The sequence below is a fragment of the Rutilus rutilus genome (assembly GCF_951802725.1).
Source record: "Rutilus rutilus genome assembly, chromosome: 10".
In the NCBI taxonomy this organism is placed as follows: Eukaryota; Metazoa; Chordata; class Actinopteri; order Cypriniformes; family Leuciscidae; genus Rutilus; species Rutilus rutilus.
The window spans coordinates 13,919,677-14,163,469 of record NC_140215.1 but is presented as its reverse complement, the minus strand read 5'-3'; the positions used below and the strand labels follow the sequence as shown (position 1 = coordinate 14,163,469).

Here is a 243,793-nt window from a genome sequence, read left to right as displayed (position 1 = left end):
ATTGAACCTTTTGATATTCACTTAAAAGATGAACACTTGTGTGATAAAACTTTCAGTTTTGATGCTGTTCTATGTTTGTCTCGTTACCTATGCAGTTAATAAATGACAGCACTACATTCTTCAAGGAATGAAAAACAGGAACTTGCCCACAATGTCACTGGAAGCAAATATCAGTGTTTGTTTGTGCTCTGCTGGATGACATCACCTAACAGACTCCATGTGTTACTGACTGATACAGAGGCTATATTTAAAGAGGCATGAGAGTTTGGCCTGACAGGTCAGGAGACCACAGGAAGTAGCTGTTGCTTGTGTAGAACCGTTTTTACACAGGAGGATCTAGTGAAATTAAATATAAAAACATTTTAATATTTAATGAAAACTAAGATCAAACATTCCAAAACTAGTTTGGAATGAACATGCAGTCTTCCAGGTAAGGACACAAGTAAAACATTCTTTTATTTTAACTTAGCAGCCAAGGACAATTGATCAAGAAAAAGGTTTAAGAGAATATTTTCAGTCAAGATCAGCTCAAACATAGTGCAGTCCATGATAAACCCCATTGTTTACAATTTCATGGAAAAGAGCAGATGTTATCAGAAAGAATTCTCTACTCGAGTATAGCCTCACATTGTTTCAGACTGAGAAACTCCAGGACCCTCATGTTTGTGCAGAACCACAAATGACAATCTTCTCTCCATGTCTGCTGTTATGTCTGAGTTAGAATGTGGGAAATAATCAAACAAAACCTCATAATTGATGCATTTAACCAAGATCCTTCCACAAGGAAATGGGAAAATAAAAATAGTGTAAAAAAGAAATTTGATTAAACATGATTTAGGTTTAAAATGTCTTGCAATAAGCATTTAGCTACAGGTAAAAGCTAGAAATATTCCTTGATCTGATCCTTTGTTCACACTGCAGTCCAATCTGATTTGATTTTCAAATTCAAATGTTAGCAATGACTTTCCCAGCTGAAATCTTGCAAGTGATGAAACTTAGTTCAGACAACATTTGAAAGAATTTTAAACAAAAAACAAATCAAATCAGGATTTAATTTGGTTGTGCTAACCCATTAAAAACTACACAGAGGAGCTCAATCACTTTTAATACACAAACGTTTATTCAGCCAAACTAAGCAACATTATAATAAGAACAGATGTGACTGAGCAAGAGTGAACTTGACAGACCAGCACAAGTCTCAAGTTAAAAGACATGAATCACATTCCTCAGAAACTCTGCTACTACCTTTAATTTCACTGTGCTTTGTGCCACGCCGTAAAAACAGAAACGTCTAATCCAAAGATCTAAAAGCGACACGTTTGACAGATTCTTTTTTTCGACATTTTCCTGTTCTTTAATAAGAAATAAATTTTAGACCACAGAATCTGTGGTACTGGTTTCAATCTACCAGAGAACATAAAAAAATGGACCAAGTCCTATAAACCATGAAATAGACAGATATAGGAGGAGAGAGAGTGCACATGTAAGGGTAGACATATTCACAGGAAGTAATCCAGCTCATAGCGAACGAACGAGTTCTTCTCATCGTTGAAGACGAGAGGATAATGTGCGATCAGTGCGTCCTGGGAGCCGATATAGATGGAGTTGTAGATCTTCCAGTATACGTCACGCACTTTACGAGCAGGATGGAACAAACCCTATTGAGGGAGAAAAACCATTGCGCCATTAGACAAGTCTTCATAACTCAATGGAAAAACTATTACATAAATACCAAACAAATGTGCAGATTCCATGTTGGAAGTGAAACGTACCTGTAAGCAATACTGCAGCATGCGGCAGGGTCCAATCGCCACCCGCAGACCCTCGAGGGCCCCCATTACAGCTTGGATCACATGAGGAGACGTTTCAAAGACATTGGGCCAAACATAGTTGAGCAAATGATTGAGAGAATCTTCACAGCCAAAGCCATAAACTCCCAGAGACATATGCTGCACCACAGCACTGGCTGTTTGCCTGTGTACGAGATCCCTGCGACCGAGAGCAGAAATACAGGAGGTTAGAGTACTATTGAGAGCAATCTGCATGCAACTGTCTTGTGAAAAGAAATAATCTACTTCCTTACCTATCCATCAGAGCATCCTCCAACAGAGGTGTGACAGCATAGATATAATCTTTGCCCATTTCACCAATGTACTCAAACAGGAAAGACAGAGACTTTAGGACACCGTTCTGAACATTAAGCTCAGGAACACGGTACTCATTCATCAATGCAGGAAGCACGGTGAATGGCGAACACGTCTCAGCCACGATAGCAATGGCTACTGTTGTGCACACACGGTTCTGACGCTCCTGCACCTTCAGATTGTTGAGCAACGTGGCCAGCACATCATGAGGACTAGAGAATTAAGAACAGGACAAATTAAAATCCAACATTTTCATCCATGTTATGACAGATTCTGCATTATCAGAGAAGGATTTTACCCAATGGCCTTGGCGATGTAGCCGAAAGTGTTGACAGTAGCTCTACGGATGGCCTTCTTGTGGGCTTTCAACAACTCCAACAATTCAAAACAGATACGCATCCATTCCCTGGCAGACACGTACTCCGCACCCCTGAAATGGATAAGATGTGTTTAGGAGGCATTATTGACATTTTTCAAAAGTTAACGGCTTAAATTCTGCGAAGACCTATAGGACTGACCTGTCAGCGATTCTGCCCACTAGATCAATGCAGTTCTCCTGCACCTTCTCATGTCTGTTCTTCAAGATGGGAGTCAAACGTGGAAGCAGGTCTTTGATAGGTGGTGTCATCTTGTGCATACCTGAGAACAAGACATTTTAACATTTATTCAAAGTCAAAAGAACCCAAAGCAGTAGAAACAATATTCAAATTTATTAAACATTGATTAAAACAAAATGTGATGCACCTAAATAACTTTAACCAAATCTGAATTAAAGTTTCCATTTAGCCAAAAAACAATACTAATTTGTTTTAGACATTTGGGTAACTGAACTTGGTATGCTGTTCAGGATATTGTGTTTTCAGTTAATAAATTAAACTAATCAGAGTAAAGTTCCTCTGTGACAAGATGCCTCTCGATATTTCAGTTGAACACATTTTAAATACTGCTAGAGTCACGGTGAAGTGCATCCACAATGCTGACATGTTTAACTGTTGTAGCTTATCCATGTTATGTGCACAAAACAGATGCTGAAAGTCAAAAAGCACCATCAGAAAGTGCACTAATTAAAGGGATACTCCACTTTAAAGTGAAAATTCTGTCATCATATGCTCACCCTCATGTTGTTTCAATCCTTTATGAATTTCTTTCTTCTGCTGAACAGAAAGGAAGATATTTAGAAGAATATCAGTAACCAGACAGTTTCTGGTCTCATTGACTTCCATAGTATATTTTTTTCCTACTATGGAAGTCAATGAGACCAGTCTGGTTACTGATATTCTTCTAAATATCTTCCTTTCTGTTCAGCAGAAGAAAGAAATTCATACAGGTTTGAAACAACATGAGGGTGAGTATATGATGACAGAATTTTCATTTTAAAGTGGAGTATCCCTTTAATCATTACTCTTTGGGTCAATGATATCGGCCCCTCAAAATGATTTTGGTGATTTTCGCTGCTCTGGATGAATATTGTGCGCATCACTAAAAACAAACATTGTGATCAAAGTTTAATCATTTGGATTAACGCATAACTGCTAGCAAGCACAACTTATAAAGTGCTTTTGCTGACACTCACCAATGACATTGACGATAGCTTTAAGGGCTCCAAGAATGCTACCCAGCACTTCTGGGTATTCTTCTCCCAGATACTCATACAACACCACACCCAAATGGCCCATGAGTTTTTCCTAAAGGGAAATGTCAGAGCAGGATATATATTAAGCACGATAAGTAGTTTCATTTAACCAGTACAAGTATTTTCACGTCCATAAATGAACATAAGGGCTTCCCTCACCTCTTGGCATGTCTTCATGACCACCGCTGTGCGAGAAATTAGGTCAGCAGCCTGTTGACGGACTTTGGCGGATTTGTTGTTGAGACGCCACAGCACTGTACCGCAGATCTGAGGCAAGTATGGTTTAACTCTCTTACCCAGAGCATTCACCACCGTACCGAAGCCATTCAGCATCACAGAGTCCTGGAGATACAGGCAAAATTATAAGTATTATAACTATATAAATCAGAAGATTAACGGAGCAGGATTGTTTAACTGCAGCAAAGTCTGAAACTCACCTCAGTGGTCTGTTCCTGAAAGGCGTACAGGATACCGTCAATAAGCTGCTCCTCCAGTTTATGATCGATGTCAGCAGCACCAAGGTTGCCCATGATTTTCTCAATGGTCTCCATCACCATCTTTCTGTACTGTTCAGCTTCATCCTTCAAGTCATCCACGATACGGGAGATAATCTCAGCTGCGCCTACCTTATTGGCCAGCTCCACTGTAGTGTCCACTAACTGTAAAGTGGAAAAAGACAAATAAAGTTAAATGTGTATTGATCATGGTTAGTTACTCCTAATTAGGTGTTGATCTCACAAACCTGTCTGTAGTTGCGCCTATCCAACGCCATTCGGTGCTGCCAGAAATGTTTAAAGAATGGGGGCAAGATCTCTGTTTTAATGTAATTGGCTTCCACACCATCAGTGCCACAGCACTGCTTCACCACCTACAATATATAAGAAAAAAGGTTAGCCTAAAATGTTCAGAAAGATCATGTTTTTAATACTTCTGAATCTTTTTTGCCTGACGCACCTTGAGGACAATCTTCTTCATCTCCTCGTCAGGAGACTGGAACTCTCGGATGAGGATAAGCATCACTTCTCTGGTGTAATAGTTGGCATATTCAGCATCCATAAGAGGAATCAAGTATCCAATAGCTTTCAAGAACGCAGCAAGACCCTGAGAAGACAAATAATAGTGTTAAAAACATTTACTAAAAATAATCCTTTCAACCCAAAAACTAAGTTTGAAAGCAAACTTACGGTACCATTGATCAAAATACATGCTCACCTTGCCTCTGTGTTGCCTGATACCTTTCCAAAGAGGTTTCAGCACAGAATCAAAGGACTCGATACCGTACGGCGTAGCAGCTTCAGCCAGGGCAGCGATAGCCAGAGCACTGATGGTTCGCACTTTCTGCTGCTCATCCACGAGACCTGAGGGAAACAACGGATTGAGACTGGCCCATATAGCAGACAATGTTAAAGAATTTTGGTACACCCACATACAGATGAGTCGGACAGATTTCACCACAAGGCCATACTAACCATGCTCGATAATCTCCACCAAGCTGCGGAGATGGGGCAGAATAGCACAGCCCATGAGAATAGCGATCTGCTGTACGATCTTGATGCCTGTGTGACGAGCCTGCCAGGATTTCTTGCTCTTGCAAACAGCCTTGAGGAAAGGCAGGAGAGATGGAATGCCCAGGGCAGACGCCACGACGGCAAAAGCACGAGCTGTCGTATTTCTCACATACTCGTCCATGTTGTCAATGTCAGGCCTCATGGTGGAGATCATGGTGGCCAGACCGGCAGCCTGTGAAAGAAATGTAGATTTGATTAAATCATTAAATGAAGATCTGTTAATCAACCAGAGATGATATTTGCTATTTGAAGTCAACCATCTTACCTTTGCCAAGTTGGAGATAATCTCTCTACCCTCTACTCTAGCATAGTAATCTTCATCAATCAGCAAAGGCTCAATCACCACAAGAATCTGCAAGAACATACAGGTACGTTAGAAAAGAAATGAAAAGGAATACATTTATCCCCATATTTTAAAATTGATGCTTACAGGTAACTCAGACTTACCTTGTGGACATATGGTCGAACCAAGTCGTCAAGTTTGTAGAGAATACGATCGATGACTTTCACCAACAGATGACGCTCTTGGTCCTCCAGTGTAGGAGACATCAGCAGTGGCAGGATCTGGTTAAATAGGGGTCCTGCACCAAACTCTCTGGCCTTATCTGTAATTTGACGAAGAGCAGCCTGAAATGAGAGCGCTGGTTAGAGATCATATTTGAAAAATTACATGTTACAGTCAACCAAGTTTGAGAAAGGATACTAACCTTTCTCATGGGAGGTGTTCCATTCTTGATCTTCAGAAGAAGCTTCATGATCTTGCGCTCCTTCTGTTCTTCTGGACTGAGGGTGGACTCATCAACTTCAACCTGCAAACATAGATGGTATAATCAGTCCAAAAAAAAGAATTAAAATATATATATTTTTTATTACTATTATTTTTTACTTAAATTAATACTAAACTAAATTAATAATAAAAACAATACGACTTTTTTAAAAGTATCCCAATATTGTACAGGACAATATTGAACATGTGACTCACCAGTAGTTTGTCAAAGTACTGGATGTCATCTGGCTTGAGGAAAGGCAGGTTTCCAGAGGGCTGGTCATTGACTTGTTTCATAGATCTGTCCTCTGTTTGCATGTGGAAGCCAGTCATTCCTCCGATGGGGGTGGGAGTGGCGGCTAACTTGCGTGCAGGGGTGCGGATGGGCACATAGCCTGCTGGTGGGGGCAGTACCTGGAAGAATTGGCAAATGAAAATCAGGAATGTGACTCATTTTTAGACAGAAACAAAAAGTGTCTTGTGTATGTTAATATAATTACATACTTTGTATCCTTCTGGAAACATGGCATCAAGTTCATCATCAGTCAATGGGCGGTTCCTCTCATCAATCTCTCGCTCCCAGCGCCAAGCCTGCAGCTGTTCTGGGGTCATGCTCATCAGGTGACCTGCAAACATAGAAAACTTTACAGCAACATCCACAAATTGGTGCAGAAATCACCATTACGTTCAACAACAATAGAAATAAACAACAGCATTTGTCCAGTACCTGGAGTGGGCGTGGCCATATTCATGGCAGGTGTTCCCAGAGGGGTTTTTCCAGGGGTAAGCAGAGGAGTTGAAGAGCCCATCTGACTGGCTGGTGTTTCATCCCATCTTGACTTCCTCTTGCTTGCACCCGGGGTGGGCGTCTCACCTACTGACTCATCTCCTCTATCTGTACGTGGAGTCTCAGCCCAGCCACTGCCATGACCAGGTGTCTCTGAAACACAGAATTAAACAACTTAAAATCACTCTGCTTTACGTTTACTATTAGAAAACACAACAAAAATAATGGACAAAATAAAAGACCTCTCTCTGTCTTTGGTGTCTCATCCCAGCGGTTCTTGCGCACGCTGGAAGAGGCGCCTCCATGTCCGGGAGTAGCATGTCCGGGCGTGTCTCGACCAGGAGTGGCAGCTCCGGCTGGGGTGTGACTCGGTGTGGGCTCCCACATACGGGTGCTCGGGGTGGCTCCCGGGGTCTCGCTACCTTTGGCACGGCCAGGTGTCTCATCCCAACGACTGTTGGAAGGCGTGTGTCCCGGTGTATGTCCGGGTGTCTGGGTACAGAAAAGATCATGATTAGCAATATTCCTGGGTAAGTGGCCTTGTGATAATGTTGTTTAGGCTGCAACAACTAATTGATAAAACCCATAAATCGATAATGAAAAACAAAAACAAAATTAAAAATTTAATTTAATCATGTCTGCATGTTGTGCACAAAAAAAACCCATCCACCAGTCACATCATATTACAGTAGTGAATAATGCATTTGTATGTACACAACACATCTGAAATACAGTGAAGGAAAAAGTGCTGTGGGAAAAGTGCATGAACCAAGTTACCCAAAAATGAGAACGCTTTATATTATGTGCTTTAAACAAACTCGTAAGCATATGTTTTACAGACTTGATTGCAATACGTTGCAGCCCTGATACTGTTAGAGATAACAGACTCACGTCAGAAGACCCATCTGCCTGGTCCCAACTGGACACTTTTTTGGGTGTGGAGTTGCTGGGGGTTTGGTCGGCTGTCTGGTCCCAGCGACGTTTGCGTTTGGCCACAGCAGCCTGAGCAGCAGCAGAGCCGTTCACTGCTTTCAGCTCTCCAGATTTTGCTTTCTCTACCATCTGCAGCCTGATCTCTCTCTGGAGAAAGTAACATGATAGGTTTTAGTCAAAGGAAAATCTCTTAATTTAACTCAAGGTTCTTGAGAATTTTTTCAATCAGCAACTTATAAACCAGAGTTTCACTAGAAGACAAGCACACGGACGTAGAGAAACACTCACCTCTTCTTTGGACAGATGCTGCTCCTTCATAACATCCATGTACGTCCTGACCTGCATCTTGGGGTCCGGTGTTTTGCCCCCTATGCGAAAGAGCACCAACAAGATGCGAGACCGTCAGTCAAGTGAGTCTCAAAACCAGTGTTTTCACACACAAAGCACTACAGTCAACTGTCCCTGAATAGATGGCCTTAATGTTTAAATTACTGTCCTCTCATAACACAAAACAACCCTAGACAATAAAAGCTAAGCACTCTTTACAGTCATACATTAAGAACAGGCAGGTACAAAGAGGTTTCTGTTGCTTTTAAGAGGAGATAAGGAGAGGATATAGCCATCACTGATGCAGGGTCCTGGGCTGCGCTCTCCAGAATACGTACACTTTCAGTGCCAAGGGTCCCTCTGCAGTCAGACTTCAACCGGCAGAAAAGAAGCCTAGAAAATTTCTCTTTACCATTAGTAACACTTTGGAAAAGGGTTTGAACTCACACACACAATTGCATACCACCTGTTCTGTTCTTGTCACTCATTTATAAACAAAAAAGGGAAAAAAACCTTGTAGTATTCCAAAACCGACTTCTAAAATAATTTATTTTACTATACGTGTTGCAGCCAGAGACACTGAACACTTTGGGGAATTCTAATAAAATCTTTTAAAAAATTAATCAGAAACAAATTAAGGATTTAAAATGCACACTTGTGCATCTGGTTTCATTAAAAAAAAAAAATAACGCTATGATGAATTGGTTTTTAAAAAAGTTGAAATGAGAAGGGAGGACATGAAGTTGAGAAAATTGTCCTTGATGAGGCTTTAAAAATGACATAACTTCATAAAAAAAAAGAAAAAAAAAGAAGGTTTTGTGAAACCATGGTGGATTCCCCTTAAAGGCCCTCTGGCCTCACACCAAAGCAAAACTACCAACTATGGTCTTGATTTATCTGATAAACACGCTTCTTTTTGTTGACCATAACCTACACAGGACGAGTTGCTGCACCCTTAAGAGAGTGCAGACAGGACTGGCATAGCAGTACTGCTGTAGGAGAGAAATTAAGGACAGTTAGTATGGGCCTGTGGAATCTTGGTACACAGATTCTTCAATAGATATATCTCTATTTTATGATAATAAAATAGAAATATATTTACACAACAGTTTTGTAAAGCTTCCTCTATCTGGGACTACATGCAAGATGATCCAGAATCAATTCCCTCCTATAATCTGATCCTGAATGTTGCCATTTTGAGAGTGTGTAGCTTGCTTATTTGTAGCAGTATGAGCACCCACAGGCCATAGGTTTAAATATACTAAAATAGCTGGAAAACATTTAATTGGATGTTCAGTTTGGCTTTTTAACACTACAACTGGTAAACAATTAATTTTAAAAGTTTTTCCACAGGTGGCTCAAGTTTATTTAGAGTTCCACTCTTGTTTGGAAAAAAAAGAACATGCCATTGGGCAAATATCTAGAATATATTATTAAGGGACAAGAGAAAGCGGAAAAGAAAACTGTAACTGCACAACCACAGTATGCTGCAGCCTCTTGTAATAATAAACTTTTACTTGTACTTGTACTTCAAAGTGTCTTTGTTGGAGGTGCCTGACTATTATATTGCCTGTTTCACACACAAAAAAATACATTAACCCTTCGAACAACACACCTACCTGCAACCTATGCCTTGATGGGACAGATGACACCACCCAACCAACTGTCCCCCAAAACCTTTGCTGCCCAACTCATTTATAACCATTAATCCATCATAATTAATTCTCAATGCATTCCATTAAATGATCTGTGTCTTACTGAGACAGTCTTACAGGTCAGTTGAGTCCAGGGAGCAAGCTGTTGGGTGGTGTTCGAAGGGTTAAGCAGCAAAAAGACCAGTCTGGACCGGAACTTCATGGGCAGAGTAAATACTGATCGGCATGGACAGATAAATTAAACAGAGGAGAACGATGGTGTGAAATTTACCATCAGCAAACGGGTCGTGGCGCTCTGGGGAGATGATCATCTTTTGTCTGCGTTTCTTGTACTCGTCCTCGCGGTCCGAAATCTTCTGTGGTCTGTGTTCAGCAAAGGGATCATACTGCAGGGTGGGCAAAACAGAGAATATTGTATAATCACAGTTTCTTCTATATCCTACAACAAATGCATTTGGGAAATACATAAAGTGACGTTTTATTGAAAACGTCACAAAACTAAAAAAGAATATTGGAACTTGAAAATGGAAAATCTGTCCATTACCTGCTCATCTGACTGAGGAATGGAATTGAGTATTGCAACCGGTGCATGATATCCTGGTTTCTTCTGTCCAAGCAGACTAGTGGAAGAATCTTCATCATCATCCTGAAATAAAAATAGTAGGGATCAGAAACACCACCATGCAGTACTTACACATTCTGACATATTTTTGTATTTTTTTACTATTAAAAGCATTTTGTCATAGCTTACTTCCTCCTGCTCGTTGGCAGCAATTGAAGTCACATATCCGGCAAAACGGCTGTCACTGCCTCCGTAGATCTCCTGGTCATAATATCCAGTGGAATCAAGCCCAACACCCTGGTCAGCTCCCTCTGCCAGGGCGGCTTTCATCCCCTGGATTTCCAGGATCTGAGCCTCTATGTCTAAGACAAAAAACAGAAATAAAAACAGATCAGAACCCCAAAATACCTACAAACTGCTTACAACTATATATAACCATCAAGAGAGAGATCATTTCTTTGAGAGAGAAATATATATATATATATATATATATATATATATATATATATATATATATATATATAGAGAGAGAGAGAGAGAGAGAGAGAGAGAGAGAGAGAGAGAGAGAGATGTACATGCACACTTAGCAATTTAATAGAAATAAAATAGACAAGAGTGCGTAAACATGTATATTTTGTTGTTCATTTTACATAATATAAAGATCCATGCGTTTTACATAAGAGCCGTAAATTACTGGACGATGAATACAACTCATATTTCTACAAAGTGCTAGAAATAACCACACTCAATTAAAACCTCTATGTAGAGATTAGATAATGGGACAAGTTTTGTTCTCTGTTTGACTGTTTGCAACGCCATTTTGGTTTCAGTACATCGGTGTTTAACCAGTACGTTTTAACATTTACACAGTTAAGGCAAATAGCATAATAGGCAATACGCATTTCTGCAAATGAATGTTAGAAACAACTCTGCTATAAACCACAATACAAATCTCCAGATGGAGGATTAGTTGATATTTCTCATGTGCGCCACGGCCAGGTTTAAATCAACGATCAGACGCCATATTCTATTCACCGCCTCACACAGGGCTAATTCGGCTTAATTCTCGCTAATTCCACTTCTTAAGACTAGAAATAGCACCCCAAATACAATATATGTGTATGAACAACAAAATGCGATATATACATAAGAAAAAATTGAACAAATTTACCGTCGTGTGTTTTGGCGATCTGCGCCATTTTCGAGCTGTTGTGTGCGCCTCAGTACCGGAAGGCCTTTGACTGCACATCCGACTCTGCGGTCACAAGAACGCGCATGCGCAGAGCACGAGCACTAGACGTCATCACAGCTGGCAAATATCAACAACACCCCCCGCTCTGCTTGAGAAATGTAGCCATAGTGAAGATTTTGGGAGATTTCTTTGTGCGTACATTTTTATCTAGACTCCAAGATATAGATTATCAAGATAAAGTGCAATGAAGCTATTTATAATAACACACCTTGATGAAATATTTATGTGGCAAAGACCACACTTTATTCCGAGGAATGTCATCAGGACATGCAACTTTTGATCTCTAAAAATAGCCGTTCTAAAAAGCTATTAGAAACCTCTTCTAAACAAAAGGATTATATAAAATGCATATATTGTTTCAAATTGATATGTTACACAACCATCAAATGAGGCAGAAATCCAACTACAGTTTTCAAAAAGCATTATGTCGAATAAAGAATAGCGTCCATTTCTATAGAAAATATTGTGGAGTAACTGGAATGCTATACATTTGCTATACATTTGAAAAACTGAATAATATAACAAATATTAATATTGAGAATTTACTGCTATAAACCAAATAATGGCATTAGTCTGGATCTGGAAGAAATACATAATATACATGATATAATTTGTGTAGCCTAATTGTTTATTTTATTTTATTTTATTTTAAATATTCTATTTATTCTAAATGAATAAAGATGAGGTCAGAGATTAACCGCCAGGCAATGACCATTTTCTTATCAAAATTTGATAGCTTAAAGGGAAATTTAGAGATAACCTACTTTGGAAAATACATCATTGGAAAAAGTGTTCCAAATTGGATCAGGGCTAACTTATATTGTATCAATTTCATTGATGTATGACAAGCAGTCTAAGTCAATGTAGTTCAGTAGTATTTTTATAACAGCTATAATATGGGACAGACATGAGGGGTGAATACAGGTTGATTGGGACACTTTTTCCAAGTCATCTCAATGGCAAAAAAGTGTCCCAACCAAATCACTCTTAATTCACCCCTAGATGCATTTTAAACGAAAGGCATTTTCCTCAAATGTATTCGTTTAAACGTATTCGTCTTTTTAAAACTTATTAGCGATTTTACATTGTGTCCTCAAACAAATTTAGCTGTAACCTTTACTAACTATGCACTGTAGGTCGCGCAGTCTGGGCAACCCAATCCTGCATCCCGTGACAATTCTGCGCACGCAAACCCTCTGCACAATTAAAATACTGACGTCAGTAGTCTCACTATGTGACGGACGGAAAACTCAACCAATCCGAATTCAAGAAAAACAGCTTCAGCCAATGAGATCCCAGGGAGGGTCTCTGAGAAGGCTGGTCTTCGAGACGGGAAAAAAAGATTTCTCGACGGGAGGAGGCGAAAAAGAGGTGAAGTGAAGATGGCGAGAGGCTCCCGGTGTTTGAGGAGAGCGGTGGCGGAATGTATCAGAAACTTACCTTCCACAACCAGTCGAGAAACACCGGGCAGGAATGGAGTGAGGTAATTAACGACGGTTTAGTGTTTCGAACGGCCTGTGTGCGGTTATGTGAAGATCGAAGTGATTATTGAAATAACTCGCGAGCTGCTGACGATAGTTTGACGGTTAGTTTCGCTCTTACAAGTGGATACAATTTAAGGCCAACTTGACATTTGTGTTAATAAAACCTTTATTTATTGTCCAACAATGTATTAATGCATTTGACGTACTCAAATAAATGTGTAAAAAACCACACTAACTTTAGGAGGAAGGGTGGGAGGGAGTCACATATCTGGTTGCCAGATAAGTGACAGTGGCAAGGTTAAGATATTATGTAATTGACCAGGTGTATCTAACAAGAGCTTTTCCCATTTTGGAATAATTGATTATCAACTGCATGCAGCGGGTGTTTATTCGAGTGTATTTATTTTATTAAAATAGCTTCAAGCTCCGATGCAGCCAAATGCTTTTAAGGGGAAACAACAAAAAGTGTGATTTTTTTGTTTCATTTTCATTTTTGAAAAGTCTGGTCACCAGCTGCATACAGTTAGTGTTAGTTAAGATTTAATTATTATACAATATAGCAGCATATCAGATGCAATCACTTTTTTTTTATTGGGGAAATCAACTTTTGGCACCCATTTACTGGGGAAATAACAAACAAACTTTTGGCACCCACCATGTAACCAAATATATAGTGCAACAATGATTTCATTAGTAATTCTTTCCAGACACCTTTGCAGGTTTACAGAATTCTGCAGAATATGTGACGTCACAAGCCAAGCTGTGACGTTTATCACTTTTGGCCAGGGACGTAGTGTACACATACCAACTGCTATGGTACTGCCATAACTGCTTGGCATAAAGCCATCTGAAGTTTCTGTTCTGTCGATATCTGCTGTCACAGTTGACAGCTCTTGGCAGCACTTGTGTCGACATGAATGAATTTGGGTGCCGGTCTCTCCATTGAGGAGATATTGTACCTTTTTTAGAGCAAAGCCCCATCCCCTTGCTTTTCAGATATGTGTACGTGATGATCTGGCATACATCGGACACATCTTAATGGAATGGGTTGTTACTACTGCCCTTGACTTGGTTATAGTGGTCAGTGATCTCTTGTGATTTATGTTTTGACAAATAGAGGGCAGGTCAACATGTCATGATTTGCATATCCTTATATTTCCTTTAACCATGCTCCCAGTCCCATGGCATGAGTGCACAACTCCATAAGGTTTTGTAGTTAATGATGAACAGTTTGAATCAAGAAGTAGGCCTACACTTTTTATTCTTTTTTCTTTTTTCCTAGTACACATCTGCTTTATGCAGCTTGTATTGTGGATTGCTTGTGTGGTCTAATTTGTAAGGCTGGTAGCATCACAGTTGGCATTTTTAAGCCCCTCATTAACATTTCGGAAGCTTGGCATTCAAAGTCTTTGTAAATTAAATTAGCCAGTGCATAACAATTAAAACAATACCGGGATTTCTTAAATGCTAAATTTTTACTCACAATTGCATATAAAATTTGCTAAAATAAGTCATGATAGAGCATTGTACGTAAACTCAAATCTAGGCTACACGTACTTGTCACATGCTGTTTGCATTTTGGAAAGGTTGTTGATTGGCAATTTTTTTTGTACATTTTAGTTACAAAAGTAACAATAAAGAGTCCATAATTATAATATAATTTATTAACAATTATTCAGTTGTTGGGATACCTCAAGTAAATTAGTAATGCTGAGATGGACATCACTGAAAGTGTTTCAGTGTGTTTATTCAATTAAGGATTCGTCAGACTGGTAGCTTATAAGTTTGTGAATCTTGAAACGATTTTTTTCAAAGAGCTGGCTTCAAAGAGTCGTTTTATGAATTTGGACTACATTGGTTGTGCTGTATGTGTGCGGCCCACAAGGACAACTCAATTTTAGAGTAGTTATTGGGATTTCGCATATTATTGGGATTAGATTAAAGATAACGAGCAACTGTTTTCACTATTCTTAATCAAGGCTCTGTCTTGATTGAGAGTCCAAATCTTGTTAATTGCACACAGCTATCTATGTTGTTCATACGTTCTCTCCAGTCTTATGTGACTCAGGAGTCGTCTGCTATCTTGACACATCCAACAAACAGATAGTGCCTAAATTATCACACAAACAAAGTCTATGTATAGGTACTGAGTATGTTTTTGCTGAATGACACACTTTCACCCTGTTTTGTCAACAGATATCTGTCTTCATGTGGAATTCTGATGACCAGAGTGCCTCCCCTCTTCAGGGCTGTGTCAGGTCGTGCTGTGGTGGCTCCTGCCAGGAGCTTCTTCAACTTCTCAGAGTCCTTCAACAAGAGGAAGGAGTACTCTGAAAGACGTATTATTGGGTATGTTCCCAACCAAGTTTGATATGGTGCATGATCTGTTGCTATTTTTTATTGAGATCCATGATTACGTTAGCCCCAGTGTTCCTGCAAAGATTGTTTATGTAACAGGGCATGGGAATATTTATTGTGTCAGCTTTCTAGGTATCTGGGGTTATTGGAGTATGGATCTGTTCTGGTTATCTCACGTCATCACAAGTTACTTAGGAACCGCTTCTGACAACCGATGCCTGACATTTTAGAGCAGAGGATCAGCTGTCCTGCAGAATAGAGGCCCAGCACTAATGCAGCACATGAACACATACTTAATTTGAAGAAGAACTTGTCTGCAGCCTATGACACAGGATAGGACACACTACATCCGCCATGTTGGCATCCTCCTTTGACCCATGTGCTCTTTGACCTATGACATACTAACAATAACCTAAACAATTCACTTCAGTGTTACTTACACTTGAAAAGAGACACCTAGCTCACAAGCCCCCCTCAGACTTACATTTCAGATTCAGATTAGACCAATCTACCTTTTTATGACCAGTCTAGATTCAGACTAGATTCTACAGGAAGGTGGTTCTCCTGAGACATACTATTGTTATCCAGAAGGCTGTAAGGAGTGAGCCATGAGAATCACCATTGTACCCTTGCATTGAACCATACATTGCTTCAGGGCAAGTCCATGTAATAAATGTACCATTAGTAGCTTTGGATAAAAGCATGTGCTAAATGATTATGTGAATATCCAGGAACAAAACTGAGCGCCTTTGTAGTAAGCGCGTTTTAAAAAGAATCATATTGGTTGGATTGTGGCTTACAAGCAAATGGTGTGGGACTTTCATCTTTTCATCTTTCATTTTATCTTTCATCTTTAACTTGAAGGTCTTAAAATGCTCCAGAATGAGACCTTCAAACCTAAGATGACCCCACTTTTACCTCTGATGGACCCTGTGTACAAAAAAGTGACTGTAAACAACCAGTGTTTGACCTTTCTTCTGTCTTGATTCCATTCTGCAGTGACGTTCAGCATGACTCAATCCCACACTGATATGTGCCTTCATATCTGATTGGTTGTCTGAATCGACCATCAGAAACATGTTTCAGTGACGGCACTAAATCCATCTTCGTCTTTAACGACAACCTTTTGTTTGGGTCACACCTATATGGTGATGAGTTATATTTAAATCATCCAATCTCCTTTGCAGTAAGGTTATGAGCTGCCATGCCGATATTGTTAGATTTATAGGAAAGGTCATCGCACTCTTCAGACTACAACTGTAGATTCTGTGGTGTGACGTAATGGCTAAAGGAGCTCAGGGCGGGTAATCAGACAGTTTATGAGCTATCACCATTGTGACCTTGAGCACTTAACCCTGGATTACTCCACTGTATTCGGTGTACTGTAAGTCACTTTGAGTTAAAGTGTCTGCCAAATTACGTAGAAAGACCTCCCCCCCCCCACAAGAGATCTTCTACCAAAATAAAAGCAAAACAATTGGTGTAATTTACACAGAGCATTATTGTATTATCTTGGCTAACTGTCTTTTCTATGGCATGTAGGTACTCAATGCAGGAAATGTATGAAGTTGTGGCCAAGGTAGAAGACTACCTGCTGTTCGTGCCCTGGTGCAAGCGTTCAGACGTTGTATTCCGCCGCACGGGATTTTGCAAGGCCAAGCTGACTGTGGGCTTCCCTCCTGTGGTAGAAAACTACACCTCTCTCATTACTACAGTCCGCCCTCATTTGGTGAAGGTATGTACATCTTCATTTTTCTTTAATATAGATCTATTGTATGAATTGATGGCAGTGATTGAGTGGCGTATACAGTGTTATCAGACTTTGTTAATCAAGTGTGTGAGCTACAAATCATTTCTGACTTCTTCTGCTCTTAAGGCATCTTGCTCTGATGGAAAACTTTTCAATAGCCTTGAGACGGTGTGGCGCTTCAGTCCTGGTCTTCCTGGCTACCCCCGAACTTGCACCCTTGACTTTGCTGTGAGTATTGCCAACAGAAACTGGTTTATCGTCCTCAGATTAAGCTGCACTTTTTGTTGTTGAATGTTTTTGAAACTGAAGTTCTCTCAGCATATGTAGATGAAACAGAAGAATATAACTAAACCTTTTTAGCAGTCTTAATGTTAAAGATTACATAAACACTAAATATACTTAAGTCTGAAGTATATTTAGGGGATTTTGCAAAGACTGCTCTTTTATCATTGCTCATACGTAAAGGAATATTTAAGAAATGAAAGTTTTGTCGTCATTTATTCATCCTCGTGTCATCTCAAGCCCTTAAGTCTTTGTTCATCTTTGAAACACAAATGAGGTTATTTTCAGTATTTTTAATTTCTATTGAAAGTTTGTTAAACCAAAACACTTCAGACACTGTTGCTTTATGTGATGAACATATTTACTTTTGGCCTTTTTTCACATACAAACTGTGATCAACACATACATGAAGCTTATCAAATATGGTAAACAGAACTGGTTCTTGTGTGTCAAGCAAGTACATTTCAGCTTGCTCAAGAAGTCCCATTCTCCTTCTCTTATATTTCAGAAAAGCTTTGGACCTTGAACCAGCTCTGAGATGAGTTATAACATTTATGAATTACAACAATTAATAACATTTGTTTCAAAGCAGGAATTGAAAATCAGTGGGGAAAAAAGATTGTATTTTTTTCCTATTAAGAGGAAATGAAACATCTACTCATCCCATAAAGCACTGCGAAAAATGTAAATGAATCAGTTTGTCTTTATAATGGTATCCTACAAATATTCATAATGGTGGCTTTGCTGCAACGCTGAAATAAGATTCACCAATCAGTTTCATTGCTTCTGGTGTTTGACTGTTAAACATTTTTGTAATTATTTTGTTTATAAGTCATCACACTGACTTTTACATAAGCTTGTACCATCATTTAACAAACTTAGAGCTTATGTTAGGTCTCTCTTAGAAGGTTTATGGGTTTAACTTAAGGAACCCGACTTGTGAGCTTTATAAATGTCGACGTGGGACTGTCTTTGATTCGCTGCTTCTTTCTGTTCCTAGATTTCCTTCGAGTTCCGCTCGCTCCTGCATTCTCAGTTGGCCACCGTTTTCTTCGACGAGGTCGTGAAGCAGATGGTGTCAGCCTTCGAGCGGCGGGCGGCCAATCAGTTTGGCCCAGAGACACAGATCCCACGCGAACTCATGTTCCATGAGATCCACCACACGTAGTTCATTCCACATCTTCAGACGGATGGGGAGGGGGTGTCGTTCAGGGAACTGGGGGTTTTATTGAACGCATACATTTAGAGTATTATAAAGACAGTCGGGAGAGCGGGAAAGCTGTGTGCCTGAATATCGTCAGTGCCTGGTCCAAACAAAACGGTTGATTTAAAACATTTAATGCTAAAAAACATGGCTGGATCTTTTTATGGGGGGCTTAATTGTCCCCACTGTGCCCTGCCCCACTACCTCCATGTAAACTTTTTTAAAACCCGCTGTCAATATGGCCGCCAGGAGCCGTATTTTTTATAAGAGGACCTTGACATGGTTTTAAAAACAGCTGCCAAAAACCATAATGGCTTCATGAATGGCACAGTAGTCAAAGTCGAAAAGACATTTTGAGGTGTTTGAAAGTGCATTATGGAAAGATTGTCCCTCACGTTACACAGTTTATGTGACAGGTGAGTGATGTATTTATTTAAAAGCTTTTAGGTGATCCTTTAAGATTTCAAGAAAGGGACGAGGAGACTCAACTTGAGTGCATACGTCACGTGCAGAAGACTGACACTTACTGCAGGCAAATGCACATAAAGCGCTATCAGGGTATCAAGGCCGCACACCGGACTCAGGTCTGTTGTATTCTTGCATACCAGCACAAATAAAGGCTTGAAAAACAAACGCTGAGAGGCTGACAAAAAAAAACACTGCCTTGCGTTATACAAATTTGTGCAGTTTATTACTGGCAGTGGCGCTCCAGTTCACTCCTCCGATGGAAGTGAAATCTCGTGATTTTAAGTGTCCATACTAAAGACTGCTTTTCTCTCCTAGAGGTGTGCAATATATTTGTATGTGGTTTTTAACAGACTGCTCACCCATCTACGATATCCACTGCTTTTAAAAGGGCCCAAACTCTGGGAACAGAGAGCGTACCGAATCTTTCCCAGAGCTCTCATCAGATTGTAGTGAGGTATCCGTCGCCACCGACCTTTAAAGATTCCAATCCACACCCTGCTCACATCCTCATGATTACTGCTTTTTTTACAGAGAAAGTTACATTTTATTTATCCTTATCTTAAATACATGTATGCGTGTAATCCGTGTATCCTATATTTATTTTGGTTATGGGTTAACCACGTGTACATATCTGATGTAAGACCACAGACTAAACTTTAGTGCGCAACTGAGCTACAAAAAAAACAAAAGAATAATCTTTTTTTCTTTCTTTTTTTTTTTCTTTCTGGGATATCTTTTTTTGTTTGTTTTAATTGAGGTGTTTTAATGAGTGTGTTGTGGGTGAATATATATCCTGCCTGCATGGTTTATAAACTATTTTTATATGTAAAACCTAGCCTTGTCTGGTGTGGTTTGTGTTTTGTTTATCAACATCTGGTTCTGACTAGTTTCTAAACTTAAAATAGGTTGATCATGTGAGGGGGTAATATTAGACGGCTTCCAAATAACCCATTTTATGACCCCTAGTGGCCAGTGTCAGTGGCGGCTCTAAGATCTAATTACAACACACTGGCTGTGTTGGAATGGAATATTAGTGTCATGAAAATGTGCAGAACGCACAGCATGCTGTCTACTATTTTTAGTTTTAGATAGTGTGTGTGAAATGGAATTAATTATTTAATGGTATAAAATATCAAACTGAAGCATGTAACATTTGTCACAAGTCCTTTTACTCAGAAAGAAATGGTTATTTTGCATTGTTATAGAATACTAAATTTCTATTAGTATTATTATTATTATTTGCACCGAAAATGTGCAAGAAATACAGCTGTTTAATAGTATTAGTATGATAGTATTATGTTATTCGGAGCCTTTGGATCATTGAAGCAGTCATTTATCATCCTGAGAGAAGTTTTGGTAACACTTCATTTTACACTCCTTGTTACAGACATGTTAACTAGTAATAACAGCAATTACATGCAATTAACCCCAATTCAAACCCTAAATCCTAACCTTAACAATATAGCAAGTATATGTTATAAATTAATATCACTCAGTACTTAATTAGACAATTACACTGTAAGAAGGACACAAAGTTTTTTTTGCAAAGTACAGGAACACAATCACAAAACTATTATTAGTCAACTGATCTCTGAAAGTTATCAAAACTATGTTACATTAGAGATCATTAATCTACATTCAGATAAAGTTATGACTCATGAGGTTTACCAAGGCTGCATTTATTCGATCAAAAATACAATAAAAACAGAATGTTTGAAAGTATTATTACAATTTAAAATAACTTATTTAAAAATGTAATTTATTCCTGGCTGAATTTTCAGTATCATTACCAAGTAATCATTACCTTTAGATCTCAGTCTAAAATGCTGAATTGGTGCTCAAGAAACAATTTTTATTATTATTATTTTTTTATATATATATATATTGTTTTTTTTTTAGGATGCTTTGATAAATAAGTTCAAAAGAAATAAATATCTTTTGTAACGTTTTAATGGCTTAACACTTTTAATCAATTTGAAGCATCCTTACTGAAAAAAAAGTTTTAATTTATTTTAAAAAAGAAAATCTTACAAAACTTTTGAAAGGAAGTGTATATGAATCTGATCTGGATTAGCTCACTTAAAAAATTGGAGATCTTCATGCAGCTCTTTTAGACACAACATTAAATAAATGTGCTGTCAAGCTCCAAAAGGACAAAAACAAATTGCACAAAATGTATCATAAATAGAAATCAAATATGGCCGCTATAGTGATGGTTGGATGTCAAAACAGCATCATTTTCATGTAAACAACTACTTAGGACTTATTAAGGTGTTGTATTATTCACATTACTGTCAACAAGTCAAGACTCGACATGAAATCAGAATGAAGCGATTTCTTGATATGTTCCTAGTTGCATCAGTGCATATTACAAAGGAAACAAATGTTTGTCTTTGTAATCATCAAAACAACTTCACGATTTTCATTTTCAGCTGATGTCACTAAGGCTGCTGGTGTTTTGAGGAGTGTAGTCTACTATGGATTGCCCTTTCACATTCCAATCAATTCTTCATTGGATGATCTTGAGTTTTGAGTGGTGTTTTACGATGACTTCATTGACCTAGAGGCCTGGTTTCACAGACAGGGGTTCGATTAAGCCAGGATTAGGCCTTAGTTCAATTAAGACATTTATGAACGTGACTTAGAAAAAAACATTACTGGCGTGAATCTTGAGACAAAACGATGGCACTGACATATTAAAGATATTTAATTTCAGTTAAAAGAGCTCAAACATACATTTTAGTCTGGGACTAGGCTTAAGCCTTGTCTGTGAAACCGAGGGAAAATGTCTCGAGTCATCAGTCCTTATCACGCCATCACTACAATAAGGCTGAGCAGAAATCGCATACTCTCAAGTACATTTTGAATGGTGAATGTGTAAAGTATGAATATAATCTGGACATACTACATTCGTCATGTTGTAATTATCATGTGACCTACCAGGATCAGTTGCGTCACTTCACTGCCATTCATAAATCCTCTCCCATGGAGTCATGGGATATTAAAGTGTCCTACTACATAGTGGCCTACTACATATTAGGGAAGTATGCAATTTCAGATGCAGGCTAAATTCATCACTATTTTAAAAGGATTATCTTCCAGAGAAGGAAGCCACTGATTGGCTAGGACATTGACGGGACAAAATTCGTTTCTTTGTGAACACTGAATTTTATTAAATAAAAAATACAGAATTAATGACTATATTGTACAAAACATTGTTGGATGATTGTTGCACATTCATAGAGAATATAGCTTAAAAAAAAAAAAAACTAACAAACAAAAAAAATCTCTTAATGAACAGCAGTTTTTCAAACACGATTCTGTACCACTAGACTACCGAAGAGTTAGATCTTTAAAATGAATTCACACTAATTGTATTCAGTATATTGTCGGGCATACGCTTGTATGACTGTTTTTAAACTGATGTGCAACAAGTTCACCCATCCCTCCACTTAACCTTCCTCACAAACTCTAGTCTTGACCAAAAGATGTTTAACGCTCAGATTTTAAAAGATTAGTTCACCCACAAATAATATTCTGTCATAATTTTTTTAAATTGATATATATATATATACATATATAAATGTTTTTTTTTTTTAGCCCATTGATATTCAAAGTGTCAACTTTGTTTCACAGAAGAAGAAAACAAAATAACATACAGGTTTGGAACAACATGAGGGAGAATAAATGACAGTTTTCATTTTTGGGTGAATATCACTTTTAGATATTAAACCAGAAAAAAAAAAAGTTGATATCCAAGTATTTCCATTCAGTGGGAAAAACTGTAACTGAAAGGCAAAACAAGTACATGCTTTGTCAGAGTTATCCTCAAATGAGGGGTTTATTTTTATGTGAAACAATGAACCATGTACAAAAAAATTTTTTTTTAACTGTTAAATGAAGTGGAATTTATTTTAAAGATACAACTGATCAAAGTTTCAACTACTTTCTTGCTCATGACTTCAACCATAATGTCTGGCTTTTTAAGCCCCTACAGATAGTCATTCAGAACCAGCTATATATCACATGGTACAACAGCATGACAATATGCAATTTGTTAAATGCACTTTCCCATTAGACATTATTAATGACCACAATGTTACAGAACAAAGGCGAACAGACTCATTATCCTTGGTCACATGATCGGGAACTTGTCTTTAAAGAAGTAGGGTGATGTCTTCAGCCATGAGTAAAGAGATAAGATCGGACAGTGGTGGAAGGATGGGAGACTGTAACGTCCATTTCTTTTGCTCCATGTTCAGACCATTAGCACTCAGTTTCGGCAGGTTTTTCCAAGTTGAAAGGGAGGGGCAAATCATGTCCCCTGCCCACAACCCTTCCACTAAAGTCAGTGCAAATCGGTTTAGAATCCACCCATTCCACCCATGCCTCCCATTCCTCCCATGCCTCCCATTCCTCCAGCTGGCATGTCCTCTTTCTCCTTCGGTAGCTCGGTGACAACGGCTTCAGCAGTCGCCAGCAGAGACGCAACACCTGCGGCGTCTAGCAATGCCGTCCTCACAACCTGCAGGGGGAGACAAATTTCATTTTAATAAAAGAGCATTACAATTCTGGCAGATACTAATAAGCCAATAATTATTTTCATGTTATAGCCAATAACTGGTAAATGGCAAATATTAAAATTCAATGCCATTTTGTCTTAATTAAAAATAATGAGTTTAAATGCTACAAATGAATTTAGGCAATACATTAAAATGTATTGGGCATCACAATCAAATATATAAAAATGTAGTGTCAGTGTGATTATTATTTTAATGAATACATTCAGAGCAAGGATTCATAAAAAAAAAAAAAGTGACATTGAAGACTTTTGTCACATTTTTTATTTCAAAAAGACTTTATTTAAAAGCCACTTTGATAGAAGTTATCGGTTTAAATCAGTGACATCTATGTTTGTGAACCACACACACACACACCTTTGTGGGGTCGATAATGCCTCTTTCGACCATATTGACATATTCTCCAAGCATAGCATCATATCCAATCTCTGAAGAGCCCTGCAAGATCTTTTCCACCACCAGAGAGCCTTCAACTCCTGCATTCTTGGCAATGGTCATTGCAGGAATACGAAGAGCTCTGCGAATAATGTCGATACCTGGAAGAGCAAGCAAAAACAAAAAACTCAGTTTTAAGAAGTTAACACAGGGTTATTTCTTTTAGGCTCTGGACTGAGGATGAGATCTCGTCCTTACCAATCTTCTGATCAGAATTGGCTGGCTTGATGTTCTCCAGGGCTGGGATGCAGCGGAGCAGGGCGCATCCTCCTCCAGGAACGATTCCCTCTTCCACAGCAGCTCGAGTGGCATTCAGCGCATCAGTGACACGGTCTTTCTTCTCATTTACTTCAATGTCACTTGTTCCACCAACCTAACAAAGAGAATAGTGATTTTTTTTTTAAATCAGGATGATGGCAGATAAATGCATTACACTAAGCTACAAGCTTCCTGCTTTCATACCTTAATCACAGCTACTCCATCAGAGAGCTTGGCCAGACGCTCGTTGAGTTTCTCCTTCTCGTAGTCACTGCTTGTGCTCTCCAGCTGTTCAGCAATCTCATTCGCACGCTTCTCAATGGCTGATGGATCACCGCGGCCTTTGAGGAGCATCGTGTCATCCTTTGTCACGATGACCTCTCCGACCTTGCCAAAGTCATGTAACTGGATATCCTCAAGGGCCAGACCCATAGCTTCATCACCAAACACCTAAAAACAGTTCAGGGGTGTTAAAAGATTGGGCAATGGAAAATACCTCATGATATAATACACGTCACATTTCAATATGTTGATGCATCACATAAGTGAGACATTTTAAATGAGTTAATTTAAAAACCTGAATACAGACGAAGACAAGACGGGTACATACCGTGCCTCCAGTGGAAACTGCCATATCCTGCAGCTGGTTCTTCCTGTTATCCCCGAATCCTGGAGCCTTGACTGCCACGACCTGAAGTCCAACCTTCAACCTGTTGGTGAGATTTAGCATTGACCTTTAACCCAGAACCTTTAAATAATAGGCTATTCATAAACATCAAAATGACCATCCCTTACAAAAAATAAAATAGGTTTCTACCAAAATACTATTACTACAGTAGTTACATTTTTGCATGCATGTATGTTTGTATGTATGCATGCATGTATGGAAATGTTCACTAGTATTAGTCAAAATCATTAAAAATATATAAATAAATATTTTATAAAATCAGTAATAGTATTTCATTAATAATTCTGTCATCTATTAAAAAAAAATTGTTAATACATTTAATGATTTCAAAACCATTTGGAAAACATTTAGAAGATTTCATATTTATTCAACAACAACAACTTTTGTTAGGGATGACAATCAAAATCAGTCACTGACTTTTGTTTGAGTAAGTGCAGTGCCAAGTTTGACGTTGTTTAGATTAGAAATGCAAAAGATATCGGTAAATATATCGGGGTAAAAGAAGTACTTAGAAGGTTGTGGTTTAAAAATAAACATTCTGACAAACACTCTGTCAGCTAAACATCAAGTCATCTACACTGTTTACTTCTGAATATTATATTTTATTTACGGCCATCATTTGAAGTAGCCTATTCACAAACTGTTTGCGCAAACGTAGCGTTTTCTCGGAGTTCACTGTGTAGCCTGCTCCCTCAATCGTCGCGCTTATTCATTTGTGGATGTTAACTGAAACTGTAAGTCAGCTACACTTGTTTATTTCTAAATATTATATTTTATTCTGGTGCGCTTAACGTAATCGCTACTGTGTAATAGTAGCCTATGCTATTCACCAACTAAACATATCCTATTCAATGCATTCACAGTCTCTTTCACAGGCATCATTTGTAGTAGCCTATTCACAAACTGTTTGCTCAAGCGTAGCATTTTCTCTGAGTTCACTGTGTAGCCTGCTCCCTCAATCGTGTAGTTCAATTTTCCATATTTATGTCATTATGTCAGTATCAGTATTTGCTGTCTACCATGCACAAATAAAAAAATGTCACTGAACTTTTGCTGTGTAATTGTAACAATGAGCACTCAAACACACCGAACCAACAATTACTAAAAATACACAAAAACTGATTTTGCACGGGCACTTCGCACTAGTTTATTATGTCAAAAATTCTGAAAGCTGTTTAAAGGAGATTCCATAATTCATTAAACAACTAACTGTACAATAATAGTATTTTTATGAAAAACAATTAACTACAATTGTATTAATTACAATTAACGTGGTATTGTTTATTTGTGAGGGATGGCAGTCAAAATCAGTCAGTAAATGGACTTTTTTGGAAGTTCAGGCTTAATAAAACCTAGTTCTCTTTCATATTTATCCATTTCACACATTTCTTGTGGACTTGATGTTATTTATGTTTGAGAAACAAACCTGTTGAGGACCAGAGTGCTGAGTGCTTCTCCATCCACATCTTCAGCCACGATGACCAGAGGCTTGCGATGCTGGTTGGCAATTTCCAGAGCCGGTACAATGCTCTGTACGCTGGAGATCTTCTTCTCACTCAGAAGCACGTAAGCATCCTGGAACTCACACTTCTGGCCTGGAAGCAGAGAATAAACGCTGTTGTCATTCCAGCCTTATTAGTGGCACACACACACACACACACAACCTTCCAATACCAAATACGCACCTTTAGCGGTGTTGATGAAGTAGGGAGAAATGTAGCCACGATCAAACTTCATGCCCTCAATGATCTCAAGCTCGTCATGTAAGGTTTTACCATCCTTTAAACAATAATAACAGTTAGAGTCTGAGATATTTTAAGGACCAAACCATAATTCCAGCTGTACTAAATACTACTTTCACTGTAGCAGCCTACCTTCACTGTAATGACACCCTTGCGTCCAACTTTCTTCATGGCATTGGAGATGATTTTACCAACTTCAATGTCTCCATTGGCAGAAATAGTGGCCACCTGTGTCAAAGAAAGATTGACGGAAATAAAATTTACAGAAAAAGGCCAAAAAAAACTGACCACATTTAGTATTTAAGGTTAAGGTCACCATGAAATCTGAACTGACCATTCTTATTTTATTTTAAAATGCCATATTTATTATAAATGTTTTCACGCACATTTAAAAAAATAATGAATGTGCTTTAATCAAAATAACTTCCCCCACCCTCGTGCAACTACATCTCTTTTCTGATGATGCGTTCACCTACACAAGGGTAGGACAACTTGTCACATGAGATCACAGCAATAGCAAACCACAACAACCCAATCAATTCCCTGAAGTCCCGACCTCATTTTTTTCTTGTTCGAGAAGTTGTTTCACTATTCACTTGGACATACATTACAATAGGGAAGAAAAGCAACTTCTATTTCATGTCGAATTTAAGACCACTTTTTACCTGAGCAATTTCCTCAGGTGTTGTGACTGGCTTGGAGAGTTTCTTGAGTTCATTGATGATTTCTTCCACTGCCATCATGACTCCTCTACGGATCTCCACAGGGTTTGCGCCTTTGCTGATGGTGTCAAATCCCTCCTTGGCAATAGCACGTGCCAGTACTGTGGCGGTTGTAGTGCCGTCACCAGCCTCCTCATTAGTGTTGTTGGCCACGTCCTGTACCAGCCTGGCCCCGATGTTCTTATACCTATCTTTCAGCTCGATACTTTTAGCAACCGTGACGCCATCTTTGGTGACTTTGGGGCTTCCCCAGCTCTGCTCAATGATAACGGTGCGACCCTGGGGGAAAGAGGCCAATCTAGTTGTGTTTCTTCCATTAATGATTACAAACTTGGCTTTAAAGGGTTAGTTCACCCAAAATGTTTAATTCTTTCATCGATTCCTCATCCTCATGTCGTTCCAAAGCCGAAAGAATTTCGTTCATCTTCGGAACACAAATGAAGATCTTTTTGGATGAAATCTGAGAGCTTTCTATCCCTCCAAAAGACAGCTACGCAACTACAACTACTGATCTCTTTATTTTGAAGCGTCAAAGTTTCAGTTGCGTAGCTGTCTATGGAGCGACAGAAAGCTCTCAGATTTCATCAAAAAGATCTTCATTTGTGTTCCGAAGATGAACGAAAGTCTTGCGGCTATGGAACGACATGAGGGTGAGGAATTAATGACAATTTTCATTTTTGGGTGAACTATTCCTTTAAGAGCAATAACATATCTACTGTTCCTCTAGAAACTTGTCAAACTAAGCATACCTTTGGTCCCATGGTGACAGCCACGGCATCAGCCAAAAGGTCAACGCCCTGAAGCATGAGGGCCCGGGCATCTGCCCCAAACTTGACGTCCTTGGCATACGCACGAGTCAGGTGTGGGGCCAGCGCCCTGCACACTGGCCTCATCTGTTTCATTACACTGGGTAAACGCAGCATTTCTAAGAGAAAGAGAGCAGAAGCATAACATTCAATATTTTAAAAAATATATATAATAATTGTAAGTGATTTCTACACCATTAAAGATTTAGTAAAAAAAGTTAATTGTCCTCAGAAGACTAGTGATTATCAACTTCATAATGGCCCCCATTGTCCCCTTTTCCGGATAAAATATTTTTATTCACAATTGATTCAAAATATTTTAGAGCTTGGCAGAACTAAAATAAATGAATATTCTTTAAAAATGCCCACAAGACCTTGGCAATTCTTTATAAAAATACCCGCAAGATTGTGTTACATTTACATTTAAAAGTCTAGAAATCACACTTTCAGAATGAGGCTTCCTCGCGTATCCAGGTTATCCAACACCCTAGAAATACTGGTTCTTCAAATACAAAAAAATAAATTAAAAATATGAAATGTGGATTTTTAGTTGTTTTGTCTTTGTTAGTCACCTTTGGAAGTTTGCCTCTCTCAGCCCCCTGGTTGAACCATTCATTTAACAAACCAGGTAGCCCCGCCCAAAACTCACGGTATTGGTTGAGGGTAGCAGACAGCCGTTTCTGATTGGCAAATAGCCACAGACAGCACGCCACTCAAGTTTCTTTTTTGATTTGCATAGCCTAGTCACACAGACTAATGTGATTTGTCATAGGAATTTTAGCGATATCTGTACGGCAGTAAAGACATTTTAATACATGGCATTAATTTCTAAGAAAATACTTTGTTTTTTTTAAACCACATACAAAAATAAGTCTATTGTCGAGGTCACATGCTAACCACCCCAGATTCCAAAAATTAGACTTTGCCCCCTCTGGTCCTTGAATGGATTACACTGCCTGATTCATTCATTCATTCGTTAACCTACTCTCTTTAAACTTAATGTCCTTAACATCAAAACATTCCGTAAAATGTTTTAATATTGATATAGTAAATGCGAGGAGATAATCACAATTTCATGGTTCTCATGGATAATGTTTCGAAAAAAATAATAAAAAACAGATAATAAAAATAAAATAAATAAAATAAATAAAAGGAGGAAAAAGGGTTTTAAAACGCAGGGCTAAAAGTTGTTTAAACTAAACTGAAATGTGTGTTCACGTAAACGTGTAGACGCAGAGTCCCTAGTAGTAATCAACCCCACGTGTGTTCAGGGCGTCCGTCACAAGGTCAAAATCACCCCGCGTCACGACAGAGACGGAAATGATTCCTTTCATCTCCATGAGTTCACGTTAATTACCGGGGTATTCCTTTTGTTTTATTAAAACTACACATTGTAGCCCTGACACCGATTAATTATCCCATACATATATAATATGCTTAGGCCTCAGTTTCATAGAACTTGCTATAGTTAGCATGCGAGCTATAATCATCATCACTATATTTCACTTAAGACTGCGCTTTACTTCTTTTGCTTATAAAACAGTAACGTTAGTCAAGGCAGCAGATATAACACCAATGCAGTATAATGGTTAAGCTGTGCATATGCTGTGCGAAACACGTTTGTTAGTCTAATTCTGATAAGCAGCATCTGCAATAACGTATAAATGTACTAAAATATGACTAAATGACAGCTAACTAGTCAATAAACATGCACGATGTTACTTTCAAATCCAAGAAACAAACTGACACTTACAGTCAGTTACAGTTATTAGCATTACATGATGGTGTTACGTATCTGCCTGTTTGATCTCAATAACTTCATCTTTATATTACCAGGCCGGTTAAAAGCGTTATGCAATATAGTATGTTGATACGCTTTTAGAGAGATGGATAATTCTCTAAATGACTTACTGCAGAGTGGTCTGTAGGTGAATGAAGGGATGCTCGTGACCGTCAGTACAGCAGACTGAATGATCTAAGCTGAAGAGCCGCTTCAGATTTGCTGCAGTTACACACACTTTAGCGAACATGTGTTCTTCATCCGGGTAACCTCCCCGCCGCCCCGACATCTGAATAACACAATACTCTCATTAAATACTTGATTATTCTCTTTAAACACATACGTCCTTTCATTTGCTTTTTGCCTCAATGCCACTGAACACATTTTATTGATACTAAGGGAAAATATAAACAAAATATACAAAAATTGGCCATTAAATTGTTATTATGCTCGTTCCTGGGTTTCAAGTTCGAGAAATTTCGCTGATTCTATTGGAGAAAAAAAGACGTCAGAGGTCAGGGTTGTGCAACCACCGATTTTATTGCGTTTTTCAAATGTCTATGGATTTGTTAATAGTTTTATAATATATTTGTATTTTGTATTATATAATTATCAGTGTTTTTATTATTTATTTTATGATTTGCCACTTTTACCATTCATTCACAACCTTTATTTAGTTTTTTTTAAACTATTTCTTTGGTTATTTGTAATCCACTTCAGTTTTACATTTGTGTCGTCTTTTTAGAATAGAAATGACACAAAAAATAAATACATATTTAAATGTCTTTGTGCAACGTTTTAGGCGATCGAGGAATATTCTAGATTGCAGGACGGGGTCGGTATGGCTTGTCTTTTGGCGCATGCGCAGTGGCCTTCCAGACATTTCTTCTTCACGTGGATCGCAGGAGTGAACAGTGAAGTGATCCAGTGTGACTGTCTTATGCTGCTCTGTCGCACGCTCATTTCATAAAGATCAACTAAAATGGTAAGACGCGTAACATAATTCATCTAGCTGCATCATCTGAATGAGTTGTTTCAATAACTATTTGATCTTTGTGAATGAGATCGCGCAATGTTTTATAATCCTCCATCAATTGCAACTGCAAGGTCACGGTTAGTAATGTAGTCATGCTCTGACTTTATATGAGATAATGACGTGATGCTAAGTATGTTACTTAGTACATGTATAGTATGGGAGAAATGTTTAAAATTCGTGGTTTTCTGTCATCGGGATTGGTGATTTTCGCAGGTAAACCGGTTTGTTTCATGAAATGCTAAATTATGGCTGTTTTTTTAGACAAGTTTAACCTCTTAATATAGTATTGTTTAAAAGGTGGTATCATTATTTGACTGCTTAACATTTCATATGACAGTCTGTATAGTATGATAATATCTGTTCACGCGTATAATGTATATTTGTTTGCAGGTATCTGTCACATCTTGCTTGTGAAAACTGAGCATATTTCCATGATCATAACTAGATAACTTGAATCGGGTTTTCACGTTCAGCTAAGCTCCAAGATCATTCCAACCAATAGCATTTCAGGAAGAAATGAACTTCCGGGTCATTTTGAATGGAGTGAACACGTGTGATTTGTGATGTACAGTAACTGTTGTGCCTTTGTCTTTAGTTAGATTGAGGCATAGTAGTATTCTCTTAAGCAGGACTGACTGTTATCTGTGTCTATTAACCCTTTTGATAAACTGCCATAGCGTAGTAAGTATGCGCATACTTCATTGGCTACCAACCAGACTGTAGGAAACTTCACTTGTGACTTGAATTATAAATTACATTGTAATTCATCACAAATGTGTTATAAGGTAAAATGCCCAGCTGATTCATTCTAGAATCTTCTACATTCCTGACTGTTCAGCCTTGGGGGGGGGGTTATCTTGTTGCCTGTCCTTTCGTCCTTCACCAGGATGGTAAACATTTACAAAACCTCCAAACTTTTCTCCTCCCCAACATGAACCCTCAACATCTCCTATATTCCATCTACCCTCCTCCACACATGACCTTCACTCAAGGTCACACACACACACACACACACACCTGTTCTCAGACAAGCAGCAGCTCGTGTCTTTGAAACTGTGTACAGGGTGATGGTCAATATTCTTTTTCCAAGTTGCCTGATTGAAGTATGCGTCTAATTTAGTTGCCTAAAATTTGTCTTTTAAAGAAGGTAAATTGAAGATTATATTATAACCGAAATCAAGAACTCATTGGAGAAAAGACTTGAGATTAATTAAATCAATTGGTTTTCACTTAGCTGGTCTGTAACGCCCCCTGGTGGTTTTATTTTATTATTATTTCTCTTTTTTGGAACTTTTACAGTGTTGCGAAACATACATTGACTATTTCTACACTGCACTAAGCATTTCTTTGCCCCACAGCAGGCTTTCCGGAAATTCCTTCCCATGTTCGACCGTGTGTTGGTGGAACGGCTTGCTGCAGAGACCGTTTCAAGAGGAGGCATCATGATTCCAGAAAAGTCTCAAGCCAAAGTGCAACAGGCTACAGTGGTAGCAGTGGGTCCAGGATTCACCAACAAGGTAACCCAATCAAAGTTAATCATGTGTTTTATGATCTGATTGAAACATCTGTGTGAGATCTATTGGTTGTACTTCAGAGTTTAAATAATGTCTGTCTTTCAGGATGGGAAAGTAACACCTGTCTGTGTCAATGTTGGGGATAAAGTTTTGCTGCCAGAGTACGGAGGAACTAAAATTGTACTTGAGGATAAGGTTAGAACATTTGCCGTGATTAGATTAATTTGTTTTGTTATGTATTTCTTAATAACTAAATAATAATTTGCATAAAAGTAACTTGATTTTTACAATTGCCGTTTTCTTTTCTTTTGTAGGACTACTTCCTTTTCCGGGATGGAGATATTCTTGGCAAATATGTAGAATGAAGTCTGCTTGTTCATCCATCTGCGTCGTTCTGGAGCTCGTAGAAAGAATGGCTGTTCATTGTTTATTTTCTTTTTTCTATGTCATTTGATTGTAAATAAGTATGATCATGTTTTGTTCAAATAAAGTGATCTTGATGTTTCGTCTTTGCTTCTTCATGTAACAGAGCAGTTTGGAATTGATTATGTGAAAGGACTGTCTAAATTGTGTGTGTTAGGAAACAAAATATGAATTCCAATGACTTCATAGTCCATATTCATGAACGGTCCATTCTTGCGTTTGGTCAAATGTTAATTATGTTCTCTAATTCTTAACTTTGTACAAGTTTATAATGGAGTCAGATGGAGTTTGGACTATGATGATAAAGTAACTAGTGAATTGCTAATTCTAGGGTTTGAAAATTCATTTGTTTTACTGAATATCTTTTATCTTCCTAATAATTTCCTTTTGATTATGAATATGTGCTGCAGGATGTGATCAGAAGGTATAACTAAAATAATTATTGTACAGTGCCTTCTGAAAGTAATCTGACTCCCAGACTTTTTAATCAATATAATTCATTATATAAAATGTTTTTTCAACTGACATAACATTTTTGTTCATTAAAAATTATTGAAATATGAAGAATGGCTTTTTCTTATTTGACATGATATACAATAATCAGTTGCTAAGTACAAATATAGTGTTGATGAATAGGTCTAAAAAAGATAGTATTGTTGTGTAAAAAAGTAGTGTACACTAGGAAGATACGTTTACATAGGCTATAATTTAATCCCTTTAAAAGGAAAAACATAAAAAAATCTTTAAAATAAATATGAATGGACACAAGGCTTTTCATTTGTATAAGGGCTTTCAGTCATTTAAAATATGAACATAAGGGATAATAATGCTTACACTAAGCTACTCTATTAGGTCTTTGTGGACTTGTTGGAAGGAGTAAAAGTCATATGAGATGCCACCTGGAGTTTCCACACTGCGGCCAGTTTCATAAACCGCTTATTACAATTTAGTCATTAATTTTTTCAAGACATTTTTCAAAATCATTTTTAATTCATTGGTCAAATTTGAGAATGAAATGTCCATTGGTTAACTGCTAGTTCTTAAGACATTATGGCTGTGTTAGTATAACTGGTTAGTACAATACTAGAAATGTTTTAAAAGATGCAATGCAATAACATGCATTTTGTCCAATATTTGTTGGGGGTCACTGAATCTGAGCTCTTCCTGTAGTAGTTCTACTCGTCCATTGGGGGGCGCGCTGTCAATCAAACTCTAAATCTGTCGAGATGGTCATGGCGGAGGGCACAGCTGTTCTGAGGAGGAATAGACCAGGCACCAAGGCGAAGGTAAAATGAACAACGAATAACAATTTAAATCGTTTTCCAAGCTCAAATCAGTTCGCAAAGTATATTGCAATGTAATAATAAAAAATAAAAAAACGATTTGGTTTCCTGGGAGCGGAAGCCGCAGATATGCTAAAGAGCTAAGCTATCAGTTAACCGTGAATGATTCTCAATTGAAGGGTTTTACCTGAATATTCTGTTAAATTCATCTGGTCATAATAGGATTTTATCTTCTCTTTTGTAAGTTGGTGAATATGATGTGAAATATGAGTTACAAGGTGTCCGAAATGGCAGGTTTTCATGATCTAACGTTAGTTATTTGGCTAACAGCAGTCAGCTAGCAGCAGCCGTTTTAAAGTACCCGGATGCACACAACTGCTGATGTTTATATACATTAAATTATTGAATTTAAAACACAATTAAGTTAATATAACATTATATAGCCGAGTCATGAAGCGGTGAGCTGCTCTGCACTGCTGCATTGAGTCACTAATACTTCTTGCAATTGACAAAACCATTGGGACATTTTACCACGGGTTTAGTATATATATAGATTATGGTTACAACGTAATAAGAACTATAGTAAATTGTCTAAAAGTGCCTTGAAGTGTATATCTATCAAATATGGTCTGTCAACAGCAATTACTGATACAGTTGTGTTGATTATTCTAGTGCTAGCCCTATTAACATGTTTTGTTTTAATCCTTAGGACTTCTATAACTGGTCTGATGAGTCTTTTGAAGAGATGGACAGCACCCTGGCAGTGCAACAGGTGAGAGCTTTTCTTACTTGAGTGGATCACAAAAATAATATTTTTGAGAGGTGCTGTTTTCAATACAGTGACCACATTCTGTCAAGCTCTAAAAAACACTGAGTTGTCACTATGCTTATTGTACTATATTCTAAGTCGTTTTAAGCAGTACAGTAATTTTACATGAGGAACTAGTGTGAGGGCGGGACAACCTGTCACTCACATGAGATTGCAGCAATAGCATACCGCAACAATCCAACAATACAATCAATTCCCAACGGACAAAATCAAGTTCCGCCCTACATTTTTTTCTTGTTCAAGAAGCTGTTTACTCATATACATCACATTAGGGAAGAAAAGACATGCAACTTCCATTTCTTGCTGACCCTAAAAATGTAATTCATAGTAATATGTTTTCCTTTTCAGTATATTCAGCAGAACATCCGCTCAGATTGTTCCAACATAGAGAAGATTATGGAGCCCCCAGAGGGACAGGATGAGGGGGTGTGGAAATATGAACATCTCAGGTATATTATTAATCTCTAAAACTCTGACCATTTCATCCTTCACATCGTCTAGTGTTGTAATGACTCCATCTCAGTGTATGTGTATTCCGTTTGTTTTTGATGACTAAATGGGTCCTACTTTATATTAATTGTCTTTATCTACTATGTACATAAAAAATTGCAAAACACGTATGCTGCTGTTGATGTGGAAATGAAAATTACAAGCAGGTATTTAAAAAAATAAATAAGTACAACATAAAAACATGTATGTACACAATAAGTGCACTGTATCAAATGAGTAATTTAGATGTTAGTACATAATAGTTAAAGACATTTAATATAAAGTGGGTCCACAAAATGTTATCATACACTTGTTGCTGCAGTGTCCCTGGGAATAGTGTAAATGTAATTTTCTTTTCTTTTTTTATATATATAGACAGTTCTGCTTGGAGCTCAATGGCTTGGCAGTTAAACTGCAGGTAATTATCTTTCTTACAACTATTACTGTTATCTCACAAACAACTCAAGTAGTCTGTACTGCACTATTCATTTAAAAATTAACGTATGTCTCCTTGTCATGCCAGATTGTTTTTTAGTTGACAGCCTTTACTGTTGTCTTAGTATTATATTTTTTATATTAAAATACTTATAATGCTTTGTTTGCGCCATAGAATGAGTGTCATCCGGACACATGTACCCAGATGACGGCCACTGAGCAGTGGATCTTTCTGTGTGCTGCCCATAAGACTCCCAAAGAGGTGAGTGTCCTCTGTGTCAGACGTTTGGAAAGACTGAATTTATGTTTCCCATGATCTTAAAAAACCTCTAAAAAAAGACATGATCTTAAAATGTCCATGTATGAATTTTAGGGCTGCAACTAACAATAATCAGTTGATTAGGTATTCAATTAATCAGATAAAAATACCATATTTTATTTATAAAAAAAATTTGTGAGCAGAATGTGATTAATCAGTGTACATTTGTTGTTGGTTATTTTTTTATTATTATTGATTAGCCCTAATGAATTTCTGAACCGACTTGAGCTGGAAAAGCTAAAATATAGATGATTGTCTTATGTTGATTTGTTTGTTTACTGTGGCTCACAGTGCCCTGCCATTGACTACACAAGGCACACCCTCGATGGAGCTGCGTGTCTTCTCAACAGCAACAAGTATTTTCCCAGCCGGTGAGTTATTGAACATCTAATCTATTAAAGCAGGGTTGTTCACTGTTCCTCCTAGAGATCTGTCTTCCTGCAGGGTTTACTTCCAGCTCTGCTCAAACACACCGGATTAGTTTTTATTCAACCCCAAAACCTTGTTGTTGTTTTTCTGCTTAGGGGTGGGCGATAAATCTTCAAACCTGTCATTTATATGCATAATTTAATCATGGCAGTGATACTCATCACTAAATAGTAATTAGGCTTTTTACTACACCAAATTTCTATTATTAAACAACGTTACAGAGCTCAAACCTTTCAATGCATAATGAATCAACAGCTTGCTCCAATTACTAAAAATATATCCAGCTGTGTCCGCATACATGGAGTACACTCACATGACACGATTTATCAGGCATGAAAACTCCTCACCTTTCGGCGAAATTCGCCGTTTTAAAACCTAAAAGGGTCACCTACGTGATTTGTGCAGATCCGATGAGAAAATATTTTTTTGGGGGGGCGGGGGGCTGAGGCTGAGGCTGAGGCCAGCATTTATCCCCTATAAAGTTACCATAAACTTCGCAGCTTTAAAAAACAATCATCATTCCTAATGCCGAAACATGACAGCCAATACGAGTCAGAGTAACGTTAGGGCAGAAATGTTTTCAAAGTCTTACCGCGAGTCTGACAACTGGATTGCCGAACAAACCGCACGTCGGAAAGCAAGCCTGAGGTAAGTTAGCTTACAATGTTAACTGTCCTGTCAGATACAGACAGCGATGTTGCCAATGTCATTATTTTTATATTTTGATATAGAAGTGGGCGAGATAATATCGCGAGCGGGCGCGGGCGCCGTGAGCGCTGAGTGAGCAGGAACAAGTAGCAGTGTTATTCATTGCGCGGCTCGCGAGCCTCATGTGGCTCACCAAGCTTTAATTTGTGGCTCGCATGGCGGTAAATAATACGGTGATATGATAATGCATTCACTAGAGATATTTCATAAAAACATTTATAACAAGTAGGGCTTTAACATAACCCATTAAAAACTCAAAGTGTCAGCTCTATTACAAATATTTTCGATCGGATTGAAAGGGGTGGTTTATCGAGAGAACGTGAAAAAACTTGATCGATTGAAAACCGAAACTGAAAGGACGACGGATGACGCGCTGAACGAGCTGTTCTCCTGATGAATAAAGTGTCATATAAATGAATGAGTATCCTTTCATTCTATAATTCTCCTTTCACTCAGCATCTGTGAAGTGAAGCAGGACAACGGCTCACCAGTCCTTGTTTCAGATTATCATACAGACGACTTGTTTGGGGCATTTTTAATGCGTGATAAATAGTAGTAAATAGTTTTTTTTTCTCTGACACCCAATGAAACACATAGTTCAGCGGCCCACTGGTTCTTTTCTTGATTGACACTGGGCTAGCCCAATCACATCTTTAATGTGAAGTATAGAAATTAGTACAAAACTAATTATGAAAGTTTCCTTTATTTTTCAGTGCATTTGTTTTACAATATGGCTATTACTATCATGGGATTAATATTATAACTATTCTTGTAGTAGTAATGTAGACAGACACTTTAACTAAAAGAGTTTTGAATTTTTCTTTGTTTAATTTGCACCAGATTGATGAATTTAACATTAAAAAGCACAACATTTTCTTACGGGGGACCATGCCCCCGAACCCCCCTAGAGTGGCAGAGGTCCACTCATCACAGTGATCCAAAAATCCTGTGAGAAACACTGGTAATACTATGCCAATGCAGCTTACAGGTTTTTGGGGGGGATTCATCACTGTGGAGTATGGTTCAATTCTATTAATAAGTGAGAATTTTGTACTTATTTCATCTGTTCGTGTTAATACTCACGCGTTCCTACTCACTCATTACATTTATTTTTTTTATTTGGGGGGGGGGGGGGGGGGGGGGGGGGGGGGGGGGGGGGGTATATATATGCCGCATCCTTCTCACCTTTTTTACCCCTGACCTGTTTTCATGCCTGATTTATACTTAATAGCAAATCTTAATAGCAATCTCTTTAAATCATCATATGCAAATTATCCTACCGCCCAGCTCTAAACTGCAAAATGTGGACAATTATGAACATTACCTTCATGAATTTCTGTCAAGCTGCTTTGAAACGATGTGAATTGTGAAAAGCGCTATATATACACAAATTAAATTGACTAGTTTCGGGTGAGGGCAGATTTGAGCATCCATGCATTACTATGTTAATAATTTCTAGGATTTTCTAGCTGTAAACAAGCCATTGATGTTTTGTTTGTGTAGCCACTGATCCTCTCACTGCTTTCCGTATAGCGTCAGCATTAAGGAATCATCTGTGGCCAAACTGGGCTCGGTTTGCCGTCGCATCTATAGGATCTTCTCCCATGCTTACTTTCACCACCGCCAGATTTTTGACAAGTATGAGGTAAGCAAGAATTCTTCTTTTTTTTTAAATTTTTTTTATCCACAAGCACATAGATTTTATAAAACAGAATATCAGTTCTGCTCCAAAACCTACTGCACTGCCTATTTCGGCATCATTTCACACTACTGAACCTCTTGAAAAATAGGAAAACATACTTCAATCATGCACCCCAATATTTGTGTGCTGTATTTTTATGCTCAACAGAGCAATTGTGAGTTTGTGCACCACAACAGGAATTGCTGCTCATTAAGAATGTTTCCAGTTGGTCAGAGATTTGTGTCTTAGAGGCCATTACTTTAAATTAAAGTGAATGCTAAGCATGATAATGACAGTGCTCATGACAAAGCAACTACTGTTCATGCTAGCAACAATTCCTGCTATGGTCAGTAGGAGGCAGGTTCCTAAAAAGGAGTTTCAGATTGACATTGTATCAAGAGTGTCATCTCTCTCCCACAGAATGAGACTTTCTTGTGTCACCGCTTCACTCGTTTCGTGATGAAGTACAATCTAATGTCTAAGGATAACCTCATTGTGCCCATCCTGGAAGAGGAAGTCCAGAGTGCCACTGCTGGGGAGAGTGACGCCTGAGCTGTATCTTGTGCATTTTCAGCCTCTAGCATCCAGACAGCAGAGGCTTACAACTTTAGTCATTTTGTTACTTTTCCACTCACTAATGCTTTGTTTGATCCAAATCTCTTCATTCAGCTGTAACAATCAAAATGTAACATCAGCAGCTCCTTGTACATATCTCACTCCATCTCCATTGTAAATCCTGCTTAACCAATAAGAATTTCCTTTCTTTTTTTTCCCCCTCTCTCGACTATAACAAGTCTGGTGATATTCACCCTGTCTTTTCCCTTGTTGTTAAGTTATTACATGGGTGGAGGGTTCTTACCTGGCCCACTTCGTCCTTTTTTTTTTTAAATGAACTAAAATGTATGGTATTTTCATTATGTCAATTGTTAATAAAAGACTTGTACCTAGTTTTCGCTTATGCGTTTGCTTTTGATGTCGTGTTAAGTAACACCACAAACAGCCACTTTAAAATGAGGTAAATACCCATTTAATAAAATATTACAAAAAATGGTCTGAATCGTTCAAATACTACAGTTGGTAAATAATACTGATCAGTTCTGGCATATTAGAATATAATGTTAAATATCTGAGCTCAGCTTCTGGAGTGAAGAAACATCTTACTAGTTCCTCCAGGCATCGAACAATTACAGCAGCTTGATAGTCTGTTTTGCCAGCTAAAACGTGCTTATTCTATTCTGCCATTCCTCAAAGAGGGATAAACATTGTCAAGGCAATATAAGATGCGAAAATTACAAAGCTTAACTCAGTTAAAATTATACAACGTACAAGTGAATAAGGTGGCACAAGCAAACACCATTGCAGCTTTAAAAAAAAACAAAACAAAATCCAGCCTGATAAATCTTATTTGATCATCAGGCTGAAGAGAACTACAGTCAGAGTAAAACTGAAATGTTGCCTCTTACTTAACATGCAAATCTGAGTGTATCACCATTCCCTTTTGGATAGCAGAAATTCCTAGGAGATTAACATACAAATTCAACTCTAGCACCACTTGAGTTCATGGCAGGGAGTGAGATAAACCAAACTACAGCATCAAGTTCTGCGTTTAGTGCAGGCTAGTTCATGGGGTCCTGCCTGCAGCGTTGTACGCTTACAGTGCACATGCATTTCCCTTAAACACTGGTGTCCCAAGCTGTATTGAGCATTCCTGATGTTTTGACTCCAAGGCTTGGAAAATTCCTGCAAAACAAATCTAAGCACGTCCCAAATATGCACACCAAATAAACGTCTTCGTCCTACAGAGGGGCTGTTTGGACACTCCTGAGTTCCTGAGTGCGTCACACGGAACCGTTCCAGGTGTTGGAACAAACAACTCAATAGTCAGTTGGTTTGAAGTAAAAAAAGGAACAGGAAAACGAACAGCAAAAAATGAACAGTGAGGAAGGACACTCGGTGAGGAGGGGAAAAAAGATTTGTTGAGGTGTTGGAGCCTTTTTCTTGTTTCTGTTGTGTTGTTGTGCAACAAATGTGATATGAACTGTACATGCAGTTGTGTCGTGCGAGTGCTGTGAAATACTGCTGTTGCAAATAAGTGACTTTCAGTGCTGTTATTGATACTTTGTGTCAAAAAAAGAAGGATTGCACATACTTTGTGCTTTCAATTAAAAATAAAACGGTAAAATAAAACTGACCTCTATTATACGTTATGGCTTGTTAAAAAATAACTTACGAAAAGTTAAAAGTGCTATGAGTCCGTTTCTAATACAAGAATGCCAATCTCTTTGTCCTTGTGATGTGGTCAGTTCTAGGGCATTGTTGCAGCTCGTAACCATCAAAGGTTTCTGTCGGACAAAAGAAATCACGTCTTTGATTTGGTGCGTCACATACAGGTGACTTCTGCAGCCCCATCGTCTGGCTCAAATCCTCCCTCATCTAGGTGGGAGAGTGCACTGAGATACCCTCCTCCAAACACTGGGAAACCACCGATCCCCCCTGAACATGGAGACGACAGCTCTGTGTGCGCTTCCTCCACACCTCGACTCACAGAGTGACTGGACGCCTCTCGCCGCGTGGATCCCTGGAGGAACAAAAACAAGGCTTTTAAAAGCTGAAATACAAGAAAATAAATATTAGATGAAATCAATGTTATTTTAGTATCATTAATATACTATGATAGTCTTTGTTAACATTTTTAATTAGGTTTTTATATATTTTTCACTTTAATTTTAGTTCAAGTTTTAGTACATTTTTCACTTTAATTTTACTTCATGTTTTTGTAAGTTTTTATTAGTTTGTGTTTTTTTTTTTTGGTTTACACTTTACAATGTCTTTGTTAACATTAGTTAAAGCATTAACTAACATGAACTAACAATGAGAAATATATTTGTGCAGCATTTATTACATTTTGTTAATGTTAGTTAATAAAAAATGTCATGTTAGTTCACAATACATTAACTAACGTTAATAGAGTAAATGTTGAAATTAAAACTATGAAATGCTGTAAATAAGTGTGGTTCCTTGTTAGTTCATGTTAACTAATGAAACCTGTAAAGCGTTACCTTTTATTAAATGTCTATATAGTTTTTATTAATACTTATTTATTAGTGATAGTTTAATTACAATGTCATAAAAGTTTGGAAACACTACTATTTTTAATGCTTTTGAAAGAAGTCTCTTATGCTCATAAAGCCTGCAGTTAAAAAAAAAAAAAAAAAACAGTAATATTATGAAATATTATTACAATTTAAAATAATGGTTCTCTTTTTTAATATACTTTAAAATGTAATTTATTTTTGTGATGCAAAGCTGAATTTTCATCAGAAAGTACTCCAGTCTTTGGTGTCTTATGATCCTTCAGAAATCATTCTAATATGCTGATTTATGATCACTGTTGGAAACAGTTGTGCTGCTTAATATTTTTTTATAACCTGAGATACTTTTTTCAGGATTATTTGATGAATAAAAAGTTAAAAAGAACTGTATTTATTTAGAATAGAAATCTTTTGTAACAATATACACTACCGTTCAAAAGTTTGGGAACAATAACTATTTTTTTTTAAAGAAATTAGTACTTTAATTCAACAAGAATGCGTTAAATTGATAAAAGGTGATGGTAACGATTTATATTGTTAGAAATGTTTTTATTTTGAATAAATGCTGTTTTTATGAATAAATGCTGTTAACGTTTTACTCATCAATGAATCCTGAAAAAACTATTCCAAAAAAATATATTAAGCAGCACAACTGTTTCCATCATTGATAATAACTGAGTATCAAATCATCATATTAGAATGATTTCTGAAGGATCATAAGACACCAAAGACTGGAGTACTTGCTGATGAAAATTCAGCTTTGCATCACAAAAATAAATTACATTTTAAAGTATATTAAAAAAGAGAACCATTATTTTAAATTGTAATAATATTTCATAATATTACTGTTTTTTTTTGTTTTTGTTTTTAACTGCAGGCTTGATGAGCATAAGAGACTTCTTGCAAAAGCATTAAAAATAGTAGTGTTTCCAAACTTTTGACTGGTACTGTATATATACATACTATTTCATATATTTGACCTATATTTGATCATTTGACCTTTATTTTGTATCAAGTTTTGGTGGCAACTAACTGAAATAAGCTGAAGCACGAAATGAATTCACTGTAAATAAATAAAAACTAAAACTTAAATTAAAACAAATTAAACCTAAATAGCAATATATAAAAAAAAACCTAATAAAATGACAATGACAAACAAAAATGACAAAAGCACAAAATTACTACAGATAATGCTTTGTTTGCGCCATAGAATGAGTGTCATCCGGACACATGTACCCAGATGACGGTTCAGATGATTAACATGAAAAATAAAAATGTAAAAATAAAAGCTACTTATTAATGAATACAATAATGTTATATAAATAACACTGGATTGTTTGAAAAAAATTCTGGTTGAACTATCACAGTTATAGACTGTAAATAGTTACATATAATTATTTCTGACAGACTAAGTTATAAGAAAAGCAACAGATTGCCAATATAATTGACTGAACTGACACTGGTAAACAGGTACCTGACTGTGCTGTGGTACCGACTGGCCTTTGACAGGTCTTTGCAGAAAAACAACTTGTTTAGTGGCGAGATTCCCTTCACTGCAGGAAAAGAAAAACAGTCAGCTTTGGAAACGGTGATGGGGTGTAAATGAAGATAATTATACAGCTTGTAGTGTGAGGGTCCCACCTGTCATGGCGAATAATTGGGGTGGGCAGCACACAGGTGAGCAGCCAGCCGAACTCTGCTAATGTGTGGAGCAGAGGACCATAGTCGGTCTTCACATCTGAACCCTGACACGCAAACCAGAATAAATTAAGGAGAACAGAAAAATGCCATTCACAACACACTTAATGTGATAATGTGACACCTTTCAGACATTTCACACCTCTATAACAGTCCACTGCTCCACTACAATAGTGTCATTGGCAGGTGGCGCTGTGCTTTTCTCCTCGTAGACAAACAGCCCCTCTAGAGACCTGGGCACTGGCTCACCTGTAAAAACAACATGATACAGTAACAACTGGTATATGACAATTCACAGCTAGGTTTTTACATTATGTCTGTATGAGTACATGTATATTTGTATGTTAATTGAATTGCTCAAAAGCCTAATCTGAAGCATGAGCAGTATTAATGACTTTCTTTTAACATGATTACACAGATCTGAACATTATAAGTGGCTGTTTTTAACTAAGGAGACTATTTTATTCTGATATAGTTACCCACTGAACCACAGAGAAACAATTTGTAGGTCTCATTTAGTCAGTGCTGGAAGTGTGTCAATGACCTACAAAAGATAATGAAACTGAACTACTTATAAGACAGCAAGACAAATCCATGTGCACCAACATGTATGAGAGGACAAAGAGAGAGAATGAGATTATAGATCCAACACTGAGAACTGATTTTTTAAAACAATATTACTTAATTTATATTTTTGATCAAATAAATGCAGAGCCCGCACATGACATGCGGACAAAAGATATATATCGTGGCCACAAATTAATAATGAATTCCCACAAATTAAGAATTTGTTCCCATGATTTATTAATTCGTTCCCTTGTTTGAGTAAACATTGGCCACATTGAACTAATTCGTTGCCTCGTTTTGATTGACCTAAAACAAGAGAACGAACTAGAACAACGTGGCCATGATTTAGTAAATCGAGGGAATTAATTATTATATTGTGCGCATTATTTACTTAAAAAGAGGGGACAAATTAGTAAAACATGCTGACATATTAGTATGGCAAGGAAACAGATTGTTAATTCGTGGCCACGATATACATATTTTTTCCTGCATGTCATGCGGGGCTCCGTATATAAAAGAGACTTCTTTCAAATATATAAAAAAAAATCTCGACCCAGTACGTACATACATACATGCATACATACATGCATGCATACATACATACATAAAGTATAGAGAGAGTGAGCCCAGATGTCTCAAACACCCACCCACACACACACAAAAACAGACACACACATCTGATTTAGCTCCTATTAGTCTAGTGCGAAACAGGAAGCACGGTCGTGAGGTTAGGGACGTGAGCTCTAAATTTAGTTCTGGTGAGAGACAGGAGAAGAGAAATCTTGGCTTTAGTTAAAGACAGAGAGATGTGGCGGGTTTAAAAAGAGGAGGATGAAGAACATAACTTCTGAGGGTGAAAAGATGTACTTGGAGAAAATGAAGTTTAATGACTTCCTTGGGAAGAGCTAAAGGGAATGTTGACATCTTTCTTTTGCGATCAGAGAAACACAAACACGGCAGCCATATGAACAACCAGCTCAAGGAACCACTCAAATGACAGTCAAGAACTACCTTTAGGTGTGTCCCAATATATAAAGGAGTCGACCAGTGACCAGCCCTTGCGGTAGTAAGCTGCGGTCAGTTCCAGCCAATCAGCTTCCAGGGCACTGACAACTTGGCCCTTTCTGGACACACGCATGGACAGCGCCCCCTGGTGATAACAGCAGGCGAGAGAGTCCAGCGGGGCACAGCCCGGAGCCCAGGAGTGAAACAGCACCAACAATCTCAGGTCTGAAAACGACAGTGACGGTCACACATTTTGTCAGACAAACGAATAATAGAATGCAAGGTCAAACTTACTGGCAAATTTCAATAGAATAAGTCGTGCAATGACCATTGATTTAGGCACCATGTTTAATAGGTCAAACTAGCAGTCCATCTACCATAAATAATAAGTCAAATGGGGCAGAGAAATGAGGTACAGTACTGGTGTTAAGACGCTAACAGCCTCTGACTGATCTTAATCTCACATGTGGCCCCAAAATGGTTGGCGTGGAGAATCGAGCGCTTGGTGTGATGCCCAGAGGGCGAGGAAGCACTGCAGCTCCACAGAGGGCAAAGATAGTACAGGGTTAAACCAAAATTAAACTGACACCACTCAAACTGAAGAGGGAAAAAGAAAAACACTCTTCATTACTCTGAATAAGGTTATACAGACTGGTTATTATTTTAACAATGCTATGGTAAAAAAATGGCTTTTTGATTCAAAGCTGAAATATAAGTTCTTCGTATCATGCGTTGTTGGGTGACTCCCACAAGGCATTTATAGTTGATCTGTGCAGTCAAACATCATTGTATATGATTTAAAGCTATAACAAATAATAATTGTTTAATGATTGAGACTTCAGATGGTCTATAATGAGGTTAGAGGAAAATCTCACCTGGGCTGTAGCCACGGCCCTCTAGATCTCCGTCTCCGGGCGGCGTGCGAGGTGGGGTGCGGGATGGGGAGCGGCAGCCCCTCCTGGGACTGGGCACTCTACCGTTACACCCCCCTCCTCCAGCCTGCTGAAGCACTGATCCCACAAACCTCACACCACCCCGGGCATAGCTGTTCACCTGAGGATGCAGACAAAATACATATGGTTAATAATAGGAGTATGGTCAGTATGTCTAAACCCTCCAAGAGGAACTGAAAGTAATGCAAATAGATTTTTGCAGAGAAAGACCTCTGACACTTAAAGCATGAAATTTAATATTTTCTAAATGCATGTTATTGATCTTATTGTGAAGAACTTTTTTGAGCTTGTAATTTTGAATCAAAATGTCATCATTCGATATAAGTTGTCATAGCTTCTCCAATCATTTAGTCAGCTTAAACCCAGACCCTTTCATACAATCAGCTGCCATCTCACAATCAGATCTGCCACCAACCAATCAACAACCAACAGATGGTACATCACAATACGACAAAAAAAAAAAACAACCTTTTTCCATTACAATGTGCCTTCAAAATTGCCAGACATCATGCGTTTTTGGGCACTAATATTACTTTTTGGCAAATCTGATTGCGAGTTTCCAGTGGGTTTTAAGAAATGGGATTGTAAGAAAAAAAGTCCGGCATTCATCGAAAAAATTAAGCATATGCTTGCATAGAGGACTCGTTCACAATTGAATTTACAAACAGCAAATTCTATGGACCCGCACAAATCTATTAAAGGGATACTTTTATTAGCATTAAGCTTTGTATCAGCAGAAACCCGGTAGTATTTTCGAATGACCAGCCCTCCCTCATTTCCCCCTAAGACGAGAGATTTCTGTATTGTGTGTCTGGAAAAAAACCTCCAATGAAGCAAAAATCGTCATTTTGCGTCATTTTGGGGGGGGGGGATTTATGATTATTATAATTGTACAGCCCTATTAAATATAGCTAGCAAATATAGATGAGGTTGTAAATCTTTAAATTTTGTTTTATGCATTTGTTCAACCTATTTATTTTTGTAAAAGCAACTTTATAAACCTAAACATTTTATCAAAAAAAGTAACCATTATTTCTATCAAATATAAAAATGCATGGCTAAAATAAACATTTATTGTTTTTTTTGTGGTGAAAAAAAAAAAAAACACGGACCCTGTCGATGAGCAGTCTCACTGTGTCACTGGTCAGAGATTCTCCAGGTAGAGGCCACTCCTCCACTCGCAACACTGGCAAGCTGTCAATCATCGGCACAGCATGATTACTGCAACCACACACACAACACAAACAAACACACATCAATTCAGGCAGTTGTAAACATTATGCATATTTTATAATTGCTGACATTAGCTATTCTTCACGTGTCCTCGATTAGCAAAGTATCAATTTGCTGAGAGGTTTAACCCTTCTAACCCCAACTGACTGCATCAGCGGTGTCCGAAAGTCAATGATTTAACAGACAGCGATTCTGTATGAAGCCAACACTAAAACTGATTTCAGATATGTTTTCACAGCACCATAACGCAAATGATCTAGAACTGATTCAACTGCGCTTTAGATGCGAGCAAACATTTACAGACTACAATGCTTACTTCTTGGTGGAAATTAAAAAGCCATTTATAAATAAATTCCTGTCAAGCCAGCCTATTTCTAGTCCATCAGACAGCATTTTATTCTTTCAAGCAACCTCTGAATCACACAGACAGTACTGTTGGGTATCACAAGATGCAAAAATACTTCTATGCTGCTTTCCTTCAAGAAATGACCAGATGTAGGCATCTTAGTAGACAGGAAGTTAAGCAAACAATGGCTGTGGATACGTCTGGATGCCACTGCCTGATATGGCAGCTTTTTCCGAGTTTCATAGCCATTGTCTCTGCTTGAAAGCGCATTCAAGCTTATGCTGACTGGATGCAGACATCATTCATACAGTATTCACAGGAGTTGGCATTACACAGCTCTGCGTTTTTCACACCACAATACTGTTAACACACTACAACTGTCCTAGACTTTACTTTTGCATAATTTATTGTCACCTAAAGCATCATAGTGGAAATTAGCCTGTCAGATCATCCACAGCTGCTTTGCAGGTTCTCATTGGTTGGTGAAAAACTACACTGTTGTCAGGGCTTTCTTATATCTTACATTTAACCCACATCTGCACCCCAGTCTGACTTCACACAAGCCCCGCCCACTCTAGCTAGACTGTCTGACCTCCAACTACTGATTATTAAATATTCATGCAGAGCAGACTCATTAAAAGTTAATTATTATTTACTTGGAAGGAGCTGGTCTGGGTTTTTTGGGGTATGGAATAGGGGGCGCAATGATGAGGTATGGACATGGTCAACATTACCTGGACCGTGGGCGGACCAGAATGGCCCTGTAGAGCAGGCTGCAGGGCAGAGAGCGGGTCCGGCCCACTGAGAGGATGATGGGATGCAGGGCGGCCAGTACAAAGCCTTGGGTGTAGTAGGACTGCAGGGCATGGGGCAGCTCGCACAGTGAGGATAGATACTGCACTGTGGGACGACTGCCTGTGGAACACAACAGAACTAAAACTTACAATGCACTCAGTGAAAACCACCATACAGTGCTAAAAGACACTGGCAGAACACAACAAGCTGTGCTAATATTATGAAGACATGATGAAAAATATTATGAAGATACAGTCTTTCGCAATTTATTTTCGCCAAGAGCCAACCATTTAGACAGCGAAGGGTTATCTAATAGACATGTAAAGTGACCAATCACAGTTTACATTACATTTACATTTATTCATTTAGCTGACGCTTTTATCCAAAGCGACTTACAATTGCTATATATGTCAGAGGTGGCACGCCTCTGGAGCAACTAGGAGTTAAGTGTCTTGCTCAGGGACACATTGGTGTCTCACAGTGGATTCGAACCCGGGTCTCTCACACCAAAGGCATGTGTCTTATCCATTGCGCCACACCACCCACAGTTTATTTTATTATCTGTGGGTAGTTAATTTTTTAGGGGTGGGCAAATGTGAAATTGCGTGAAGAATAAGAAGACTCTTGAGAAAGAGCCATTTCAGTGTTGAGTATACAGTTCATTAGAGGTTTATCTGACGGCTCACCACAGCTGATATTATATTATACTGTATAAATTGTCCTAAATGTGACATGTACACTACCGTTCAAATTTTTTTTAAAAGTCTCTAATGCTCACCAAGGCTGCATATATTTGATCAAAAATACAGTAAAAACAGTAATATTATGAAATATTATTACAATTAAAAATAACGGTTTTCTACTTTAATATATTTTAAAATGCAATTTATTCCAATGATGACAAAGCTGAATTTTTCTCCAGTCTTTAGTGTCACATGATCCTATTATCAAAGTTGAAAATAGTTTTGCTGCTAATATTTTGTGGAAACCATGATACTTTTTCTTTTTTTTCAGGATTCTTTGATAAATGGCAAGTAAATAAAAAATTTAATAAAAAAGCATTTATTTGAAATACTGGATTTGGCCAATTTAAAGTTGTGTCCTAAAGTTTTTATTTCTTTTCATTTTAATTTGATTCAAAATAGCTGAATTTACAATGTGAAAATGTCAGTTTTATTAAATCCAAACCATTACATACTTAAAAGCAGTAATAAAATAATTGTACCTAATATTTGTGCTATTTTTTATGCATAACTATTAACAAAGGTTACTGAAGTCAATTTTAGTCAAGCCAAGCTCTATTTGTATGATGCAAACTGTTGCTGCCCATGTGCAGCGTTACATTTCTGAGTTCCATTCTACTTAGGATGCTGTCTATGCAGGCAGCAAACAGCAAAGCCGGCCACTAGGTTTTGGAACAGAGCCAATGTTAAGGTTTCTCTAAGCGGCTCTTCAATAGCGTGCTACCGTTCAGTTAGCTTCTCGTCCTCCTGTCTGCAGCCTCCGACAGAAGATCACCCTGACGTCTCCCTCCTCTCCCCCAACCCCCCAACACACTTCCTGTGTCCACAAAGAGCTGCTGTTCACAGGGAGGCCTGGCCCCATGCCACACACACTCAGCCTCACAAACACAACATTCCACCACACACAACACAAACATACTCGCGCAAACATTCAGTCTTTCGGTTCCCACACTGGAGCAGACCCGAATTTTTAACCTCACATGAGAGACGATCTCACGGACCACAGAAAACTCATTCACAAACAGTAAACAGCTATGAACGAGAACGAGTTTTCTATTCTCGTCCAAGTCTGATTTTGCAGCTACCAGAAAGTTTCGCCATCCCCGGTGTCTGTGGCCACTAAAGGGCTTTAACTGGCACGTATACATGTCCGCCCTTCACACCTGAGCTTTATAGACTTGTCATGGACACAACGACCCCGATGGGCTGGGGAGAGCGGTGGCTCGTTCACAGAGACACAGACCTCAGAAAGGCCTGCAATTTGTCCCAAACCCTTGAACCCCCCCCTCCTGTCAACTCTCACACAGAGGCCTCTGTTCTCTATAGAGACAGAGAGAGAGAGACTGTGTATGCGTGTTGTTTATAAAAAGAGAATGAGCTGAATGGATGAATAAAAAGAAAAGGGGGTGAGAAGACATGGAGAAGAGTTTGAAGGTGTGAAATCTGCAGAGGGAAAATGAGAAACAGATAGACTGGGATATGAGAGGGAGACGAAGGAGGTAGAGGGAAGGAATTTATGGGATATTTTATGACCCAGAAAGGGTTTAGGGGAAAAAGATGTCTTGTGTATGGCAGTAGACCTTTTCAGAGTGTGGAAATTTTGCACATTTTGCCACATTTCCTTCAATCAAATATTCCGTCAATTCAATGCATTCAATTTGCTGTTATATTTCACCCCAAAATCTAAATATTTATAAAAGAATATATTTTTCATAAAAAAAAAATTATATATGTATATTATTATTTACATTATGCAAAAATTGTTTCTTCCTTTTATTGTTTATTTTGGTGTGAAAGACATGATTTCACCCAGCAAAATATTGCAAGGTCATCATAGTAAATCATTTCAGTTACAGGCCTTGAGATAACCCGATTAACCAGTTTTACTAGATTAAACTACATTGCCTGAAAACTCATTTAATACTCATAAATCCATCAGCATGCCAGAACGAGATTAACCAAAAGGGAGATTACACCAACATACCGTACACCTTAAGTCTGACTATAATGTTGAATGCTATCGTTTAAAGGATTCATTCACTCAAAAATGTAAATTGTCATCATATACATTATGCTCAATTATGGAGAGGGTGAGACCATTATGAATTTTAATTTTTGGGTGAACCCTTTAAGAATATTATTGATTCCTAAATGGACAGGAAAATTGATGAAGGTTTTTCAAATGGTGATTTAAGGCCAAAATGAGACATTGAAACTAATCCCTTTGTCGACGTGACAGCAATGAAACTGATCCAAGGTAGAGATTAAGGCCACTCTTAATTCTGTCTGCTGCCTCTGCAACATGAACATCTGGCTTTCTACAGCCAAACACCCAAATTAAGCATCAGGCAAGCTCCTATACATGCCAATAGCATAGCAAATGCATAAAATGTCATAAATTAATTTCTAAATTAAAAATAGATTGGTTAGTGAACATTACAGTACTTTACATAAATTATTTGATTTCTCTTTATAAAAATAAAAAAAAGAGAGAAAAAGTTATTTTCTTAACCTTGTCCTCATCCAAATAATACATAATTGAGTGTCCAAGAGAGCCACACATACGGAGCAGACCAAACCTTGGACCTTCCCAGAACCCAAGAGGAATCACCCTAGAGGAAGATCCTTTAGCTTTCCACGGTTTTACTTTCTAAGGTTATTTGACAAAACAGTTTACACATTACAGCCCCACACTCTTAAAAATTAAGGTTCTTTATTGGCATCTATGGGTCCATGAAAAGCATTTAACATCCATGGAACCTTTATATTTGACAAAAGGTTCTTTAGATTATTAACAAATTCTTCAAAGTAGCACGAAGGAAAACATGAATGGGAACACAAATGGTTCTTCTTCTATGGCATCACTGTGAAAACCTCAGTTTGCAACTTGTGTTTTTACGAGTGTAGAAACCAGCATTGTTCCTGTCCTGACATGAGATGCAGGACAAGACAGGTCCAAGCGAAGAGAGCATGCATGGAGTATGCAAGCTAACAACAACTGTGGTATTTTTCCAAGTGTACACGTCTACCATGATTTTAGGCATAGATAGGTGAACTTGTCAAGCTGAGGTCTTGCAAATGGCTGCAAAGAAGAACTGAGTCGAAAGGTATAGCCACATCATCTCGTAACCATTCAAACACTCACTGGCACACAGCCGAGGAAGAGTTTCCACAGGTTACATTCGATATGCAGATAGAGCAAGGCAAAGGAGCACAGCCTGTGATGCAGATCTGTCTAAATAATGTGAGCAGTGTCAGACACCATCGATTCAGGAATCTGTACACCAGGTGTTCTCGGGAATGAAAGACTAGAACAAAGGGGGCGCTGACATGCCAATTGACTTTTCCCTCAAATCTCCAACTCCCACACCCGCAGACATGTTTACGTTTAGCTAAAAAAAGTATAGCTAATATCTGGATTAAGATGTGTTGCATTAAAATATGACTTATTGTTTCTGTTGTTATTGAGGCTTTTTACGTTTGACCTTTATAACCAGCTGACAACAATCCAGGTAACCTAACTGATTTAGCTCAGTTTCAGAGAGATTAAATAATTTGCCTCATAAACTTCTAAAGTGGTGGACTTGAGGCCTAGCCAGGTGGAGACATGTAACCTGCATACATTACCATCACAAAACAATGATTTTAAACGGGTGTGTGACCGACTAGATGTGTCCATTTCGACAGAATTTATCCATACTCCAATTTTATAGTATTCTCTTGCTGTCAAATAAGCATTATCTACAGAATTGGAAAAGCATTCTATATCTTTCTCAGATCTGAAAACTAATCTAAATGTGTACGCTTATGTCAAAAACAAGTGGCAATCAGAATGGAATGAGTGCTTAAATTATATTACATCAATCCTATTATTGGTACTTTTTACTTTTAATAACTGTAGGGAACAAGTAATTTACATACGATGCAGACATTCAAGGTTTACACAGGTTTAAAAACCCATTTGACAAATATTTAAAATGAAATTAAAAATTTACATAATTTCAGAACCCATTGTCTGTCAAACATATTTTATTGGATTGTAATATTTAGTCATCGGGAAAAAAAAGTGTTTATATATATATATATATATATATATATATATATATATATATATATATATATATATATATTCTGTTAATAGTTTTTTTTTATATTAAGTTAATCTAAATTTAGTTTTAGGAAATATGGGTCTTAAATATATTTAGTTTCTCTATTTTAACTCAAGTAGGCCTATGGTTTTCGCCATAGATATATCTACGGTTTTCGCCATGAAAACTAGCTAGCATGGCATAGCAAAGAAGCTAGCATGGCATTAAAAAACAAACAAAGAAACACACTGTAGTGTAATACTGGACTATTCTATGTACATCTCATTTCCCATCATAAAATTTGGCTATATTATAGTCCTGTAAGAAATATTACTCAATCTAAAGTGCCGTGATACTGATCAGCTAGGCTGCTGTTTTGTTCCTCAGCATTTTACAATAGTACAATAAACAAAAAGTTAACATTAGATAATGTACATTAAAAGAAAAAAGTTTGTAATTTTTTCGTTAATGAAAATGGTTCTAACGCACAGACTGAAATACGGTCTGGAGCAGCAAAATTAGTGAAACGGAGTGAATGAAGTTCCCTCTCCGTGCTCAAAGCGTTCATTAATCACTCCAGGTATTCCAAATCCATTACGTGGTTTTCACTCCCCGCTCCCGGCTGGTTAGCGAGCGAGAAACCCGCACAAACTTTCAAACAATCCACTTCTACTCCAGGTAAAATAACACAACACTACAATACACTGACTATACTATGCTGCTATACTATACAATAAAATGTGGGCAGTAGTAAGACTGAGTATGCATGGTTCCTTCAAACCAAGAAAAAGACGCTTATGGGAAATTCAGATAGTGGAAACTGTTGCACGGTCAGGGAGTCTGAGCATGGATGTCATCTTGAACTGGCGCGGGTGAGCTGCTGTCTTAAACCCCCTGACCTATTTCCACATGCGATGAGGCTTCAGCGCTGTTGCTGGGTAAAACGCTATTAGCTCTCGCAAACTCCAGGACGCACATGTCAGGATTCATCATTGCCAGAAGTTTGAAATCGAAAATATGATATTGTCTCAAATCCTAGCGAGCTTCCTGTCTAGGGAGCATTTTTGGCCATCACTGGCACGTGCCACTGTTATCTAGCCAGGCAGATGGTTGTGTGAGACACAGCCGAATGGACAACTGGAGCTCTTTCTCATTCATTACACCCTTGGCTTGCAAAATGGAAAAAGTAGCCTGCCACGGAAGAAGTAATTTTCAGGAGGGGGGGGGAACAATTTGTTTAGCATTTTTTTAAACAATTTTTTAACTACGTTAACGCAGTTATATTGTAGTCAGAATAACTGAAATAACTAGTATTTTGGTGGAAACTATGGTTAACGTTACCATGGCATTTTTTGTAACATCACATTCACACTTTTGTTTACTGAACTGTTCTGTAACGTTACCTTCCAAACTGAAGTCCAGAAGCACATACTCGTAAACGGAGTCTGTTTTGGTCTCGACCTGTGGTCTCTTTAAAGTGGAGTAGATTTTCCCCGGGCTGCTGTCCTCCGGGTCCTCCAGTTTCCGTAGTCCGCATCCCATTATAACGGGATCTCCAGCACTCGCAAGGCCGGACACGGGGCGACCCACTCGGCCACACAAGAGGACTCCCGCTCCTGTGCTTAGAGGGTTTGCTCCATATTCCAACAACTTAATCCTTCGGGAGTGGCTCTGAACCGAGGATGACGTGCAGTGTATCCGATCCCCTTTAAGAAAACGGCTTAAGTCTAAATGAGCAAGCAAAGATCACCAAGTCCTGCTGCTGCGAGAGGGTTTATGAAATCAAATAGCCTACTTTCTGAAGTTGATGTTTAGTAAATAAATCCAGATTGTTTTCCTTAAAACCTCTACCAGAAAAACCACATCACCTCCAGTCTCCCTAAATGGCCGCGAAATAATAAAGCAAAAGTTGTAGAGGGTTGGAAGCATGCTGAAATTAATGAGGGGGCGTGGCGAAGGAAGAACGGGATGCTGAATAATTAATCAGGGCGGGGCTGCATATTAAACAGGAGGAGGGGCGTGTATAAATCAGAAATGTTAAGGCAGAAAACGTTCCTGTATTTTTTTTAAAACACAACATTTTCACACATGTAGATTAAGGAAGAAAAACGATAACTATACACCCCATTAAAACACCTTGAGATAATAGTAGAATGGACTCTCACTATTTTGTCCTCAAATGGTTGTCTTAACTTTTAATTTTTCTATAATTATTAATAATTTCTTTATTAAAGAATGGAATAGTACATTTTCCTCCCCCAACCATAATCCATTAATCCATCCATTCTCTAGACCACTTTTGTCCTTTTTGCAGGGTCATAGGGATGTTGGAGCCTATAATTCATATTAATCATTTTAAAATGAATTGGTCAGTAATTCATAATAAAATCAGCAATGAAGCAAATGACTTTTAGGTCACTTTTGGCACTTTGACAGAGTAAAGCAGGGATGGAAACTCTATAAAGGGACTTGAAACCACTTTAAATTAAGACCGTTGCACTAGAAACATCTGCTCAAGTGGTGAGCTAAATTTGTTCACCATACAAGGAGTAGAAAATTATATGTATGCATGAGCGATTTTTTTTAAAGATTAATGTCTAAAATACTTAATTTCCTAACCACATGGTCATTTATTTAAAGAATTTTCTTTTAAGTGTTTTTGTATGTCATATATGCTCACGACTTTCATAATTTCAGCTACCTATTTGAAGTCTACAGACTTGTGGGAGTGAGATATCGTGTCATGTGTGTCCCGTGTGTTTGCAGCCGTTATGCAGTCCTAATGTTGAGGGTTTTTTTTACAGGGCATCTGGATCTTGTTTGTGCATTTAATAAGGAGCACACGACTGAAGCACAAACAGACCACTGTGACTGAAAAACAAGATAGTGCCTTTTCTCTAACATAAGCAATAAGAGCATTTTGTTGATAAAACAGAACAAAAGGGAGAGAAGGAAGGAAGGAGGCCTCTAAATAGGGGGAGCAGAGGAAGGCTAAGAGACACAACTCAAATCCCTCAATATGTGTATTACATGGCTCTATTTTTACACATTTCTGTCAGAGTCAGAATTCACCCAAAGCGGAACCAAAAAACAAAACATGAAACTACCAAAGTAGCCCACTACTGTACCACCTGTCAACCTTACAGCTGAAAACAATGCCCACCTGCTGGCTGTGACCAAGCTGAACAACAGTCGCATTAACCAGCCACAAAGCGGCATATTTTTGAAAGCAGCTCATTTTAGTGGCTTTGTGTCGCTTTATTGTTTGGGCTCTTGCCGCTCACGACACAGTATGATTAGGGATTAGTTTCAAAATCAATCCTTCAAAAACATCTTTGTGTCAAATTTCCTGTAATTCTTTTTAGATTATGTGGCCTTGGGTCACCCTGCAATACAACAGACATCTGATGCATTTAGAGCCAAATCCAAAGTTATGGATAGTATTTGTTAATCTTTCATAGAAATGAAAGGACATCCAAATTTTAGATCTTGACAGTATGTCACACAGCTGTCTGCCCATGTGCCTCTTAGTCAGTGCTCAGAAATAACACTGAAAAACCAAGTCTGGGTCCTAGACCGGAAACCACTGTCATTCTGAGACCACACCCAGAGGACACTGGGAAGGAAACCCATGCTTTCTTTAAACACACAGTTTAGGAAGGAAACAAATATACAGTAGGTCAAAACCGAAACAAAACCTTGTGCAACACACCTCCTAGAAAAGTGAAACACAAATGCATTATTTAATCTTAAACTTGTACTTCTGAAAATCACATTCACTATTCATTTCTCATCTGTCTCCACATTTTCATCCCAAAACAAATACAGACATCACATTCACTATAATCCCACCTCTGTTACTGTGAGATTGACCTGTCCTACATCAGTTGCTCTGACACATAATCCTGACTCTACACAACCTATTAATCTATTCCTGAGCTCCAGTGAGATCATATCTGATAAGAATCAGGTGTAACTTTTTATAGTCATTTTCGCACTGTCGCCTCACAGCAAGAAGCTTTAAAATGGATGGATGGATTGATTTCAACATTTATATTCAAACGGACACTTCTTTGTATTTCATTTAGTGATGAATTTGTGTCTTATTTGAGCTTTTAAAGTCATTAAAAGGCACTTACATAATGTAGGGGAGACCAGGAGTGTTGTAACAAGATGAGACTTGCAGCCAATCAGAAATGAGCTTATGGTGAAATCACGATCAGACATGACCACCACCATAGTAAGGTGGTTGTAGAAGTTGTAAGACTTTTTTCAAAAATACTTTAATTCATAGCAGGGAAATATGTGAATATTATATCAAAGTTTGAGACGTGTAGAAGAAAATGTGAAACACTCATTGAGAAAAGATCTTACAAGAAAATGTAGCTAAATATTAAGGTTATAATATTGCTTAGCGCTGAGAGATCACAAATTCAAACGGGGCTACTTGAAGACACAAAGGGCACTAAACTGGGCTCAATTTCTTTCTTTTTTTACTAAACTGGGCTCATGCTAGTCGATCTTACAAAGGAATAACGTCACACGCTTCTTCTCCAATAACTTGTGACACAGCGTCATCTACCGGTCAACACATGTAGTAATCTCACATTTTGACTGTGATAAATAGCCTAAATAAATTAGGCTAAAAATAAATTCACTATTCACTATTATAAAATAAAAATACGCTGAAACAAAGGAAAGAAAGAAAAAGGACCCCTTTTTTTTATTTGACTGGTTTCTTTATGGTTTTTAGCATCTTCCCTCTTGTAAAAATAAGATTTCGGCACCAGCTGCTACTTGTCTTTTCATTACTCGAGAGTACTTTCAACACTTTGATCCAACACAAGATAAATGCAATTCAATTTTGAATGACGTGAAGAGAAATGTAGAGTGCAGATGGAAAAGAAGATATGATGCAAATATTATTTTAGATCATGTAGCATTTCAAATACGTTAGGCTAGCCTACCTTATAAAAACGTAGCGTTTTTAGTGCATTTAGGCTACCACGTTTGTTCAAAACGTCTTAAATAACACATTGTGAACATTTAATTTGGACTTTGTTTTGAAGTAGCCTACAATTGATACAAATACTCTCTGCCCCTGCTGTTATCTGATTCTTCACCGAAAAGGGAGCAAAGAAGCAGATCTGAGGAAGGACACAGAGATAAGAGCAACACGACCCTGACACACATCTGTCACCTCTCACACTCGCCTGTGCTCTCTGGCAATAACAAGCTCTTGTTTTGGAGTGCATTACCTACACACTAACTTCACTTACATAAAGCAGAAACATTGTAGCAACATTTTTACAGCTAGTTTAGCTAGGTAAACAATCGTTGAGGGTTCATAAATCACAAAAGCATACAATATGTAGCCATATTTTCAAAGTAAGCTCTATATTTGTTGTTACAACAGTTTGAGGTATATCAAATGTGTGACGTTTTCGTTTCCATAGCCTACTATGGAAGTCAACGGGGCCCATCAACTGTTTTGGTTACACATATTCTTCAAAACATCTTCTTTTGTGTTCAGCAGAAGAACGAAATTCATACAGGTTTGGAACACCTTTAGGGTGAGTAAATGATGACAGAATTTTCATTTTTGGGTGAACAATCCCGTTAAAGTTCTCAAATCGTTGTAGTAGCCTACACTTGAGGGCGCTGTTGCTAGTTTAGTGAAAACCCACATTTATAATTACACTTCCGTGAAAACTGCTGAATGTTTTGTAATATATTTCAAGGTATGAATGTAAACAAATTTAAATTCTTATAGTGGACATAATTGTAAGGTTATTTATGTAGTTTGCTGAGTTAAGTTTTAACCTGTTTCTAAAATATAGAATAATAGATAGGCCTAGGTGATATTCAAAGAATATAAGACTAAATCAATATTGTTCACAGAAATCCTCCATATATTGCTCATAGAATTCATATTTAGTGGACACTACCAGATTTTCTAAGAGGTAACAGAAACATAAAAGTGGCGACTGTTGTGGAGTTGAACTTCGCTGTGAGAAGATCTAGTTTTCAAACCTCTTTCCCTCATAAACTGTTAACTCAAACACACACATTCAACATCTTACACCAACTGTCTACTTTTGGCTGAACGGGCTGACTAAAACGGACCCCATTCTTACACTGTTGTTTTTCTTTTTCATTTTGAGAACATTAATGGAATTTTCATAACCCCCCGGTTCCACCCAATGACCTAAACATTTTAAGTATGATGTTAAAAACACGAATCAGTCTTAAAGTGTAGGCCTATATTAGAGCTCTCTTTAATGACACTGTTCTCATAGAGAGGGTTTAGTCTTACCAAGGTAACCTGACTCCAGGGGAAAATCTGCAGAGAGGTGTTAGAATTTTTAGCCCTGCTAATGGCCCTCGGGTTCTGTCTACTTTTCACAGAGGGCTTGCATCTCGAGCAACCTCTCATTCGTCTGGTACATCAGTTGGCTCGTCACCAGGGTTTCACAATGTTCTTTTACTCTGCATTTCTGTGTGAGTTTTATGAACTAAATTCACACACTTCTGTTATGAGTTCTTCACACACATCAGGCACATAGAGGGCAGTCCAGATATCATTTAGGATAACATTCATCATTTAAGTGTTAAAAGCCTCATCTCAGTGTGGTTCTGCTGTCTATTTTTAGCAAATAGACTATGTCTAATAATGGAGAATATTAACATAGCAAAAACCTGCTATTTTTGCTGTAAAGGCATTTGAAAGATACTAATTTTGTCAGGGACGGTCATTGAGAAACAATATAATCTCACTTATACAGACTTAGGGACCACCAGTATGCTTGATTCTCTTGGATAAACATATTATATTATTATATTATATCCTAAAAAATTATTTATACATAAGAAAAAATAAGCCATTTTTTTTATGAAGTGGAGTTTTAGCTCAATAGTTATGAATAATAAATGTCATTTAATTGCTGAAATCACTAGAAAACCTTGGAATTACAGCATTTTTGCGTTGAATAATTCTATGTAACTTTACATTTACTTATTATTTTATGTTATTTTTCATGTATCTGCTCAGCAGTATTTTAGTAGCCTATCATTGGGATACTATTCTTTTAATTAATATTTTATATTTGTTTTTATTTTTTCATTTTAATGTAGTATGTTTTTGACATTTATAATATGCATCTATGCATACATTTCCAAACATTGCAAACATTTTTGGAAAAATTGTTTGTCAAATTGGAGCAAGTGTCAAAATTAGAAACTCAAGGTTTGTTGAACTTTATCAGATCTTTCACTTAGAATTCAAATGTTACAAACAACAGAGCATGTGTTAATTCAATGACTGCCAAATAGTAAGTGAAGATGTAGCTAGCCTAGGCCTACTATAAAGTATATCATGGAACGCTGTCCTAGAAAAACACGCATATATTACATATATCCTTTTGATACTCAACACAGATTGTCAATAGTATCGGACTATCCCCGTTTTTCTACATCGGAAAAGTGATACCCCAAGCTTCTTTTCTTCCAAACATCTGGTAAACTCAAATGAGTAACATTCCTGAGGCTCATACGCATGGCTCCTCCTCTTTGAAAAAAAGAGCGATTATAGTTTTGGGAAATTTGAGAGTGCCTGATTGGCCACGGCACCAGTCAATCAAGAGCTTACGGACGCGAGGGGCGGGTTTAGCGGATCTAAGAGGTTGTACCAGTATCAGGGGCGTTCCTTATTCTTGACTAACCTAACAACACACAGTGAGATGAGGCGATCAACATCCACAACTCCGGCGTTTCTCTTCCATCATGCTGACACAGAATTCGCACATTTTGGGTTGTTTTGACGCCCGTTAGTATCTGGTGACCCGCAATCCTTCCGCTCTACAGCATATCTGTTAACAAAAGTGCATTTTTGCACGTATCAGATTCAGATTGTTTGACGCACGCTGGATCAATGAGAGAAGTTAGGTCTTGGCGGTGCTTTTTAACTTGTTGCGCGGTGATGCAAGTGTCCTATTGCGCAAGAGAATGATTCATGAGTCAGTTATTATACATATCATTTCTTCTTCGAGCTATTTGACGGGCAAAAGTTGCTTTAGAATGGGCTCAAGGGACGAGATCCATTCTCAACCTGCCGTACAGTCTGCGCAATTAAGTTAAAGTGGACTACCGGAGCTACCCAAAGACGCATATCAAGAGTTGGATGTGGACGTTCTTGGGTCCTAATACGTGCACATTTAGAGTAAAATTATATTGATTTCCTAACCAACTAATCTTGGAGATGTCTTACGAGGACGGGGTGTGTGGAGATGGAGCTCCGGACTTCATCCCATCTAGAGCGATTCGATCAGGCCGGCGGAGTGGAGTCACCGTGCCGCTGGTGGAGCGCGATGAGGCGGCTCTCCTGGAGTCGGTGAAAATGGCACCGAGGAGGAGCAGCATCATTAAGGTAATAGCAGAAAAACACGCCTATGACCTGTCAATAGTTTGGTAGTGTGAATCGTACACGATCATGTCTGTTTAAATGAGAATTCATATTGTGGAATAGAGTGAAGCGAGTAACCCTCAACATGTAAACAACAGCCTGTATCCTTGCAGTTCATACAAGTTATGACAGCTCATACAGCTCTCTTGCCTTTAAAGGTTTGTGACTTGATCAAGGACGCAATGTTAAAACTTGTGGGGTTTGAACCTACAACATTTTAGTTACCAGCCTAGACTGTAGGATGATGCAGCCCAGTAGTTCTCAACTGGGTTTGCTTCAGGAACCAGACGTCACATTTCTCAGACTCGGTACCAAAACTGTCTAGCGTAAACGTAAACAAAAATGTTCTTAAAATCAAACATTGAATTGTTTAATTACGTTTCGAGGACGAGGGCATGTTATAGCCTACAACCTGTCCATGTTCATGTTGACATCTGGCCATCCTCTGGTAAAAAAAAGTTATTTCTGGCTAAATAGTTTGAATAAATATATAGCATTTGATATTAACAACATTTTCTGGTCCATTTTAGAAGAAGAAATGATGCTATTTATTTTGCAGTCCTAACTATGAAATTATATGGTTAATCACATTTTATTTAGTATTGTTTTTCCCTGCTGTGACCCAGAACAGACTTGTGACCCATTTCACAACCATTGGTGTAGATTCATCTCAGAATTCTGATATTAGCATTCCTTATGAATGGAAATTATGTTGACAATGTCCATAAATATAACTCTGAGCCCATTGGTCAGCATTACAGATCTTTTCGCTGTGCCTTGAATCCTTGAAGTTGAACCTGTAACTTGATATTTAGTTTCTTGCTGAATTCACACATTCTTACCTGTGAAATCACATGACAGTAAAAATTTAACTGCAAGAGAAATGCTGTCATGCCTTTAGAGTATTTGTGATATTGCAATGAGTTGATGTTCCAGTCCTATCATTTACTTGTCTATCCTTTACATAGGGTCAAAACATTTTTTTTTTTTTTTTTTGTGCAGGTACGATTTTACAATACATAACAATACATAATAACCATAGACATTTGGTCTGCTTTACTTTGATGGAAGCATCTGTGTCCCCTTTAACACAAAAGCAGTGAAACGAAACGTGCCAGAGGCCGTTTTCCACAGAATGGTTGTTACAGTATGTAAACTGCAAGGCCATTGTGACCTAAAGGTTGACCTGAAACAATTGCATTTTTGCACGAATAAACCAGACAATGACCAAAAAGAGGTACATGAAAGGGGACTCAGCATTTATAAGGATCCCTAAAGAGAAAATGACGTCAACAGGTCAGATCAACAGCCAGACATTTTTGAAATACACAAATGCCCTTAGGGTCTTGGGTTTACTAATGCTTTAGATAATCATTGATCCAGTGTTGTGGAGTAACGCAGCAATGACTTTCCATCAGTGCTTTGCAATGAAGGTCAGCCAATTATCTTCAGCATGATTAGGTTGAAGGATTACGGAGCCATCCAACGGGGCAGTGATTGACTGAGGGACCTCCAGCTATGAGACACTGCATACGTAACATATATAAAACAGCACTTGCCAGTGACTGTTGCCACATTGTGACACAAAATGTTAACCCTGCACATTGTGTTTGAGACATTGAACATTGAGACATTGTGTTTGAGTGTCTTTCTCATATGTACGATGTCATTTTGTTGTGTAGACATTCGATTTTGCATTTGTGACAAAGGTGGTGCCACTCTACGTCACACGACTGTAATTCATATTTGGGTGCTGCCCATAACCCAAGTTCAGAACACTCTTAAAAAAATAAAGGTTCCAAAAGAGGTTTTTCACAGCAGTGCCATAGAAAAACCATTTTTGTTTCCTCAAAGTAAAGGGTTAGGGTTAACCCTTAGGGTTAGGGTGTTTTTACTTGGTGTGAAGCACATTTAAACATTTTAAAGAACCTTTTGTGTAATAGACAGGTTCTGTGGATCTTAAAGGTTCTTCATGGAACCATAGAACCAGTAAAGAGTGTACTCGCAGGTCTTGAATAGACTGTCTTAGTTCAGTGAGCAGGAAGTGGCACTGGGTAATTGACAGATGGCAAAGAAGCTGATGATGTCAGTGACAGGCACTGTCGATAGAGCGGAGAGAGGGGGCAGCGTTCATGTGACTCATCCCAGCCCGGGTTCTTGGTTCAGTCTGTTTCAGATCCAGAATGTGAGTAATGTTCCCTGTCCTCGGCCAAAGTACACAGCCCTCCAAGACAATGTCCAGAGCCATCATTGTTTTTTAAATGGATGCAGAACTTGTTGCTTACACCTGTTTAATACAGAACTTGTTGCTTGTTGCTCTCTCTGCGCAAGAGAGTCCCCCCATGCACTTGACTGAGATGAGTAAAAACAAATTGATTTGTGATGTAACTTATTGATAAAGTTTCCCAGATTAATCATATTAAGAGTTTGCAGTTGTTGGCAGTATATTAGTGTGGTGCTCAGGAGACAATCTGGATAATGGCCACTTGTTGACCTGCTGTTTTTGAAGGTACTTGTGCTCTCATGGGTGAATAAAAGAAATTAGAGGCCTACATTTCATTTTGTGTGGACAATGGAAGAGGTGTTGAGTAGGAGTGCGAGTAGTACTGTGTCCAAATTTTACTCAATATAAGTCCATTAAAAGTATCCATGCAGAAACATAAGTGAATGCAACATTTGCTTGTACTTAATTATTTAAAATGAAAATGTTTTTGTTAGCTCTTGAAATCAATCAACAGATTTTCTAGATCTAATCTAGAGTGTAGATATTCTGGTAAGTTTGATGCACAGTTATATTTTTTAAGTAACCTGTTATTCATTAGATTTGATTATCTCTGTAAAATGAAAATATTTGTGTTGGAAATTTACAAGTACAAATAAAATATACATATTCTGTGGTACTTGAGTAAAGGAAATTTCACAAAACTTAAGTATAGTAATGAAGTACAGTTACTAAGTTAATGAAAAGTGAAAACCACTGCGTTTTTATGAGGAAATAGGAAACCACTCTGTAAATTTGAGAGTGAAGCTTCAGAGTTTTGACAGTTGAGCAGAAAAACAAACTTGAGGAAGTTCAAGTACAGAGCCCTGGGGAACACCTTGCTTGTTTTCTCAGCCTCATAAGCGCTTTTCGTTTAATCAATGCTGTCTCGACCACAGCTTAGTATTGTGTGTCCATTACAGTCTTCCACACAATCTCTACCTCACATTTTACCTTATTTGCTGCAATTCAAGATTCTCTCATTTCCTTTTTGTTCTTATTTGCTATTTTCTGCCAAACTCCCATGTTTTTCTCTCCCCTCACAGTTTTCTCATAAAAAAAAAAAACTCACTCATTAAAGATGGGTTCATCCAAAAAATTTGAATTCTGTCATCACTTCCCCCATCATGTTGTTCCAAAACAGAATTACTTTTTTCTTCCGTGGAACTCAAAATGAGACGTTTTGAAGAATTAACTAGTCATTGAATTTAACAATCTAAATGATATAGATATTAAACTATATATATATATTTGAAAAAGCTGTGAAGAAACCCACAGGCCCCATCTTAGGATCCATTATGCATTGTTGTTTACCAGTTTGACATGCTTTTTGATCTTTTTGATCACAGTAAACTTTGTTCTACAGTGTTGTGCTCTGTTCTGGACAGTGATTGTTTAGAAAGCGTCACTGGCTGCTAGTCAAGATCAATGACAATGTAGCTGCTATGACACTGTGTAACTTTGTGTGACTGACTTTGTGGTTAAGTTGGCCTGAGTATGTGAGTTTGACGTTGTCCTGAAGGCAGACTGGACCCTCTGTCCTCTAGTGTCACTCAGATACTGGTGCCACAATCCACTGGATGCTGTTATCCTTCCTATCTGACACAAACACTCATCTCTGTCTCTGGGTCCTCTCTTGTGATCACACGGTCTAGTATGTGTTTTTATGTGTCTGTGTTATATAAGTTGGTTTATGATCCAAATCTACGTGGGGTGGGTGGCGACCACTAGGTGTTTTATCGTTCTCAGTCTGCATGTCAATTGGAAAGTATACACAGTCTTTTATAGGAGGATGCAAATTGTGACATTTCACAGCCCTTTTCCTGTGTGTATTTCAGTGAATTTGGCTCTGTTTCCTAGCAGTACCTCAGGTGCCTACATCCTGAAGACACTCTCATTAACTTTTCTTTTTTTTTTACATTTCCTTGCGTTTCAGTGCTAGATGAATACTGGACAGAAAGTTTGCCTTGTTTGGCCACTTTGTGTGAGTCGAGGCTTGTGAAGAAAAGGCAAACTAATGCTAAACTTTGTTTTTTCAGACAAATTGCCAAAAGCTGAAGACTATTGTGAAGTTCAAAACATCATTACCCAAATTTTTTAGCTAGCTGCCCTTGGTTGTGTCAGCATTTGATCATTCAAGTAGCATTTTACTGTTATCATCACTTCTTTGTGTGGAGACAGCTGGAATGCAAAGAAGTCAGGAGGAGATACAGAAAGAAATAGAGAGAAGTTCTGAGGTAAAGGAGTGTGATAACCGAAGGAACTATATGCTTATAGCTTCCTGTTTAGTAACACCCAAACCACAGCTGATGTTGAGCTTGTCTGGTGCTAGAGCTGCACGACTAACCATTAAAAGATCGCGGTTTCGACTCAAACACCCACGCGATTTCATTCCTAAATGACAATGATTCGCCTGCATCTATTAAACCTTCAAAAAAATCATACCGGAACATTTAAATCTGCGTTGGCGCTGCCACTGATCCAGAGAAAGCAGTTATCATGTGTATGAAACAGCCTTTTCAACCACACAGTATTGTTATTTCTGTGTTAGATCAATTCAGACAGAAGTACTGGGATAAAAGTTTATAGTTTGGATATAAACACTGATGTCTATACAGTAATGATCAAAATAGATCAAATCACCTTTTAAAAGTAACTTGGCGCCTCAAATAACTATTGTATCGATTACATTGTTATGCCACCAGGTGGCGAGTGAGTGTTTAAAAAATGTATTTGTCATTGAATCATTCATTTACAGAGATTCGTTCAAAAATGATGATTCATCCAATAATGAAACCAGTGAAATCTTTGGCCCTGTCCCAGATGGCACCCTAAGCACTCGCGGTCTTCCTACGAGTTCGCACTTTCGTGACGTAACGCCACTTTGACTGTCGGGAAGAAGTCTGCTGCAAAGCTCGCGTCAGTACGGGCTCGGCAAAAGTATCGAGGGCGCATATCGACCTCCACGCGAGCACCCTTCTGAAACCTAAAATGACAAATGGGACTCCCTACGGTCTCATGGATTTAGACACTCGCACGCAGCAGCCATTGTAAGTCCACAAGATCAAAAGTGCATATGAAGTGTGCAATTTGGGACAGGGCCTTTATGAGTGAGTCATTGAATCATTCATTTAAACCGATAAAAATAAAAAATCTGATTAATGAAACATTTTAAATACACTGCAGCATTTTATTACATGTTATTTTGTTTAGCTGTCGGTTCAGAATCGTGATCTCTGTTAGAAACAAAAAAAATATGATTCTCAATTTATCCCAAATCGTGCAATCTGGTGCACACTTTTACTTATGATCACCTATCTCAGAAGTACATCTGCGTTCTGCACTGTACTTTACTGTGTGTTCCCATCACAATAACAACGATATTCAAAGAGGGGACTTTAGGCGATGGAAGGCAGAGGTATACTAATGTCAGAGCGTGACTCTGAACAGCAGTGACAAGGGAAAGCCATGCGTGCTTAGCCGTAGACAGGAAGAACAGTACAACAGATTGTATGATAGCATGAAAATATGAGCAAGCTGAATGAGAAGGAGGGGTGTTGAAATAAATGGTTGGTAAATTTCATCACTAGAGCAAGTTTTACTTTAGGGTGGAGCTCGGAATGTGGGCACTCAACTGAGAGCAGCCGAATTAGAACTTCTCCCCTGGTCAACCACAGCCCACTGGAAAGTGATCTTTGGCCACTGTTTCATGTTTGGGGCTGGGACACTGAGATATGCTCACAAACACGCTGTCTTCCGTGATGCATGGTAAACAAATGAGGGGTGAGGTGACTTGAAAAAGACATGTTCAGGTTCTTACATTGTTGTGTATTCAAATCTTGGATGAAGTTCTCACCCTGTCAGGGTGAAATTTACTCTGTTATTCCAGTCTGCAGTTTGTCATTGAAGTTTCCCAGCCCTCCCTGGGCCTGGCACACAGGGCACAAGCAAGAATCTGAGAAGACTGACCAAGACCCTAGAGACAAATGTTCTCAGCATGCTAGATGACATGTTCATCAAATGTTCAGTGTTTTTAGTCACTGAAGCATGTAAGAGTTTTGACAAATTAGAATTAGAAAAAATTACAGCATTTTTCTGTGATAATGACCTCTAATCTCATTAAAGTCAGAGTTTTCAAACCGCTATTAGTATACACAACCGTTCATACGTTTTTATTGTTTTTGAAAGAAGAGACCTTTTCTCACCTAGGTCGCATTTATTTGATTAAAAACACAGTAATCTTGAGAAATACTAAAATAAACGTTTTCTATTTCAGTGTATTTTATTATGTAATTTATTCCTGTCATGGCAAAGCTGAATTTTCAGCATCATTACTTTTTCAGTGCCACATGATCCTTCAGGAATCATTCCAACACTGTGTCCTAACCAGACACGAATCACAGTGCGCTAAGATTCCAGCAACAAGCAATTTTTCTGTCCACACCAGATGCGACATGACTACCAGATGCGACAAAATCACATCCAATAAGAAGAGTGTGTGGGCGGAGTCTCTCTGCAAGCGCACTGCACTCTCAATGAAACGTAATTAAATTCATAAATATTACACCATTTTAACATTATTGAAAATGTGTACTGAGTGACTGAAGCAATCTTTGTCACAGCATAGGCTTGCATGTTCACATGGAGTTGACAGTATGAACGTTCTTATTTCCTTTAATTTATTTTCAAGATCTGAGGTGAATTATACATTGTCAAAAATCAGGCCCCCAGAATATTTTGTTGAATATCTGAACATGCAATATGTCAAAAGATGGAACAGTGTGTGGGTGGAGTTTTAAAACAACAAGAACAACAGCAAAAACACATTTTATTATTTATATGCTGTTTAATATTGATGATCGCATTATTATGCATATGCATCTGCTTACATATGATATCGTTTGTTTCTGCTGCTTTTTCGCTTGTGTTTTGATCAGGAAATTCTGTACTCTTTCAGAAGATGCCTAATAGCGCCCCCTACCGTATAACAGTGAAAACACGGAAAGCGTTTTGTCACAAATGACAGAAAGTTAATAAAAGGCATTTCTTTGAAATAGAAAAATTAGAAGTGTCTTTACTGTCAGATTAGATTATTTAAATGCAAGTTTTAATTAAAAAGAAAATCTTGCTGACCCCAAAACATTTGAATGGTAGTGTATAAAATATTTTGCATGTATCATTGTGAAAGTTGCAGAATTTATAGGCTTTACATGGTCTTGTCTGGAGATTTAAAAAAATGGATTCAATAACAATGTATTTCAATGCATGCAATTCTATCACACCTATCTCATGGTAACATTTGTAATATGGCTATACTTTTGAAATGTGTATTTTATTTTCTATATTGGCCATAGACTTCTATTATAAGTGCTTTACAGTCAAATTCATGCTCGTTTTATTGTTGTATGATTTTGTTGTTGACATAATTGCCTAAACAAATATTATATTTTGAAGGTAACTTATGCCAAGACAAATGTAAGTTGTTAATTAAACCGATTGTTATGTCTAGTGCAGGCGTTCTACAATCTTTCAGCAAGAGTGTGTCCAAGAATATTAAGGGCAGGCCAGCAAGAATGTGATATTGAATTCTGAATTGCGATGATTTCATTCCAACCCGCCATGGAAATCACTGGCACGCAGTTAGGCTACCATGGCAACCGATGGCCCTGACACAATCCACCTCAGTGTTCATTGACATGCAGAAAGCGGTTTTGTAGTCTGGGGTGTGGTCACAACTGTGTCAGATGAGGTCTACACAACATGCACTCATGTTCTTGCTCCTCTCTTTTAAGCACGGCCTGGCGTGTGTCTCTGTGGGAATGTGATACTTCACTTTGGAAGAATTACAAGAAACATTTAAGAGTTCCGCAGAGTTTCACCCATATGCACTCCATCAAAAGGTCTGTCCTCTTCCTGTGAATAACAACAGACAGAGAGATTCTCCATGCACAAGCACTAATTTCCTACTTGGAATTCTTATTTTCATTCCTCCTTCAACAGATAAAAGCAGCTTTTGGTCCTTTGACAGTTGAGAGAGTGTGTTTAGGTACAATTGAGGCTTGCTAAGAGAGGTGAATCCTGAAAGCAGTTTCTGTAACATGATTACATGTCTAATCGTCTCCTCATCTACTCACCGTCTCTAAGCAGCAGTGAAAGGGGAAACGAGAGGAAAAGGTGGACAACCAGAGGCAGACATTAAAGCATTCAAATTACAATATATTCCAGGTTAAATACAATTTAATACAATTACCCTAGTTTGTCCCTCAATCTTTAAAAACATACAATCATTGTGTGTACAGTAATGGTCTTACAATGTTTGGGAAGGACATAGCTTGGGAATAAACAGTCATTTATTAATACCGGTACAAAAAAGTTCCTGTTCACCCTATTTGGGTTTATTTTTTGATAGAAAAAATGCCATCAGTCAAATTCACAATTGTTTTCTATTTTTGGCCTACACTGTAGAGCTGCACAATTAGTCGTTAAAAGATTGGGATCTCGATTCAAACACACACGCGATCTTATTTATAAATGACAACGATACGGCTATGTATAATAAACCTTTGACAAGTCAGATCACATCGAACATTCAGATCTGCTTTGGTGGTGCCGCTGCGCCAGAGAGAGCAGTTGTCATGTAAAGGTATGAAACAGCTTAACAAACAGTCTTTTCAACCACACAGTATCGTTATTTCTGTGCTACAATAATTCAAATCATCCCAGAGGTGCTGGGATAAAAGTTTATAGGTTGGATATAAACACTAGCAATTAAAATAGAGTACCTTTTGCAAGTAACTTCACGCTTCAAATATATTGTATCAATTACGTTGTTAAACCAGTAGGTGGCGACATGTAACTGTTAAAGGACAAGTTCGGTATTTTACACTTAAAGCCCTGTTTACAGATCGTTTCTGATGAAATAGAACGGTTAAGATAAAAATTTGGACACATGCTGCTGTCCCGAGAATTTTAGGTTTCTTTCGCTTTCCCCAAAACCTCTAGAATGGGTGTATAGGTGCACTGGAACAATCCTTCATAAAACGCATTAAACTTTCGTTTACAAAGACGTGAAACTCACCGAGTGGTCAGGGGTGTTCACTGACATGCTCACACAAAAATCGCTGCAAAAGATGCTTTCCAACAGGTTTTATCGTAGTTTTTGTCCAACTCCATTGACTTGTATTGAATGTGCTGTGTGAGGTACGGTATTACTCCGCCGCTGCTTCTTCTTCTGCTTCTTCTGTGTATTCAATGAAATGCCAGCGGTTTGCTTGCAATTGGCAAAGGTGCATTATCGCCACCAACTGGGCTGGAGTGTCTATTATTCAAGCTCTCAACGGAAGAATCTACGGGTGTGAGACGTTTGGAAAAATAGATCCACAGTTTTACAACGAATGGTAAAACACCTGTTGGAAAGCATCTTTTGCAGCGATTTTTGTGTGAGCATATCAGTGAACACCTGAGCATACCAGTGAACACCCCTGACCACTCGGTGAGTTTCACGTCTTTGTAAACGAAAGTTTAATGCGTTTTATGAAGGATTGTTCCAGTGCACCTATACACCCATTCTAGAGGTTTTGGGGAAAGCGAAAGAAACCTAAAATTCTCGGGACAGCAGCATGTGTCCAAATTTTAATCTTAACCGTTCTATTTCATCAGAAACGATCTGTAAACAGGGCTTTAAGTGTAAAATACCGAACTTGTCCTTTAAAAATGTATTTGTCACTGAATCATTCAAGAGATTCATTCAAAAATCTAGTAATGAAAGAAGTGAAGCCTTTATGAGTCATTGAATCATTCATTCAAACAGATTCTTTAAACAGTTAATTCAAATTAATTAAATAGACTGTAGCAATTAACATTTTGTCAGAATTGGTAATAAATTCCATGTTATTTTGTTAAGTTGACTGTTCAGAATTGTGATCTCTACATTAAACCAAAAAAAATCGTGATTCTCAATTTATCTATTGTGCAGCTCTACTACACTGGTGACTTGTCTCAGGTGTGGGTAGAGTGTCTTGTTTTCATTTGTCATCTCCTCCTACATGATTTTGTTTGGCAGTTGTATCTTGCTGCCTCTTCTTCTATTTTTTTTATTTTTTATGACGCATGGCAACCATGCGTGAAAGGTGAAATACTGCCACCTACTTATAATGGAGTGTCAACCAGAAAGTTACTGGTCCTGGATTATTTACGATATTATTATGTGTTGTATTAACATGATATCCATATAAATAAATAAAAATTAAATATCACGGTTATCATTAAAATCAGTATTTTGCAACATCTCCAGTGATACCATTTGTTAAATGTTTGAAGGTATATTGAGTATTTAAATTATTTTCTGTCATGGCCATCACAGGGTTTCCAACTGTTTTAGGCAAATTTTGAATCACATAAAATTTCAATGTGAAATGCTTAAAACACACAAATACCTGGATATAATTATATGTGCTTGGGTTGAGGTGGATTTTCTGGAATTGTGCATAAATCAAAATGCACATTTATTGTGATAAACCCCCCCATAAAAACAGTAATGTGTTTATTCGGCTAAATAAGTATAACATTTTACTGCTTAAATAACAAGTATTATTTTACTGAAAACATTCATCTAAGTGCTTTAACAAAATTATGAGTTGCACATTTCTGTTTTTACCCCCCGGCCTGCTTGCCCATTTTCCACTCTAAGTGCATTACTGTAAACCAATTTTCTATTTATATCTATATCTATCTATCTATCTATCTATCTATATTATGTCATATATATATATATATATATATATATATATATATATATATATATATATATATGTATATGTATATGTATATGTATATATATATATATATATATATATATATATATATATATGAAGGATGATTTGAAATTCTTTTCTGTGGTAAACGACAGCAGGCCACAGAACAGTTGCATTTTACCTGGAATATTCCTTAAGGTGAGCAGATGGAAGGAATAGTTTGTTGGTTTAAATGAGTTAAATGTAAAATTTGTGTTTTGCTTCATTTTGTGCATGTAAGCCATTGTCTTAGCTGGGGGAACTAACAAAATAACTAAAGACAGTGAAACAAATGGAAAATTTGCAAAGACAAAAGTACATCTTGAATTCAGAAAGTGTGTTGTAATCACACTCCTTATATGTATCTTTTTGCTTTCAAATTTTTTCCATGTCTTTCCAGTCTCTTCCAGTTCAAACCCTCAAACCGAACCCTGTTACAAATATGTTCTTGTATCCAAAACAAAACTTTGTTGACTATTATATCTGATTACCCCTAATGCCACTATACTCATGCATGTCTGATTTTGGCTTGAACATTTCAATTGGCAATTTTTAGTTTTCAGGCAGTTGTTCTCCCCTCATTTTCCAATTATTTGCTCTTTTGTTGTTTTGGCTGAAATTCATTCGTTCTCTTTCACATTTATTCTTCTTTACCAGTGATGCTTGGCAGTCACAGAGTAGACACTTCCTCTGCCACACCAGGATTGAAAGTGCCAGTGACCCTGTGATCTTTGACTCTTAAAAGAGGCAGGTTAGGCGGTTTCCATAGTAATAAATAGGAAATATCGGCTTTTTCAGCTTTACCCGTCTCTCCCTTCGCGTCTCTCTGTCTCTATTGCCTTATCTCCATCTCTGCTTGCTCCCTGCTGTCCAAGAACGCTCCTGTGAGAACTGCAGTTCGACACTTTACAAATCACCACTGCCAAGAACACAGGCTTATCTCTCTCTTTTGGCCTCCGTTTCGCCATCTCTCGCTCTGATTTATCTGATCCCTATAGTTTTTTTTCAGGGAGGGACATAGACAAACAGACAAACAGGATGAAACCAAAACAGACATGGCAGAGAGGATCAGGCCTGCAGACAGGCAGAGATTTATCAGATAAACTAGAGAGCGATGGAGAAAGCCGGATGATGGAGGCAGACAGTTTTGCATCATTAACCCTTTCACGTCTGCGATCACACTGGTGTGATCTGTCTAGGCTTGTTCCTGGAGCGTGTGATCACACCGATTAGAACGTTTAGTGCATCACGTGATCAACTGCTAAATTCAAATGTGCTTTCGCACTTTGGCTGGAGCTGATCCAGAGATAGACGCACTCAGTGCTTCTCATAAATCTCAACTGTTCTGTGTTTTCAAGTGTTGTCGGACTCCTACGCTGTTGACGTAGTAAACACAGTGCAGCGCTTCCGAGTTCTGTGTCAGAACGCCAGCTCACCATTTGCCCAGCTCCTGCGTCAGCACCACACGCATGCATCGCTGTGCTCAAGTGAATAGTGTCGGCCAATAATGAGCCGGCGTTCTGACGTAGAACCCGGAAGCGTTGCACTGTTTACTACGTCAATGGCGTAGGAGACTGACACAGAAAAGAAGAAATTGTTGAATAAATTATTTTTTTCCCCCGCTTCATAACATGAAAGCTGCAGTCCGTAACTTTTTTGGGTTAAAAATTATCCAAAATAAATTTGAGCAGTACATAACCAGCCAGTGTTCAAAACGATCTGTTTGCCTTAGTTCGATTCAAAACGGTAAGCTTGTAATAAGGTTTTTAATTCCAGTGGTACTGGTGGTTTTCCGCGGGAAATTCGAGCATGTCTTCGCGTCATTACATCACATCTGTACACATAAAGAAGGTGTCTCGGCTAGTAGGCTATGTTGCAAAGTATAATTTGCACGGTTTGACATGATATGATAAGCGATTGTTAGATTTAATTAGTGCGATTTACTGCAATGCTTTTTTTCCCTGAGTTGGTCAGAACAAAAGTGGATGTTACTCGCTTGTTACATTTTCCGGTGAAAATTCTTATGTTGGTCATACTTCCAAAAAGTAGAATCTGTGATTCCGAATGACAGTATCCACACCGGCGCGGTGACTGACAGCCACACATTCTCCTCAAAACGTTGGATTCATCCGTGCTGTGCCGTGCCGAGGCACAACCCACGTTAAGTTGATAATTCCGCGAATAACTGCAATTGCACATTTCAATCAGAGATGGCAACAAAGTGGAAAAACTACGGACTGCAGCTTTAAGGTTGAACTACTGTAGTCACATGGACTATTTCTTCAATGTCTTTACTAGGGCTGCACGATACTGGGAAAATATGCGATATTGTTGTTGAGTATTGCTATATTACATTTCCCTAGAGAAATGCTATTTTTATTACGTTTTTTTTTTAAATCATTTATATATGTAATGATCATACTAAAAAAAACAGGCAGGCTAATAGATATTCTACTGATCTTCAGAAGAATATCTCAGTTTTTTCATAAAGAGTTAACGTTACACATGCAACACTTTGATTAATGGTTTGATTTCATTGTAATTTCTGTGAGACTCTGTGATTGTTACTTGGCATTTCGTTAGCAGTTTTGGTAGATTTGGGCTTACACTTTTTGAAGTCTTCATATGGCTCCCTGAGATTGCGTTCCAGATGACTGTGGAGATTAGTTTCCTCTCGATGTGGCCAACATTGTTCGGCACGACTTAGTGACACCGTCACTTATGTTCACAAATCGCGTTTTTTGCGCGCAAAATGGAAGCACATTTTTCCAGGCCCGCCTATGCCGCTACGAGATGAGAACATCTCAACTTTTCAGAATTCCGCAAGCTCACGCAGGTCATGGTTGCATAGCAACAGACGCAAGCGCTTGTGGAAAGAAGAGATAGCGGCGCGGCCGCGCTTTCCATGCGTTTTTAGACGCGATATGTGTACGGCCCCTTTCACAGTACCTGGCTGCATTTATGATACGTCTTCTCTATTGAAGCCAAAATATTGCCATATTTCAGACGTACAGTTCTCTTTAGGCACAGGTTTTTATTTATTTTTATTTTCCAATTTCCACTCTTTGCTCTGAGCCACTAGGTTCCCCTTTGAGCCCGATCTAGCCAATAGCATAATAGCACCTACTGGGGAGGTGGGTATAAAGATAGTAAGGCCAAATTTGATTGGTCGAATTTGGATAAACAACCTATGCATGCACGCATCACACAAATGCTTGGCACATAAAATAAATGCAGTTTATCGCACCTCTCTGCGATACGAATATAGCATATACTATCATCGCGATAACGATAATTTTTCGATATATTGTGCAGCCCTAGTCTTTACTACCTTTCTGGGCCTTGAAAGTTGCAATGACGTTGCTGCCTATGGCTGGTTCAGAAACCTTTCGGATTTCATCAAAAATATCTTAATTTGTGTTCCGAAGGTCTTACGAGTTTGGAACTACATATGGGTGAGTAATTAATTAATGACAGGAATTTCATTTTTGGTGAACTAACCCTTTAAGCTAAAAATGCCAGATTTTCAATCATTTCCCCCTAGAATTGATTTCCAAGGACATTTTTAACCTTTTTTTACCATATGAAAAACATACCATATGAAGCACATTGTCCATTAAATAGAAATCTGAATGGCAGTTAATTATAAAGTTGTGTGCTTGGAATATTTGTAATTTAAAAAATATATACATACTCACCAGGACCATTTAACTTTAGTGAAGGCAAAAATTGGATTAAAATGGTGAAAATTTCACAAAATCAGAACTCAGGTTAATTTCTGACCCTGAGAGAGTGTGAGAATTACTTACTCGGGTTATAATGAACAATGTGGAAGTATGAAAAGCCCATGAATTCCCACAGGAACAGTAGCTTTAGTTTTTCTGTTCAGGATGTATAGATGACACCCGCCCCTCTGTAACAGACTCTGAGCTGCAGGCCAAAACACACAAATATACACAAACGCAGCAACACACACGTGCCTGTACACCGCAAACATGCAGCGAAACAAAAACAACCCTTGGCCTGCATTCAAATACAAAATGGGACTAATTAAGCTAATTAGTGTTTTAGTAGTGTAAAGAGATCTATTCGATGCTGTGGTTTTGCTGCTGTGGCTTTTTTTCCGTTTGCACCCCAGGCTCTTACCCATATTACGGACCACTTCAACTTTATTACTTTGTTGGAGTGGGCGAACCATTAGAGGTCCAGTCCGCTGTCATACCTCTTCCCTCTCCGTAAAATGTAAAACACATGCTTCATTTCAGTGATATAAATGTGAAATTTATTTTGTAGGTTTTCCTCAAACAGATTTCTGTGTGTTTGTGTAAAATCCCTCAGGAATTCTCAGGAAACATGCTCAAATCTATACTGTTCTTTGAATGCACTGTAATAAATCTGCCTTTTAATGCAGAACGTGGCTGCTGTCTGCAATTTACTTCATCAGTGGAATTTAAATGTGTGGCTTTTTTTTTTTTTTTAAAGAGGTGGTTGATTATTATTTCACTTTTTTAATTTTAGTTAGTGTGTAATGTTGCTGTTTGAGCATAAACAACATCTGCAAAGTTACAACGCTTAAAGTTCAAAGCAAAGGAAGATATTTGAACATAAAAGGCTAAAAGGCTAAGGATTTCAATGAATCATGTAGTTCTACTAAGCAAAATATTTTACATTAAATAATTTAGCATATGCTTTTATCCAAAGTGACTTTTATCAAAGAAATATGAAATGCACAAGTGATTTTTTTTTGTAAAGTTGTGTTATTGGCCTTTTTTGGATGGGACAATAGAGATTTTGACAGGAAAGCGTAGGAAAGAGGAGAACGGGATCGGCAAAGGACATCAAGCTGGGAATCGAACCTGGGTCACCGAAGGCGCAGTTGCGTTATTTGTCGGCGCGCTAACACAGAAATGTACAAAGTTAAAAAAAATAGAAAATTTGTCCAGAAGAGGAGAAAAAAAAAACACCCAATTAAAATAGTGTAGTGCTGGAGATTAATCCTGAGCTAATGATATAATTCTAATCTCATTATTTATAATCCAGCCAAAGCACTACAACAAAGAGAGATTAGCACTAGCATTAGAGCAAAACACAGAGCAGGGACTTGTTATGGTTTGAATATTGCTGTGTATGTAAATTTATATACACGATTATATACACATATACACATTGCGCAAGTAAATAAAATGTATTTATTTTTTTAAGTCCTCAAGTTGACCTGTATTTATTTATTTATTTATTATACATTACACACTATCAGATGTTTGATCACAAGGACTGAATTTGTCTAAATATTTTCCCAACAGTTTTATGTTTGAACAACTTAATATATATATAGACATGCACATTTATTTACTTATTTTACACACTACATATAAATGTATTTATTTAGGTGTGTATTATTTATTTATTTTTTACAAACTATGTATTAAATTTTGTCCTCACTTGATGGAATTTGTTTCCCATAATCTTAAATATTTGTTGTACAGTTTTACATTTATTTATATTAATAAACATGCATCATTTGCATCCCAGTTTTCCCTAATAACCCATCTTAAAAGAAAGCATGCAAGCAAAAAAAGATGTTTGTTAACCACCAACACCACCATCACCAGCGTCATGTTTTTATTCTCATTTTTCCGTCATGTCACAGTAGATTGAAAGTGATTTGCTGGAAGTGGCTTTGAGTGAGTGCTAATGAGCTGACCTGTAAATAAACACAGCAGGGCCTTGTGCTTCACCTTTCACCTGCCCTCCACTGATCTCAAATCTGATTACCATTACAGCCTTCCATTGAGGACTTCCTAATGCATCTACTGCTGTAATCTTTCGCCCTAGTTTAGCTGCCTAGTTGTGCAAATGAGAAGGCCTCCCAGAGAGAAGAAATACTTTTTACAAATTTTTCTTACATTTTCTGAGTGACTTGCCTGTGCAAAAACCGTAGCTGTGATGTTTTGAGTGGTTGTCTCTATGATGTTCAGGTCTCTACATATGAATCTGTGACTCCTTCAAAATAAGTGTTATATGTATTTGCAAAGGACCTCCTACCCACACATCTCAGTGTTTCTATAGTTACCCAGTTTGTCATTCAAAGTCACGTACACAGTCTCTGAAAGAGTATCCTCTCTGTATCTATGGTTACCCTAGCTGTCACTCACCCTCTTACTATGAGCCTCCACACAGGGGTAGAATTGCCGGAAGAGCTCAAGGTTAAAAAAGTAGGTCATGTGGTGATGACATTGGCTCTTCCTGATGGATCTGGTGTGGAGTTTCAGGTCCAGACAGGAGCCTTCTGGAAAGCGTAATCAACCATATGTTCCTTCTGTAACTGCAAGGAATAATTATAAAGTACCTGTGGCCCAGTCTATTATTTTTCTCTGTGTGCTTGGTATAATTAAAACAGCATTTATTTGATTGTTTTAAAAATAGTTCTCATTTATATGCATTTACAGTAATTCAGCAATGATCATTTTGTGGTAGCACATTTCCCACAAACAATTACAAAAAACATCACAGGAACAAATTACAGTACATTTTAAAATATATTAAAGACCCCCTGTGGTGAAAATCAAGTTTTTAATGTTTATATGACAAACCATGTGCAATTTCATAAGTGAACTTAGTGAAGGTAGTTTTTTACATCACAAACTACCTTGTTGTAACCAATCACGTCAACGTGTGTGTGCGGGCTTTAGCATGTCATTACCTATGCTGTGAAGCAGGGGAGTCTCAAGAGAAGCCAGGTTATCCTGGTATAATTTTCTGTTGATATGAAAAATCGTGTACATTTAGCAATATAGCGGGTGAATATGATGTATATTGCGATGTTATGATGAACTATATGCCTTTTTTTATGCCTTTAAGTTGTTCAAAGTGTATCTAAGGATGCTGATTTTCAGAGAGCGATACCATTGTGCAGCGTTTACTAGAGTAAAGTTGACCGAGTGGATCAGATAATCCGAGCTGGTGTGAGTGGCTAATTTGCATATTCATGGATCCGCATATACTAAATGAAGCAAGGGTGTAGAGTTACATTCAAGCTATTTTAAGGCATGAATTAAAAACAATTCACAGGAAAAGTTACGTTTAGGTATTGGGTAGGAATTGGTTTAAGGGATTAAGTGATGTAGAATATGTTAATGCAAAAATAAGACATTAATATGTGCTTTATTAGTACTAATAAACAGCCAATATCCTAGTAATATGCATTCACCTAAAGCAACTAGTTAATAGTGAGAATTGGACTCTAAACTAAAGTGTTACAAAAATAGTTATGAAAAAATGAAATTATTACTGTTTTTACTGTATTTTTTCATCAAATAAATGCAGCCTTGGTGATTTAAAAAATCTTACTTACCTCAAACTTTTGAATGAGAGTGTATATTAAATAAAAAAACATTTGCAGCTACTATTTACTTGTTTCCTGTTTCATTGAGCTATCACCAGTTTACTTGTTGTTTGTGTATGCCATATTGTATTTTGTAGATGTATTTCACACTCTTTTCCCCTGAATTCTGTTATATAATATCCTGAATATTGACATATATTGCATAAAATTATCATAATTACGTTTTCATCCCTTCTGCCAAAGTTGGATGGGTCTATCACGTCCTCACAATCGCTTTCTCTATCTCCAATGATGTCGACGTATCATAAACATTTTAGTCATACTTAGTCACAGTGCTGGCTGATTTATTACATGTTCCTGTGCATCCGTCTGCTCTCTAATCGTCCTGCTCCGCCTGTCACTATCTTATTTAATGTGTCTGCACACTCCAGTCTCTCCCCTTCTCTCCTTCCCCAGTCCATCCGTCCACCCCTTTGAGTCATCTTACAGCCTGGCTGTCCTGTTTACCGCTCTCGATTCATCATATTTACGCCTGTGTTCACGTGTCCCCTCCTTCATCCCGATCTCCTTCAATATCCGCCCATCACTTCCGCTGAAAACGTTTTGTCACACTTAACTTGAGTCTTCGATCCTCGAGTGAGTCGGTGTCCTCCTGTCATCCATCTCTCTTTCTATTACACTTTCTCTTGTCACCACGTCCCCATCTGCCATTCCCACTCCTCTATTTCTCTGAGTTCTCTTTGATGTGTCCTTCCTCCTCCTCTTCCTGCTTGCTTAATTTCATTAAGCTGTCTCCCACCTGTCCATCCTTCACTCTCGCTCTGGTTTTCTCTCACTTTCTCTCTATTTCTCACCCACTCCCACCATTCTTTCTTTCCTTGGCCTCATTGCTTGTCACAGTTTCAATACTCAGTCATTAATCCTGCTGGCCCCTCCATTAGTGAAGTCTGAGAAATTCTCCTCACAACCTTTTCCAACCTTATCTTCTGGTTACACAAGCTAATAAAACTTAAAGGTGAAGGTTTTTTCTTCTTCTTTGCTTTGGTGTTAAAAGTATAGTTTTATACTTAAAAATGATAATCCTCACCCTCATGTCATTTCAAATCTATGTATGACTTTCTAATGTGAAGCACAAAAGGAGAAATTATGCTGCTAGGCTCTTTTCCATACTATAATATAATAATAATGCAATGAATGTCGACTGAAGCTTTCATGAGGCTTCATAAAGGTCCCCATAAATGCACCATAAAAGTAGTTTAAACAAAGTGTGCACCACATTTATTTTATTTATTAAGTTGTTTGGACTACTTTAATGTTTTATTCATATATTTTCTCTTTATATTTTTATGTAGCCTAAGCTTGTGCACAAAAGGGGACAAAAGATTTGTGATTTATTTGAAGGAACAAAAAAATGAATATAACCTCTCTCTCCTCCTATCTTTTGTCTCAGCTCTGCCCTTGCCCCTCTCTCCATTCCTTAGCTATCCCCTGACTGTGTCTAGACTTCTTATTAATGTCAGTTAGACTGTGCTGCCAACGATACTAAAATGAGCCTGGAGCATCGGCCAATAGTAGGTCATCATTTGTTCTTGGAGGTTCTGTATGCATTGCTTTTAACATTATGTGCACACATGTACACTAAGCTTAAGTGTACGCTCATGTATGTTCAGGTTAGCTTGTCATGAATGCAGTCTACTTTAGTATGTACGTACGTATATGTGTGTGTGTGTGCAAATGCAAATAAATGGCTATTGACTGAGAGGCAGGTTTTGTTTGTAAGCAGAGTTAAGCACCGGAGCATGACAATACAAATAGCACTGTGACTTTACATGCAGATGCTCATTTGTTTATTTCTCTATTTGCCAACATTGTATGAATGCAAAATCAGTGTTAGAGTAACACATTACATGCAGAAGAGTGCTTGAACTGTGCCCTTTATCAGCACGTTAATTTCACTGTAGTTGTGCCATCTGAACCCCCAATGATCCAATGAAGCACACTGAAAAGGTCTTTCCCATCCTATATCCTTTCAAAGAGAAGTTCAGTGTCGCAGCCTTAGAAGACCGTTTTATAGGCTGCAGCTTACAGTTCACTTATTGTTAGGGGTGTAACGATACACAAAACTGACGGTTCGGTACGTCCCACGGTTTTGACGTCTCGGTTCGGTTCGGTTCGGTTCATTTAGGTGGAGTGGGGGGTTTAGAAAGCTAAAATTGCTTCTTTTTTTTTAAACAGTGCTTTAATTAACAAATTGTGTCCTTGTCTTTAAATTAATTCAATTACAAGTAAACGTTTCGCAAGGATAATTTTTTTTATTAAATTATCTGCTAATGCTTTAAACTATATAGGAGCCCTTGCTTGCACATTACTATAACATTAAAGCTTAACAACAGAGCCTAGACTTTTAGCCTAAATTCAGTTGCTATTTATTTTTAGATATAATAATAATAATCAACACTCAAGTAACAAATTGTATGAAAACATGTAAACTGCACATAAGGCAGTTTTTACATTAACATTTTTACTAATTTATTATTGAAATATAATCATTTACACAGTTGCTGTCATTTTCATGACAGATATTTTAAACATGCATTAAATAATCAAGATGTCATTAACAGGTTAAGTAAAATATAATATATAGGCTAATATAGTGCATTTATTTAGAGAAAGAGTTCATTTCCTTAGCAAACCAACAAGCTGTGGACACTGAATGACTTGCCTGAGGTAAATAAAGCTATGTGAAAAACTAAGCGTTTTATTGACGTATTTCCGCTGTTGAAACACTGACTGAGCGATTACACGAGTTATGATGCCTTTCAGTAAGTATACTGTATCTTTCAACATACCTTCAGGTGTCCATTCATGTTTATTCTGTAACTGAGGAAGAGAATCGCGTTTACTCGCGCTCCGCGCTGCCGCTTTAAATGAGGAGCCTATAGTACTGTGATCTGTCACGCCACATCAAAGAGCGCCAAAATGACATTTAATGTTTGAATTTCGTGATCAAATAGACAGAATTTGAAAGATTATACCTTGCTTATTATCGAATAACTAAACATAAGCTTATTGCGATTAAATGTGGCTAATGGTGGTTAGGCAACGCTGTATTCGTTGTGTACACATAAGACATGAGGTCCAATGCGCCGACAGCAGGGGGCGGGGCGGGCGTGTTCGGTACGCCATGAGAGTATCACGATTCGTATCGTGGGTGGTGTATCGCGGTTTTTCGGTTCGGTTCGAATATCGTTACACCCCTACTTATTGTAGGGTCGGTCTTCTTGGAGTTTCGACCTTCAGTTGAGTGCCTTACCCATAAGCACAATGGTGAGAAAGTTTCTCTATAATTCCAGAGAATGTCTAATATGGCGAGAAGTTTCACTCTCACTACACTTCCGGCTTCTGAACTGGTTGCAGTTCCACTCTGATTCCATATGAGGGCGCTCACAGGACGAGTGCAGAATGAATGGAGGTCAATGGCGGTATACCCCTCAAAATCCACTTTTCTCAGGATATAATTTTTTGTCTAGTAATTTGAATGTTGTATTCGAAAGGAGATGCAAAGAAATTACACATTGCTGGGTGTTAGATTTTTTAGAGTCACTTATTTGCTTTAAAAAAGTCTTTCAAAATGTCAATGACGTCAGAATGCTGACGTCATTAGCAGAATGCTAGCGTGTTATGGGCAACAACAACTCAACCTGTAAGAAATCAAAACGACATAAGTACTCGTTCATTCAACTTTCGACCTAAAACCCATGTTGAACTTGCAAAATCTACAATCAGATCTGAGATTTCTCAACGGCAATCGGGTGAAAGAGACAAATTTAGCCGTCTAGCCCCATTGACTCCCATTCATTTTGCACTCATGGCGAGCGCCCCCAGTGGAACTCTGGTGGTACTACAACCAAAATTCGGTACAATAGGGCTTAATAGGGAGTGGACAGGCTCTCCGTAGATGGGCTCTGATAATTCCTTAGGGCCCTTTCACACCTACCTTGTTTGGTCCGGACTTTCGGACTTTTCAGTTTGGACCGGATCAAAATTACAGGTGTGAAACCTCCCCCGGACCACGGTCCGGACCAAACAGACGAAATTTGGTCCGACGAAAAGAGGTGGTCTCGGTCCGGATCAAACTGTTCAAAGGTTTTGGTTCGTTTCTAGTGTGAAAGCATTTTCTGTATGGTTCCGACTTTCGGACCATTTACAGGAAGTTCCGGTGGTTCCCGCGTAGCCTAAACAACTGAAGAAGAATATTTATGTGCAGATCTGTCAGTCCTGCCCACAGCGTTTCTTCCAGCTGATTCGCGCGCGCGCGCGCGCACACACACACACACACACACACACACACACACACACACACACACGCACACACACCCAATTTCCACCGGCTGCGTTACGGCTCCGGCACGGCGGCGGAGTCAATAGGTTTCCATTAAAGTCAATGAGTGTATTTCCACTGAATGCGGTACAGCTGCGTTCCGACTCCGGCGACCCGCTGGAAATTGGGGGACACACACGCACACATTTGTCCTGCGTCCTACCGGCGATGATTTGTTTGCACAACGAGGACGTTCATTTGGCGAATTTGAACTAGCGTCGAGTATAGTTGGTGCTGGAGGGAGTAATGCCGTAATAATAACAACAGCATAGTGGCAACGATAATATGCGTCTGTTCATTCATTCTTGTCAAAGTTACCCGCCGAATTGACAACACGCTGACGTCAGACGCACGTCCGTTTACAAACCAATCAATGTCAATATGCAGCCATGTAGATGATGACGACAGGACGCAAGTACGTCATGAAAAGTTCTTTAGTGCGCTCGCATAATTGCAATGTGAAACCAAACCAAAACTAACCAAATGTATACAATGTATCAAAACATGAACTTTGGTTCGGACCTTGGTGCGGACTTTCAGGTGTGAAAGGGCCCTTGTTAATAGATCATCCTACCTGTAGCCTATCATTCAATTCTTCACCATGTTAAATGAGCCATTATATGAGGAGCAGTGTTGATTTAGACCCAGGCATCACACTAGAACACTTCTTATCATGGTCAGAAAAGAACCTGTCACTTTTCTTCCTCAATTTCCTTCTAGATCATCATCTTTTCTATTTCAGATGTCATTCTTTTTTTCCTCAAACAGCATCCTATCATGTCAGCATGCCCTAAAGCAATCATTCCTTTTCTTAAATTTTTCTGTCCTCCTCGTTCTCTTCCATCTATTCCATGTCAATAATCTGCTGTTTTCAGCCATGGAAGTGCCTTATTGGCTTTCTTCCGAACCCTAGGGAGCTGCCTACCTAGACAGCATTTTAAATATCAAGCTGTTCCAGAAGTATTCATTTCTTAAAAATGAAATCTTACTGACGCTAAACTTTTGGACAGGATAGTGCAAATGTGCAAAAGACTTAAGGGGGGGCATGACCCGTGAATGAACGCAATTTTAACACTGCATGATTCTTTTAATTGAGTTTCTGCGTATGTGGAGCAATTTTAAGGGACCGCTGCGTTCACACAGAAAGCATTGTTGCGTCCCATTTTTAACGTGTTTTACACACAGGGACGCGGGAAGTGGGGGTGCTGGGGGTGCTGGAGCACCCCCTGTTTTCATAGAATTTTAAATGCAACGCATATGTTAGTTCATTAAAATTTATTAATTTTTAGCATTTAGTCATTTATTTGTAATAAACACTTTAAGTGGGCTATTTAAAAAATGTTATATATGTTAAATTATGTTTTTAAAACATAAGCGCAGAGTGTAGGCTATTGTGTGTGTGTCGAAAGAATTTGTCCGCAGCTGCAAAAAATAAATAAAAAACACAGTCAAAAACCCCACTGTTAGTGTTTTGTAAGGAACAGGCAAATATGTAAAATATAGCAGGATACATTTTAATTGTTTACTAATAAAACAGTTATTTTTTTATGTCAGTGTCGGCTATAGCCACGAAGTTGACGAATCGCGATCTTCGCAGCGCCATGAGAGAAATGCACATTTCGAATTAGGCCTACATAAGCAGCGCAGTCTGTTTTCTTTCGTTTTGAATTGTTCTGCTTAAAAGTAGACATTTCAAGCTATCTTTGTCTCAGGTCTGTGAGGCAATATAGCCCTACGCTGAGTTTCGGTTCATTTATGAGACGAGCTCCAGGTTCGCCAGCGCCTCCGTGTCCTGATTATCTATTTTCTAATAGCCTTCTTATTTATTAAACCCAGACAATTTTTTTTATGAAACATCGATTAAAATTAAGATACAAATTAATACAAAACGAAATTAAATTTAAAGACAGGCTTTGTGCTTTCCGTTTGAGGTGTCTGTGAAAGTTTTAAAACATTCGTTTAGTGCCGCTTTAGAGCACTCACGTCCGTAGCAGAGAACTGTCTGTAACTTTTTTTTTATTATTATTATTTTTTTTGTGAAATAAATTTCTAAAAAAATGCGACTTAGTCCAGTGCGACTTAAGCTATAGGCCTATATGTTTTTTCTTCCTCGTGACGCATTTTTTGACTGATATGCGACTCTGGAGCGACTTATAGCCTAAAATAGGCTACGGTAAGTTATTTATTATTTTTGTGCAAATGAAATGTCCCATAAAGTCCCATCCTTTAAGGATTAATTTATGTCCCGTTGACCGGTCCATTGCGTTACGAATAAAAGCAGAATCAAAGTCAAAAATGTGATGTGCAGTCAGGTTTGAGTGTGCGCTATTTGAACAAGTGTTCTCACTGATACGCTTGTTGTGATTCGCGGAGATTTGACGAGTTTTATAGTCTTCTTGATATTGTTTCTTATTCAAAAGTGGTGACGCCCCCCCCCCCCCCCCCCCCCCAAAAAAAATCAGCACCCCCAACCTAAAATCTCTTCCCGCGCCCCTGTTTACACATGCACTAGATAGATGGCTTTGACCGTTATAGCATGTCTTATTGTTTTTTTTCATCCTCATTGTTCTAAAATGTTGTGTTCCCTCAAGCTTGATTTAAACACAAGAACGCATCCCGATTGAACAGTAGCTGCATATGTGGATAGTAGAAACTGTGTGGACAGGTTTGGAACAGAGCCTTTGTTTTCAGTCATCCCGTTGAGCTTGTTTCCTGAGATCTTCTAGCACTTTCTCACCGATTTCACACCCTGACTGAGAACCTTATTTTCTCTATGTCAGACAGTCAGCTGACCTTCACACCTGAGCAGCGGGTCATGGCTGGCTGTTTACGGATTTATAGAGAGAGGGGCATGTTGGGACTTTTTTAAGGAGCTTGTTGTTACACTGCCTCCACCATCTACTTTGCCATCATACACAAATTATCGCTGGCCGCAGGTGTGTGCAATAATTTGAATGTGATATTTGGCTGCGTGGCATCAGATGCATATTGATTTTCATAGCACATGCCATGCGTGTAGGCCACCGCAAGTCATCTGTTCTGCGGCATGGTCTTTATTATAAGTTGATAATCATTTGAAATGGAATAAATTTGCTCTTTGTGTTTCATTTAGGCCGACCGGAGCATCTGCGCACCCATGTGTCGTTGCCCCCATTGCCATGGTAACCATTACCCAGCAGCACTGATGAAAGCATGTCTCCTGCAGACGCCCCTATAGGTCCTCATTACCTCACCATGTGTGTCTGCCACCAACAGGGAGAGTGTGAGTGAGAATGTCTATGTGTGAGAGAGAGAGAACGAGGTGAAAACAGAGAAAAAAGATTAGGAATATTTATTGCGTTTAGAAGAGCTGAAGGGAAATAGAGGGATTTTATTATAGAGAATGTTATGCCTTCTTAATCAAGATAGAATTTTAAAAGAAAAACGTGCCTGCACTCAGGGTTATTATTTCTCTTTAAGCAATGTGTACATTTTGTTCCCATGTAATTACTTTTAGCTGATCTGATCTGTATAAAATTGTTCTTGCCTGCAAAGTATGTTTGAACATGAACAGAAATGGACAGCAACAGGAAGGAGGAGGACTCAAAGCATTCCTTTCTTCTCTCTCGGTTGGTATTTAATCATTTCTTTAATTGCCTCAGATGTCACACTGACAGACCGCCCATGTTCAGCTCAGGTAGCATCTGATGCATATTTTACACATCAAAATGGCAAAAGCTTTTTTTAATGGCAAGCTCCAGTCTGATTGACTGACTTTATTGACTGAATACAATGGTAGACAGGGTAGACAGATTTTCATCAGCATGCTAAAAAGCAAAGTCATGTTTACAAGTGGTTTTTGGTTTGCAGGGTTCATGGCATTTAATATTAAGCGTAGCATCAGTTCTGGCAGGTCACGCTAGTCAAGCTCGCATCAGTGACTCTCAGCTGATCCACGTCTACCTATAGGAATACGACGCCTATCACTGTATACATATATAATCTCCTTCAGTATTATCAGCAGCTATCGAGTTTCTCAATAGCTAATTACCCTCCTCCATCCCCAGCTCCTCTCGTCCAGTCAGTATGGCATTCTGATTCGCCTTGAATCAGAATAAATTCTCGAATTATTTTGTACTTTAAAATCTTGAATTAATGATATCTGCAATACATTAATGTTGGTTCTGTTTACCCTAAGGGGGGTTATTGCTGCTCTCCCTGCTCTTATCCATGATAGGCTGCATGGATGCGCAGGGAGTTCTTGCCCAGAACAGAACCATACCGCCAATCCAAACTGTATGCAATTGCCAATCGTATTTGACGATAGTGCTCCTGACTGAACTGTCAGTTTTACGATTTTGTTTGAGACACTTCACGTTCACGTTTCAGTTCAATTCAGTTCACATTTATTTGTATAGCGCTTTTCACTATACATATCGTTTCAAAGCAGCTTTGCAGAAAATGCATGCAATTACAATTTAGAGTGAAATGTTTTTCAGAGGTGACTGTGTCCAAGTAATGTCCATATTTCAGAAATGTACAGTTCTAAGATAGTACAAATCATGCTAATTTGCTAACATATATTAATTTAAGGAAGAAAAAAATAGCTCATTAAAGTAATTATTATAAGTTGTAAACATAATGATTACAATATATAGAAAATTTGGCAGTGGCACTCAGAGTTGGCATCATCTGAAGTCCAGGAGTTGATGTCATCTCTTCACAGTTGTTGGGGCATCTGAAGGCTTCGTAAGAGGATGGATCCAAACAGGATCTGGCGTTGTCTCTAGTCTCACATCCTGAGATAAAACAGAAAAGCAAATGCTGTTCATAACATTTCGATCAAAGATAATCATGTGCATTTTGATCTGATATGACTGGTGTACAAGATTATGAGAGATGTATGTGAATGCTTGGCTAAAGAGATGTGTCTTAAATCTTGATTTATACTGGTATAGTGTCTCTGAGCTCCAAACATCATCAGGAAGGCTATTTCAGAATTTAGGAGCCAAATGCAAAAACTCTCTCCCTCCTTTAGTGGACTTGGATATTCTTGGTACAACCAAAAGTCCAGAGTTTTGTGACCTTAAAGGGATAGTTCACTTTGAAATTAATTTTTGGTATGTTTTAGCTTACCTCAAAGGCATCCAAGATGTAGGTGTCTTTTTTTCCGGAGTAGTTTCAATTTTGATATTTTTAGGTCAAACCGTTCTTGTCTGTCAGTCATATAATGCAGGTCTATGGTCACTGTCTCAAAACAGCATGCACAAAGTCCAAATGAAACAATTCCCCATCGTCCAAATTAAACAATTCCCCATCGTAAGTACACATTGATGGCTTAAGACACGAAACGAGCGGTTTGTGTGAGAAAACGAACAGTATTTATATAGTTTTTGTCCTCTTGTAAACACACACACCCAAATGATCAGAGGACGCGGGTGCTTCGGTCTGCGCAAGCGACGGAAAAGGTCAGAGGGCGCGGGCGCTTCGATCTGCGCAAGCGCCGGAAAGCGCCGGAAATTATCTCTCGCGCGTGTACGTCACTCATTGTTTACACAGAGATTTAAACATCTTGTCAGTACTATGCGATCCTCTCCTTGGTTTATAAAATCATCAGGGGAAAAATGATCGCTGCAGACCCTCCTCAACTTTAGTACGTTTATGGGTGTGTTGATATCCAGCCGAAGAGCGATCAACCAGAACTTCAAGAGGGAAGGATTATAAATTGGGAATTCGTGAAAACTCACCACTCCCGGATGAGTTCGCGCGAGCATACGAAATTGTTTTCTTTTACGTCGGTTTAAACATCCTGGATAAGCGCAAATTAGAACCATTTCGATTAGCCGTCTTACCTACAATCTCTGTTCTGTGTAAACAATGAGTGACGTACACGCGCGAGAGATAATTTCCGGCGCTTTCCGGCGCTTGCGCAGACCGAAGCGCCCGCGCCCGCGCCCTCTGACCTTTTCCGGCGCTTTCCGGCGCTTGCGCAGACCAAAGCACCCGCGTCCTCTGATCATTTGGGTGTGTGTGTTTACAAGAGGACAAAAACTATATAAATACTGTTCGTTTTCTCACACAAACCGCTCGTTTCGTGTCTTAAGCCATCAATGTGTACTTACGATGGGGAATTGTTTAATTTGGACGATGGGGAATTGTTTAATTTGGACTTTGTGCATGCTGTTTTGAGACAGTGACCATAGACCTGCATTATATGACTGACAGACAAGAACGGTTTGACCTAAAAATATCAAAATTGAAACTACTCCGGAAAAAAAGACACCTACATCTTGGATGCCTTTGAGGTAAGCTAAAACATACCAAAAATTAATTTCAAAGTGAACTATCCCTTTAAAGAGCGTGATGGATTGTAAGCGATAGAAGATCAGTTAAATACACTGGAGCTGAACCATTTAGGGCCTTATTGGTCATTAGCAATACTTTGTAATCGATATGGAACTTAATAGGTTCCAGTGTAGAGATGAGAAAATTGGTGGTATTATAAGATCATATTTTCTTGACCTTGTAAGAACTCAAGCAGCTTCATTTTTGGACTAACTACAGCTTGTTTTTTGAGGATGCAGGACAGCCAGCTAGTAATGCATTACAGTAATCTAGTCTAGAGGTCATGAATGAATGAACTAACTTTTCTGCATCAGAAACGGATAGCATGTTCTGTTCTGTAGCTTAGTGATGTTTCTGAGGTGGAGGATAGCTGTTTTTGTAACAAATAAAATATGATTTTTCGAAAGACAAGTTGCTGTCTAATATAACACTCAGGTCTTTAACTGTAGAGGATGAAGAAACAGTACATCCTAATAGATGCAAATTGTATTCTAAGAGCTTCTGTGTACAGGTTTTTGATCCAGTAAGTAATACCTCAGTATTATCTGAAGTACAAAATGTAAGCAAGTAAACAAAATATCCTTGAATACACCTGTTTTTTCTGCTTTGTTATATCTGTTACATCTGATTGACCTATGTCTGTCACTTTTTTACTTATTTTTAAATCAACTAATTTATCCCACATTACAACTTGTCTATTAATTGAAAAAAAGTTAAAATAAAATATAAATAGTACATGAAAAACTTAAACTGATTTCAGTTAGTTTCCAGTTTTTTTAAGATAAAGTACTAAAAATGGTAACAATTTCGATAATCCACTTTAGACATTCTACTAACTATAAGTAACTTTGCAACTACATGTGAACTACCACTCGTTAGAGTATTAGTAGACTGTCTGTTTAATATCTGCTAATACTTTATTGTGTTGGTCCTCCAACAGACATTCTACTGACTACAAGTAACTTTGCAAGTACAACTTATTCTACTAACCCTAACCCTAACCTAAGTCTACTAATACTCTGAGAGTTAGTTGACATCTTGTTGCAAAGTTAATTATGAACTAACGAGATAAAGTGTAACCAATATACTATAGCTTGAGTTATAAAATAAATAAATAATAACATTGAAAGCACATCAATTTTACTAACTTACAAAATTACTAACTTAACCTAAAATGAAAGCTGAAAATAAAAGTTTAATTAAAATATGAATAAATACTATAATGGTATATAAATAACACCAAAATAACACTGGTTTAAACTGTTTTCAGCGTCGTGTCCTTTTTTAAGGGCGAAAACACACAGGAATTACAGATGAAAATTAGCCTGTATGGCTAAATCGGGCACATTTACATGATGGACTTAAGTGCTCCTGTTAATTAATGTGCATTATCTCTTTTACAAACAAAAATAATAATAAATAACATGGAGATGAGTTTTATCACCTGATATTTTTCGCTATGCAGGAATTCTTATAGCCACTATTCACCCAAATAAATCTAAATTTGTCGAACTATGAACACTGTGGTTTTTATGCAAGTAAAGGAAATCGAACGGACATCAGAAAGCTTTTATAGGGGTTTATTTATGAAGCCTCTGGCCTCGTGTGGTTTTATGTGCTGCAGTTTGAGGTGTAAGGCAGACATTATAGATATACAAAAGTAAATTACAGCTGTCACCTGATGAATTGTCTCTACTTGTATGTGTTTTATGTGTGCTGGTCTAAGACCTCTTGTATTGCTTTGAAAAAGTCTGGAGAGAACCATTTTGCATTGCAAAAGCACCGGGAGATCATTGATATATTATTTGGCACTTTAAAATTCACTACAGTGACAATCAATCTATTGAGCTAATCCCTGAAACCACAACAGACTCAACGAAATAAACGCAATTCCGCCTCCTTTTAGCTCACCCATTGGCCTGTGTGCTTATTACTTTGTTTTGATACTTGTTTCATCTGTGCTGCAGAGACAATGGCTTGTTAGCCAATCATACATCCCTCGGCGACAGTTGTCATCTTGGGTCGATATGGTTACAGTGATGACCTCACGCTGTCACCGTAATCAACAGGACAAACAAGAGACAATTGAACGTTATTATAAACTGGCTGAACAAGAAGCCCTTCAGACTGAGTGGTTGTGGACCGTTCCAATTTAATATGATTGGACTGGTCTCTGAGGACAGGGACGAGTTTATATGTCAACATGTCTGTTTCTGTTTCTTGAACCGTTTCGCCGATCTGGCTGATTGGTCCAGTGGGTTTATTAGCAGGAAACTGTGCAGGAAAAGCTCCATGCTGGCTATTTGAACTGGATTAGTTCAGATCACGCTTGGCTGGACCAGTGAGATCATGTGGAAGAACATACGAGAGGGAATTACAGACTCGTACAGAGGTACTTGTGCTCAAGATGTGTGTGTGTCATCAGACTGAATATTTTTTTCCTTTGAATTGAAGGTGCCAGAACGTTGTGCCCAGTTTAACCCTTGGCTGTGACCCATTGTGTGTGACATGCTGTTGACGTTTGCAACTTGCCCTGAAGCACATGGCCTGTGCGGGTTTGAAGAGCCATCCGGGTTGCCGTAGTTTAGTTGACACAGTGTGGGAACTCGATGCAGTGTCTCTCCCTCTGCCCTGTTCCCACGTCGATCTTTGAGCACTGCTCCCATAAACACACACCACACACTCATAGATGCACATCTGGCTTTGGCCCTCAGCTAAGCATTGGGCTATTATGTGTGTGTGAAAGAGAGTTAGAGGATTTTCAGAGCATGCACAGCATGTAGGCGTGAAGAGGCATATTCATATTTTGGTAGCTAACATTACCCTCGATCTGTTGAAAACCAGTCTTTTTAGAAAATAGCACAGTGTTTATTTACTCAACATGGGCTTACTGAATGTTTGCATGTGCGTGTATTGTGGAGGTGTGTTTGTGTGCATGCCTTCGTTGCATGCACACCTATCACAATAGAACAACAAAAAAGTTTTTATATTTTGTGAATTTTTGCCTTTATAGGAAAGGACAATCAAGTACAGACAGGAAGCGATAAGGGAGGATAGAGGGGCACAGGATGTTTATGTATGCATTAGAAAGTTTATTTTCATGATCACGAAATTAATAATGTTACGACTGTGTAATAACTGGGTTTGTCCGTATTTGACCAAAACATGGGTTGAAACAACCCGTAATTTTTTAGTGTGTAGTGCATAGTTCTTGGACTCAAATTAGTGAAGCGTTTTTTTTAATCTTTTCATTTTCAATCTGATTCGTTATGGGGGGCCTAAATGATTGTGTATTAAATAGTTGTGCACATTGTTTGTCTGTTTTTATACTCTAGTCTGTAATTCGAGATGGCTGGTGTGTGAGAATGGAATAGTTTGTCAGCGTCTGTATATGTTTGTCTCTGACGGCCCCCCCAGAGCTGTTCTGTCATTCATTTGTTTATGTGTATGTGTGAGGTTGTGTGAATGACGTGTGCAGAGGAGGTCATCTCTCAGAGGAGCGAGAGGCAAAGAGAACAGGAGTGGAGGGTGGGGAAGGATGCTGTGCTCTCTCGTATGTTGCATAAGCAGATTATATTATGTAAGAGTTTTTTTTTTGCCCCAAAGGGGGGCAGACAAACGCTTTTGCTTTAGTTTGTGAGTTGGCTCCTTCCACCATCCTGACTTTCTGCCCCAGTACCCCCACACACCCTCCAGTTCCCAGAATTCATCTGTATGCACTAGTGTTGGGGAGTAGCTAACTGAAAGCATAAATGCTGCTAATGTAACTACATTTTTCAGTAGCCTGTCAGTAGCTCAGCTGCTAAAAATAGTTGAGCTTTTACAGAAGCAAGCTTCATTTGCCAACAAGTTGCATTGTGGTGTGACAAAATGCTACATCACTGTTGAATTGTGTAAACTGCTTTTTAGCTGACTGAGCTGAGTCAGTAATTGAATCTCCTAAACTGCCCTCTCTTAAATATAATATTGGGAAGTCTTTTTTTTGTAAAAAAAAATGTATTGGACATTTTATTTAATTAACTTAATAAATACAAATTCACTTTTTCCCTGCAAAGTATTTTAAATGCGGCTACTCACCATGTTTTTAGGCATTTGGAATTTGTATTCCCTTTTATTCATTCGTTTGTTTGGTTGGTTTAATTAGTTGGTATTTTATTTATTTATTTATTTGACCATAATTAACTTATTTTTTTCAATAAGTAAATAAACTACTGTTCAAATGTAATAAGATACATTTCTTCTTCTTATTATTATTATGAGTGTTGAAAACAGCTACTTAATATTTTTGTGAAAACTGTAATGCATTTTTTTTTTTTTCAGGATTCTTTGATGAATATAAATTCAAAAGAACAGCATTTTTTTGTAACATTATAAAGAACTTTACTGTCACATATGATACATTTAATGCATCCTTTCTGAATGAAAGTATTCATAAAAAATTAAAAATCTTACTGAACCCAAACCTATGAACTGCAGTGTATGTATGCGTATAAAGCAACTTAATCTCCACCTTGTGTCTCAGGATTCTAGGCTATTATTTCAGTAGCCTTCCCAACATTGTTGTTTGTGCTGTCTGTGTGTATCTGCATACTTATCTACGCTCTGTCAGAAAGCAAAGGTTTGTGTTCCACAGCTAACTACCACTGCTCTGTCGCTCTCCATCTCTTCAATCCTACCTTGCAGTAATGTTATTTAACATCCACTGAGGACTACATGCGTGGCGGTGTATAAGCAGGCTATATTGAGCAGCAGATATCTGCTTACGTCCCACTCCTCTATACATAGCCCTAGATATTCCACCCTCGTGTTCTTCAGTACTCATCCGCAGAGTTTCCCTCACCTTTCACTTGCTTTGTTCCCGCTGATCGATAGAATAAATGCAGTATTCAGTGTACTTTCTTTTTTTTTGAACAGTAGTGTATATCAACTGTTGGATATGGTTAGTAGACACATGAATCTATAAGAATGTGAAAAGTGTGTATTTTGTAAAAGTCTACAGGACCAAAAGTGCCCAAAGTCTCAGAAACGTCCACCAGTGGATTTCGCGTAAGTTTTGCATTAGAATTCGTCAGATGAAATCACTGGTGTTTTTGAGCTTATAGTGTATATTTTGACACACTGCCCTGTCCTTTAGCAATGTCCTGATGAGGAGTGTTTCTCTGAACCTTGCATGCTCTGCTGACCTCTTCCCTTAGGCGATCCTTCTGCCCTCGATTTTTATATTGATGACATCAGTCATAATCTCCCCTCGCCACTCCATTTTCTTTTTCTTTTTGTGCCTCTCTACATCTGCATTTCAATCAACCCAGCTGCCACTCCCCTTATACTTTTTTATCTTTTATCTCCAAAGTGCTTTTTATAAAAAGTTGACTCAAATGATAGGCCAGTATTTCAATTACATGACAACTCGTCAGTAGTCTAATTACATCAATCTTTTTTTGAACCTGTATGATTTTTCTTCTGCTAAACATAAAATAAGATATTTAGAAAAATGCCTGGGTTTTTCTTTTGTCCGTACAATGGTATTTTGGACCCCACTGACTTTCATTGCATAGGCAAAAACATTCTTCAGCATATCTTGTATTGTGTTCCAATGAAGAAATGAAATGTTTGGAACAACATGAGGGTGAGTTAATGAAGAAATAATTTTAATTAAAAAAACCAAGGCTCCACTGGAAGCATCATTGCTTACCATCCTTGCGTTCTCCATGAGTCATGCTGTTAGCATTTAACCCCCTCAGCTGAGGCCCACGGTGGTCTTTAGGTGCCCTCCCTCTGTGCCGCCCCATTCCTGCTGGCACCCGGCCATTCACACACAGCTGCCAGTGGACAGACATTTCCAAACACACGAGCAGAGTGAATAACGCAGCTAAAATGTGCCCAGCTAAAGTACACATTGACTTTCACACACAGACCTGTGATAGCACAATGTTTTGATGCACACTATGCCACTGTATTAACATACTCAACACAAGCTATTTGCATAATACACTTACATCCTTCTATCTGTAGCTATCACCCCACTCTCCCTCCACTGGGCTTCATGTCTTATGCCTTTTCCAAGGCCATCTTATCTTTCGATTGGTAAGATTTGCTCTCCAGACCTCATCCTCTTCCCCTCTCTGCATTACTTTCATGTTGCTGCCTTTTTCCCTCTGGACTGTTTATTGTTCAGTGTTATTATTTCCCCTTTGTTTACGAATAAGCAAAAGATCAATTATGATGCCTGAGAGCTCTCCATCCCATAGGAGAATACTGTGCATCATTGGGGACCAGCCTCCTTCATTGAATGACCTTTCTGTGTGGCTTTCAAGTTGCATTTTAAGTGTCCTCATTGCACATCTAATTCTCTCTCTCTTTTATCTGCTTCTCTCCTGTGGTCTTTCCTTTCTTCTCTTACTTGCTTATGGTTGGCTTGAGGATTAATATAAGAGGTTTTCAAGCTTCGGCATCATGACTTCCTGTTAATTTAGCATATTTAGCTTGATAATGTATTTATTTGTTTGACAGGTTATGGCTGGTCTCCTTGTCCTCAGGAAAAATGTAAAGTAGTGTTGTTTTTTACATGCAGTGTGCAAATGTAAATCTTTTATTTGATTGAAAGGCCAAAATATAAAGACTAACACTGTACCTAAACACTTTTTTTTTTTTTATGGTGTTCTTTTGAACTTTTTATTCATAAAAGGCATTATGTTTGTTTTCACACAAATATATTAAGCAGTACAACATTTTCAACATAGATTTTTTTACTTCAGCACCAAATCACCATGTTAGAACAATTTCTGAAAGGTCATGTGCCACATTCTAAAATATATTCAAATAGAATATAGAACTCTCTTTTGTTGGAGGTAGGTAGTTGGTAGGCTAACTATTATTATTATTATTATTATTATGGACATATTTTGAAGACATCTACCCATGGTTGATGGTCTTGTGGTTTTCATTATGGAATTTGTATTTTGAGTGGTGTACTAGCAGAAGATGTTGTCATAGATATTCAGGGCTGTTTTGAGGTTCTGGCAGATTTTGACATTTGAGGTATCCAGTGGCCTGACTGAACATTATTAAAGGGACAGAGGTAAAGAGATGTACTGCAACAAACAAAAGAAGGTACAGCCTTGAGGGAAAGCACCAGTGGACCTGGTTAAATCACTTTACACCTCCACAAGTTCATACGGGTCATTTATAGATCACTGCTGCTGTTTGTTTTGTGTTACGATGTTGTTTTCTCTCTAGTAGTGTGGGTGGCTTTCAAAAAATGACAAAAAGAGCAGACTCGCTGAAAAATAAATAGGGATAATCTAAAATAGAGATCCTCGGGAAGTGGGAAACTCTTGTCAGTTTTGACAAGAAGAAAGAAATTGAAGAGATAAAAAAAAAAATTACAAAAGGGTGCAGTATAGGTCCAATCATGGAGAAGTATTACAAGTAGGAGGTAGAATAGTTAAAATTATTACTAAACATTGAACATTTATTTCATGTGCCAGAGCAGTAATAACTTGTATTATATGTGAACCACAGTGAAAAAATAAAATAATGATAAAAAATAGTGAAGGATTTTATCTTTGTCTGTGTTGACTTGGAAATGATTAGCAGGAAATTACCTCTGCTTTTTCGTACATGTACTTTGACTAGGAAATGATTAGCAGTAAATTACTTCTGCTTTTTCGTACATGTAATATTTTTTTACATTGCTGCTTGTTATGGATGGAGCCTGGAGTGTCACATTTAGATTTCCATGATCAAATATGTTTTACCCGTCGGCGCCAATAGCCCCATGGTTAACGCGCCGACATATAGCGCAACTGCACCTCCGGCGACCCGAGTTCGATTCCCAGCTCGAGGTCCTTTGCCGATCCCCTTCCCCTCTCTCTCCACCCCACGCTTTCCTGTCAAAATCTCTACTGTCCTATCAAATAAAGGCACAAAAAGACCAAAAACATAACTTGCAAAAAAAAAATAATAATAATAATAATAATGTTTTACCCCAAACTTCGCCTCTCTCTCTCCTCTCTCTTTGACCTTTCACTATACTTCATAGTCATGGTGCGCAGCTGAATTCATAGATCCAAGCGTGTTTCTTATGCATGAGTAAGTGCCAGCCAGACAGTTCATCCCCCCCCCCCCCCTCTCTCTCTCATTCCCAGCCCCTATAGCTTCTCTTTGCACTTGCTTACTTGCTTTGCTGCCTTGTTTGGCATGCTGTGATGGCCTGGATCCCTTCACTTGCACTTTCAACAGAGATAAGATTGCTTCCAGGCTAGCGTTTCATTTTGTGCAAAAAACAAATCAAACAGGAAATAGGTGTTACCACATTTGGGTGTAAGTTGATAATAAAAAACAGCCACGCAGTCAAACGGATTGCACAGTATTGTGGATAATTCATATTTATGATGAGATGACACATTACAAGGGGTCCCTTGTGAACTGCTTCAGAATTTATTTTCATTAGGCCTGCCAATCAATAAGAAATATTCAAATGAATTACATGGTATACAGTGAGGAAAATAAGTATTTGAACACCCTGCTATTTTGCAAGTTCTCCCACTTAGAAATCATGGAGGGGTCTGAAATTGTCATCGTAGGTGCAGGTCCACTGTGAGAGACATAATCAAAAAAAAAAAAAATCCAGAAATCACAATGTATGATTTTTTAACTATTTATTTGTATGATACAGCTGCAAATAAGTATTTGAACACCTGAGAAAATCAATGTTAATATTTGGTACAGTAGCCTTTGTTTGCAATTACAGAGGTCAAACGTTTCCTGTAGTTTTTCACCAGGTTTGCACACACTGCAGGAGGGATTTTGGCCCACTCCTCCACACAGATCTTCTGATTATTCTTTTCACTCCTCTATCAGAAATCTTGCGAGGAGCACTGGTCGAGGCAAATTTATGGTGAAATGATTGTCTTTCCACTTCTGTATTATGGCCCCAAAAGTGCTCACTGGACCATTCAGAAGCTTAGAATGGCGCCTATAACCAATGCCATCATTATGTTTTGCAACAATTAGGTTGCGAAGGTCTTGAGACAGTTCTTCGCTTTTACCCATCATGAGATGTGTCTTGTGTGACACCTTGGCAATGAGACCTTTTTGTAGGCCATCATTTGGGACTGAACCAGCTGTTATTAATTTCCACTGACAGGGGGCTGGATTGCTTTTTAATTACTGTAAGTTTTCAGCAGTTGTCTTGGCTTTCCATGCCTTTTTGCGCCTCCCTTTCTTCATGTGTTCAATACTTTTTCCCTGTGTCATTTCACATTATTACACATAACTTAATTTCTGAACTTATTTTTGTTTGTTTCTTTGTATCTATGGCTTACTTGGGCTGTTACCAATATCTGGTGAAAATTTCATGTCAATAGCACCTTTGGAAATATATTTACTGAGAAAAATGATGACGTGTTCAATACTTATTTCCCCCGCTGTATTTACACAAATCTAGACGCACCCTAGCGGCAGCAAAATGTATTTTGCTTCCAGGGTAGTCTAGCAACTCTCCATAGACCTTCTAGCTGCAAAAACCTAAATTGGGTCAGGCCAATCACGTCGTGTATAGAGTAGGCGGGGCGGGCTTAACATAATGACGACAGAGTTGCGACGGTTTCCTGCTACTTGAAAACAAAGAATGACGGCTGCTGGAGAACAGTCTTTCGAATCGGCTTTGGCCGCGACTCTGGAGGACCTGGAGTTTTTCTTTGAGAAAAGAGCAAAGAACGGCACTTAAGTCATTCTTAAAAAAGGAAGATGTGTTTGTAGTTTTGCCGGCCAGATTCAAAAGTTGAATCTATCAACTAACGTTAGCTCCGCTGTTGGGAAAACGCTCTGGTTGGTTGAAGCGCTGTCCTATTGCGTGCAGAGGGAATTTGAAAGACAGCAGTTTATCCCGCCCCTCGGATTGAGCCGTGTCTATGGTGAGTTGCCAGACCTAACATCTTGATGTAGGTCTGGCTTGCCAGGCTAGTATATATGTATTTTTTTCCTAAAGTATGGGTGATTGGGTGAAATAACAAAATACAGAAATAAAAATGGAAAGAAATGAGTTGCGTATTGATTTGGAAATCAATCAATCAACCGATCGATCTATCAGGAATTGGTAGACCTGGAAGCCTTGCGTATTCAGTTTAAAAATGGCCGCACCCGCTCTTAAATTGAAAATAAGGTGGATAACTACAGAAGTGGTGTAAATCTCCTTCCATGGGTTGATCAGTTCTCCAGGCTTGGCCTAGCCTCTTCCCCCATGTCTGCTGTAATTAACCCGAGGGATTGGGAAAAGCTTTTCTAATTAACAGCCTGGAACAGCTCCTCAGAGTTTGAGGCACTCAGAGCACCGCTTTTTAGCCACTGAACCACATCTCAACAGCAATCCTTGGGCCAATCGGTCCACTAAAACAGCAGCTGCTTCCGAAGACAGGTGTGCGCATTGCGCACTTTAACTTGAATAAACAATGTCAGCCCAGGTGATTGCGAATTCATCCTGGAAGGCATTTTCTACCAAGGTTATGCAGCGGAAAATGCAGTCATTACTTATGTATTATCCAGTTACATGTTTTTCACCTTGAGTTGCTAGGCAGCGGAGAGATAGTCTAATAGCTTATTCTTTTTGTACCACTAAACATTTTATGTAACTGTCTTGCCTTCAATTGTTTAACGGTCTTCTGGCTGAAGTTTTTTTTCTCTGATGGGTGCCTTAGCTTTTGCCATAGTCAATTATTAAAAGTTCCTAGTTCCATATCTAAATCCGTGGGGGTGAGTAGTAAAAGATGCATAAACTTATTTGTACTCTTCCATCAGTTCTACTGTGTTGGCTGTGTGCATCCAGAGTTTTTCCTCTCCTGTTTTACTGCATGGAAAACCATTCAGATGTGCTGGAATTTTTGAGAGCATGGATCTCTTGGCAGACTCCTGTGCCAGCTTGGAGTGGAGTAGCAATGTTAATATGTAATGACAGACCCTTTTTTAAGTCTGCTTTCAGCCCTCGCTTGCTCTGGGTGAATACTCTCAGCAGGGTCTGGACGTGACTTTGAGGTTCTTTGAAGTAGGGTGGCAAGGGGAAGACAGTAGGGTGGCAAGGGGAGACAGCAAGTTCAATGCTGCATCAATTGGACATGGGCGTGCAAAACGAACACATTATCCTTTAGATCAAACATGATTTTTTTTTTTTTTTTAAATGAAACTTTCATAATTTACTCCCCTTCATGTTGTTTGAAACCTATATGACTTTTTTTCTTAACTGTTAAACTATGCCTAAGCAGTGGTTCAGATTAAAACAACATCGGACCCCATCGACTTTCATTGTATGGACAAAACAGTTTAACATTCTTCAAAAAATCTTCTTTTGTGTTTTGGGGGAGAGAGAAGGTCATACAGGTTTGGAACCACATGACAAACATTTTCAATAAATAGTTACATTTATTATTATAATCATCATGATTGAATATCATCATAAAGAATTAATCCGCCAAGTAATATATTCCTTAAACTAACTGTAAGCTGTTTATGGTTGCACTTTAATAGGTGCCTTTAAAATGTGGCTCATCCAATCAAAATTTATTGGCAGATTTCTAATTGACAATTCTGTAAATGCATAAACAACAGAAGTGTGATTTACTAGCCTAACAGATGGAAGCCACTGGGCCAAATATTTTTTGTATTAATCATATTACTAAGTGACAGATGAATGCACCACAATACTGTAGTTTGTTTGGACGCACAATTTTGATGATCTTTGCCTATTTAATGTTTAGTTGCATTTTTTTATTTACATTTTAGCATAGGCCTGCGTGACCCAGTTTCACAGCTTTCCGGTTGAGATCCTCTGGTTTAGCTAACTAGTTAAGTCTTTCTCTCTTCGGTATAAGGAAGTATGAGTGCTGAGGAGCTTTTTAGAAAACAAATAGTGCCTGAAAATCACTCTTGGCAGACGTGTGAGTAAGTGGCATATCTGAGCTTTTCTCTGCTTGTTTGGGGAAGCTTTGAAGACTGCCTGAGGACTGATTGTTTTCAGAATGGAACCTGTGAAGCGGTGTAGGCTGATGAATGTGTAGGCTGTAAAAAACTGTGATAAGAGGAGCCTGATTGTGGGAATGGTCTGCAATTACTTGATCGTGTGAGACCAGCCATGCTAGTTTGCAATCATGCTCATCGACGTGAGCTGCTTTTCTCTATTCCAGAGCTTCTAGTTGGCTCGCAGAAAACTCATCTGCTAGATAGATAATAAAATAAAGCAATTTGGATAATACAACCTGGAAATTACTAGATTTGTCTCTAAGTAGTTGTTGCAAGGCTAATAGAAATCATTGAAGTATTGAACACAGAATAAAACGGTTCATAAATCAATTTATTGAATGCCAGTCTCATATGGTTTAACGTTTCTATCTTCTACAAATAGTTACCAATACTTTTACACCCAGAAAATGTTATGTTTATGAGTCGACATAGATTAGATTAGGGCAATGATGCATCTGTGTGAAGTAATAAAACTTTATCTTAATTCCAGGACAGACAGGTATAACAGAAGGTTCAGCGAGTGTAATCATATCAAAGTCCTGTTTAAGTTTTACAGCATGCATTTAATTATAAAGCAATTTCCAAGTGATGAGTTGGTGCATTGACCAACCATAGTTGCCAGTTGTTATTAGGCAGGAGTTATTCACATTCTGCTGGAAGAAATTTTTTTTTTTTTTCACTCTCTGCTATACTTTCTTAAATTACTTATCAGTATTACTAAGAAAAGTGAAGGGTACCTAGAAGAATTTAATGTAGTCTTAATGCACAACCTTCCCTACCATCCTCTGTAATTTGCTCCTGGGAAGAACAGGTGTTTTGATAATCTCACTTTTGCTGTACTCATATTTGCTTTAACAACACATTTCATCCTTCAAGCTGTTTATAGACAAGCTCAATGTCAGGAGAGCAGCTCTGCCTCACATTTCTGCATGACATAATTCTATTTTGATCCACACATCAGCATTTTCAATTAGTTGGACAGTAGGATTGACGGTTTGCTAAACCCATTGTCAGTTAATCCCTCAGCGTTCCCCTCTAACCCTACTAAATCACTGGCTCTCCATCCGGCACGGATTACCCCTCAAGTCTCATGGGTTGGGAGCGCTGCGGCTGCACTAATCTACTGCTTTCTCAGAGCTGGGATCATTAGCTGGATTGGAGTTCTGTTCCGTGGCTTGGCTGGAGTGGATTACAGCACCAGGTGTTGTCCCAGCTGATGAAGTCAGTGGTACGGGGTGGTATTTTGGGGTGGGGTTAGTGGACTGTGTTGTTGAGTGGGTTAATGAGCTGATGGATGGATATGCTGTGTGCCAAAGGGATAGTTTACAGTAATCATTTACTCACTCTCATGTTGTTCTCATGTAGTTTCTTTCCTCTGCTGAACACAAAAGAACCACTTTGAACTCCAATGACTTTCATTCTATGGACAAAAAAGAATTACACTTATATTTACATTTACTTACATCTGAATGTCTAATATGTCGAAAATGTTTCTTGTCACACTTAGTTAGGAACTCAACTGCATCAATCATGTATGCATATTTTCATATTTTCAAGGCCATATTAAGGAAAAAAAGTCAAGTAGTTTGCCTCACTGGACGTTACTGTCGGTCGTTTAAAATTTCTACTGCAAAACAGTTGACGTATTAAATGGTTCACTATTTACATTTTACCTCACTCTCTTTCAACATGAAACTGACGCTTTGTGCTGGAATTTACGCTCTGCTTCTGTGAACAGTAAACCCCGCCTACTTTGATTTGATTGGCCATCTCAATCATTTTGACATTGACGAGCGCTGTTTGACTGCTGATGCAGATCAGACAGAAAAAATTGTCATCCTAACAAGTTGACAACATACAGAGTGACGCATAATGGAGTGCCTTTGGTGGTTACGGCCCTGCACCATGGCTGCATTTATTTGATCAAAAATACAATACAACAGTAATATTGTGAAATATTAGTGCAATTTAAAAGTTTGAAATACTATTGCAATTATTTTTCTATTAATATATTTTAAAATATAAGTTATTCCCGTGATGGCAAAGATAAATTTTCAGCAGCCATTACTCCAGTCTTCAGTGTCACATGATCCTTCAGAAATCATTCAGATATGCTGATTTGAAATCTTCTTGCACAGCCTTAAATATTTTTGAATCACTCTGTTTTCTTCCTTTCAATTTTGAGTGTTTGAGTTGGCTTCAGGCAGATGACAGTAGTAAACACTGTGCTGTGTGAAAGAGTTTAGCCTCAGGAAGCATTGGAAAGGTTCAGTGAGGACTCGGTAGTAGTGAAGGCTGATGTCATTGTGGGTTTTAGCTGCCAAATCACTGATGAGCTTGAAAATGGCCCTTAAAGGGCAGGGACGTGACTGTTATTAAAACCAGTCTGCTCTTGTAGGAATAGACCAAGGATTCGCATTTTAGTACTATTATTTTTTTTCCCTTGCCACTCTTCATTTTCTTCTCTGTCCACCCAACCTCCAATTATTATCTCCTTCTTTTCTAGTGCCTGTGCTCCCTTTCTATTCTCCTCCTCTTTTCCTTGATTAAGTGGAGATGGGAACACATCTAAATTTAACCACACTTCATCTCCTAGCTCCCCTTGCTGTGTCTGATACTCTTATCCCTCTCAGACTAATGGTGGGAAATTGCTTATAATGTCAGTGTAATTTTTATATTGAGGAAACATGGTATTTTACCTACTACCTAGTTTTTCCAGCAGTGTTTTTGTGTGTTTTGTTGCACTCCTCCCTCCATCTCTCTTTTTTTGCTACCCTTGCTATGTGCCTCACCCTTTTATTCATATTCCTCGGCTGTTCTTCTAACACTCACTCACTTACAATCCTTTCCATACTGTCATCCTCTCCATTCTTAGGTTGGAAAAGACAAAAAAACAAAACACATTTATGTTTCAAAAAAACAATGCAAAGTGAAGTGCGCTTAGGGGGATTAAGTCTGATACATGCCCTTTTAGGCCAGAACGATACATTAAAAGCTTTGCAGACTTGTCGTCATAGTTTCCTGTAGAACCCTGATGGGTAGGTGACATGGATGGATGGACAGATGAGCGACCTGCTTATTTTTTCCTCTTTCTCATGGTGCCCTTGGCAGTCTAACCACTAAAGTCGCATTTTAGCCTTGCGTGGTCACGGCTGCTAACCTGCGTGACTGTACTGCCTAGCTCACCCCGATTGCTTCAGTCCCGCTATCACCCAGTCTGCTCAAACACCTGCTGACCTGGATTCACAGCGGCAGGCTATCGGCTCGTCAGGCAGGTTCTGATCCAGAAGCACGGCAGCTTTGAGGAATGGAGTCTGCCAGCTGCATAAAAAAAACAGACAAACTAAGACAAATGAGCATGTCAGACTGCTCAGTGACTGCACACTGTACTCTCTGACCTTACCTGATTCATTGCTTCTCTGGTCTGAATGTCAAGGAGGTTTTGCTCAGCGGAAGAACTCCAGAATTGTTGTGTTTGTTAAAGCTCTGGGGGGTGCTTGTTTTATCTGATTTAAAAAGTATATCAATTGTGATAATAAAGAAGCAGAAATTGTAGCATGTGAATGTGAAACTACAGTGTAAGAAAAAAATGTCCTGGAAGAAAATTACTTATTCCATTACTTACCCCATTAAGTTTACAGACATTTTCTTCAACCCTCAAACTTAACAGAATGAAATGCGTAATTCAAAATACAGGAAAAACACCTGTGAAAGATCAATAGAGAAAACTCCTTTAAATTAACACTGTATTTTTATTATGCAGCAACAATTTCAGGTTCATTTTAAAGTATATCAGCCACTATAGGCCTACCATAATTATATGTACATATACATACATACATACATACATATGTATGTATGTATGTATGTATGTATGTGTATATATATACATACATACATACATACATACATATATATATATATATATATATATATATATATATATATATATATATATATATATATTTATTATTATTATTATTATTATTAACAATGTTAACAAATAATAAACAATATTATTTGATAAATAAATAAATAAATAATATTATATAATAAATAATAACAAATAATAAACAGTTACAAATTGACAAACATTAACATTATCATTATAACCAATGCAACATAATGGCTTAAAATGCAAAAGTAAGCCTACAAAGATCCTTTAGAACCCTCTCTGTTAACTATAATGTAGTTTATGTAACAATTAGGGTTGGGCATCGTTTTGATTGTAACAATTCTGATTCCAATTCAGATTCTTCCTTTTGATTCCGGTTCTTATCGATTCTCGATTCCGATTCTTTGAGTGGTGGAGTTGAAACAGGTCACATGCTTATTTCACAGATAAGAGTAAAATTTATTTTGATTCAATGGTTATTTAAAGTTTTACCTGGCTTTTTCAGCCGCACTTTGGAGCGCTAATATCTGTTAACATGAATATTTGCAAGCCTCCAAGTAGACGTCACACTTTAAATCCTACCTGTTGCCTTTCACCATCCACTTATTTAGCTGCTGTCACATCCCTTGACATGCCATCTCCTTTTCCTTCTTTCTTTTTCTATTTTTAGCCCCCGACAGCTTTTTGCTTTATCCATCTTTTTCGACGACAACTCACTACTCGTACCTGCTCGCTCAGCGCTCACGGCGCCCCCGACCGCTCGCGATATTACCCCCCTCTTCTATGTCAAAATTCTATGATGGAATCTTATGAGGGCGCCTACTCTTGCCTGGTAGTCCTCTAAAATGTTATATAACATTGAGGAAATGCAGAAATGATTTAGAAACGCACAACAGCAGCTACATATAGAAAATACCAAAAAGAGATTTATTTATTTTTTTACCATCGCTTTGGCGCCCCATGCGCCACATATGGGGCATACCCACTTTTTGCGCCACTGATGCCATGTGTTGTGGGTGATTGTCATTGTGTTCTGGGTGAATGTTGCTAATCATTTCTAGTTTGTTGCTAGGGTGTTGGGGGTGGTTGCTAGGTAGTTGCTTACTGGCCCAAGTCACAAGAGCTCACTTCTCAAGTTTACTTGATATTCTGGTCCCTAGTAGACAGATATGGTTGAGTCTTTGGTTGATTTTAATGTCCACCAGATTATATGTCTGGTTGACTTGAATAGTTGAATAGTTATGACACACAGAGTAACTGAAGACATTCCAATGGGACCATTCATGTCTTAATTGTATTTAGCCCATCTTTGAAATTTGGTATGCCTGAAGTTCATTAGCTTCTGCATGAATACTCCCTGCATCTAAGAGCCAGTCTGATTAGTGCCAAATGGCTTTGGGTGGAAATCCCAGATTACACATTCTAACTACTGCAATGACATAATGTGTTTCCATCAGGAGTCTTTGTTGTGGATTCGATTTGAGGTATTAGGACATAAATAGGCCAGTACTGCAAACAGACATAAAAAAAAAAAAAAAAAAAAACCGCAACAGCCCCAGCAAGCATACACCTTTTATCCCCTCTTCTTTCCAGTAGGTCAGGCAAGGTGACAGTTCTACCATAATTTAGCTTATGGTGTTTTCTACTATATTGAGTTTCATGATCATTTCATCACTCTGAACCTTTGGGGTGAAATTCTTGACAACGAACAACTGTTTTTCAAATGTTAATAGGCACAATTGCTAATCAATATTACCACATCATTGTATTTGGGAATTCATTAAATATTGAACATTTGCACAGCATTTTTTTTTTCATTATGAAGGCCAAGATTTTAAGATTGCTACATAAAAGTAACTTGGATACTTAAATATAGCTAAGTCAAATTCAAAGCTAGCAATGATTTAAAATAAATACAAAATTTAGGATAATAGAGGGGGGAAAAAACAGGGATATTTTAGCATCTGACAATGGCAATACACAGTCCAGTACTGCTGGTCAATGATGTAATGTAGAATGTGGTTGGTTTATTCTGAATAGGCCATAGTTCATAGCACTGTTCATTTCCCTTAGATGGCATGAAGCTCCATTAATGTCCAAATTTTACCTCAGTGGTTTTGTGAAAAAGTCATTTCATGCTGAAACATGCCACATTTGTTTGGACTTAAACCTAGAGACATGCTTGAACACAAAGCTTTCTGTGATGAATGAGATCATTTCCATCTTGCTTTGTTGCTAAGATGCTTTACTAGAACAGCTCTTTGTAGAATGTCATATAAGTTTTCTTCATTTGTGGTTCACATGGTGCTTAATGTTTTTCTTTTCTTTTTTTTTCAAGGACCCTTCAGTGGCCAAGGTCAGTGGTGGGAGGAAGAAAACAGTTTCCTTTAGCAGTATTCCATCAGAAAAGAAGGTGAGCAGTGCTGCAGATTGCCTTGCCTTCATGCAGGGTGGCTGTGAGCTAAAGAAGGTGCGTCCCAACTCGCGCATCTACTCACGATTCTACACTTTGGACCCTGAGCTGGCCTGCCTTCGTTGGGAACCCTCCAAGAAAGATGGTGACCGAGCTCGACTTGACATCTCCACCATTCGGGAGGTCCGCACTGGGAAAAGCACAGAGACCTTCCTCCATAATGGCCCATCAGATCACCTGGCTGAAGAAGCAGCCTTCTCCATCATTCATGGTGATGAGTATCAGTCCCTGGACCTGGTTGCTCTCTCTGCTGATGTGGCCAACATCTGGGTGACAGGGTTGCGGTACCTATTGTCTCACCCTGGGGTCATTGGAGGAGGGAGTGGAGGGGATGGAGGGGTGGGAGAGTCCAGCATTGGAAGCAAGATGAGGCGGAACTGGTTGGCGGCAGAGTTTGCTCTGGTTGATGAGGATGGACACGAAATTGTGTCTGAAGATACAGCAGTGGCCACCATCTGTAAACTCTGTCCTGGAATTAAGGAGGCAAAGGTAACACATGTCCTTATTGTTCAGTTTATCAACCACAAAATCTTGCATTTCATGACTAAAGGGTTTCAGAAAAATCCAAATAATACTGAATATGTGACTCGCCAAATTGAAAGCAATCAGAAATATATATACTGCAGCAGTTTCTATGTAGGACCCATCAAATAAGAATCATAGTACTGTCCTATAGCAGTGAGAAATGAAAAAATGAGCGCTGAGAGAGCCATAAATGTTAAAAGCAATATGATTAGTGGAGAATTTAGATGACTCTTCCAGAGCTCGTCTCTCTTAGCTTGACTTCTTAGGGTCTACTCCCATTTGGCACGGTTGTCTTGTACCGTGCCCTGGCACTAATAGACCTCGTAATAGATTTATAATTTATGCTGCGCTGCCATTTTCACTTGAATTGTGCTGCACGTATCAGAAGATTATTATGGAGGCAGCTGACGTTAGTGGAGGAATTTGCAGCTTTATTCGCAAACTACAATTCCTGTTCATCAATAAGGTGAGAACCAGACCTGTTATAAACCTAAATATACTCAATTGAATTAAATTAATTGAAAAGTGTACTGTCAAAGTAGTAATAGAAGATGTTTGCTGTCTTAAGCCGCGTTTCCACCGCAGGAACTTTCCCCAGGAACTAGGAACTTTGGGCTGGTACTCGATGTGTTTACACCGCAGGAACCAGGGTCTAAATGAAGTTCCGGGTAAATATTTCCCCCTCCGATAGTCCCTGCTCACGAGGTAGTACTTTTTCAAAGTTCAGGAACTTTCAGGGGTGGGACTTGTGCGCTGCACAAGCTGATTGGTTGTGTTCACGCCGCATTTTGGTTGGATGACTCCACGCAGCATTTTCTTTATTTTTAACCTCCCTTTTAAAAAGTGGCTTCATGCAGTAAAGTTGTCTGTCTGCAAATATGGAATTTAATAAAAAAAACTGGGGGACTGGCGACGAGTTTCAGGCTTTATTATTTGGGTATTTGTGGAAGAGGAAACTTTCTGCGCGTTCGTCACAGCCATCTCACGGCCAATGTCCGCAATAGCTGATAACATACAATTTTATATCTAACGTTAGCATTACGAGCTCTGAACACGCTTTATCAGTGCTCGTCTCTTTTCTGCCACAGCTTTTAATATTAAGTCATTATGTTTACACATTGTCATCTATTGCAAGGCAAACCATGTTACAAATTTACTATAACAGGATTGAAATAGCGCATTGAGGTTGGTAACAAACAACTATTTACAAGACTGTCACTATTTATGATTGATAGACGGGGTTCAGGCTTTTTTTAAGAGTATTTGCGCAAAAGGAAATTTTTGCGCGTTCGTCCCAGTCATCTCACAACGTACCTTGTCTAATTTTATACGCATACGAGCTTTCTGAACACGCTTTAGTATCAGTGCTCGTCTATTTTGTTATGTTAATTAGCCTACCTCGTTAGTAAACCAATAACTGCAGCACAGTTTGAATCTCCTCCATACTTATAAATGTGGCGCTCAAAACTGATTACTGTCCGTCGCAGACTGGGAGGAGCAGTTGCGCGCAGTTTACCTTCCCGGTACTTTAGACCGCGGTGTAAACGCAGAAAGCAACCGGTAGTGATGGGGACGAGACCGCCTATGCCGAGTCCGAGTCGAGACCGAGTCCGTTGGTTTTCAAATTCAGTCGAGTCCGAGTCAAGACCGAGTCTTTGAAGGGTCGAGTCCGAGTCGAGACCGAGTCTTTGAAGGGTCGAGTCCGAGTCGAGACCGAGTCTTTGAAGGGTCGAGTCCGAGTCGAGACCGAGTCCGTTGGTTAACATGGGAGGATTTGAACTTGAAACACGGAGTGTACTGACGCCTTTCCGTGGTTAAAACAACATTGCTTCTTATGTTTGTTCATGTTTATTTGAGGCTATAAATTAACTAGAAGGAAGAGATGATCGGTTCACGAGCAGCTTTAACTGATTCTCTACAGCGATCTGTCACTACACATTTAAGAGCCACAAAACGGTATTTATTGTTTAAATTTCTTTTAAAAAATGACCAAGTTTGAAAGGCGAGACTTTGTTTAATATGTTTAATATCAAAAGTAACCGAAAAGTAACCTGGTCTGTCCTGTCTGTCAGCATGTTGTCAGTCTCCTCTCTGCTCCGCGATGTATTTTTCACTGCGTGAGAACATGGTGTGGCGTGAGTCAGAACGGTGTAGCTTGTCGGACATAGCGACAGTAACTAAGGGGGGCGGGTCTTTGCGAACAGTCAATTAAAATTTTCTAGTGGTATGTATTGTAGTGGACTAGTGATGGGACGAGACCGCCTATGCCGAGTCCGAGTCAAGACCGAGTCTTTGAAGGGTCGAGTCCGAGTCAAGACCGAGTCTTTGTAAGAACAAGTCCGAGTCGAGTCCGAGAAAGCAGAAATCGGTCTCGAGACCGGACTCGAGTCCGAGACCGGACTCGAGTACTACATCACTAGCAACCGGTCTGGGGCAAAAAAGGTTCCTGGGAAAAAAGTTCCTGGGACAAATTGTTCCGGGTAATTTCGGTGGAAAAGCGGCTTTAATGATGACAGTGGCGCACAGCAGTTCCGTGCTCTGGCGCGGTTAGCGCTACATGCGTACTACATGCATTCCGCACCCAAGCCTAACTGAATCATGCTCTGGCCCACCTCTTCCAAGCAGGCCAGGGACGGTTAAGCAAACCGCGCCCCGGGCACGGTAAGGAGCGATCACACTAGTCAAACGAACCAGACTTTGGGGGTCAAACGCCCTCGGGCACGGTTCAGATCGCCTAGTGTGAGTACACCCTTAGTCAACCCTGCTGAGATGCACAGCAATTGTTGGGTTTTGAATATGGCAGTAGATTCATACGTGTGTTTGTGTGTGAAATGGACAGCTGGGAACAGGAGGAAGACAGACCGAAGCCACAGGGACAAGTCTTTGTGACAGCGGGTGTGAGGCATCTGCTTCATGTGTCTAGAGAGACAAGTAAAGGCAAAAAGGGCAAGCAAACAGGGCTGAATAGGAATGACTCACTTTGCTTCTGGCCGTGTCCTAATCTTAAAAAATGCTGGACACGATATAGGCCCTGTGAAGAGCTACTGTCCCTGAATTTGTTTGACTTGTGACAATTTGTCTCTCAAGATTCAAATCACTATATGCTGCGAGCTGCTTATTTGATGTGCTTCTTGTCTGTGCAATAGTGTGTAACTGTGATTGCTCATTAAATGGAGGAAATTAACCCCCAGCATTTCTTATTCAAGTAACATAAGGAGGTGCGAGCACATCACCCCGATTCTGGCCTCCTTGCATTGGCTCCCAGTTCCTTTTAGGATTCAGTTTAAAGTTTTATTGTTTGTTTTTAAGGCACTTAATGGGCTCGCCCCAACCTATATCACCGATCTCGTACAGCCATACTCAGTTCAAAGGTCACTGAGATCCTCAAACAAAGGGCTCCTGCTTGTGCCGCGCTCACGGCTTAAACAGAGGGGTGATAGAGCTTTTGCAGTTGCTGTCCCACGTTTGTGGAACCAGCTCCCCCAGGATATTAGATCTGCCCCCTCCATTGCTGCATTCAAATCCAGGTTAAAAACTCATTTTTATTCCATGGCCTTCCTTGTTCCCTAACCTGGCACTCCTGTTTGTTTTCTGTATTTCTGTGTTGTGTGCCCTGATATTGAAGGTTTTCTTTTTATTCATGTTTTATATAATTATGATTATTGATTCTATGTGTTTTTTTATTTTTTACTTGTCTTTTTAGTTATTCATTGTACAGCACTTTAGTCAGTTTTGCGCTGTGTAAATGTGCTTTATAAATTAAAATTACTTACTTACTTGCTAACAAAACCTGAAAAAGTGATGAGACAGGCTTGCAACATAAACAGATGATAATTACAGTAGACTGCAGAACTCTCAAGGCCTTGGTCATTAGTGATCATCTCTCACTTGACAGCAGTCCTTGTGTTAATTTATTTATCATTCAGTATATACTTTCAAATTCAAAGCAAAACATCCCCCCTTGAGCAGTTAGCACAATGGTCATAGTTTATAAATTGATCCTTTCCTAATCACACTTTAAAAAACAACAGGATTTGGGTTACTAGCTCAATTGTTATCCATAAATGATCTAAAACTTAAATACATTAATAACTCTCTTTCTTTATTTCCTTTTTATCAGGTGCGTTTGCGCTTTAAGGAAATTCAGAGGAGCAAAGAAAAGCTAACGTCTCATGTTACGCTGGAAGAGTTCCAGGAGGCCTACTGCGAGTTGTGTACACGACCTGATGTCTATTTCCTGCTAGTGCAACTCTCTAAAGACAGAGAGTGCCTTGACGCTCAGGACCTGCGTCTTTTCCTGGAGACGGAGCAAGGTTTGTCATTGGCCACCAGTGAGGGCTGCTTAGAGCTTATTCGCCGCTTTGAGCCCTCTGCAGCTGGACGTGAGCGAGGTTTACTGGGATTGGATGGCTTCACCCGCTACCTACAGTCAACTGAGTGCCAGTTGTTAGACCCTGAGCATCAGAATGTGTGCCACGATATGAAGATGCCCCTGTCTCATTATTTCATCAGTGCCTCCTACCGCTCCTACCTGCTAGATGATCAAGTACATGGCCGGGCTGATCTTGGGGGGCTCACTCGAGCCCTGCAGGCTGGCTGTCGGTGTCTGGAGCTGGGGGTTACAGATGGGCCAGAAGGGGAGCCACTATTGGGTGTAGACTATGGTACAGATGGAAAACATCATCACCACCACCATCACCACCATCACCACCATCATGGTTCTGTTACTCTGCGCAGTGCCCTAGAAGTAGTCAACAAATATGCTTTTCTCACCTCCCAGTATCCTCTGCTGCTGCATCTATGCCAGCGTTGCTCACCTTCCCAGCAATGTACTCTTGCGCAACACCTAAAAAAGGTTTTTGGATCCAAGCTCTATACCCCTGAATCTCTGCCTGTCAGTCTGGGAGGTCGCGCAACCACTTTGCCCTCTCCAGAGCAGCTAAAGGGAAAGGTGCTTCTTGTTGGAAAGAAGCTGCCCCCAGAAGAGGAAGGTTCTGAAGGAGAGGTATCTGAGGAGGATGAGGAGATTGGTGGCGGTGGTCCTCTGGCTGGCCGAAGAATGACTATCCCTGGGGAAGAGGAACTAGGGGTGGTCCTTGTTGTCCCCCCACCCCCACAGCCAAGGCGCCTCCGTTTGCGGCGTGAATTGTCCGATCTCGTTGCCGTTGCTCGTACTGGAAGTCGCAACTTTTATGCTCACCGTGCGAGTGCTCAGCAGTCCCAGCAGCATTCTCCCCCTTCTACTCCTTCTACACCAGGTACACCTATGACACTTGACCCACCCTACTGGACCCTGTGCTCTCTTGGGGAAGGGGAGGCTGGACGGCTTGCTAGCGAGAGCCCAGAGGAGCTTGTGAGCTTTACCAAGCGCAATCTAACCCGTGTGAGGCCAAGTTCAGTAAGGCTAGACTCTAGTAACCCAAATCCACAAGGCTACTGGAAAGGAGGAGTGCAACTGGTTGCGCTCAACCAACAGACACCAGGTGCCATGCTAGACCTGACCCGTGGCCGTTTTATGCAGAACGGTGGGTGTGGGTATGTGCTTCGTCCAGCAGTCATGCGAGAGGAGGTTTCCTACTTCAGTGCCCAGTCACAAGGCTGCGTGCCTGGTGTACCACCGCAAACACTCAGGGTGAAGGTCATTAGTGCCCATAGTCTACCCAAACCACAAGGCTCTGGTGCCAAAGGAGAGGTCATCGACCCATATGTGGTGCTGGAACTGCATGGTGTGCCTTCAGACTGCACAGAGCAGAGAACTCGCACTGCTGCCCAGAACCAGGATGACCCACTGTTTGACGAAACATTCGAGTTCCAGGTGAGAGAGAAAGACTACCACCTCATGAATGTCAATCAGATTTATTTCATGTGTGATTTTGGAAGACTTTATAAAACTAAAGCCGCCTTTTCACTATCTCTGAGATTCACATACGATTTTAGATTTTGCCCCCTAGTGGCAGTTACATTGAACTTTCAGATTGGTTGTGAAGCAGCTGTTTACCCTCTGCAGCCATGACCTTCTGAGATATATAAATGAAGAGTTCAGATGCAAAAGCCTCTAAGTGCCATCTGAAATCTTCTTATAGAATGATCATTTTTATCAAGCTTGTATATTTAAAGGCACAATATGTAACTTTTTTGCTTTAAAAATAGCAAAAATCACTATATCTATGTTATATATTTTTTTTAGTTGTGTACTTACATTATACCGACTGTTTCCAACAACTTTCAAACCAGGAGAAATTTGTAATTTAATTCGAAGACACGTCCCGTTTCTTTATTTCCGTTTGGTCGCCGTCAATGGCGTCATATCCGCGTTGTCCCTGGTTTCCGCTCGTACTGCCATAGCAACCAGAGCCCTCTGATAGTAACCAAAGCGACTGACGTGGACAACTGTGTAGTTCGCAATGTCTATTTGCACGCTGTTGTTGTTTCGTTCAAACATTATGGACCGTGGCAAGCAGACTTTGGATAAAAAAGGAGAACTAAAACGAGAATCATTATCAACGCTGTGTTTTCGAGATGCCGAGAGCTCCCATAGACAGTATATAAACGTCCGAGACTTCGACCGCTCCTACATGTACTTTATTAAACAGGTGAGCACATTTACATAAAACGAATCAATGTTATATAGTTCAACAATGATAAAATGTTAGAATATGATCTGTATGTTATTCTAATGTTGATCTAGCTTACTGCTAGTCTCATACAGACAAACTAACACCAAGTGAAACAGCGCTGCGTTACCTCACAAGTTTAATTTGTCTAATAAACTGACCTGTGAGTTGTAATTCTGCACTTGCGTGTAGTTCGGTAGAATGAAATGTCCATATTCCTTTTATATCCGCGGGACTCGCGTCGCATGTGGAGCTGATAGCTGTCTCTTAGCAATCCCGACCTGCATCATATCACAGTCATGATAAAAGCATCGATGTATTCAGTCATCCATAAACATTATTAGATCGGTCGGCTTGACGTTGACGACAAGATCCATAATTCTTAGCAAATGTTGCATCATCAAACTACGCCTTTGTTATTGTAAAGAGGTTAGCGACCCCTAGCGGCGAAAAATTCCATACTGTACGTTTAAGTTCAGTAATTTCACTTAAATGACAATTAATAGGTCATTTTCATTGCCATTTAAGTGAAATTACTGAATTTAAATATACAAGCTTGATAAAAAAGATCATTCTAGAAGAAAATTTCAGATGGCACTTAGAGGCTTTTGCATCTGAACTCTTCAAATATATCCAGACAAAACAAATGACCGGCAATGCATCTGAAAGAAAAATATAGTAGATTTTCTACGAGTAATCAATGTAAATAATTATTAAACAATTCTAAAATAATTATTACTGACATAATTATTTATAACCGCCCATTTTACAGAAATCATGTTTTTGAAAACAAAAATTTCACATACGAATATGATTGAGATGAAGACTTAGGGTCTGTCGTTTGATGTTTGTCTGGGTTAGTGAAAAGATTGCATAAGAAAGAGATTGATAGTTGAGACATGGGATGTATTACATGATACCTTGCCCAGTGGGTTTTTTACCCTGTGTTCTGTGGTGTGGTCACTGGCATGCAAAGGTGAGCTTCTCTGTGTGTCTTGAGGGCAGAAATTAGAATTATCCAGTCAATGAGGCAGCAACTGAGCCATGTCTCACTAATTACCTTCTGCATGCCAAATTGACACAGTTCCGACTGAGCTCAGCTATGCCATATCATATAACATAACATATGTACTCACTGACCTCCTTCAGCAGGTTGTAATGATGCATTTGACAAGGTGATTTCAATGTATATGTAACGAGGCAAGAGAAAAGGAGAAGGAGACGGAAGCATGAGGAGCGACAGATACGAGAGAAAAAAAAAGAAAAAAAAAATCTTGGTCCGGTTCCCACAACGCGCTGCCATCTGGCCCTCCACCAGCTGGGCGATATTCTCCGCGGTGCCTGGCGGTGGCGCTGGATAGCCCTCGGTGGACGGCTTGACACTCCTCCGCCGCCTGGTGGATGGTGACGGCTCCTTCGTGTTCGGGCAGTCGGCAGGAGTCCCCCGTTCCCTGCTCCTCCCCGTCATGGCGGATGGCTGCAGCAGCGAGCTCGACCGTCCCCCCGGCAACTAACTCCAGCGCACCGCCTCGAGCGTCCATGGCGACGGAAACTGCCCGCCATGCTCGATGGCACCGCGGATTCCCCACAGCGACGAGGTCTCTTTGACAGTGCGTTCCTCCTTCTTCCCGGGTTTCGGCACCAGTGTAACGCAGTTCAGATGTTATGGGAAGAAGGAGGTGGGAACCGGCGTACATTCAAACATTTTAATGATAAAAATAAAACAAATACAAAAATGAAAGTATAAGCCAGCAGCCCCTCGCGGACGACTGCTGGCCACACAAAACAGGAACAAACATCACATAAAACTCAGGCCTGTTCCTCTCTCGCTTTTCACTGTCGTCGCTCCTCCTTTATGCTTCCGCTCCTCCGTGAGAGATACGAGACCGGTGCGTCACGCAGGTGTCGCTCTTCAGTAATCACGCCACCAGCCTCGTGCCGCCCTCTCACGGCCCTCAGCCTCGTTCTGCTCGCCACAGTCTATTTTACTGCCGTTAGGTAAAAAAAATTTGTGGGGGGTTTTTGTGTGTGTTTTTTTTTTAAATAATGTCAATCAGATTTTCTCTCTTATGTATTAAGACAAACATATCCTGATAGTATGTGGTGAGTTTAAATGTTAGCTCTCACTGGTTGCTACACTTGCTTTCATTTCTTAGCATGCATTAGCCTGAGCTGACAACAGAAATGTCACATATATGAATAACATGAATGTATTGAGGACTGACCTGTCATCCACAACAAGAACGAGGTTAATGGATGCAGTCTGTCCTCATGGTTGCACAAGGATGACGCAAGTGTGTGCAACTTAACACAACTCTTCTTAGATCGGTAATTAGGGAAGATCTCCATCAAAACTTAATAGCCTGCTAACACAAAAGCTCCTGCCCTGGATTGTAGTTCAAACCTATGGTTTAGATAACTCATTGCACTGCTGTAGAAGTGGGGGCCAGTTTCTTCCAGCATAATTATTTTTCAGTGATGTGACCTTTCTTTTAGCAGGGCCTAATTACACTTGCATGCCAAATTTAGACAGCTTTAAAGATGCAGATCAAGGTAGCTTCTTGGCGCAGGTGAGGGTTTATTTTACCTATGAAATCCAGCGTAAAGAAGTGGACACAAACATTCAGGCTCAGAGCTCTGGGTGTGAAGCAAGACTGCTTGAGCCAAATCTGTACATTTGACATAGTTCGTGTGTTTGAGTGAATTATCTTGCTAGTCATTTTTGAAGTGTAAAAAAATATATGTTTTTGTCAAGAATACTAGTTTATATCAACAAGTACAGACACATTCAAGCACTCCATAAACATGCTGTTATCATGTAATTTTGCATTGATTTTTTTCATTGAACCAGAATCCATTAGTTGTGTTTACTTGTTATCCACAAGTTTTTTTTAAAAAAAAGCATTGTGCACAGGCATGACAGCTCTGTTTGTCTCTTGTCCCTTTTTGGTCACATTAAAAGTCCTTGTAGAAACTACGCACACACACACAACAAACCAGGGCTGCGTTTCCTAAAAGCATCATGAGCTAAGTTATTAGAAGAGAGACTATTGGTGGAAATGGTTCTAAGACCTACTTAGGCTTACGATGCTTTTAAGGAAACACAGCCCAGAACTGTTCTCATTATAAGACAGAGTTAAATGTAAACATGTTCTGATGTTGATTGTCACAAAAATATGATTTTTGAGCAAATCTCCATATACAGTGCTGGTCAGAATTATTTGCCCCATAGGTAAATGTGATCAAAGATGGCCGTAAAAAATAAATCTGCATTGTTTGTCCTTTTGATCTTTTATTTTTTTTAAATGCAAAAATATATGTTAAATATAAATGTTTTTCTCCAAATCACATTGGGAACAATTATTTGCCCCCTTTTATTAAATACTTTTTGCAACCTCCAAGATAACAGCTCTGAGTCTTCTCCTATAATGCCTGATGAGTTTGGAGAACACCTGACAAGAGATCAGAGACCATTCCTCCATACAGAAGCTCTGCAGATCCTTCAGATTCCCAGGTCCATGTTGGCGCTTCTTCTCTTCAGTTCAGCCCACTCATTTTCTATAGGGTTCAGGTCAGGGACTGGGATGGCCATTGCAGATGCTTGGTTTTGTGCTCAGTGACCCATTTTTGTTTTGATTTTGATGTTTGTTTTTGGATCACTGTCCTGTTGAAAGATCCGAACATGGCCCATTATAAGATTTCTAACAGAGGTTGTCAGGTTTAGATTTTTTTATCTGTTGGTATTTGATCGAATCCATGATGCCATGTATCTGAACAAGATGTCCAGGACCTTCATTTTCCAGTATTTCATTTTACACATGGGGTACTTTTTTATCCCTGTATGAACCAAACCCATATTAAGTGTTTGCTGCCAAAAATCTGTTTCATCTGTCCATTGAACATTTGAAAAGTAACTGACACTACTGGAACTTCAAATGGTCTATGGTCAGATGAAACAAAACAAAAAAGAAGCTTTTTTGGCAGCAAACACTTAATATGGGTTTGGTGCACACAAGAATAAAAAAGTACCTCATGTGTAAAATGAAATACTCTGCTGGATATTTAATGCTATGGGCCTAATTTTCTGCCAGAGGTCCTGGACATCTTGTTCAGATACATGGGATCATGGATTCGATCAAATACCAACAGATAAAAAATCTAAACCTGACAACCTCTGCTAAAAATCTTATAATGGGCCATGTTCGGATCTTTCAACAGGACAGTGATCCAAAAACAAACATCAAAATCAAAACAAAAATGGGTCACTGAGCACAAAACCAAGCATCTGCAACGGCCATCCCAGTCCCTGACCTGAACCCTATAGAAGATGAGTGGGCTGAACTGAAGAGAAGAAGCGCCAACATGTATCTGGGAATCTGAAGGATCTGGAGAGCTTCTGTATGGAGGAATGGTCTCTGATCTCTTGTCAGGTGTTCTCCAAACTCATCAGGCATTATAGGAGAAGACTCAGAGCTGTTATCTTGGAAAAAGGAGGTTGCAAAAAGTATTTAATAAAAGGGGGCAAATAATTGTTCACAATGTGTTTTGGAGAAAAACATTCATTTCATAATGTTTTTTTTTACTTTTTTTTTTTACTTTCAATTCTTTTACTTCAATGAAAGGTTAGATTTTTGCTCATTTTTTAAAAATAAAATATCAAAGGGATTAACAATGCAGATTTATTTTTTACAGCCATCTTTGATCATATTTTCCAAGGGGGCAAATAATTCTGACCAGCACTGTACCTTGCCTTTCATGCCGAAGCTAGAGGACATTTGATGCTTTAAAATTAAGATATTCTTTAATACAGGGGTGTCCAAACTCAGTCCTAGAGGGCCACTGTCCTGCAGAGTTTAGCTTCAACCCCAATTAAACACACCTGAACCAGACAGTGGCCCTCCAGGACTGAGTTTGGACACCCCTGCTTTAATACATTTAATATATAAAGTTTTTGTTGTTATTATTATTGATTAGCTTTTTGTTAGATTGGACAGTAGAGACTTTGACAGAAAAGTTCAGGGAAAGAGAATACATATTTCTGTATTTATTGCATGTGTTCTGGACAATGTTTGTGTTTGTCATGTTCAAACCTGTTAAATGCTCTGCACCACTGCTCTTAAAGAAACAATAGACTCATAGACTGCAAAAAAAACTAGAGTTTAATTAAGCACTTTATTTCTATGAAAATAATCATATATTATCTTTTTTGACTAATAGAACGTAAAGCAACCTTGATATAAAACACTCTCACAAGATAACAACAATAGTCTTACAGTATGTATCTCCAGCTACTTTACTTCTATGTTCAGTAAAAACCTTTTGAATTGTTTTTTACACAATAGAAATACTGTTCTGTAAGTAGACAGTGATAAAAAAAAAAGTGTGGGTGAGACTTGCCCTTGGTGCTTATAAATTTAAATCCCTGCTATTGTGATTTAAACCAAAGACTGTGCCATATGGTTATTTGAAGAGGAGGTTTTGTGAGGGATCCAGTGAAATTACAAATATATCTCTCACGCACACACTTATTCTGTCCTGGGGGATTGTGCCTCTTGTTTGAATTTGTTTGTTTCTTGTTGCTTGGAGCTCGAGGACGTCATACAATTATAAGTCATGGGATGGTGTACACCTATCAGAGTCCCACTAACAAACACATACATGCACACACACACGCACGCACAGGAGCAAGTGTGCATCCCCTGGTGGGATCTAATAGAATGCTTTTGCATCTCTTCCTGTGGGCTTTTCCACTAAACGCATAAGTCACTGAGAGCTCTATGCCCCTAAGGATGCCAGTCTCACTGTCAAGTAAAGTCAAATTTATTTGTATTGAGCTTATCTCAATACAAATCGTCTCAAAGCAGCTTTCATGATTTTCATAAGGTTTATAATATTTTATTATCATGCCTTATAGTCACATTTAATAGATCATAGCTAGGTGATAATATAGTTCACATTTTGTGACAATCCAGATCCAAGCAATTAAGATTTGCTATACATCACTTTTTGCGAGCAATACTGTATGTATGCAGATAAAGTTGGATATACTTATATAACTTAATATAAAGAGCTGGCTGATAATGTCTCTTTTGGTGTGTAATATGTGTAAACATGCTACCATTGTTTAACATGGTATTACCATGGTACATGTCTGAAAACATGGTAATATCATGGTGGAGTTCATGAAATTTGTGCGTCCATGAATACAAATGTATGTGATTTCTGAAGCGTGAAGTACGCTGAAAAAAAAAATATAAGTAAAATTTACATAATTTTTCTTTGGCAAGTGTTTGTACGCATATTTTTTAAGTACATTTCACATATGGAATTAAGTAAACTCTACTTAACTAAGTTAAGTGAAATTAAAGAAAATAAGTAATTTTAACTTGGCTAGTATAAGGTTGAGTAATATCTATTTAGTTGAAGTTTCCTTTGCAATACGTTTCACTCAAACAATATAACATTGAATTAAACCATACTAAGTTAATAATACAATAGATATGTGAGACACCATATCTACATTTCAGAAACTACACTGTATGTGAACGCAGAGACCTCAATACTTGGTAGACAATACACAATGACGGTAACATTTGATGGATTGTTTTTGTTTGAATGTGTCATTTTGAGTAGAAAATGAGCTCCAAATGTCACAAAATGGCAAGATACTAATCCTAACAATAAAAGCAATGATGAAACAGTGTAAATACAGCTGGAAAACGTTGAAAAATCAACCTCATTAATTATTCAAGGCCCAGTGCATGATGGGAACGCCAGTATCAGAAAAGTTTAGTAATTTTACTTAATTTTATAACGTTGATATTTACGCTTTAATTTCTAAATGCTTGAATTGAGTACTAATATAGAATTGACTTAGTTTTTTTTATTCTTGCCTTAACTAACTTTTTCATGTAGAAATTACTTTTTTTTTTTTTGTAGTAGTAGTATTTACTTCTCCACAAAATCATTTTTATCAGTGCAGGTTCATCAGTGTAGGTTTATCAGTGGATGTTGCACACCTGACTTGAACTATTTTCTCTTGTTTAGAGTTGTTCAGGAATCTGTGTGGGTGTCTTCTGCCAGCTGAGGCGTTTTATCTTTGTTGTCTGTGTTTTCCTGCCAGATTTCTCTCTCTTTTTTTTTCTTTCCTTAGTATGAATATGCATATTCAGTGTGACATAAAACTTGTTTTGCGTGTTCACTTACAAATGTCTTCACAAGGATTTTGGATATTGCCAACGTTGTCCCCATAACATAGATAGGGTATACATGAAACACACACACTACTTCCAGGTGCCATTTTTCACAAAGGAAGCAATGAAATGCAGACTTCCTGTTATTCTCAATGTGTCCTTTACATGCTAATACAAGTATGCTTATACAAACCAATAGTTACACAATCATTTTTGTACTTTGTTTCGACCTGTAACAGTCCCTCAGTTATTCATGCTATGCAAGATGTATGATTTTGTTTAATTGCGTCCTTGCTTTATGTATGCGTGTTTGTCCTACATAGCCAGATGCCCAGGTGATGTTGTGTGTGCATGCTAAATATTTCCATATTTAAATAGATGAGACTGTGGGAAATGCGCTTTATGCAAATTATCTTTGAACTACCATATTCTGCGGCGTTGAAGTTGCACATTTGGCTCAGTGGTCTGCACTAAATTTTGCATGCTTCATATTTTAAAGGGACTGGTCATGTGTTAAGTGTCTGTTTACATATCCTAGATATTTCATCTGTAGAAATGTTAGTTCTAAAAAATGTTGCACACCTGAAGAGGCTGAATAATACATGCACTGTTTTCTCTTTTTTAGGTGAACATGCCTGAACTAGCCCTGCTGCGTTTCGTAGTTTTGGATGATGATTATATAGGCGATGACTTCATTGGCCAGTACACCATCGCCTTTGAGTGTCTACAGCCTGGTTACCGCAATGTACCCCTTCTAGGCCTCGCTGGAGACCCTTTGCTCCATGCCAGCTTGTTTGTACACGTCGCCATCACTAACCGCAGAGGTGGGGGAAAGGCCCAGAGACGGGGTCTGTCCGTCAGGAGAGGAGTGCGGCGTGGACGAGAGTATGTCACCCTGCGTAACACGGGCATCAAAGTGCTAGATGACACTTTCCGCCCAGCCAGCGGACCTCTGCGAGAAGCTACAGACCTGCGAGAGGATGCACTGGTAAGGGAGGTGGTGCGTGTTCAGACAACAGTAATACTAGCAATTGAACTTCTTCAGTACTTGGCAGCCACACCCTGCTGAAAAGACCAGGTTACAATTTCCATTCTAGTTCAGGGTGGTTTATGTTGATTAGTGTGGTTTGGTGTTGGTCAGCCTGGATGGTTTTGCCATGTGATGCAGTGTGATCAAGGAAATCCTGCTGGTTAATTTTTTTCACCAAAAAATACAAATTCTGTCATAATTTTCTCTCTCTCATGTCTTTCCAATCCTATAACAAATCCATCTGAATTGGGCCGTTTAATCCAAGTCTTGTGAAGACATTATGATAGATCAGATTTAAATTTAGGCTTTAATTTACATCTATGATGGATCATATTCAAATATTTTATTTTATTTATAAATATTTCAATATTCATTTCATATTCTTTCTATAAGGCTGTACGAGGGCAGCTTACATTTTTCTGTTTAAATGGATGTAGCTGTGATTGGACGAGGCCACATTAGGGTCAGGGTAGCACTGGTCCGCCCAGATTGACAGATGACTTACCCAGTCAAAACTTTCTGAATGTAATGGTTTGGAAATGGTGAGCAAAACAATTAAGTGCTATCAGTGCATCGTGCAGATAATTGGTCTTGTTTGAGTAAATATGTCTCGTTCACTAATAACATGGCCATGTCAGACACTGAAAACATATATTATACTGAGACATTAGGTGGATTATTGTAATAGTTTTCTTTTATTAAACATTTGCTTGGCTCACAAGTAATAGGTTCCACATTCTAAATTCTCTCACCTGAAGATTTTGACCTCTTTACTTGTTGCAAACCTTTGATGCAGAGTCTCTGACTGATTCTGATGCTTTTATTTAATAATCAGCCGGTACAGCTGACATGAATTTCCGGCCTAATTTAGATCTCAGTTCTGAACATGTAAAAACCAGACACCACCACACCTCCACACTGGAGTTTGGCCATCCATTGTGAAAGCAAAGCTCGGTTTACTTGCCATTTCTGGGGTTTGTCTTGAGTAAGTAATCAACACGCTCACTCACACATTTCTAGCATCTTGATGCGTTCATGATGAGTTTTCAAGCAAGCCCTAGACATAAAACCAAGCAAAAAAACAACAGTTTTGCTGGCCTAGACTCTGCAAAGTCATGGTATGATTGGTGATGGTAAGGGGAGGAAGGATGGAGGGTAGAGTATCAGTGGGGGGGTCAGGTGACAGGACTGGGATCAGATGCCACCGCAGTGTGTTGTGTGTTGAGGGATAGGAGTTACTCCACGTTCATAATTACTGTGTTCACAAAAACCTGCTGATCCCAGAGATACACACACACACAACCAGACAGTGACCCCAAAAACTATTTGAACCATTGCTTTAGTGTTATCTTTGCAATTACTGTTAACCATCTGGTCCCAAGGCCAGATATTTATGAATCTGTTACCTCACACACCATGTATCTCTTTCCTTGCCATTTAAAACATATCAGACTTTTTTGTTACATTTTTGTAATATTTAGCCCAAAATATGATCTTTCATTAAGTTAAATGACACTTTGTTTGATATTTCTTATCTAATCCAATGACATTCATAATTTGTTAGTCTCCAAATACTTTATGGGGCCACTGTACATAAACACTGGCCCCTCTTTGTCCTTCTATGCCTGTATCTTTTCCATCTGATATTATTGCTGAGCCACAACAATGTCCACTTTATTCACACCCTATGGACTCATACAAATAAACACCGTTATACAGACTGATCACCTGCATTAATTCCCCAGAACACACATACATCTCCAAATAGCTTTGGTAATCACGGCTGTGGGTGTGTGATCCTGTCAGGTGGAAAATAGAAACAGGCTCTCTATCCGCCACACCGTAATGAAGGGAAATGTATGATAAAAAGCTGAAATGCAATTAGACTCAAAGCTGAGGCCTTTGACAGTCATGCAGACACACAAAACAGTTAAATTACACAGGTTTATCTATCTGTATAAAGGAAAGCAGTTCATTATTTTGATTTCGCCTCATGAAAGTAGCTCTGCATAACATTCAATGTCTATAGCATTTTTTAAATAATATAAATGTCAGCAGGTTTCAGTGACTTACCTTTCTTCTTTTCTCTCATATACTGTGTTTTGCGATCATATACTTTGTGTATGCGGCCCTTCAAAAGTTTGGGGTCTGTGCAATTTTTTAAAAAGTAATTAATACTTATATTCTGCAAGGACATTACATTATTGATCAACTTATTATTTTTTATCAAATAAATACACCCTTGGTGACCATTAGAGACTTTCAAAAACTTTAAAAAACAAATCTTTCCAACCCCAAACCAAGTTAGGACATTTCAGATTTATTTCCTGTTTATTAACATGCCAATTCTTTCTATCTCTGTAACTTGGGCTTACTGAAATATGTGTGGTAACCAAGTGCGTTTTCTCTTTCTTTAGAGCGTTACAGTGGCTTTTAAAGAGCAGTGTGGGCTCCCCCCGATGGCCACACCGAAGCAGTGCATCCAGAGCTTGGCCACGCGGTTGCAGACTCCAGACGGGCCCCCAGGAGCCACACTCACTCTGAAGGAAGGTTACCCATGCCTGGAACCTGTGGGCAACTTGACTGACGCCACCCGTAAGCTGTTAAATGGTTATGACACGGTAAGAGACACACATTTATGTAGGCCGTTTTAATGTCACGCGTCATTGCCATGCATTTTTTTGGTCGGGCTGTAATGGTATGCTTATGCTAAATTCCTCAGTTATTACTAATGTGCTGATAAAACTTAGAATGGAGAGACCTCTCTTTTTTCGCTGACAAAGCAATATTTAAAACATGGTATTTTACTGCTGTAAATATGAACAGTATCATATTGGTGTCTAATAATAATATCTTAATATATCAGCTATCCTCCTCTCTGCATTACCTGCCATTACAGTGGCATTTGTCTTTTTAGCCATCCCACATATAAATGTGTTGGAGTAAGAACAGGCACATCGGAGTGAGTAAGACATTTGAGGCTTTAGTCACCATCCTCCTCCTCTCCTTTCGTAGGTTCACTGTTTCTCTGTCTCTCCCTGTGGGTTGACTCTCTGTCCTGTTGTGTGTTTGAGACCGGGAGAGTCAGACAGCACTGACTGGCAGGACTGCATTTTATAAATATCTTAACTGTGGGAGAGGGCAGCAAGGGTCTTCTCAGAAGAGTTTTATAGCTTAAAGATTACTTTTTCATAGTTCATGATGGAGTTCTCAGATGTGTGTTATGATTGAGCATCAGCTTTGTCTAAAGAATTATACAATAGTTAGCATACAGAGCTATAAAATGAACGTATAATTTTAAAGCACAGATAAATCTGGGAAGAATTTTTGGAGAAAATGTGTCCTTTGGGCCCACATGCTGTTAGCCATATTCATAAACTCTGTGTGTGTGTGTTCTATCGTTTAGTAATTTGGGGTCGATACATTTTTTAAATGTTTTTGAAGAAGTCTCTTATGCCCACCAAGGCTGCATGTATTTGATCGGAAATACAATAAAAACAGTAAGATTTGTGAAATATTATTGCAACTGTTTTCTTTTTGAATATATTTTAATATGTAATTTATTCCTGTGATGGCAAATCAAGTTTTTCAGCAGGAAATTTTGCAAGTCATCATTGTCACATGATCCTTCAGAAATCAGTCTAATGTGCTACTTTTGTCCTTTAAGAAAGATTTCTGATTATTATCAAGTTTTTTTCTCTTCTTCTCAGTATTCTTTGATAAATAGAAAGTTCAAAAGAAACGCATTTATTGAAATGGAATTAATTTGTAACAATGTAAATGTCTTTACTGTCACTTTTGATCGATTTAGTGCATCCTTGCAGAATTAAAGTACTGATAGTATTAATTAATTTATTACTTTAAAAAAATCTTACTGAGCATATCATAACTTAGTTCCTCTTTGCATCCCCTTAGATGGTCTCTGCTAACAAACAGCTGATTGAAAATGCAGATGGAGTGCAGGAGAGAATTGCACAAGTGCAAAAGGAAGGTGAGTAGAGGTGTGGGGGGAGAAGATGAGAGGAAGATGAATCATTTTTGTCTTTTCTTTCCACAGAATGATGTGTCAGTTAGGATGATGTGTGAAAATCTTGAGAAACAATTCACAGATTTCTCAAATTTGCATTCAAAGTAGATCCTGTTATCTACAACACTCACAGTCCCCTGCCATTGGCTTTTATCCTCAAAATACCATTCACAAAGTGTTTTTTTTAAAGGTTTATTTCACAAAATACACACAGTGCCCAGTGTTGATGAGTTACTAACTAGTGATACTATTAACTACATTTTCTTAGTGTAAGAGCAGGGCCATTGCTTAGGTTATAGCACTCTACTTGCTGGTCACACCAACTTTCACGCCACAAGTGATGGCCCTGTGCGACACTACTATTTTTAAAATAGGGTAGCTTTTCTAGCCACAAGCTACACGCTTTTTTCCAAAGCACCTTTGTTTTTGTAGCATGACAAACCACAACACCGTTATGTGATATTGTATTGGGCATGCAGCTTTATAACCAAGTTAGTCGACGCAGTATTTAAAGAATGTAACTTTAAGAAGTCTGATTCGTTTGAGTGACGGTTTTATTCTGCCGGTATCATGTAAATAAACAAATCACAATTTACTTAAATGTTGCTTTTGATCACTATTTTATAAACTGGGATACTTTTAAAAATGTTTAATTCAGTTTAATTCATCTAAATTAAGTACTATTCAAGTGTAATCTAATCTGTTATCCTAATTGACATTGATTAATTTAAAAACCCTTAATGTTTTGGGGCTAAACAATTACAACTCTTAGTAAATTATAATTATATTAAAATATAATAATAATAATAATACAACTTTTTATTAGAAAATATAAAGATTGGCTCGTCTAAATGAGCATGTGTTTAGTTACTGTTTTTTTTTATTTTATTTTTTTAGCTTGGACTGTAGCTACAGTAACTGCTTTTTCAAAATAGTATCTTGATTATAGTTGAACTACTTAAAATTCTGATAGTTTGACAAGTTAGACTACAGTTTCAGATTTGCCGATTAGATTAAATTATATGAACACTTACTAGTGTTTCTATTTAAGAAGTGTTGGCATTAGTGGCTAATACCAGGTTACCATGTATTTCTTGCAGTATTTTGGAAGAAACTATGGTTACTGTGATCATTTAAGTGGGACCACTGAAGACTTTAGTTTAAATGGTTTCTGCAAGGACAAGAATATCCTCTCTCTGTTCCTAGCCTCATTATCTCTCTCACACACATATTATTTACCCCCAATTACACACACCTGAGGCACTTAGGTCAAAATACTGTGTTTTCATGTCCTTATGAGGGTGTATTGATGAAATGAGAGAGAGCGAGTACAGAAAACACAGCAGATTAAGAGTGAAAGGGCAACTGACATGCCAAAATTCATTCAGGGAAACACTATATTGCCTGACCAGAGGATGAATGAATGCATACTACATAGCATCCTTTATTTGGCAGCCCGGTTCCTGCAGAAGCATGTTCACACCATAAATGGCATTTTGAAAATCTCAAACCAGAACAAAAAAAAGATACAATGATACATGTGTTGCATATGTGTTTGTTTTCTATGTCCTCTCAGGAATGGTGCTTCATGAAGACCTGCCCAGGTTAGGAGAAAAGGAAAATCTGAAAGGCCGTAAACAGAGTAAAGCTGTGGAAAGTTTCACTTGGAACATCACTGTGCTGAAGGTAAATACCGTGAGCTTTTCCTTCTCTCCCTCAAATAGCCTTGAATTTTTGGATGATGTTTTCGCTCTGCTTTTAGATTAAAGGGAGAAGGGCTTTTGTTGTTTTGAAATTCTATCTCCCAAATGTAAGTTGTTTGACCTTATAAAATACAGTGTGTGCGGCGGACTTTCAAAATGAGAAGGCAAAAATCCTCTCTCGGGGTTTGGGGGACTTTTAGTTAAATGTAAATTCATGTTCCAATTCCATTTGATGTTTATGGCTTAAAAGATTATGCAACAACATTTGCCTCACACTTGGGACTATAAACAATACCAGAATGGTTATTTTGTATGTGTATGTGAACATACTATTTATTAAAACCAAGTCTCTTCAAAGTCTAGTTGTTTAGCTATTGCTGTCTTATTAGAGCTTTAGTCAATACATTTTCCATGTCCTTTAAAGGAGACATACTTTTAGTTTTGTTTTTTCTTGAGGTCTTGTTCTGAAAAAATCTTAGTTTTCATGATCATTCCCCAATTTCCAGATTTTTGCTGTTGTGAGTGAAGGCTTGTATGTGAGATAAACAACATCAGCATTCAGTGCTTGCACAGAAAGTGCTGGTTTGCTTTTGGGTTTAAAGTCATGATGAAACGGAGGTAGCGACAGATCTTTTCTTCCATATTGTGACGTACATACGAGTCTAACAGATTATCGTAAATTAAAAATCTGAGGAGGGATTGGTTCTCTTCAGATCGATTGATTTAAAACAAAAATAAAATACAAATTAAACATTTACATGGATAAATAATTCACAATAAGATCTGTACCATGCATATTAGAAATAGATAGGATATATTGATTTCCATTTCATGCCAATGCCAACTTTAATATACATTTTTTAACTTCTTCATACTTCAGTGACGCTGCTTCTCTTGTCTCCTCATGAAAAAAAAGAGCCTAGTTATTAATGTTGTTAACATGATTAAGGTGATGTGGATAATTGTTTTCGTTTGCAAGTGTTTTGCTATATACAACGATAAGTAACTCACATTTTAGACAAAATATTGCCAATCAGTGACTATTATTGCTTTGCCAATCACAAATATTGCCAAGTGAAGCCAATATCAACAACCAAAAGTCGCGCACCTCTGAGCTAAACAACGTTTTTTCATTCCTGAATGAATCAGTTTAGTGAATGATTCAGTAACTTGTTTCCTGACATAATTACACTGTCTGGAGCAACAAATCAGATTCATGCACCGGAACTAACTATTGAATAACTTTATAACCCGGTTCATATAATCCGTCTCTCTTTTTTAGGGTCAGTGTGACCTCCTGCGCAGTGCTAAGATGGATGCTTTGGACACGTTGAGGCAGCTGGCGTTGGCCTGTGAGGCATCCGGCCTGATCTTGACCTCTGACGGTCATTACACCCCTCACGGCCTGTCCTCCAGACGCGGCAGTAGCCATGGCAACGGTCGCATCTGAGCCTCAGAGACACGCAGAGGGATTGAGAGAGCATTTATTCGTAGGTGAATGAATGGTTGAATGTTAGAATGGGAAGATGCAAGTAGAGACATTTGTCCTTTATTGTCCTTTATTGGTGCTTGTTTTTAGCACAGCATTGACCAGAAGTTATTTGAGGACAAAAATAAGGAATGTTCTTATCAAGACCTACTGAATGAAGGACGTAAGAGGAATTAAAGCGAATTCCTCAGCGATATGAAATGTCAAAAACATAGATTTCGCTGGAATGAATATCGTTCCTGCAATATTTAAGAGGACTTTAGTGTTGAACTTCCATTTTAAAGATAGATAAACATTCTTTCGAGCATTTTAGAAAAGTGTATAAACCTAAAACTTAGTGGTTCCCCTAGTTCATGACTAAACCACCAAAGTGTGAGGTTTGTTTACTCAGGTTAGCACAAACACATCTCAGAAGCAATTTTTGGAGGGTCTACCGAGGGTCGGTCTGCATCACCTCCAGGGCTTTATCTCCCTCCGTGCTGTCACTCAGACTGATTGACAGGTGACGTCCACCAGCAGGACTGCACTGTTTCTGCCCCTAAGAATAAGCCCGATCCAGCCCAGCATGGATGGGGATGTATGTGGTGCCTCTCCGTTGGAGGGAACCATATCCTCATCTTCCATCTTCACCAGTGACACGGATCGTTTTCAACTTATTAACAATGCAGAATGAACTCAAGAAGGCTTTGTTAAAATACTGCTCATTGCTCCCTAACAGTGTTAACTGAGCCGGTTGCTCAATGGGACGACCTGTACCGATTACATCACGTTTCCCTGTAATCCGTGCACAGCTCAGCACCTGGGATTGGAACAATGTTTGTAACAAATCAGTGAATAACTGTACATTTTGTGTCAAAAGCGACTTTATTCACAACGTACATTCCTTGGCTTGAATGAATGAAGAAGAATGAAGACAAACTGAGTCTACTAGCAGGTTGTTTTTTTTCTTTTTTCATTACGAAGTTAAAAATGCTACTAAACATGGAGGATTACTTCCGGATGTTTGATTAAAAAAATATATATATATATATATATATTATAAACGGCTTTAAGCACTGAGAGGACTAAAATAGATTTAAAAAAATCTAAAGTATAAACTGTTTTAAAACTTTCATTGTGTAACATTTGACAGTGTTGTGTGATAGACAAGGAACACGTTGGCAGGATTTTGTCCACTGCCATCAGACACTTACAATAGACTAGGTTTTAAAATGTTATTTCCGTATATTAACAGAATAACAGAAATTAGATATGTGAGGTATATAAAAAAAAAAAACTATATATATATTATTTTTCTTATGGTAGACATGTAGAAGTGTCCGTACATTGTGTGCGTATGTGAATGTATGTGTGCAAGGGTGCTAATGTAAATGTGTGTGGCACATGTTCTGAATGTGACCAATCTGGTGCCCGATCGATTCGGGCGGTGGTTTTTAAACGAAAACCCGACTGTCGGTTGATGTCAAACATTTTATTTTAGAAGACCAAATGAGCAACAGTGAATGTGTGTGGGAATCGATAAAGAATTGAACAAGAAAAGGCATAACATTTCCACACAAGCAGACTTCCTGTTGTCCTGCTTTTACTCTCCTTTTAAACTACTTTGTACTCTTCTCTACTACTTTTATGTATTTCATTTTCTCTCCCTTTATCCATGCCCTTGTTCTCTTCCTGTTCTCTCTTTCTGACTGAGGGGTGAGCGTTCCACGCTTGTCCTGTGACTGTTTGTTCGTGTACATGTCTGAACTGAATGTGTACTGACTCCTAAAGTGTTCCTTAAAAAACAAATTGTTTGCTGAAGAGTGAACAAAAACATTTTGTGAATTATATAAGAGAATTGTAGATAGTGATATCTTTAAGCTTCAAACATAGTTGTCCCCTTTATAAAGTCAATGTAACACGTGACCCTTGTTCCTCCGGCCTTTGGACCTGCACCCTGAGGATATGTGTACCTGCAAAAGGGCCAAAATCTAAATAATGAATACCTATTTACAGTATTAGCTTTCCGTTCCAGTTTAGATGGCGCTTGAGACCAATCAGACATGTGAAGCGAGTTGTCTCACTTTAGACGGGTGCAATTACTCTTATGAGCAATCTGATACAAATACAATGTGTCGCTGTCCGTAAGAGTCCACGACAAGCAAAACGAACCCCGTTGAGGTGCACTTTAAACTAAACAGAGCAATCCATTTGGACCGGTCTATGATTCCTGCAGTATTAGGTAGTGGTTAACATCTCAGACTGTGCAATATTACTCTGCTGTTTGACGTTAAACATAACGACTAGTCTAATGAGGAGCATTAATCCAGCTGTCTTAATTTCCTGTTTCTGCTTTTTTCCGTGTGTGGTTACCATGCGTTTGTTGTGTCTGCATTTCCTCTGACTCTTAACAATGAAATATATTGTTTAAAATATTGTTTTGTCACATTCTTGTTAGCAGTTATTGTCCTTGTATAAATGGAGAGTATTTATTAAAGGTGACAAGCGTGCATTAAACAAAGTAAACTTCAAAGCAACGTTGCTTTTATTTTGAAATGATGGTTTGTATTTTATAACATTAACAAGCTGATGTAACACAGATGTGCCCCAGACTAAATAAAGCTATCTTTTACTGACTGCTGTCTTTTCTGTTACCCGTAACTGTTTTGTCTTATCAGTACTCCTGGAGCTCTTTAGTCATTTAATGACTTGTGTTTGGGATGCCTATCTGGACCACTTAACATTATTTAGTAAGGAAACGGTAGCTACATCTATCAATAATGACCATGGAAAAATATCAGGATCAGCCAGCAGGTGGAGTTGTTTCCAGTCTTTAAAATCAGAGGATTCTTGTAGGCATTGCTATTACAGGAGTTATATCCTGCCGAAAACCTGCAGAATTGTGATTATTTATTAAAACTATGTGTACCAGAGGCTTATTTTGACCTAATTGCAGTATAGCATCTATACAGGCATTTGAAGTACTTCAGAAATTGCACTCTATTCAAGCTACTTGTGAATTTCAATAGTTACATTTCCCAAGCAAAAAAAATCTTTATTTTAATTTCCTTGCAATTGAATATAGATCTTCCAAGAACAAATTATATATATATATATATCTCAGGTAAATATTTCATTCTTTGTTCATCTTGCTGAAAAAAACAAACATGCCAATAAAGTTACGCTGCCACAAATTTTGACATTTATATTTATGAAAACTATTTCAGAGTTAAGTGTAATTGACCTCCGTTATTATTAAATGTATCATCAGTCACCACAACACTGTATTTGATCTAAAGCCTTGTGCTTTTTTTGGCTAATTGGCAATAATATCCATAACTGAAATGGACTACTTATCTGAGTATTGTGAATATGGTTAACGTTCAGTCTATAAGAAACAAATGTAAAACAATTACAATATATATGGTTCCTGTGCATCAAACCTCTTATTTTTGGATTTCATCACTCAAAAGGTACCTAATAATTAAAGGTTACATTTTCTTTTATATAATTAAGTAGAAATGCTTTTTTTTTTAACTACTTAATTTTAGCTACTTAATTTTTACCTATGCAATTATGATGAATGAACTAAGATTAAAGTAAACTATGATGAACTGATAGTCTAGTTTTGCCTGAATGCAATCACTATTATAATTTTTTTTAATTATAGTTATTAATGTAAATGTAAATCTGATTTCTCATATAGGCTGGCTGCTATCAACTGGGAAGCACATTTTGTCTTCTGCTGTATCTTGTTGTTAGCAGAATTACCTCTTGGTGGAGACAGTGACACAGAATAATGGTGCGAAATGAAAATCCACATCACTCTCTGGTAGGCTCCTCATTTAAAAAGGCTGAAAGCAAAAAAACTAATTTAAAATGAGTTATTTGGGGGAAATATATCATTTAAAAACATATTTTTCTGTATTTTTTTTTATAGTTTATGCATTCAGTGACATTTTTCATTTATTTGTTTGTTTTTGTCATGATTAAAAGTTCACTTTTTCATTTAAGCTGTCATAACTGACCCGCACAGTGAGAATAAAGCCCGGCTGCGGAGTTTCTGCCGTTACACATGGCACTAGGTTTTATAGACGCACATCCCACAGGAGCAGATGTAAGAAGATGTGACATTGTGCTAAGCGGGTGAAATGACATGCTGACAGCCTCTAATGCAGCAAACATCTGTCTGTTTTTTGGTTTGTGTCAAGAGCATGCGCAGATCTCCCCTCCGTTTCCCGCCTGAGGCCATGAGAGTCAAGAGTGCTGCTACGAAGACCTTCCTCACTCCTAAAACACTTTTAAGACACTCTGAGGTTCTATAATGCCCAAAGTTGGGTCAAAAGTGACTTTTTATTTTTGAAAACAGCATTTTAGACCAAGCCTGTTCCTGAAGGCACACCAACAGTATACATTTTCAGACTGCTCCTAATCAAACACCTGATTCAACTCATAAGCTCATTAGTAGGCCTGCAACTATTGGGTCAGATAAGAGAGACATCTAAAATGTTTACTGTTGGTGTGCCTCCAGGAAAAGGTTTGGGAAACACTGATTTTAGATGTTTACCATGAACCGTAGATCTACAGAGAAGTTTATTTGTGCTTTATAATGTTGCAAACCATTTTTGAGGTGTAGTTTATATTGATGTAGCCTACAGTAGCACAGTTCATTTAAACGTCGAAAAGTTTAACTAACGCTGAATATCTTTGCCGTGACTTTTACTTAACAGCAGTGAGAGCAATCAAATCCTTGACACAGCTAGCGTTAAAACGGCTAACCATTAGCAGCTGGAGCTCTTCTTGTTTTTGTCAAGATTCTCACAGCAAGTCACATCGCCGGGACGATTTTTTTGGCAAAGGCGCTCACCAACGATGACGCTGTGCTTCCCAACGCTAATAGGGCCCTGTTAATTTTAGCCTGGCGTGCGCCTCAGAGGAGAGCCACTTTGAGTTTAATTACAGTCTTCCTGAGGCAGCAATTTCACTATGATTTTGGCGGAGAAGAGGGAAAAAAGCGCGAGAAATGATCACCTCTTAAAAGTGTCTAAATTGCATCTTATTTTTCCCTCTTTTTAACCACAACAAAAGGGACGGGCACAATAGCGCGGCATGTTTCCTCCCAATCTAGCGCGCTGTGACCAATTACCAACGCCATTATCTGTGCTGTATTAAAGATGGCACAGGAGGACTGATGAGGCGTGATTGAAAAGTTTGTCATATAAAGTTTCTTTCCAGCATTTTACGTTTCCTCTCTGAGATACAGCACATTATTAACTGCCTAGCTTTCCACCATATACACTAGATCAGGTTCCTTTCAAAACTATCCTTTCAGTATGCTTTAAGTATAATTGTGTTGAATTCAGAAATGCACTCCTGACATAGGAGACAAAATCCAAAAAAAAAATCCAGAAATCACAATGTATGATTTTCTAACTATTTATTTGTATGATACAGCTGCAAATAAGTATTTGAACACCTGAGAAAATCAATGTTAAAATTTGCTACAGTAGCCTTTGTTTGCAATTACAGAGGTCAAACGTTTCCTGTAGTTTTTCACCAGGTTTGCACACACTGCAGGAGGGATTTTGGCCCACTCCTCCACACAGATCTTCTCTAGATCAGTCTAGAGGGCTGGGCTGTCGCTGAGAAACATGGAGTTTGAGCTCCCTCCAAAGATTCTCTATTGGGTTTAGGTCTGGAGACTGGCTAGGCCACGCCAGAACCATTATATGCTTCTTACAGAGCCACTCCTTGGTTATCCTGGCTGTGTGCTTCGGGTCATTGTCATGTTGGAAGACCCAGCCTCGACCCATCTTCAATGCTCTAACTGAGGGAAGGAGGTTGTTCCCCAAAATCTCGCAATACATGGCCCCGGTCATCCTCTCCTTAATACAGTGCAGTCGCCCTGTCCCATGTGCAGAAAAACACCCCCAAAGCATGATGCTACCACCCCCATGCTTCACAGTAGGGATGGTGTTCTTGGGATGGTACTCATCATTCTTCTTCCTCCAAACACGTTTAGTGGAATTATGACCAAAAAGTAATATTTTGGTCTCATCTGACCTCATGACTTTCTCCCATGACTCCTCTGGATCATCCAAATGGTCATTGGCAAACTTAAGACGGGCCTTGACATGTGCTGGTTTAAGCAGGGGAACCTTCCGTGCCATGCATGATTTCAAACCATGACGTCTTAGTGTATTACCAACAGTAACCTTGGAAACGGTGGTCCCAGCTCTTTTCAGGTCATTGACCAGCTCCTCCCGTGTAGTTCTGGGCTGATTTCTCACCTTTCTTAGGATCATTGAGACCCCACGAGGTGAGATCTTGCATGGAGCCCCAGTCCGAGGGAGATTGACAGTCATGTTTAGCTTCTTCCATTTTCTAATGATTGCTCCAACAGTGGACCTTTTTTCACCAAGCTGCTTGGCAATTTCCCCGTAGCCCTTTCCAGCCTTGTGGAGGTGTACAATTTTGTCTCTAGTGTCTTTGGACAGCTCTTTGGTCTTGGCCATGTTAGTAGTTGGATTCTTACTGATTGTATGGGGTGGACAGGTGTCTTTATGCAGCTAACGACCTCAAACAGGTGCATCTAATTTAGGATAATAAATGGAGTGGAGGTGGACATTTTAAAGGCAGACTAACAGGTCTTTGAGGGTCAGAATTCTAGCTGATAGACAGGTGTTCAAATACTTATTTGCAGCTGTATCATACAAATAAATAGCTAAAAAATCATATATTGTGATTTATGGATTTTTTTTTTAGATTATGTCTCTCACAGTGGACATGCACCTACGATGACAATTTCAGACCCCTCCATGATTTCCAAGTGGGAGAACTTGCAAAATAGCTCAAATACTTATTTTCCTCACTGTAAATCAAATACATTATGTGTGAAAAGAAGAAAAAGGTCTTCAGATAAAAATACCCCTTAAAATCAGGTTCAGGGGAAGATGTTCTTTTTTTTTTTTTTTTACACTGATGCTAAGTCGTTAAATATTGATAATCTTCACCTCATGACCGGATTGAATCAGTGAGTTGAACTCGAGGACCGGATCAGTCTGATTCATGAACAAATCATTTAGACCAATTTTGTAAAGCAAGTCAGTTGATTCATTAACTGACATTGTTAAGGCTAAAGGCAGATGTCAAGATTTCCAAAGAGTATGGCTTAACTTTTGATTTGTTTCACACAAAGTTATTGTACGGCATCTTGCGATAAATAGCATATTTCATATGGATCCTTTTAGCTTTAAAAGCTTAAGTCAATGTTGATTGTAATTGCAAGGGAAATGGTCTTCAAAATGTATTTTCTTCAGCATGATTTTGATTTTTGGATTAACTGTCTCTTTCATAGATATTTATTGTTTATTTTCAGTTTAATTATGCTGACTTTGCACTGTTAAAATGGCTATTTCAAAAATACAATATTTCTATATATGAATATACAGTATAGTAACATACAGTAATATATAGATAATTCAGTCCTAGTCCATTCCTGTAAGAAATCCAGACACGTTCTGTATTACTTTATGGTGAAGTTGAGAGCTGACTGATGGATCAAGCTCTGACCTTCATAAAACAGCAGTCAGATTTAAAGAGCTTCATTTCCTCCCTCAGCTTTTAAAGAGAGACAATGCCTGATGATCGGAAATCATTGCCTATTGTTTAAGCGTACGGCAGAGTTGAGTTGTTTGGTATGTGTAATTGTCTCTCAGTATCATATGTGTGAGAGTGGACTGAGCACCACCCCCTACTGATGAGAGGATACCTGTGCAATCAGACGACACACTGAAAGCCATTGTATCATAATCACTCTCATTCACACACTTTAGCTTTCATACTCATGATTCATTATCCTCCTGTCAAAGTCATTTACCTTTTCTTCTTTTCTGGCCCTTCACTTATGTTACTTCTCATGGGTCTCAGTTACTCTGTTGTTGTTTCTGACTGTTTCTCCCCTTCTCTTCTCTTTCTCTTCCCTTCCCACTCTCTTCCCTTCCCTTCTCTTCCCTTCCTTTCCCTTCCATGCCCTTCCCACACTTTCCCTTCCCTTCCCTTCCCACTCTCTTCCCTTTTTATCTTGTTTCGTCTCTTATCTCTTCTTTCGTTTCATTTTTTTTCTCTTTTTGTCTCTTCTCATTTTGACTCTTCTCTTCTTTCGTCTCATCTCTTTTCTTCTTGTTTGGTCTCGTCTCTTCTCTCCTCTCCTCCTGTTTATTCCCTTCCCTTCCCTTCTCTTCTTTTCCCATCTCATTTCCACTTATCTCCCCTTCTCACTTCTGTCTCTTCGCGCTCATCTGTTCTCTCCTTTCAGCTCGTGTTGTCTCTTCTTTTTTTCTCCATACCATTCCCCGTTCTCCTCCCCTCCTCTGCGTAGTTCTGTCTTTTCTTGCTCTTTTGCATCTCAGCATCACTCGCTGGGATAAAGAAGAAGCCTGTGTGATTAACACACAATGCCTTTCTGCCATTTATCTTTCATCATTATGGTGACTCCTCAACGTTCTTTCTTCCCCGCTCTCCGTCTCTTATAGCACAGGAGTTGTTAATGGCCCGTGTTGCTTCAATTGGTTTCTAAATGCTTATGAGCGAGGGTCCAACTGTGCGCTTAATGAACAGGTATGACTGGGTAATTACAGCAATCTCAGCCCCCTCTCAAACACACACACACACACACACACACACACACACACACACGCACACACGCAAGCCTGGACAACACAAAGCCCAACAGGACTGAAGAACCAGGCCCTGCAGGAGTCTGTAGAGGTGGAAAGAAAGGGCAGGAATATAGAGAGAAACTGAACAGGAAAACAAAGGAGACTGAACAGAGAGATTTAAATGTAGTAACTGGCTATTATCGGTCATTTAGATAAATGCTCAAGACACTGGTGAGTGTAAATGCTGGAGATGCATTTGGTACACAAGTGTGTTCATGCTAGAGATAAAACATGGACACTTCACTAAAACGTTTGAATTCTACAGATCCTGAGCATTTTTTTTTTTTTTTTTTTTTATGAAAATAACTTTTTGTGTATGTTTTTAGCAGAAAAAAGTATTAAAACTTTGGTCTCTAACTCGTCCCGCACCATTTGTGAAAACTTCACACTCTCTTCTCCGAAACATCTCTCCATTTCAGTGGGTCCCTTCTGTTCTCCCTCCATCTGTTTTCTCCTGTCTGTCTTCAGGCAATGAGTGAAGTTCTGCTCCCTACGGCCGTCTGTCGCAACCACAACAGCCACTGTGCACACACGCCCCCAACCAGGGATATTTATCATGGATTTTTTATGGAGAGAAGACAAGTGAGTTACTCAGGGATGGGGTAGAGATCCCATTAGTGTGGCAAAGTCCACTAAGAAAGAGAAGGTGTTAGAAATGGAGAACACCTTAAAATGTGTGCAAATAGCAGAGTCAGCCTTGGGACTTCCGCTGCTTGTATACATTTGTTTAAACGTGCCAATTTCTGAAAAATGGAGGCAGACGTACAGGCAAACAGAGAGAGAGAGAGAGAGAGAGAGAGTCCGAAAACTGCGGCAGTGATGGGGCTAAGAGTGGGGCGACACATTGCCAGATGCCTTTTTCTAAATGAACGCAAGTCCTCGAAGGGGCGTTGGGCATCTTGTTCTCGCCGGTCCCTGAGGATGCAATCACGGTGCGCTACTGTCTGCAGGGAGAGCAAGGAGAGTTAAAGGGGCTCGGCGGAGGGTGTCTGTTCTGTATGAGCCCCTGGTTTGACACGGCCAGGCAGCTGGTTAATTCATTAAACCAAGGCTCTAATATAAACAGCCATTCATTTCACTCTCTGACAGTGTGCCGTCTGGACAATGTGAAGCACCCAAATATAACTGCCATACTGTGTTTATGTGTGTGTGTGTGTGTTCAGGGGGGAAATATGAATGTTTATGTGTACATGATGTTGTATCGGAGCAGTCGGCGAATACATGGGAGAGGGGCCAGCCAGCGCTTTTCGTTCTAAACACAGGACGTTTTGAGAGACGCGGGGAAAGGTTCGGCTAATTGGCAGGGTTTACTGCATTGCTATGGCATTTCTCTGTACAATGCAATAGAACCGCAGATCTGTATGTAGGTATAAGCACTTTGACATGTTTCTACAATGCAGGCAGATATTTTGGAACAAATGAGGCCCTTTTGCATTTTTTGTAAATATATGTTAACTTTTGGCAGACAAATGTAATAATTACAAAAGAGATTAGTTATAAATTATACATTTATGATTTTTGTTTAAATTCATAATATTTCAATATAAATAATAATTAAACATTTATATAATTATAAATGTATACTTTATGATAAACAATCATTGATGTTTCTTCATGGTTTGTCCATCATGAGGAAAATAGGTAACACTTTACTATAAGGTCTCATTAGTTAACATTAGCATTAACTAACATTAACTAACAACAGACAATACATATACAGGATTCATTCATTTTTGTTAACATTAGTTAATATAAATGCTACTGTTCATACTGTCTATAAAATAATATGGTTACACTTTACAACATGGTTTCATTTGTTGACATTAGTTACCTACAATACTAAGAATGAACTTATACACAGACTGCTGAAGACCTCTGCATTTATTAATCTTAGTTAACATTTGGAAATACATTTTTAAAATCAAAAGTTTTTTAACATTAGTTAATGCTCTGTGAACTAATATGAACAATTGTACTTTTATTAACTAACATTAACAAATATTAATAAATGTTTAAAAAATATTGTTGTTGAGCGTTCAAAAATGAGACCATATTATTGCAAATCTTTACCAATATTAATAACAAAGACAACTTTTGAAATTAACATTAAGATAAATAAATGCTTTATACGTGTTTTTCATTGTTAGTTCATTTTAACTAATGAATGAACTAATATTAACAAAATTGAACCTTATTGTAAAGTGTTACCATAAAATGAAAGGCCAAATTGGATGCATTGCATTGTGGGAGACTGTAATTTGTGCATTCTGCAGTGTATACTGCACACTTTCGCAAAGGTAGCAGTTTGGCTATTCTATGCAGTGCACAGTACATACAGTAAATGAGTACAGAGTACAGTACATACTGCAGATACAGTATAATACTAGTATGCTATACTGAACACAGGCATAGTGATGTGAGCATTCATAAAGTCCTATATCATTCGACTACAGTTACAATTAACATAATTGTTTTTATTTGTTTTTTTCTGAGCTGTGTGACAAAATTCGAGACTGAGAACGGAATTGTGTTTTAGTTTAATTTAGCATTTTTATTGACATAAAGGTCATTTGTTGAATATTACTTTTAGAATGCCTATTTGTTGCGGCGTACAGAGGCATTTGAAATAGTACATCACGTAAACACACGTCTGAACGTAGACACAGGCACAGGGGAGTGAATGACAGAGGCCTCCTGCTGTGCCCGCGCTGTGTTGAATTGTTTAGTAGGCTAGATCACTCTCTCCTACTGGCGCTTTTAGCTCCATGTCTCCATTTCACCTTACAAAGATTGAGAGACGAGAGAGGGAGAAAACAATTGTGGAAAGAGGCTCGCTTATGTGTTCTTAAGGTAAAATGAGAGTGATTTTAAAAATGGGAGGACAAACAAGCCCTTAAAAAACTGGAAAGCCGCACACTTCTCAGCTGGTTCGCTCTTGGCATCTTTTGCGATCTTCAAATTGACAACTGCATATTCATTACAAATTGTCTGTGAATCATTTTTGAGGACTCGCATAGGAAAGAATTGTTTTCCTACCTCAATTGTTTCTCCCAGACAGAAATGAGATTAAGGGAAGAACAAATAGAGACTTAGTCACTTCCTTTAGAAGGAATATATCTCCTCAAGAGTTACAGAAGAGATATTTTCTCATATAATATTCCACAATAATTGTATAATCCTTGTCAAAAATCAGAAAAATTGGAGACAATATCTAAACTGAGATACTAGGAACTCATATCATTCATTTTGAATGCAGCTGTGAGGTTATTAGGAAGGCATCTTGTTGTCAGCACATGCACAAACACTGAAGCTCAGGTGCAAGTGTATCCCTGACTGACTGGTTTGGGTTGCGAGCAGACGGAGTGTCTGGTGTTAAGGAGCACTGCCTCGTGTGGTTGGCCTGCTAAACACTGGCTTTTCATGGCCCTGTCATTACCTCTCCACCACTGTTCCTCTCTCCATCTTCATCTCCTCAGACGTGGCTGCATTCTCCCTCTCTCTCACTCCAGCGCGGCCCTGCATTCCACGGCACGAAGGGCAAAATAAGTGGCGGGTTGAACAAACACAACACCAGCAATTAATGGTTGCAGTCAACAGTCTGTACAGAGACAAATGACTGGGGCCGGACCCAGGCAGCGGCCCTTTGACCTCCTCTCAGCGTCTACTGTTTTCTCATCTTTCAGTCGGAATCCATAAATTTGCCCATTCTTGTCTCTCAAAAAGAAATTCCTGGGTTAAATACAGTGTTACCACAGAAAATAATTTTCAGTTTAAAAAAAAAAAAAAGGTGGGTCATTTAGAACTGTTTTCTTATTTTTCTACTTTCAATATTAAATCAAAAACCGACTGAACGAATGATACACGGATTCACTAATGCTCACAGATCTGTTTTGTACAGCCTAACAGTAAAATCTATTTTCATGTAGTCGCGATGTTATATTGTGTCATGTTTATTAAAATAAAACAGATAAAAAAACTACCCCACTTCATTGGTATTTAAATAGTAGGCTATTAGGCTTGCCGCTTGAACCTTATTCTTGTACAATCAGGCGGGTCCGTATATTAAATGGAAACGTATCCGAACGTGCATTTATTTCATTTTAGCTGTGATAAAGTATGGAAACACCACGTGAGCGGTGGACATTGCGGGAAGCAGAAAGTGTCCGACTTCACGTCTCCGTTTTCAGCTCCTCCCCGCCTGCACGCGGCAACTCTCGCCGATCGGTTAGCCTACATCCAGCCGCAGCCGATGTCCATCGTGTTACTTTGCCCCGGCTACTTTGACACGTTTATGGTGTGGAAGTGGCATAGTTGTCACAAGGAGCGATAAAGTTTGACACTGAACGCACTAAATCTCGAACCTCTGGGAAATCACCCGTTTAAAGAAAAGAAAAAAAAGCCCCTGCCGAACAGAGATTCTGCTGGCAAACAGAGAACGACATAACTCGTAATAACACGAGAATCAACACTGGCTTGACTTTTCGGAGATGGCAATAAATGAAGGATTTGAAATGTTGTAAAAGCGACGCAGAGATGGAGTTTTTATTACTCAACAGGCGAGTAAGGTATTTTATTTAAAAAGATTGCCATATGTAGCTCTCATTGTAAAGCATTAGGCTATCTATTGTGAAGAGTCATTGCTAGAAAGTGCTAGAATTTATTTTCAAGGAAGCACCTTGTCTAGCCTATAGCTAGGCTACATCTTCAGCTGGTCAACTTGAAATCCTTTATATCTAAACTGGTTACATCATTACATACATTAAGCATAATAGTGAATGTTTAATGAGCACTAGGTTGACCATACTCATCCGCACAGTCCTTCAGAGCCGAAGCACAACCAAAACAATGTTCTTTCGCAAAGAGCAGTTTTGTTTCTTAACCGCTACAGGGCCAAAAGTTACATAGTAGCCTATATTTTTTTATTTAATTTTTTGCTAAAACCTAGTGATCATTCAGTGAATTTTAATGACTTTTATAATTTTGGGACCCAGGGTCTGTGCACTAATAACATGAAAAACTGGCAATATTTAAAGACAAATATTTCATTTTTTTCTTTAACCACCTTTCTCTAATCAAAATGTAAAAACCAACACATTTTCTTGTCATCTCGCTTTTAAATCGCGTATGGTTCGTGTCCAATGCCGAGGAGCAGAGCGAGCGTTTTCAATTAATTCCTATGGAAGCTTATATGGGCAGTGCACCGTACACCGGTATCACCGACTATCGCAGCAAGCCTACTCCTCAGTAAGTATTAATTGTATAACTTGATTTAACTTGATGTTTTTGTGCTATTAACAGGTTTGACTTACTCTAAAATATTCCATCCACTTGAATAAAATGCAGAGCACAAAATATCACAATGAACCTCAAATAGACACCATGAGGTAAGCTACTCTCAATCCCTCACTGAACATTGGTTAACTTTAGCTCTTTATTTTTACTATTAAATGGTAGGTTGTAAATAACATATAATTAATAAATTAAAAATGTGTAATTTAAATTATGAATACTTCCATAAATTACACAAACACAAGCATATTCATTGTTTAAAACTTCTTAAGGTTCTGCATAACAGGATTGTCCCATGTAGGCCTACACAAGTGCACTTACAGTACGACAAAGTCAATGGGGCAACCATTGTACGGAACAGGCTTTCATTGTAAATGCATAGTTGTAAATAGAGCTTTACTTGCATTTAATGTGAAATATGGCTTTATAGTGCATGTAATACCAGACCCTGTCCAGGCTGTTTCGATTATAAATCAAGTTGTTTATCTGTTTAGATTGTCCATTTAATCACTGTGTGTGTTGTTTGGTTGAGACAGACACCTTTCTTAGCAGATTCTTGACAACAGTTTGACCACCAACAGCGCTGGGCTCTGGTCTTAATGCTAAGCCAGTCAGCCCAGTCAGCCATACGACATCCTATGAGCAGTGTGTGTGTGCGCCGCTCATATCCACGTGTTAGCGACTGCGTGTGGGGTCGCCAGTTCACCGTGCACCATCACCCTGATGGCTTCTGACACGGGCCTCCTCACTCCTAGCTCACTTCTGCAGCCCCAAATAGAGGATGAAAGCTCTGCCCTTTCTCTTTTCCTCTCTCCCTCCCTCCCCTTGCTTCTGTCTCCAATATGTTTATCTTATCATCAGAGCTCTTTATTGGTAAATAAGGGTACTAGGCTGCCCGGCTGGTTTCTCCTGACGTTAACCACCGCTGATGTGCCTGTGTAACCATAGCACCCAGTGTTTAGGCTATTAGAGCTGCCTATTTACAATCTGGAGTTTCCTATTGATTATGTCTGCCTTGAATTCTGTTTACCCGGGAAATAAATAACACATGTGTCTCTTCCCCTCTCTCTTTTTTTCTGTCTATCTCTCTTGCTTTACCACTGTTTTCTTTTTTTTTTTCTCTCTACCTTTTTACCACCATTTTTTTCAGTGGCCATCCTTTGAATTTTTTCTGACTTTGAGTTGCGGTTATAGGACAGTTTGTGAGTCACTATGTTTTACGCAAAACGAACAGCATAGTGATCCTTAAAGGAATATTCTGGGTTCAGTAGAACTTAAGCTCAATCAACAGCATTTGTGTTATAATGGTAAAAATTACACTACCATCCAAAAGTTTGGGCTCGTTAAGATGTTTTTATTGTTTTTGAATGAAGCCCTTTATGCTCAACAAGGCATGTATTGTTACATTTACAATATCACCGTTTTCTATTTTAATATATTTTTCAACGGCCATTATTCCAATATTCAGTGTCACATTATAATCATTCTAATAGGTTAATCTGGTGCTCAAGAAACATTTCTTATTATTATCATCAATTTTGTGCTGCTTATTATTTTTGTGGAATCCAGGATACATTTTCCCACTGATCTCTCTTTTAAATACGAGTGGAAATTGTGTTATTTATGTATGGCAACACTTTAGTTTAGGGTCCAATTCTCACTGCCAAACAAATGCTTATTAGCATGCGTATTACTAGGATATTGGTATAGGACACTACTATATTAGTTCTTATAAAACACATATTAATGCCTTATTTTGCATGATAATATTTTACATCCTTCAATCCTACCCAATTCCTGAACTTAACAACTACTTTACTAACTTTTAATAAGGAGTAATTAGGAGTTTATTGAGCCAAAAGTCCTAGTTATGCTTAATAGTGAGAATTGGAGCCTAAATTAAAGTGTGACATATATGTATATAAATAGTGCTTTTATAAAACAAACTTCACATTTCCAGAAATTGGCTCCATTGGCTCCAATGTCCATTTTTTAAGTAAACGAGAGATGTCAAAATACATTTTTGCTACAAATGCTGTCGATTGAGCCTAACTTGTATTGAACCAAAAATAGTCCTTTCATTTGACAAGTAAGCATACATATACTTTACCCATACTTTGACCCAGTTGCACTGCGATGAAAAGTAGACATGGAGAAAATGTCACCACTGGGGAGAGAATACATAGATCACCAACAAACAAACAAACAAACAGAGTCACTTACATTTCCTTTAATGCACTTGGATTTCTATATGCATGTACTGTATGCGTTCAAACAGACGCACACACATACCTGCTTCCACTCAGCCTGCTATGCTTTGCCTCCTCTCATTGGTAACAGAACCCTTCGTTAGAGGGGTTAAGGCCTGTGTATGTGTCATTCGTTCCATCCCTCTCTTTCCCCCTTCCCTGATCACACAGATAGAGATGCAGATAAGAAAGCAGTCCATGTTCATATGTTTGTGTAGCGCTGCACGCCACACTGCTCACACCAGTGTCTCATTCAAAAAGACTGCATTAACCCACTCTGTGCTACCCAATCCCATGTGTCTTAATCAGACACTCTGAGTTAACCCTTTGTGCACCACTGCAGAACGTTCCAGGCCTGATCTTAAACTATATGGTATATCAGGAGAAGGTTGGATTATGTTATATACTTGATTTATCAGGCTGGTACATCTCTCTCCGATTTGATCCTTGAGTCTCTGTAAGGAAGCACATTAACCCTTACTGTCCTTTCAACCTTAATGTGCTCCTCCAAAAGACTGACACAGGCCTCTAATGAAAAGGCTATGTGAGCAGCTGACTGAGAGCAGCTTATGTTTGTTCTGCCTGTGACCGTTATTTGGAGCTATGTAGAGTGACCTCACACGGCTGGCACCACCGTCATGCTAATAAAGCTTTTCTTGATTTGAATCAGACTGACACTGGAGAAAGGGAGTGGACCACATGACCCCCGAAAAACAACAACCCTGCACCGGGCACTGGCGCAATCTTTTAAATTCAAACACTAATAGTGTGTTTATGCTTATACACTTCGGTTACAGTGTATATTCCGTTGTTAGTGCTTATTGCTTAAGCCATCATGGGATTCCACAAGGCTCTGTATGTGGACCTCTTGTTTTGTCCTTGAATGCATGGCTACACTGTGTTCTCTGCTTATGTATGACTGCACGCGCAAATATTTGTATAACAGCACTTTGCTATTACCTTTGTATAGCAGAATGTCTTGAAGTGATTAATATCACCACTAGATCCTGTCTTCTTTTGATCCTCGTCTTTGCCACCCTGTTGGAAGTCTTTCATTTATGTGCTGCACACTTCAGAGAAAGCTTGCCTGTTTACAAGTTCAAGGCTCTAGTTTATCTTAACCAAGAAAGACAATAGTAATTATATGTGTGAAGTGAATTGTGTGTTTGTATTGGGCTGATGGTGGGTGGATGGAGTGCGCTGTAATCTTAGCAAACTGAGTACACAACAGCATAAACAGCAAACAGATGAGATCTCGTTTGGTTTATCAAAGCCTCACATCCAAGCCTTTGAGATAAGTTATGTGGTCTGGATCAGTCAGTGCTCTTTATTATGGCTGTTTTGTTTGTAACCTCTAGAGGGAGCTAGAGACTTTGCTAAAGGATACTTTACAAAACATTAACATCTTCAGTACTGTATGGTGGAGTGTTTAATACTAATATATATATATATATGCACACACACACATTATAATTACATTATATATTATGTAATTAAGTAATATATATAATTTGCCTATACTTTTTATATACATTTTACATTTATTATCATTTACAATTATTTAGTAGTAATCTTATTATTTATATTTTGCGTTTGGATCATTCCCAAATTGTGATGGATAACATAATAATTCTATTCTAAAAAATACTAAGAATCTCAACTCAAATTTTCATTTAAATCGTTGATTATATAATTTGTGGGAATGAAAAAAATCATTATTGGTCTCAGACTTTTGGACTCTTACTGTATATATGCAAGCAGGTTGGGTTTGGGTTGAGTGTTTATGAATTTGTCCTTGGTTTGGACACTGACATGAATATGAATATGTAGAGGTGCATGCAAATTTGTGTGGGTTACAGACTGTGTGTGTTTGAGTCTGCGGCTATTTTTACTGGCAGAGCATGAGGTGTTGTACTGTGAAGGATCCATCAGCAGTGCCGAACGCTGCTCAGGAAACCAGCCCTGACAGACACACACCACTGACATAGCTGCATATGTGTGTGTGTGTTTAATGCAGAGAAAGAGAAAAGATGAAACTGAGTCTGAAATTACTCTGTGCCACCTGCTTTGCGTATCTGCTGCACTCTAAAAAATTGAGGATAAAAGCTTGTTTCTGCTTACTTCATCAATCACAATTGGGCTATTATAAAATATTACAGATAGAGGCTTTTGAGTGGTCTTCGTTGGTGTGAATTTGTTCATTTTATTTCAGTGTGATGAACAGGAAATCACACGTTTCGATAAATGCAATCATCTTCAGAGGCGTTCATATTTAAGTAAAGTTACAATAAGTGAAACCCAGTGTGGGTTATGTTGTTTTCTACTATCTCTCAGCCCTGTCACAGCCACGCAAGAACAGCAACCCGTCAAATTATAGACTAATCAAAATACACTCTGTATCCATGTAAAATAGCAGCAGTAATTGCTATCTTAAGTATAGGGGAACCTTTTGGAATGCGTTTTTATGAGTACACAAATGTGTTGAAAAAGTGTTTCCGCAGTGTGTGTGTGTGTTTTGGTCGGTCTGCATGTGTGGCTTGTGAGAGAAAGTGGGAAAGACATTGAAGGTGACACTTTGTGACCATAATCAGAACACCGCAAAAACCATGGACGCTCCACACTAAAGCAAACCCCTAACCTGTTATGCTGACCCTAGGCCAGTTTGGCCACCATGGTTACAAGAACCACGGACGAACACATCGCGCAGAGAGCTGATCTGGAGTCTGCGGTTAGGCGCAGGGAGTGTACAGTCGCCGTAATGGTGCACTTCCCCTAAAAAAACCTCCAGCCTTGCACAATCCAGCCTGGCTTTTCCAGTTCCACTCCATTACAGAGTTGAGCGAACATCCTAAACGCTCATCCAAGAGCTTCTGCCTCTATATAAACAACACAATCCCCATGATTACAGCAAGGTTGAAGGGAAGAGAAGACAGTGAAAGAAATCAAATTAGTGGCCACAAATAATTGGGCTGGCTGACCATTTCACGCAATCTTGACAAAAAATCATTACCTTTTGGTCTTCTAGAAATAGATTAGAATCCAGAGAAGTTGCAAAGAAATAATGGCGGTGAGCTGTTTTTCCTCAGGCATGTGCCTCCTTGGCCCGTGTGGTCTACACGCCCTGGTGACAAGTGGCCCCTGATTGTCTGGTCTCAGAGGGGCAGGGCAGGCGCTGTGGGCCATAGTGACCACGCCGAGTTCACGCTGGCCCCACAGGCGCCTGCTCTCCGGGCCAGCTGAGGTCATAAACAGTGGACAGAGCAGGGCCCACGAAGGACACAAGACAGAGAATGGATCTTTCTGACCACATAAAGAGTTGGCACGTTTTGCTCGGTGCCCACAGGGAAAACGCATTCCCACGGACACTTGCATTTGCTTATCATGCCTGCAAAAACGTAATATATAAAATATTGATTTTTAATATGTTCATAATATATGATTATATGTTAAATGTAAAATACATATTTACACTACCGGTCCAAAGTTTGGAATCATTACGATAAAAAAAGAAAAGAAAAAGTCTCTTAAATTCACTAAGGCTGCATTTGTGACCCTGGATGACAAAACCAGTCTTAAGTAGCACGGGTATATTTGTGGCAATAGCCAACAAAACATTGTATGGGTCAAAATTATCGATTTTTCTTTTATGCCAAAAATCATTAGGATATTAAGTAAAGGTCATGTTCCATGAAGAAAGTTTGTAAATTTCCCACCATAAATATCTAAAAAATATATTTTTGTGAGTGGATGCAGCACAATCGCGAATAGAAATGGACAACTTTAAAGGTGATTTTCTCAATATTTCGATTTTTCTGCACCCTCAGATTCCAGATTTTCAAATAGTTGTATCTCGGCCAAATATTGTCCTATCCTAACAAACCATACACCAGTGGAAAGATTATGTGTTCAGCTTTCAGATGATGTATAAATCTCAATTTTAATAAAATTACCCATAAGACTGGTTTTGTGGTCCAGGGTCACATTTATTTGATCAAAAATACCCTAGACTTTTCAATTGTAGTGTATTATGGTTTCCACTAAATATTAAGCATTATAAACATTTATAATAATAAGAAATGTTTCTTGGGCATCAAATCTGCATATTAAAATGATTTTTGAAGGATCATGTGACACTGAAGACTGGAGTAATGATGCTAAAAATACAGCTTGGCCATCACAGGAATAAATTACATTTAAAATGTGTTAAAATAGAAAAACTTAATTGTAATAAAATTTCACAACATTCCTGTTTTTACTGTACTTTCGCATAAAAGACTACTTCCAATTTTTTTTTTAAATAAATTATTTCAAGATTTTGACCAGTAGTGTGTGTGTGTGTGTGTGTATGTATATATATATATATATATATATATATATATATATATATATATATATATATATATATAGTATTTTTTAGATGCATTTTGCTGGCTGCAATATTTAAAAAATATTTCATCCAAAAATAAAAAAATCTCAAATAATTTATTCAGTCCCATGCCGTTTGACTTTCATTATTAAAAAACAAACAAACAAAAAAAAACTAAGTTGACCACCAGTTTTGTAAGGTTTCATAGAGTAGTGTTAGTGCTGAGTTTGGCGTAGGGTGAGAGCGACACTATATCATTATATCACTATATCATTCCTTAATTAATGCAAGCGTGACAGAGATGCTTGTGGCTCTAAATCTTTTTAAGCAGTTACAGTTCACTCCCAGCTGCAAAATGTGTGTGTGAGAGAGGATGTATGTGTTCTGTCATGATCCAAATGTGCCGGAAAATGGTGGCTGCCTTGTGCGTCTCTTTTGAGGCGGGACCATCTAAGACACTTGTCTGTATGATCATAGTGTAAAAGGTGAGCGAATCAGGTGATCTGGCATGTTGCTATGGATATGGCGACTCCACCCTAGTGCCACAAAAAAAAAAAAAGTGACATTGTATCGAAGAAGTTTTGAGATTAATATTTTTAAGTATGTGCATGCATGTTGTTGACGTTTAAGAGAGAAAGAAAGGAAAATTTGTGTGCAGTCGTGTGTGGTATAGGAAAACCTGTTGTGCTGCAAAAGTTTATGAAAAATGATTGCCTTGACTCGATACTTAACTTAATTTAGTTGTGTATGTTATATTATGGGCCTTGTGTTTCGAGTAAACAAGGCAAAAATAAATTAACTCTTGCGACTTGAACGAGCCAAGGTAAAGTGGTTTCCATAAACAATTCAAGTAAACTCAACAAACGGAAAGTGTGTGCGTGTAAAATGCTGCTGAAGAAGGGGGAGGACTTATGGGAGTTTTATGATGTCATAAATACTTGTTCTGATCCCTGAAGATAAGCAATTGTGTGAGGATGATGAAGAACAGAGCGATGAAGATAACCATGGCCATTAATGATGGCCTTTGCACCAGGTCTCTAAGAAAACATCAAATGTGTAAAGCTGTGAGCAGCTGTTAAATGGATGAATGCTTGTCCCGGTTTTATTTGGTCTGATGGCCAGCCTCTATCTCTCCTATCTGCGCGCTATTCCACTTTATCTATCAGACCATCCATTCATTGGCTCAGCTACTCGTCTGTCTGCGCCTGTTGTTTGACTCGTTCTCACACGAATATTGGTTGTTTTTAAAATGCCTTTTAATAATTGAAATGGTTATGAATAACTTAATAGCTATTAATACATTCCTTATGAATTTAGCTTTTGATCACTGGTGCTGGTGATTTATTTATGTGAGTTTTAATATGCGCCTTTTCGTGCACAAGTGTCTTCTAATTTATTCCTTTTGAATATGAGACCAATCAATCACTAAATTGTGGACGTAAGTGACATATTAATAAATGCACTTATCATATTTGATACTATAAATATAGTAATAGTAAACACTGATAAATAATTCTTTGTCTTCAAGACAGACCCCACAGACTATTAAATCTAATCCTTAATTGATATTTAATTTCCATCCTTGCTTTGAAGATCATGTCGATTTAGGAGACTCTAATGATGAAGACATCGATCGTGAAGGTTATTTTGGAGACGTATCACAATATTTGTGATATTGACGTGAGCTCTGTCGTATTTGTGAGCTCTGTCATCAGTCCCACTATTTTATGACCATCAGACCCAAGGCCATGGCAGGTGAGTGACAGAGGTTGGACGTTAATGTTTGTTAAGCCCTGTACATGGGAGGGGGTGGATTAAACGCTGTTCCTCATCAGGCAGCGTAGCTTGTCCTTGATCGCTTTAACAGGTCGTTAAAATCATTAAAAGCACAACTCATCAGCACTTTTTGACAGCCCTAGCGTGAGAATGACTTTTCTTACCCCATCATCTCAAAAACGACATCCATAAAATAGTCGGTTCACCTTTAGCATTACCTCCTTTCAGGGTCTGTTTAAAAACAATAATGCCGTATAAAGCACTCGTTAGGTTTACGGTCGCAGTAAAAAAGCTGCGGTAAAAAGACTGGGCTGTCTCTCCGTCTTAATGATGCCATTGTTTTATTGTGATGAGACGTATGACTGTCATCAATAGATGGGGTGGATAGTGCACATGATGCTCTCCCACACATTACAGCTTTAATAGAGAATTAAACAACAAGCAGGTAGCGCAACAGGCCAACAGGCACCACACTGCAAAGCCATCGATTTTCATTGCCTTGTTTCCTCATTGACTTTCATGCTAAAACAAATGGCTAATTGAGGACTATGAGGGAGGTCTGGTCATTGTTTATCCAATTATATATATGACTTGTGTAATAACAGGTGATGTGGTTTGTCTTAATAATGTGCTTAACGGCTATGATAGCTCATTGTCCGCTTCTATATGGGGACTGGAGTAGTTACATTACATAGAAACATGTTTAATTTGATGCGAAAGACGTTTGTGGAAGTAGATTTGTATACATAATTTTGTAGGACAGTGACTGACCTCAGCTTGATCATTGCGGTAGCACCTGATGAAGATGGACATCCAAAAGACGCTGTTTTTACAGCCTGACCATAATAATTTATACTTTATGAAATTGCAGGCCCTAAAAACACAATATCCCAGTAATCATTTATCAATCATAGCATTCCATGATCCCACACTGATGGAGACTCTACAAATGTTTGCAGTAGATGTATGAAGTACACACAAGACGCGGAATCAGTGTTGTAAAAATACATAAAATACATTTATTATGTTGTCTACGTGCATAAGGAAGTGATTTAATGCTCGAGCATTAACTCTAGGCAGCCTGGCACCTAGAAAACATTGTCGAGAAAGGCATATTTGTTATATTGATTCGACAAAGTTTATTTGTTATATTGATTCAAGGTCATCAGGCGTTTGGAAAAAATAATTTTAATGCATGATGACATCATAAAGTATTTGCTGGAATCATTTTGATGCTGTTATCATGGGGTGACTGAGGTCAAAATGCCAGTCAGAGACACTGCCAATAAAACAGGATGTTTATTAAGTGAGACGTACTTCATTACGTTGCTCCATATGGTAATAAAACCATACATGCACTTATTATGTACAGGTAAACTTTGAACACCCAATAAACATTGAGGAGCTACAAATGCTATCAGCATTTTTTAAACATGATTTTACACCCAGTATGTCTAATAAAAATCCTTTTCCAAAGTCATACTTTGTTCTCATTAACTCAAGCTAGGTGCACCTTAAACAGACTGACCTTTGATTGCACTTCAGGACACTTAAAACATTGTCCATCACAGTCCTATTAAAATAAAATGAAATTATGCATTTCTGTGTATTTTGCGGTTTGAATCATATTAATTGATTTTTTTTGCGTAGGTTACAGATTGAGTTAAATTAATACATAGCCGTGGCATTCATTATTTAGACAAATAGCACAACGTTTGCCCTCCTGAATCAATTCTAATTGAATGTTTCTGTGGTTATATGGTGCAGCAGGTTCGCAGGCAAACCACAGAGTGTTCAGGCTCTGTGGAACATGGGAACTATATTATTTCTCACTATATTACTGATGGGAAAACCATTTCCACCAGTGGTGAGGACTGTGGCTAAACTCTACATGTATTCCAGTGGCATGTGGTACTGGGTGTCTCTGGCTTCTCTGGTCTCACTCAAACTGGATGGCCAATGGATGTTTTCATTTGACCTTTGCCAGCTGGACTGTATTATTATGTCAACATCCAATCAATGACAAGAGATGCTGTTTAATGAACTCTCAAATCTGAGAACTCTCTTTCTGCAGCTGATCTTTGCAAAGCCCCGCTTTAATATGTTACTGACTACTCCCACCTTAGATACTGTTATTGTCCAATATTTTCTCTGGCAAGCTTTTTCTTTTTCAAAGATGATCTGTGTTATTGGATGGATTTGAATGCAAGTTTAAATGAAAAAAAAAAAAAATTGGCTTAACATTGTTGGAGAGGATGCGAGTTGACAAATCTTTAAACAAATGTCGCGCAGTGCATGCTGTAGATTAACCCCTCATTCCACGTAAAAAATCTACAGTACATTCCAGTATAAGTTACTAACTTAAAGGGGTCCTTGATTATGATTTAACTTTTTTAACTTTAGTTAGTGCGTAATGTTGCTGTTTGAGCATAAACAACATCTGCAAAGTTACGATGCTCAAAGTTCAATGCAAAGGGAGATATTTTCTTTTTACAGAAATTTATTTTTAAGGATTACAACAAACGACGAACAAGCTTCTTCCCGGGTTGGTGACATCATGAACAGTTCAGTAGCCCCACCCACTGATTCGAGCACGACAAGTAGTAGTAGGTAAATAGACGTGATACTAACACTGGATCGGGCAACTAAGTGATAAACATGCATTTGAAGAGTGCAAAATGTTGTGTAGTGCCAGGTTGTAGAAAAACACAGTAGCTGCATTGGATTTGCAGAGAGCCTGAAATAAAAAAACGTTGCCGTGCCTTCTATATTGGATCCGACAGGAACGGCGCAACACACTTATGCGAGTAAAAAGTTTTTACTGTGTCACTATTGCTTTGTTACAGATCGTTTGATATATACGGATTATGTCTAAACAAAATCACCGGTGACCAGTCATTTCTGATATGTAATGGTTCATGTAGGCCTACAGTCAGATGACCCCCCCCCCCCCCCCCCCAATACAGTAAAACTGCACATTTTAGAGTGGCCTTTTATTGTGGCCAGCCTAAGGCACACCTGTGCAATAATCATGCTGTCTAATCAGCATCTTGATATGCCACACTTGTGAGGTGGATGGATTATCTCGGCAAAGGAGAAGTGCTTACTAACACAGATTTGTGAACAATATTTGAGAGAAATAGGCCTTTTGTGTACATAGAAAAAGTTTTAGATCTTTGAGTTCAGCTCATGAAAAATGGGGGCAAAAACAAAAGTGTTGCATTTATAATTTTGTTCAGTGTACATTGTGTTTGTACTGTTAGTTATAATAAAATCATTCGTAAGTGTGCAGAAATCGAGTTACGATGACGAGATTGCTGCATTCATGCGCTCAACATGTCTGGGCGGAGCTTAGTGAAGACATTAGAGGTAATTTAATGTTTCTTCTAAACGCTTTGTACTCGTGTGTAGTGGGTTAAACTCAGTGTGACCAGTAAGATAAATATCCCTTTTTGGAGCCCTTGTGTGGTTTGAAGGTTTGTTTTAAACAAAAAAAACACACAATGACTGAGTTCACCCATCATAAGTAGCTGGTATTTAAGTATAGGCAGACATGCACACACAAAAATACATAACAAATCACTATATTGCCCTGCCAGTATTGTGGTCATCTGCACACAGGGTTATGTTCAGGCAATATTTTGTAGGCATTATATTACAATGTCTTTCTGACTATTACTACCATTGCTGTAGTTTAGTTATTTTAACAAGGTTTATCTTGACTCTATCAACATCTGCTGCATGCTTTCATATACTGTATCTAAAATAATCTAAAACATAAAAAAACTAAATATATCATTGACACCACTCAAAGAGCACACCCTCATTTAAATGTTTGATTAGTGACCACAGCAAGAGCGACTAGCTACAATACAGCTACTCATTACAGGCACTCCAAATTAATGGGGTACAATCAGTAGGGTTTCCACATGGAGTACAATAAAAACAACATTTACACCACAGACTATGAGTCCAAATGTATTAAAATTAACAAAACCAATCACACCCTTTTGCATGATGGGAAATCACATTTAAAGGATGCTATTTTAACTTCTTTCTGTGGCAAACCATGCCTGTGGTATGCTTGATCCAGCAAATATCACAGTAAATCAGAGAATATTAAACGTAAAGCCACAGCGAATGTGTAGAAAATAGCTTTGCTTCTCAAAATGAATGCTAATTGCTCCACACAAGACCATCATTATCGTCAATTGGTCCTTTTTTATGTAGTTTAAAGTCCATTTTATGTCCATAGATGAATCAAGAAAAATCAGTCCCACTTTAAACAAAAGGCACTTTTCCCAAAGGGAAAAAATGTCTACTGGGAATTTGAGCCCTAATTCTCGTCTCCTGTGTACATACTCGTGCAGTTGTTTTGCAAGTGCACGTACCATTGCTAATTGAATGAGCTTTAAACTAGTATCAGAAGTCACCTAAGCAAGAGGAAAAGAGAACAATTAAGAAACCACAGGCAGATATAAAGACACGGCCATCACCTTCCGTTAGATGCGGCCCCTATGGTCCCGGCGGCGGGGGTGTCCGTGCTGATTGCCGGAGCGGTTTAATTAAGAACCCTGTAAATGTGGCGCCCCCACACCATTGAGTCACGTGGTGGAATGTGTGATGGGAACAGATGCTGAACTAATGACAACCTGGTGACACCCAACCGCATCCTACCGCCTTCTCGAACTGTCTGTGGGCCAGACCCCCCACATCTTTAAGTCTCTCTGGGTGTGTAAGTCTGTTCTTCTATCTGCTGATGGTTTATAATGGTTGGGGGGATGGCGACTGGGATGACAGGGTGAATGCACATTTATGGTTAAGACAGGAACAATCATGTCCCTTGTATCTAAGCAGAAAACCTTTTTGGAACTCTGGTTTACCATAAGACAATACAAAGCAGAGGTAAAATAATATGCTTTATGGATGGAGGCAGGGAGAGAACAAGGCTTCAGTGATGGATCTCTCTAAGTAGTCGAGGTAAACTAACCTATTTGAGGTTCTATTGCTATTCTCTCTTTGCCCAGGTTAATGCGGGCAGCTCAGAGGTGCAGACACGGTTAGGAGCGGTTCATGAAGCCACAGCTTGCAAACAGATGTGCTACCCTGTGCCCTGATGCCCCGTTCCAGCCATACACAGTTCTGCCACCAAAATGGCACATTCAAGCTGTTATGTTTAAAATCCTTCAGCTCTGGCTGTTATTTTGAACACCATTTATGAGCTTGTTTCATATTTTAAAGATAAGCTCTCTGTTTGAGTCTTTCGGTAAATAAGGTAGTAAAATCGGGATTACCTATTTGGCGAACAAACTTTACTCATCACTTTATATTTGGCTTCTTGAATTGCTTGTTCTTTGTTGCACTGACCTTTTGTATCCAATACACACAAATGAGTTTGTCTATTTGACCTTAAACACATTTTGAGATACTATCATGTGGCAATAATAATATGTTTTGTGATGGGCATAAAACTATTAAAACAATGTATGGACGCACTAAAGCAAGACTGCTTAGAGTCATTCACACAGTCACAGAACAATGATACTTTTTGATATACAGTTCTAGATAATAACTGATACAGTTAAAGCTGAAGGCTTAACCAATGGCATGTTCATGGAGTGTTTGGAAAAGCTGAGAATCTTTTAAGTTCCATTTGATGAAAATAAATTACAAATAGTAAGTGTTTGGGTGAGCGTAAAAATGCCAAATGAATAAACTTAATTTTATTCATGTTTTTATTTTTTATTATTGTCATTTTTATTATTATTTTGTATTTAATTTATATATAAAAAATGTATTTATTAAATATATTTCATTTGGAGTTCTGGTAAAGAATAAAGCAAGTACATTTACTGTTGAATCTGTATCTGATAATCTGTAATTGGACAATGAAAAACTGGAACATGTTTTTGTTCTCCCCATAATAATTCATTGTTTGCCTCTGGTTTTCTGTTACTTAGTCAGAGAAAAAGTACTGTAGAGTAATCCTCCTATACAGCAAGAAATGGAGTGTAGTCTGACAGATATTCATTGATATGCATTTGTCTTTTTTATCCTCAGTGTAATGCTGCATGTTTATTCTAGTGGGGCTGAAATGTGTAACTTTGATTCTTGTTTCGAGTGACTGAAGGCTTCCTGATTGATGAGACACAGACAAACAAACAGATGGCAGGAAAGAGGTGCATACGTATCCTCTCTCAAAGGCCCATGGGTAGCTTGAAGTAACCACTCATTGATACCGAGAGAGCCTTCGACACATTGGTTTTTATCTAATCTTAAGAGATCGGTGCTGTTGAATCTCATTTGGCAGCCACTTTTTAATGGAATAGCCTTTATTTGTGGCTGTCAGGCCAGCTACGAGGGACAGACTTGACGTTTGGCAGCTTGTCGCCTTGCTTGGCCCTGATCAGTCTCTCAGGGTCTGCTAGCAGAGTGCAAAATCATGTTGCCTAACACAGTGCTGTTTACTGCCCGGCCCACCAGCAGCCCTGCTAACACGCCGAACATCTAATAAATAATACAGAGCAACAGACGGGTGGGGGAGGCCACCAGTGTTTGTGTGTAAATAAAGAAGTAGGAATGGGTTTGGAAGAGCAGAGTGTCTATTTATTTGCGAAGATTCAAAATGCAACACTAATGGTGTTCACGTGCAGGCTGTCATTTTGAATTCATGAATAAATAAGCACGTAAGTTGTCTGGTCAGTGAGTAAGATCCTGCTCTACTGGAAATTAGGACCATCTTTTAACAGCGTGATTCACTCAGGTGGACTTGGAAAGATCTTTACTGCTTTATTAAGCCTATTAAACAAGGGGGAAAGTAGCTCATTATGTGTAACGTTTCGTGACCGTAAAAAAGTACCCTCTACATAGTATGAATATGGGTAGTATGAATGAAAATTTAATTTGGACGTACTACATCCACCATGTTGTTACTGTCACGTGAACTACCAGCGTTAGTTGCGTTGCTTTACTTTCATTCATGGGATAATAAAATGTCCATCGAATGTGCACTTCAGAATCTCGACAGAAAAAGTATGTCATCCGGGGACTTTTTGCCTGCTGTTTTTCAAAAATGTATTCGCACATACTAGTCTTTTGGCATACTGTTTTTCGTATACTATATAGTAGGGAAGTACGCGATTTCGGATTCAGCCTTTGTTGCCGGTGTTTCCTTTTTGTTTCCATGGTTTCTAGTATGTTCTCATTTGTTGTCATGGCAACTCAGTTTAATTGATTTGGTGCACCTGCTCTTTGTTTAGCTCTTGTGTTACTCTGTGTAATTATAGCCCTTAGTTGTAGTTTCATCTCGTCTATGTTAAGTTGGTTGTGTTTCTCCTGTTCTCCTGTGTGTTTGTTATTTTGTTTGAATTGTTTAATAAGGAAAAAGGAATTTTAAGGAAATGTAGGTTTTATAAAAATATTATACATACATTAACTTTTTTTTATATTTATCATAATGCTAAATGATTAGGCCTGTAATATGAGTTCATATGAATAAATGTCTGGTTTATGTGATAAAGGGTACGTGAGTCTTACTGATGAAGCTGTGTTACTTGAAAAGGTGTAATAATTTATATGAGATGATGAAACCGTAAGAAATCACATGACTTGGTCCAACTCCTAAACCTAACCATGATTGTGATCTAAAAAAAACAAAAAACACCAGAACGTTGTACTTTTTTATTGTTATAAGAGCGTTTTGGGAAACACTGCAGTATGCTATTTTAAATTTAATGAAAAAAATGAAGTTATTACAATTTAAAGAATGTTTTTTTGTTCAATTATTTAATACTTTTAAATGAATTAATTGACGGTTATTTTCTCTTTTTTTTTACTGTATTGTTAAGAGGACCTAAAACATGCTTGTCATTGACTGTCATATGAAGCACATTAATGCACCATTGCTCCAATATATCCAGCGCCTGCACAGAACTAAAATACATACAGCATTGCCTTTCATACTCAAACTAAATCAGCTCGCATTTTTAAAACAGTTTCTTGCATTTTAAAGACATGGCAAATAAAAAATGACCGCATGTCATAAAAAAAGAGAAATGTAGATTCCCCACGGAGAGAGGCAAGAGTTAACTAAATCAAGCCATTAGTGACCGAGTGGGGAAAAGCAAATGAAAAACTAGCTACGGTCTCTTTTATTGTTGGGTTTAATTAAATTTTCAGCTCTAATTACAATTAAGCCACTTAGTATGTATAATAATGTTTGCATCACAGAGCAGCACAGATGCAGTCCATCAGCGCAATTAAATATTAAACCAGTGGAGGCTGTACTAATAGTGGCGCAGCAAGAAGCCGTCCTGTCTGCGCGCCAACCAATGCAACCGGGACTCCCCGTACGGTCGTTTGGAGACCCGCAGAGCATCATCGCCATTCCCTGCCGCTGAGCTGTTTAGCTGTGCCTTGGTATTTTTGCCCTTTTTTTAGTTAGTAATGCTTTTACATCAAATGCTTCTCGAGGTGAATATAGGTCACTTTGAGGATCATCCGGTGGAAAAAGCATTACTAACTGGGAAAAAAAGGCGGGAAAAATACAGACACATGGGTAAACAGCCCTGGAGAGTTTGTGAGAGTGTTTCTGAGCTGTGAATCTGTGGTCTAATGCAAAATTAGTGTTGTGTTGCCAAATTATTCATAAGCCAGGAATGAGTGCATTTTAAGCCCAAATGATAAATTTCTTGACTCATCCCTCTCTGCTTCTTTCCGTGTGTGTGCTAATGTCCTGTCCTCTCTTTCTGACGATAAAGCTTCACTCATCAAGGTGTTTTGCATTATTTAGGACACGGTGACCGCCAACAACACTAAACAAGGGTTTATTTGGTTCTGCTTTGTCAAGCACTTTGACAGCACGTATGTTTCCTCTCAAGTATTTAGCAATAAAGAGCAAACTTAGATGATTTTGGTTGGGTCACATCACATCGGCGCTCTTTACAATGACGGATATTCTGCCATGACCCAAGTTGTAGTCGAGATACTTTTCATTTTCCATATTTATTTTAATTTCAGCTGCAACCATTCAAAATGAGCAGCAGCAGCTGATCAAACAGTATTGTTGTGATACAAATCAGTTGTTTTAGCTCGGTTCATATTCATTCACGCCATCCCTCACGCTGATTGTTGGAGTCAGTGCATCCCTTGGCAAGCTCCAGTCCTCCATTATGGGCAGAGAGGAATGTGTAAGGGTGCAGGATCTTTGAACTGTAAAGTCAGGCTTTTGGCTCGGCCGCCATCAAGGCATGCCTGGATAAATTTAGCAGCCATAGAATAAACCTAAATAGAAGGCTCCTCTTGGAGTAATAATTGGGTGTTGCTGCCCTACATTGCAAACACTGTCGATTCCAGTGAAATATTTCTGCACTGAGGCACACAAACAAAGCGTAAACACAAAATACATGAGAGAGGAAAAAAACAGACACGATCACAGAGTGGCGGGTTGGGTTTGTGTGTGTGTGTGTGTGTGTGTGTGTGAGAGAGAGAGGTATTATAGTTTTGAGGAATTTGAATTAGAATTTTACTTTAGTTTTAGTTTGTTTTAATAGTTTCGGTAGTTTTAGTTTTCAACCCTACAATTACATTACTATTTATTACATTTGCCCATGATGACACATACTACACTAGGTCTGGCTCCATGGGGCCTGGCCCACCTAATCATGAACTTGGCCCACCCTGGAAACCACCAAACCTCCCACGACCTCAACTATCTGGCCCGTCATATGTTATAGAGGTCTAATCGGACAGGATACACTGAAAATCAGAAGTCAGAAATAAATTTGTGTGAAGGCTATTTTCCCCCATAATTCCTTTAATGCAGAAAAATGGAGTAAGAAAGAAAGAAAGAAATTTATATTTTTACCTAGAAAGGTTACATTAATCAAAAGTGACTAAAGACATTTATATTACAAAATATTTCTACTTCAAATATAGAAATGCTGTTCTTTTAGAATTTTATCAAAGAAACCTAAGAAAAAAAGAAAAAAAAACGTTCAAACTAAAATATTAGGTTGCACAACTGTTTTCAAAAGAAATGATTTCTGACACTGAAAACTGGAGTAATGTCTGCTTAACTGTGCCATCACATGAATAAATTAGATTTTTAAAACATATTCAAATAGAAAACAGTGACTTTAAATTTGTAATAATATTTCACAAAATTACTGCTGTACTGTATTTTTGATCAAATAAATGCCGCCTTGCTGAGGATGAGAGACTTCTTTCAAAAACATAAAAAATTCTTGCTGACCCCAAACTTTTGAACAGTAGTGTAAATCATGTGAGTGTTGATCTGTATGTGCATGATATGAAAAACATAATGTTGCCATCAAAAATATGTGACGTTTAGGTTAAAGTGTCAATCTAGAGATAACTATATGCACAAACTCACACCCTTCACAACAACCAAAAAACATGTGGTACCTTTTGACAAACAGAGCGTGATATGCACAAACATATTGAGAGAGCCCTATATCCCATGAAACACTACACCAGAACGTCAGACCCAGTGGTGAATGTCTTACAGTAAATAATGATATTCCCTTGTTTTTTTCATGATTCGAATTTGATTGTCCTAAAATGTCTTGGATATATTTAGATACGAGGTTGCATTTACTCTGCAATCAGTATTTATTTATCAGTTTGAGGTGTGATAAGCTGCTGTTTATTGATCGCTTTAAAAATGTTATCTGTCTTGCAATCTCTCTCTCTCTCTCTCTCTCTCTCTCTCTCTCTCTCTCTCTCTCTCTCTCTCTCTCTCTCTCTCTCTTTCTCTCTCTTTCTCTCTCTCTCTTTCTCTCTCTCTCTCTTTCTCTCTCTCTCTCTCTCTCTCTCTCTCTCTCTCTGTGTGTGTGTGTGTGTGTGTGGCGTGGGTTAGATGGAGATGTTTATGACGAGGGATTATCCAGAAGTCCAAAGGGCACCATGACTGCTGTCTCTAAGTTTCATCTCCACTGGTTCATCACCCTGCAAAGCCAAAGGGGTCATCAGTTAGAAAACACTCAATAGTTGTTTAGGTCTGGTTCTATTACCTACATGATTATCAGAAATATTATTGTGTTTTCTAGTTGGAATAAAAACAGTAAAGCATCAAATATTATCTGATAATTTATTTGAATGGCTTTTAAAAGATAATTTACAGTCATTGAGACAGGCCATTATACACTCACTCAGATCTAGTGACGCAGGTAATCCGCAAAGGTAAATGTGCGTGTGGTGATCTTTAGCTGAAATGATCATAAACAATGGAATTGGCACATGCATAAAATATTTTACAATATAAACAATCATAATGAAAGAGAAGCAAATACAGATTGTTCCCCTCGTTCAGTATAAATATTTGGCAACTAAAGCAAAAGTGTCAATCATGAAACAACCAACATGTATGGCAAGAAACAGCACAGAAGTTCTCATGAATTTTCTTCTGCAGTTCTGTTAAGAGCCTCTGGGGGCAACACACACACACAAACACACACACACACACACACACACACACACACAAACATATTGTTAATCAATACAAAACACACATCCTCTGTTTATGAAGAACAGTCATGTAATATATTTAAAGGGGTCATATAATGGTACATGCACTTTTACAAGTTGATTGTACTGAAATGTGTGTTGGCAGTGCCTGTACACAACCATCATATAATGATAAAAATCCATCCAGTGGTCTTTTTTTAATCTCCTTTTTTTAATACGTTTTCCCCGTCTCAAATCGAAATCGGACGCCCCTCCCACGATTGTTAATTGACAGCAGCGTTTCAACACAGAGCCGCCCTGAGCGAGCTGTCATCATAGTCCGCGCGGACATTGTTGATACGCTGGAGCAGAATGGCGTCTAAGCGATTGTGGTGTTCTGTTCTTGGGTGTAATAACGAACACAGCAGTAATCGCTGAAGACGCAGAGGCTGAGTTTGTTTTCGAAGGGAATATTCCCCACGATCAACGTCAATGCTTTCATGTTTGCGCGAATCATTTCACACACCAGACTGCTTTACTAACGAGGGTCAGTATAAAGCTGATTTTGCTAAGAAGCTGCTCCTGAAAAAAGGATCGGTACCAACTATTCGTGTTCCTGCTGCACCTCCAGTAGAAGAAGTGAGTGTAACGTTTTATTAACCTTTATATTAATCTTTGCAAATCGCTTTTTTTTTTAAACAAAAAAGGTTTACACTCAGGGTACATTACGGCATGTTTTCTATGTACAACGTTCTCAATATAATTCATAATCCCAAGTTTATAATGAACAACGCGTTATGGTTATTGTGTTATTACAAAGGGGCGGGGTGAGCAAAGCTCATTATCATTTAAAGACACATGCACTTAAATGGCGTGCTGAAAACAGCTGTTTTTGACCAGGTAAAATGAGTGTTTTCTTACAACACTAATGAGAATTTTTAATTAAAGTATATTACAAACTTTTCATTTAGACCCTAAATAATCAACACCCCTTTATCAAAGACCCCTTTAAATAAACACACAGCTAGCAGGAAAAACAAGTTTTTTGAAAATACATTTGTAATCAATTTTAAACCCCAAAGAGATGCTTTTAAATGACAAACAATCTACAGTGAAACAGTTGTTTCTCATCCACACTTTATATTAACAGAACGTATCTTCATGCGATGGACAGTCATTTCTGCTGGCCTAGCGACAGCTGTTACATTCATACTGACAAAAATTAATGAAATGTGAATTTACTGAAATGTTGTTTAAAATGATCTATGATATGAAAAAATATGACCTTAAAATTGTGCTACTGTGAGTCAGTGCATTGTGAATTAAGTTAATACCAATGTTACATTTATTGAGCGTTACAATTATCCCTGCTCTTGGCAAGATGGTAGTAGATTGAGAGGTAGTTAATGAATGTTGGAACTACAGATTATAGTCACTCTGGCGCTTGTTCTGTACAGACTGCTTGTTAGTGGCTTGGTGTGGCCATCATGTCATGTCATCATCTTCAACCTCCAAGGTCACAACGTCTCGGTTCTCACCATCAATGGCCACATTTTTCCCCCTGATGTTCCCTCCCCTCCCCTCCCCTCGTCTCCCCTCCCCTCCCCTCGTCTCCCCTCCCCTCCCTCTCTCTCTCTCTCTCTCTCTCTCTCTCTCTCGTCTCCACCTTGCTTTCTTTCCTCTCACCCTCATTGTGCTGTATCATAATTTGCCTAACTGAAAGCAGGTGGGAAAATCATTTGACGTTGAGTGGGCCAGATGTGCTGCTCCCAAGATGTTGTCAGATTTGAAATAATTTTCTCAGCACTATTGAAACTTCACCAACCGACATGGCTCCGTCCCATATGCTGTCTTTCTCTCTTTCATTCTGTTTCGCATACATCTCATCAGCTGCATGGCCCAACAGTGATTACGGGGCAGCTGTGAGTGGAGAGGACGATGTGAAGCAGTTTACACACACACAATTGCTATTAATGTCCAAGACTCGAGGGGCTCCTTTATTTATTTATCTCCCACAATGCCGTTGTTTGGACGTGAAGCGCGACTGATTGTGTGCTGTTGTGTGCAGCAGGAGGCAGCAAACCGTGAGGGACACACCTGTTAGTGTACGTACACCTCTCATCAAGAGCTGCTTCACTTCTGTTCCTCCATCTATCTATCTATCTATCTATCTATCTATCTATCTATCTATCTATCTATCTATCTATCTATCTATCTATCTATCTATCTATCTATCTGTCTGTCTGTCTGTCTGTCTGTCTGTCTGTCTGTCTGTCTGTCTGTCTGTCTGTCTGTCTGTCCATTTATCCACCTATCATTCTATCTATCCATCTGTCGTTCTGTCTGACTATCGTTCTAATTATCTATCTATCTATCTATCTATCTATCTATCTATCTATCTATCTATCTATCTATCTATCTATCTATCTGTCTGTCTGTCTGTCTGTCTGTCTGTCTGTCTGTCTGTCTGTCTGTCTGTCTGTCTGTCTGTCTGTCTGTCTGTCTGTCTGTCTGTCTGTCTGTCGTTCTACAGATCTATCCATTTATCCACCTAGATTTCTATCTATCCGTCCATCCATCTGTCGTTCTACAGATCTATCCATTTATCCACCTAGATTTATATCTATCCGTCCATCCATCTATCTATCCGTCTGTCATTCTGTCTGACTATCTATCGTTCTAATTATCTATCTGTCTATCTATCTATCTGTCTATCTATCCGTCTATCTATCTGTCTGTCGTTCTGTCATTCTACTTATCTGTCCATTTATCCACCTATCTATCCATCTATCTATCGGTCTGTAAATCTATCTATCTTGTCCGTCCGTCCTTCTGTCTTATCCATTTATCGTTCTATCTATCTGTCTGTCTATACTGTGCAATTTTAAATACGTTTTAAGGCACTCTGTGGTAAAATATTAGCTTATTGCTTTGATAAGGCATTCTGCCGTTAAAAAAAAAAGCCTGACCAGTCAGAGAATTGTCACAACTGTTTTTGATTTGAATCCTGATCTTTAGTCTGTGGATAGTCTCAGACAATGAGCTGTTCTGAGTTGGGTTTTATGGTTTTATGGTGACAGACAGTAATATCAACCATACGCCACTTTTAGACAAAGAATGGGACGTGATCTCATAGTCGGCCTCTCTCATCCACTAATGACAAGGGCAGCACTCCCTAATCCCTCTATCTTTCTCTTTATTTTCTCACTCCTTGTCTACTCTCATGTCTAACCTCTTCGATTCCCCCCCGCACTGCGGACCAGATGCCAGTGTTGGCCAGGAGTCTCCGGAGGCTTCCAGTAACATATTGGCTTATAATTAATGAAATTAGCGCTGTTATCTGTTGTGAAGATCCCAGCTCTGGAATTAGACACTCTGCAGAAAGAGAGAGGGAGAAAAGGCAGGAGAAGGGATGGTGGTTGAGAATGTGGTATACCAAAATGAACAGAATGCCACTAATGAGGAAAAGGAATAGAGGAAAAGTGGAGTTGACAGAACAAATGAGTCTTCATCATGGCAAGAAGGACAAAAATAACAAAGGACATAGGACAAAGCCATCTTTAGCAGTGGAGAAATTAGACATTTTAAAATTTAGACCACAAAGTGTAACTATGCATTGTGTATGTTAACGCAACGGTCAGAAACTCAACCAGCGTCTCACAGCTTTTAGAATTTTTTTTTTTTTTTTCTGCTCCAAAAATTCCCCTGTACTTTATTTTGTACATTTCAGAGACCCCATTGGCCATTCATTTTTGGAACAGCTTAAATATGTTTATGGACGTTGAATAGCTCCAAAATGATTATATATATTTTTTGTATTTGTTATCAATAATAGTAATGCATAGTTATTCAGGAGTTGATCTTTAATAGAAAACGTGTAGTTTAAATCTTTTAGAGGTCAAATAAACAATTAATTTCTTGTGTTGTTTTGTTTTGAATCTTCTATAAGTTGCATTAGAATTAAATATCATATCTATAGCATATCACATCATATCATATTCATGGCATGTGACGGTATCATATTTTCATATAACGATAGCTTTTATCACAGTATTGAAATTTGTCCTCCTAACAGGTTTACCTTTTTCAAATACACTGTAAAAAAATTCTAACCCTCCCAAATCAAAAATTTCAAGTGACCGATAACATCTAAATTTTTCAATTGGCCCAAGTGAAAATCTGTAAATTTAATTTTATAATTTACAGAATTTTACTTGGGCCAATAGAAAAATTTAGATGTTATCGGTCACTTGAAATTTTTGATTTGGGAGGGTTAGAAATTTTTTACAGTGTAACAAAAAGAAAGTTTAAGTATAATAAAACAATACACAAAACAATTTATAAAGTAAACCGATTTTCAAACAGATTAAATAGCAAAAGAATTATAGAGCACAATAGGTAACACTTTAAAGTGAGGTATATGCCAATTGCTATATATATCATATATCACCAATAAATCCAGTTTCAAAACAAAACTACTGTTTTACCAGTCTTTATCATGTTAAAAATCTAAAACTATTTCTTTCACAAAAAAGTTAAATTGAAAAAATAAGATTTTTTTATTATTAACAATTTTAAAAACCATTGCAGTTTATCGGTAACATTTCAAATACTGTTTAAGTTGCTAGCATTTTAAATATATAAACATTTTAAACAATATTGAGAAAATTTTTAATTTAAGTTATTATTTATTAATGTATAAATATTCTATTGTTCATTGTTATTTCATGATTGGAAGTTAATTTGAACAATATATATATATATATAAATATACAAATATATAAAATTAAGATTTTTTTTTTTCAAATTAAAATGTATCTATATTAATTAAAGCTGTAAAAGTAGCCTATTCTTCATTTTTAGTTTATGATACATAATGCAATAACTTATGTTAACAAATTGAACCTTATTGTAAAAGGTTACTTTTTTTTTTTTCAGTCTGCATGTGTAAATCAATTAGTCTATTTGTCAAAAAAGCAGATTTACATGAATACAGGGACCAAACCATTAAGGGCAGGCTGCATTTTTCACATAATCTATTAGTCCTGGTTTGGGTGGACAGTGTTTGGTCCTGGAGGAGTTGCGGTAATGACAGGGAACAGCGCACGCTCGGCACTGAATGAGACACGGCCGCGTCTGCAGACACGTCGGCCCACAGGCAGCCCTCCAACATTCAACCTCAACTGCTCCTTAGGGTCACTTTAGCCAGAGTGCGTGGTTCCTGTTCCGCCCTGTGCCGATCACTGTTCACACATACACACAAACACACACCCCAATGAAGCATTGTTCTGGTTCATAGGCACATAAACGGACAGTTGGTGTGTTTTAAGGAGAATGTAATTAGTATATTCATAGAGAGGAACAAACATCACGGAAACAATTGCCACATGTATTATTGCGCGCGCACACACACAAATAATAGAGGTTTGTTTAGACAGGGTGGGTAAATTGTTTCTGTTTGGAGGATATTTATGATGCACGGCATGGCCCTGTGGTCCAGTGGCTTCTGTAATGGGTCTGATTAATGGAGCCTTATTAACAAAAGGTGGTTTGTTCAGACCCCGCAGGCGCCATGTAATACTGCCACTCAACACTGCTGTAATGAGCTGTTTGAGGAACACTGTGATTAAACACCATTACATGCTTACTAAACTCTTTAACTACACTCAACAGAACTGGGTTAGAAAACAATGACGCTTCAAAACAAAACGAAGGATGGATGAACAGACCGATCAATTGAATGATGGACAGACAGCTGGCTAAGTAAGTGAATGAATATGTAAATAGTATGTACTAATTGGAACAGAGAGAGCTAAACAATGAATAACAATAGTTAATAACAATGAAAAATGATGCTTTAAATACATTCTGCTATAATCTAGTATTTTTGCGGTAGGAGGAGTCATTGATGCGTGTTGGCACAGTTCCAAACGCACTCCCTGGACAGACTCCTAATTACGGCCGCCCGAGCTGAGGCCGCCTGCGTATGCTGCCACTAACCTCATTCCACAATATCTAGTCCTCGCCGTTAACTAATCCAATCAGAGCTCATTTCAAACTTCACACTGGAGCACTAATAGAATAATGCCATCATATCAGCTCTGCACTGAAGGGGGAGGCACGTTCTGCGACCTCTCTCTCTCTCACACACACACACACACACACACACACACACACGGATAAGCCGTATTTCTGGCCCTCCCCCCTCCACATCCACTGGCACCACAGGGCTGGCAATAATAATTATTATGTAAATAAATACGCCAGCGGTAATCACATTCGTGCCACTGATCCAATTAGAGCGCTGATACTCGTGGGCTCTGTGGAGACCGGTGCCTGATAGGTAGAGTCTATATGTCTGTTTGGCCCCTAATGCTGGAGCCAAACTTCTGAGCTCACCTGCTCCATAAACATCCATCTACTTACTGAACACAACTCCACTATATATTCCCTTCCCTTTCTTTTAATCAAAGGCAAACATAAAAATTAAGCGTAAATAAAAGATAATAAAGCATTTTAGGCTTATTTGTTAGTTTATTTTATTGTTTTTCTGATTAGGGTGTCACTTTATTGTTATTATTATCAAACTACTGAGAAAATTCTGAGAATAAATTATTTGGCCATGTCAAAGTATAGGCCTAAGTGGGAAAATTATTTATTCTTAAATCTGTCAAACAAGTACATTTTTATATAATATAGAAATAAGAAATAAAGGTTAAACTAAATTATATATATAACGATATATATAAAAAGATTGAAATTATAGGCTATGAATTAAAAAAAATTATAATAAGAATAATAAGAAGAAATGTTTATTGACCAACAAATCAGCATATTAGAATGATTTTTGAAGGATCATGTGACACTGAAGACTGGAGTAATGATGCTGAAAATTCAGCTTTGTCATTATTCGTTATTTTAAATAATATTGTAATAATATGTCACAGTATTACTGTGTTTACTGTATTTTTGATCAAATAAATGCAGCCTTAGTGAGCATAAGACTCATCTTTCAAAAACATTAAGCAATCTTACAGACCCCAAACTTTTGAATAATGGTGTATATATAGATTTTTTTAAATATAAAATCTTAAAAGATTTTTTATATATAGAATATATATATATTTAAATATGTTAGTATTTATATATAACATAACAAGCCTGTATGTATAATATATGTGTATACCTGAAAAAAGATGTACAATATAAGTTGTACATTAACTGTATAATGTGCGGCATTATTAATGTACAGTATGTGAATTTGGATTTTAGACCTCTGCTTTATTGTGTTCACTGTTGTTAAAACAGATATATATTCTTATTATAACAGTATTTTATCAGCATTCCTACAACATATCAATCTTGTTTTTTATAAAGCACAGCACTGAAGGCACTTGCTTTTGCCATCACATCTGCTTATGATTTTTGCAATTTTTTAGTTGTTTATAGTGACTCTGAATTGTGCCATTGCATTTGTTTCATGTATATGAGCAAACTGCTGTATTGAGTTACTCGCATAAAGGCAAAGTGTAGCTTCAGAGGTGCTGTAAAAAAAATGCGGTAAAATAACAGGACATTTTGTACAGTAATTTGCCGTTCTTCATAAATACAGTTGAATACTGTAAATGACAATACCTTTCATGAACAAACTATTAACAGCATGCTACTGTTTAGTCTTTACGGTATAATGCAGTATTTTATCATTTAGTCAGGCGTGCGCACGCTGTTGCTTGGCACGCTCATAACTCATCTGAGGAAAATCACGACATCCCATTAACAGTCAACAGGCCCACAGTCAGATACGTTTAAACTTGCAGATCTATTTTATTAAAGAGAGAAGAAAGAATACAAAGCCTAATTAAAGGAGATACATTTTTTATATTTTATATCCATGGGTCTTAATGGTAAATAAATCGGCAAACTATGTTAGATAGCTTGTTCGTTAGCATTTATTTGCAATCTAATAAAATGTCTGTGGTATATGTTTTCATCTCGATTTGTTGTCAAATCTGCGTGAGAGACTGGGCCTTATTTGACCATTTGTTGTGTGATTTATAGAAATGTGCACTATGTAGCTCACAGTTACTCAACTGGCTGTCTCTGTTTTCAAGTAATTTATTATTATGTGAGAGAGTACCTTCAATATTGAGTTGGACTAGTGAGATTATTTTGCTGTTAAGGTCTGTAGGCTGCAGTATAAAAAGGATAACTTGTAACATATGTGCTAAGACCTGTAACAACACACTTTGTATATGTCAGGCACATGCAAAACTCGTAGTTTTCATAGTTTCACGCAAACTCAGTTTTTTTTTACTGTTGTAAGTTTTGTTTAGTGTTATTTTTATGCCTGCTATGACTGTATGCACAATTTCATTCATGTCCATGTTCTACAGATGTCTGCCACTGCACAGATCAGATCGAGCCCACCCTGCAGTCCACAACTGATAATGCCGGGTAAGTGTCAGATAAGCAAGGCGGAGTATAGAACATGAACAAACCGTCTAATTAAATATATTTCTTTAGAGATCTTTCTTTTTCATTAACTGTATTTGTTGTCTTCATCAGTATTGAAAGCCACATCATCTGTGAAGGCATCCAGCAAAGCTTCATCACAGGGTTTGCCATCTTGCCACCTACTATGTGTTCAACTTACAATACAAGAGGAAGCTTCAAGGACATTGAATTTTGTTCAAAGGTAAATCTGAATTTTGTTCAAAGGTAAATCCTCTGCTAATCATTAAATATCATTATTTGGATATTTTGCCCCCCCTTCCCAGCTCTGTTCAGGAATTTAGAATTGTCATTTATAAGCTGTGCCATTTCATTTTAGGGTTAGTTCACCCAAAAATAAAAACTCTGTCATTAATTACTCACCCTCATGTTGTTCAAAACTCGTCACACTTTCGTTCATCTTCGGAACATAAATGAAGATCTTTTTGATGAAATCTGAGAGCTTTCTGTACTCTCCATTGACAGCTACACAACTTCCAATTTGACACTTCCAAAAGTTCATAAAGTGATCATAACACTAAAAAAGCCTGAATTCAATGTTCATCATATAAAGCGATCGAGTCTCTTTAGAAAATTTGGACTAAACCACTCAATTCAAATGGATTAGTTTTACGATCTCCTTATTAACTTTTTGAAGCGCCAAAGTGTAGTTGTTATCTGTCAATGGAGGGTCAAAAATCTCTGATTTCACCAAAAAGATTTTAATTTTTGTTCCGAAGATGAACAAAAGTCTTACGGGTTTGGTAGAAAATACAGTCTGCATGGTTCTGTCACTGGCAGATCTGTTCTTGCTATTAAAATTAAACTATCATTGCACCAGCCATGTGTAGACCTCTATGCTACAGCATGACCATTGATAATAGTTAATTGCTTTAAGGCACTTGTGTGTTTGGGAGAAAGGTGAGAGAGGGAGGTAAAGACAGAGAACTTTATTTCACATTCAAAATACTGTTCTAAATTTATTTAAGAATAGCATTGTAACAGACATTTTTATCTTCCAAGTTTACAGGCCATAGTCCTAAATATCTGTCTGCTTAACACTACTGACAAAGAAATAAGTTGTCGTCTACATTACTCAAAGATACTAACGTCTCCTAATGCCTCAAATCGAAGTTGAAGTTAAAGATGAAGATGACTCCGATAATTGCATAATGCAACAACTTACCAATTAAGTGCAATTAATCTTACCTCAACTAGTATCTTATATTTCTCTATTATTGCATTTTAGGCTCTCAGTGTAAACTATTGAGATGGAGGAGAAAGGCTAGCCAGGTGAATGTTGTGTCCAAAACACAGGGAAGCTTGTGCAGAAAAGGCAGCAACTGTGAATCTCCATGTAAAAAACCCTAATGGACTTTGAATGGAGCTTTATTCTGAAGTCACAGTATTGTTCTACAACCAGATGCTTATGTTAAGTCACAGCATTGTGTTCTGCTCAGCCCATTCTCACTGGTGAAGTGGAAATAACGTCATTTAATGATAATGAACAATATTAGCTTTAATAAAAGCATAATGTTTTAAAGTCATTTGTTTGCTAGCCATTTTTAGACATTTTCATTTTAGATTGGCAGTGATTACAGTACTTTAATACATTTTATAGTAATAGATAGTTTCATGGAGATTAGAGTAGGAACATTAAAATAACAGTAAAATGGCAACCACCTGACAGTATTATACCGTACAGCTTATATTTACATATCTACAGCACAGTATTGCCATATTTTTACAGTAATAAACTGTTGTTGCAGATGTACACTGTGTACAGTGTTAGTATTGTTACACTGTAAAATTACAGCATTGTACTTTTAGCTGCCTGTTGTTTACTGTAATTTAACAGGGAATTTTTTTTACAGTGTATGGCACATCACTAGTAGGTGGTGAAGTCACTTATCAGTACTTGCACAACAAGTCACAAGTAAACAAGAAACAGACAGTCCTCATGAATATATTCTGTCGTGCCTCTCGAATGAATATGTAGTAATGAGAAAGGCCTATTAGTTTAAGCGGTCCCTGTTTAGCGTGCATAGTGCCATAGGCCCTGCTGAAAACACTATGGTTAATGCATCATTCTGACGAATGGCTCCCAGAGCTGAGTCCCTGCCTTTTACATCTCAATCAGGTCATTCCTGTTTATTTATGTATTGTACGGGAGGAGGGGGAGGGGACAAGCCCAATGAATAGTGCATATTTTTTTTCTCCCTATTTAGTAAAAAGCTTTCACAATGACTGCGTGCATCCATACGGATTCAACATCTGAAATTTCCCATTCCCTCAGAGAGAGCAAGTACATGCGCACACGCCGAAAAGAGAGGGCAGAGGGGCTAAATAGATAAAAGAAATCTTATATACAGATGTGGAAAATGTCTGCATGAATTTCCCCCATATGTATTCTTTATATCTACTTTCTCCCTCTCTCACTGCCTCTCTTTTTTCTCTTATATCCTTCTTTTTCCCAGTTGGTCGCACGCTATTAAACAAACACTCTTAATATTTGGGCTGGCTGGCAGTTTGAATTTCATCTCATGGACGCATCTTGTTTCTTTCAAACCTTGACTGTTTTGACATTCGCTTCAATTAAGATATAAACAAGCAGGCCTCTTGATGGTGATGGCGGAGCCACTAATTTGCCTAATTGTTTGCAGTTGTCTGGGAAGCAGGGGCCTGATCGGCTGAACCAGAGAAGGGGAGACGAGGAAGGAGAGAAGGAGAGAGAGGGGAGGGAGGGAGGACGTAAGAGAGAGAGAGAGAGAGAGAGAGAGAGAGAGAGAGGGAGGGACTGAGTGATTAAGGCTCTAAAGACTTCCTTCGCCTGTTTATGTGCTAGATCAGCTTCAAACACGGCCATTAGACCACAATTACAGATTTGGACAAGGCAAGAGAGGCTCTGGGGAGGCAGTGGAGTGAGGATGTGGCCCTGGAGGGTGGGCATCCCAGACCCTAGGGACTAAAAGAGCCATCCAGATAAGCACCTCCAGTAAAGTGGTGATAAGAATTTATCAGCTGCTTGGACAGGCGAAAGAGTCGAATGACAGAACTGAAACATAACCTTTTTGAAGGAGACAGTGGGGACTGGCTAAAAGTGTGCTCAGATTTTTGAGTCAAGTGTATTTTGAAAACAATTTAAAAACATTTGTATTAAAAGTATTTGCATTTTTATAAGTTGTATAGTTAAGTTGATTGGTAAAAAAGTATTAACAAAGCAGTCAAAGCTAATGTTTCAAGTTTAGTTGAAAGGTATTTATGTATTATACTGTAGATATGTTTGTGTGTTTATACAGTATATATACATATAACTCTAGGATAGAGGTTTTTAAACGTTTTAACCCAAAGAACCTCTAAACACGACGATCCCTTTGTGAAAGACAGTTTCATGTACATAGTTGCATGTTTCCTAAATTAAATGATTAACTTTTATTTGTCATTGTACTAAATCCAAAATAAATGATTGAAATGTTATGTGGAAAATATTTACTTTGTGCAGTGTATCTTTGTTCTACAATCCAAGAGAAACATTTTTCAAGTCAGTTTATTTGAACTTTTCACAATAAATGTCATTCCAAAGCAGGTTTAGAGAAAACTGTGCCATTCAACTAGTGAACAAATGAAAGGAAAAACACTCTGAAAAGATGTGACAAACTGTTCTTGAATGTATGTACTCTTAAGTTTCATTCAGTTCCTTAAAAATATGTTATTGATAAATTTTTTCATTGTAGGCATTCCTAGTTACCAGGGGTTAAGTGTCTTGCTCAAATGCATCATGGTTAAGGCTCATAGCTTTCTTTTTGCAGTGCTCAAACTAACAACCTTCCAGTTACCAGCCTTGAGTTTTGTCCACTACATCACATCACCTAATAATTAAAGATGCCAGGTATAAGATATCAACTTGACCAGATGTTGCAAAACCAGAAGTCAATTGTGAGAGACAGTGGTGACCTTTGGCTGAATTTGTCACCTCTTTCCCTGGTGAAAGTGTCCTTAATGAATAAACCAATGATTCATTCACAGATAATGATGTGTGTTGGGTGAGTGATGACTGTTTGAGTGGTCATCTATTAGGGAGAAGGTCGCTGCCCTTAAAACCCATACAGTGCCACTCAAGTGTGGAGACCGATTCATTATTAACATACACACTTGAGCAGAAAGTGAGAAGAATCATTACCCTAGTGAACTGTTGACAATTCAAATTATTTTTGCCTTTTTACTATCAATGGAACAGATAGGGGAGGAAATGGATTTCTGTCATGACAACTCTCTCAGTATTTGGCATGGTAATGGGTACGACAGTGTTGATATGTTTGGTCTTGGCGTAATAGATCTGCTACGCTGCTGCTGCTTTTATTGCTACAGCTGCTGCAGAGAAGGTATTGCTAATACACACAAAACGTTGCCGTGAGTAAGTAAGAAATGCTGCTGCTGTACAAAATAATGTAGGAATTACCCGTAGCAGATCTATACAGGTGGAGCTGGGGAAGGTGGAGGGTTTCGAAAAGTGTGCTGCACTGCTAAGGCAAATGCTAACCAAGTATTTGAAGGTTGAGCACTCAAACTCATTAGCTACTGAAACAGCAGCAAACAATCAGCTGTGCCCTATAGTTTATGTGTGATTGCAAGCAGGTTGAGTTAAGGACCTATTAGCCTGCGCCATCTGGAGCTTCATGACAGAACTTTGTATTTAAACCAGTGTCACCCACATGAGCACCACTGGTCAATGTATCTGATGCTGACTCCTTTTATGCTTCCGGAATTCCTCCGTGGGGCTCGAGACCAGTGTGGCTCTCAGGTGACACTCATTAGCACTCATGCCACCGGACTCGCTCCATTCCCATGGCTCTCCGCCCCGCCTTGTTTACCACAATAACTCGTATTGCAATCTTAAAAAATTCCAAAGAACCAAAAAGCAACATACAAAACAATTTAAGTTAATTTAGGTGGATAAATGATACCCCTAAAAACGTTGAACAAGTCACAAACCATAAGTACTAGAAGTAAATCATGATCCTGGGATTTACAGGATTTACAGTGGATTAGAAGAGGACACTTCCCTGTTAGCTCCAGTTATCACTGTTTTCATTGTGACCAGTGTTTGTCTTCCCTCTATTGTGATTATTTAATGCAACCCTAACCTGTATGACCTCTGTTTTGGACAGGCCATAGTAAGGCAGTGGGTGGCCGGAAACAGTTTGTGCCCTTACTTGCTTTTGCTTGGTATCGGGCCAGGAGATGTGCAGCAGATGAAAGTGTCCCGGTGCAGCTGTGAATGCTATCATACCAGCCATCTGCAGACAGAATGCTGCATGCTGGAGCTGGAGAGGAGACAGCGGCTCAATGCTATCACTGGGGCCATCAGCCAATGGCAGCAAACAAGAGAGGCAGCCCTGCACGCGCTCAGTGGTGGCTAATTGAGTGTGACCGTGGGGACATGAGGCATTGTGCCGCACAGGTGAGCTAATACAGCCGCCCACACAGGGTAATGCAAAGACAATGCCCACACGCACGATCGCACACACTCATACATGCATGTACGCAAGACTCATAATACCGTATCGCACACACTCACACGGCATGTAAGCAAGGCTGAAAGTAGCGTACAGTTCAAAATATCTCACATCAAATCTTAGCATGAATATAAATAAATGAATGGACTGTGAGTAAGGTCTGTATCTTGTAGCCCTCTTCTCTAGTTATCATATTAATTTTTTTCCCCTGGAAGATCTCCATGATTCCTCTGGCCGTCTTTAAAGGAACAGTCCACCGTTTTTTTGAAATAGGGCTTATTCACCGTCTTTCCTACATTTCCTACATTTTTGTCTCAGTGCATGCATTGTTTTAGTTTGGAAGCGCCACCGCTAGCTTAGCTTAGCATAATGAATGGAATCCTTTGTTGCCAGCTAGCATGTCGTGAGTAAAAGTGATAAAAAATAAAAAATTAAAAAAACGAATTACTTCTTGTGGCCTGCGTATTCACAACGAGTACAAATAGCAATGCAGATTAAGACTAGGCGATTTCTTAGGCAGATATTGACTTGGGACTATATTGGGGTGAAGCACAGGCGAAGCACTGCTACTTGGGCACAGAGATATCACACTCACCACCAGTTCGTGTTGACTCTCATCCTCACGTCCTCAGGCTGTTGAGCGATCGCAACCTCCTCCCCCTGTCGTTCTATTTCCAAAGCACGCAGCTCGTATTCTGAAAACTCTGGTTCATAGAGGTATGGTTCTGGATCTTGACTGTCTGAGAAGTCACCCTCTTCATCTCTCACAAAATCCGCCATGTTCATCGCCATTCACTATGTCTACTGTAGGAAAAATAGCCGGCTATATTCACGCTGGTATGTTGACGGAAGTTGGGGGATTTCAGGTGTTGCGGGATATCTCTGCACCCAAGTAGCAGTGCTTCGCCTGCGCTTCCCCCCAATATAGTGCAATGTCAATATCTGCCTAGGAAATCGCCTAGTCTTATTCTGCATTGCTATTTGTACTCGTTGTGAATACGCAGGCCACAAGAAGTAATTAGTTTTGTTTATTTTTAATTTTTTATCACTTTTACTCGCGACATGCTAGCTGGCAACAAAGGATTCCATTCATTATGCTAAGCTATCGGCGGCGCTGCCAAACTAAAACAAAGCATGCACTGAGACAAAAATGCGTTTGCCCACCTAAATGTAGGAAAGACGGTGAATAAGCCCTATTTCAAAAAACAGTGGAGTGTTCCTTTAAGTAACCTAGACTGAAAGTAGAAAGTTAATACCAACTGCTCAGACTGTCTTAATGACTGACATATAGCCCTTCACTACTGTGGGGTCAGAAATCAGCAGTGTTTCTTGTACATACTGGCCTGGAAACTCATTGATCACCACTAAAGGGAAGAGAAAGAGATGAGAACAGAGAGTAGTGTGACAAAATGTTACATATTGATTCACATGTTTCTCAACTTTTGTTGTTGTCTTGGGTACCTCCTGTGCCCAATCAGTAAGGCTCACATACCCCTTTATCAACATCGAAGCTTTATCATTATTATTACTAAAATGTCCATTAATAGAATTACTCAATTTTAAACTGAAAATAATGCTTATCTTTCATAAGTTTTGACAGTCATTGAAAAAATTTTATATGTGCAAAAAGACTCTTTCGTATATTCACTAAATTTATACAAATGGTAGGAAGGTAAAAAAAATCATACAAATCTTTGCTTTCCTCAATTAGGAGCTGAATATGTTAAGGCTGGGGTTTTCAGTCTTTTTCAGGCCAAAGTGTCCTTGGTGGATAGACAGACAGAGCAGGACACCCTTTACATATTTTATTAAACTAAGCATTACATTTATATTTCGAGCCTTGCCTATGATACATTGTGTATAATGTCATACTGCATTTACATGCTTCACAATGTTTGTCTATTGTAATTTTTCTAATCAAAGAATATTGTGGTTTTCTATAGAGTATTGTACTTACCATAGAGTATTTGGTTTACTTACTATTCCTAATAGCAAAACATTTTAGGCACATTTCTTGAGAATACATTTCAATACAGCTTTTCTGTTATAAACACTCAAACTAACAAGCAAATAATGTTAGTTGGATTTTTGCACTAAAGAATATACAGATTATTTTTTTATTTTTTTGTGGTTCAGTCCCATTCGACCTCTTCCCAGCATACAGTGGGACATGGGTCATTTATGTGATTGCATAGTTTGACTGTTTGCCAGTTTTATTTACACAGTTATTTAGTAACTGGGTTTACTTACCACTGTTGTGTTTCACATACCAAAAGTTGATGTCTGTGTGTGGCTTTTTTGTGTGTTAATGGGATATTGTCAGCATTTTAATAAAACAGGCAGGCACATTGTTCTTTGTTACACAACACTCATAGAAAACATAAGATAAAGTTCATAATGGTTCCTTGAAAATTATATACATAAAGGCTGCAGTTTGCGTACATCTTTTGTGAGCTGATACAATTGAATGTTTCAGTTGGTTATTGTTATAATGATGGCAGATTATATGTCATGGCAACTTGCAATTTTAAGACAATCCCTTAAACTAATTAAGTAAATGAATTCAACTCAGTAAAATCCATGCATTTTTCTATGAACACCATTTGAATACTTTGTATCAGGGAGGGCCGCTGTTCTCTCAGCTTACTGGACTCGGGCTATTCTGAGCCCTGTTTACGAGCTCTGTGTCTTTTGCTCGGCATTCAATGCTGACCTTTAATACCATGAAGAGGCACAATGAGCACCAAGCCCATCATTATTTCCTATTTTTTACACAGACTTTCCTGACCAACAATCACTGAAGCCCACAGATTGTAAACGGCACCATCCGCCACAAGTGTCCACAGAATGTGGCCTCACGGGCGATGTTTAAGACGGCTATAGATAGAGCCCCTCAAAAAAAACCTCCATTCCACAGTGGCTGGGTTAGCTGGAGGGGGAGATTAGAGACATGGCTGGCTCTTGGGGTTGGTCTGCTCTGTCAGATGTTAACCAGCGTAGGGTGATTGAGTTGGCGGAAGAAGTGTATTATATGACAGCTTGCTGATGAATATTGAATAATGTGTGTTGCTACATTAGCGTGGGATTGTGTGGTAATGTGACAAGTGTACATGTGTGCGGCACACATATACAAAAGAGGGTTCAAATATTTTCTGTGGGTGTGTGGATGTAAGGCAAGTTGACCACATGGCCTGGTGCTTGCCGCTAATCTCAGACTATTCAATATTATGCAATATGCATTAGTAATGGGGATTTTCCAAATCTTTCTGCAGGTTACATCGTCACACCAATAGATAGCAACAAGTGACTCACTTTATGAGTGAGTCAGTGAATCATTCGCTCAACTGATTCGTTCAAAACACTGATGCATTCAGGAACGAAACAAGTGACTGTAGTTATGAGTGAATGTTTGAATCATTAATTCAACCGATCAATCCTGATTCATTCAGGATTGAAACAAGTGGCTGCATCCGAAATCGCATACTTCCCTACCATATAATAGGTGAAAAACAGTATGTGACAAGAGTAGTATGTCTGAATTCACAGTACTCATTAAAGAGTACAATGAATTCAATGGACACTTTACTATCCCATGAGGCCACGGGAGAGGATTTGTCAATGGAAGTGAATCGACGTAATGCTGGTAAATGTAGTATGTCCGGATTAAACAACACTCGTTCATACTATAGAACGTACTTTTTTAGCAGTCACAAAGTAAGTACTTATTCAAAATAAGTAGCTACTTAAGAGAGTATGCGATTCCAGACGGAGCCTGTGACTATATGAGCGAAGCATTCACTGTTAACTTGACAGTTGGATAAAAGCAATTTCATACTTGCACTACGGATTTATTTTACCAGGGTGGCTCAGTGGGTAGCACTGTCGCCTCACAGCAAGAAGGTCCCCGGTTCGAGCCCCAGCTGAGCCAGGAGGCCTTTCTGTGTGGAGTTTGCATGTTCTCCCCGTGTCAGCGTGGGTTTCCTCTGGGTGCTCCGGTTTCCCCCACAGTCTAAAGACATGCAGGTAAGGTTGATTGGCTATGCCAAAATGTCATAGTGTGAGTGTGATTGTAAATGTGTCCCAGCACTCTCAGTAGGGCATCCGACGTAAAACCTGTGCCAAATCATGTGTGAGTGAAGCGGACCGAGACTAAGAATTTATTTTACCAATGCTTATTATCTTTTACTCGTATTTGGTGCCTGGTGAGTTCTATTTTGTCCCTGATCATATTCCTCTACCACAAATGTATTCCCAATAAGGTGTTAATAGTAACCATTAACAGATTTCAAGCAACCCAAATGCTGCATGCCCTTATTGTGTGTTCGCACAGGGTGTCACACTTTAGTTCTTGGTATAAAGTTATTTTTGCATAGTCAATCTTTACAAGTATCTGCTTACTTGGCTAAAGGAACATATTAAGTTTAATATCAGACTCTGAAAGACAGACTCTGATAGATAAAAGAATGACAGCCATCAGTCTGGCTTTAATAAGGTAAACAATAAAGGGACAATCAGTGACGGGGAGATGGGCTGCTCAGTCACGTCTGGTACTGTGGTTAATGTCTGAAGCGAGTTCAGCACTTGCCAATGTCACGTCTGAATGGGTCAATCATTCATGGATGATGTGTCACTGCATAAGGAGGATATTAGAGGAAGCGTATGGAAATGAGAGAATTACATGTTAATGGACAGCCCATTGTTTTGATACTATGTCCATAGCTTTGCTCGTTTGCGGGTGTGTTGCTAGTACTAGTATGTTGATCTTTCATGTTTTCAGGTTATAATTTCTACTAATATTTAAAACTTGTTTTATCTTTTTTATCTGTTTACATTTTCATTTTAGTTCAAGTTTTAGTCATTTTGTTGTGCGTCTTTATTTCAATATTTATTTATTTGTCATTAACACAGATGTCTCAAGAAATGTCTACAAAGTACTATGTTCTGAACTGTGTTAAATTTTGCAGTTCTGTCCTCATAAGAGTGCCCAACTGTCAGAAAGCATCAGCTATAGAGAAGTGGAGGTGATTCACCCCGGGACCCCCTCGGGCAGGCCTGCTCCGCACACCTGTCATCATGCCCTGGACGCCTTTGGGCATGAGAGCGGAGGCTGTGATGGCATCTCAGAGGAAATCTGTGAAATGCATTCCTTTATCAGAGCCATTCACATACTCAGTACTCCTGTCGATCTTAGCCTGGTTCAGGCTCATAAACTAATACAGGAGATGTGCTAACATAAAAAGATGTTGAACTAGTAATATGTTTTCTGTGGGTCATGGGAGCTGAAGAATGTAGGCCTTGTGTCTGTGAAGAATGTGTGCCACTTGTGGCACAAAAAAGAATTGGAAAAATAATTAGTGTTTCCGTCTCCAGTCGAGACTATATAGAATTTAGCTCATTTCTAAAAAGGTTATTACAAAGTTAAAAATCTAGCCAGGCATACTCTCTTATTTTTTCCCCCATACTCAGATATAGTTTACTTGCAGTAGCTACTATATAGAGGTTATAGTTAGAATAGTTAAAAAAAATGGTAAAAAAAACAGAAGTTAGGTCAATTTAACAAAACCTTTTACATATAGCTTATCCCCATTTACTTTGTGGACTGTGTAAACTAATCTAATTTAAATATTATGTTTTATAATACATTCTTTCTGAATTACAAGAAAACTGCAGATTCTGAAAAGTTGAAAAATCCCATCATCTGTAATGTAGACGAGGAGTGGCCAGCGCTGGTTAACTCTCAGATAGTGTGTGACCATCTAATGTGTGAGCTGGTGTGTTTGTTCAGGTTTTTGATGGATGAAATCATTACATTTCCTCTCATGTTTTTTTCATGTTACAGAGGAGATTAGTTATTCTGGGATTTAGAGAAATGTGGCGCATTATACATTTTTAATTGCAGCAGCTGTTTGGCCTCTTATATTGAATATTGTGCTTGACGGGGATACTGATTAAATCAGACAAATCAAAGCCACTGCAACCCTTGTTATTTTTTACCACAAATAGCTGCTGCTTCTTTTTTTTTGCCACACGTATCTGACCCCTCCCAATGCATTTCCTGTGCGGACTCTATTAACCAACCAAATATATCCCACTTAGTAAACAAGGTATCCCACCAGGTCCTTGCTTTTGAGGCCAGATATAACTTTGCGAAACGCGGAATAAAAGTATTCCTGTGTTTGTCAGAAGCCATTTCTATTTTTGCTGTCAAGCTAATTAGGGGCACCAATCAAACGGAGACAGTTTTGATTTTCATGCTCGGTTGAGGTAATTGAATGTTTGTTCATGAGAGCTGATTGGGTTGTGCTCATGTGAATGTTGTTGTTTGGTGCATTAGTGTCGTCGTATGACACTCTGATACGGGCCAGTGACAGATGCCCTGCTTTTGCCCGATCTCCCTTGGGACATCATCATGACAGCTCACATTTCCTCCCATCCTCAATCTCTCACTCAAATGATGAGCAGGAACTCCACTGAGCTTCTTTGGCACTTATTCTAGTGTCAGAGATCTTTTCGTCAATCTTGATATTCGTGCTTAAAGGGATAGTTCACCCAAAAATAAAAATTCTGTCATAAATATTTTCCAAACCTGTACGACATTAAAAAAAAAAAAAACATATGTGGAACACCAAATATAAAAAAAAGTATAAAAAAATTGACGCCCAAGGGACAAAAACAAAGAAAGCCATATTGGTTTGGAACAACATGGGAGTGAGTAAATCAGTGTTATTTTATATACTATTATAGTATTTAAATTAGCTTTAATTTGTATATTTTCAATTATTATACATTATATATTTTCAATTATTATATATTTAATTTAAATTTTAGTATAAGTTTTAAACAATAATTTTTAGATTTAGTCATTTTAATACTTTAACTGAAAAATTTCAGTGTTTCAAGTGTACGGTTTTCATTTAATATTATATTTTATTTTAGCATTATTTCAGTTAACAACTTTTAGTATTTGTTGTTTTAGTGAACAATAATAAGATTTTTTTTGGGTGAACCATCTATTTAAACATGGAATTGAACAAATGGGTTATTTAATATAGCTTATATTTGAAAAAACAATGCAGAATTATGTTCCAAAAAAAAAAAATCTGTTTTAGAGACATACATGGAGCAGAGAAAAGCCAAACAGTTTGAGAGGAAGCACACTCTGGGTATTAGCGTGTTTATCAGTGTGTGTATTAATGTGCGGGAGTGAGATTAGGGGGGTGGGTAGCGAGCGTGCCAACGGGAGACCACAGGTGTGTGTTTGCGCTTCACCCCGCTGAATTCTGGGTAATAACAGGCATTGGTGCACCTGCGTCCTGTGCCGCCCCCTCTCTCTCACCTCTAATGGCCCCTAATCACGCTGCCATCAGGCCCTAATACCCCAGCAGCAGTGCCCTGGCAGCTGCCCCCTCTCCCCTGGCAGGGAGCTGTCAATCTCAGTTCATCTGTTTTCTGTCCATCACCCTCCATTCTGTGTCTAATCGCTCAGTTCCCATCTAAAAGACACAACATCAAAACTCCATCAATCTCCTAGACTAGATGTGTATTTGATGTCATGCAATCCCGTAGTGTTGCAAACCATTGTTTTCCAGGATGTTTTTGTCACTTAATCAGGAAATACGAGTCCCTGGTACAATTTAAAAAGCATTAACGAAGGCTCATACAACAAACAGAATCAAAGTATTTGTCAAAAAGGCCACACACAGACCTGCTCACAGACACATTGATGTAAACACAAAGCAACACAGTGAAACCGCATTCAGCCACGACCTCACAGCTCTCCGTCACATGGAGTGCGACATCTAAACCTTTCCCACAGAAACAATGATGCCTTTTATTGTGTCCGCTTAAATCCCTTGGCCACATGGGCCCCTTGAGTTTCCTCACACGCACTTTTCTGTGGTTTGATAATTACAAACAGACAGCACAGTTTTAGCAAGTTTGGATGGTGCTTTGGTGGGCCAATATTTATTCAGGGGTGTGTGCTTCGCTCATGCCCAAGTGATGCCCAGTTACCCAGAGGGCCTGACCTGATTTATCATATCCACATGACAAACTGAAGAAGTTGCTATGATCCCTCCAAACAGTGTCCAAATGAGCATACTGTGAATACAAGTCAGAACGACATGTAAAGCGACCAACCACAGTTACATGCTTTTAGATTATACTTCAATAATAGGCTGCATCCGATAATCATCACAAACTTCCTTACTATAAAGTAGGCGAAAAACAGTATGTGACTCATAAAAGAGTAGGCAAAAAGTGCCTTCCAAGGAGAAGTGTGCATATGATGGACACTTTACTATCCCATGAGGCCACAGGAGAGGATTTATGAATGGCAGTGATGTCACATGATACGCGGATGGAGTACGTCCAGATTACATTCATACTACACACTCATACTATATAGAACATGCTTTTTTTAGTAATTCAAAATAAGACAATTTGACTACTCAAGAAAGTGTGCGATTTGCCCATAATTTAATTCATTTTTTCAAAAATCTTTTTATTATTATATTAATATTATTCATTTGATTGAATTCACCCCTTGAATTCACCCCCCCTATTAGGTGTCCTTATTAAATACTTCATACTTACATCAAAATATAAGTACAATGTACTTGTTAATGTTCATATTGTTCATAATGTTCATATTGTATTGCAAAACTGTAATTGTTGCTACTGAGGTGGGATGCGGGTAAGGTTTGGTATGGGTAGGTTTAAGAGTGGGGTAAGGGTACTCAACAGTGTAATAATAGATTTAATTACAGAAATTAATTTCAGGTGTAATTACATGTAGGTATTTTTGAAAATATAAATACAATGCAAAAACAACACAATAAGTGCATTGTATCAAATGTTAGTACACAGTTAAAGAAGACACTTAATATAAAGTGGGACCTTTTGTATGTATTTTCTGAAGACTTAAATGCCACTTACAAGGCTGCCCTTATATTCACTTTGCCACAGGATAATATCCATATAGTTATGGAATAACTCTGTCCTATTGATATGCGACAAAGAGCATCACACAGATGGCCATTCAAATATTTACATCAGAGAGAAAGAAACAGAATGAAGGAGCAGAGAGAGAGAGAGAGACCCAGGTCGCAAAAGCTATCAGCTGAGACTAAAACTCATCAGCCAGAAAACAAACTGGGCCACACATCCCTCTCTGGGTGGTCTGGCTCCACTGCACTCATAGAATGAGCGCTGACTCTCTTCCAGCGGATGCAACTGCAAATCCTGCCAGGGACCACGGGTTTATTGCTACACCCCTCCAGCTCCTGACGCTCTCGCTGCGACCGAAAAATCCTCTGGCTAATGACATACAGGCCTGAACCTGGAGGGGGAGAAAGGGTTAAAGCAAGCCAATTGAGCGAATAATAAGTTCAATTTAGGAGATTGGAGGGCTGGTGTGGAATGAAAACCAGAGGACACCACTGCAAGCTGTTCTGGAGAGAAGGGAACCATGGGATGGAGGGAAGCCTGGCAGGTGGCCAGAGACAGGACGCTGAGTTTGGGGCTGGCTTTAGTTCTGCGGGGCTGCATGAGGTCAAGGGACTGATGGGGCCTCACGTAATTAAACCAATTCTTACTATTGCACAAAATAATAAATAAGAAAAGTGGTCATATATGCTGAGGCAATTCAGTGGGGTTAACGCCAGTGGAAGTTTATCACTTGTATGCAAATGTGCATTTCATAACCCACAATAAGCCCAAGAGAGCACACAATGGAATGAATGCAAAGAAGCCTCCAGTAATCACGTTGTAAAATGCAATAAGGCGTGGAATTATTGATGCAGGAAACTTTTCCTCAGTGTAGTTCTTGTTTATTGTGTTGAAATGAAAGTCAGGTTTGTTTTCAGTTGGGACAAAATGGATATTTTGAATAATGTCTGATTCTAAGGAATTTACTTATGCAAGAATGATTTATAGAGACACTTCAGATAGACATTGAAGCAATATGCTGGAATATTTTTCATTACTCACTAGATTGCAGTATCAAGTGGTTTATTTATTCAAATTCTCCTAAATGGATAAGCACGAAACACTACATTGTCATTTCCAGTAACATTTTTTCCTATTATGGTTTGTTTGATTGCTTTAATGTACAAGCGAAACTGTATTTTGTTTCTTTCCACTCATTTGTCTCCACTTCTAATCCCTCTACTAAATACAACATAGCATTGTGCATTAGTCACTACTTTCTTTTAACTTCTGTGACTGTAATGTGGACAAAGGGTAAAGCAATTTGAGCCATAGACTTGTAGACCACCCAGTTCAGTCAAGAGTTTGCAGGTAGAACAAACCCACACGCAATAGTTTTATAATTCCTTGAATGCACTTTATTTAAACAACAGCATTTGAAAAACAAAATCAAAGAACAAAACATTGTCATACAAACAAAGAAGCCAAATGATGCACATAAGTTAATTATCACTTAGTGATAATGACAATGCATTCGATTGACAAGGAAAGTACCAATTCAGGAGTTGCAATCCTGATTCACATTGTAGGCGTTTATGAGTACAAAAACGATGAAAACAATGATGAAAATGATGAGATATTCAAATTTTGTCATCTCCGAAGCAAAGAACTGGAGCATTGTGCTTAGTTCAGAGGCACTGTGAGATAAACGAAAGCATTAGCAAGACGAGCAAGAGCATCCTTCCTCAGAAATCCATGGGATATTGAAAATTATTATGATGCATTTTCTTCCTCTTTTGTATGTGATATTCTTGTGCACCTGTACATTTAATATCTAAGTCACACATTATAAACACTCGGAAAATCAAAGTTAGGAACATTGTCCAAATCTAACTGTCTAAATAATGTGTGTAATTATTAGAAAGTGGCAATGGAGACCTTCAGCTTTTCCACCCAAATCGTGAAAGTCAACCTAATGTTATAGTGGCTTTGTAGATGAACAGATACCAAACTAATGACTAAAGCCTTTGTCTTAACCGCAACACTTCTCAGACACGCCACTCCAGGAGCCTGCTGCCTCTCAAGAAACGTCCCTCTCCACAAGACATGATCACCTCCACTTAACCTCGACACCACAGCATGAGAGACAACGATTACTTTCCCGCCTGGTGAACGAGAAAATGAGGGAACCGAGAGATGGTACAGAGAACTGAAAAGACAGAATGAAAATGAAAGACGTGGATAATTGGGCAGTGACCTTGACCTAGTACTCATCAGGGACTCTTGGAATCTTCTTTGTTTTCTCTTTGGCATCACTCTCACCACTAACTCTGACAAAGATGAAGAGGAGGAGGTGATGACGTAGAAGAAGTGCGTGGTTGTTCGCTCCCGCTGAGTGGTAAGCCACCCCCATGGTAGGTTAAACACCAGTCTAGGACACACAGACACATGCGTGCACACGCTCTCATCATTTATGAGGGTAATTTGGGAGGTGTATATGGACGGACTCATCAGAAGTGCTTGTCTCCAGCTGATCTTGGCTCAGCAGGGTGGCGGGTTTTGGAGAAGATGCTCGGAGTATAACGAAAGAGGCGGTGCAGGCCTCCAAAAGTGACTGATGATTGACGGGCTTAAGTAAGGTGTAGATCAAGCAGGCAATCACTACCGTGTTATTAAAGACCTTTTGCAAAACCTGCAGGTATCCAAGATCTCCCAGTGAATACTGTGTATCTTGTCATTCAATGCAACATCCAGCATTCGTTCCATTTAAGGTTCAGAAGAAGACAAAGCATGTCGACCACTTAGAGGGGAAGATAATAACTGAATGTAACACACTTTAAAAAGTTAAAAAGTTATAGGGTGAAATAACCTACAAGACTGTAGACTGCTGTCAGTGAACAAGAAGAAAAGTTGCTGATTTTTAGGGGGATTACGATGACAGACAGGGAGGTACGTACTGTAAGGTTTATAACCACTTATGATTGACCATAAAGATCCGATTTGGGCAAATGCAGACCTGGGAAAACTCAGGCAAACAGCAAGAGGGCAATCGAAACAAGGAGACAATGCAGATGGGTAAATTGGTTAGAAAATGGTTAGAAGGATTCAATCTCTCTAGAGAGGTGAGCAGCAGAGAACCACAACACACTCTTGGGCTGTCAATAGTTGCCAGGTAAGCACACCAGGCTCTTATGCCACTAACACGTTCATGTGAATTATTGTTACTCCCTGATCTTATCAGCTAGCTCAAGTCTTTAAGGCCTTACTCTGTTCTTCACTTGAATATAAGTGAAAAATGTAGCATGTGAAATCATAAAAAGGTACAAATGATCAACGCACTGGATAACAACTTCTCAAGGTTATATACTTACAATACAACCCAACAGACATAACAGTGTGACGTTTATCCTTGTGATTGGGATGCCATCTTCTATAATTTCTGATAAAAATATGTTTATACCCATTTTTAACTAATGTTCTGCTGGAATGCATTACTCATAGGCATGTGCAGGTGTGGACACTGTGACTGTGAAAAGGGGCTTTCGCACCGGGTAGTTCAAGGAACTAGCAACCAGGGTGGTTCCCCGAGAGCTAAATGTTCCCATAGGGTCGTTGCATGCGCACTGCCAGTAGGAACTCTGAAGTGACGTAAACCACACTTGTTGTTGTGACTTTTGTTTTTGACGGACATTCATTTTGTAGGCGCTGAGAACGCCAGAGCCTGAGCACACAACACTCGCATTCTCCATCTTCATTACTGTACGATCTGTATAACATTCCTGTCTAATACGTTTTTAGATAGAACTGTTATACAAAGAAAGTAAACAGTGTATGAAAAAGTATTAGTGTTTGCCATGTGGTTGATGTCCAATGTCGCTAGCTGAGCAGAAATACAGGTCCCCTCAAAGTCGTGTTGCATTTTCTCAGTGTAGAGTTAGTTTGTGGAGTACATATATAGCCTATAATATGTGTGTGTACATGGATTTTTAAAATGGCAGGTGCTAGTGTTTTGCATGCGCTCGGCCAATCAACGTACAATTACGTCACTGGTAGTTCCTATTGTGCTGGGTTAGACCCTTCTCTGAAGTAGGAGCTAATTTAGTTCCCCCCCAAAAGGCGTTCCTAGAACTAAAATCGTTCCCAGTTCCTACGGTGTGAAAACGGCAAAAAGTGGGTACTTCCGCCATTAGTTTTAGGAACTATGAAAAGGTTCCTCCGGTGTGAAAGCCCCTAAAGAGTCAGGATGCTCAAAGTAATTGCAAGAACTACATCAGCATTTTGCACATTAAAGATTCTAAATAAAACATTTCCATTTGAAATAGACAAAACATGGACATAGACCACAATTATCACTTGTTTAAAACAAAAACAGTTTAAGGGTTAGCATATGGTTAACAACAATATTTTGTCTATTATCTGTGAAAGAGCAAGTAGCAGCTGATTTTTAAAAAACAAATCAGAACCCTGGATCCAAATGTTTTGCCATGGTGTCATGGACGATTTGCAACAGGTGGCTATGTTGCCTCAAGTTACACATCAAATTTTCAATCAGAATGCAGAGTTCATGCTTGCTGAGTTCTGATTGGCTCAAAAGAAGGATTGTCATCTTATGCACAAAAAGATCATAGAAATTCCAACGATTCCTCTTAATTCTATTTTTTTAATATTTAACGCCTCATCTGCCAAGTGCTGTTCTCTTTGGAAAAGTACATAATGCTGATAGAATTGACAGTATATATCACATGATTCACTCAGTAACTGCTTCTAATTCTTTCCTCTGTGTTTTGGCAGTGTTTCTTTCTTTCACAATGTCTATCATCATCAGAACATCTGCTGCAAGCCAAGAGCTGATATTAGACTATGAAAATAGAACTAAAAATAACAGCAAGAACAACCATAATAACAATAATAACAATAACAACAATAATAATTGAGGGTGAAGATAGCAATAAATAGTGCTGTGGAGATGGGTGTGGCTAAGTGTGGTCAAATCAGGACGTTGTGGGCAACAGTCAGTAAAAGAGAGAGCCGTGGGAGGTGACGGAAGAGAGAAGGACTACCGCACTTTCTCACAAGCGCATTTGCTTGAAATGGTTCATTTTTCTCCACTAGGTCAGAAGCAGATGCAGTTAGACTACTCCCTCAACATTGTCTTTCTGTCAATAGCAGTCAGTCCTTCTGCCTATTACGTTTTATTCTCTCTGAGAGAGCAAAACTGTAATGGAACCAAAGGTTTAAACATATCTGTATAAAGCAAACCTTACAGATTAGTGATGTTGTGCGCAGTCTGTGTTGGGTGTGCATAGGTGGTGGGGGTAAAGGAGTGATTTCTTGAACTGTGTGGGACTGCTTGGAATGGTCGTTGTGGCTGGTTGTGGGAGGGATGGCGCGGTCTTCAAAAGCGCCATTGCGCTAACTGTAGACCTTTCAGCACACCACATGTTTATAGTAGGGTTCCTGGGCTGGGCTGATGTGTACACCCAAGAGCTCATCTGTACCTCCAACCCAACTGACTGCTTTAGCAGTCAAGCACGGCCCTCCGTTGGCGACCGACAATGCCCCATCATGGAGGGGAAGATGAGGACAGCCACAGCCGCCCACTAGACTCCCTGATCGGGAAGGAGTAAAGTTGTTGGTGTCCAATAGGAGATCCATGGCTCATCTAAAGCTCTGTCCCTGCCATTTTAACCCTGTAGAGGTGAAGAGGGGTCATGGATAGTGGTATCTTATAATAGATCCTCTGCTTTCGGATTAGAAATGAAATACTTGGTGAAAGACTGTCTTAGCATGCAAGTTCGAATGCTTGTGACAACATGGGGTTAAGGCAGCCATCTTGAAACCTGCCTTAATTTGACGATTTACATCTAGGAAATGAAAGCTTTCCAGCACGCCAAATACTTTCCTTGTAGTACACTGTAGGGATACTGTAGCTTCTGTACCATCACATCCCTGTAAGTAACTAGCGAGGTATGAGGCCAGGAGTAGCTCACAACTAATTTTTCTACATCAACACTTACATGCCTCCTTAATCAAAACGCAGATCTTGTTTGATTTGGTCCTCAGAGGACACTCTGTCTTTGTCAGTACATTTCTAATCTATCCGCAGCACTCTCCTCTCCTACAGAATAGTTGTAAGTGCTCACTCCTTGCCCCTACCCACCTACAGTATAGTCTTTGTGGAGGCTGTTTTATCTCTGATATTCTGCCTGATCTCGGGGACTTGAGGATGAACCACATGGGGGCAGGGAGCTGGGTCTGGCTGACCCCAGAGACAGGCCTTTGTCTTTATTCTCATCTTGGCCAGAAGAAACAGCTGGAGTTGAGACAGAGTTGGCCCCTCCGGCCGGCACGCTCTCATGCCCACCGTAGATCTCCTCGTGTCCATCTTCACTGGACTCTGCATCCTCTGAACTGGAGAGCAGCTCCTCATCGCGGTATTCGGACACGTCTACACCGCCGCCCTCAGATCCAAGCTCCTTCAGTCGGCCATGATGCTTCACATGATAGCGCTGGTTCTGAAAAAACTTAACGATGGTGTGTTTGGGCAGATCCAATTGGGCTGAAAGGGTGTGAATCGCTTCCTGGTCAGGGTAGAGGCCCACATCTTGGATAAAGCTCTGTAAAATGCCTAGAGCCTCTAGAGAGATCTTGGTGCGGGAGCGAGGTTTCTTGGTAACGTTGCTAACCCCTCCACTGTTGCCTGAACCTGCATTAGCCTGAGGGTTCTCTTCGGCTCCAGAACTGGGAACCGGTTCCTCTCGGATTGGAGAGTGGTCCTTTAGCGGCTGCATGGGCTGTCTGTGAAGTGCCTAGTGAGAAAGATGAGAAGTTTTATTAGTAAACTTATAAGCAAGAGTCAGCAGTATGGAATAATTGAAAACTGCTTAAAAGTTCAAAGTGTCCTTTCAATGAATGTCTCTTGGAGTTAATGTCCTCTCTGCACTTAAGTATGTGATCAACTCTGGTAAAAATCAAACCAGACTGCCCCAGGCTATGATTGTTTAACTTTTTATATTGTACACATAATTCCACAAGATTTAATATTTTGACATTGCATCGTGTTTTGAGGGCATCAAGGCAACTAACAGCATCTGAGCTGACACATCAACCGCATTTAATTCAACAGAGGAAGAAGCTAAACAAATACTCACCAAAACCAAAATAAATTACATCAAAAGAAACTGTTATGAAGAAATGTGCTTTAAAACAACATTACATTTGATGTATAGTGACAAGTTGGTTTTCATGTCATTTTGACAGGGATACATCCCATCCCTGTTAGCATAGACAAGTGACTGCTAAATTTAACAGAAAAAGTAATGCAAACACCAAAACACAGACAGCCAGAAATGACACTTTTGACTTTGACATGCGATGTAAAATTGCTAGCATATGCTATATGATATTGTCTTGTACAAACTATTAGCATTTTCCAACAAGTTAGCAGGCTAACAGAGCAACACTATTGTTTTTACAGAGGTTCTGAGGCCCTCCATACAGTATGTTTCATATGTCAATGAATCTGCCATTTTCTTCTTAAAATACGTAGGTATAGGGAGAGGCACGGAAGGGGGACTGGGGGAATAGAGTGCAAAACAGTGGTAAAATAGGATTAGGAGTAAATAGGATATATTTAGTACAGGAAAGAAAGAGGTAAGCTATCTGTGAGCTCTGATACAAGGGAAGGTGCAGTGTGTCACAGCTGAGCTATCAAATACTGTGGCGCTGTCCTGCTGAGTTTATGACCAGGGTGGGGTGCCCAGTGCCTCCACACTGGAATGCTAAGCTATAAATCTGCGGTGCATTAAAATTAAAGGACCTACATAAAGATAATAGTCATGCGCCTCTCTCTCTGTCTCTCTCCTGCTCTCTCTCTATTCCCTAAATAATAACAGGGTATTTTTTAAATAATATTGAGGGCAGGCCAGACCATGAAATTGCTCCGATTTCACTTGTGGGGGCTGTTTTGGGCTGGCGCTTTACAGGAAGTGTGTAGGTTTGTTCTTTTTTCTTCTCTATTTCTCCATAATGTATTACTTTCCATGTCTCAGAGAAACAAACAGAGGCCACAAGAAAGGATGAGAAAAAGAAATTTGAAGAAGTTTAAAGATGGTGAATAATTATATTGACCACAAGGCATAACAGCACAAAATACCCGTTAGCTTAGCTAAAGAGACCACACACACACACACGCACATTGACAAACCCATTCATCCTGTATATGTTTGCTTGTTGTGTATATTATTTTATGAAATTCTGGGAACAAGTTAGTTAAGTTTCAAAGACACATGTACAGTACAATCCAAAATCCACAACGCTCACATTGAATAGCAACTTGCATAGCATTGTTTTGGCATCCTAAGGGATATTTTCAAATTCAGAGATGGAGCGTGCGTCCTCTAAAATCCCATTCATATTAAATCATCTAAGAGGCCTGTTCCTGTGCTCTAATGGTGGACGCTAAAGAAGAGTTTTTCTGCCAGGCCAGAGGAGTAATTCCATTTTTAAGCTATAAAGCCAACCTCCGATTACCTCCACCATCCAATTCATTCACCTACTCAGTTCTTAAACAAAGTCTTCTCAACCACAGGAGTCACATTTGGACACAAGGCCATTTTATTTTCCTGAACTCGTTTTTCTTTCAATGTTCCATTTTTCCCCTGAACTCTCTTTTCAGTGTTCATCTCCATCGCTTCCAACTTTTCTAATTCCATGGACTCTGAATTCATTGCATTAAGAAAAAGTATATTTTTTTCTTCAAACACAAATCAAGGCAAATTACGGTGAAGTATGAAAGAATTATAGAACATAAAAAATTCAGTTGATTCTTAATGAGGACTGGCCCTCGTGGGGGCGGAGGCAGGATTAAGTGGGGCTGTGTTGCCACTGGAGATGCCATTAACAGGCAGATAAATATGTAATGATGAGAAAGACACTTTCCTGTTGGTTTGCTTGTGCATGACTTCACCTTCTCCAATTATCATGTGCATCATAATTTTTCTTTGCTACATTGCAATACCTCAGGAATGGGCGAGTGATGTATGTGTGTGTCTGTGTGTGTGTCTTGATATATTTTAAGAATAAGTAGAGTTCAGGCAATCCACAAAAATAAAAGAAACGGGCAACAAGTAACTAAGTACAACATGATAATTAAACCTTATTTATCAACACAGCACACATTAATCACTCATCCTAGTATGAAAGCATGTTACTGCCTCAGAGTACAAAATTTCTATTATTTTCACAAAGTGAGATCAATACTATATTATATTAAATCAAATAATTGATTAAACAAAAGCTGCAGGAATAAACTTGTTCACTGAGCTCTGAAAAAGGCCTTAATATCTTTATTAGAGGGTCAGTGTTGTCCGTAAACATGTTTGCCATGCTAAGTGTGTGTATAAGCAAGCAAGTATGTGCATTGCTCGCTCTTCTCCAACCCCAGCACTCAATTGGGGTCCCAATCCACATGGCAGGGTCTAGGGGGCACTCCAGTGCACATCGCAGCATCCAATTTAGCAAAAACAAAGGAGAAATTATTCATAAGAAATGTCCTGCCAAATGAGCAAAGAGAGGCACTTAAGACCACGCACACACACTGCAGAAACAGCGTGAAGACGATGTGGGACCGGGTCAGCCATCTAGATTGTGTTAGTGTGACTGAGTTTGTCCCTAAGGTGAGATAAGCTGCACCCAGGGGCTCACACGGACCCATCCTGGAATGGTTGAAACCTTTAAGCTACACGGGGGGAAAGAAGAAAAATTCGCCATGATTCATTTTTTAAAAATGGGATGCAACCCGCATCCCCTTGGGTGCTAGAGAGTCCGCAAAAAAGGTCAGACTTTTTTTGAGTTGATAAAAATCAAAGACAAAAAATACAAAGTGAATGACAACATTATTTATAAAAATGATTTGGAACATTATTTAAGTTTATTATGTATGCTCTATAAAAGGTCTAAATGTATTCTAAAAGGGTAGAGAAAACATACACTGTTCATTTTATTCAAAGCAATTTCTTTTTTTTTTAAAGATAATATTGTAATAATTAGCTTTTGCTTAACGACAATAAAAAATTCTGCAATGCTGTTCTTTTCAAGGATATCCATGTACACACCAAGCATTGTCTTATGAGACAACACAAATTACATGATTTATTTGTTCTGATGAGTGAATGTAACAGGATTTCATGGTTTAAACCAGAGGAGGACTTGTGCTGGATCTGAGTTATGTTTGATTATCTTATAAGGTAAAAATAAATACATCAGTGTAGTCTGTTGGTCACACTGAGGTGGTTCCTGTTAAATAAACTGTATACATGTATGTGTTGCATGTGTATTCATTCATTAACATGCTCATGCATAAGCAGCTGGGACACATGTGCTGACTGTGGTGGCAGGCAGGCTGGAGCCGAGGGGGCTGCTGGGGATCTAAAGAGGGTCCCTCATTACTACATCAACAAAAAAAACACAAAAAAACCCCCACCAACAACAGCAACATGCTCATGTATGGCATTTACGTGTTGACACAAAACAATATTGTCAAACCTGTCTAATTTTTTATTTCCTTTAGAAATAAAATAGTCTATACACAAAAGTGTCAACAATGGCTCAGTGAAATGTAATTTAGGAATTTATTTAAAGGAGTCATAACCTAGTATTACATTGGATACCTACTGCTGTATTATAGTCTTTCAGGCCCTTCTAAAAAAGAAAAGTGGAAAAAAAATAAACACACACCTACTTTTACCCTTATTTCTGAAGGCATTATTGTCTCGCGAGATCAATGCGATGTTTTGGCTGTCGTGGACGCTCTATATGGCTCTGCACGCCAGTTGAAAGGGTTGTTGGGACAGCGTCATTAAAAATGAATTTCATCCACTGGTCCCTGATAGTTTCGTCCGATTTTGGGAGATAAAACACATTTACATGTTTTTTATGGCAATCAACCACAGAGCAAGTCCGGTGTGCACTCGGTTTCTCCATCTTTCTCGACTGAACTGGGGGAGAGGGGAAGGGGGGCTTCCTGCTGCGGTGTCCATATATGGTATATCCTACTACCTCATGACGTCAAAAGGGAGCTGAAATCAAAATCTCGTATTTGAGTGCGCGTGCACGCGCGCTGGTTTATTTACCCTGAGGTAAACAAACGCTTCACTTTTAAATATCGGCTTCCCGGCCAGTGTATAATCGTTAGTCGATCATAACATACATTGATTCTCGTGGAAAAGTGAAAATTGCAGGTTATGACTCCTTTAAATGATTAATACATTAATATTACATCACATAAAAAAAATACTTTAAAAAGTGTGTGTGTGTATGTGTATATATATATATATATATATATATATATATATATATATATATATATATATGCTTTAGTAATGCTGACTGTCCTTATGTGTTTTTATGGCCAAAGTCATTGTGGAGTTTCTAAAGAAACTTGAGTCATTACACGCGCGTGTGTGTATGTGATTTATGTCTGTGCGAGTGTTCCTTCTCTTCCCGTAATTATTAATATCAGGGCTGTGGTGGCACTGTCTGTCAGGGTGTGTCCTAATGGGGCATTTCCTTCTGCGCCCAAAACACATAAATGAGTATATTTACACACATACACATGCTGCCAGCAGACTGTTTATTCCACTAACATAAAAGAGAAAGCATGCGAGAGAGAAAGAGGCGCAATGGCCTAGCACAGTAACTGAGAGTCACTCTGTCTCCATTTGTTAGTACTTAATCTTAATACGGCTGCTTAACTTAAGTTAATAAATGTTAATAAACAGCAACCATTGTGAGTGAATTAAACCCCAATGCTTTACTGGCAGGGTGAGAAAGAAGAGTAGGTTAAAAGAAGGTGGAAAGCATTGATCCAAGTGTTTGTAGATTTATGTGTATGCGGTTTGTGTGTGCATGTATTTACATACAAGTATTAGTGTGTAGATGTGTGTGCATACTGTGAATGAATGCGTGTCTTTGTTAATACTGGAAAAGTGTGTGTCCACAGTCTATATTATAATGACCCTGGCTGGCATAGGGGAAAGTCCATTTAATCAGTAGCGCGTTATTTGGAATTCTGTGTATGTGTATGTGTGTGATTAAAGAGGTTGGGGTGTGCTGGGTTATTAGATGTTGGCAGGAATGCTGCATGAATGATGCTGATATTAAAAATGAAGTGTCAAAGAAGTGTGCCTTCACACAATGAAAACACATTCATATTATATTAAGAGAATTATGCTTAAAATATTTATGTGGAATTCGCTTTCCCTCCACTTTTAACACTAAAGTCTTATACACTTAGGGGTCAAATTATACTTTTTTTTACTTTTAATATTAATCAAGGTTTCTTGCAGGAAAAAAATAACACCTTCTCTCTGGCTTTAAAATAAAATAAAATGCTGAAAAGTTAGATTGTTTAATTTTTTTTTTTTTGAATAATAGACTGAATATCTGGTTTTGACATAAATGCAGGCGGTTTTGTTCATTTCATCTGCCAGTCATCAGAAAGATCAAACTGAACATTTAATAAATGGTCTATCTGTACTGAGAGGAATCAAGGAACATTTCATTTCTCATAATATGACCATCCTGTAGTGCAAACGCCACATTCAACTGCTTTCTTTTGCCATACGTATTTAAAGTATGCAATCCGATGTTTCAAAAAACTCACCTGAGGGTCAGTGGGCAAGTGTAGTACAGTGTGCAGCCGTTCGCTGTGGTGATGGCGGGACTCTTCCTCGTACACTAGATCCCTGTCTGTCTGCGGAAGGCTCAGAAACCTCCGGATGGTACACAGGTTCTCCCAGAGAGTCCTGTTCTCTGGGCTGGGACTCTCTTTCCAGCGAAGCAGCTCGCATAGCCATCCCTAAAGAAAGGAAAAGGGTTCATTGCATATCTTGTTTAGCTGAAGGTATTTTTCCAACAATATCACTAAATAGTATCACTATATGCCTTAGTTGTCTACTTAGTTGGAGAGGCTACCCACTAAAGCTCCGCTATAGGGACTTTCTTCACTTTAATATATAGGAATGATGGGTAGAATGTGATGTGAAACAACTCACCCATCATTCATGTTTTTTTTTTTTTTTTTTATGACTTAACAGTAAACAAGTACCAACGCAAAGCATCACAAGTGCACTGAGAGAGCTGAGAGTGTGTGAAAGAGAGAGTGAAATGGTGAGAGATTAGGAAGATTTAATTATCTCTGCTAGACTGGTCCAGTCTTTGACACCAGCTGTTGTGTGCAGCCAACCTCTTCCAGCACACATTGTTAATGACCTGAGCATCTCTCTCTCTCTCTCCCCTTCTCCCTCAGCTCCTCCTGGCCAGCTGCAGCAGATGGGCGCGTTCAGCCGTGACCCCCCACCCGACCCCAGACCTGTGAGACCTAACCACATCTGTCACACACATTCATATATATACACACCACCAGAGCAGCACTTTGCTGACACATCTCATACACGCAAACATGCAAAGATGCCCCTGAAACATGCCTTTAGATGAGGTGGTCACACCTGCAAAGCCATGCCGCAATGACACAGAGTTCCTCAGTAAAGTGAGCAGCAGAGACCAAAGCTCTCTCAGGCTATTACATGGTAAGAATTAGGCGCAGCTGGGAGTGGGATCATATTTGACTAAATCAATTATCTCTCTTTGATCTAAATGAGACAGAGACAAACAAATGGTCCAATAGCTTTTGAAAAAAAAAAAAAAAATCTTTATCAACACTCTGAAATGAATGCCTTTTCCAGCTAAATAATTAGCTGAAAGAAAATGATCATTGTTGTCCTTTGCACTCAGACAATGTGGCCATTAACTTTTTTTTATACCTGTCAATGAAAAGTGAATTTAAAACAATTGGATATATGGATGGATAGACAGATAGACAGATACATAGATATCCACTACTGTTCAAAAGAAATGTCCCCAAGGCTGCATTTATTTGATCAACAATTCAGTAATATTGTAAAATATTATTAAAATAAAAAATGTTTTTCTATTTTATTATTTGTTTAAATTAAATGTATTCCTAAATGTAGCTTCAGGGTCACACAATCCTTCAAAAATCATTTTAATATGCTGATTTACTGCTCAAGAAACATTTATTTTTATTAGCAATGTTGAAACCAGTTGCACTTCTTAATATTTTTGCAGACACTGTAAATTTATTTTTATGTTTGACAAAGGAAAATAGAAATTTAAATTGCTCTTTTTATTTGCTCACCAAAGCAAATAAGAAGTGGGGTTTGCCAGGTGTTAATTTTGGACTCTGGTCAATTTTATGAATAAGCTTAAAGCTTATAAAAAAAAAAAAAAGCAAAAGTAGATTCCCATGATGTGCTTTTTGTAATTGCTACAATGACAGTTTGCTGCTAGAAAATATTTGAGATTTTAAAGGCATCAAAAGCACTGACTATTGCACTTGTATACACATACTTCTAGTCACAATATTATGCATTCTTTATATAGCTATCTGGAAACATGTGTCAATGTAAAAGGTATGAGAACAGTAATCAGATCAATCTATGGAACACTGCATGCACGTCTGTATGACAAGTCACGATGACTCATTGGACAGAAGAGAAAAGCACTGAAAGAAAGAATGAGATCCTTTGGCAGGATCTGGAATGGTAAGCCAGAAATGAATAAATAGAAGGCATTTATCAGACTATCTGTTGATGTTGATGTTTTTGTTTATCAACAACAGAGACGCGCCAGAATCAGATATAAATTCCTGCACCGTTACTTCCCCTACACTGACTGAGAAAAGAACATGTAAGCTAAGTGTAAGCGTAGTCTTTTCAAAATAAATCAAATCACATTGAAATCACTGGCTCAAATATCCTATCCCTCAATATTTTAAGCACATAAAAATATATCTTTTTTAATTATATATATATATTAATTATTTAATTATTTCCATAATAAAAGGGTCCCTCAAGAAGCTATATAAGTTCATATATCCATTTAAGCAGAAGCACCTGAAAGCACCTCATGTAACCAACCTCACTTTTACAGTGTACACTTAGATGAATTAAATGCATTAAATGTATTATTAACAATTATCATATGAAGATACCAAGTTGATTCAATTCTCCAGTACAATAAAATACAATGGAAACTTATGTATAAGATGTCCTTGAAAAGTAGAAGACAAAAGTATCATGTTTTCTCTGTGTATTTGTTATTTGAAAATAGTTAACCGAAATTAGAACTAGTTATTTAAAAAAAATAATAAGTTCAGTTGAAGGTTTAGTTTTGCCATTATGTTATATGAAAGGATGGAAACGCGTCAGGGTTATGAACAATAACGAGAAAATCTGGGTAAATAATTACTGAATCAGTTCTTACTTGGCTCTTATTGGCTGCCACCTTGGCAAAAAGTGCCTGAGACACTTTTGCCCGTTTCATCTCCTGCTGGATTTCATCGTAGACGGCTGAGGTGATGTTAACCAGCGGCTCCAGTTTCAGGGGAAGGTCAGGGTTAGGACCACAAGTCTTGGACTGTGAGGGTCCAGCGGTCAAAGATAAAAGTAACAAAGAAGACAGATTGGTTAGATATACATTCATACTGTAATTGCTACAGAGGGTACAATATAAGAACATTCATGGATGCTATTTCAGACCCTTGTTTATACCTACAATGTACTGAGATTTCAGCAGATAAATCATTAAAGCATCCATAAGTAAACTCTTTGTAGTACATGTTTGAAGTATGGTGTATTGATTTTAGAGTGGTGTGTTTTCTCATTCAATGTTTGAAGTTGCTCTGCAGGCACAGGCAAGTAATCTCACATTCCCCAGTAAAAACGATTGCAAGATAAACACATACAGACATAATAGTAATGATAATACACAACCACATTCCCTAAGACCAAAGAATGAAAACTTTGTTCTCGTATCAGAAGGATTTTTATTATCTGCAGGGGTTCATTCACAACGGTCCTGAGGTTGAAAGCAGACGCATTCATATGCTTCATACAAGCATTCTAGAAAGTCCACGCACCAGGTTCCAGGTCATTTAATATAAACATGCCATGACAGGAGCAAAGCCATGCTTTCCTGCATTTGTAATTTTAGACTAGAGGATCAAGGACAAGAGCTTGTGAACCTGAAGTTTTAATGGGTGTGTGAACCCTGTAATCTCTAACAAACATTAGTATAAACAGTATTCCATATAAACAGAATAAATGTGACCTTTTGTAGTAGCTTGACTTATTGAGCATTTATTTTCAAAGTGGGAAAAGTGTCATGCCTACAACTGATCACTACTCATACAGATCATGGAGGTCTTGGATGAGGTACACTCTATGAGGAAATGAAGTGAGTGATGATGTAATCCTCACCGAGTTTGTGATTTTGGTCTTATTCTTCCAAATAGATGCCCACGCGTCAGGAGTTAACTGTTCGTCGATGCTGCGCTCCCACACTTTCTGCATTGGGAGGTATGGTGTGACATTAGCAATAAGAAGGTAGCAATCAGATATTAGTTAGTTTGACCCTTAAGGGGCACTTTCTTGAAAGTCAGAGTGGTTGTTTTAGTGAATTATCCAAATTGTTATTCTCAGTATGTCAATATGTATTAATAATCAAAGACAAAATATAATTTACAATAATAGCTGCGGTAATAACACTGACTTAAGGCTGGAATACACTACAAGACTTTTGCCCAGATTTTTGCCAGACTAGTCGATGCTAGTTGCCAAAAATCTATTTTTACAAACTATTTACAAAGTGTGTGATGCCTAGTATTTTAAAATCTCTTCAGATTTTAAAAGTCGTGTAGTATATTCCAGCCTTTACTAAACTCAGTTTTTCTATAAAAAAATATATAAAATAAAACGTAGCTGTATAACAACCTGATACGGATTACAAAGAAAACAACAAAGTGTAAGCCAAACAAGACAAGTAAATAGATCACATGAATTCAGACAAGAAACAATAGGCCTACAGATAAACAATTCAGAATCAGACACAACAAAAGCTTTCAGGTATTTTTACAACCAGTCAATAATACACACACAAATGCAACAGGGGAAGAGGGATTTGTAGGGAGCTGAACCTAGTCAAGTGTGAGAAAGCGGGGTACCTGAGAGAGGCGGACGCCCCCAGGGCTGGGGTTTGTGCTTGGGGGCAGACTCACAGGAGGGTTCATGCTGCGTTCTCGCTCTTCCTGGTAAATGCGGTCCCTCTCGCTCTCATGTAAGTTCAGAAAGTTCTGCATCGCTTTGAGGTTCACCAGCAAGGACTGAGAGGCTGAGCGTGGGTCTTCCTCTTTTCGCAAGATCTCTGACAACAGGCCCTGGTGTACACACATAAACACATACGTAAACACAGAGGAAGCAATTTTTTTTTCGCAACACATTTATGCAGTTACTTCACCTGCACCATGTAGGTCTCTACCCACACTTTGACTGACTGTGCACGATGTTGGATGTAATTGAACATAATTTAGACCTGCAGTGACTCTGTGAATTCACCAGGTGTGTTTTCCGCTGAGAGGGTGTATGAGAGGATCCAACCTCTGGATACCAGAGCAATCACGCAGAGCGACTCATAGATCTGAAACCTCCAACAGGACAACTTTGACACCTTGATTATCCTCTTGTATTTAGTTCAGTGCCAAATTAAACTTGATTAGTCCTGATTTGTACATCATTTTGTCTGTGTATGGGATAGTGAACAGGGCTAGCAATAAACCTTATAGATATTTTGTTGTGATATTCTTTTTTGTGACAGATGTTTGCTGACATTCAACATATTTCTCAATATTTATGTATTTTGCATTGGTCTTTACAAAAAGACCATTAAGATTAAAAAAGTGCATTTAAATCATTGCAATATTCATATGTTACACAAGCCAAATCATTACGAAAACATCATGAATATTCAATACATTGCCCGCCTACGTGATTGGTATGTTCTAAAGAAGTTCTTTGCTATTATACTTGGTGTACCTTGTTTCCTCAAGGTTTCTCTTTGAACTGTCTCTATTCTGCGAACAATATGTGTACTATTTCAGCACCATGCTGTCTTTACTGTACCTGTGTACGGTTGAAGGCAACTCGAGCGAACACTGCCTGCGAGACACTGGCCCTTTTCAGCTCGTCTCGCACCAGTTGGTAGATATCAGATGAGACTTCTGCAGCCGAGGGGTTGGACCCAGGCTCTCCAGGGCCACCAGACTTGCTAGGCCGCGGGATGGGTGGGTGATTGAGAAACTGCTGGTTAAGAGCCTGCGGGTGCTGATGCAGGAGGCGGCTGACGGCCAGCTGCTGGTTGATAAGATGAGCCATGGCTAACTGCTGTCTCACCAGCTGTGGACTGAGCTGGGGTGAGAGAAGCCCTCCGGGTGCCAACAGAGGTTGCAAGGCGGCAGGCGGAGGTGGAGGAGGCACCTGTGCCCGTAGTGGAGGACTGTGATGGAGCTGCCCATGAGATGATGAAACTTGCGGCTGCCCTTGGGATGGAGGCTGAGACTGGGCTGAATTCTGAGGTTCACCAGAGCCACCTTTCACAAGAGAGCTGGTGCTGTTCAACGGACCGAGCTGTGCTAGACCAGCCAGGTGAGGGGGCGGGCGCTGGGCTAATACACAGAAGTCAGCAAGACCGTCCCTTTCAACTGTAGAGAGATGGATATGTGTATCAGACACAAGATAAACTCTGTAGTGTCAAATACAGGTCTTTTTCCAAACAAACATCAAAATGTAGATGCTTACTCTTGATTTCCGAGCTTCCTTGCCACAAATAATCCCCTAAAACAGACACAAGGAACACATGGTAAATGACAAAAGCTTTCACTTCCTTACTCAATCACGCTTACAATGAAACAACAACATACTTTCATGAGTAGAAAGTTTTACAACTTCGGCTTACAATCGTATGACTGACACGTGAGTCATCCAATGGGGTCTTGCTGCACTGGCACACACATCTGGCAATGCGGACTGAGTGTTTAGCTCTGGGAGGCAAAGAGCAGAACTAATGGAGGGGGCTCGGTGTAACTCAACACCACTTACTCTGTCAGCGTGCCGAGGATCGCTTTATTCTTTGTTGGCGCTCGCTCTCTCACTGCACTTGGGGTTTAGCCCCCACTTTGATCTGTCCTGCTGTGTAATTATTTCACTTTTTGAAGAGGCAACGAGAGGAGGAAAATTGTCACAGGCATTTGGATGCTAAGAGGCTTAAACAGCGGAGCTGTGGGGCGACTCCCAGTAGGACTTGCCGCTGGGAGACCCCCTGCAGCACTTTGGGGGAAGAAACAGTGGTTTCTATTAGGATGTGAGGAGGCTTAGGTTACCCCATCCTGTGTAAGGAGTCATTAAGAGATAATGTATAAAACTCAGCACAAAGCTCAAGACTTGCTCATGACCCTGAACACCTTACCACGCTAGAAATGGGACATCTCATTAAAACACAAAAACACATTCACTGTGTCTGAATACTTCCCGACTATATAGTAGGCGAAGAACAATATGTTAAAAAGAGTTTTAGTTTTCATAAAACGAGTCGAAAAGTACGTGGATGACCTATTGCTTGACAAAGTACCTAGATGATAGGTGAGATTCTGAAGTGAACATCTAAGGGCCAGTTTACTACTCCATAAGGTCACAGGAGAGGAGTCGGCAGTTGCAGTGAAATGACGCAACTGATGCCGCAAGTCAATTGACAGTGACAACCTGACGGATATAGTACGTCCAGCTTTCATTCAAATTATACGCATTCAGACAATATAGAACATAGTTTTTTAATGGTTACAAAGTAAGTTGTTCATCAAATGTAATACCTACTCAGACATAATGCGATTTCGGACGCAGCTATGCTTTCCTGACCAGTCTACTGTGCAGATGTCAGGTTAGCCTTTTTTCCCCCCACTTGTTTTAAGATGGCACCATATAACAAAAAATATAACCAAAAAAGTAATTAGCACAAGCCTTACCTTTAATTTTTTTGTACTTCTTGTACCAGCGACCAAACTCTTGGCATTTTGCAGTTGAGACGTTAGCATAGTAGGAACTATTCACTATCGAGGAGATCATACTCTGGAAAAAGAAATAAGAGAGGTCAGTAAAAAGGAAGAAATAGGAGTAACGACAGAGGATAACGGAAATAAACACACATGGTCAAAATCTTAAAATTGCAATGATAAATGGCCTATGAAACACATTACTGCGGAAAGCCACCCAGGCAAGGCTGATCGCGAACGCCGCGACAAGCTTCAAGCCGCAGTGACACAAGTAGAGATGAAGAGCCACACACATATGCAAACAATTGTTATGAGGATCAACACCCACACAGAGCTCCACTTAAACACATCATGCACAGATATCACATAAATCTCAAAGATTGCTTGCTTACTTGGAAATGAGCACAGCAAGAATCTCGGATGCACACCCACATAGACACACGCATACTCTCTCTCTCTCATGGTGAAGTAATTTCTGGGTTTTAGAAATGGCCCATGAATGTGGGGAATTTGAGTAAATTTTTAATTGATGAATGAAACACTCTAAGACAATTTAGGCAATATTAAGCATGTACTGACGATATAGATTGGAACAACTGCAATCACAGTGCAATATTGAGCCCAACATTTCCTTTTATGTTAAACTGCTAAGTTATTAGTTTTGGCATAGATGTACTGTACCAACAGTATATGTTTTACATATCATCTTAAATGACATGCTTTACATATCCTCTTAAAGCCAAATCTTTGTCTGTTGGATTTGGAAAAAAAAAAAATGGGTAGCAACTGTACCTGTGAGAGTGGACATTCTTTGGCCAGGGTGCTCTGGTTCATCTCTTTGAGCAGTTCTTTGAGGGCGTTGCGTACTGTAGCGTGGTTCCACTGTTCTGATGGGAGGTCCTCCAGTTTTGCAAAGCTGTATACATACAAAAATTATTACTCATCCCTCCATTACAGTAATCATCTTCAATTCCAAATCAATAAACCATGCAGCAGGCCGGGTCAACAATAATATCACCATGAAGATACAGGAAAACAAACCTGGATAGTACACAACTACACAATGCCTACAATCCTCTCTTTTGGAGTCTATGTTTATTTCCTCAGCATCCAGAAGTAAACTGCAATCATGAAAGAGCTCAAAAGTGCAGATAAAAATTTACCCTGGCCTACAGTATCTACGGTTCTTATATATGCACAGAGCTTTAGATGCTTGCTCAACTGTCTATTATTGACAAAAGAAAAAAAATCCCCTAATTATCTGGACGCTTAAAATGTTATAATATATATTGAAAAGGGAAACTTTTGTACGTGTTTCCACAATGCACAGAATAAAATAACAAAATTATTAATACAATATATAGTATAACACCAATTAATATGCATAAATTCTTAATCATTGGTAATTAATTAATTATATAATAAATTATTATATATAACAAACCAATATTTTACTTTCCCATAATTTGTATACAGAGGATACAATATTTATCAGTTACACAATATAAAAATTATGATTTCACTTAACAGCACAAATGTGAGACTTTCCAGTCATCACAAGACCATCAGGAGAAAAAAAAAAAAAATTAAAGGTGCTTACACTTCACTTTTAAAATAAAATCAATTAAATTGTTTCAATTAGAAGAGTCTTATAATCTGATACCTCAAGATATCCTGTTTAAATTCCACAAATAACTTTTTTTAGTTGTTTGTGCTGGCGATTTAAACCTAAATTTGGACCTGTAATTATTAATATATTTATATAATAATAATTTGTATTAAATATATTTCATAATACATTCAATATTAATTAAAAAAATATGTTTTAAATAATATATATTATTTTTTTATTTAAAAAAACATACAACCATGAAGGTTATTGATATGCAGAGGGCTCTCTGCTGAACCAAGGGACTTTTGAAATACCTTTATTTTTAAAAAAGTTGCTTTTCTAGCTTCATGCATTCTTTTATTATCTACACTTGAATGTGGTTAAGTTTTAAAAAATGCAACGTTTGAGCAAAAAGCTGAGAAAATCGTGGTTTTGTCAAAGACTACATCTGGATGGGATTCAGAATGATGATCAAAACACAGATGGAGTAGATCGAGTCCACCAACACCCACAAAGCATTTCATGTTGATGATCGCGTTATTTTACATATGATATTGCTAGTTGTTTCTGCTGCTTCTTTGCCTGTGTTTTGATCAGGAGATTCTGTACTCTTTCAGAAGATGCCTTATAGCGCCCCCTACCTTATAACAGTGAAAACACAGAAAGCTGGTAATTTCCATCTATGGCAGGGAAGCGTTGTCTTACCACAAATTACGGAAATTTCCATCAATGGTGGGGAAAGGATTAAGAGTGCTCTGTGGTCTCGTACCTCTGTAGCTGGATGCGTAGCGTGACCATGTGGTAAACGTCCAGCAACATATCAGCAACCGTTGCCTCTGGAGCATCTGTCAGGTAATGGATGGGCAGGGGGTTCCAGCGGCCCACCTTAATGATGCCTGTAAGAAGGAAGCAGAGAGAGGGCAGGAGTCGATTAACCCCACTTGATCTCATTGTGCAGCAAATTTGTGTAGCATATTTCCATGACATCATCAGAGATGGCCTCATGTCAATGATGGCTGTAATGAAATCTCAATAAGAGAATAAGTTAGGAGGGGCTCCACTCCACTGAGTAGGCAGCTCCACAAAACCAGAACCAAAGCTGGCACATTACATCATCACACTAGCACCCACTTACAGCAGAAATTAGCCAACATTAGAGGGTATACAAAACATGATGATTGAAAGACAGGGAACAAGGAGTGATTGAAAAGAGGGAATTAAGGTAGGTGGGAAACCAACATGATTTACTGCATATGGTGAAATATATGATTATACATAAGATTTTTAAGTGACAAGGAAGCATAGTGGGAAATTAGTCATATATTTATCATTTGCAAAATAATTTAGACTATCTGTGGGTTATTGCATCAAACATTTTGGAAATCACACATTTCGGAGGACTTTGTTTCCTTATTTCTCGTTTTCTGCTGCGCTTCCTTTTGTGCTATAAAAGCAGACAGCAAGGAACAATAACACCAATGATAAGGCTTTATCTATTAAATACTTATCAGGTCAGGAAGAAGCATCTATCATGCATACTGAGGGCCACACAAATAACTACGGGCCCAAGGGGCGCCTGTGGATCTTTTATAACCGAGGAGTATATATAGGAAGCAGGAGCTCGTCTAGCGCATCGCAGCCTCTGACAATTACGTCCACCCCCAATCCCCCCACCCTCCATTAATGGGCCGTCATAAACACAGGTCAATGATTGTATGATTAACCCAAATTGACTGTTATAAATGCCTCTTGTCGTGCAAAGGAAGAGACGAGCATTTATGGCTGAGGAGTAATCTGTAATCGGGGTGTCATTGTGAGACAAAGCCATATTTATGAACGATGCCATCTGATTGTTTTGTAAATACTCCAGGTAACTAAGGCCATCCCACAATGACCTGGGTGAAGGGACGTCAATTGCTTCCCATTTTAAAGGGATAGTTCGTGCAAGTATGAAAATTCTGTCAGCATTTACTCATGTTATTGGCAACCTATATGACTCTTTTTCTTCTGCAGAACACAAAAGCAGATATTTTTAAGTATGTTTCAACTACAGCTCATACAGTGAAAGTGTAGTTCCAAACAACATTGGACCTCACTGACTGTTATTGTGTAAAAAAAAAAAAAAAAAAAAAAAAAAAAAATCTTCTTTTGTGTTCCAATTAAAAAAGAAAGCCATACAGGTTTGGAATAACATGAGGGTAAATGAGTAGATGATGATAGAATTTTTGGGTTAACTATCTCTTTAATGGTTAATGAGAAATGTTTTGATGTGTTTAACTATTATTAAACACAATAAAAATGACAGTAAACTGCCAGAAGTCAAGCAGTGATCATCTTTTTAGACTTTTTAACTTTTTAAATGTATTTTTAGGGCAATTTCAGTGCATTTACCTTCAAATTTTCTTCACTGACATAAATTATTGAAATTATACTGAAGCTGAGTAGGTTAAAAGATCAGGGTGAGGATAAAACCTAAGCAGCAGTGGCATCTACTGAGGGTGCCATAATTTTTTTCCAAGAACCACACTGTGCTATTAAAAATGAATTAGCTGAATCTATTATGCCCTCCGCTCTATTTATTTCCAGATGTCGCAATCATTGTCAAGATGCGCTGTACATGTAAACTGGACCCTGTGCTCACTGCATTATTAACCGTTTTCCAAACACTGCACACGTCCGTAAACACTTTTCAACACGCACTGCTCGTGTGCATGTGCGGTCAATGTACATCCCTTGTGCGAATGTATACATTCAACACATCCGACAACAGGACGTGAACCTGACCAAAAACCAAGGGTGTGCAATGAATAGATATACAAAACACATCCACAAACACTCGCACAAAAGTATTTCCCATGGTCTTAAGAGGGACTGACTGAAGCTGTGAAAACTAAACAATGCTAATCACATTACTATCCACTAAATGAGACCCAGACGCTACCCAGCTTCCCTCTCTTACTCTCTCTTCTGTAATTTTTTTTGTGCTTTAGGCTGTTTGTGTCATCTGAAGAGCTCCAGCTGCTCAATCACACACAGACATGCCGATGGATCACTTACCTCCATCCAGACACTATACTGCCATGCCAGTGCTGCCACTAAAGCCTGATTGAATGAGTTCATTTTGGACAGAAACTGTTTTTGTTATTAGCAAGGGCTCCACTGTTTCTCTCAGTTCAGTGTTTGTGTTTTGACTAGAGATAGCAAGACATTCTGTGTAACCCATTCCACCGCTTTTTTTCCCCTATTGGCTGATTGCTTCTTATGTGGGAGCTTATCAGTGTCAGAATCTAAACAGGGCCAATGATCTCTGTATAATATCAGTCTTTAAAGTGTACCTAAAGGTCCACAGTTCCACTTTAGCACAATCAAATATACTTCAGCACTATTTCCGTATAACTAAAGTGCATTAAGTACAGAATTAGTTCCAATTTAGCAGACTTTAAGTATATAAATTTAGTATAGCAAAAGTACAATTCCAGGGTATTTATATTAAGTACATAAATATGTAAATGTATTTGAAGCATACTTAGCATAAAATAATGTGTTTCAAATACATTTTAGTATATTTATATTTGACTAGGACATACAAATAAAAGTGTTTTGCAAATAAAGAAAAGTGTGTAGTCAGTAAAATATTTGGGCAAGAAATATAGTACAAAATAAATAAATAATTCATAATTAAATCCATAAATTCATGCATTCATCTATTAGAGGTAGCCTACAATGTAAAAATGTGTATTTGATGTAAATTTGTTTGTCTCTTTAAATGTAAGGCGCAAGAATGCATCACTTCAGTGGAAATGACAAAATGTTGCGTCGCCCCCGATGGACTGATGATGAGCGGACGCCTAACGAGGCTCTGAAAGTTGAATTTAAGTTTAAAATAAGTTTTGTCTCCAGTCAAAGGGGACAGTAAAGAGGATTTTGTAAAACTAAGGACTCAAGGACCTCTTTTCATGACAAGCAGCCAACGAGGTATTTGTTTCACATGTATATATAATTGTTTGATGTGTGGAAAGCATAATTTTTTTTGCATCTCGTTTCCTTTAAGACTGTATTGTATAATATGCTGATGTGTTTGTAGTATGTTCATTTATGAATGCAGTTCTCACGGCGTAAACAAGACGAGTCAAAGAATTAAAATGCCAGAACCAACCTGTGTCTGTGTTGTTGTGAAGAGAGCTAACGTTACACATATCAAAGACCAAAATAGCCTCAGTATACAATTTCTTTGTTATTTTCTTTTTCTGTCAAATGTAAGAAAATGTTTAGGTGTGGAATCTGTGAATACTGTGACGTATGGGTGTGCAGTGCTTGGCATGAATAAATCATGTAAATTAACGATACTGTAAACTGTAACTGTTTTCTACTTTCATTCAATGCTATTTGAAGAGTTCAGTGAATATAGAGGGAATGGTCAAGTTTTGTCAATTGCTTCCAGTTATGATTGGGGGCAAAGCTTTCTTATGTCAGAATTTATAATGGATTATTAGACAACCACAACATGACAGGCCGTCCCTGCTGGTGACCCTTGTAACAGCAGTGAACTTCTATCCTCTGAGACACAATCTTCTTGTCTTTGTTCTAAAGGTATTTGTGGAGATGTATTCCCCAGACAGTGAATTAAAGAAGAGAGGCAAGTCAGACAGATGAAGAGAGGCAAGTCAGACAGATGAAGACAATTTGTGTGATTGTGCCCCGCCCACCTTTAGATCTGTCCTCCTTCTTCAAGTCTGTGTTTATATTACTGGTTTTGCTATGATTTTTGAGGAACGCTGCTGTTTTGTCTTATTGTGCAATGCTGAATGAATGCCCACCGCAGACGTTTTGAGTATTCAAGACATATAAGACAGATGATTCCAACTTTGAGCAGTAGCATCAAATAAGACTGAACTGAGATGTACTTTAAAGGAATAGTTCACCCGAAGATTTAAATTAGCCATCCTAGGTGTATATGACATTCTTCTTTCAGACGAATACAATCTGAATGGAGAAAAATATACATATTTTAAACTTTATAAAGTAAAATAACTAGCTTCCGGCCAAACGAACATACGGATTCCACTTAGACTCAAGAGCAACTTATACGAGTACTGCTGATATTTACGCTACTTCATGACACACTACACTACTTACGACTTCACAAGTTGCGAAAGTTGCTCTTTAGGCGTAAGTATACTGCGTATGGCCATTTGGCCGGAAGCTAGAATTTTACTTTGTAACGTGTTAAATATGAATATTTTTCTCCATTCACTGCCATTATAAAGCTTGGAAGAACCAGGACATTTTTTAATATAACTCCAATTGTATTCGTCTGAAAGAAGAATGTCATATACACCTAGGATGACTTGAGGGTGAGTAAATCATTTTCATGATTTATGGGTGAACATAAATCATTTTTGTTTTGGGTGACAATTTTCCCAATTTTTGGGATTTTTTTATTTTTTTATTTTTGGGTGCACTATCCCTTTAAGTTATGCTCTAAATGTACTTTAAGTGATCCATTTCAATTGCTGTCGAACACTTCAAAAGCCCCGAACGTCAGCGGCTTTACCCCATTCACATGTTCAGTGTTGAACAGACAGCTCATTGCAACCAATCTGAAAAAAGCAATGAGTCCTGTTCCAATAAAAAGCGGTAAAATGTATGCCTATTTACAGTATGAGCTAGCATCATACAGAGACTGTGGTAATGTCATTAATGAATCATTTTTAACTTGGAAAGACTCTGTTCCTTGTCATTTTCCTCCCCCAGTACAAACCATTGTTCCCATTGCCACATTAAAATTCCTCCTCCCAGTGCTGGGCTTTCATGTGGTTGGCTGGTGGCTTGGCTAAAGCTTATGTGTATCCATCCATACACACTCACACACACAAACGCTACCTCACACACAGTCTGAAAATGTTCCCTAGCACACACACTCTTTTCGGCAGAGCTAGTTTGGATAGATGCACTGAACTCCTAATGCTTGCTGCTCTGAATGACTTGGCTCCATTGAAGGGACGCCCCACTCGTGAAAACCATCTCTATAGTGTCATTATCAATCATTAGTAATATACACAGGAAAAAATAAAACAGGAACGGCAGGCCTAAGAAATACTTTCAGAATGTATTATGGTTTTGGTTTTACTATAATATCATAATATAAGCATCTTACATCTGTTATGATATCAGATTTTTGAAAAATGTCTTGGTGCTTTTCGCACATACAATGAAAGTCAATGGGGTCCAATGTTGTTTGAAAGAAGAAAGAAAAATGCATACAGGTTTGGAAGGACATGAGGGTTTGAAAGTTTGTCTGGGAAAGACATGGTTGTCAAAAATGAGATAGAGAGGTGAAGACCCCTGGCAACAACAACGATGGAACTGACTTGTTTCTGATTGGCTGCCAGGTGCGTCAGATGGCAGATGGAAAGCTTACTCACTTTGGTCATAAATCTAAGTAAATCAAAGGATTCGTTGAAGACTGAGATAGATCATCACCCAAATATTCTTCAAAAATTCTCCTGTAATTTTCCATGGTAAAAAAGCATACAGGTTTCGGACAAAATGACGCAAATTATGTCAGAACCTTCATTTTTGGGTGGCCTATCCCTGGCTATAAGTAAAGCATTTCTGCAAATGTCCACATTAAAAGTGGGAATAAGTTAATTATCATTACTCAAAGAAGTGACGGTTCGGCCTCTATCAGGCAACAGAGCGTATTTTCATCAAAATGCCCCAGTTCGACCTGTTGTGGCTGCATGTCAAACGTGGCAGCACAACAATGCGCTAGTGCTGTAATCCATCACCACTGTTAATTGTCTGAAGCCTTAAAGTACAGGTCTGTCCATACAATTCTATAAAAGTACTCAGACCCTTATAATTGAAATAAACAATATCTCCCAGTTAATTACTGGTCAGGCTAATTAAAGAAAGGCAGCGGTGCTGGGAGAGGAGCTTAAATATACCACTACGAGAGAGCTATGCAGGACACAATTCAAACAGGGAGAAAATAGATGGGACTCTGTGTAATTTTGGTTGTGAACCGCAGAGGAAAAAATGTATAATTTAAGCCAGAAATTATTCATTTAACATAAACGCTTGCTTTAAAAACAAAAAGTATTCATTTGAGAGGAGAGCTCTCCCTCTTTCCTTCTATCGCTCATTCTCTGCTCGTTTTAGGAATAAACTGAAGTCAGTGCATCTCGCTAGTGCGCGAGCGAGCGCTCTTTTAGCCGTAGCCCTCACCTTTTCTTTTATCTGGCCTCATCTGAACTGATGACTGTGAGGGTGTGTGGATTATATTGAGTCTAAATTGTTTGTTTTCCACTGCTGTCCTCTCCTCCTCCGTGTCCTTTTGATATTGTTTTGCGACCGTGCAGAGGTGACCTCTCGTGTTTCTGCGTTCAGAGGAGCAGAGCGTCTGGGACTTCCTTACAGATGTGGCGCCATTGTGTGGGCCAGACAGGACTATTCTGCCTTTCCAATCATAATGCCGCTTCTATCAATTTGCATACTTGTTTATTTTTATAGCACATTACGGTATTTTTGGAGGTTACACAAATGGCTTTAGGAGTCGCTGTGTGGGTAACATATTGATCCTGTTTTTGGCTCTTCAAAGGAATCTCTAAAGGGAGTGCTTTGAGTGAATTTAAAGACACGCTGTTGACCCGCGAGTGACTAATGTTTTTTCTTTCTTTCTGGTTTCGTTACTGTTTATATTTAGTTGTCACAAAAAGAGAAAGGATGCTTATTTCACATTATTTTGAATAACAAGCTGCAGTCGCACACAAACACAACCACGCAGCATTTAATTTTAAAAACTACAATCACTACAAAAACGTAGCAGACATTTCATCAGCCTGACTTAAACGATCATTTAATTAAAGGTTGAAACGTGGCCTTCAATTTTCGCTCTCTCTTTTCTGACAAAACTTTTAAAAATCCTTTCAATAAAATGCAGCGCCATCAAATCACACAGCAAACTTCTTTCTAGTCAGACGTACAGAACGTGAACTGTGACTACAAAAAAATAAGTTCACATAAATGCCAAATGCTCAACCTATGAAGTAAATCGTGATGTCTTTTGTTACCATGGATCAACATGAAGTAATGACTGTTTTAAATTTTCTTCATACTTCACAGAATACAAGTAAACTCTCAATCTCCTGGGAGATGACAATCATGTGCACAACAATAAAGTAAAGCATTATATTGCTTCTTTGGCCCACATACTCATAAACATTCTCCATATACACACACAAACACACACAGAAAATGGACACTACAAAGACCTCGAGCAGACACAAACATGCATTCCCACAAAGTTACCACATACACACAAATACAGTTCACACGCATCTTTTTGTGACGTGAAAGTACCACATTCTTTGCCTCTACATTTCCTTTGTTCTTGTTTAATGAGATTTTCAGACTGTCTGTTATTCAGTTATGTTGAGCAAAAGGCCTTCCTCCTCATTGTTCTCAGACACATAAGCCCAAAACAGTATATTCTCCTGTCAACATCTCAACAGCCAGACCTCCTCCCAGCACTACTTGCCACTCTAATAGCTCTGAACTGTAATGTAATGGCATACTAGCGTTTTACTCCCTGCATACTGTGCAGTGCATACTGTTCCAATAGAATGTGAAAGAGTATGTATTACGGAATGATTACACATGCAGGTAAAATGCATGTTTAATTCAGGTATCTAGTTATCAGAAATAAATATAATTCTTTTGCATTTTGGTATCACTTTTCTGTAAGTTCCATTTCATTCACATTAGTTTAATGCATTAGATGAATATTTGCATTAGATGAAATACTTTTTACAGCATTTACTAATCTAGGTTCATTTCAATTTCTAAATAAACATAACATTATCATTTTATTTTGAATAAATGAACATGAGTTACTCTAATGCATTATGAATGAATGCCAGTTAACAACAAACTGTATATTTGTGAATTAATATTAAACTAGATTGTAAAACAATATATAATTAAGATATAAATATACTGTATATTATATATATAATTAAGATATATTTTTGTTATGCATATCTCATAGATTATCTAGTGATGATGAATGAATCGTATTGTAAAGTGCTTCCTGAATGAAAAAGATGTACACTTTAGAATACTTTTAAAAAGTGCACGTATTACTGAAAGAATATCATTTAAATGTATCTAATTAAGTGCAAACTGAATGTAATGCTTTCGGACACGTAACTGCATGATAATTGCAATTAAATGAAAATGTGTTATAGTTTAAATGAATTCAATTCAAATTCAATTGTCGAATGTACTGACAAGCATTTATAGTAAACTAAAGTATACCTTAATGTCATTTCTATTGAATGAAAATCTAAAATCTAAAAAATATTCATTTTCAAATAACACGCTACTGTTACTTTACATTTGAAATGATTACAAAGTGTACTATTTTAAAAGTGTACTTAAGTCTGTTAAGAAACAGCCATGAAAGCCAAGTTACAAACTTAAATGGCCTTTTATTTAATTAATATTACATTAACTGCAATAAAGTTTTTTTAGTTGTTTTTTTTTATATACAGATTAAATTAAATTGAATCATTGTAAACTACAAGGTACTTTTTAACTTTTGGCAGCTCGATTAAATAGTAAATCAAGATAAAATGTTAAAATATCAAATAATGCTTCTGGTTTGTCACACTGGAAATGAAAGTTTTTTTCCTTCTTTTTTTTTAAATGAAACTGTAGATGTAAATTCATCAACTGTGCTGAACTGGGCACTTTTGAACTCACCATGTGCCTGGGCTGCAGAACTATGGGAGTAGCCAAGGGCGAGAAGTGCAGTCTCAACAAGCTGAGTGAAAAGGATGTCCTTCCTGACCAGCACAAACTCGGCATGTTCCTCCCGGCTCTCTCCATCTGATATCATCCCTCCATCCATCTGCTCCACCACGCAGAAGACTGGAATCATCAGACCTGCAAAACAGTTTTTAAATATTAAATATTAAAGGTTTTTAAAAATATATTCCATCCACTGCTCTATTTCTCGATCGAGTGTATATGGCATAATTTTGAATAGTTGCCACGTGCTGTTCACGAGAAAAGTCTTTTCATTTGAAATCATTAATGATTAATAGGTTCATCATTGCATTTGAATAAGGTGGACTGGGTCAATCAGTTGTCCACCGGCCCATGCAAATACTCAATATGGACAAACCGTCCAGATTGTGTATCAAACCAACCATCAAACCAGCCACATTATACTCCATTAAAGCTATCATTTTTTATGATGCCTCCCTCCACTTTGTCAGGGCAGCTGAGCTGATATCTCTTCAAGTCAACGGACTGCGTGCTAACGGCAGGGTCACTTAATAAAATTAGTTGCATGAGCCTCCAACGGATATGCAAACGTTTCTGCCTTGTTCGAGGTTACGGCTCATTGCGCTGTAACTTAACACATTATTTTAGTAGTGTTGACTTTGTTAACATTTAAGTAAAAAACGTTTATGATTAACCTGTAAAATATGTTGGCAAGTGATTTGGTGGGTACAGAGTCCCGTCTTTTAATGGGATGTCGGGATGCATAGTCATTCACGGCTTGTTGAGAAATAGTACGCAGTACCTAATGATGCCTGAAAACACACACATCCCACCCAAGTTACCTGGTTAATCTAGGCCTAACCAATCTCCGTTGGTTTGTTCAATTTCCCTGAAGTGCTCAAAAGCCTTCAGACTATTAATTAATATCCCTCAGAAATTATAGGCTGAAAGCATTAGGCAAAATCCCAGTTGTACTAATAAGAGCAGAGTAGTACTAAACTCTCTCTCCTAATTTATACACACACACACACACACACACACACACACACACACACACTTCCATGCAAATACATATACATTTACGCATGGCTCCCAGAGCCCCTTGGTTTAATCAGTCAATTCCTATATTTCTATTTCCTTTCCATTAATCACCCTGGCTTCCAGTTCAGAATGCTCTTGTGGAGTGAATTACAGACCAGGGGCCGGTGCCAATTCAAGTAAGTGAATTTCCCCCAATAGGGAAATATAACTGTCAACACACAGCAGCTCCCAGCAGTCTCTCTCTCTCTCTCTCTCTCTCTCTCTCTCTCTTTTTTCTGCTAGCTCCCATGGGCTCATCCCTGTATACCCTGTATGAGTACAGTTTCATCACAAGATAACAGCATGTGTGCGAAGCCCTTGTCTGACTCATTTTTATGTGTGTGTGTGTGTGTGTGTGTGTGTGTGTGTGTGTGTGTGTGTGTGTATGTGTGGGTATATGTTTAATTGTGCTGCAACACTCACTCTGAATAAGTCTCTGTGTTTGATTGTCTGTTTTAATGCGCTTTAATGCCAGAACATATTTTTTCGACTTCTGTAGGAATGTTAAAGTATGTAATTTGTTAGAGTTATAGACTTATTTGTGGACTATACTGTTACTATAATTACTGTGTAATTGCTTTAAACTGTATATAAAAATGTGACACTGCCATTGACTAAAGTAACAATATTAAATATTTTGAAATATAGCATTCTGCAAATGAACATTTTTAAATCAGCATTTTTGTTGGGTTCCCTGAAAGAATAGATAAACAGCCTATACAATTTTTATATTTTTATCAGCCAGATAAAAGCAAAATTGCATTAGATAATAATAATAATGCTAATCATAAAATATTTATCGAATGAACCTCATTTTTAAGTTTATTTTTATAGTTTGTTTTTAAGGTCATTCCATTGGCAAATTGTTTTTCAATAATTTGCAAAAGAGGCAAACCATAAGATTTATATTTTCTCTGAAAAACAGACTTAATGTCTTGTGCAAATTTGCAAGTAAATTAACTTTGTTTGACATACTTTAGCTGGACAAAAAAAACAAAACAAAAAAACAAAACCCGATTAGGGATTTTTAGCAATCCAGGCATGTGTCTGAGTGATTTTGATTCCATGTCTGACTTGTGTGTGGCCCACTCTTTATTGTTCCATTGTGGTTTGGAGAAGACTGCTTCAAGACAACCTTTTATTAAAACTAACCATTCGGCCCATCTGCCAGGGCACAGGAAGAGAGAGCCCCACTACTTTCCTCCTCCACCTATTCCAAACAAATCTTAAGAAAATAATCTGTTGACATAGATATTTTGTCAAATCAAATCTGCTTCAGAGGTGTACTGCAAATGATACTCACACATACACACAGTCGTGAACAAACACACAGTATGTGTTGCTTGGCCCCTGAGAAATATCTAATCTATATCTGATATGTGGCTTTATGATTGGCTGCACACATTGCTCGCTGTCAAGATGAATTACAGCTTGACCTTGATGACATTTTGGCCCAATGCATAACATCAGGGATTACAAAGTGTGAGTGATGGTAGAATATAACACTTGTGCTGTGGCTGTGTGTTGTTGGACACAGACCGCATGTTTCCTTAGAGGACAATATGTAACAGCTTTATTGTCAGAACCACTTTACCTTCATGTGTAACTGTATGCGGGTTTGTGGACATGATAATGAAGCAGTCACAACAGTATATATTGGTAGTGTATATATATTTTTATATATATTTAAATTAATTCGTCAGACCAAAGGACTATTTAATTGACCTTTGTTTCAGGTGTTTCTCTGAGCATTTTAGGAGAGAAAAAAAGCACTAATAATTTGGCCTAGATCATTTTTTCCTTTTCTCTGAGAATCATGAAGCTTGATAAGGTAAGTCCAAATAAATAAATCTATCTAGAAAATAAATAAATAATGCAATATCTGACTTGTCATTTATTTTTGGAGAAAATCTAGATGAAAACCTGAATTAAAACAGTTCATGTCCATGTTACGTGTCAACTACCCGTGTGTAAAAACATATTTAAAGCCATTCAATAATCACAGCTGTGACCAAATATGTGGCAATTTGTTAGGATCACTGTAATCAATATGACCCCTCCTTCTGATACACACGCTACTGTTGCAATCAATAACTGGCCATGGGGAATAAATCAGCACTATATAGTGCTACTTAATTCACTGAGCTTATAGAGGCCACAACACTCCTGTGAGCTGAACTACAGTGGTGTATGGGATTAGATTGATCTGCATCGTGCACTATGGGCGGCTATTTTAATAATGTCCGATAAAATTGAAAACCAAGCTGAATGTGTAGCTAGATGTGCTGTTTGATGTTTATTCACTTTTAAAAAAACAATTATATCACTATATATATATATATATATATATATATATATATATATATATATTTGTTGAAGCAGTGGTGTAGTGGTTGGTTAGAATCTGTGCACCAGGGCAGCACATTGTGCCATGGTGCAAGTGTTTGTGATGCTGGTTTGAATTTGGCCTGCAACATGTCCTGTTCCCATCTCTCTCACCATTATTTTCTCTCTTTCTCCACTTTACTACTATTTAAAAAGGAAAGACTAAAAAAAGGTAATATGATATAACAGAAATGGAGGGATAGAAAAGGTTGTGAATGTCTTACCGCTGAGAGGTCTCTGTGAGGCCCCATTGTGGCGACTGCGGTGACCTGTAGGACTGCCATTGAGTTCCAGACGGCCCATCTTTGGTGGGGGGCCACCGATATCAGGACTGCTGCTCCCACGTCGCTCGGGGCTCTCCCGCAAACGAGGGCTCTCTCCTCCGCAACGCTCCATCCCCCTCCACACTACAGAGGGAACACCAGCCAGAGGATAAGGACCTGAGACAGAGAGGGAAAGAGTGAGAGACCTAATGAAAACAGTATAAATGCATATGCTTTTTTTCTGAACATCATAAATTGTATATCCAATAACAAAAATGAGTAAATGCATGGGTGATATAATACAGTTTTTCTACAATACAGTCGCTTTGGTACATTTCTCAGATCACAACTGAAATTCTCACAACTACATGTTTAACCTCCACATCATCTAGTCACTTGTGCACATCATTCTTTTAAACAAATAGCAAATGCTTTGGTTCATTCATGTAATTGATTATGCACAATTGTCTGCTGTTTCCTACATTATCAATTGCTTTTGTCATGTTGATCAAAATATATTATTACTGTTTCCCTGTTGAAGTCTTACCCCTCAAAACATCTAGGCATTAGTTCCTTGCATAAGTCATTAAAAGCAAAAGACATTTCAAAGGCTAGACTAAGACTACATTTCTTAGACTTTTATTTTGTAATTGTGACCTAAAGTAATGAACTGCGGAGGTGAATTTTGAATTGACAAATGAAGGGAAATCTAAAGGGCTAGATCAACCAATGATCAACTAGTTCTCTAAAATAGCTCAGAGGTGCATCTCATGAAGCTTCATTTGGCAAGCATATACACGTTTAGACAGAGCACAACACAAGTGTTACAAATTCTGACAATGGAAGAACTACAAGATAACAAACAGGGTCAACAGCCGGGAAGAAGGATGTGTGGTGGAAGGGTACGGAGGCAAAGCAGTGGAAGAGGTAGAAGAGGCCAAGATTGTAGACATGTTTCTGATGAAATAAGCACCATTATTTTGGACCAAGTTCTCAAATCATGACCTTACAATAGTTGAGGAAAGGAACAGCTGAATGTTGGGAGAACAACCGTGTCCTCAATCATTCAAATGTTTGAATGTTGGGACATCTAAATCAATATCCCACATAGAGTAATGTGTACATTTGTGCTGTTGAAATGTATATATGCCATACAGATAAAGTGTCTTGTGTAGACATAGTTTACATCTGAAAAAAACTGACAGAGTACACTGTTATACTGACAACACGACTAAGCATTTTGACAATCTTGTTTGTTAACAATGACACATGGACTTATTCCGATGGCACTGATATGTTCATTGACATAAAAACGTACTTTTGAGAGATTAACCAAAGGATTTTTAGCAAGTCACAGGCTTTTGCAGGTAATCCATTGTGTGGTGCTGTTTGTACGAATTGTTTGAGAAATGCACTTAAACTGGTTTGCAAATCTTAAGGATGATTCAAGAAATGTACCAAAGCGACGGAGAATTGTTTTTTGTTTTTTTATATAACGACATAATAATACATTACAGTATGTTCTGTATTTTATTTCCAATTCATGGTCAAATAAAAAATATCACATATAAAAAATAAATAAATGGGTGTATTCTCAAAAATCTGGGCTGTCAAAATCGTAAAACGTAAATATAAAATGTACTGTAAGAAATTAGGATTCCCCCCCCCAAAAAAATGTTTTGGTCCTCACCATGACCATGATAATGATTCATCATTTTGATTAAATAAATCATTAATTGAGTCCAACCCTGAAAGGAATTAAATAAGAACTTGCTAAATAAATCAACTGAGATTCTGAAAACAAGTTATCAAAGTTCTTAAAGATCTTATTTGATTCTTAAAGGACTGCATACAAATTATGACTGAAATTCGATTAGCATTTTACTTAAAAAATTTTAACAAGAAAACTCACACATCGCTAACCTTTACACACAAACTAAACAGCTGCTGCTAACAGACAACAACACAAGGACATCCAACTCAGTGTCCCAAAATACAGGGAATAGTTTAAGAGGACGCTGGCATCTTATCAAGACTATCAGCAAGCAGAGAAGCTGAGGCCCAGTGTCTAGTTCTGCTTCAGCGTCTACGGGGAACGTAAACTGATGTGTGTGTGTATTTATATGTGGAGCCAAAACGTCAGACCTCAAGACAAATATACTATATGAAAGCAAAGATGCTCAAAATCTTTTTAGGAATTATTAAGTTACTTTAAGATATCTGTATGTGTGTGTGTGCGCAAACGTAGTATTTTTGAGTGCACGTGGATGTGTCCACATTTGTCTGAGCCAGGGATTTCCGTGGGGACAATTTCCAGAGGTCTTTGTTTTACAGCCAAAGCTTTAATATTGGTAATGTCCTTTAGAGTCAGTGCCAGGCTGTACTGAGTCCGTGCCAAAAGTTAAAGACTAGAAACATACAGTACTCTCCACTTGAGCGCTTTCATTTGCATATCACTTATACAGAGGGACGATAGATAGATAGACAGATAGATAGATAGATAGTCCACCTTCTCTGCTATTCTCCTCACAGTGGTTATGCAGAAAACATCAGTCTCTTCTCTGGACTTGACGAGAAAAACATCATTATGGAACATAAAAAAAGTCCAATGAGAATTACAAGCTGGAGCTAAATTTTCAAAATGAATAATAAATTAAAAACATTAGCCTCTGCGTGATTAGAAACCTAACTCGGGTCCAGAAATCAAGTGTCTGAATTCTTTACAGTTTAATAAGCGGGTGGGAGGGAAAAACACTTTAAAAGCATTTGAATGGAAAGAAATGTGTTCATGTGCTGCTGAGGGAAGAACTGATGGTCCACACTGTACTTTCACACTTACGCGCGCACACAACAAAGAGATTTACAGAGCCTTTGAGACAGTTTAATAAAGCTCAAGTGTGAACATACTCTACAACAATGGACATGCATGCTTATGAAAACACTTGCATATTATATACAAAATTAATAGCATCCATTAAACACAGCTTTCCAATTAAAACTGACATTCCCCCAGTGCATATGTAGCCATTACCTCTCATTTCTGTTGTACTCATCATGCCAAAGTTTTTTAAAATGGCAAATCTGAACTGCGCTGCATCTCAATAACAATAGAGGACAAGGTCCTAAAGTATAACAGATACAACGCGCTGCTGTGTAAGATCACTGTGATCCACTTCAACTCTATGAGGCGAACAGATCTGCTTTTAATTAACAGCTCGTCTGTGGGCTTGCCCATTAGACTTGCAGTCCCAGGGGTAAAATAAAATCTCTTCACAAAGTGTCTCTAGATGTTTCAGAAACTTGCACAGAACCAAGCGAGAAATCTAAAGAATGAAACCGCAAACGGACACAATGTCCATTGTGCTTGATGTGTTCACTGCCTTAAATGACTGAGAGCTTTTCATCTGTTTGCCTACAAGCTGCTCTGTATTATCAACCCTCAAAGTATTTTATCGGTCTTAGTTCATCTGGCACTGATGGGCTGTCTTTGTTCTTTCCCTCACTGGGCTTCACAGGTTCAAACCTGTCTGATTTTAATGAGTCTTCCGATCCCAATCAAGAGGTTGTCTGAATCTCTTCTCCCATCTCTATGCCAATCGCTCTCTCTCTCTCTCTCTCTCTCGCTATCTCTCTGATCCTCGTTCACCCCAGCACCAAATATTTGATGGGTAGATAAAACCAGCTCTAGTGTGTCTGCCGTCAATCACGTACGAAGATGACAATGGCTATGCAAAGATGGTGCTGTAAAAGTTTCTTCTGGTCAATACACACCGGCTGTGACAGATCAATGCAAGCTTATTGAAGAGGCACACTAGTTATAATACACTATTTTGGATACTTTTGCAAAAAAAACTACTGTGATTTAAAGTTTTGGAATTCATTAACTCAAACGCAAGGTGACATAAATTGTGTGATTAAGATAATAAAAGCCCTATAATGCAGCACTTAAAGATCTCATTCAGATTTTGCTAACCTAATGGTGAAATGGCTTCTTCAATGCTTTATCAGCAGAGAGTGTATTCCTCTATTTTATCAACAGCCTAGAGATAAATTAGTTGTTTGTGTCTAAATTAAAATGAACTATTAGAAAACATACACTGGAGAGCTGTTAATAAATTAAATTTAAGTTTCGTATTCAGAGAAATTATGTTCTTAAGTTCTTAAAGTGATTGTTCACCCAAAGAATTTAAACTCGGTCACCACGTGCTGATATTGAAAATATTTCGAATTCCCCCCTCCCCAAAATATATTTTTTCTGTTCCACAAAAGAAAGTCATAATAGGTTTGGAATAACATCAAGGTAAATGACTTTTTACATTTTCGGAGGGCTATTCCTTTAGTTTACAGTCGTCATAAAAGTGTGATTGGTCTTAAGTGCTGTCCTTCCGATTGGTTGACATCAGTTAAAAAGAGTAATAAATGTCTAATCAGTACAAGGTATCAGGAATATTCAACAAAATTTATGCAGATAAAAAAAATGAAAGCGAGATCTTGATTCAACATTAAGACATTGCTTACGGTAAGGTGATTAATAGCAAGAAGCCTGTAAAATAAAGAAGTTATAGTATTTCAAATAGTATTCCAAATATGCAGTTTTTGTGTGCTAATAAAAAGCATACATACTAACCAGCCCTCCTGACAAATGACAACTGCACCTAACATTTCAATATTGTACCAATAGGTATTATTCACAACCAGATACACGGTTCCATTTTTATTTGTAATGCTTGCAGCCACACATTACAAACATAACTAATGACTGTTATGTTTAGGGGTAGATGAGAGAAGCCAGACAAGGGAGTGGAACAGAACTCCGATCCCATGAGACTCAAATTTCCAAACTACGACGACCACACTGCAGAGACTCTCTCTTAAGCATGCGATATATACATTTTCTGCTCTTTCCCTCGCTAACCTTCCTCTGCCTTCCACATTGCACTTTTTTCTTTGGCAATAAGAGTGGCCTCTGCCAGTTGTACCACACGCAGGAAACTGAGGGCAGTAAACGACACACTACTGATCTGACTAAGCTCACACTGTCAGTCAGTATACACAGAAGAGAAAGAGTGATATCGAGAAATCCTGAGAAAAAAGGCAGATGTTTGGGAAAAGAGAGAGAGAGAGAAATGCTGCCTACCAAGATGACAAAATTAGGTATGGAAAAGGTTGTTTGACAAGAGTGTCCAATTTCTTGCTGTTTTCCAACTCAAAATAATAAAAGCCCTTTACCCGACAGCAGTTAATAACAACTAATAGAGACGCGCATGCAAATGAGTAATGAGATAAAGCCGTGTGTTGTTACAGAACATGGTGGTATCGTGGTATCTCTGTGTTGACGACATGCTAAGGCGTTAACCTTATTTACCAGGGAATAGGGCTGTGATACTCATTTATTGCAGGGTTATTAAAGTATCGGCTCAGTCAGGGTACAGATAAAGCAGGTGAAGATGGTTGAGGGATTCGTATTGAAGGCCCCTCGGTGTCTCACAGGTGTGTGCGTTGGGAAGGGAAGAATAGATAGATAGCAGCTTATCACCCATGAATTTGATGGCAGATCAAACTGTAACCAAGACAGGTGATTACACTGGAAACATACATAGTAAGACAAGCTTGATACTGGGACTTCCTTGGATATACACAAACACACACATACATATTTTATTCAGGAATAAGACCATGTCATGTTAGATAGAAGGGAATAAGTGTTAATAAGATAATAATGAATTGATTAGTGTGAGCGTAAAGAAACAAATATAGCTGCCATAATGTGGATGAGTGTGCAAATAAACGCGACATAAAATATGTCGATTTAGATACAATGAGAGACCTTCCGGGGAGCACGTTTAGTTCGCTAATAAACATCTTATACAGTAAAAGATAAAGAGTAAGCAGCAGTTTATTATGTTCTCCCTAAATCTCTTGCTCTGACTCGCACATAGACAAAAGCAGACAAACACAAGTGTACACAAACACTCAACACACACAAACCACAGAGCAGGCTCACTGCTCTGACACTTCCAGGGACCACACACTGACTCACAAAAATCGCACATGGTAGACTACAATGAGCAGGGCTATAAAACACACATGAACACACACATATTGAGTTGGTGACTGCGGTCTAGGTTTAGGTGTGTAGTGTTAAATGGTTTGATAATATATAAACATATATATAGGGGCTAGTTGTTACACAGTAAGTTGTTACAAGGATTATTTCTAGCTGTAAGGTTTTGAGTCAAAACTCCACTTAAAAAATGTGTTATTTCTCTATAAGGTTTCAAAACTCCTACTTCAAAACCCTCCTAAATTGGAATATTTTTGGTGAATTCTGTCCTTTCAAAAAAAAAAAAATAATAAACACAATAATGCCATAGGCCTACTTGCATATTCGAAGACAGATTTAAATTTTTCAACTTTTACAAGGCTGTTTATAATAAATTTCAAGTTGTCACGGTAAAAAAAAAAAAAGTCCTTTATGAGTAATATTTGCTGGCCAAAACAATTTTTATTTTTTATTTTTTTAGTAATGTACATTTGACACTTTTGCTGTTTTGTGTTGTTGTTTTACATTTTAAAAAAAAAAATTCTCGAAAAAAAAGTTGCCTATATATAATTCTGATAGGGCGCTTGATAGCAGTTTAAATTGTTACAACTTACCCGCATATAGTGTGAACTGAACTGCGTGAACTGTATTCCTTGGGCAACAACGATCGAAATAGCTAGGCTATTGTCTTAGCCAAGACTTGATAGGCAATTCAAAAATTGTCTTTCAAAAATAAATCTACTCTGAGAAAATGTTTGCCTAATTTAGAAAAAAATATATTTTATTTTATTTATTTATTTCAAATAATAATAAAGTTAAAAACAATAAAATGATCAAATTCAATTGTACTGAAAGTGCCATGTGGTTGCGGAGAGGCGAATGAATGGCATACAAATGGCAATAATTTAGGCCTTGCCGAGCTATTGGCTGAGAAGAATTAAGAGCTATTCTACTAAACTAGTAATAGTTCTGGTCCTGCGTGATGGTCTGCCAGTGTTCCAATCCTGCTATAATACAAAATATAAAAACAGATATATGACAAAACACCTGTTAACCTGTCTAACGCACATCTGTATATCACTGCGCAGCACCAACAGGCCAGTTTAACCTGTCAGGGACTAGATGTTGTAGCGGAAGAATATGGTTTTATGAATTTGCATATTACATAAATATTAGATAATGCTTTATTGAAAATGCATGAAATACTAGTATGAAGTAACCTTTCGTAAAAGCAATAAGGCAATGCTATAGCGATTGTAAATACGCAGTAGGTCGCTGCGTGCCATTTTTAAAAAATCTTTTATTATTATGACATTCCGAGGCACTAAAAAAAACTCTTCTCCTTTCATACACATGATCCAGCGGCAGGTGTCTTATGTATTAAACAAAAGAATTAACAGGTATTGTAAGTACAAGCTAAAAAGGTTATGGCGCCAAACTTTCCCTGAAGTCGTAGGAGCTGGAGAAAACATGCCGTGAATAAATGTTGGACTTGATCCATTGTGATGGGCTCCCCAAAGCGCGAGATTAAAGGATCCTCGGCTGATTCCATCTATTGTAAAATGACTGAGACCTATAGACCTCTCTGTTACGAAGACTAATTAACTTTTTTTCCCAGCCTTTTGGACTTGGTTAAGAAAACGTCTCCGCTGGCTATGGAGGCCAAGTTTGTGCAAATGAAAAATGAATACATCAATGTAACTTTAAAAAGAAACAGAAAGATCTCTAACGCTGATGGCAGCTATATAGCAACCATATACCTCCCTCTTGCACAGGCATGATTTTGTGAGTGACTCTTCAAATGCACTGCTCTAAAGTTTTAAAGTGATGTATACATAACTCAGAGTTTGAACTGACAGGGGAAAAAATATCGAATGTAACATAATAACAAATCATGTGCATGTGCGTTTTTGTTTTTGATTTAGCCATTTACTTCATAGTTCAGAGTCTAATAAGAGTACAACTGTGAACTGTGGTTCCATTTCCATGTAACGTGTATTGTATTCGACAACAGATTTCATTACTTAATTTTGAAATGCTTTTTGTTTTCTTCAAGCAAAGACGGCTCGGTTCACTTACATCCCCCAATATTAAAGAAAAATTCACGAGCCCTGTATGGAAAAGTATCTAATAAATTATCTTAAAGACTTGTATCGTTAAAAAAACAACATTGTGCTAAAAACAGTGACGAGATCGTGTTGGATGTTCTCTAATTTAGCTACATTGAGTAGACAGGTTTTTGGTTTATTTCGTCGCATTATTATCGATCTGACAGATTTAGCCTATCTCGGAACTATCAGGTGATAAAAGAAATATTGTATGGTTGTCTTGATTTATTCTGTGCTGTATATGTGTTAAATTGTACTCCTAAATGACCGTTTTTCTAGAGTTTCTAGACTGGTTCTGGACATTTTAATCAAATAAATGTAATTTAATTTAATCAGTTTGAAAACAATTTTAAATTTATCGAAAAATAAAAGTGTAATTATCTTAGAAATATCTTTGAATAATACTCTATAATATAGGCCTACTTTCTCTATTGCTTCAGGTTCTCCTAACAACGGCTCTTTCTCATAAAAATAAAATAAAAACTTAAATAGCAGTTGTTTAACAACCTGAGGTACCTAAAACACAAAAGGTTCTCCAAAACATGAACCATCAGAGAAATGTCTCGTTACTTTTAATGAACGCTATCATAGTTGCTAACCTTCAGGAAAAACAGCAATAGAACAATACGCTAATGTTGTTAAATGAAAGAAAGTTTGCAGTTAAACAAATCATAAACGCTAAGGGATACATTTTACTTGACACACTGAACATAATTAATAGCTTTGTTTTTATTTTGTTTTGGTCTTGTTCTTTAATTTTACTAAATAATATAAGCATGACATTTTCGATATCAAGTCTCAGATTCCTTTTCTTAGAAAATTAGGATAGGCCAATCACATAAAATAGGTCTGAAAATGTCCTTTACCAAATATGCTACACACACGCGCGCGCACACACACACACACACACACACACACACACACACGGGGGCGATGAGACCAGAGAAAAAACGTCAAACACGTGTGAAGCTAGACTTGAGGCCTATTCGTGTTGGGGCTGTAATAAAACAGAATTTCCCCTTAAAAATCTTTCTGCATGTCTCATAATTATGCATTATTTCGCTAGTTCTTTGAAATGTTTAAATAATAAAAAAGCTTACAATTATTTTTAAACCAGCTCCACCTCGAGGCCTTAAAACTATGTTATCAAAGACACACTCGTAGAGCGTAATAATTTATTAGAGAATATCGACAATCTGCTTTATTAAATAAATGATTTAACTTAAACCGAATATAATATTCTTTAAAGAAAACGACAGTGCACAGGGTGCATGACTTTGGTCCTCTTGTCCTAAACATTCCTGACTTTGTAATTGAGTTTTAAACTTTACTGAACGATGCCATAATTCGTGTATCACTTTTTTTATTATTATAAAATTTATGCTACAGGAAAAAAAATCTTAAATTATTATTATTAGGCTGTTTAATAAATTAAATTTTGGTGAATATCAAAAGTGTAAATGTTTCATTGGCAAAAGTCTCCCTCTCCTCTATTGCATTCTGCATTTTACTATTTCAACGTCAATCACTATCTAAGCAAAGTTCTATAACTTTCAGCAAATTACTTGTTAAATAAAGAAAATAACGAGACTAAGGTGTTGCACGTGTCTTAATGGCAAGTAGGCTGTTATTAGGAATATATAAAACATCCTTGGCCTTCTCAAAGTGCTATTTGGGCCTATATTTATTTTCTTTATAAAGGCCTCAAAAGAATGCACTTTCATATTCAAACACAATATTTATGTTATGTCTATATTTGGAATAGTTATAGTTAGATTCGAGATGTTACTTGGTTGCAATAGGGTATAAACCCGTTGTTACTGTAGCAGTTGCATGAATGAGCTAAGCATCGGATGAAAGAAGACGAAAGTTATTTTCTGTTGCACTTACTGCTTATGGCGTGTCGGTACCTCGGTTGGCCGTTGAGAGGGCTCTGTCCATTGATTAAAAGTATTGAATCCAGGGCTGGGCTTCTCGCTGCCTCGCGGAGGGCTGAATACGGCAGGGTTCGGTGTTGGACACTTGGGCTCCGTGCGCTGTGCGCTGAGACTGAGCCACTGGAACTGAGAGACTCCGAGCTGAGGGGTACAGGTAGCAGGAGACAGACAGCATGAAGAGAGAGAGAGAGAGAGTGCGCGCGAGAGAAAAGAGAGAGAGATAGAGAGAGAGAGGACAGTGCACGAGACTGAACACAAGCACAGAGATTCCGAGAAGTTCCGAGAAGCGACCGACGACACTCTCTCCTGTAGTGCGGAATCTTGTTCACTGTTTACCGCGAGTTTGAGTCACGAGTGTCCGTGGCAGAACTGAAAACCTCAGCAGCGGGCGCAAAGAGAGCATCAAAATCTGAAAACGTCCGGCTACGTTGCTCAATGCACATAGAGAGAGAAACAAAGCAAAAACAGACGTCAAGTATCTGCTTTGTGCGATACGGACATTACCTATTACAACGGCGTAAAAATCTCAAGAGCAACAATGTGAGTGTGTCACTTTCAATCTCTCCCCTGAGCGGCACGCGGACTGACGGAGAGCCGAGAGAGGAGTGGGAGTGGGAGGAGGACTGGAGAGCAAACGTGGAAGTGTGACAGGGAGGGAGGGAGAGAGAGAGGGAGGGAAGGAGGGACGGGGCTGTACAAGGTAGGCTAAGTAATTAATGCATTTGATGTATAAGGTATCAATAAAGCGACATTTATAGTTGAACTTGTTTTGAACAATATTTACTGCCTGTGTTAACGTTCGTTTAGAAGCTTTAATTGTAGTTCAGTCATTTATTTCTGTCAAGAACTTGTTTGAGATCAATTGCACCCGGCATCCCTTTTCATTGTATTTGATTTTACGCGATCTGAAAGCATCGCTGTCGTGTCAGTTCACTTATTATTAAACTGACTGAAATGATACAGAAACGACGACTGATCTGCTCGACAGACGTAAAACAGTGATAATGACATACAGAAGAAAGTATCGTGCATTCTAAGGGAAAAAATACATGGAAGGTTTTGTGGGTTAATGGGTTTAATATTAAAACGGATAATGGAAAAATCTTGTTTGGAAATGATTCAAGAGGCACTTTCACGTGAACACCGACTGCTTAAAATGCAGCTAATTCAGTTTCTGTGTCTAGGCTATAGCGGAGTTGTTGTTGTTGTTGTTGTTGTTTTAACGGAATATCACCTTCAATTTTTTTCCTATCATAGGCTATCACATTGAAAGTGACAGAGTCATTTCGTGAGATAGCGTTGGTAGAGATGACAAATCAAAGCACAAATGACACCAACTCAAGAAGCTGTAAACTATACAGGCTATGATGTGCACTGGCAGCGCTATAGTGTCCAAGAGGAACGAGCAGGAACACGGGGGGAAAGTAGCTCAAGGTTTAGGGTATCACCATACAAGCTGTCAAAGTTCAACCTGAAAACTTAGTACTCGACAATATAGTTCCTAAACAGAACATTTACAACAGTTTGTTCATTTCTACAACTATGGCCTCAGTTCGGCTGTCTTTATCTCAGATAGCTGTATAAGCTGCATCACGTGAGGGTTTAAAAGCATGCATACATTCCGATTTACAGGTATCATTCATATGCTTGTACAAAAGTATCTTACCTTTTTTTCCAGAGTGGTTTAATGGGAACTCATTAGCAATGGCGTGCAGCTGGCTGGTCTGCTGCTTTGAGACACTCTGGGGTGTGTGAGCGAACGCTGGCTGATTCTCCAACCTCATTCGTCACTATAATAATATAAGATAATGATCGCGACGATGATGGTGATGCAGCGTTGCGTGACAGATAAATTGCAAACTGGAATCGTGTTGCTAATAAGGACTAAATAATACTATCGATAATGAACTTGTTAATACACAACTTGATTCTGTTACCTGCAGATCAGAATGAAGCCACAGAAAACACTTTAAAATATTAGGATGTCACTTCTCAACTGTGTTCCTATGTGAATTTGACGTTCCTGACGCAAATTTACGTAAACTAAATAGGAAATAGGCCTACCCTACATCCTGTGTACCCTAATCTTGAATAGGTGAGTGCAAGTGTTCCCATTTTGATGTATTGTGGCATACAATGTCACTAACAAAATGAAAACATCTACAAGAATGTGTTTCCCATCAGCTAAAGTTATGCTTGCTTCATCATGCTCTTTCACTCTCACAACTCCACTATAACATTATGGCTAAGAATACACTCTAAAAAAATGCTGTGTTATTTCAACCCATGGTTGGGTCAAATATGGACAAACCCAACCGTTTGTAAATATCTTTTTAAACGCAAACGTTGGGTTTGTCCATATTCGACCCAAACATTTTTAGAGTGTAAAAACAATTCGTTAAATAACAGGTCTATATTACACACACACACACAAAGAAAACCGCAGTAAAACATAAATTATTATTATTGTTGTATAGGCTGGTATTATTAGCCAATTATTATTATTATTATATATCTGTGAATGTCAATGTCTTGTTCGCTTTGTGTGAAAAACGGCACATTTTTAAGCCTTTGGAATTTTCATGGAAGCAAACAAAGATCCAATCAAAATTATTAACAAAATTATAATCTAAATATCTGGGTTAGTATTTTAACCCACAATTATTAGATCGTTGTATTTTTCATCTTGCATGTTCAATAAAAAAATAAAAAAACATCAACGTCTATAACTTGAAATCACAGAGCGCGCGCTCTCTCTCTTTTCTCTCGATGAATATAGTTTATGTCTGTATTTGAATGCTGTATTTGAACTGCATACCATAAATACGACTTCCTTGTGAAAATTAATATTTTATCGCCTGGGCCACAACAGCAGATTTACAGATGAGTAAATATGCCAAACTAGCATTAACTGAATGAATGAAAAAGATAGATAGATAGATAGATAGATAGATAGATAGATAGATAGATAGATAGATAGATAGATAGATAGATAGATAGATAGATAGATATTATGAACGCGTACTGTAGGCTACAAAACTGTCACTATACGGACGATTTTTTTTTTTTGTCATTTAATAAACTTTTCTGTAAACGTATTAATTGTATTATAAGAAGGACACCTTTTTGGTTAAAATATCAAAGTAATTTTACAAGCTCATTAAGCTCTGTAAATATGATTATTAATTTTATTTTGTATGGATTTCACAAAAAAAAATAAAAAAAAGTAACAAATTGCTATGACACTGCTCCCCATATTGAGGAAAATGGAACTTTAACCAAATGCGAATGAACATTAGGCTATGTGGTATATTTGTCGCAGAGAACGCTTCTCTAATGGATGTGAACTTCTTGCACGCAATTGCTTGGTGTATCGAGCACATTTAAATTATTGAGCTCTGGTTTTGTAAACCTTTTTTGAGCATCTTTCTTACGGTCCTCATGAGCTCTCCCTTTTCCATTTCTTGGGTAACTGGGGATCTAAAATTAGCTGACTACTTGGAGTAAAACTACATTCAAGCAGAAAAGTTCAAACCGTGAAACAATTAAATATATATATATGCCCGAGACTTCGAAACCAGAAAACAATTCAGGTTGAGAAAGTAAATAATAGAAAAGATGTAATTTCCCCGATGAATCTGTAAAACACGACAATAATTACGTGGAGGTTTAGAACGCGCGGTGCTGTGAGACAAAGTAAATAATAGTGCACGTCTAAAAAATGATTGGATTGATCAAAGAATGAACAATACATTTTCTAAATTTTCAAAAGAAATGTAATTAATAAATTAACTACTTTGTTGCATAATTAAGGTTTATGATTAGTTTATGCATTAAACCTAATTTAAATTCAAGGAAGAAAATAGCTTGGCCAATTATTTCTTTGTAAGTAGGCTATAGCTATGTGGAGCAGTTTTCGCAAATCACCATGTATACAAATTTGAAGGTAACTAGGAATTTACACTAACTTTACCTGACAAAAGGTAACACCATAATATTGAATCACACATGTTCGTCGTCTTGAGTGAGTAACGTGTGCTGAAAAGGGGATATAGTGCCTTCAGGTCATTACTGATAGGCTGACTGGTCTAGTATGTGGAAATAGCATCGTCTAGTGGCCAGAATCAAAACTACACCTCCAATTACTATGATTCCAGAAGTAAGTGAAGTTGTATTATATTTGTTTTATTGTATGTGATTATTTTAGGGTTATACACGGGGCTGAGGTGGAGTGGAGGTGGTGGGCGATTCAAAGAATACATTAATATTGTTTTCATTCTGTAACTAAATAAATGCACAAACGGATAACCCACGTGTAAATTGAAACTCACGTGAATCACTTCAAATTTCAAAGGTGACTATGATCAAACCGTGGAAGAAAGAACACAAGTTTTGTTATCAGAATGTCTAAACACAATTTCCGAAATTAGATTAGTAAAATAATTTTATCAAGAACATTTAAGACAATATAGGCTAGCCTACTAACGTAACGAGTAGCCTGCTACGAGTCAATATATAGAAACAATTAGTAAAATCATTACGCTCAATCTATTCGTTTCGCTACACCGTACCTTTGATAAATATAAATACTGTATGTAAATCAATTGTAAATCAGGCCTATGTTTACAGTAAACATTCTAACTACATTAAAGGAGACTATTCAATCCGTTGTTATTCCACATTTATTCCTTAATATTGATAATAATAGCTACATAATACAAGTATGCATAACGTAAATGAACTATTCTCAGACCATTTATGACGTAAATGGTCTTTGCTTTAGGTAAAACAATCAAAATCATTTTGATTATTGCAAAGCCAATATGCATACTTAGCCTATGAGAATAATTTTCGATGTTACAATAATATTCTGCAGTCTATGCATGCCACGTGACAGGCCTGAATTAAGGTAGGCTATAACTCAGTCTGTTTCGTTGCATAATGGCAGTCACAAGTTGTACACTGTCATTAAAGACATTTCATTAATATGTAGCTAGCTGAGCACTAACATTTCTGATACTCTGTCTTGCTAAACGCATAATTGTTTTATATTCAATAATAGTCTTAGTCTTAATTTCAGAAATGTCCGTGTTCGGCATTAGTTCAGCACTTTTAGACCTGGCAGCTCCTGTAACGATAAACTTTAGTTCCTCTAAAGTAAAATGTTCGACAGTTAAGATGATTTTAAAAGTGTGAATTACGTTATCGACAATTATGTGCCTTTACGCAGCAGATAAAAACAATGAAATACAAAGGAAGTCGTCACTAGAAAATGAAATACGTTTTGCTGTAGTATCTTAAATCCATGCATTTTTTTTTATTTCTTTCTTTCCGTTACATTAGGACGAAAATAAAGGTTGTGAATGGTCTCATGTTATATTATTAATATTGCTACAATTATACATATTAGCTAACATTAGCCAATTATAATTAGGCAGAAACAAAACAACACCAAAAATAAATGTTAAACACATGTTTTGTAAACGAAACTCTAATTGCCAGGACACTAATTGCTTCCACTCAGAGGTCACGATTCTCCCTGTATTTTCCCAATAGTTTAAATTCCACTTAAGACCTTCATGTCTAAATCTTCCACAACAAGATTTTAAGAAAACATAATAATAATAATGTATTATTATTATTAGCCTATTATTAAAATTGGAGAAAGAAAGTATCAGGAGAGATTCATAAAAACAAAACCATTGAACATGACAATTAACCTAAATAACTGCCATCGATATTCATGTGCCGATAAAAATAGGCCTATTCATTTTTCAATGGACACATGTTTCTCCAATATATATATATGAAAAACAATATATGTTCTGCTTGTTTTACAAATTAACGAGAACGTTTCGCACGGACCGAAGTAGACATGCGCACTGCATGAGACCCCGTAAAACACCCTTCACTAAATCTAAAAACTACAGATTCTGCAGGTCCTTGCATTAGTAGCCTATTTACCTGAAATAAAACCCGCCTGACCTGAGACATTCATGCAGGGGTTTGGAAAGCAAACGCGAGCACTGCACTATGTCATTGAGCAAAAGTATTTGACAGTTGGAATGATCTGTAAATACTTCATTAGACTGTGTATGAGTCCCCCTTGTGCCTCATGGTCCAGCTCTGGTAAGATTTACAAATGATAACATAAACAGAGTAAAAAGAAATTGATCCAGCGTTTGAAAGCGGAGGAGGGGCCCTTAAGAATGTGATCTGCCCACTTGACATGAAAACCAGGACGTCTGTTGTTGGGCAAGATGAGTTTTTGACCCACCATAACTCGCGCAGTGCTGTTCCTAATGAATTTATTCAAGTTCAGCTGATAAGGAACCTCGTCAAAGGACGTCGCAAGTCTGTGCTGAAGGAAAGAAATTACAGCACAGTTACTGGACAAGGGGAACCTGCTATAATGTCGAGGGCTGTGGGTGTGCTTTTGCTGATCTAACAACCCATCTTCAACAATGGGGAAAAATGCTTTATGACGTAGGTTAAATATTGTTGCTTTTTAGAGTATTTGTATTTAAATTATAAAAGTTTTTTTATATATATTAAAAAGTAGTCTCTACATTTTTTTTCTTTTGAATTAAATACTAATGTCTTTTATGAGTGTCAAAACCATGTGCAATTTATTTAGTAGCTTAAATTTCAATCGGATAATTCACAAAATTATTATTTTACTAAGAAACCAAGTAAATCATTAGAACTTGCAAATTTACTGACAAAATGATGTTTCAATGTATGTTGCAAAAACTTAATGCAACAATATTTTCTATTTAATTAGGGATATATTTGTGTGTTTATGTATAAATAAATACAGTATTATTGAACAGCAACTCTTCCTATGCCTATTTCTTTAAAAATCACTGTACTCAGCAGTTTAAAACTGAACCCACCAAATGCAAGCCTTAGAAAGGATCTTGTTTCAGGATCTATCCACTGGCCCACCCTAACAGCATTTTTCTAAACCCCAACAACTCAATCTCAGAGTCTTAAGACAAGTGGAGGTTTTCTCTGCATCTCTAGGAAAACCACAGGGAGCACGAGAACAGGCAAGCCACTAGATGTCTAGACAAAGAACCAACATTTACACAGACACATGATGCACCAAACACAAAGGAGAACTGGCTCTTATCAAAGGTTTGTCTCAGGTGATGGAAAGGGCGGATGGGAGTTGTTTACAGCTACTGATGCTGATGCCGTTTATGTCGTCACTAACTTAATAGGGACCAAAGTCCACTAGTGCTAGTGACCAGGACAATAAACAAATTCCTAAGAATGAGGTCCACAAACACAGTCACAGTCACACATCTCAAACACAGCCCTGACAATACATTGCTGCAGCAATCAGTAAAACCCACTTGTAAATTTGGGCTTTACACTTAATCTTCAGCCAAGACATTTGGACAGATGGGTATCGAATGAAAAGGTCTTACCCGTTTTACTCACCACTTGTTACACCAGAACGCGGATGCGGATGACTCCGGGCACTCTTCATCAGGCCATGTGGCTTTTCTGACTCTCACAGCCTTCACTGACAGCAGTTTGGCAGAAGAACGGCCTAGTCAATCAATGAAAGCAAGCGGCCTGCACAAGTTTGGTTTCAAGACTGGGTGGAACTATGACACTTAGCGTGAATCATTTACTGCCACTCACCAATGAAGAACCGAGTCATTGCCAGCTAATGTCTGTGATTGGCTTGTCGTCTGTCAAACAAGTCTGATTTACGGTTTGCTTTCGGTAGCTGATGATGGCCATAGGTTTGCTCTTGAGGGTAAACCCAAAAGGGGGTCTCGTTCAGACGAGGTGAATTTTCTGTTCGGATGGGAACGTCGCATGAGATGGTGAGTTTGTTAAAGAAGGGAGGGTTAAAGCAGTGAGTAGTATTACACATTACCGATCCACCTTCTCAGTTTTAAATCGTCCTTGGCTCTGTGAAGTTTCCCAAAGCTGGAATAGATTTATGTGTTTCTGATGCTCTAAAACACTGAGTGAAAGGACAGAGAAAATACAAAGAGAGAGAGAAATGGGGACTGGAGCCAGGTCATATTACTCTTACTTATTAAAATCTCAATCAGGTCTGAGAGCTCTGGACTAGAGCAGCCTGTCAGACTCAGCTCAGAGCAGTACCACAGAATTTGATCCTTCTCTTTCTCCGTGACATGTTTGTAGTCTACATTTCAGTTCATTTACAATTATGACTCAGTGGCATGCACAAGAGACATGTTTTAATGCAAGTATCACAGATTTGAAGAAAACGGCTACAGAATTTGGCTGCAAACCTCACAGACATTTAGAAAATGGATATTTAGTATTAGTCAATGTTTAGCGTTACTAAAGAAACAAATATGTTTTTGTCCTAAAACAGTATTTTAATTTGAAAAGTTAAAAGGATGGTTGCATTTGCATCAAATCAAATTATATTTCATAAAATGTTTTAATTCAAAACTGCTTTTTATAGGCTTATTGCAATGAAAATTAAACAATATATAAAAATACTTTACTATCTCTTTCCTCCTGCCTTTTTTGGGTCTTTGAAGTTGTTCCGTTTGATAATAATCTATGTGGTGTTGGGCAAGGGCTCTGAGGTCAGGGGTCGCACTGGTTCTGTGATCCTGTGTTTGTTATTGCTATGCTGCCCTTGGCCAGGTTAACACAGCGCCGTCATCTCAGACGTCTCACTGTGCGCTGCGGAGGGGGAAGGTGGAGGTCGCCCTCTTAAATGTGTTGATGGGACCTGGGGTGGCTAATCTAAAGTGGTGAAATGTTATCCCACTAAAGAGGGGGAAATGAAATTTCAAAGCACACTTACCACCATTGCGCCTGCTTCCCTTGTCAGAAAGACTGCTTGCCAAATCGTTGCACTGTTGAACAGGATAAGTGACAGCTGGAGGGAGCTCTCACACTTCAGAGGCCAACTAGTACTGAAACGCTGTGCTGTAAAATCATTAGAGTAAATCTAAGAATTTAGAGTTGAATAAAAAAATGAATGTAAATTGAATGGCTATTTCAACAATTATTATGCCTTGCTTTAAAGAAACTTAATTTGTTGTCAGGAGTTCCTATTCTTTTATTATTATTATTATTATTATTATTATATATTTCTGCACCCAATAAACAAATTCCTAGATTTTTATTGGTTAAAAATAACAAACAGATACTAACTAAAAGAAATATACAAAGTCTATGACCTATTAGGGATGCAATGATATTAAAATTCTGTCAAAACCGATTATGTTATGGCAGATAACCATTAGATGGCACATCATTAAATTCTATACTATTTTGTATAAATAAATTAAAAATAAATCACTATCCTAAAATCAATCTTTTAAAAATCATCTCTTAAATTCTAGAAGTGTATTTAGGCATCACCACTTTATATTGTTCAGTAAGAAAAATCACAACAATCATAGTGTTTTTAAAGATTATTTTATGTGAGCGCTACATGACGGCA

The 243,793-nt window shown here is 38.3% G+C and overlaps 7 protein-coding genes across 12 annotated transcripts; 3 read left to right on the top strand and 4 right to left on the bottom strand.

Annotated features, from left to right (window-relative positions):
• Positions 1–1,097: 1,097 nt before the first annotated feature.
• sf3b1 (splicing factor 3b, subunit 1) lies at positions 1,098–11,709 on the bottom strand. 4 transcript variants are annotated; one of them, XM_084420813.1, is made up of 25 exons: positions 11,547–11,709; positions 10,565–10,737; positions 10,358–10,459; positions 10,085–10,199; positions 8,120–8,199; positions 7,790–7,978; positions 7,141–7,390; positions 6,839–7,051; positions 6,616–6,737; positions 6,328–6,525; positions 6,053–6,154; positions 5,793–5,972; positions 5,611–5,697; positions 5,247–5,517; positions 4,990–5,135; positions 4,732–4,878; positions 4,520–4,645; positions 4,215–4,436; positions 3,937–4,119; positions 3,718–3,829; positions 2,663–2,783; positions 2,443–2,574; positions 2,084–2,356; positions 1,773–1,989; positions 1,098–1,658 (listed from the first exon to the last, which is right to left on the bottom strand). In XM_084420813.1, the coding sequence occupies exons 1-25, from the start codon at positions 11,572–11,574 to the stop codon at positions 1,500–1,502; spliced, it is 3,948 nt and encodes a 1,315-aa protein (XP_084276939.1). In that variant the 5' UTR covers positions 11,575–11,709; the 3' UTR covers positions 1,098–1,499. The 4 variants fall into 4 exon arrangements, with proteins under 4 accessions (XP_084276939.1, XP_084276940.1, XP_084276942.1 ...); XM_084420814.1 differs by lacking the exons at positions 10,085–10,199; positions 10,358–10,459; positions 10,565–10,737; positions 11,547–11,709 and adding an exon at positions 8,497–8,936; XM_084420816.1 differs by lacking the exons at positions 1,098–1,658; positions 1,773–1,989; positions 2,084–2,356; ... (15 more) ...; positions 7,141–7,390; positions 7,790–7,978 and adding an exon at positions 8,497–8,551 and having other exon boundaries at positions 8,121–8,199; positions 11,547–11,632.
• Positions 11,710–12,970: 1,261 nt separating this feature from the next.
• coq10b (coenzyme Q10B) lies at positions 12,971–20,006 on the top strand. Its single transcript, XM_084420482.1, has 5 exons — positions 12,971–13,110; positions 15,308–15,460; positions 17,012–17,204; positions 17,346–17,447; positions 18,502–20,006. The coding sequence occupies exons 1-5, from the start codon at positions 13,010–13,012 to the stop codon at positions 18,667–18,669; spliced, it is 717 nt and encodes a 238-aa protein (XP_084276608.1). The 5' UTR covers positions 12,971–13,009; the 3' UTR covers positions 18,670–20,006.
• A 2,315-nt stretch (positions 20,007–22,321) lies between these two features.
• On the bottom strand, positions 22,322–30,468 carry hspd1 (heat shock 60 protein 1). The gene is made up of 11 exons (XM_084420261.1): positions 30,316–30,468; positions 28,348–28,523; positions 27,542–27,877; positions 27,009–27,104; positions 26,820–26,913; positions 26,561–26,729; positions 25,057–25,156; positions 24,651–24,896; positions 24,387–24,561; positions 24,111–24,289; positions 22,322–23,698 (listed from the first exon to the last, which is right to left on the bottom strand). The coding sequence occupies exons 2-11, from the start codon at positions 28,519–28,521 to the stop codon at positions 23,537–23,539; spliced, it is 1,731 nt and encodes a 576-aa protein (XP_084276387.1). The 5' UTR covers positions 28,522–28,523; positions 30,316–30,468; the 3' UTR covers positions 22,322–23,536.
• A 541-nt stretch (positions 30,469–31,009) lies between these two features.
• On the top strand, positions 31,010–40,278 carry LOC311298941 (MOB-like protein phocein). Of its 3 annotated transcripts, XM_084422272.1 has the most exons (9): positions 31,030–31,169; positions 32,579–32,737; positions 35,150–35,212; positions 35,618–35,718; positions 36,134–36,176; positions 36,369–36,455; positions 36,804–36,883; positions 39,183–39,294; positions 39,751–40,278. In XM_084422272.1, the coding sequence occupies exons 1-9, from the start codon at positions 31,167–31,169 to the stop codon at positions 39,880–39,882; spliced, it is 780 nt and encodes a 259-aa protein (XP_084278398.1). In that variant the 5' UTR covers positions 31,030–31,166; the 3' UTR covers positions 39,883–40,278. The 3 variants fall into 3 exon arrangements, with proteins under 3 accessions (XP_084278397.1, XP_084278398.1, XP_084278396.1); XM_084422270.1 differs by lacking the exons at positions 31,030–31,169; positions 32,579–32,737 and adding an exon at positions 34,297–34,443; XM_084422271.1 differs by lacking the exons at positions 35,150–35,212; positions 35,618–35,718; positions 36,134–36,176; ... (2 more) ...; positions 39,183–39,294; positions 39,751–40,278 and adding exons at positions 32,840–32,929; positions 33,049–33,239 and having other exon boundaries at positions 31,010–31,169.
• Positions 40,279–40,331: 53 nt separating this feature from the next.
• On the bottom strand, positions 40,332–55,749 carry rftn2 (raftlin family member 2). Its single transcript, XM_084422269.1, has 9 exons — positions 55,254–55,749; positions 48,959–49,139; positions 47,758–47,866; positions 46,568–46,745; positions 45,699–45,917; positions 44,263–44,369; positions 44,064–44,167; positions 43,897–43,975; positions 40,332–41,908 (listed from the first exon to the last, which is right to left on the bottom strand). Exons 1-9 carry the CDS (start codon positions 55,390–55,392, stop codon positions 41,711–41,713), a joined length of 1,314 nt encoding a protein of 437 aa, XP_084278395.1. The 5' UTR covers positions 55,393–55,749; the 3' UTR covers positions 40,332–41,710.
• Positions 55,750–61,584: 5,835 nt separating this feature from the next.
• On the top strand, positions 61,585–134,990 carry plcl1 (phospholipase C like 1). The gene is made up of 8 exons (XM_084421624.1): positions 61,585–62,275; positions 109,659–110,282; positions 114,439–116,133; positions 124,751–125,113; positions 127,573–127,776; positions 129,071–129,146; positions 130,759–130,868; positions 132,168–134,990. Exons 1-8 carry the CDS (start codon positions 62,108–62,110, stop codon positions 132,333–132,335), a joined length of 3,408 nt encoding a protein of 1,135 aa, XP_084277750.1. The 5' UTR covers positions 61,585–62,107; the 3' UTR covers positions 132,336–134,990.
• Positions 134,991–190,557: 55,567 nt separating this feature from the next.
• satb2 (SATB homeobox 2) lies at positions 190,558–224,396 on the bottom strand. Its single transcript, XM_084421312.1, has 12 exons — positions 224,210–224,396; positions 220,494–220,676; positions 211,495–211,621; positions 209,906–210,029; positions 209,087–209,189; positions 207,867–207,902; positions 207,192–207,769; positions 206,237–206,449; positions 205,494–205,580; positions 204,499–204,651; positions 201,818–202,012; positions 190,558–195,962 (listed from the first exon to the last, which is right to left on the bottom strand). The coding sequence occupies exons 1-12, from the start codon at positions 224,379–224,381 to the stop codon at positions 195,342–195,344; spliced, it is 2,592 nt and encodes an 863-aa protein (XP_084277438.1). The 5' UTR covers positions 224,382–224,396; the 3' UTR covers positions 190,558–195,341.
• Positions 224,397–243,793: the final 19,397 nt, after the last annotated feature.

Coding starts and splice junctions, on each gene's coding strand:
- sf3b1 (XM_084420813.1), bottom strand. CDS start 11,574: ATGGCGCAGATCGCCAAAACACACGACG. Junction 6,738..6,838: donor TATGGCCACGCCCACTCCAG/GTACTGGACAAA, acceptor CTATGTTTGCAG/GTCACCTGATGAGCATGACC. Junction 6,155..6,327: donor AGTACTTTGACAAACTACTG/GTGAGTCACATG, acceptor CTATGTTTGCAG/GTTGAAGTTGATGAGTCCAC.
- coq10b (XM_084420482.1), top strand. CDS start 13,010: ATGGCGAGAGGCTCCCGGTGTTTGAGGAGAGCGGTGGCGGAATGTATC. Junction 17,205..17,345: donor TCCGCCCTCATTTGGTGAAG/GTATGTACATCT, acceptor TCTGCTCTTAAG/GCATCTTGCTCTGATGGAAA. Junction 17,448..18,501: donor CTTGCACCCTTGACTTTGCT/GTGAGTATTGCC, acceptor TTCTGTTCCTAG/ATTTCCTTCGAGTTCCGCTC.
- hspd1 (XM_084420261.1), bottom strand. CDS start 28,521: ATGCTGCGTTTACCCAGTGTAATGAAACAGATGAGGCCAGTGTGCAGG. Junction 24,897..25,056: donor CAGTTTCCACTGGAGGCACG/GTATGTACCCGT, acceptor AACTGTTTTTAG/GTGTTTGGTGATGAAGCTAT. Junction 24,290..24,386: donor CAATTCTGATCAGAAGATTG/GTAAGGACGAGA, acceptor TTGCTCTTCCAG/GTATCGACATTATTCGCAGA.
- LOC311298941 (XM_084422272.1), top strand. Junction 35,213..35,617: donor GCACCCTGGCAGTGCAACAG/GTGAGAGCTTTT, acceptor TTTCCTTTTCAG/TATATTCAGCAGAACATCCG. Junction 39,295..39,750: donor AGATTTTTGACAAGTATGAG/GTAAGCAAGAAT, acceptor TCTCTCCCACAG/AATGAGACTTTCTTGTGTCA.
- rftn2 (XM_084422269.1), bottom strand. CDS start 55,392: ATGGGATGCGGACTACGGAAACTGGAGGACCCGGAGGACAGCAGCCCG. Junction 43,976..44,063: donor CCAATTATTCGCCATGACAG/GTGGGACCCTCA, acceptor CTTTTCCTGCAG/TGAAGGGAATCTCGCCACTA. Junction 41,909..43,896: donor CGGTACCACAGCACAGTCAG/GTACCTGTTTAC, acceptor TTGTTCCTCCAG/GGATCCACGCGGCGAGAGGC.
- plcl1 (XM_084421624.1), top strand. CDS start 62,108: ATGTCTTACGAGGACGGGGTGTGTGGAGATGGAGCTCCGGACTTCATC. Junction 110,283..114,438: donor CTGGAATTAAGGAGGCAAAG/GTAACACATGTC, acceptor CCTTTTTATCAG/GTGCGTTTGCGCTTTAAGGA. Junction 116,134..124,750: donor ACGAAACATTCGAGTTCCAG/GTGAGAGAGAAA, acceptor TCTCTTTTTTAG/GTGAACATGCCTGAACTAGC.
- satb2 (XM_084421312.1), bottom strand. CDS start 224,381: ATGGAGCGTTGCGGAGGAGAGAGCCCTCGTTTGCGGGAGAGCCCCGAG. Junction 207,770..207,866: donor AGGAAGCTCGGAAATCAAGA/GTAAGCATCTAC, acceptor ATCTCTCTACAG/TTGAAAGGGACGGTCTTGCT. Junction 204,652..205,493: donor AGACCAAAATCACAAACTCG/GTGAGGATTACA, acceptor GGACCCTCACAG/TCCAAGACTTGTGGTCCTAA.